Raw genomic sequence first — 254,590 nt, 5'->3', positions numbered from 1 at the left:
GAGATTCACAGGACTGGAAATATACGGCTTACTCTGCTGTCCTTTTTGAATAAGAGTGCCACATTTGCTGTCCTCCAGTCACCTGGCACCTCACCCCTGGCTAGCAATGAGCTTACTTGCACGTGACATGACTGGTGCCGGTTAATAAATTCCAGATCCTCAGGAGAGATTCAATATTTGATGTGATAATGTTATTACTTGAGAGATTCCTAAGAGTGGCTTAATATTGAAGACAACTCTGTGGATTATGTTGATATTTGCAAATAATTCAAGGAAGTATGGTAGTATTTCCAAGGAATTGCCAGGTGAATGTTGTTTGTGGAAATACTTGGATTCTTTTTACTATTTCTAGTGTGAAGTGATTCCCTTTGTAAGGTTACACTTGAAGGCAGAGTACAAGTTTAATGGCAGGATGCTTAGCAGTGTGGAAGAACAGCGGGATCTTGGGGTCCACATCCATAGATCCCTTAAGGTTGTCATGCAAGTTGATAGGGTTGCTAAGAAGCAGTAAAGTGTGTTGGCCTCCATTAGTTATGGATTGTGTACAAGAGCCACAAGAAGTCCTCGATGCCGGGAAAGCTAATGCCCACAACAGCTGAGTTTGGAACTTTCTGCAGTTTTATCCAAGCCTGTGCAGTGGCCCCTCCGTACCAGAAAGTGATGCGACCAGTTAGAATGCTCTCCACAGTATATCTGTAGAAATTTGTGCGAGTCTTTGGTGTTGTAACAAATCTCTTCAAACTCCTAGTGAAATATAGCCACTATCATGCTTTCTTCATGTTTGCATCAACCTGGATAGATCTTCTGAGATGTTAACATTCCACCCAAAAAATTGAAACTGCTCATTCTTTCCACTGCCGATCCCTCGATGAGGATTGGTGTGTGGTCCCTCAACTTCCCCTTACTGAAGTCCACAACCAATTCCTTAGTCTTACTGATGTTGAGTGCAAGTTTGTCGTTGTGATGCTACTCAATCAGCTGATCTACCTCCCTCCTTTATGCCTCCTCATTACCATCTGAAATTCTGCCAACAATAGCTGCCATCATCAATTTATAGATGCCATTTGAGCTGTGCCTTGCCACACAGTCGTGGATGTAGAGAGAGTAGAGCAGTAGGCCTTGAGGTGTGCTAGTGTTGATTGTCAGCAAGGAGGAGATGTTACTTCTGATCTGTATGGACTGTGGTCACCCAATGAGGAAGTCGAGGAGGCCCAGGTTTTGCAGCTTGTTGATTAGTACTAAGTGTGTGATGGTGTTGAATGCTGAGCTGTAATCAACGAACAGCAGCCTGACATAGGTATTGCTTTTGCCCAGGTGATCCAAGGCTGAGTGAAGAATTAATGAGAAGGCAGATGGAGTCAATTTATGGATCAGTGTTGATTGCAGCCTTTTACAAAAATGGACTCAAATGGATAAATTCCTATTTTAATAATTGCAGTGATGTCAGGTTATGTTTAATATTTTTAGGAGGTCATAACATAGCAAGCTGTGAAAGAATACTCATCAGGTAATTTTCAATCATCCACCTTAACCCCTCATTCTCTTGGTCTATGCTGACAATGGCATTACAATACTATATTGCACTTATTGAATGATGTTGGAGCAGTTATCAGTCAAAATTTGCAGATGACAGAAAGCTTTATGAGGGAGAGCTGGGTAAATGAGGGACATAACAAGAAAACACTTAGTGCAGTGGAGATAACAGATCTACTGCTTCACAGCACTAGAGACGTCAGTTCAATCCTGACCTCGGGTGCAGTCTCTGTGGAGTTCCCACGTTTTTTCCGTGTTTAATTATGATAGTCACCTCCATGTATAGGTGAGTGGTAGGATCTGGCATTGAGTGCATTAAAAAATCCTATTAATGCAGCCTTATTGTAAATAGATAACTGATGGTGTATGTGAACTTCTGTGTTGTATCTCCCTCTGAGACCAAAAGCAAGAAAGGAACTGAGAGGCATGGTTTAGTGAAGGCTCTGCTGGACAACATAACACATTTACCTGTGAGTAAGATTCCATGTAGATCTACTTTTTTATTTATTAAGATACAGTGTGCAATAGGCCCTTACAGCTCTTCAAGCCATAATACCCAACAATCCCCCAATTTAATTCTAGCCTTATCAGGGGACAATTTACAATGACCAAATAACCTACTAACCAATAGGTCTTTGGATTGTGGGGGGAAACCGGAGCACCCTGAAGAAACACACGTGGTCACAGAGAGAAAATCCTTAACAGCAGTGGCAAAAATTGAACCTGAGTCACCTGTACTGTAAAGCATTGTGCTAACCACTACACTACCATGCTGATGCAAGTCAGCAATATTGGATGCACTTTGTGAGCCATGCTTTGTTGTGTTCAATCACTTGTTGGGATGATTAATGCTCAATCCTTGTTAGAAATAGATCAGCAGACTTGGCAAACACCATCAGTTTAACTTGGAGCCATCTCCTCATTGCTACTGGCTTTCAGTGTCACTAAATCTAATATCAAAGCAAAAATAGTTAAAATTAGAAACACGATCCAAGCATTCAGCACATTCTGAATAAACTAGATGAATTGTGGTCAGCTAACTTACTTAATCGCTTGTCCTTGGATGACTGTCATACATCAGCAGTGAATATAATAAATTCATGATCACAGCAGCTCAATTCAAGGTTTGAAATTCTTCTCAGTTTTCTACTCTCTACTTACTTTGTATTGCTAACACCAGCAGAAAGGTTGTCTCTGTCATTTACGAAGCAATTTAGAGCCATTATCATTGGTGGGGTGTCTTTCTGCCTTTTAACTGGATCACAATGTCATCTGTTCCTGCCCTTTAGTAACCAATATTTCTGAGCTTTCTTAGGTCTTATTTTTTTAAAATAAAAACAACACCTTCCTTCATATCCAGATGGAGCTGTCTCATGTCAAGGTAGCTTTATGACCAAAGCATTACCTTTCTTAGCCAATTATAATACAATATGCATGCATGGGTGATGATTTGGTCCACATTAGGCAGCACAGAATGAAGACAATATCAAAATCAAAGTAAAATTATTACCAAAATATGTATATATTACCATAACCACCTTGAGATTCATTTTCTTGCTGGCATTTACAGGTAAATAAAGAAATACAATAGAATTTACAAAAAAAACTATGCACAAACAAGACTGACAAACAAATAATGTGCAAAAGAAGACAAATTGTGAAAATATAAAAAATAATACTGAGATCATGAGTTGGAAAGATTCATTGAAAGTAGTCTGCAAGTTGTTAGAATCAGTTCAAAGTGGTGATGATTGAAGTTATCCACATCCTGTTCAGGTGGTGGTGTGGTACCTAAAGCTTCTGTATCTCCTGCCTATCTCTAGCAAGAGGAGAGCATGACCTGGATGGTCTTGATAATGAATGCTGCTTTCTTGTAACAGCACTCCATGTAAATGTGCCTAGTGTTGGGAGGACTATGCCTGTGATGAACAGGGCTGTATCCACCACTTTCTGTAGAGTTTTTCCACTCCAGGCATTGATGTCTACATACCAGGTTGTGATGCAGCCAGTTAGGATATCCCTACTGTGCACCTATAGAATTTTGTTGAAGCTTTTGGTATTATGCTGAATCTATATGATCTTCTAAGAAAGTAGAGGAAATCAGGCCATTGACCCTGACTCTTCTGGCTCTTTGATAGAATTACCCAATTAATTTCAATCTCCTCGTTCCCAAGAGCCCTATAAATTTTCCTCTTCAATTATTAGTTGAAACTTACTTTTTACACTTAACTTTCAACACTTTCTGGCAATATATTCCATACTTCCTGATGGCATAGGAGACCATTTAGCCAGTTGAGTCCATCTCAGCTCTCATTGCAATCCTATCAGTCCCACTTCCCCACTTATTTCTCTGTAATTTATTCTCTCAAGCATCAACAAGAGCTACACCCACAATTCTCCCACCTGCCACTTACACACTCAGCATAATTAATCTGCCAACCGGAACATCTATAGGTTGTAGGAGGAAGCCAGAGAACCTTGAGAAAACCCAACCAGGCAAAGCAAGAGTGTGCAAGCTCCCCATAAATAGCACTAAATCTCAGGACCAAACATAATTCGAAGGAGCTGCACCACAGTGACCTTACACTACTTCCAGTTCCTCCAGGAGATGCAGCCTCAATCCAGCCACTTGGTTCTCAGCTTTGTTCACTTGTATGATGGTCCAGCTCCCTGATCTCCAACTTTAGAGGTACTGTGATTTTGTTTTTTATTTATGTTCAGGATCTCTCATGTCCCCAGGACCATAGCAACCGAAATGTTTTTGTGGTGTAGTCTCCATTCTGATGCAGAAACCATATTCTGCTCAGAGCAATGTCCCATACACAGCAGCACGATATGAAACTGTTCTCTTCTTTAGCATTATGTTTCTATCGTAAAGACAAAGGTGCCAGTGACTCAGGTTCAGTCCTGACATCTGATGCTGTTTGTGAGGAGTTTGCATGTACTCCCTGTGACTGAGTGAATTTCTATCAGGTGCTCCAGTTTCCTACAACATCCCAAAGATGTGTTGGTTGGTAGCTAGACCGTCCCCATTGTGTAGATGAGTGGTAGAATCTGGGGGTGGAGGCAATTGAAAGAAATGTGGGAGAATTAAAAAATGGGATGCATGTAGGATTAATGTAAATAGATGCTCAATGGTTGTCAGAGATTTGCTGGACCGAAAAGCCTGTTTCTATGCTGTACGTCACATGACTCTATAATGCCTTTCTCATCTCATGCACCTCCACTAATATACAAAAAGTAGAAATTTATTGCCCATACATAATTGCCCTCAGGGTGGTGGGCACTGCAGGTCTTCTGTTGAAGGTGCCCCCGCCATGCTGTTGGGGAAGGAGAACAGAACCTCGATTCCATCCAGGCCTGTAGCATCTTTCAGGAGTCAATGCTAAATTTAACAAAGTCCATTAACTCATTTTCATTTATCAGAAGTGTATTGGAACTGACCATCTTTGCTGTAGATTATCCATCCAAAATGTTAACTTTTTTCTCCCTCTGTTGACACTGCCTGAATTGCTGGGCATATCCTGCAGCTCAGATCTACATTTCAGTTTATTTAATCTCCTTTGCCTCTTCTCTCTTTAACCTGTTGACCTGGTAACTTCACCACAGCTATTCACCATGGCAACCTTGACCTCACCCTAGAGGAGATATTCTCTTTATTCTATCCACCCTCACTACCACCACCCCCACCCCACCCCTCTGCAACTTAAAGCAAGCTTGTTTCCTCTCTCTCCCAGTTCTGATGAGAAATCACCAACTGGGATATTAGCTCACATCAGACCTATTGAGTGTTTCTGAGCATCTTGCATTGACCTTGGTTGCTAGAGTTCTGCAGTGGGAACCCACTGGAGAAGAACCTAGATATTTAGCAGTGACGCATCCTCTCTTAATTGGAGCCATAATTCCAAGTCTTGTCTGCATTTTACAGACTGAAATTGGGAGCATTCTGAAGCTTTTCCGTTGTCCTCTCAGAAATCCAATGCACGATGGAGTGCTTACTTAAGGAACATGGTGTCTGTGTAGCTAAACGCAGACTAAACATTGATCAAGTAATTTGGTGGCATGGGCTTGTTAGGCAGGAAGGGCCTATAACTGTGCTGATCTCTAAATAAAACTAAAATTTTAAAATTCTATCTGACCATAGCTCGATGAACCAAATAGGTCTGTGGTAAACTTTTTGAACAAACAATGAGCTAAGAAGAAATGCTGAAGAATCTGTTTACACAAATAAAAATAAGTCTCTCAGACTCCTGCATTGTGGCTGCCACCATGGATTTATGTGTCAACAGATAAGTGAAACAGACAGCACAAGTATGTCTGGTTCTATCCCCACAGGGCTTTTGAAATTGGTAAACATCAGGATTGTCAATGGAATATAACCCTCTTACAATAAAGCTCTGATAACCTGCTTACCGAAGTTTTGGAAATCCTGGTGGTTTAGCAAATGAATACCAGATTTTCTTTACTGCGTTGCAGGGGTTATGTTCTCATGCTCGTTTTAAACCCACAGAGGCCCCATTTCCAACACTCTCTTTAAACTCACCTGGTTTACTGGAAAATGTATTATACCATTGTATGAAAAGTATATTCAACGTGTATTGGGATATTAATAGAAGTAACATCCTATAGTCTGGAAAATCTGCCAGTCTGACTCCACTGAAGTCCCAAGAGTGCCAGGTCATCAGACTTTTACAAGGCCAACTTCTTAGAATGCTGGTAAACTCAAGATTTTTCCTTGCTAAAGCATTTTTATTTTATATTATTTTGTAAAACAGCGTAGTAACAGGCCATTAAAGCCCAACAAGCCCACGGCAACAAATGACACCAATATGATCAATTAACCTACTAACAACACACACAAAATGCTGGTGGAACACAGCAGGCCAGGCAGCATATATAGGGAGAAGCACTGTCGACGTTTTGGGCCGAGACCCTTCATCAGGACTAACCTGGAATTAACTTACTAACCCATCTTCAGAGTGCGGGATGAAACCGGAGCACCCAGAAGAAACACACATGGTCATGGGGAGAACATATGAAGCCCTTACAGACAGTGGCGGGAATTGAACCTGGATCCCTGGCACAGTGATAACGTAACACTAACCACCATGCTACTGTGCCATCCTGCTTTAGATTTCTAGCATTGTTTTCTATTCCATCTCAATTCAATTTTGTTACATTAGTAGCCAAAGGTCAAGCATTACTATACTAAACAGTTCATGGTGTAGCAGGTAGTGACACACAGTAGGCCATAGGAAGGCATGCACTTCATTCTACATAGCAACAATGAATATTGGAACAAAAATTAGCTGTTTAATAGATGGCCTTCTGTAAAGAACAGCAGTATACATACCTGTGAGCGTTTAGGTCTGAAGTACGAGTGGGCTATAATCAATCGGCACTGTGTGAGATGATACACAGCAGGGTACCAGTGTACCTCCATCAGAGTGAAGAATATGACTGTCTGATTAATATCTGTCAAACCAAAGATTAAAGCTCAGCTTTATTTGTGACGTGCACATGGAAACATCAAAACAGACAGAGAAATGTGTTGTTTGCATCAATAACCAACACAGTGTAAGAATGTGCTGGGGGCAGCCCACAAGTGTCACCATGCTTCTGGCACCAACACAGCAGGCCCATAAATTAATAACCATAACCTGTACGTCTTTGGAATGTGGAAGGAAGTTGGAGCACATGGAGGAAACCCACACTGTATCAGGGAGAATGTACAAACTTGTTACAGACAACAGTGGGAATTGAACCCTAATCTTCCGATCGCTGGTGTTGTAAAGCGTTATGCTAACTATGTCACCCTACACTACACTACCATGTCACCCTAACTCTCAGAGAACTTCAATTTACATAGACCTCAACACGACACAGTAAAAAATAATGCAGAGATCATTACTGGATCTATTTCAATTCACATAGCAAAGGTTGAGTAGTTTCCCATCCATCTAATAGAATAACTTCACTCCAGTGAGGAACTTAATTATTTTTAGAGATATAGTAAAAATGCCCAGCACCCCTCCCCCCCCCGCCAATCCCAATTTAACCCTAACCCAATCACGAGACAATTTATGACCAATTAACCTACCTGGTACATCTTTGAACTCTGGGAGGAAACCAGAGTACTGGGGGGAAACCCAAGCATTCCATAGGGAGAGCGTACAGAGACTCCTTACAGAGGATGCCGGGATTGAACTCCAAACTCCAGATGCTGCAATAGCCTGAGCTGTAATGCATTAACCGCTACATTACTGTGGCACCCACCTGTCAGAGACAAGGTACAGTATTGGAGAAAGGAAAATAAAAAAAAACAGTTGGAACATTGACAAAGATTTGCTTGACCCCAGTCTTCTCCAGGATTGGGTCAGTGAGGAATTGGCTCCACTCATCTATGCCAAGCAAGGAGTCTTCTTGAGCTGGTCCCATTTGTCTGTATTTGGCCCTCATTCTCTAAATATTTCCTCTCTCACCTTAACCTATGCCCTTTAGTTTTAGACTCCCCTACCCTGGGTCAAAGACTGTGACAATCCATTTATATATTTATTTTATAAATGGGAAAATATTTTTGACTGATACAGAACCTCTTGTCTGTTTTTCTCCTTACACTTAAGTTATCTTTTGGATTATTTATGTTCAAAGATCAGAAATGGGTAAAACCATAGTTCTTCTACCCGATGATAATGAAGATGGGAAAACTGGATGACAAAATGAGCACCTTAAACCTCATATTGTACTAATTCGGTAATGTTTAATTGGCTTGTAAATAGCTTGTTTTGGGAAAATATAAATTCCTTCCTCTAACTTCTCTTGCTTCCAGAAACCTACTGAGTTTTTATTGATATGTTGAGAGATTCTGAAGTCAATAATTGAAGCTAGTAACCTTGGTTAGTTGGACAAAAAAAACATAAAATGACAGTTAAGGGAAAGCTAGAGTCAGCAAGATATTTCAATCTTGCTCAACTACAGTTTCCAACTGTTTTAGATAACATTTATTTTGCACACAAACGATGCAGTGACTATCCTGTTCATCAGCATAACAAGTTTCCCGAGAGGTAAAATGAGAAAGTGCTGGAAACACACAGCACCTGTGGAGACAGAGATAGGGTTCACGTTTTGGTTTGATGATCTTTCACCAGAACTAGAAAGTCAGAAACAAGTAGTTGCAATGTCACCCAATTCCTGAGAGTGCCGGATTATCAGCATGTGAAGATTCTGAAAAAGCGCAATTAGAATCAGAATCAGAACCAGGTTTATTATCACTGGCATGTGTGAAATTTGTTAACTTAGCAGCAGCAGTTCAGTGCAATACATAATATAAAAGAGAAAAATAATAATAAATAAATAAATAACAGTATATGTATATTGAATAGATTAAAAAACGTGCAAAAATCAGAAATACTGTATATTTAAAAAAAGAGTGAGGTAGTGTCCAAGGGTTCAATGTCCATTTAGGAATCAGATGGCAGAGAGGAAGAAGCTGTTCTTGAATCGTTGAATGTGTGCCTTCAGGTTTCTGTACCACCTACCTGATGGTAACAGTGAGAAAAGGGCATGCCCTGGGTACAGGAGTCCTTAATAATGGACGCTGCCTTTCTGAGACACCGCTCCCTGAAGATGTCCTGGGTACTTTGTAGGCTAGTACCCAAGATGGAGCTGACTAGATTTACAACCCTCTGCAGCTTCTTTCAGTCCTGTGCAATAGTAGACAGTGATGCAGCCTGTCAGAATGCTCTCCACGGTACATCTATAGAAGCAGTTGAGTGTATTTGTTGACATGCCAAATCTCTTCAAACTCCTAATGAAGTATAGTCACTGTCTTGCTTTCTTTATAACTACATCGATATGTTGGAATCAGGTTAGATCCAAGAGATCTTGACACCCAGGAACTTGAAACTGCTCACTCTCTCCACTTCTGATCCCTCTATGAGGATTGGTATGTGTTCCTTCGTCTTACCCTTCCTGAAGTCCACAATCAGCTCTTTCATCTTACTTACATTGTGTGCCAGGTTGTTGCTGCGGCACCACTCTACTAGTTGGCATATCTCGCTCCTGTACGCCATCTCGTCTCTATCTGAGATTCTACCAACAATGGTTGTATCACCAGCAAATTTATAGATGGCATTTGAGCAATGCCTAACCACACAGTCATGGGTATAGAGAGAGTAGAGCAGTGGGCTAAGCACACACCCGAGGTGTGCCAGTGTTGATCGCCAGTGATGAGGAGATATTATCACCAATAAGCACAGATTGTGGTCTTCCGGTTAGGAAGTCAAAGATCCAATTGCAGAGGGAGGTACAAAGACCCAGGTTCTCTAACTTCTCAATCAGGGTTGTGGCAATGATGGTATTAAATGCTGAGCTACAGTCGATGAACAGCATCCTGACATAGGTGTTTGTATTGTCCAGGTGGTCTAAAGCCATGTGGAAAGCCATTGAGATTGCATCTGCCATTGATCTATTGTGGCGATAGGCAAATTGCAATGGGTCCAGATCCTTGCTGAGGCAGGAGTTCAGTCTAGTCATGACCAACCTCTCAAAGCATTTCATTACTGTAGATGTGAGTGCTACCAGGAGATAGTCATTAAGGCAGCTCACATTATTCTTCTTAGGCACTGGTATAATTGTGGCCTTTTTGAAGCAAGTGGGAACTTCCATCCACAGCAGTGTGAGGTTGAAAATGTCCTTGAATACTCTCGCTAGTTGGTTGGCACAGGTTTTCAGCGCCTTACCGGGTATTCCATCTGGACCTTCCGCCTTGCTGGGGTTCACTCTCTTTAAAAACAGCATAACATCAGCCCCTGAGACAGAGATCACAGGGTCATCAGGTGCAGCAGGGATCTTCACAGCTGTAGTTGTGTTCTCCCTTTCAAAGCGGGCATAGAAGGCATTGAATTCATCTGGTAGTGAAGCATTGCTGCCATTCATGCTATGCAATTAAAACCAACTATTTACAACTAAATGTTATTTAAATATTAGAACATGGGGATTATGACTGTCAATTCCTGTGCCCCGATTTCATACAAACAACAGTTAAATAATGACCAAAGAATGCTTTATTATGTGAGGGATAAGTTCTGGTCAAAGTATAAAGAAATTGCTTTATACTCATCTGAGAAGACTGATAGTGTCCCTTTTAATGCCTCATCTGAAAAACAGGTACCTCAGCATTTCATAGTTCTCAACATGGGGCCTTTCAGCTATTCAAGTGTATGCTAGCCCATATCAATCCTATGGCCCAATTTTATTCCCTGTAACCCATTCTTGCTCATAAATACCTGCTTACTCCCCTCAATTTTCATGCTACCCATCTCCCCCAGCGTAATTTACAGTAGCTACAGTAATTAAGCTACCTATCAGTGTTGTGTTCAAATTCTACTTATGGCCACACAACTGATAACTAATGAAAGGTCAAGAAACCATCACCGTATGGACCAGTGAGGTAATCTCCAGGCTTCAGGACTGTTTTGAACAAACTAACTGGCAGATGTTCAAGGAGGCCACCACAAGTTGAGAAGACATAGTCTTTGAGGAATATGCCTCACCTGTCACCAGCTACAAGAATGGTACCTCCAGAAAGATCATTTCATGGCCCAAACAGAAACCTTGGCAGTACAATGGACCACAATACATGTCTGTAGAGTTCAAACTATTCATGAAGAAAAATGGTATCAAACATTTCAATTCAGCTCCTCACCACCCAGCAACACATTAGTTAGCTGAAAGGTTTCTCCAAACCTTCAGGAAGTCCATTAAAGTTATGGACAAGGAGGACTTTTCTCTACAGCACAAGGTGGACAATTTCCTCTTTGTGTATTGGAACTCTGTTCATGTGATGACAAATCAAACACATCTACAGCGGAAAGCACAGAATAAACGGTTCAGCCAGTTGCCAAGTAAATCAGCCAGGAGCTTTGAGATTGGACAGTAAGTCCTAGTGCGTGATTACCTAGAAGAAAAGTGATACCTGGTAGGATAGCCACAAGAACCGGACCGCTGATGTACACAGTGGATGTTGGAAATCAGACATGGAGATGTCATATGGACCAGATACTGGATGCTCAACCGAAGAACACGCCTGAATTGACTGCACCCAACAAGACAGACACATCACAGCTATCAGCCTTACTTCTCAGTGAGGACCTTGTCACCAACACCAACAGCAACGTAACACCTGCAACAGAGAAAGCTGTCTTTGACGAGACACCGGCCAAGCCTGATGCCACTCCATAGGACCAGAGGTGCTATCCTGAAAGAAACAAGAGTGCCACCCAAAAGACTGAATCGTTAGTATAATGAAGTTAGTTATGGACTATTATTATGAAAGCATGTTTACTTAAATATGGTTTGTTGAAGGGAAATTGATTGTTTTGTTACATATACAGTTTTAAGTTACATTACTCTAAAGGGGAAGGAAGTGTAGTATATGGATCAATTTCTTTTAGCGCAATGACTCCCCTTAGCACTAGTTATTGACTGATAATTTACCCATGCCCATTGATCTGTTCTCGCACTGAATAGTGAATATAACAGTTAACCTCATGTCCATGTGCGTGCTTTTATTTAATTGATATGTAGTCATACAGCCACAACATACACCACACACACTGGCCATGAAAGCTACCCCCTCCCAGATGAGCAGACACTGTCTGTAACAGCAGCAGATATGAGAAGGACTCTGCAGAGACAACCCCCGTAAGGCAGCCGAACCTGACAACATCCCAGGCCGAATACTCAGAGAGTGTGCACACCAGCTCACTGACGTCTTCACAGACCTCTTCAACACTTTACTTATCCAGGCTGCTGTCCCCACATGCTTCAAATCAGCCACCTTCATCCCTGTACCAAAGAACTCTAAACATCCAGAACTAAAGGAATATCACCTGGTAGCACGGATGCCAATCGTCATGAAGTGCTTTGAATGGCTAAAAATGGCACTTATCAAAAACCTCATTCTTCCACACTGGACAATCACCAATATGCTTATAAACAGAAATGCCCTACGGCAGATGTCATGGCATCTATCATGCACCTGGCCCTGACACACCTAGAAAAAAGCGCACTTATGTCAGAATTCTATTTCTGCATTTCAGTTCAGACCTTACTGAACAAACTCCTATTCCTCGGTCTAAGTACACCATTGTGCAACTGAATGTTGGACTTACAAATGAACAGACATCAGATAGACAGGACAATCACCCCTCCCTCCCCATCATCCTCAACATGGGTGCCCCCCCCCCCCCAGCGCTGTGTGCTGAGCCTATTACTATACACTCTGCTCACACGTGACTGCACAGCCAGGCACCTAAATAAGCACATTGTCAAGTTTGCCAGTGACACTACAGTGGTAGGGCTCATCATGAACAACAATGAAACGGCCTACAGAGAGGAGGTGGAAGAGCTCAGGGCCTAGTGCCAAAGAAGACCTTTTTACTGAAGGGAGATAGTTAATGATGTTATGTTTTGTAACTCCAAATCCGAAAACTAATGGAAAGAAAAATGTGGGAGCCTGAAATAAAATGTCTATTCCATTGCTACTTAAATGACGTGACTTATGACATGGTGCTGTCATGACGTATGTCATTCATGTACTTTTACATATAACCCCTAATGTATTATGTAAACAAACAAAGAATGTTTAATCCAACAGTATATTTACAATATTACTCCAATATTACTAAAATGTTCAATGCATAACTCTGCTCCCTGTTTATCTGTAACCACCAACTAAATAAAGGATGCATCTTAACTCAAATATGTAACGCATTGCTCTCTATTCGTTTTACATTTATAATGAATATCACCTCTGAAGACTGTCACCAGGTCAGCTTGTCCAGGAGTGAAACATCGAACCTCCTTGTTTCAGGAGCCTTTAAAGTGTCTCTGCATACTATTCTGAGATTGGGTTTGAGGAGATCCGAGGGATCCCAGGATCAGCCCAATCCGTGAGTTGTTGGGTGTGGAGTGTGCTACATTGCAATAGGAAAGGAGGAAATGGCAAGTTTTCTGACTCAGTGTCAGTGTAGTGTGTTCTGCTGACAGTGCTCACAGTGCGTTCTTTAGACTCTGGACAAACCTTTCTGCAGAGTCATTTGTAGCTGGACGGTACGGTCCAGATGTAATATGTCTTAATCCACTTCTTTTCAGGAATAACTGAAACTGTTCTACAACAAACTATGGTCCATTATCACTAATTTAGTATTCTGGAACACCAGTCCTCGAGATGATTCTTCTCAGCAGATTAACAGTGTGCAGCTGTCGTGGAAGTTATTGGGAACACTTCTGGCCACTTTGTAGCAGCATCCACTATTACAAAGAAACTTATGCCCATGAATGGTCTGGCAAAATTCACATGAATCTTCTGCCAGGGCAACGCCAACCATTCCCAGGGATGGAGAGGCACTGCTCTTGGCATCTTCTGTATGTGTTTGCATCCTGCATAGTGCATGGCAAGCTGCTCAATATGTTGATCTATTCCAGGCCACCAGACAAAGTTTCAAGCCAACGCTTTCATTTTAACCATGCCTAGATGACTGGCATGTAACTCCTCCTACATTTTAGCTCTCAGCTTGAATGAACAGTAACTCTCAATCCCTATATAAGGCAACCTCTGTCAAGGGCAAACTCATTTCAGAGCTGGTATAAATGGAAGAACTGGAGCTTCTGCTTCTTCTTCCAGCCATTTTGGGTTGCCATATAGAACTGTCAGTGTGGGATCTCTTCTGGTTTCCCTTGGATCATCTTTGCCATAATAAGGAGACATCCAATTTGCATTAGGGAGAATAGGTCAAGAGGAATATCCTCCTTTGTAAATTTTTCAGGTCTTTCCTTTTCCAAGGGTAAATGAGACAGTCCATCAGCATTTCCATGATTAGTCATCTTTTTTAATTTGATTTTACAATTGTGTGCTCCAAGAAACAGAGCTCATCTCTGCATTTGAACTGCTGCTATTAGTGGAACACCCTTCTGTGGATTGAAAACTGTCACTGATGGTTAATGATAAGAAGTGAGGGCTCTCTCTCATACAATTACTAGTTGAAATGTTTTACACCTCAAGCCAAACTCAAGGCCTCTCTGTCAATTTCTATGTAATTTTCCTCTACCTTGGTAAGGGAACATGATGCAAAGGCTATGGGGCATTCACTTGCATCACTCATAACATGTGACATGACTGCACCTATACTATAAGGCGAGTTGTCACAGGCAAGCTTCAGCAGATAATGTGGATCATAATGTGTAAGTACAGTGTCTGACACCACCATTTCCTTTGTCTTTTGGATACCCACCTCGCCCTGCTTTATTCATTGCCATTTCTTCCCCATCTGTAGTAATGAATTCGAGGGGTGGAGCACAGTAGCCAGGTTTGGCAGGAACCTGTTATAGTAATTGATAAATCCTAAAGGGATTGCAACTTTAACTTGTCCTTTGTCCACCACTGCTTGAATTTTCTCAGCACATTTGTGTAAACGCTTATGTGTCCACAGTGTGACCACATTAAGTACTTCTTGGTTTAAATAATTCAAACTTGTTGCATCATGCTCTGAGCCCATATCTTCTAATCTTTTTAACACTGTCTGAGACTTTGGAGATGCTCCTTGTCATCCTTACTGATAACCACAATGTCATCCAGCTAACACTGAACGCCTGGGCAGCCTTGCAGCACCTTGTCCACAGCTTTCTGCCAGAGTGCTGGTGTAGATGCTACTCTAGAAATAAGTCTATTATAGTGATAAAGCCCTTTGTGGGTGTTTATAGTGAGAAACACTTAGGACTTTTCTTCCACCTCTATCTGTAAGTAGGCCTCAACTAAATCCACTTAGCTGAAATATTTTCCTCCAGCAAGGAATGCAAAGATGTCTCCTATCCTGGGAAGAAGGTATAGATCTACTTTCATTTCTGGGTTGATGGTGACCTTAAAATCAGCATAGATCCTGACAGACCCATTCTTGGTTCTGAGACCACTAGCATTACTCATGAGCTCCACTCAGCCTTGGGAATAATTCCTTCAGCCGCCATGTGGTCTAGCTCTGGCTACTTTATCACAGATGGTGTAAGGAATTATAAATCTGTAAGGCTTTGTAAAAGTTGGATGTGGTATTTTCATTTAACACTATTTTACCCTTGAACTGTTTGAGTTTTCCAGTGCAATCCTTGGACACCACTGTGGTATTATCCAGTACCTTTCTTAATTTGCTTTCAGTTGACTCAATTTCAGGGGATGTGGCATGCAAATGGTGGATGGATCTTCAATCATATTGTAGTTAATCTCAGCCATTCATAGCCCCGCAATGATGGCCTTCCTGTTTTTACAACATACAAGTTCAATGTAGCTTGTTGGTTGTTGTATTTCACTGTTACGAATGTCGGTTCCACAGGATTTATCTTTTCTCCAGTGTAGATTCTTAGCTGGATATCTGTAGGCTTCAGTTCAGTATCTTTGAAATGCCATTCCAATACGTTTTGTGGAATGACTGAAACAGTTGAAGCAGTGTCCAATTTCATGTTAATTAATTTGTTGTTCACTTCTGATGTATGCTATATTGCTTGTCTCATATTAGTTTTCACACTGTAAACCTTAAGGCTACACAGTCCTGTGTCACTCTCATCATTATCAGATATTTCATCAATAGCTTGCAGTTTAGTGTTCTTTTTGAAACTGCAACTTGACTTTTCATCTTTTTTCTCTTCCCTGAGCACTTGATTTATTTTTGTCTGCCCAGCATGCTCAACAATGGTTTCAGTTCTAAATGTTTCTGCATTACTTTCATGAAAGCAGCAAAACTCATTTCAGCTGGTTTGGTTGGAGCAGTTAAACCTCTAAGTAAACTGTATTCCTTTCCACCTCTTACACTCAGCAAAACAGGTACTTGCTTTGCATTGGTTATTTCATTTGCTTCAAAATACTGCTCAATTTGTTCAATATACAATGTCCTGTTATCTCTTGTGCAATCAAATGTGTCTATCTTTCTGATGTAGCCAGCCATTTCTGTTTTTATTTATTTATTGTTAGTATCACTCGGCACTGTGCCTTTGAATCTGTGAATCTTGACCTTTTTCAGTCTTTTCTATAATTCAGTTGTCTTTCTCCTTTTCCGAAGAAACCAGGTGCTGCACCTTTTTTTTTACTCAGCCATCTCTCTTCATGCAAAAAAAAATGCTGCATTTTTTAAAAGTTGAACGTCTTGCTGCACGTCAACAGGTAGGTAGTCGTCTTGGGTTTGTTTCAAAACTTACTCTTTGGCAGTTATGCTTTGTAACTCCAAAACAAAACTAATGGAAAGAAAAACACTGGAGCCCAGGATAATGTGCCTACTCCATTTTTACTTTAGTGAGGCATACACCGATGATATGGTGGCGTCATGACGTATGTCATTCACATATTTTGATATATAACCCACAATGAATTATGTAAAGAAACAAACAATGCTTAATCAAACAATTTGTTTATAATATTACTCAAATATTAATTAAGTAACAATCGACTTCAGTAGAACTTGCATCACTCACACCCCTTTTATATCAGTGGAAACTGCAAGCCGTTTCAAATCCCTGGGTCCCAATCAGGAATACCCACCAACTCCTTTACCTTCTGAAGACGGCTGCACTATGCACTCATGTCATTCTACAGATGTGCGGTAGAGAGCATCCTAAGAATCTGCAGCACTGCTTGGTATGGAAACTCGACTGTGGTAGACAGGAAGGTCTCTACAAGTAGTCAGCACTGCCCAATGCACTAACAGCACCAACCAACCCACCATCAAAGACATATATACAGAAAGGCGCCAGAAAAGGGCCAGTAACATCATGAAAGAACCCACCCACCCCGCTCATCGACGGTTTGTTGCACTCCCATCAAGGAGGAGGCTTTATAGCATCCATACCAGGACCACCAGACTCAAAAACAGTTGCTTTCCCCAAGCAGTAAGGCTGATCAACATCTTCACCCACTAACCCACCCCTCCATGCCCGTATCAACCACTACTTTATCATTTCCTGTGAGTCACCAGCCACTCCTATGCCTAGTGTCACTTCATAGACAATCAAACTATGTATATAAGCTATCTTAGGCATTTATCTTTATTATGTTTTATTATTTCTTTATGGATGGATGGATGGATGGATAGATACTTTATTCATCCCCATGGGGAAATTCAACTTTTTTTCCAATGTCCCATACACTTGTTGTAGCAAAACTAATTACATACAATACTTAACTCAGTAAAAAATATGATATGCATCTAAATCACTATCTCAAAAAGCATTAATAATAGCTTTTAAAAAGTTCTTAAGTCCTGGCAGTTGAATTGTAAAGCCTAATGGCATTGGGGAGTATTGACCTCTTCATCCTGTCTGAGGAGCATTGCATCGATAGTAACCTGTCGCTGAAACTGCTTCTCTGTCTCTGGATGGTGCTATGTAGAGGATGTTCAGAGTTTTCCATAATTGACCGTAGCCTACTCAGCGCCCTTCGCTCAGCTACCGATGTTAAACTCTCCAGTACTTTGCCCACGACAGAGCCCGCCTTCCTTACCAGCTTATTAAGACGTGAGGCGTCCCTCTTCTTAATGCTTCCTCCCCAACACGCCACCACGAAGAAGAGGGCGCTCTCCACAACTGACCTATAGAACATCTTCAGCATCTCACTACAGACATTGAATGACGCCAACCTTCTAAGGAAGTACAGTCGACTCTGTGCCTTCCTGCACAAGGCATCTGTGTTGGCAGTCCAGTCTAGCTTCTCGTCTAACTGTACTCCCAGATACTTGTAGGTCTTAACCTGCTCCACACATTCTCCATTAATGATCACTGGCTCCATATGAGGCCTAGATCTCCTAAAGTCCACCACCATCTCCTTGGTCTTGGTGATATTGAGACGCAGGTAGTTTGAGTTGCACCATATCACAAAGTCCTGTATCAGTTTCCTATACTCCTCCTCCTCCTGTCCATTCCTGACACACCCCACTATGGCCGTGTCATCAGCGAACTTCTGCACATGGCAGGACTCTGAGTTATATTGGAAGTCTGATGTGTACAGGGTGAACAGGACCGGAGAGAGTACGGTTCCCTGCGGCTTTTTTTTTTCTCCCACATTAGATCCAGAGTAACAACTATTTCATTCTCCTTTACACTTAAGTAGAGGAATTGACATTAAATAAACTTACATTTTGAAGGTACAGTTAATTTCTTTCAAATTGTTAATAGCAAAGACATCAAATGCCTTGGACAGTGTATGACCTACCAAGATATAAGGTAATCCTGAGTCTTGTGTTGTTCCAGGGTTCAACAAAGAGTTAAATCTTGTTTACTAAAGGCATCACTCTCCTATTAATTTTATCCTCCTGCAACAAAATTGTACAATATTGGTAGTCTTGATGGGATCCAATCACCTTTGTCCTGTTATAGCTGGACTATGGGTTTCATACATCACCTCTGTCTTCTACTTCACCAATTATGTAGCATTATAGTTACAGGTGCTGAACCAATCAAGTACGTAGAGAGAAGCAAAGAATCAGTTGTTCCTTACAGTACTTGCATGGTGCTCATTCCTTGCACAGGTCTCATCAACAGGACCCATTTCTCACTATCTTATCCTGGGTTTCTTTGTTATTGCCAACTCTTCTGCCCACCATTGAAGTTCTAAATGCCATTAGAGATACCTTAGTAGACCTTTTGTGTTTCATTTCATTATAACCAGATGACAGTCTTGTTACTTTCAGTTTACTAGGTCTCTGAGACCTTGGATCTTAATGAGGCAAGCTAACTTCCTAATTTATGGCAGACATAACATTGTAAAAGATAAAAGATCAGCATCATTTGTCACATGTACATTAAAACTTTGAGACGTGCAGTGAAATGCATCATTTTGTGTTAATGACTACCATAGTCTGAGGCTTATGCTGGGGGCAGCCCACAAGTGTTTCCACACTTTCGGCATCAACATAGCATGCCTACAACTTACTATCCCTAACTGTACATCTTTGGAATGTCAGAGGAAACTGGAGCAGCTGCAGGAACCCCATGTGATCATGGAGAGAATGCACAAATTCCTATAGACAGCAATCAAAGCCAATCGCAGATTGCTGGCATTGTAAAGCAATTGCACTCAACCACTACGCTATCATATTGTTTTTTACATAGTTTGGTTCACCTTATAATCAATCAAGCCTGCGGATATCATTCCTTCAATTAAATCATTATCAATATCTTTGCTTGTTAATATACATAGATGCTGGAAATCCAGAGTAACACACACAAAATGCTGGAGGAACTCAGCAGGTCAGGCATCATATATGGAAAGGAATAAACAGTTTGAGACTGTTTATCTAGACCTGTCAACTTTTGTATTCCTTTCCATACATGCTGCTTGACCTAGAGAGTTCCTCCAGCATTTTGTGAGTGCGCTATTCTTTGCTTGCTGTTTTCTTAAGAGTCTCAGCTCCCAAACTTGTATGTGACAACCTCCAGATGTATGTTAAGGGTATATTCCATTCTGTGCCATCTAATATTGCAACATGACCCTCAGTAATTCACTGGAGTGTCAGCATTTATCTTTCTACCCTTGTTACCAGAGTGGGATGCGACCAGTAACCTCCTGGTTGACAGATGCCTAGTGGGCCGTGGCTGACAGCTGCTTTTGAGCCTTGGAGAATTCTGGTTGTTACTGTGCTCCATTGGGAAGCTATCTCAAGAGTGACAAGCAGAACTGGGATTTACGAATTATTCTATGAAATGGATTTGATTATTGCCTATGAATCCCCGGAAATAGTGGTCAGTTCTTGCTTTTTTGGATCTGATGCAGTAAAACTTACTTCAAATAGTCTTAGAATATATCTTTTAAATCAATACACTTGCTGTTTCAAAATTGATTGTGAATTCTACAGCTTAATTAAAAATCCCTTGTTACATTAATGTCTGGGGGATCTAACCCTCAGAGAACCTTACCTTAAACAACATCTTTGTTTTGCAGTGAAGAATGATACAGGAATCAGTATAATGATATTGTTACAACATGCACCCATCTGCGCCAGCTTCCGAGGTTTAGATGCTCTAACTCCCTGGGGTATGAATAGATTGTACAGCCCCTTTAAAGATTCAGGACTGTTCCACTAATTGGCAGTCATGTTTTGGGCGCCAAGGATTGAGCATTTAAGAAGCATCTGAAATGAAGTTCGGTGCTCAATTGCAAGCCTACTTGTGATTTTGTCTAGCGTTTGTTTTGGGCTCAGATTCTCGATCCTGCTTGAAACCACTTCTTGATCCTGGCCTTGAATACTCCAGCATGTGGGCCCAAGCCATCCTCGTCTAGGATCCTCATCACAGGTATGGGCCAATTACATTCCAGATTATCCTTTACTTAGTGACTGAACTGCTGATCTGAAACTTTATGAATGTTTCACATGTGAGACTGGCTTGCTCTACATTTGAATCAATAGATGGCACTTTCCCCATCCCATGAGGCAGAATGCTGTGGGCTCAAGCACAACCCAAGATATTTATAGACCTGGAATACTATATGGATTTTGGTCACCAGTGTGTGGAAAGTAAGTGGTTACTCTGGAGAGGGTGTGGAGGAGATACATCAGAACAATGCCTGGAGACCAAGTACCTCAGTCATGAGGAAAGACTAGACAGGCTGGGTTTATTTTCCTTGGAATAGAGAAGGCTAAGTGAGGACTTGATAGAGATATACAATATTATGAAGGATATATATAGGGTTTCAATAGTAAATTTTTCCCCATAACAGTGCTGTCTATAACCAGACAGCATCAGCTTAAGAAAATGAGAGGGGATAAGAAGACTAAGAGGGGATATAAGAAATAAATTTTCTGAAATGCATAAAGATAATGGCAGTGGGAGAGACTCCCACAACATTTTATAAGTACCTGGATGAGCACTTGAATTGCCAAGGCACAGAAGGCTGAAAATGCTGGGAAATGGGATTGATGTAGATGATCACCTGGTCAGCATGATCAGGGTGGGTCAAAGTGCTTGTTTCTGAACGGGATCTCTATGACATTATCAAAAGCAGGGTCCTCAAGTTTCTGTCTGAGAAATGCCAATTTCAACTTAAAACAGAAGACCAGTCAAATTTCTCCTTCTCAACAATCCTTTGGGGTCAAAGACTATTTGCATCCCTCTGAAATTGCTGAATATAGGATTGCTGACTCTGGGAGGTGGTACCTGAATGGGCAGGCTGATGCTTTAATCAGGATGGTGTGTCTTCTGGTCACTGCTTACCCTTGGCTTTCATGCTCCCGTCACAGATTCTCAAGATGCTCAGTGTGTCGCTGGTGCTTCTTACCCAGTCTTGGATTCCCATAAGCTGGAGAAGATGTGACACTTGTTCTGTCCTTGAAGCATTTGCTCTGTCTTGGGAATCTCTTCCTGTGTTGGAGCTTGAACGAGAACATCTTGAGTGTGATCAGAGCCTCGATGTTGGGAATATTGTCCTGGGAGCAGATGCTGACGTTAGATCCTTTATCCTGAAACTGAAGGGTTTTGCAAAGACAGCATTGCTGTTATTTTTCCAATGCTTTTGAAAGGCCACTATAGATTTTCCATGTCTCTGAAGCACACAAGTGGGCAAGGATTATTGCTCCTTCATGAGCTATGAACTTAGAAGGCCAGATAAAATGTCTGTGCATTGAGGAGTTAAATAGCCTTAGTGCCGTAGCATTGCTGCTGGGGCATCCTCTTTATGCAAGTGGAAATTCAGATTAGCATAACGTTAAGCTCAGGGTGACATAGAGATTCACCTGTAGAGCCACTGGCTGCAGGCACCAGAGAAACAGAACCAGTTCCAGCCTTCAGTGCTGTTTGTGAGAAGTTTGCATGTTCTCTCTGTGACTGCTTGGGTTTCCTCTGGGTGCTCTGGCTTCCTCCCACATCTACATTTTGATTGCTAGGTTCATTCAAGACTGTCAGTGAAGTGAAGTATGTGCAGTGAAAATTACGACTGAGAAGGTGCTCAGGAAGATTAATGGTCTGAGGGTGGATAAATCTCCTGGACCTGATGGAATGCACCCTCGGGTTCTGAAGGAAGTAGCTGGAGAGATTGCGGAGGCACTAACGATAATCTTTCAAGAATCATTAGATTCTGCTATTATACCAACATAACATAAGAACATATGACTGGAAAATTGCAAATGTTACTCTGCTATTTAAGAAGGGTGGGAGGCCGCAGGAAAGAAACTATAAACCTGTTAGCCAGACATCAATGGTTGGGAAGTTGTTGGAATCGATCGTTAGGGATGAGATTACGGAATACTTGGAGGCGCATGAACAGATAGGCCAAAGCCAGCATGGTTTTCTGAAAGGAAAATCCTGCCTGACAAACCTACTGCAATTATTTGAGGAAATTACTAGCAGGGTAGACAAAGGAGATGCAGTAGACGTGGTATACTTGGATTTTCAGAACGCCTTTGACAAGGTGCCAAACATGAGGCTGCTTAGCAAGATAAGAGCCCATGGAATTACAGGGAAGTTACTAGCATGGGTGGAGCATTGGCTGATTGGCAGGAAACAGAGAGTGGGAATAAAATATCCTATTCTGGCTGGCTGTTGGTTACCAGTGGAGTTCCACAGGGGTCAGTGTTGGGATCACTGCTTTTTACAATGTATGTCACTGATTTGAACTACAGGATTAATAGATTTGTGGTTAAATTTGCTGATGATACAAAGGTAAGTGGAGGAGCAGGTAGTGTTGAGGAAACAGAGAGCCTGCAGAGAGACTTAGATAGTTTAGGGGAATGAGCAAAAAAGTGGCAAATGAAATACAATGTTGGAAAGTGCATCGTCATGCACTTTGGTGGAAGAAATAACCGGGCAGAATATTACTTAGATGGGGAGAGAATTCAAAATGCAGAGATGCAAAGAGACTTGGGAGTCCTTGTGCAGGATACCCTAAAGGTTAACCTCCAGGTTGAGTCAGTGGTGAAGAAGGCGAATGCAATGTTGGCATTCATTTCTAGAGGTATAGAATATAAGAGCAGGGATGTGATGTTGAGGCTCTATAAGGCACTCATGAGACCACACTTAGAATATTATGTGCAGTTTTGGGCTCCTGACATTGGAGAGGGTTTAGAGAAGATTCATGAGAATTATTCCACGAATGAGAGAGTTACCATATAAGGAATGTCTGGCAGCTCATGGGCTGTATTCCCTGGAGTTCAGGAGAATGAGGGGGGATCTCATAGAAAATTCCAAATGTTAAAAGGCCTGAACAGATTAGATATGGCAAAGTTATTTCCCATGGTAGGGGAGTCTAGGACAGGAGGGCACAACTTCAGGATTGAAGGGTGTCCATTTAGAACAGAGATGCGGAGAAATTACTTTAGTCAGAGGGTGGTAAATCTGTGGAATTTGTTGGCACTAGTGGCTGTGGAGGCCAAGTCAATGGGTGGATTTAAGGCAGAGACAGATAGGTTCTTGATTAGCCAGGACATCAAAGGGTATGGGGAGAAGGCAAGAGAGTGGGAATAACTGGAAGAATTGGATCAGCCCATGATTGAATGGCGGAGCAGAATCAATGGGCCAAATGGCCTACTTCTGCTCCTGTATCTTATGGTCTTATGACCTTATAGGTTAATCAGCCACTGTAAATTGTCCTTGGTATGTAAGTGAGGGGTAAAGTCCGGGGAGAAATAATGAGCAAAAAAGATTAGCGTAAATGTGTGGTTGATCATTTATGGAAATTTAGTCAGCTGAAGGGTCTGTTTCCATGCTGCTTGTCTTTATGACTCTGACTCACTCACTCAAAGCCCCACTGACCAGCCTTTAAACTTCAAAGTAAATTTATTATTAAGGTATGTATATACCACCACGTACTTCCCTGAGACTCATTTTCCTCCAGACATTTACAGGAAAATTTAGGAAAGCTTATGAAAAACAATATTCAACCAATGTGCAATAGAAAACAAATTGTGCAAAGAGTAAAAAATTATAAATAAATAATACCCAAGAACATAAAATTAAGAGGAATGTATCCAATTGTGGAAGGTTCCAAACTTCCTGTCTCAGACATAAACAGAAAAGAAGCCCGCTCTGGAGTTATGGAATTACGTGCATATGCCTAGCATTGATACATCAAGAACCAGTCTTCATTTCTTAATGTCCTTTGAAAAGGACAGTACCATCTATAGAGTACAGGTTACTGGCCCACAGTGTTAGACTGTCTGCTGAATAGATATAGTTTGTAAATCGACATGACCAGGAAGAATACTCCTTTAAGCCAGTCATGCCAAGAACTGCCACTGGGGTCAAACCTGCCATAGCTTAGTCTTCTCTAACCTAGTGTGACACCTGAGTCAAGGACTGAGGAAGTTCTCCACTCCTGCAGGTGTTGTCCTTCTGAAGTGGCCTGGTATACCATAAAATTTGAAAAGGTTTAAGCAGAAAGGTTGCTTCTGGTCAATATTTATTCCTTAACTGATATCATTAAGAAAAAAAAAACAGTAATGCAAAATCAAATTATTGCAGAAGCTGTAAAACTAAGATAAAATATAAACTGCTGTAAATACTCAGCATGTCTTTTGTGAAGAAATTGCCAGAGTTAATGCTTCAGGTTGATGTCACTGCCTATATCCAGCACTCACTAACACAAGAGATTCTGCATATGCTGGAAATCCAGAGTAATCAGGGTGTCTTAATGAAGGGTCTCAGCCTGAAACATTGCCTGTTTATTCCTCTCCAGAGGTGCTGCCTGACCTGCTGAGTCCCTCCAGTGTTTTGGGTGTGATACTCCAGCACTTACTGTTTATATTGCACAAATTTGCCCAATATATTTCCAATATTGAATTACACTAGCTCGGTGGCTGCAGAACATCTGGTGATGACCAGAATTTATAAAAGGTTACTGCACAAATGCAAGCCTTTCTTTAAATATCAAAAAAAACCTAGAGAATGGTATTGTATGAGCCAACTACTTTGGAAAATTTCATCCAAACTACAGCAGCTCAGTTATGAAAGAAAAGAGTTGAACAAATTACGTTTAGTCCCTTGATAAGTGGGCACTATTGTTATGTCTGAACATTTCCAAAGGAGGGTATAACATCAAAAAGTAGTTGCAACCTGCATTTCTATGATAATCACAACAGATTCTGCAGATGCTGGAAATCTTGAGTAATGCATACAAAATGCTGGAGGAATTCAGCTGATGAAGAGTCTTGACTCAAAACGTCAGCTGTTCATTCCCCTCCATATTTTCTGCCTGACTTACTGAGCTCCCCCAGAATTTTGTGTGTGTTGCTTTATATGTTAGTCCTTAGATGTAGTGAAACCATGTAGGGTGCAATGCAGGAGGTTTTCTAGACACTGTTTCGCGTTAACTGATTCTGAAGCAAATGACCAAAAGCATGTTTAAAGAGTTATATTTTCATGGTACCTCTTTGAGAGGTGGAGAAGCAGAGAAACTGAGGAAGAGAATTCCTGAGTTTAGAATCTCAGTGGCTGAAGGCCAGGCTACAAATAGAGTTATTGAAGGAATCCAGTCAGGAATACTCAGAGAATTATAGGGCTGGACAACATTATGAATGTAGAGAGGGTTGAGGTACAGAAGGGTTTCTCTACAAGAGGATGAGGATTTGGTATTGGTATATGATTATCACATGTACCAAGAAAAACTGTTTTGTAAGCCACCCATATAGATTCTTTCAAAACATTAGTACTTTGAGGTAGCACAAGGGAAAAACAACAATGGAAAGAAGAACATTGTGTTACGGTTGCAGTTACAGAGAAAGTGCACTCCACATAGACAAGATGCAAGGGCCATGATGAAGTAGATTGTGAGGTCAAGGGGATTTTGAAATGGGCCATTGATGAATGGAAGTGTCACAGAGAGATACAGCAGGGAAACAGGTCTTTCAGCCCACGGAGTCCACACTGTTCATCAACCACCCATTCACATAAATCCTACATTATTCTCATTTTTTATTCTCCCCACATACTCATCAATGACTCTTAGATTCATCCATTCATCTACACACCAGGGACAATGTACAATGGGCAATTAGCCTAACTGCACACCTTTGAGATAAGGAGGGAAAGCACAGCATCTGGGAGAAACCAGGGAGAACATACAACATAGCATCTAAGGTCACGCATTGAACCGGGGTTAAGATTTTCCAGTTAGCACATCAGTAATGGATGAAAAAGATTGGTGAATGTTAGGGCTTGTCAGAAGAACAAGCTGAGGACATAATCTTACTCTCGATTACTTTTGCTTCCAGTGATGCAGTTGTGTACAATTCAATCCTTGCTGGGCATAGATTCCCAATATGACGCCAGAATGCATATTAAAATAGCAGCACCAGCAATGATCTGCCTTCTGCTTTGAATACACATTAAAATAGCCCAACCTTTGTGACTGCTGTCTGTGCTTTATCAGCATATTCTCCACTAATGATACCTTGGTCACAGCCACACATCGATACTGTGGGGGAGCTCCATATACCAGATAACCTTCAATGGATATTAATCTTCACAAACTAAAGCATTCCGTTCATGCATCAGTCATGCCGCTTTATTTGTTAATGGCTTTCAAAATGCCGGAAGGATCTGTGATTGTTACATGGATGCTGACTTCAGAAAGTATCTGTGGGCACTGACACATTCTGAAATTCTATCCAGCTCATTCTGGGAATCTGTCCTGCAGGGATTGATATATTTTAGAACTTGTCCTTTAAGGTTCAAGGGATTGGGGTTTATGTTGGCTTGTTGTATCTCCACCCCAACCTCTGCCCTTTATCCAAATTACCATTTGCTTGAGGGGACCTGTACTGCAACAGACTGCCCATCAAAACCAGATGGCTCTAACCAGACTCAGGGATCGGACTAAGAGGTAGAGAGTTGGTACATCCCAGCTTAGAGGTGGGAACGTTTTCTTTGTTACCTTCTTGTCGTGTTATGAAGCAGCTTGGAGCATGTTTTACCTTGGTGGATCTCACATACCACTGAGAGAGGATATTGCAGATTGAGCCCCACTGCAATAGCTTCAGCAGAAATTTGAAGTTGTACCATCTCATTGTTGGCTGTGTGTCATCTTTCAAATGAGACATTAAATAAAGGCATTTGACATTGAAGCTGTCCATCAGAACCTGACTCCAGACCAATATTTATCAACAAATTATACTGCTAGCTTACCCAGTTTACTGTGCTGGACATGTTGGCAAAGCAACAGCCTTCATCTTCCAGCTCACCGCATTGTCATCGCTGCAGAACCAAAACCAGCAGATTATTCCACCTCCCACCAGGCAGGCAAGCGAGGTCCAATGCACACCAGAGTATCTTATCAGCCTGCACTTTCTCGGAGTTAACCCTGTGGAAGTTGGATGCTGTACTTCTTGCATCAAGAAGTCCACAATGAGCTGAGAAACACTTTTGTATATCCTCACTTTCAATTAGAAGAAAACATTACAAAGTAAATCTCCAATAATCAGCTATCCCATCATTCAGAAATTGCAATGGTTCAGGATTGGGTTCACTGGATGCTATTTCTTTAGCTCCGTTTGATACACCAAAGCCCCAGTTTCCATGCACCCTTTAAAATCCCCAGAGCTCTGCTTCCCCGGTCACTTTAAACTCTCTGGTTTCATTAGGAAAATTGATTGTGCTACTGCATAATTTATAACTAAAGTGACTAAAATTGTGTTGGAGAACTAATTGGAATAACAACCAGCAGTCCAGAAAATTGAGACAAAGAGACCACAGAAAATCTGCCAGTAGGATATCACTGAGCAAGCCAGATTAACAAGAGTTTTGCTGTGTAAACGGTTTATTACTTATTATTGTTTGTCTGTTGCTGCTTCTGCCACATGATGGCAGCAATCAGAAAGGAATTGTCACTCTTTCAGGAGTGTAGATACAGGGACATTTATTCTCACTTTCAGACCATGCTCATATGCTTTTTAATCCTTGCCAGTGAATTGGGTGCTGGTCAGGCTGCACCTAGAATATTGTGCATTTCTGGACGTTCACCTATAAAAGGATATATTTACATTGGATCAAAACACAAAATCATTGGAGGAACTCAGCAAGTCGGACATCATCCATGGAGAGAAATGAACAAGTCGACATTTTGGGTCAAGACCTTTTTAGCAGTTCAGATGAAGCTCTCAACCCAAAACCTCATCTGTCCATATCACTCCATAGATGCTGCCTGGCCCGCTAAGATCATCCGGTGCCTTTGTGTGCTGCACAGATTCCAGCATCTGTAATGCCTTGTGTCTCCATACTAACAATGAGTTCTGGGCGTGCTATGTTGGTGCTGAAAGCATGGTGACAGGAGGAGGCTGCCCAGCACAATTCTAGATTATTTGATTTGTGGAAAATGATGAATTTCACTCTACATTTTGATGTATACATGACAAATAAAGCTAATGTTTAAAAAAAAGTCCACCAGGCTAATTCCTGGGATGAGAGACTGTTCTTTCAAGTGAGGCTAGGTAGATTGGGTCTACATTCCTTGCAGTTTAGAAGAATGAATTGTGACCTTATTTAAACATAAAACATCCCAAAAGGGCTTGGCAGGGTAGATGTTGAGATGTTTCCATTAATAAAAGAGTCAAGAACATGAGGAACATAGGTACAAAATAAGGGGCAGGTCAATTAAAACTGAGCTGCTTAGAAATTTCTGCTCTCAGAGGATACTGAAACTCTGAAATTTCTGCCCCAGAGGGGGATAGAGGGCAGATCATTAGATATATTTAAGGTAAAGTTAGATAAATATTTGAAAGGTTGGGGAAGTGAGAGTTATGGGGAACTGGGAGAGAAGAAGAGTTGAGGCCAGTGTGTGATGGATACTCACTTTCCAGGACCCAAGAGTCTTATTGCCAACCTCAGCTTTCTAGCATAGCGCCATGATCTTTACAAAGGGCCATAGATCTTTGTACCAAAGTTAAACTTCTAACCAATATTCCTTGTTCAGCTTCTTCTTGCAAACAAGTCAAGGGTGAGGGCTTGTAGATGCATATTTAATCAACATAAAACAATGGGGTTATGTTAATTGGCCTACATCAAACTAGACGACACTGGCGAAGTTATTTGCATCATGTGATAGAAATCAAGGAAAGTTTGCAGACCAGACTGATGTTGTCAGTTAGCACATCAAACATAGTCACAGGTATGATCAATCAATAGTTGGGATATTTGTGTACTCAGAGAGTCAGCCCTCACATTTTGGGTGTCTGGGATCTTTGTCCCCCAAAAGCTTTTAGACCAACTGTATGAGTTATTTTTTCCCAATGAATCTAAAAACATTACATGCAAATAACATCAACTAGTAGCAAAACAGTAAAAATATTAGAAAGCATTGTGAGTTGTTAGGAATGGCAAAGAGAATGACAGAAACATAGGGTGACAGAACAAACAACTAGAGTTCCTTCCTCAACCTTAGATTTCTGCGACAGATGACTCATTCATTTGCAACTCGTTGGTATGTTTGTAAGTATTGTATCTGTGTTCAGAAATCCTTTGTGGTTCATAAATCTTTTGGAATTAAGAAATCTTTAATAAATCAGAAATATTCTGTGAGTTTTAAATGTGTGTCTGAATCTAAACGTGGATCATTAAAAATAAAATCAAATAACAAAGTATCTCCAATTTGGTAAGGGAGCAGGGTGATCCACTACTCAAATAAGGAAGTCAACTAGTCTTTGAAGAGTAGATTGATATAGTATAACCTCTCTATAGTGAGGGTACCCAGAGACATATACATTATTGAATAGTGCTTAAAATCTCTGTTTGAGTTTAATGCTTTGCAGACAATGGCCCCAATACCATCAAAGGTGTAGATAGTCATTATCATACAGAATGGTGAAGCAAGCTTGTGGGAACTGATGTCCTACTCCTGCTTTCATTTTCTCGTATTCTTGTAAACTGGATCCACTGGATTGAAACTGCAAGAGGAACTGTATTAATCTGATAAGGTAGAAGTGCTGTCTCATCTTACTGAACAGCTCTGCAGTCTGGGGAAGTCAGCAATATACATGTAACATTAATTGGCCTGCTTATGTACAAAGTTATTCCATCTGCCAAAATAACAGCAGCAATTTGCCAAGGGATTTCATAGCAGCATAATGGGACACTGGGGATAAAACCATAATACATAGGGACAGAATTAGGCCTTCGGCCCATTGAGTCTGCTCTATCATTTTATTATGGCTGATTTTTATCCCTCTCAACCTGATTCTCCTGCCTTCTCCCTGTGTTTTGACACTCTTACTAATCAAGAAACTATCAACTTCTTGTGTAGAAAAGAATTGCACAGATTCACCACCCTTTAATTAAAGAAATTTCCACCACATCTCTGTTCTAAAGGGATGTCCTTGTCTTTTGAGACTGTGTCCTCTGGTCCTAAACTCCCTCAATATTGGAAAATCCTCTCAATGTCCACTCTATTGAGTCCTTTCAACATTCTGTAGGTTTCAATGAGATACCCACCTCATTCTTCTGAACTCCCACGAGTGCAGGCCCAGAGTCATCAAATGCTCATCGTAGATTAACCCTATCATTTCAGGGATCATTCTCATATACCTCCTCTGGAACTTCCCCGATGCAACATTCAGCAGGTCAGAGAGCAGCTGTGAATGAAAATCCAAGAATAGATGGATTTTTGATGATAGTCATGTATGGGGTAGGCTGAAGGGCCTGTTCCTGATGACAAGGTAATACTTTAGTTTGATGACCTGTCATCAGTATGCCAACCCTGGAAAATATTAGGATGGGTGACAATGAGCTGACATAAAGAGGAGCTGGAATTTTAAGGAGGATCTATGGAGTTGTATTGGAGAGCTTCAGGAACACATGGGATTTTTTTTTTGGCATTTAGCTAATCCATCAAAACATGCAAGAAAAAAATTCTCTCTGACATTTGTGGTCTTTTTGTTGTTGAAAAATTGACCTGCAAATCAGAATTTACTCAAAAGCAGGTTTATGGCTGTACTTTCGCCAGCAGCTGCTCGAGATCCAGGTGTTGCTTCAGAGAGAGCTTAATCACAAAGTGCCTATGTTCACCAGTACTCTTGTACCAATAACAAGAGCATGGGAGGCTTCCATGCAGATGCTTTCTAGGTACGGCCAATCCTGCCCTCCCTATCACACAACTGGAAGAAAGCAACCAATACCCATGGAGAGACAGGCACTTCAGTCCGGCGAATACACATTAACATCAACCCCTCTACAATGTACAGATAGCGGTGCACTTGTAAACCGGTGTGTGTGGTAAGCTATGGACCCGCAAATTGTCAACACTTGCCTTGCCTGCTATTTTAACTGGGATAATAGGTGGATTTCCAACTGACGATCATTGTCTGATGAACATCCGGTGGTCAACCAGTTGATAGGATGGGAGATATATTCGTTCAGCAGATCAAAAAGCGAACATGTGCATGCTTGTGCTTATGTGAGGTGTGTCCCCGTGTGGGAGGTGGGGAGGGGGTTGCAAAAACCTTTTCTGTCATCAGCATTGACAAAAGGTGAGTTCAGCAGAAGGTTAGGCTTTATCTGAACAACAGTGTCTCTTGGGCTTACATTATTCATTGTTGTCTTCTAGTCAGCAGCCAATACCAACACAAATTACTCAAGCTTTTTAGTTATAATGGTACAATTACATCCCAAAGCATGACCTCAGTGAAAAGAACATCAGGCCTTGAGGTCAGCCACCTGTTCTACGCAATTGTGCGCTGACATACAGATTGTTGTCATTTGAGTTAAGGGATTTGTAGGGTTTATGCACAGAAAAGATACCTGGGAATGAGTTGCAGACTGGATTCTAATTGAGGAATTCAGGGAGATTATGCTTAGAATATTAAATAGATGGGAAAGGGGTATAAGTAGGTAAATTGAAGAATTCAGTGAATTTATATACAGATTATTAGATACATGAGAATGATTTACAGACTAAATCTAATGAGGAATTCAATGAATTTATGTGTTTTATAATAGATACCCGGGAATGAGCTACAGGTTGGAATCTTTTAGAGGTGTGAACATTGATACCACATTTGGAAGAGGGGTCAATCAGTCAGACTTAACAATGTACGGTGAACAGAGTAGTTTAAGCAGCATCCAGCAACACTGTAATCTCTGTCTCAGTGGCTGATGCCCAAACATCCTTCAAGTGGGTGAATTCTTGCTAGGCATCAGGCGGTGTACCTGGCTGGGTATTGAAAACATGTGCTGACTAACCGGCTGGAGTATTCAAGGATGTTTTCAACCTCCTGCCGCTGCAGTCTCAAGTTCCCACCTGCTTCAAAAGGACCACAAGCGTACCAATTCCCAAGAAGAGCAGGGTGAACTGCCTCAATGACTATCATCCGGTATCACTCATATTTACCGTAATGAAGTGCTTTAAGAGGCTGATTATTGCTAATATTAACTCCTACCTGAGCAAGAACCTGGGCCTTCCGCAGTTTGTCTACTGCCACAACAGATGTAGTCTCACTGGCTCTCCCCTCTTCTTTGGAGCACCTGGACATGTGTCAGGCTATTCACATAGAAAGCTGAAGGAACACAGTATCTACGGAAAAGAGTAAACGGTTGACTTTTCAGGCTGAGACCCTTCTTCAGGACTCAGGCTGCTGTTATTTGGGAGCAGCTCAATGGTCAACACCATCATTCTCATGGTGCTAATTACCAAGCTTCAAAACTGGGCCTCTGGTACTTCTCTCTGCAACTGGATCCTCAACTTCCTTGTGAGAAGACCACCATCAGTGCAGATCAGAAATGACATCTCCTTCTCACTATCAACACAGGCACACTTCAAAGATGGGTGCTTAGCCCACTGCCCTACTTCTCTCTCTCTACATTCAAGACTGTGTGGCTAAGCACAGCTCAAAGACAATCTATATATTTACTAACGACAGCACTGGTAATGGTGGAACCTCAGATCACAATGAGGAGACAAGATCACTCTTCAACAAGATGTTGGCACACCCAATTGGAGCGGCCACTCGGCTCCAATTAATGGTGTCACTGTTTGTCCTTTACACCCTTCTTATGATTGCAAGACACTGTTGGATATTAAGAACACCAAGTGCTGTAAGTCTACCTCACTTGCGAGTGGCTGGATAACAGAGGACCTGCACAGCATAGCACTACTGCATACTGAGTCGTCGCCTGCTACAGCCACCTGGAAGAAGGAATTGGACGGACTGCACAAGGAAACAGAGCATAGCAAGCGAGCTGGTATTTGTGTGAGACCAAAGGTGAAACCCTGCAGAGTCCCATCAATTCTGCTTTCAAAACTTCTGATTATTAGAAAATAAACCAGATTACCCGAGTCTGTGACTGAAACAGCGTGAGACAAAGGATTGCTGTGCATTCATCCTGATGGAAATGCAGATCCAAGATTCCACACCTGAGGTGGGCATCCATCTAGAGGGTTTTTATCTCTTTTTGGGCCAATAGAAATCCTGTGACCTCTGGAAAGACCTGTGGAGGAGATCTGTGTACCTACGTTAACAGGAACTGGTGTGTGAATGCTTTGGTAGTGACCCCACACCTCCATACACCTCTGGTAGAATTTTTAACAGTGAAGTGCAGGCTCTTCTATTTACTGAGGGAGTTCACTGCCATTATGATTGTGGCTGTGTATATCTTCCCTTGTGCTAATGCTGGGGAAGTGCTACGTGAGCTGTACAGTGCCATCAGTGACACCTAAGCCATACACGCCGACAGGTTCTCTGTTGTTGCTGATGACTTCACCATGCTAACTTAAAAACAGTCCTGCCTAAATTCTATCAGCATGTTGCTTTTGCTACCAGAGGTGAGAACAATTTCGACCTAACATCTGTGAAGCTTACAAACACTCACCTGTTACGGTATTTCCTCCATACAGTCCACTGACTAAAGAATCGAACCAGTTCAAAGGGAGATGAAAAGCTGACCAGAATGAGCAACTCATTGAACAGGACTGTTTTGAAAACGTGGACTGGAACATGCTTAGAGAGGTGGCTATTTACAACCATCACATTAACATTGAAGAACATGCAGGATCTTTGGCTATGTGGAGAAGTGCATTCAGGACATTGCTGTCATTAAACACATCTCTGTGAGGGCGGTCAGAAGCCGTGGTGGACAGCAGAGGTCCAGGCGCTGCTGAGAGCTTGGGATGCTGCCTTCAGATCAGGAAATAATACACCCGTTAAGTCAGCAAAAGCTACGCTTTCCCTCGCCACCAGTAAGGCAAAACAGGATTATTCACAGAGAATCTACAGCCATTTCTGTGACAACCTCAACCCAGGTTTAGGGTCAACCCTAAAGGAGCATGTGGCAGGGCATTCAGATTATAATAGTCTACAAGCCTTCACTGCGTGTCACTGAGTCTCTTTCTGATAGGCTGAATGCCTTTTACATACGGTTTGATGCACAGAGCGTTGTGCCAGCAAAGAAGTTCCTTCCTCTCCTGAGGGGCAGGCACTCTGCTTGGCTGTAGCTGACATTAGGAAGACCCGAGCCACGTAAAGTTGCGGAGCTTGCTAACATGCCTGGTTGGGTGCTGAGAGACTGTGCAGCCCAGTTAGCAGAGGCTCCAACAGATACCTTCAATATCTTTCTGGAACAATCCCCGCAGACTTCAAGGAGACAGTAACCTGCCTTAACGACTAGTGTCCAGTGCCACTGACCTCAACAATAATGAAATGCTTTGACCAGCTGGCTAGGTCCACATTAAATCCCATATACCTGCTATATTAGACCCTTCTCAGTTTGCTTATGACTCAAACAGTCCACTGAAGATGCCATAGCCTCTGCACTCCAGTCCATCCTGTCCCACTTGGAAAATGGCCCCTCATACGCCAGGATGTTGTTTAGTGACTTCAGCTCAGCATTTAATGTGATCATCACTCAAAAGCTGGTGGGTAAACTGTCCTCATTAGGTCTCAGCACCTCTCTCTGTAACTGGATCTTGGACTTCTTGACAGAAAGGCCATTGACAGTCCATGTTGACAGCAACATCTCTAGCTCCATCACGCTGAGCACCGCTGACAAACTGAATTATCTAGCTTGCTGATGACACAACAGTAGTTGGCCTCATCAACAATGACAACAAGATGGTGTATAGAGAGGAGACAGAGCGGCTTGTAGAATGGTGTGAGCACAATAACTTGGTTCTCAATGTGGACAAGACCAAAGTAATGATTGTGGACTTTAGGAAGGTACAGGCTGACTACTCCTCGCTGCACATAAATGGCTCTTCTGTGGAGGGAGTTAGAGCAGCAAATTCTGGGAGTGTACATAGGGACAAACTCACCTGCTACCTCAACACCACCCCTTTAGTCAAGAAAGCACAGTAGCATCTCCACTTCCTGAGGAGACTGAGCCAATCAAGGCTTCCCCCACCCTCCACCACACCATTCTAACCAATTTTTACAGGGGCACTACGAAGAGTTTCTTGACACCGTCTGGCATGGGAATTGCAAAGCATCTGACCTACAAAGGATTGCAAGGACTGATGAGAGGATCGTCGGGGTCTCTGTTCTATTCATCCAAGATACTTATCGGGAATGCTGCATACACAGAGCCCTTAGCATTGTCGAAGATCCTTCCCATCCATCCCACGATCGCATTGACACCCTTCCATCAGGCAGGAGGTACTGTAGCAAGAGGTCAAAGACCGTTGGAATGAAGAACGGCTTCTTCCCCGAGGCTGTGAGACTTCTGAACTCCCTGCCATGATCCAGGTCTCGTTCCTTATGAAATGCCAGTAGTGTTATACTGTTTACCTTGGAGCCTGTATCACAAATGCACTTTATGCTAAATGTCAATCTTCTGATATATATTTTATTATTTATTAAATTTATTTATGGTAATATTACTTTATGTATTGTGTGTGAGTGATATATATTGTGTTTTGAACCTTGGTCCAGAGGAACATTGTTTTGTTTGATGGTATATGCGTGTACAGTTGAATGGCAACAAACTTGAACTTGAACTTGAACTTGAAAGAGGCTATCAGGAGTGAAGTTGGTTGGTTGAGTGGTGTCAAAATAACAACCACAACTTCACAATCAGCATCAGCAAAACTAAGGAAATGAGTGTGGACTTCAGGAAGGGGAAGTTGGATAAACAGACACTAGTCCTCATTGAGGGTCAGTAGTAGAATGGGTGAGCACCCTCAAGTTCCTGGGCACCAACACTGCAGAAGATCTATCTTGGGCCCAGCACATTGATACAATAACAGAGAAGCCAATCCAGCAGCTCTACTTCGTTAGCAGTTTAAGAATATTTGGTATGTAACCTAGAATTCTTACAAATTTCAATAGATGTACAGTGGAGAGCATTCTTACCGGTTGCATCGTAGCCTGGTATGAAGCCTCTGATGTACATGACCACCAGAGCCTGCAGAAGATTGTAGACTCAGTCAGCTCCATCATGGACACAAACATTCCTTACCATCAGGACATCTTGAAGAAGCAGAACCTCACCAAGGCAATACAGTATCTATCATTAAAAACCCTAGTAACTTGGGACAGGCCTTCTTCTTTTTACTACCATTGAGGAGGAGGCACAGGGCCCCAAGGCCCACACTTAACAGTTTAGCAACAACCTCTTCCCCTCCACCACTGGATTTCCCAAACTGTCCATAATCCCGTGACACTACCACATTACTCTTTTTTTCGCACTATGTTTGCATTTATAGATTTTTATGCCTTTGCATTGTACTGCTGCTACAAAACAATAAATTTCACATCATGTGTCAGTGATAATAAATCTGATTCTGATTTGGATCTAAAATAATGGAGCTATAACTCTTGGAAGAGAAATGCTCAGCAGAATAAAATTGATCTTCTTTGTGGGATTCTAATCATCCCGTTAAAAGTAAAAAAAGACAGAAAAATAAAAAAGCTTATTCCCACATTGCGAACTGGAATCTAATTAGGATTGTCAGATAGTTAACATGTAAAATAATGGATCTCTGGGACTTAATTGAGAAGTTCATATTTAGGCCACCAGATGTTGATTCCACTACATCCTGATGCCTCACATCAAAAGTGCCCATTTTCTTTCATTTCTGAATGAACCAAAATGCATGCTCAAAGTACAAAGACTGTGAAAAGAGCAAGTTTGAACTGATATTTGGAGTTGTGTGAACTAAGCTGTGAATGCATTGAAAACATGCCTTCATGTTATCTGCTTACTTGCTTATTTGTCTGTCTATTTATCATCTTATCTACGCAATCACCTCTCCATTTGTGACTTCTCATAAGCCCACAGAGGAACAGCCACTGCACAAAAGAAGAAAAGGACCCATCAATTTGTACCCAGCAGGATTCAACTCATCACGATATGACAACGGCCATATGTTGGTTAAGGGGTAAGCTTTGGCCTGAGGTGAAACAAATGTACCATTGAAAAAGCAATGTGAATAACTAGACAGGGGAGTCAGACAAACATCTCATTTGTAAGAGACACCTCAGAATCAGAATCAGGTTTATTATCACCGGCATATGACATGAAATTTGTTAACTTAGCAGCAGCAGTTCAATGCAAAACATAATCCAGCAGAGAGAGAAATAAAATAATAAAAAAATAAAACAATAATAAATAAACATGTAAATCAATTACATATATTGAATAGATGATTAAAAAACGTGCAAAAACAGAAATACTGCATATTGAAAAAGTAAGGGAGTGTCCCAAAGTTTCAAGGTCCATTTAGGAATCGGATGGCAGAGGGGAAGAAGCTGTTCCTGAATCGTTGAGTGTGTGCCTTCAAGCTTCTGTATCTCCTGCCTGATGGTAACAGTGAGAAACCGCATCAAATTCCTTGTATGTGTCCTCATACTTGGCGATAGTAAAGGATTCTGATTCCGATTCTGAGAAAAGGGTATGCCCTGGGTGCTGGAGTCTTTAATAATGGACACTGCCTTTCTGAGACACTGCTCCCTAAAGATGTCCTGGGTTCTTTGTAGGCTAGTGCCCAAGATGGAGCTGACTAGATTTACAACCTTCTGAAGCTTAATTCGGTCCTGTGCAGTAGCCCCTCCATATCAGACAGTGATGCAGCCTGTCAGAATGCTCTCCACGGTACAACTAAAGAAGTTTTTGAGTGTATTTGTTGACACACCAAATCGCTTCAAACTCCTAATAAAGTATAGCTGCTGTCTTGCCTTCTTTATGACTACATCAATGTGTTGGAACCAAGTTAGATCCTCAGAGATCTCGACACCCAGGAACTTGAACTCTCTCCACTTCTGAACCCTCTGTGAGAATTGGTATGTGTTCCTTCGTCTTACCCTTCCCGAAGTCCACAATCAGCTCTTTTATCTTACTGATGTTGAGCGCCAGGTTGAGTGACTTTTATGCATTGCGGCATTCAGCCACCGCCGTTGTTGTGCCCAAATTTCTGTCGTTAAATTTTAACTCATGACATTCTACTACAGATCACTAGCACCCATTATTTCCATTGGAAGTGACTTTAACTAAATGAATGAAATATTCACCTTCAAGAATACTGTATAAGGTTGCAGAGAAACTAATGTTTTTCGCCTATCAACCATGATTATACTCGGATCCCCAGCATTGGGAAATGTTTCTCAGAAAGATTAAAAGCATCTTCCACATAGTCGCTATTGGGCTATGCTGCTGTTGATTGGTCCGTCGTCTTGTTTTTCCATTGCACTGCTATGGGCACCGAACATTGATGAAGTACAGTATTCCAATATTCCATTGCCAGCCAATATGGAATATATTGTCAGCAGTGGCTCGGTGTGGGACACTCTTGTGTCTGGGTCAGAGATCTAGCTTTGAGCTTTGTGCTCAGAGTAGTACAACTAGTAGAACCATTGCCACACAGCACTAGAAATTTGGGTTTGATCCTCACTTCTGATTCTGTGCGGAGTTTGCACATTCTCCTTGTGACTTCCTCCATGTGCTCCTGTTTCCTCCCACACCCAAAACGCATGCATGTTTGTAGTTTAATTGGTCACTGTAAATTGCGCAAATGGCAAATGGTAGAATCTGGGGAGTTGATGAGAATGTGGGAAGAACAAAAAGTGGGATTAGAGTAAATAGGTGGCTGATAACATGGACTAGGTGGGCAATAGGGCCGGTTTACACGCTGCATCTCTCCCTGACTATGATTTCCCCAAGCTGGACATCCTGCTCATCACACTTCAGGACATGCTGGGTAATGTTGCACACTTTATGAATCATGTGGTTTTGCACATATTGCACAAAGTATGTAAAAGTTCTCCAGTATAACACATAGAAAACATTGCACAAGACTAACTGATTACCCACTACCCCATTTTGAAGGAAATCTCTTCCCAAGGTATTGACTAATATTTATCCCTTGACCAATGCCCAATAAACAAGCCGTCCCCCACTTTTCCTATGCTACATCCATGACTGCATTGGTACTGCTTCCTGCACCCATGCGGAACTTGTCGACTTCATCCACTTTGCCTCCAACTTCCACCCTGTCCTCAAATTTACCTGGACCATTTCCGACACCTCCCTCCCTTCTCTCAATCTCTCTGTCTCTATCTCTGAAGACAGCTTATCTATTGATGTCTATTATAAACCCACTGATTCTCACAGCTACCTGGACTATACCTCTTCCCACATTGTTGCTTGTAAAAATGCCGTTCCTTCTCTCAATTCCTCTGTCTCCGCTGCATCTGCTCTCAGGATGAGGCTTTTCATTCCAGAACAAAGGAGATGTCCTCCTTCTTCAAAGAAAGGGGCTTCCCTTCCTCTACCATCAAAGCTGCCCTCAACTCCCCTCTTTTATTTCATACACATTTGCACTCACCCCATCTCCTGCCACCCTACCAGGGATAGGGTTCCTTTTGTCCTCACCTACCACCCCACCAGCCTCCACGTCCAGAATATAATTCTCTGCAACTTCCGCCATCTCCAATGGGATCCCACCACCAAGCACTTCTTCTCTCAACACCCACCCCCCATAACTTTCTGCTTTTTGCAGGGATCGATCGCTCCCTACATGACTCCCTTGTCCATTCGTCCCACCCCACTGATTTCCCTCCTGGCAACTATTCTTGCAAGTGGAACAAGTGCCGCACCTGCCCCTACACCTCCTCCCTCACTACCATTAAGACCCCAAACTGTCCTTCCAGGTGAGGCAACACTTCACCTGTGAGTCTAGTGCTCCTGGCGTGGCCTCCTGTATATCGATGAGACCTGACATTGACCTCCTCTACTGTCATGATGAGGCCATACACAGGTTGGAGGAACAACACCTTAAATTCCATCTGGGTAGCCTCCAACCTGATGGCATGACATCGATTTCTCGAACTTCTGGTAATGACACCCCCAACCCCCTTCACCATTCCCCTTCCTCTTTTCCCTCTCTCACCGTTTCTCCTTGTCTCCTTCTGGTGCTTCCCCCCCTTTTCTTTCTTCCATGGCTTTCTGCCCTCTCCAACTAGATTCCTCCTTCTCCAGCCCTGTACCTCTTTCACCGATCAACTTCCCAGCTCTTTACTTCACCCCTGCCCCTCCCGATTTCACCTATCACCTTGTGTTTCTCCCTCCTTCAACCCCCCCCCCCCCCCCGCCACCTTTTAATTCTACTCCTCACCTTTTTTTCTCCTGTCCTGCTGAAGGGTCTCGGCCTGAAACGTCGACCATACCCTTTTCCATAGATGCTGCCTGGCCTGCTGAGTTCCTCCAGCATTTTGTGTGTGTTGCTTGGACTTCCAGCATCTGCAGATTTTCTCTTGTTTGTGATCCCGACAGGAGCATTCTATGCGTAGTTTTAGTTTTAGTTCTTTACATGACATCATAAGCTGCACTTCTAAAGTACTTCATTGTGTGGACAGTGGTGAAAAGCTTTGCATTAATGCAAAAGTTCTATCCTTTTTCTATCAATCGATAGGTTCTGTTTCCTGCGAAACTCCACACCCAGCTTTCCAATGGGTTCACTTTGGTACTATAGTTTGACAGTTGCACTATCTGTTGGAGCAATCAGTTACTGAAGAGAAAAGTCGGGCCTTTCAAAGCACAATGGACTTTGGGGGGGGGGGTGTAGCGGGTTGGGAGTCTCAATCCTTCATTTTGAACTGAATTCTGCACTGTTTCCATCAGCAAGCCGGCGGAATCAGTCTTCACCCACACACTGCAGGCCAGGGATGAGACTTCTCTCCCAGATGTTGGGCCACAGAATTTTAAGCCCCACCAGTTTATCTTATGCTTCAGCACAAAAACATACTTCTTACTATTGTAAGATCCAGAAAGTTCCCATTTATATCTTGTTTAGACCAATGCCCAGTGTTTAAGAGTCTGGAGGCTGAAGGCCAAAGAAGGCCTGTCCTAGGGTTGGAGGACAGCTGAATGTGTGCATTGTGGGTGGGAGGGAAGAACGGGGTTTACTCTGCTGTTGTAGTTTTGTTGCTGATGTTGTTGCTGTTGTTGATGTTGTTGTTCTGCGAACATGGTGGGCACATTATGTTTGCACCAGAACATGAGGCGACACTTGCGGGCTGCCCCGACACATCATTAGGTTATGTTGGCTGTTAGTGCAAACGATGCCTTGCACTGTATGCTTCCGTGTACATGTGAAGATAAATAAATCTAAATCTGAGCAACAATCAAACAACAGCAAGCTAATGTTTGGTTGAATGATACTGAAACAATGGCCACATTTCCTACATAAGGCCGCTAGTAGTTAGTAGATACGTGACCCATTCCGAGGCCTCATCCAACATAGCTCTTTGCTTTCATATCAGTTTAATGTTACATCAACATATTCATAAATTCGTGATGGAATAAATCAAAAAAAGGCAAGAAAAAAAATCAAAGGGTTACTTACCATGTGAGAGAATGCTCTCTGACTTCAAACAGAAAGGGTGCCCTTTGTTTGAAATGGATTTTCAAATCACAAGCTTTCCATCTGTCTGTCGGAAACTTTAACCCTGCTTGTTTCTCTCTCCACAAATACTGTCTGACCAGCAGATAGTTTCCAGGATATTTTGCCATTATTTTAGATTTCAACATCGACTGTTCATTTCCATGGATACTGCCTGACCAGCTGAGTTACTCCAGCACTTTCTGTGTTCTGCTTTGGATTTCCACCATCTGCAGAATTTCTTGTGTTAAGATTTAAACCTTGCTTCTCTGTCCGTGAGAGTTAAATAAGGATTGCTATCATAGGGCCTCTAGGTAATGCCTAAGAAGGTTGGCGTCATTCAATGTCTGTAGTGAGATGCTGAAGATGTTCTATAGGTCAGTTGTGGAGAGCGCCCTCTTCTTTGTGGTGGCGTGTTGGGGAGGAAGCATTAAGAAGAGGGACGCCTCACGTCTTAATAAGCTGGTAAGGAAGGCGGGCTCTGTCGTGGGCAAAGTACTGGAGAGTTTAACATCGGTAGCTGAGCGAAGGGCGCTGAGTAGGCTACGGTCAATTATGGATAACTCTGAACATCCTCTACATAGCACCATCCAGAGACAGAGAAGCAGTTTCAGCGACAGGTTACTATCGATGCAATGCTCCTCAGACAGGATGAAGAGGTCAATACTCCCCAATGCCATTAGGCTTTACAATTCTACCGCCAGGACTTAAGAACTTTTTAAAAGCTATTATTAATGCTTTTTGAGATAGTGATTTAGATGTATATCATATTTTTTACTGAGTTAAGTATTGTATGTAATTAGTTTTGCTACAACAAGTGTATGGGACATTGGAAAAAAGTTGAATTTCCCCATGGGGATGAATAGATAGATAGATAGATAGATAGATAGATACTTTATTCATCCCCATGGGGAAATTCAACTTTTTTCCAATGTCCCATACACTTGTTGTAGCAAAACTAATTACATACAATAAAGTATCTATCTATCTATCTATATTGAACCCTAGTTCTTCTGCAATCTAGAATATAGTTTTAGGTTCAATCTAGGGTTGCCAGCTTCAGCTGTGCGTAATCCTGAAGGTTTTATCATTTTATTCATTCATTAATAGGCACAGTGGCACAACTAGTAGATCTGCTGCCTTGGAACTCTGGCAACAAGGGTTTAATCCCGACTTCTGGTGCTGTCTATGTGGAGTTTGCACATTCTTGCTGTGACTGGGTGAGGTTCCTCCAGATTCTCCTATTTCCTCCCTCATCCTGAAGAAATTAAGTTTGTAATTTATTTGGATGCTGTAAATTCTCTCTAGTGCACAAGTGAATGGTGGAATTGATGTGTTGTGCACGATTAGGAGAAATGGTATAGGGTCAGTCTAAAAGTATGGTTGACTGTTGGCTTGCTTTTGTCAGTGTGATATGACCTTAGGCCTTTAAATCTCAGGGAAATCTATAAATGTGGCCTAACAGCAAGGGATATAGTCTTCCCTACACTAATTAAGAAGCATCTGGACAAGCAACAGAATTGCAAAGGCACAGAAAGTTATTGATCTATTACGGATAAAGGGGATTAGCACAGATGGGTCCAAAGGTTGGCATGGTTGTGGTAGACCATTGGATCTTTTCTGGGCTATATGACTGACTCTTCCCTCTTCTTTTTCAGTCCTGATAAAGGGTCTCAAGCCAAAACATCGACTGCTTATTCTCCTCTATAGATGCTTCCTGACCTGTTGAGTTCCTCCAGCATTTTTTGTGTGTTGCTCTGCATTTCCAGAACCTGCAAACTGATTTTATGATTACAAGGAGAAGAATTGACAGCTTTGTGGCCAAGTTTGTGTCGAAGACAGGTAGAGTGGCAGGTAGTGTTGAGGAAGCAGAGTGCTTGCAGAAAGACGTAGACAGACTTGGAGAATAGCCAAAGCAGTGGCAGATGGAATACAGTGTAAGAAAGTGTATGGCCATACGCTTTGATAGAAGAAATAAAAGCATGCACTATTTTCTAAATTGGGAGAAAATTCAAAAATCAGAGATGCAAAGGGATTTGGGAGTCTTCGTGCAGGATTCCCAAAAGGTTAACTTACAGGTTGAGTAGGTGTTAAGCGAGGCAAGTGCAATGTCAGCATTCATTTTGAGAGGACTAGAATACAAAAGCAAGGATGTAATGCTGAGCCTTTATAAGGCATTGGTCAGACCACATTTGGAGCATTGTGAGCAGTTTTGGGCCCCTATCTAAGAAAAGATGTGCTGGCATTGGAGAAGATTCAAAGGAGGTCACAAGAGTGATCCCAGGAATGAAAGGGTTATGATGTGAAGAGCGTTTGATGGCTCTGGGACTCTACTTGCTGGAGGTTAGAAGAATGAGGGGGAATCTCATTGAAACCTATTGAATAATTAAAGGTCTAGCTAGAGTGGGTATGGAGAGGATGGTTCCTTTAGTGAGGGAGTCTAGGACCAGAGGGTACAGCCTCAGAATAGAGGAACATTCATTTAGAACAGAGATGAGGAAAAATTTCTTTAGCTGGAGGGTGGTGAATCGTTGGAACTCACAGCCACAGACAGCTTTGCTGGCCAAGTCACTGGGTGTATTTAAGGTGGAGGTTGATAGGTTCTTGATTAATCAGCATCTCAAAGATTACAGGGAGAAGGCAAGAGAATGGGGGTCGAGAGGGTTAACAAATCAGCCATGATGGAATGGCGGAGCTGACTTGATGAGCCAAATGGCTGAATTCTGCTCCTATGTCTTATGGTCTAAGAATGCATCTCTTGCTGTCTTGTCATATTTGTAGGTTTCCCGAAGAATCAGGGACTAATAAAATGATGAAGTGCTCAGGATTATATCCAATTAAAATTGGTAGCACTAGGTGAACATAAAACTTCTTCCAATATTGCAAGGACAGAGTTTGGTAGAGCTTCCTCTCTAACAAGTTTAAGAGTTAAGGATGCCTTTCACTTGTACAGGCGGAGTGGCTGAAACATGGATGAGTGGCTGGAGATCTGTCTACTGGGGGCAACAGGTGAAATGACTGAGAAAAACTTTCAATATGTTGTTCCTCACCCAGTTGGTGGTAAGAAAGTGACACCCAGCGGCCTCAGAATGGGCTCGCCTAACCCAAAAACATCTTTGTGCAGAGTAAGCTTTAGCTTTCATCTTGCTCATACTGTTTCTCGTTGTGTTAGAGGTCTAGTGAGAATTTTATCATTCAGAAGGACCTCCAATATTACAGCAGGACCTCCAACGTGACCAAGAGTGAGAAGAGCAAAGGGGAGGGGATTTCTGGTTTTGATTTTGTTTCTAGCAAAAAAACAAAAATTTTAATTTTCAAGTTCATCTGAAAAATTCAATTCTTCTAATTGCAGAATCAGCCCCATCCAATTCAATGGGTTTGTTCCAACTGACTCCCAGAAGATTTGAAAGCAATTTCTGATCCCTTGAAATAGCTACACTGTTTGGTTTCCTGTGCATAGCCCACACAAGACCACAAGCTTTTGTTCAATTGTGGGAAAAAGTAGTATTTGAAGATTGAGCCCTCAGACTTGGCACAAATCCACTGGGCTGTCCCCTTCATGGGTACTTGGACCTGTACAATACTCTGTAGATCCCTAACATTCATTGTGTATGTTCTAGCCTATTAGTCCTCCTAAATGCATTTAACAGCTCAAAATTGCTCTGTCAATACTTAACAACTCAAGATTGCCCTGTAGCCTAAATCTACCTTTCTCACTGTCAAGTAAACCACCATTTTCCATGTCATTTGTAAATCTACTAATCACACCTTCTACATTCAAATCTAATTTATTAATGTATATAACAAACAGTAAAGATCCTAGCAACAATCCCTATGGTACACAGGAGTTCATATCTTCAATGATAAAAGCAATAATTTCCCTCTACCTCCTCCTATCAAGCAAAAACTTCACTGGATTGCCCTAGATCCCATAGGCTCTATCCTTTTGGACCAGTCTTCCATGTAGGACCTCATGAAATGATTTACTGATGTCAATGCAGAGTACATCATGTACACTGCACTTATCCATACACTTGGTTACCTCTTCAAAAAAAATCAATCAAAATTGTTAGTTAGGATCTCGCTGTAACAAAGCCTCACTACTAATTTTTGAATATCCCCTGTCCTTCTAATTATAGATGAATCTTGGACCTTAGAATCGTTTTCAACCACCGATGTTAGACTCACTCACCTTTAATTATCTGGCTTTTCCCTGCAGATCTTCCATCACCTAACACCAGAGAAGATTTAGTTCAGAGTCTCAGCAGTCTCCTCCCTTGCTTCTCATTCCAGCATGGACAGACAAACCCCACCTTTATGCACATTAAAACATCTAATAACTCCTCCCTTCTTGTCCTTTCCGGGTTGTAAGCAAGGGGTGCATTAGCCACTTGCAGATTACCATCCTGGTCGAGGCAATGGAATTTGAGCCTGATATATCAGCACATACCACGCTTTCAAACAATTTTTTATAAAAAAAAGTCATTTGGGTATCATTGATATCCGTACTGTATTTTGCAACCTCTCAGAAAGGAGTCATTCATCTGATGGAGTGAAGTGACCTCGTGTGCTGCATGTTTCTGTGTAAACTAATGAGTGCTTGTGTTCTGCAGAGTAACAGGACAATAGGACCTCTTATTTCCCTAGGAGTGACTGGACTATTGAAATAGATAAAATTATGGCTTCAAACACATCTCATGCCAGCTGGGAACAAGCTGTCCTAATGTAGGCTGATGTCACTGTTGTTGCTATTCTACAGTCAAACCATTAACTTGTGCTCACTGCATAATAATTGATTATGGTGCAGTTCTTCCTTCCCACTTTCCCCCCTCTTCTATTCACCCCCCCCCCCCCCCAGTTTCAGTAATCACTTAACAACAACATGCACTTATGCATCATCTTAAATCTATAAAAGATAGTAAATTTCTCATTGCTGAGTATTTCCAGCATTTTCTCTTTTTATTCTCAAATAAGCAGTCATGCATCAAGACGTGGATAATACTTAGGCTGGTGCTGATAAGAAACAGAAACAAGCCCTTTGGTTCACCATGCCCACGGTGACCATCAATTACCCATCTACACTAATCCCATTTACCAGCACCTGAACTATAGCCTTCCTGATTCTAATGCTCATCCTGATGCTTCTTAAACAGTATGAGAGGACCAGTAGGTGTTGTGAGAGATGAATGTCAAGTAACTCTTGTTCCACACAAATGGCAAGCTTCAATAGTTCCAATCAAGAGAAAATACCATCAAGTTTAAAAGGCATTGCCATGGCCCCCACCATCAACATCTCTGAAGTCTCCACTGATGAGCAATATAAGTTGACCAACCACTAGGGCTACAAGATCACGTTAATGGATGAGTATCCTTTGAGACTCACCTCCTGACTCTTCAAAGCCTTTCCACCAGTTTGAAAGTCAAAAGTCTAGAGTTTACCGTAACACCCTTACCAGGATGAGTGTGAAGGTCCAACAAAAAAAAATGATATTAACCCCTTTCCTAAAAGAAGAGCTGTAGGTGCAAAGGGAATTCACAGCTGCAGCTTCCCTTCCAAGTTACACATCATCTTGACTTCAAAATATATCACTGATTCCTCATCTTCACTGGATCAAGGTTCTGGAACTCCCTTTGCTGTAGCTCCATGGAAGTCTTTCGGATGCATTCCTAGTGTAACACCATCATAACGCCAGTGTTCAAAACCACCACTGTCTGTAAAGAGTTTGTACGTTCTCCCTGTGACTGCGTGGGTTTCCTTCCACATTCCAAAGACCAAAATTCCAAAGGGTTGCTAAGTTAATTGGTCACATGGATGTTACTGGACAGCACAGGCTTGTCGAGCTGGAAGGCCCTATTGCCATGCAGTATCTCCTAAATAAATAATTTAGCTTCAGGCTTTAATGCTGATGTCTGTATTCTGGGAATTAATTGGAAGAAGGAAACGAGAAGATCTCAGAGTGCTATGGGCCTGGCAGTGACTACAGAGATCAGTCAATGTATATTGAGTCAGTGTATACTTTTATAATATAATAATTGCTATTATGTGCTAAGTCCCAGTGCCGGTTGTAGATGGGAAAATTATACAAGCGACACTGATCAGATAATTGCCTCTTATGAATTTTATGAATTAACCAGGACACTAGAGGGATCATACTTCCTACATATGAAATAATGCCAAAGAATCTTTTAGATCCACCTCAGAAGTCAGTTGGGATCTTTGTGCAATATCTGCTCTGAAAGGCCACATCTCTGACAGAACAGGGCGCATTCAGAGAGGCACAAAAATGTTTTTTCAGTTAGGATACAGCACAGTAACAAAACCTTACAGCCCACAAGCCCAGCCACCCAATTACACCCATGTGACCAATTAATCTGTACATCCTCGGAACGTGAGAAGAAATTGGAGCACCAGGAGGAAATCCACATGTCATGGGAAGAATGTCGAAGTTCCTTACAGATGGCAGCAGGAATTTAACCCAGGTCACTGGTGCTGTATTAGCATTAAGCTATGTACTACACCGCCATGCAACTTCAATTTTATCGCAGATCCCAGATCATCCAAGATTGTGTGTTCAAGTGTCTGGAGCAAACTTGAATTGAAACTTTTGGACTGAGAGGGAAAAAAATGTCACTAAGCTGTGCCAATGCAAGTGGGACTGTGTTAATAGGGATGTGAGTGCTCTAGACTACCAGGACTTGGTACGATGCACAGGTTCGCAAGCTATTCTGGTTATGAGTGAGCAAGGTAATAGTGCTACTGACGGAATTAAGAGTCATAGAATCATGTAGCAGCAAAACAGACCATTCAGCCTGTTGAGTCTGTGCTGACTATAAGACATAGGAGCAGAATTATGCCATTCAGCCGATTGAATCTGTTCCACCATTCCATCATGGCTGATCCTGGATCCCACTCAACCCCATACATCTACCTTCTTGCCATAACTTTTGATGCTATGCCCAATCAGGAAAGTAGCAATTTTCACTTTAAATATACCCACAGTTTTGGCCTCCACCGCAGTCTGTGGCAGAGCATTCCACAGGTTCACCACTCTCTGGCTATAAAAAAAATTCCTTTGTTCTAAAGGGTCGCCCTCAATTTTGAGGCTGTGCCCTCTAGTTCTAGATTCCCCCACCATAGGAAACATCCTCTCCACATCCACCTTATCTAGTCCTTTCAACATTCAATAGGTTTCAAGAGATCCCCCCCACCCCCGCATTCTTCTAAATTCCAGCTGCCAAACTCTCATATGTTAACCCCTTCATTCCCAGACCATCATACGCCCATTCTTATTAATTGCATTTCCTTCTTCCCATATCCTCATCAACTCTCCCCAAATTCTTTACTCACACTACAATTTACAGTGGCCAATTAACCTAGCAACCTGCACACTTTTTTCGGATGTGGAAGAAAACCAGAGCACTCAAAAGGAAACCCAGGACATCACAAGGAGAACATGCAAAAATTTGCACAGCCCGCACTGGGTGTCAGATTTGAACACAGGTTACTGCAGCTACGAGGCATCCCCCTACCAGCTACCCCACTCTGTCAGTAAGTTTGAAATGTAAATAAATTCTCATGCCGTCTGCAGTGTTACAAATAAACAGCAAGTAAATGTACTTGCTTGCTTCTGTTTCTAAAAGTATTAAATGAGCCGGGACTACATCCATTGTGTGATGCATCTGTAGCTATCATTTTCCTCTCATCCGACCTTCTTGTTTCCCCTGTGACAGCGTGCACACATCCTCCCTTTCAGACATAATGCACATGAGTACTTAAGAGGCAGAATTTTGCGAGGTAGAAGGGAGCACTTAGAGAAACGCACAGGTCTGACATCAAAAGAAGCCTGAAGAGGTTCAGGTTCTCTTTGTGATGAAGCAAACAAGGGCAGATGAAAGGATGGAGCACATTGCATTACTGCCACACTTAGCAATCAGTGAGATAGGTGTACAATCAAAGCGTCAACAAAGTGGGGGGAAGGACAAGGACGATGAGACCAGGTGTTGCTTCAGGACAACATAATGCCAAGAGCCTTCCAAGCAATCTTCCCTCATTTTTATTTTTCCAATCATGTCCCCTAGTGCTGTGGGCTTATTACAAGAGAGAGAGCGCTGGCTGTCATTGTACTCACTGCTGCTTATTTCCTGTGTCATTTATTGGAAAATTGCTGTGTTTGTTACAGTTGATTGAATACAAGGGGCATCAAAGGGATGGCCAGACGGTCTTATTTCTTCGGAATAAGCTAGAATCTGCTAGAGGATTGGCATAGCAAGTCAGTGACGGAAATTGCCAGCAGAGTCCCAGTACAAGTGCACCAGTCTCCGAGTCAGAGCGCTGATGGCTCAAACCCTGCCTTAGAGACCAGGCTGGCACTCCAGTACAGTAATGAGGGTGTGCTGCACCGTCTGAGCAGCCTCCTTTCAGGCGAGAGTTTAAAGCGAGCCCTTGCCTGTCCTCTTCAGGATAGGTCAAGGAAACTAAGGCTTTTCTCTTTGGAGTGAAGAAGGATGAAAAGTGACTTGATAGAGATGTACAAGATGATAAGAGGCATAGAGCCAGTAGATGGCCAGAGGGTGGAAAAGGCTAATATGAGGGGATTATAGTTTTAAGAAAATTGAGTAAAGTGTAGAGGAAGGCATTTTTTTAACAGAGAGTGGAGAGTGCATGATAACACCCTACCCGGGCTGGTAGTAGAGGCAGGTACATGAGGGGCATTTAAGAGACTCTCCACATGGGTGACAGAAAAATGGAGGGCTATGTAGGAGGGAAGGGTTAAACTGATCTTGGAGTGGGTTAAACAGATCGTGGGCTGAAGGGCCTGTACTGTGCTGTAGTATCTATGTTCTATATGAAGGGTTGGGCAGCACAATTTTAAAGAACAGCTCAGGAATTCTCCCCAGCAGATGGTGCAGGGTAATAGGCCAATGTCAATTGTTTGTGTGGGAATGCAGGAAAAAGGGAAAACCATGACGTGTAATTGCCTGCTTGGTGACTGGTGCAATAGTGGTGGGCTGAAGGCCATGCTTCTTTAAATCACCTGCACAATTCTGTGACTCCTTATTCCGATTAAGGCAATGGCAAACCTGACCCTTCACACAATCCTGCTTTTGGGTGGCAGTTGTACAGGTATTGACTGCACTTCAGAAACATTTTATTGGCAATAAAATGTTTTGACCTATCCCAAGTCACGCAAGGCATAAAATAAATGCATGTCTTTCCTTTTTAAAGTCCATTGGCTCTTAACAATGATCAATTGTTTTGATTTCATTGTTAAAAAATGGGTGCTGGAATTTTGAATTACAGGAAGAAAATACACAAGTTCTCACTGTCGGTGAGGAATGGACCACAAGCTTCCTGCAGATAACAAAAAGCATGGCTACCACTAAGGCCTTCTCTTTTGTACTCACACCCCCGGCTAGTACAGTCACTGCCTCCCAGTGCCAAAGACCTGGGCTCACTCCTGATCTTGGCCATTTTTATTTTTATTTATTTAGAGATGCAGCACAGAATGGGCCCTTCCGGCCATTCGAGTCACACCACCCAGCAACCTCCAACAACTGCAATTTAACCCTAGCCCAATCACAGGACAATTTACAATGACCATTTAACTTATCCGGTGCATCTTTGGACTGTGGGAGGAAACTGGAGCACCCGGAGAAAACCTATGCATTCAACGGAGAGGACGTGCAAATTCCTTACAGAGGACGCCTGGGATTGAACTAGAACTGACCGCTATGCTACTGTGGCGGTATTCTTTACGTGCAGATGCACATTCTCTAGTGATTGTGTGGGTCTCCTCCGGTTGCTCCGGTTCTCTCCAACATCTGAAGGATGTGCAGGCTAATTGGCCACTATAATTGGCCTCTATAAATTGATCTTCTGTGGATGAGTGGTAGAATGTGGATGGGGGGGCAAGGGTTGATAGAATGTAGGGAAAAGGGATTCATGTAGGATTGATGCTTTCTGTGGACTCAGTGCTCTGAAGAGCCTGTTTCCATGTTGTATCTCGTTATGATTCTATAAATATGCCTAATGTTGTCCTTAAGCAGCATCTTTAATATGCCTTTATTGTACCAGCTTCTGCAGAATTTCTCATGTTTATGATATTAGTTCCCATTGTAACATTCAAGCAGTGATCCACTTTGAAATCACAAGATGCAGCTGTTAAACAAAGACTGCTCTCTATTAAAGGGAGTGGAGAGCCACTTGGAACTTAGTACAGTACAGGAACGAGCCATTCAGCCCACCGTGCTGTACCCAATTAATTGAGATAGTGGCACCTAATCCCTCTTGCCTGCACATAGTCCATAACACTCCATTCTCTGCATATTCATGTGCCTAAGAGCCTCTTGAACGTCTCTGTCATATCTGCCTCCACCATCACCCCTGGCAACATCTCCAAAGTGTCTCGCACTCTCATATAAAGAATTTGCCCTGCAGATCTCCTTTGAACTTTCTCTCGCCTGAAATGCATGCTCTCTAGTAGTAGACAATTTAACTTTATTTATTGAAATGCAGTGCCCTTCGAGCCTCGCCGCACAGCAATCCCCCAACTTTTTATAATGCTAGCCTAATCATAGGACATTTACAATGACCAATTAACCTACCAATCAGTACATCTTTGGACTGTGGGAGCATTTGAAGAGAACCCACATAGTCACAGGGAGATGTACAAACTCCTCACGGACGGTGGTGGGAATTGAACCCCTGGCTTCTGTATTGTAAAGCGTTGTGCTAATTGCTATGCTACTGTGCCTGCTGTGTCTGTGCACAATTCATCATCATCATCCTGTGCCACACTCTGCCAGAGCCTCGGCGGCCACTTTCTTCCACTGCGATCAGTCAGCAGTCAAACCTCTTACATCTCTGGCAGTGAGGCTGGTCTACTTCTTGACATTGTCAATCCAGGTTGTCCTCTGTCTGCCTCAGGAGTGGCCTCCTTCTACTCTGCCTTCAAGCACAGTGCGTTCCAGTGTGTCATCAGTTCTTGAGATGTGTCCAAAATAGCGAAGTTTCCTTTGGATAACGGTTTCCAGAAGTATTGGTTTCGTGCCAATCTTTTCTAAGATGAAATTGTTGGATCTCCTTTCAATGTATGATACCCTGAGGATCCATCTTTATGTCCATAACTCAAATGCTGTCAACTTCTTTTCATCAGCTGCTTTTAGGGTCCATGTTTCACAGCCATATAGGGCTACTGGCCAGACGAGACACTTGAGAAGGTGTATCTTGGTGTCAGTGCTCAAAGATCTATCTTTCCTGATGTTTCAGAGTTTGGTAGTGCTTGTGCGTGCCATTGCTAGCCTTCCTTGCTGCATTCGTTTGTGTCATTTAGTTCTGTGCCAAAGTATATAAAGGAGGATACTTGTTCGACCTTGTCGTTTCCGATGCAGATGTCAGCTTGAATTGCAGTTTTGCTTATCACCATAACTTTGGTCTATTTGCCATTTATCAGCAATCCAAATTCAGCAGAGACTTTTGCAACATTATTGAGTAGTGCTTGTAGGTCTTCTTCTGATGTGGCTAGTAGGGCTATGTCAGACAGACAGACAGACAGACAGACATACTTTATTAATCCCAAGGGAAATTGGGTTTCGTTACAGTCGCATCAACCAAGAATAGTGTAGAAATATAGCAATATAAAACCATAAATAATTAAATAATAATAAGTAAATTATTCCAAGTGGAAATAAGTCCAGGACCAGCCTATTGGCTCAGGGTGTCTGACACTCTGAGGGAGGAGCTGTAAAGTTTGATGGCCACAGGCAGGAATGACTTCCTATGACGCTCAGTGTTGCATTTCGGTGGAATGCGTCTCTGGCTGAACGTACTCCTGTGCCTATCTCAAGTTATTGATGGTTCTTCCTCCTATTTTAATGCCAGTGTTGTCTGGAATTGCCAGTCTCTGATCATCTCAGTGTAGATGTTAAAAAGGTGTGGAGAAAGGATGCAGCCTTGGCGGACTCCTTTCCCATTGCAGAATGATTTAGTCTCACCGGATGTGGTCCAAAGGCTGGAGGATTGCGCAGCATACAGTGTTTCTAGAACAGCCACTAGGTGTGGTGCCATGCCTAGTGCACAACTACATAGCAATTAATTAAAAGCACGGACGTGGGAGATGGCTTTAACTGATGTATTCACATTGCAGCAAGGGAGAGAGCGAGAACGATGTGCATGTGTAGGCAAGAGCACATGCACAGACAACAGATCAATATGTAGTGCTAAGGGTGGGGGGTCATTGCTCTAAAGGAAATAGATCCATACATTACACTTCCTCCCTCTTTAAATTAATGCAATATAAAACTGTATGTGTACAAAACATTCAATTTCCCTTTCATAAACCAATATTCCAAATAAATATGCTTTCACAATAACAGTCAATATCTAACTTCACAGTTCTAAAGGTACAGACTTTTGGGTGGTGCTCTGCTTCTTTCAGGATAGTGTCTCTGGACCTGTGGAGTGGCATCAGGTTTGGCCAAGTGTCTTGTCAATGATAATGTTTGCATTGTGTCTCTGAGCCTGTGGAGTGGCATCAGGTTTGGCCAAGTGTCTTGTCAATGATAATGTTTGCATTGTGTCTCTGAGCCTGTGGAGTGGCATCAGGTTTGGCCAAGTGTCTTGTCAATGATAATGTTTGCATTGTGTCTCTGAGCCTGTGGAGTGGCATCAGGTTTGGCCAAGTGTCTTGTCAATGATAATGTTTGCATTGTGTCTCTGAGCCTGTGGAGTGGCATCAGGTTTGGCCAAGTGTCTTGTCAATGATCATGTTTGCATTGTGTCTCTGAGCCTGTGGAGTGGCATCAGGTTTGGCCAAGTGTCTTGTCAATGATCATGTTTGCATTGTGTCTCTGAGCCTGTGGAGTGGCATCAGGTTTGGCCAAGTGTCTTGTCAATGATAATGTTTGCATTGTGTCTCTGAGCCTGTGGAGTGGCATCAGGTTTGGCCAAGTGTCTTGTCAATGATAATGTTTGCATTGTGTCTCTGAGCCTGTGGAGTGGCATCAGGTTTGGCCAAGTGTCTTGTCAATGATAATGTTTGCATTGTGTCTCTGAGCCTGTGGAGTGGCATCAGGTTTGGCCAAGTGTCTTGTCAATGATAATGTTTGCATTGTGTCTCTGAGCCTGTGGAGTGGCATCAGGTTTGGCCAAGTGTCTTGTCAATGATAATGTTTGCATTGTGTCTCTGAGCCTGTGGAGTGGCATCAGGTTTGGCCAAGTGTCTTGTCAATGATCATGTTTGCATTGTGTCTCTGAGCCTGTGGAGTGGCATCAGGTTTGGCAAGTGTCTTGTCAATGATAATGTTTGCATTGTGTCTCTGAGCCTGTGGAGTGGCATCAGGTTTGGCCAAGTGTCTTGTCAGTGATACTGTTTGCATTGTGTCTCTGGACCTGTGGAGTGGCATCAGGTTTGGCCAAGTGTCTTGTCAATGATACTGTTTGCATTGTGTCTCTGGACCTGTGGAATGGCATCAGGTTTGGCCAAGTGTCTTGTCAATGATAATGTTTGCATTGTGTCTCTGAGCCTGTGGAGTGGCATCAGGTTTGGCCAAGTGTCTTGTCAATGATAATGTTTGCATTGTGTCTCTGAGCCTGTGGAGTGGCATCAGGTTTGGCCAAGTGTCTTGTCAATGATAATGTTTGCATTGTGTCTCTGAGCCTGTGGAGTGGCATCAGGTTTGGCCAAGTGTCTTGTCAATGATCATGTTTGCATTGTGTCTCTGAGCCTGTGGAGTGGCATCAGGTTTGGCCAAGTGTCTTGTCAATGATAATGATTGCATTGTGTCTCTGAGCCTGTGGAGTGGCATCAGGTTTGGCCAAGTGTCTTGTCAATGATAATGTTTGCATTGTGTCTCTGAGCCTGTGGAGTGGCATCAGGTTTGGCCAAGTGTCTTGTCAATGATAATGTTTGCATTGTGTCTCTGAGCCTGTGGAGTGGCATCAGGTTTGGCCAAGTGTCTTGTCAATGATAATGTTTGCATTGTGTCTCTGAGCCTGTGGAGTGGCATCAGGTTTGGCCAAGTGTCTTGTCAATGATAATGTTTGCATTGTGTCTCTGAGCCTGTGGAGTGGCATCAGGTTTGGCCAAGTGTCTTGTCAATGATCATGTTTGCATTGTGTCTCTGAGCCTGTGGAGTGGCATTAGGTTTGGTAGGTGTCTTGTCTAAGACAATGTTCTCAGTTTCCAGTATCGTGTTGCTGTCAGTGACTTCCGTCTTGTTGGATGAAGTCGACTCAGGTGTGTTCTTCTGTTGAGCAAACAATATCTGGTCCACATGACATCGTCATGTCTGATCTCCAATATCCACTGTGTACATCAGTGGTCCAATTGTTGTAGCTACCCTACTGGGTGTCCACTTGTCTTCTCTGTAATCATGCACTAGGAATTCCCGTCCAATCTCAAAGCTCCTTGCTGCTTCACTTGGCAACTGGCAGAACTGTTTATTCTGCACTTCCCTCTGTAGATCTGTTTCAGGAGATCTATGCGAGATCTCAGATTCCTGTTCATGAACAGCATAGCAAATACTTGTTTGTCATCACATGCACAGAGTTCTAATACACAAAAAGGAAGTCGACTACCTTGCGCTGTAGAGAAATGTCCTCTTTGTCCATTGCTTTAATGGATTTCTTGAAGGTTTGGATAAACCTTTCAGCTAACTTATTTGTTGCTGGGTGTTGAGAAGCTGACTTGAAAAGTCTGCTATCATTTTTCTTCATGCCTTTGAGTTTACCAATCCCTTTCTCAAATACACTCTCATTAGCATTAAGCAGCTGTGCCAATCTCTGGTTAGTGCTACCATTTGGGTTGCAGTTGCCTGTGATGCCACACTGAGAGTTTGGTTGTGCACGTATGCCATATGCCTTCTTTACCATCCAATCAACTAATGCAGCCACTTTCAGGGAACTATGGACATGGACCCCAAGATTCATCTGTACATAGACACTCTGAAGGGTTCTACCATTAACTGTGTACTTTCCCTCTGCATTTGATCTCCCAAAGTATGACTCTATACTTTGCTAAGTACGCCCAAAGGAAAATAAATCTCATTTTGCATATGGTGACATATATGTACTTTGATAGAAACATAGAAAACTTACAGCACAATACAGGCCCTTCGGCCCACAAAGTTGCGCCGTACATGTCCCTACCTTAGAAATTACTAGGCTTACCTATAGCCCTCTATTTTTCTAAGCTCCATGTACCTATCTAAAAGTCTCTTAAAAGTCCCTACGTATCCATCTCCACCACAGTTGCTGGCAGCCCATTCCACGTACTCACCATTTTCTGCATAAAAAACTTACCCCTGACATCTCCTCTGTACCTACTCCCCAGCACCTTAAACCTGCGTCTTCTTGGGGCAAACATTTCAGCCCTGGGTAAAAGCCTCTGACTATCCACACAATCAATGCTTCTCATCATCTCATACACCTCTATCAGATCACCTCTCATTCTCAGTCACTCCAAGGGGAAAAGGCCGAGTTCACTCAACCTATTCTCATAAGGCATGCTCCCCAATCCAGGCAACATCCTTGTAAATCTCCTCTGTACCCTTTCTATGGCTTCCACATCCTTCCTGTAGTGAGGCAACCAGAACTGAGCACAGTACGCCAAGTGGGGTCTGACCAGGGTCCTATATAACTGCAACATTACCTCTCAGCTCCTAAATTCAATTCCACTATTGATGAAGGCCAATATACTCTACACCTTCTTAACCACAGAGTCAACCTGCACAACTGCTTTGAGAGCCCTATGGACTCAGACCCCAAGATCCCTCTGATCCTCTACACTGCCAAGAGGCTTACCATTAATACTATATTCTGCCATCATATTTGACCTACCTAAATGAACCACTTCACACTTATCTGGGTTGAACTCCATCTGCCACTTCTCAGCCCAGTTTTGCATCCTATCTATGTCCTGCTGTAATCTCCAGCCCTCCACACTATCCACAACACCTCCAACCTTTATGTCATCAGCAAACTTACTAACCCAACCCTCCACTTCCTCATCCAGGTCATTTATAAAAATCACGAAAAATAAGGGTACAAGAACAGATCCCTGATGGCACTCTACTGGTGACCAACCTCCATGTAGAATATGACCCGTCTACAACCACTCTTTGCCTTCTGTGGGCAAGCCAGTTCTGGATCCATAAAGCAATGTCCCTTTGGATCCAATGCCTGCTTACTTTCTCAATAAGCTTTGCATGGGGTACCTTATCAAATGCCTTGCTAAAATCCATAATCACTACATCTATTGCTCTTCCTTCATCCATGTGTTTAGTCACATCCTCAAAAAATTCAATCAGGCTCATAAGGCATGACCTGCCCTTGACAAAGCCATACTGACTATTCCTAATCATATTATACCTCTCCAAATGTTCATAAATCCTGCCTCTCAGGATCTTCTCCATTAACTTACCAACCACTGAGGTAAAACTCTCTGGTCTATAATTTCCTGGGCTATCCCTACTCCCTATCTTGAATAAAGGAACAACATCCGCAACCCTCTAATCCTCGGGAACCTCGCCCGTCCCCATTGATGATGCAAAGATCATTGCCAGAGGCTCAGCAATCTCCTCCCTCGCCTCTCACAGTAGCCTGGGGTGCATCTCATCCAGTCCTGGTGACTTATCCAACTTGATGCTTTCCAAAAGCTCCAACACATCCTCTTTCTTAATATCTACATGCTCAAGCTTTTCAGTCTGCTGCAAGTCATCACTACAATCACCAAGATCCTTTTCCATAGTGAATACTGAAGTAAAGTATTCATTAAGTACCTCTGCTATTTCCTCTGGTTCCATACACACTTTCCCACTGTCACACTTGATAGGTCCTATTCTTTCACATCTTATCCTCTTGATCTTCACATACTTGTAGAATACCCTGGGGTTTTCCTTAATCCTGCCCGCCAAGACCTTCTCATGGCCCCTTCTGGCTTTCCTAATTTCTTTCTTAAGCTCCTTCATATTAGCCTTATAATCTTCTAGATCTCTAACATTACCGAGCTCTCTGAACCTTTTGTAAGCTTTTCTTTTCTTCTTGACTAGATTTATTATAGCCTTTGTGCACCGCGGTTCCTGTACCCTACCATAACTTCCCTGTCTCATTGGAACGTACCTATGCAGAACTCCACACAAATATCTCCTGAACATTTGCCACATTTTCGGTACTTCTCCCTGAGAACATCTGTTTCCAATTTAAGCTTCCAATTTCCTCCCTGATAGCCTCATAATTCCCTTACTCCAATTAAACACTTTCATAACTTGTCTGTTCCTATCTCTCTTGTAGGAGATGGAAATGGAATTATGATCACTATCTCCAAAATGCTCTCCCACTGAGAGATCTGACACCTGACCAGGTTCATTTCCCAATACCAAATCAATTATAACTTCTCCTCTTGTAGGCTTATCTACATATTGTGTCAAGAAACCTTCCTGCACACACCTAACAAACTCCACCCCATCTAAACCCCTCACTCTAGGGAGATGCCAATCACTATTCGGGAAATTAAAATCTCCCATCACGACAACTCTGTTATTATTACACCTTTCCAGGATCTGTTTCCCTATCTGCTCCTCGATATCCCTGTTACTATTGGGCAGCCTATAAAAAACACCCAGTAAAGTTATTGACCCCTTCCTGTTCCTAACTTCCACCCACAGAGACTCTGTAGACAAGCCCTCCATGTCTTCCTCCTTTTCTGCTGCTGTGACACTATCTGTGATCAACAGTGCCACACCCCCACCTCTTTTGCCTCCCTCCCTGTCCTTTCTGAAACATCTAAAACCCAGCACTTGAAGTAACCATTCCTGTCCCTGAGCCATCCAAGTCTCTGTAATGGCCACCGCATCATAATAAAATTTACCTTGAAGTTTGAACATCTCACACTTGCCTCTATTAAACTCTGACAATTCTCAATATATCACAATTAGCAGAGGTCGCAGTACAGGTTCTTGCAGAACACCAGGTGGAACAAGTGCCGTCAACCTCTACTCTCTGTCTTGTATGGGCAAATCAATTCTGAATTCAAACAGCCAAGTCACTGTGGATCCCATGCTTCTTAATCTTCTGGCTAAGCCTACCATGAGGAGCCTCGTCAAATGCCTTACTAAAATCCACATTCATGACATCCACTGCTCTACCCTCACTGGCCATCTTGGCCACCTCCTCAAACAACTGAATCAAGTTAGTAACACGTGACTCCCTCTACACAACCTCATGTAAACTGTTCCTAATTAAACCATGCTTTTCCAATTGCTCAGATTCCGCTGTACTATCTGCCCTCCCACTTTATCTCATATGCCTTCGCATATCATGCTGCACACTGATCTCACTATTCTCCACATCCTCCTTGGTAAATACTGATGCAAAGTACTCATTTAGGACCTTGCCCATATCTTCCGCCTCTAAGCATGTTTTCACCTTTATCCTTGAGTGGCTTTACATCAGGGGTTCAAATCCTTTTCTCATGCCATGGACCAATACCACTAAGCAAGGGGTCTGTGGGCCCCAGGTTGGGAAACACTACTCTACATCATTATCCTCTGGCTCTTGACGTACTGTATGTATGGATTGTTTAGGGAATCTCTTTAATCTTACTTGTGAAAGGCTTATCATGCCCCTCCTGGCTCTCCCAATTCCCTTCTTGAATTCCTTTCTGGCTTCTTTATAATGTGTTACACTCCACTTCACAAAAGTGGTCACAACACTGTAGTGAACTACATATACCTGTCTGGACACGCCCCCCCCCACTGACTGCTCCTGTGGCTCCTCCCACGGACCCCGGTATAAAGGCGATTGGAGACACAGCCCCGGCCTCAGTCTCCAGGATGTAGTGTGGTGGTCATTTGCTGCTTGTTCTTTCTTCCAGCCAATAAAAGCCAATAACCTCACGTCTCCGAGAGTTATTGATGGTGCATCAGACACTAATCACCATATTTATAAAATGCTTGGTTCATCAATTTACCCCTTTTATATAGATATATTTTGAAAGTGTTGAATGTTCTCAAATTCCACTGTGAGAAAAGGAGCATGTGATTCACAAATAAAAATTCTCAGTTGATCAAAATCCTTGGTTGTAATACTCATTTATGTGAACAAAGGGTGGGTGGGGGGCTGAATACTTTTACAAGGCATTGGACATTGAGACATAGAGTGAAATGCATTGTTTACATTAACAACAAACAACCACCCAAGGGTGTGCGGGGAGAGCCCACAAGTGTCACCACACATTCCGACGCCAATACAGCATGCCCACAATGTTCAACAGAACATAAGCAGCCACAACAACAACAAAATCAAAATAAGCCCCTTTCCCAGCCACCCTCTCTCTCTCTCTCTCACACACACACACACACACACACACACACACACACACACACACACACACACACACACACACACACACACACACACACACACACACACACACACACACACACACACACACACACACACACACACACACACACACACTCCAATCTCAGGACAGGCCACTGCCTGCCTCCAGTCCTTAGCCCTGGACTCTTAGACTCTCAGACATCATGCCTCCAACATCCAGACAATTGCCAACTTCAGTTTTCGAGCTTCCACGCTTTCGACTCCAGACTCACTGAGCTCTGGACTTCAACCTTTGGCTTTACCTTCCACTCTTCACTGACCTCAGGTTATTGACTCCAGGACTTGCTGATCATGGGTTTGACCTGCGAGCCTCAACCCCAGGACTCACACTATAACACTTTATTCTGCATTTTGGTATTGTTTTCCCATGTACCACTTTAATGCACTGATGTGATGAAATGTTCATATGGATGGATGGCACATAGGACAAAGTTTTCGACTGTACTTTGGTACATGTGACAATAATAAACCAATTTGCCAATTTAATAATTTAACCCATTCGGCCCTTTGTGCCTGCTTCACCATTCAGTATGATCATGGCTGATCATTCAAATTCAGTACATCATTCATTCTTTCTTTCCTTTTCTTGTGATCCCTCTATCCCTAAGAATTACAATGCACTGAGTCACACTCATAGAACTGCTCCCTCTGGTCCTGTCTTGTGTCATGTTTTCCCATGTGACCATGTGAGCTTCCTCTGGATGCTGCAGTTTCCTCCCAATTTCCAAAGATGTACCGGTAGGTAGGTTCATTGGCCACTGTAAATTGCGCCTGGTGTGTAGAATGAGGGGGGGGAGATGATGGGGATGTGGAAAGAAAATGGGATTAGTGTCATCTTTGAGTGCTTGATCCCACAGACTCATTGGGATGAAGGGCCTATTTCTGCGCCGTGAGCTCTATGAACTATATCTAGCTACACGTTGAGAACCCCTTATCCTAAAATCCAAAATCCAAAAACCTCTGAAATACAGAATTTTTTAAAGCACTGACATGACGGCACAGATGGAAATTCCACAAGGCGTTGGGAAGGGTACCGGGTGATGCACAGGTCTCTGTGTACCACAGATAGTTCCAAGAAGTGACCTCACATATGTAATGAATAGAAGTTAATGAAAATAGAAAAACACTCCATACAGCAAAAAATTAAGATCTCAAGTGTGTATTGAAAGAGTGGATCGGTCAGCATGGGAATGAATATATGCTACTTAACTGTTTGCTGATTATGAAGCAAACAAAAATCTATCACAGTGAACTGAAAATTGAAGGTTATTGTGAACATTCAGCAAGCTGGTTGCAGAAATTTTAAATTTTAAAGATGAAATGTCTGCTGAGCAGCAAAGAAATTTATTGATGAATTTGCCAAGATCCTCACTGATGAAAATCTAACACCAGAACAAGTCTGCAATGTTGATTGTTTTTATACCTCACGTAAAACCTGAAAAAAAGTAAAATACAAATATGTACAGTGTACTGTAACCTTTTAATTAAAACACGGCATCGTAGGTGGAGTCAGAAAGCCTGCCATTGTTTGTTGTTGTTCAACAGTGATTCAGGTGTGTCTCCTGATGCTGCTCTGCTGCTTTTGTTACCCTGCATTCATTATATTTTCATTATATTAGTGGTGTGTAATATTCGTATGTTTGATGAGCAAGTATAAGACAAAGACTTCTTACCAATAGCACATAAATTCAGAGTTGGAAATGATGGTGATCACAAGCTATCTTATTATTCCAAAATCTGAAATACTTCTGGTCCCAAGCATTTCAGAATAGTGGGTACTTAACCTGTAGTAGATTCTAAATGATATAATGGAATTTCCCATTCAGAATGACACCTTTTAACTTAAATAGCACAGGTGGACAAGTTTGAGAGTGTACTGGCCAAGATTAAATAAAAATCAAAGTATGATGGCAGCAGATTTTAAAGAAGTACAGTTCTGTGCGAAAATCCTAGGCACATATAGATACCTAAGACTTTCATAAATTACGGCAGTAATTTTATGTATTGCACTGTACTTCTGCGGCAAAAAAAAACATATTTCATGACATACCGGTATATGAGTGATGATAAACCTGATTCTGGTATTGGTCTCTATTGTGGACTGAGAGTGGAATCATGGTTGGTAAAAGGGGGAGGAAGAGAGGAGGCAGCATGAAGCACCAGAGACACATTCTGTAATGAGCAACAAACCAGTTTTAACAAAGACAAAAGTCTCATTCTAAGTGAGAATTGGAATTCGATTGTAAGCAAGGTGGGACAGTAGAAAGCTGATTGGATGAGGACTAAGCAGTCAAGAGGAGTGGACGTTGGGGTATAAATACCACCAGACTAGATATGTCCAGGCATCATCACTGATGAAGATGGCAGAATTCGTCATTGAAACATCGGTTAAAATCGATACCTGTACCCAGTTGGAAGGCCCGGAAGAGTTTATTTGCCATATACACTGAGAAAACACTGGATCTTTTCTAGATAAAACAACTGTTTGGAATAAAAATTAACTTACATGGTGTTTCAGGGCTGGGTGTATCTGCACCTGCGCCACACACCCCATTCTGGCACTCCTTCTCTGCCACCTGTCCCACACCCCTCCCATAGCACTCCACCCTCGGCAATCCTTTGCTCCTACCAGATTCACAAACTCACTCTTCGCTCCACATTGACAAATACAGTACTGCGCAAAAGTCATAGGCGATCTAGCTATATGCATTTGCCTAAGACTTTTGCACAGTACTGCATTTCATAATTCTCAAAAAGCAGAGGCACAAGCGAGAATTAACTTCACAGGGAAGTGGCTTTGCGACACATTCAAAAGTTAGGAATGGAAATAGACTGTAGGAAAGAGCCAATAAAATTGTGGGAAATGGGATAACTATAGAAAATGACAGAATACAACTGAATTTTGAATAAGAAAGCAAACAGAATGTCAGAGTAAACCAGCAAAAGGTATAAAAGCAAAATTTTATCAACTTCTACAAGTGAAAAGAAGTAACAGAGTTACTAGTTGGCCTTAGTAGAAGAATCTGGAATAACAACCGGAAATAAAGACTTGTTGAATTAGTCAAAGAGGCATAAAATACAGAAACGGACCCTTTGGCCCATCCTGCTAGATTGACCATCAACCACTCAATTACATTGAATATTTTGTCTTCATTGCAACTAATACCAAAAGCTGTCAAAAATAGGTGATAATCAAAGATATTGAGAGATATGGGGTTTCGAAGTAGCCTTGGAGTATATGTTCATAGGTCCAGAAAAGCAGCAGGTTCAGTAGATGGAGGATAATGGAAGATTTTATCACACAGAGACTAGCTGGAACCTGGAACTCGCCACTTAAAGTGATGGTAGAGGCAGAAATTCCATCATATTTACGCAGTATTCTGATGTGTACTTGAAGAGACATGACCTGCAGGATTCCCTATGAACCAAGTGCTAGACGGTGATATTAAGAAGTTCTTACTAACATACATGACTGAATGAAATAGAATTTTTTATGATACCAAACAGCTAAAGAGACTGAAGGACGGCATCATTTGAATACGAGAACGATGCATAGGATCCCTTATGAACGAGAATTAAACACTGGAACAGAGGAGTCATAGAGTCGTAGAAAAGTACAGCACAGAAACAGACTCTTTGGCCCATCTAGTCCATGCTGAACCATTTAAACTACTCCCATCTACCTGCACCTGGACCATAGCACTCCATGCCCCTACCATCCATGTACTGTACCTATCCAAACTTCTCTTACACGTTGAAATGGAGCTTGCATTCACCAGTTGTGCTGGCAGCTCATTCCACAGTCTCATTATCCTCTGAGTAAGGAAGTTCACTTCATGTTCCCCTTAAACTTTTCACCTTTCACTCTTAACACATGAATTGTGGGTAGTCCCACCCAAACTCAGTGGGAAAAGCCTGCCTGCATTTACCCTTTTATATATTTCTATCAAATCTCCTCTCAATCTTCTGTTTTCCAAGCAATAAAATCCTAACCTATTCAATCTTTCCTTATAAATCAAATCCTCCAGACCAGGCAACATCCTTGTAAGTTTTCTCTGTAACCTTGTTTACATCCTTCCTGTAGGTAGGTGACTAAAACTGCACACCGTACTCCAAATAAGGCCTCACCAATGTCTTAAAGAACTTTAACATAGCATCCCATCTCCTGTTCTCAGTACTTTGATTTATGAAGGCCAATGTACCAAAAGCTTTCTTTATGACTTATCTACCTGTGACACCACTTTCAAGGAATTATGGAACTCTATTCCCAGATCCCTTTGTTCTACCACTCTCCTCAGTGCCCTTTTGTTCACTGTATAAGACCTGGTTGGTCCTATCGAAGTCCAATACCTCGCACTTGCCTGCCCATTTTTCCAGCTGGTGGCGATTCCACTTCAAGCTATAATAGCCTTCCTCGCTGTCCACTACACCCTCAGTCTTAGTGTCATCTGCAAATTTGCTGATTCATTCCACCACATTATCATCCAGATCACTGATGTAGATAATAAACAACAATGAACCCAGCACCGATCCCTGCGGCACTCCACTTGTCTCAGGCCTCCAGTCAGAAAGGCAACTATCTACGACCACTCTCAGGCTTCTGCAACAAACCCAATGTCTAAGCCAATTTACTACCTCATCTTGAATGCCGAAGATTGGTTAGTCATGACCGACCATGCACTGAGCCATATTGACTATCCTTAATCAGTCCATGACTATCCAAATACTTATATATCTGGTCTCTCAGAATACCTTTTAATAACTTGAGCAATAAGGGGATGAGCTTAGAGCATGGATCGGCACATGGAGCTATGATGTTGTGGCCATTACAGAGACTTGGATGGTGCAGGGGCAGGAATGGCTACTTTAAGTGCCAGGTTTTAGATGTTTCAGGAAGGACAGGGAGGGAAACAGAAAAGGTGGGGGTGTGGCACTGTTGATCAGGGATAGTGTCACGGCTGCAGAAAAGGAAGAAGTCATGGAGGGGTTGCCTACGGAGTCTCTGTGGGTGGAAGTTAGAAACAGGAAGGGGTCAATAACTCTACTGGGTGTTTTTTATAGACCAACCAATAGTAACAGGGATATCGAGGAGCAGATAGGGAGACAGATTCTGGAAAGGAGTAATAATAACAGGGTTATTGTGGTGGGAGATTTTAATTCCCCAAATATTGATTGGCATCTCCCTAGAGTGAGGGGTTTAGATGGGGTGGAGTTTGATAGGTGTGTTCAGGAAGGTTTCTTGACACAATATGTAGATAAGCCTACAAGAGAAGAGGCTGTACTTGATCTGGTATTGGGAAATGAACCTGGTCAGGTGTCAGGTCTCTCAGTGGGAGAGCATTTTGGAGATAGTGATCACAATTCTATCTCCTTTACCATAGCATTGGAGAGGGATAGGAACAAACAAGTTAGGGAAATGTTTAATTGGAATAAGGGGAACTATGAGGCTATTAGGCAGGCTATCAGGCAGGAACTTGGAAGCATAAATTGGAAACAGATGTTCTCAGGGAAACATACTGAAGAAATGTGGCAAGTGTTCAGGGGATATTTGCGTGGGGTTCTGAGTAGATACGTTCCAATGAAACATGGAAAGGATGGTAGGGTACAAGATCCGTGGTGCACAAAGGCTGTTGTAAATCTAGTCAAGAAGAAAAGAAGAGCTTATGAAAGGTTCAAAAAACTAGGTAATGATATGAATCTCGAAGATTATGAGGCTAGCAGGAAGGTGCTTAAGAATGGAATTAGGAGAGCCAGAAGGGGCCATGAGAAGGTCTTGGCGGATAGGATTAAGGAAAACCCCAAGGCATTCTACAAGCACATGAAGAGCACGAGGATAAGACGTGAGAGAATAGGACCAGTCAAGTGTGACAATAGAATAGTGTGTATGGAACCAGAGGAAATAGCGGAGGTACTTAATGAATACTTTGCTTCAGTATTCACTATGGAAAAGGATTTTGGTGATTGTAGGGATGGCTTACAGTGGACTGAAAAGCTTGAGCATGTAGATATTAAGAAAGAGGATGTGCTGGAGCTTTTGGAAAGCATTAAGCTGGATAAGTCACTGGAACTGGACGGGATGTACCCCAGAGTACTGTGGGAAGCGAGGGAGGAGATTGCTGAGCCTCTGGCAATGATCTTTGCATCATCAATGAGGACGGGAGAGGTTCTGGAGGATTGGAGGTTTGCAGATGTTGTTCCCTTATTTAAGAAAGGGAGTAGGGATAGCCCAGAAAATTATAGGCCAGTGAGTCTTACTTCAGTGGTTGGTAAGTTGATGGAGAAGATCCTGAGAGGCAGAATTTATGAACATTTGGAGAGGCATAATATGATTAGGAATAGTCAGCATGGCTTTGTCACGGCAGGTCGTGCTTTACGAGCCTGATTAAATTTTTTGACTAAGCACATTGATGAAGGTAGAGCAGTAGATGTAGTGTGTATGGATTTTAGCAAGGCATTTGATAAGGTACCCCAATCAAGGCTTATTGAGAAAGTAAGGAGGCATGGGATCCAAGGGGACATTGCTTTGTGGATCCAGAACTGGCTTGCCCACAGAAGGCAAAGAGTGGTTATGAAGAAGAAGAAGAAGAAGAAGAATGCCCTTAACTCCTGGTGGAGTCATCGGGGCACCGTCATGACAAGCTTTTTGCACCGATCTTTTTTTGGTGATTGCTTATCATGTGGTGTTTCTGTAGCATTCTCCAGTTCTTTTTACAAGGTTGAGCTGCTAGCTTGATGCTCAACCCAGCACGGATGGAAAGCGTGCAAGGCAGCTAGCTGGATTTCAAATTGGGACCATTCGCTCTGGAGTTCAGCACTGATGCCAGTACGCCACCAGCCGGCCAAAGAGTGGTTATAGATGGGTCATATTCTGCACGGAGGCCTGTGACCAGTGGAGTGCCTCAGGGATCTGTTCTGGGACTCCTACTCTTAGTGATTTTTATAAATGACCTGGACGAGGAAGTAGAGGGGTGGGTTAGTAAATTTGCTGATGACACAAAGGTTGGGGGTGTTGTGGATAGTGTAGGGAGCTGTCAGAGGTTACAACGGGACATTGATAGGATGCAAAATTGGGCTGAGAAGTGACAAATGGCATTCAACCCAGATAAGTGTGAGGTGGTTTATTTTGGTAGGTCAGATGTGCTGGCAGAATATAGCATTAATGGTAAGACTCTTGGCAGAGTGGAGGATCAGAGGAATCTTGGGGTTCGAGTCCATAGGACACTCAAAGCTGCTACGTAGATTGACTCTGTGGTTTAGAAGGCATACGGTGCATGGGCCTTCATCAATCATGGGATTGAGTTTAAGAGTTGAGAGGTAATGTTGCAGCTATATAGGACCCTGGTTAGACCCCACTTGGAGTACTGTGGTCAATTCTGGCCACCTCACTATAGGAAAGATGTGGAAGCCATAGAAAGGGTGCAGAGGAGATTTACAAGGATGTTGCCTGGATTGGGGGGGGGGCATGTCTTATGAGAATAGGTTGAGTGAACTCGGCCTTTTCTCTTTGGAGCGATGGAGGATGAGAGGTAACTTCATAGAGGTGTACGAGATAATGAGAGGCATTGATCATGTAGATAATCATAGGCTTTTTTCCAGGGCTGAAATGGCTAGCATGAGAGAGCATAGTTTTAAGCTGCTTGGAGGTAGGTACAGAGGAGATGTCAGGGGTAAGTTTTTTACGCAGAGAGTGGTGAGTGTGTGGAATGGGCTGCCGGCGGTGGTGGTGGAGGCGGAGGTGGAAACAAAAGGGTCTTTTAAGAGACCTCTGGATGGTTACATGGAGCTTAGAAAAATAGAGGGCTATGGATAAAGCCTAGGTAGTTCTAAGGTAGGGACATGTTTGGCACAGCTTTGTGGGCCAAAGGTCCAGTATTGTGCTGCATGTTTCTATGTTTCTAACTTTCCCACTACTTATGTCAGACGCAGTGGCCTATAATTTCCTGGTTTATTTTTAGAGCCTTTCTTGAACAGCGGAACAACATTGGCTACCTTCCACCATGGATGATTTAAATATCTCTGCTTGGGCTTGGCAATTTCTGCACTTGCTTCCCGTAGGGTCCGAGGGGACAGTTTGTCAGGCCCTGGGGATATATCTACCCTAATTTGTCTCAGGAACAGCAAACACCTTCTCCTCTGTAAACTCTATAAGAAACATGAAGTTGATGCCACTTTGCCTTACATCTATAGATTCTGTGTCTGTTTCCTGAGTAAATACAAATGCAAAAAAAAATCTACAATCTCCACAATCCCTTTTGGCTTCACACATGGATTACTCCTCTGATCTTCCACAGGAGCAATTTTGTCCCTTTGCAATCCTTTTGTTCTGAATATATCAATAGAATCCCTCAGGATTCTCCTTCACTTTGGCTGCTAGCACAACTTCATCCCTTCTTTTAACCCTCCTGATTTATTTCTTAAATGTTCTTTTGCATTTCTTATACTCCATAAGCATCCCATTTGTTCCTACCTGCCAATACCTGATATGCTCCTCCTTTTTTTCTTAACCAAGATCTCAATACCTCTTGAAAACCAAGGTTCTGTAAATCTGTCATCTTTACCTTTTACTCTGACAGGCACATGAAGGCTTTGTACTCTCAAAAACTTCACTTTTGAAGGCCTCCCAGTTACCAAGTACACTTTTCCAGAAAGCAATCTGTCCCAATCCACAGTCTCCAGATCCTTTCTGATGCCATCATAATTGGCCTTTCTTCAGACCAGACCTATCTTTTTGTATACTGTATTTACTCTGAAACTAACGGCATTGTGATCACTAGATGTAAACTGTTCCGCTACTCAAACTTCGGTCACCTTCCCTATCTCATTCCCTAATCACAGATCAAGAATCACACATGCTCTCGTTGGGACTTCTACGTACAAACTATCAATCCATCAGATTATAAACCAATTCTGTTCACCACCCCCCCCCCCCCGGGTTCTGATTTCTTTAATACCAAGCAGATGTCTGTAACTTTTACTTCCAAAATCTGTGATTCTCTCTATGGCTCAACACCTTGCTGGGAAGAGTGTTCCCATATTTTTACTAGTGTGACATGTGTGAACAGCCTGTGTAATTTCACGACCACTTTTTCCCCTCTCAATGTAGTAGTTTTTGTAGAGCACCAGCAGCAGATTAATAAAGTTACTGAAGACATGATAGAGAGGTCCAGACAATTGTTCTGAAGTCACGAGTTCTGATCCCTCCGTGATTGTCGGTGAACATAATGCAAGTAATTAAACAAATTGGGAATAGAAAGCTGGAACCAGTAATAGTGATCATGAAACTACAGGATTGCAGTAAAACCTTATCGGATTGGTGCATAGAAAACAAATTTGCTGCCCTTACCAGCCCTGACTGGCACATAACCCCCATGTGAATGATTCTTAATTTCATTAGGGATATGCTATAAATATTGACAAAGCAGTCATGAATAAATAAAGATTCCCCTTATCTATCCTATAAAATCCTTTAATCTCAGTTCAATTATCATTTCATCTTCAATATTCGGCTGAATACATTTCCTTTACATATTTGTTGTCACAGTGCACAGAAACAACCCCTCTGGCCCACCATGTCCATGCCAAGCTTTTTGCCCATCTACTGTAATTTGTCTCTCAGGATCTGTGCTTCATTGGCAAAGTCACCATTTACTGCCCATTGCTAATTGCCCCTGATAAGGTAGTGGTGAATCACCTTTCTGAACTAGTGAAGGTGCTCATACAACATTGTTGGTTACACTGTTCCACTATTTACATCCTGTTCTGTACAGTCTGCCTTATAATTTAGTAGTCTAGCTATGACCCCTCCAAGGTCAGTTTCTCCCTGGAGACCCTAGAGACTGCTGGAATCTGGGATAACAATATGCTGTAGGAACTCAGCAGGTCATGAAGGATCTGTGGGGGAAAGAAATTGTCAATGTTTCAGGTTGAAACTCAGCATTAGGACCAATCCTAGTGCAGGGTTTTCAAGATTCAATGTAATGTATTTATCACATTACATTGAAACATACAGTAAAAAGCGTTATTTGCCTGAACAACTAACACACTCAAGGAGGTGCTGGGAGCCTGGGGGCAGCCCACAAGGGTCGCTACACATTCCGGCACCAGCACAGCATGCCCACATTGATCGGCAGAATGACGTAGAACACAACAAAAGAGAACATAACAAGCGACAAAGCAACGACAGGAGAACAAGCCCCTTTCCATCCACAAACACACATAGTCTTCTAACTCCAGAACAGGAAGTCTTCAGCCTCCAGCAGGGTCATTTCCATTAGAACCCAAAGTATTGACAGTTCCTTTCCCCCATCCCCGACAGATGATGTTCAACCTGCTCAGTTCCTCTGGCAGACTGCCTGTTCCTTCAGTTTATCCCTCTTGTGCTCAGAGTGAGCGCAATACTCCAGAGAGGTTTTAACCAGGTTTTCAGATGCAAACAAGCATACGGGATTCAAGATTCAACTTGTGTTTCCAGGAAAGGGTTAGGGGTCGATTAGCACGTTTTAGTTGCAGCCCTAAAAAGCAAGACTGAAAGCTCACTAGTCATACCATACTAAATCCCAAGACCCAACTATGAAAATCACATTGCTTATTTAGACCCATTAGTTAAGCCCCCACTAACAGCCCTCATTGAAACAAATGCAGACAATACAGAGAGATGTACTTGTCAACAGGGCTGTGATAATTGCTATGCCTCCTCTGTGAGGTATGAATAATGTTTGAATAATGTTTCTTTTTCTGCAGGACTCGGACAATGCTGTGTGGACCCAGCATTGTTGGTGCCAATCCCATTAGTGGAGAATGCCTGTGCTTTGACTTCAGTGGGAACTTGGGCTTGAGCACCACCCAGCCCTGCTTCCTATAAGCGGTATGCTTGGGTAAACGTCCACTTCAATTACAATCGCTCTATTGATGTAAACTCAGACCAGAGTACCTTGAGAGCATTTGCAAAAATGACAGAGTACATTGTCAATAGGTTGTTAGTGCATTTAATATGCACAGTGGAAGAGAGGGAATTGTGCAAGACTGGGAGGAGGGGGCTGCATAGAAATGAAGCACAATTTTTAACCCTTTGTGTGGGTGATCTGCTACCACATTGCTCTGGACAGATTACAATGTTTTCTTATGGTTCAGTGAGATGGCTCTTACCTCGGCATGAAGAAGGTGTAGATTTTAATTCCACACCAAAAGCACAAAATTGATTGTCCATAGATACACAGATGCTGGTGGAAGTGCCCCTATCACATTGACTCTTAAGCTGAGACCTTGCCCTCTCTTCACAGTTTCGCCATTTCTTGCAACCTGACATCATTGCCAAGGTCAGGATTTATTGCTGATCCCTAAATGCCTTGAGAAGGTGGTAGTGAACTGCCTTCTTGAACTGCTGTAGTCTAATGAGGATGCTTCTACAGTGCTGTTGGGTAGAGAGTTCCAGGATTTAGACCAAGTTACAGAGAGATTCATAATGTATATTCAGGTACTGGAGCAGTTATTACTCTTCAATCATCAAGTTCCTGAAACTGTGTGGGTAACTTCACTCACCTCAACATTGAACTGATCACTGAACACAACCTATGGACACACTATAAAGGACCCTACAACTCACATTCTCCGTATTATTTATTTATTTATCTTTTATTTGTATTGCACAGTTTGTTTTCTTTTGCACATTGGTTTCTTGTCGGTTTTTGTGTATGTTTTTTTATTGATTCTATTGTAGTTCTCTGTTCTACTATGAATACTTGCGAGAAAATGAATCTCATGTGACATGGTGACAGCTATGTACCTAGATAATAAATTTACTTTGAATCTTTGTAGTCAGGAATTATGTAACTTGGGGAGGAGGAGGGAATACCTGCAGACATTGGTGTTTCCACACGCCTGCTGTCATTGTCCTTTTAATGCATTGCCTCCACTGAGGTGTGTGAACTCTGGTTATTATTGGCCCTATTTCTATGAAACAGAGGTTCTAAGATCAGTTACAATGCTTCTTCAGCTATCCTACAATTGAAGTAAACTCAGATTGTGAACTAATACCAGACATAGGCAGATAACTTCATGATATGTCAGTGATAATAAACCTGATTCTGATTCTAACAGGAGAAAAGCCTAATTTACACAACATGTTATTGATATTGGGATTCACTTAAGCATTTCCCAGCCAACCAAATGCTTGCTCATATAATATAGAACACATGCACAAGAAGAGTCTACTATTGCCAAAATGTTAATGGTTAAATAATCTGTTTTAAGAATCTTGGTTAATGTGGCCTCAGATACAAGAAAACCCCAATTGCTTTTCTTCAAATACTACGGGTCATTTACATCCACCTGAAAGGGCAAGTACAACCTTTGTCTAACAACTGACTGGAAGGCAGTCATTTGCAGCAGGGACAGCAACACCAACCACCACCCATCCACTACACCCCCCCCCCCCCCCGCCCAAGTATATCAGCTCATGTCAGACTAGACTTTGCGCTCAAGTCATTGAAAAATGGACATCATAAACTTCTGACTTGGATGTGAAAGTGTTCAAAGTTAACTCAATTAATCTGCCAGAAGCCAGCATGGATGGCCTCCTTCCATGTTGTAATAATGATACCTTTCTGTGATTCAACATATTTTCCATAAAATGTTAATTGTTGGCAATGCTTCAGAAACTTACAAGCTTTAAAGGCAACTTGTTTGCTATAGAAAGAGGGCTCCTTTACTTATGAAAAAGGAATTAATGCTACCCTGGCATATATGATGAATAATCTCTTCTCTTTATCAGGGATGATGCCTGGGCATGTCTAGTCTAGTGGTATTTATACTGCTGTCATCTGTCCCTCCTGATTGGTTAGTCCTCATCCAATCAGGTTTATGCTTATCCCACCAGGCATAATCCCTGATGAAGATGGCAGAGTTCATCATCAAAATGTCAGTTAAAATCAATAGCTGCACCCAGCTAAAAGTCTGTGAGAATTTATTCATCCTTTACCTATGTTATCAAATTAAAAATATCCCGATGGATGAATATTTGAAAGACTGAGGAATTGAGGGTTATGGTGAGTTGACACAGAAGACGAGTTGAGGCTGGCAGAGATCAACCAAGATCATACTGAACAGTAGAGCAGATTTGAAGGGCCGAATGGCCTATTCCTACTCTTACTTTCTTGTGTTCGTTGTAGGTAATCCACATTTTTCTCAACTGTCTTTTTCTCAATGAAGAGCATGCTCTTGGGAGTTGTTCAGATTCATTCAGATTAATATTCTTTGTTTTGTGTTCTTTATTTGTAATAACTTTTATGTAGGATTTACAGCTCAGAAACCAGCCACGTTGGCACTGAACACAAACTTCCTGCCAAGAGAGACTGTGGAATTATCTGCTGGCCACCAATGGCTAAGCAGGGAAGGGCTATGAAAATAAAGTATGAATTTGCATAAAACCAGTAGGGGAGAGCCTTGGACTATTTTCTTCTTTTTCCACTTGTTCGGCTCCAGTTGGCAAGCCATGTTGTTTATATAACACCACATGACCATAAGATATAGGAGTAGAAGTAGAGCCGTTTGGCCTATCGAGTCTGCTCTGCCACTCAATCATGGGCTGATCCAATTCTTCCGGACATCCCCACTCCCCTGCCTTCTCTCCATACCCTTTGAACACCTGGCTAATCAAGAACCTTTCTATCTCTGCCTTAAATACACCCAATGACTTGACCTCCACAGCCACTTGTGGCAACAAATTCCACAGATTTACCATCCTCTGACTGAAGTCATTCCTCCACATCTCTGTTCTAAATGGACGTCCTTCAATCCTGAAGTCATGCCCTCTTGTCCTAGATTCCCCTACTATGGGAAATAACTTTGCCATATCTAATCTGCTCAGGCCTTTTAACGTTCAGAATGTTTCTATGAGATCTCCCCTCATTCTCCTGAACTCCAGGGAATACAGCCCAAGAGCTGCCAGATGTTCCTCATACAGTAACCCTTTCATTCCTGGAATCATTCTCATGAACCTTCTCTGAATCCTCTCCAATGTCAGTATACCCTTTCTAAAATGAGGAGCCCACAACTGCGCACAATACTCCAAGTGTGGTCTCATGAGGGCCTTATAGAGCCTCAACATCACATCCCTGCTCGTATACTCTATACCCCTAGAAGTGAGGCGAAGAAGGCAAATATAATGTCAGCATTCATTTCATAAATAAAATGGCAGAGGTATTTTAAGTTTATGGGAAACCATAGCAACTCACTTTATTGTCACCCAAACACAGAACAGAAAGCATGGTAAAAAAACTTTCACATGTGGGACGAGGCAGAAAAATGGTTTGGCACAGCCAAGAAGAGCCAAAAGGCCTGTTTCTGTGCTATAATGTTCTATGGTTCTATAAAGTGAACCCCAGCTCAATGCCAGTGGTCGTGAATTATCTATGTTTCCACCCAGTACACTAACCTTCACAGCAGCTCCCCCCCCCCCTCAAATATTCACTAAATCCGGCATTATGAGCCTGTCCAAAGCTTGGATGAGCTGCCTGGCTCAGGTCCTATGTTCCATGGGTGGAGTAACAGCAGGTGCTTCTGACTCCAGAGGCCTGTTGATGCATTAATGGTCATGTGGTGATGTCAGAGGCATGGCCAGTAGAATCCATTAAATCTTGGAGGATTAAGGCGATCCTTTGAAATATATTCAGGTTTACCCCCTCCTATCTATGCTAAAAGTCTTTTCTCTCCATTCCAAAACATGGAACAGCCCATCGTAAGGGGTCCTAAGGGGATGGTGGTGTGCATCATGGAGGATGAAAATAAATGAGGTGGAACTTAGATCAACAGGAGCCCAAGAGAGCTGCATGCCATGATGGAAGTAGGAATAGGTGAAAGGGTACTGAGTTTACTGAGCAGGTTAGAATGCTGCTGAGAGAATAACCAGGAGGTCACGGCATCAGGAATAAAATCACCTGGCACTTGTAATGGCTGCCCGTATACCAACTCAGCTGTGTACGACTGCAGGTCCTCATTTGGAGCAATCATATCAAAACTCATCCATCAGGGAAGCCCTCAAAACAGCCTTTAAGGAGTGGTGAAACCACTTGCACAGGCTATGGGACTGCAGGTGACACGCCATGGTCTGATGTAGCCCAATGCTGAAGTCCTAGGCCATCACAGCCCAGAGGTATGATGGGAATTGGGAACCAAGCTGAGTGGAAATATCAGATAGGATGCCAAACTGCGCAACCCAGGTGCTGATGAACACCGGGGTCACGTGTGTGGCCTCTGGCAGCCTGGTAGGATGAGCCATCACGGCAAGGAGGTGTGTGAAACTGCATCAGGGCGGCAGGTGGGGGGGAAGGGAGAGAATCAAACAGGTGCACATTGACGTGGTCACACCATCGCCCAGAGGCCTCAGAAAGTGCCAATGGTGTCCAAACTTGATGGTTAATTTTCACTTGCAGGCACTCAAAACAGGCTGCACTCCAATCATGTATCCTTTCTAAGGCCATGCCACACAAACTTCAGAGTAACTGGTTTCTGTGAAGCCTTCAGCCCGGATGCTAGAGGCCGTGAATGGAATTAAATGCAGTCGGCCTCCAGCTTGTGGGCACTATGGGGCAAGGGCGACCCATTGAGACATCGCACAGAAGAGAAACCCCAGCTTCCCCAAACTTTATGTCAGCCAACTACAGGTTGGTGACTGCTGTTTGATAAACCCGTACCTCTGGGTTAGTAGCTTGGTCAGCTGTCCTGCTGGCATAGTCAACCCTGATGTGCATGACCTCAATGGCTGACCGTGAGAGGCCATCAGCCATGCATTATTTTTCCACTTGATGTGTTGTATGTCACTCATGAACTCTGAAATGTAGATCAGGAGGCGTTGCGCTGTGCAGACCAAGGTCTGATATTTTGGCCGTCATGTGCATGAGGGGTTTGTGGTCAATGAATGCTATGAAATGGTGACCCTTGAATAAAAATGAAAATGCCGGACAGCCAGATAGAGACAGAGAAGCTTTTGGAGGGGCAGAGCTGCTGGCTGAAGAAGGTGAGCAGCTGCCACGTACCTCCAACCAGTTGTTCATGCACAGCACCCACAGCATAGTCTGAAGCACCAGTAGTAATGGCAACAGATGCATTGGGAGCAGGTGCACCAGTAAGGTCAGGTTTGAAAGAGTTCTTTTGGTGTCATCAAATAACTGGTCATGTCCATTAACCAGTCAAATGCAAGATTAGGGCATTGCCTTTAAGGGCACTATACAAGGGGGCATTAGTTTAGCAGCTCACAAAATGAAGCGGTGATAGAAATTCACCATACCTAAAAGCTCTTGTAGTTTTTGAGTAGTCCAGGTGGTAGGAAATCCATAATAGTGTCAACTTTTGAAGGGAGGGTTTTCGCACCTTCAGTGGAAGTAAGATGGCCAAGAAAGTCAATGGTTGACAATCCAAACTGGCATTTAGCAGGATTAATAATCAACCTATGTTGGCTTAAGCACTCGAAAAGTGTGCGGAGATCTGATACATATTCAGATTTAGAGTTACTGGTGACAGGTATGTCATCCAGGCAAACAAAAAGAAAATCCAAGTCTCCTAGTGCAGATTCCATCAGCCGTTGGAAAGTCTGTGCTGCACGTTTCAGCTCAAACGCTATGCGCAAAGACTAATGAGGCCAAACAGGGTTATCACAGCCATTGGGAATGTCCTCCAAGCACACAGGCATCTGGAAGTAGCCCCTAACTAAGTCAACTTCAGAAAAATATTAACTTTCCGGCTAAATGTGCCGAAAAGTGTTGGATGTGTGGAATTAGGTCGGGGATGGTAACCTCATTAAGGCATAGGTAATTGCCACATGGGCAGCGACCAGCTTAGGGACCATGTGGAGGGGCAAATCCCAGGGGCCATTCAATTTGTGTACAATGCCAAGCCTTTCCACATTGGCAATCTCAGCCATTGCAGTGGCCAGCTTTTCTGTGTCCAGTCTACGCGCATGGGCGTAGACTGGCAGGGCAATTGTGGAAATGCGATGCTCAACCCCATGTTTTGTGACTGCATTGGAGAATGTGGGCTTGGTGAGGTTTGGGAATTCGCCCAGCAGTTGAGTAAACTCACTTGCGGTGGTACACGTGCTTCTACAGAGTCGCTGTGGGGAACTTACTGGAGAAGCCAATATTTTAATGACCTAAGGTCCTTGACATTCACAAGCCGGTAGTATTTCTGGTCAACATGCAGTCCTTGGGCACACAGGAAATCTGCACTGAGCCAAGGTCTAGCCACTTTACTCAGGATGAAGTCCCATGTGTAAAACCGCCCACTAAAGCAGAGGGTCACCCATAGTGTCCCGTAATTCTGGATCCTGCTGCTGTTGGCAGCCTCCAGCGAAGTTTCGTCACTCTTTGCCTTCCGATCAATAGGCGATGCTGACAGCACACTGACTTGAGCACCCTTGTCACACAAGAAGTGTTGCTCTGAAGGGTGTCTGTAATGAACAGTAGATGACCCTGGTAAACAGAACCTAGGTGTTCACAGACCTCTAAAGACCTGATGTGCTGGCGTTGTCAAGGCTGCAAGGCAGTCAGCACTTCCTGGTGTTTGTATCACAGTGAGCACGGTAAAAGCACAGGCCCGGTGTTGTCTGTTTGGCAGCTGCAGGTGTACGTGTGTTGGAGGCCCTGATGACTGGGGTAATTGGGGCAGGGAAAGGTGGAGGAATTATGCACCTCTGCCTGGCGGAGTGTAGACTAACAGCCATTTCAGCAAGCTCCCTTTAGTCATTCACTGGTGTATTAATGAGGGCTAGGTGAACTTGATCAGGCATTTGCTGCATAAAGAGTTCTTTAAAAATAAAATGAGGATGGTGATTTCCCAGGGGAGACAGCGTGAGGTCCATTAGCTCTGAAGACCGAGCATCCCCCAGGCTGGGCAAGGGGAGCAACTTCTTGGTGAACTCAGACTCTGGCAGTTACAAAGCAACTGCATTGGCCGTCGGGTTAACTAACTCTGGAATCATCCTGGATCATTGTAGTCACCAGTGTAGGTTTTTGTAAGTAAATCAGCAGAGGCATTTTAAGTTTAAGGGAAATCATAGCAGCCCATTTTGGAGAACATAAAGCTCAGTAGAAATGTCATTATGTCATCACGTCAGACAGAACCTCTTGAAGTGAACCCCAACTCAATGTCGGTAGTTGTGAATTGTACGTATGTTTCCACCCATTATATTACACAACACTCCTCCTATTTGTGATCCAGATCCTCCATTCCCTCCACATTCATGTGTCTGTATAAAAGCCTCAAACTCTGGCACACTGCCTGATTCCAATATGACCCCTGGTAATCCATTCCAGGCACCTGCCAATCTCTGTGTAAGAGATTTGTTCCTCGCATTGCCTTTAAACTTCACCCCACTAACCTTAAAAACACGTGCTCTGGTGTTTGACATTTTACCTTGGGGAACAGATTCTGACTGTCTACCCTATCAATGCCTTTCGTAATTTAAATAACCTCTATCAGGTCACCCTTTAGCCTCCGATCCTCTGAGCAGCACAACAGAAGTTTGTCCAACCTTTCCTAATAGTTCATATCCTCTAATTGAGGCAGCATCCTGCTACACTTATCTTCATAGTCTCCACACCAGAAATGCAGAGTACTCCATATGGCAGACACGAGGAAATCTGCAGATGCTGGAAATTCAAGCAACACCCACAAAATGCTGGTGGAACACAGCAGGCCAGGCAGCATCTATAGGAAGAAGCACTGTCGACGTTTCGGGCCAAGACCGTTCATCCTGACCCTTCATTTCGGCCCGAAACGTCGACAGTGCTTCTTCCTATAGATGCTGCCTGGCCTGCTGCGTTCCACCAGCATTTTGTGTGTGTTGCTTGTACTCCATATGGTCTGACTTTAGTTTATATAGCTGGAGCATGACTTTCTTACTCTTGTGCTCAATGTCCCTGCCAATGCAGCGAGCATTCCATATGCCTTCTTTACCCACTTGGATGTCCACTTTCAGTAAACTATGAATCTGAACTCCAAGATCCTTCTGTACCTCAATGTTTCCTATTTTCTCCTCATTTGACTCCCCAAATGCAACACTTCACACTTACCCATATTAAACTCCATCTGCCACTTCTCTGACCATATCACATTATCAGTCATCGTCCTATTCTTTCCTTCACTTGCTTCAACCTTCAAGTCAATGCATATTGTTGCAAAAATGTACATTCATTCTCTTCAACATCTCCTTCAGTCTGTGTAATGTCCTGGACACTTCTGCCAAAGTCAGGGGTTCATTTTTCGCGCTTATCTTGTGACTGGGCTCAGTCAACTGTGTCATCTTGATAACGCAATGATCCAAAACAAATATCCATCGTGACCAGCATAATCCTGAGCAATGACTTGACTCATAGACGACCTGTCAATGAATACAACTATTTGCGCAGATTGCTGGTTAATACTAAATAAGAGATTCTTCCGAAGTTGAACAGTCAGGCGACCCAGACCATCTGGTGTCACTTTCAAAACTAACCATTTTAGTTGAAGTAGCGAAAGACTTTAGGGGTGGAGATATGAAAGCGAAAAACTGCTGGAGGAACTTGCGGGTCTGGCACTATATGTGACGACAATTGATGTTTAGGGTTAACACCTGCACCAGGAGTAGTGACGACAATTGATGTTTAGGGTTAACACCTGCACCAGGAGTTTTGAAAACATGAAAGATTCCTTCAAATACCTAATTTTCAAGCGGAATTAGCTTTCTCCATGTAAATTTGAATCTAGAAAAAAGGAAATGAGCAGAATTTTCATAATTACAATAGTAAAATGAGCACGTTGTACAAGGAAAGTCCTTTCGGTAAGTGAATCCGGACGACGCCTCTTGCTCAAGCGGACCTTTTGTCTGGCGCTCTATTAATCCAGCTCGAGCGGGGAGGAGGATTTGCGGTGTGGCACTCGAGCCGTGGGGAGTGTGTAACCGTGTTTTGGGCAGTGGTGGAGGCGGCTGATGAGTCAGAGCCGGCAGGGTAAGTACTGAGCCTGCAACAGTGCGGGGAAGGAGTGGTGGGGCTTTAATGCCGGTTTGTTTAGAGTTTATCTCTCCTCCCCTTTTCCACACTCACGGCCGCTTTCAGACCACCCTCCCCCCATCTCCGAACACAGACAGCCAGTCTCACTCAACCACTCCCCCTCCTCAGATTTCCCCTCCCTTCATCTGTCCCTCTAGTCTATTCACTCCTCAGATCCCCTCCTCTCATCTGCTTCTAACAACATCTTTAATCGATGCGCCCTTCTTGTCTATCCCTTTTCCCGTGTCTGTTCCTTATCCCACAGCCCGTAGCCCCCCCCCCCGAATCCCAACTCCCCTACCTCCTTCCCTTCGTCTACTCCCTCCTCAGCTCCTCGTCCCCTTCCGTCATTTGTCCCAGCACGTTCCTTTGTTTACCACTCATCCCAGAACATTCACAACCCGTCTCCTCGTAAAAACTCCATCCGATCATCCAGATTGCCCCACCCTCGTCAACCCTCTGAGTCTTGCCAACCTTTCATCTCTTCCCTCCACAGCCCTCCATCCCCTCAACTGGTGTTTCCATCCCCATGAGCATCCACAGTTAGTTCCCCCTCCTTCCCCGATGTGAAATAGCCTTTTATCCAACCATCAACAATCTAGTTACAATAATCTTATTATAACCCAGTTTCCCATATGCTCGTGGATTATTCACCCTCCCTCCTATTCCCACTGCATTAATTCATTGCCTGTGATGCCTCAGAAGATCAGAGTCAGGTTTAATATCACGGCCATATGTCGTGAAATTTGTTGATTTTGCGGCAGCAGTACAATGCCATACTTAATAATAGAGGGGAAAGCATTAATTACTGTAAGTATTTATATCTTAAATAATTAAGTAGTGCGAAATGGAAATAAAACATTTGAGGTAGTGTTATGGGTTCAGTCTCCATTCAGAAATTGGATGACAGAGGGGAAGATGCTGTTCCTGAATCATTGAGTGCATGTCTTCAGGCTTCTGTACCTCCATTCTTGATGGTAGCAATGAGAACAAGGCACGACCTGGGTGATTGGGCTCCTTAAAGATGGACGCCGCCATTTTGAGGCATTGCTCCTTGAAGATAGTGCCTATGATGGAGCTTGCAACTCTCTGCAGCTTACTTCTGTGTAGTAGGCCCCCTCCATACCAGACAGTGATGCAGCCAGTTAGAATGATCTCCATGCCACAACTGTACAAACTTAATCTATCTTGTTTTCCAATTCCTCCTTCCATCTCCTCTCATCTTACAACTTTGCTAACCTGGGAACCTATTTTCAATCAATCCCACCCATTTCTACCTGCTGTTTACTTTCAGAAAGGGGTAAGGGGAAAGGTTATTGTAATTGGACTGTAGTGAAGTGGAGGCCAAGTGTCATTCATGCTTCATATTGCATTCAGTCTGCCTTTCTAAGTTCCCTTATCACATATGAATCTTAAGAAGGTTTATTACAGCTAGCTACAGTGCTCAGTCAACCCACACTCTTACAAGATTGTGCTTTCAAAAGGAAGAGTTTGACAACCCCACCCCCCCCCGATTCATGTTGATTATGACATCTTAATCATTCTACTTTGAGTTCTTTAACCTTCTGTTGGCTTTAGAAATAAAGTGCAGTTATGATTATAGCAACACAAGTGTCAGAGAATCTTCTATTTTCATTTATGAATTTGCTAGGTTCTGTTAGAGCTGAATATATTCTATTGCATTGTTATCTGAAATATGCAGTTATTAGCATACAACCTGCAATAATCTTTTTCCCCCCCCCCACAGGTAACTATTGGTACTAAACCCTGGATCTTTCTAATTACAGTGGATTGCGGTCTATTGGGGCATATCAGGACCAGTACATTTTGGCTCAATTAAGCAGCTGCCCCAATTAGCTGAAATTAAAATGGTTGAAAATGTATAAAAGACAAACTAATGTTTACTGAGTAACAAATTGTGTATTAAAGTGAAATATACAACAAAGTAGAACACTATTACTACTATATAATTTATTAGTTGTTGACAGAGGAATTCACCCCGTGTATACTGCCATGTTCTTTTGATTGTAACTGAACAAAATCAGTGTAGATAATGAACTGCCTTCATTCAATGCTTTTGACGATTGCATCCTCCAAATCTTCATTTTCATTATAACATTCCAGGTGATTGTTGATGCCTTTCAAATTTTTCGAGATGCCTTATTTTTTTGAAGTAGTGAAATAGTTTCTTTTTCACCCCTAGCCACTTCTGGCATATCCTAGCCTTAATGCTTGAAATCATAATGAAAAAAACGGTTTGGTATTGTGTTGCAGCTTGTTTCTCCCCAACTATCAGAGACAAAGTTCTCTGCTTTTTGTACACAAACACATGCAAATAGCACTCTAAGTGCTCACAATGGACTCTCCTTAAAAAGTTTGAGTTGTCCCAAATAAGTGACTGCCCTAATTAACTATTGGCCCAATTAACTGGAATCCACTGTATTTCTTAAGTGTTTGGAAACAGGAAAGGGAAGTCTTTTATGTACTTCACAGTACATCTGAAGCAAGTGATGCAGCTGGTAGAGCTGCTGCCTCTTAGCTCCAGCATCGTGGGTTCAATCCTGACCTCTGCTGCTGTCTATGTGGAGCTTGCACATTCTCTCTGTAGCCATGTGGGCTCCTTCTAGGTGCACTGGTTTCCTCCCGCATCCTACAGATGTGCAGGCTTGTAGGTTAATTGGCCATAGTGTATTGTCTCTAGTTTGTAAGTATCAATGGTAGATGGGCCATTTGATGGTGTACAGGAAGAATAAAATGGACTGTAACAGGATTATTGTGAATAGAGACTTGATGGTCAGCAAGGATTACGTGGGCCAAAGGATTTGTTTTCATGCATCACTTTATAACTTCAGGTCTCTAAAATGTTTGCAAATGGAGCAAAACAACTGCCAATTAAAAATAACAATGGGGCAGGGCTTCTACACTCACCTGTCAAAAGGCCTGGTTTAATGTCACCCACACGGTACCTCTGGCAACATGGTGCTTCCTTGGTACTGTGCAGATATGCCCTGCTTAGTTATGTGTTTCTGTTTAGGGAGCAAAAATTGAACTTGCAATCAACACACACAGTCTTGGGTTTGTTAGATGGCAAGGCTATCATTTGTGCAGTGTCTGACACAGATAACATTGATACTGTTAAAGGTAGAATGTTTAGGTGGAGTGGGGATGGATACATAGCAGAGCTTAAAAAGTTTAGAATTGGAGTACCCTGGATTCTGGTTAATTGGGCCATCAGTTAATTGGGGCAGCTGCTTATTTGGGACAATTCTTAAAAACAAATCAAGAAAATAGACAGGATTCACTTTGTTTATTTAGGACACTGCTGCTTAAATGGGGCAGCATACAGCCTGTCACATCCTCTTGGTGGTTGTTAGACACAACACCTTGCTTAGAATGAACAATTGCATCAGTTGTGTGTGCTTGTGTTATGTTATCCGATTGGCCTGACAGGCGCTAATTCAAAAAGCAGGGATTTTTGATCATTTTGTTTCTCAAATTTTGACTTCAAAAAAATTTTTGAGACCCTTATCACAAAAAGATTGGACAGTAGCAAAAAAAATTACACTACTGGACCAAAGTAAAAGTCATCCGCCTAACACTATTCATTGTCAGCTGGAGTGCTGAGATCGACATTTGCAAGCTTGATAAATTAGCAAGGTAAGCTGCAAGGAAAATGGGTATTAAACAAGGGACTACAGGGAACATATCAAAATCAGAAGTGTGAAGGTAGAGATCTGGATTTTGAAGAGGCCCTCAATGATTTTCCATTGTAACTGGATATTCTGTCCTCTCAACAGTTTTCCCCGTTTTCTTAAGCTAGGCAGGTAGATAAACTCCAGTCCCAGTGTGGTTGTAGTTTGAAGGCTGTTTTATTATTCACCAATGTGTGAACAGTATGCAAGGAGCTGAATAAAAGGGCACTACATCTAGGCGTTCTCACAAAAGATAGATTCAAATGTTGATTAAAATTCCTCAGACTCCTAACAAATTGCTTCTAATTAATAGCAACTAAATGAAATGTACAAACGATATAAAAAATGGCTGACCTGATGTCAAAGGTTAATTGCTTAACAACACAATGATAAGTAATCGACAGCAGCTGTAAACTTACATGCAAGCAATGAGATCTGGTAGTTAGAAATAATATAGCAAACAAATAATGGAGAACCTGATGCTGGAAGAGGTGTTTGTGTCAATGTTAAAAACAAGTCAGAGGACCTAGTTAAGAAGCTGGGTGACGAAGATATTAAAGCACAGATAGTTGTTTATTTGGAAGGAAATGTAGGCACCACGTTAAGTTCAGGAAAGCACATGGCAGGATAGGTAGTGCCAGTGCTGTAAGTGCAGAAGCATGGAAATTTGCAAATCTTCCCAACTTGCTTCAAAAATTTTGAACAGATGATATCTACAGTGGTGATGAAACAGGCCTTTCTTTTCATGCCTTGACAGACAGCTACCTTTCCTATACACTGCAACACTATCAGGTTCAAAGAAAGCAATGATCACATAACTTTTGTATTCAAGTATGTCAGGAACTGATGAAATAAAATTGTTGATTATTAGGAAAAGTTAAAACCTTGATGATTTAAGCAGCTAAGAATGGGTAGTTTACCAATCAAGTAATATGCCAACATACTCAATGAATTCCTCCATCAGTAACCATTGCGAGCTGTAGTGTTCTAATTTGTTCTCTATTTCATTTAAATACTTAATTTATTACACAGTTAAACAGTTTTTCTTTTTTATACTTTTTTTAAACTATTTCCATGAAAATTCAGATAATTAGGTTAACACTTATGTGGGCCAAAATGTACTGGTCCCGATGTGTCCCAATTAACCGGAATCCACTGTATTAAGTTTGTGTTATGAGTGTACCTTTGTTCATGATGCATTGTACCATGATATACTGTAATTTACAAACTATTAGTTTGAAACAGGTCAAAATATGAGTTAGTTTTGTCAAGATAGAAAGGATTGAGAAATACGATGATAGATACAAAACCATCTCCTTTGGACAGAAGGAGCCAAATCAACAGTCTCTTCTCTGATTGCCTCTGCCATCTCATGAGGGAGTTTGTATGGAAAGCATAGCTGAGCACTTCAAATGTCATCCAAACTAGAGCAGATTTGTGCTCAAAATAGCCTTCCCAATTCCTGATATCATGGCTGATATATTGAATAATTTGAGGCTGGAGAGAGATGCAAGAGAAAGGGTAGTTTTAATTATCAGGATAATTTGTATTTTTACTACCCTATGCGCATCAATGAAGAAGTACCTTTCACTGTTGTTGTTTCCTGTCTGTAATGAGCAATGCATCCTTACTGACCCGCGTTTAGAGTTCAAGATCTCCTAATTATGTTTTCAAGGTCTGAGGTGGAACTTCATTGATTTTCATGTGTTAGGGATGCCTGTGATAAGTTTGCACAGGAGATGTTAGTTAAACTTTTTTTTTTATCATTAAGTCTTTATAAGAGCTGGAGGGTTGTTCTGGGATCTCAGAAATTTATTGTTGGTGAGTGTTTGTTCCATTTCAACTGCAAACAGCCCCAAGCTGATTTTTTTACTGAGAGAAAGACATTTATATGCCACTGCATTTGCCTTGGGATGACCCAAAATGCATTATAGCCACTGGCACTCTTATTGAAGTGTAGTCATTTGGAATGCATGAAGCAGATGTGGTAGTGAGCAGATGGCTATAACCAGAGGTGCTGGTACAGAGATAAAGGCTAAGCAAGAAACTGGGGGGAAAATAATCTATTTACCTTCAATTGTTCATTGCCACCTGAGGTGGCACAAAGGATGACATCCAAATCAGCCACTCTTTCTTCATTTTGTTCAGATGAACATTCGGAACCTGGAGACCCCTCTGCCTGGAGACAAGGCTATTTAAAAGTTAGGATGATGGACAGAAACCAAAAATAAATGTAAGGAAATGTACTGAAGGGGGATTTTTGGTGGAGGAGAGAAAAACAGGAACAATTTTGGATAAAGAATGACTTTCTGGGGGCCAAGCTATTAAGAAGTTATTGATGATAGAGTTCAGAGGCAACAGGTGAGCCCATGCCGACGGTCACAACAAACTCCATTTATTCTCTAAGCATTCCCATCAGAATTTGCTACTTGCCCACACAAAGGGGATAATTTACAGCAACCAATAAACTCAACAAACTGCACGGATCTTGGGATATGGGAGGAAACTGGAGTACTCAGGTGAAACCCAGCTGGCACTAGGAAGACTGTACAAACTCTGTACAGTGATAACACCTGAGCCAGGATTGAATGAGGTTGTCAGAGCAGTGAAGCAGTGGCTCTAGCTGGGCCACCGTGCTGGCCATTTGAAGGTATGGTTTGTCGTGGTGATGGAGTGGAAACAGAAAGAGTGACATAGATTGTACAGAGAGGGTGTTGCTGTATATGGGTGGTTACGAACCAGATTAATGCTATGGAGAAGTCTTAAGCACTTGAATACCAATCTTAAAAGCTTCAGTATACCAGGACTAATTCATTGTTGGTCAGTGAGGAGAGGTGAATGGTAAGCAGAAAGTGGCATAACGTACACCAAAAGCTATACACTTTTGGCCACCGGTGCAGTCATTGAAGTACTGAACTGACTAAACAAAGGATGAAATCTGGTCAATTACACGGGACTGGAGGTAGGCAATTTTGTGATAATTTGGGGTCAGAATTGTTCTCTTTGGAGACAGTAACTCAGAAGAAAGGTTAGCATGTGAATCTTGGGTTGCCAATTGTCCCGTGTTGAACAGCATTTCCCCAAAAGTTGAGTATGGGCCTGAAAAGACCGAGTGGCCCATTGTCAATGCAGTGCACCTCTGAGACTCCACTGAATGCAAAAACAATTTCACATTTGTTCCGTTTGGAGTAATCACCCCACTGGTACTTCAGAAACCTGCAGAGATGAATTCTCACTGCAAATGAGCCCTGCCATGACAACACTGTAACCACTGCAACATCCAGCAGTTAAACATTGATTGGCTACATAGGGCAAAACTTATTTGTCTTTGAAAGACTTACATTTAACTGTATATACTGCTATCTGCAGGAGGAAGATGGTGGGGTTCAGAGTTTCCAACAGTCCTATATATTGGTATGGGATCTCCCATAATTAAAAGAGGAAGTAATTGCTGTATTATCTCCCATAATTATATGGGGAAGTGGTTGCACCTTGTGGAGAGCTGGAGTAGATGCTGAGGGATGCCAGGTCATGTGGAAGTCCTGAGAACCTTGTTACAGATAGAGGTCATTTGGCTTCTCTTCACTGCATCATGATTCAATAAGATTATGGCTGATTAAGGAATTAATGTCAGTGACTGAAGCTCTCCATCCTTCTTGGTTAATGAATCATCATTTTTGTGTTTCTGTCCTAAATGACTGACTGAATTTTTGAGGAATGTGAACAGCCTAGCCAGGGGAAATATCACAATACATCCCTAGTTTTTCAGTTTGTTACGGCACTTGTCCCAGCCTTTCCTAATGGAACAGAACTGGTGTCATAGTGAATTGAAACAGGTCACTTGATTTACACAAACCATATTGGTGTCAGCTTGCTAAAAACCATTTTCCCACTCCATTCTCTGAGCCAGCCATTTACTTCATGCCAAATGCTGTGGAGATGATGTGGACCCTGGTGGGGATCAACTGAGGGTTAACCTAAGGTTGCTACTACAGGCAGCAGCTTGGCTGACATGCAACACTCTAAGAAGCACTTCCATTCTTTAACTCATTGCGACCATATCATTTGGACCAGTTGGATTCCCAATCTGCACAATGCCAAAAAAATTGAAATCTAGCTCCTGCCTATACTGTTGGATTTCAGTTCAGAATCACTTTATTGCCACTATGTGAAACATACTAGAATTGATATGCATCCATCACTTCAGGTGGCAGCTCATTTGACATTCTTACCATGCTCTGAGTGAAGAAGTTCCACCTTGTGTTCCCATTAAACATTTCACTATTCATCCTTAACCTATGACCTCTAATTCTAGAGTATCATCCAACCTCAGTGGAAAAAGCCTGCTTACCTTTACCCCATCTATACCCCTCATAATTTTGTATACATCTATTAAATCTCCCCTTATTCTCCTATGCTCTAGGGTAGTGGTCGCCAAACTTTTTAAGCCCAAGATCCCCTACCTCGGTCTCCTACTAAATCTACCTACTAAATCGTTTAGAGAAAAAACAGCTCAGATTGTACTTCCAACTTGAGGACTTTTATCTGGGCAAATTGGATTTGAATTACATAAAATGCTTTTGTCAAACTTTCAAATTAATTCAACCAAGAAAACACTTAGCATATCAAACAGGCCATAGCTGTCTTTCTTTAAGAATATTACAATACTTCATACCTTTAATTCTAAGTTTCATTATTTAATTTTATTTCAACACGAAAAATAAACGAATAAAAATTGACTTTTGCACTCAATGTGATGATTGGGGCTGAATACTTCCTGCTAGTTCCCTGAAATTTGGCTCATATCTACAGACAGCCAGTCTGAGACAGTCTGTGAGGTGTCTGTCAGTAAGACAGCTTCTGTATGTAGATTTAATAATTTTCATCTGTGAAAATGCAATTTCATTCAGATAACTTGACCTGAAGTAGGCACTGACTTTTAGTGCACATTGGTGAGATGAGGAAACTTCTCCCTGCTGACAAGCCCCCAAAAGTCACCGTCCCTTGATCTTGCTTTAAGCTCAATGTCATTTTGCAAATCAATTATTTCCATTTCAATATCACTTGGCACACCAAATATTTGCTGGAATTTGGCTGCTATCAGTTCTATACCCATTGGCAGAAATGGGTTTGAAATAAATGCAGCAATATCTTTCATGATGTTTAACTCCCCAAAATGCCGATCGAACTCTATTGCCAGTCTGTCTAGGTAAGCACAGTACTGCTCAGGGCGAAAAGCATTTTTTTCCTTGATGGCCTATAACATTTTCTCCAAGTTGGGAAAGTGTGTCAGCCCCCCGTTCTTTAAATTTGAAATCCAAACACCGAGCTTGGCCTTAAACGCAATTACTGCACTTATCACGTGGGGCAGGTGTCGGTCTTTTCCCATGAGCTCATTGTTAAGTATGTTTAATTTAGCCGTTAGGTCTGTCAGAAACCCTAAATCCAGTAGCCACACATCATCTGACAGTTCCTCATGCTCCTCATTTCTTGTTGACAGAAAAGTCTTTATCTCAGGCAGCAAGTCAACCACTGAACGGAGGGACTACATGTGCATCGGGCAGAAAGAATGGAAGTAAAACCCCACAACCCTGGAAACAACCTCTCTTTACAAACAGCTTTCTGTAGCGGGAGTATTGCTATATTACCATTATCCTAATTAGTATTACTTATTTTTATAATGCTCACATTACAGCAGTATTTGTGTATTTATTTTTCTTTCTTTTTTTCGGAATCTACTGGGAAGGTCTCAAAGATTGACCGGTGGATTGCGATCGACTGGTTGGTGACCACTAAGTCCTAACCTATTCAAGCTTTCCTATAACTTAGCTCTTCAAGTCCTGGCAACATCCTTGTAAATTTTCTCTGCACTCTTTCAATCTCATTGATAGCTTTGAAGATATCAAAGGCATGAGACACTCAAAGTCCTAAAATACAGCCTTGCTTGAAAAAGTTGTTTGGGACTGTCATTTTTAATGTTTCTTCCTGTTTCCAATACCCTTTTCCCAACTCACTAGCTGGGACAAGAAACAATCTACTGGAGGAACTAAGTACGTCAAGGAGCATTTCGTTGGAGGGACAGAGTAGTCAATATTTCAGGCCAAGTCCTTGCATCAGAACTGGGGCTTTACAAAGTCCTGATGAAGGGTCTCAGCCTGAAAGGTCGACTGTTTATTCCTCTCCACAGATGCTGCCTGAACTGCTGAGTTCCTCCAGCATTTTGTGTATATTCCTCTGGATTCCAGTTCTGCAGAATCTTTTGTGTTTATGATAAACAATGTAATTGCTTGCTATGCCTTTTCTTTACAATAAAGCTTTGTTCTTCCTCCTTAACAGGACTTGTAAATGCTGATAATCTATTGCCAACAGTCTGTAAGAGGTTTGGATATTATTTTATTTCTAAACCTACGCCAGCTTCCCTTCTTCTCTCTGCTACTGTCATATATGCATAGTCGCAGTACCTGATTGGCTTTTGATTACGTAATGCCTGTTAAATATTGATGCCTCAGGATTTACAAGGGCAAGCCTTTTCTCTGCAACGTGCTTCTGTAATGTTGATAGAGCTTGATCACTGCTGCATTCTGAAATCAATGAGGTCATCTCTCTCGGGTCCAAAGAATGGTTATTTTTATTTCTTTCCACTCAGCCATACAAGATTTGCTACTGGATCTGTGCAGCAGAGCTGAACACAACTGGGCTGGGATGTTGGAAGAGAATTCCTAGAATTTGGGGAGCAGCTGCCTGTCTCAACAGAAAGGTACCTGTGAACAATGAATGTAGAGCTCAGGGAATATGTGGTGACAATGCTGAGTTTGCAAGACCAAAGGAAATAAAGAATTGCTGGGCATGAGATGCATATCATCTGAGATTAGTAATCCCACAACCGGGGTGGGGTGTAGAAGGCAAACAACATTAAAACAAGCTGAATTGCAGAGGGTGTTCATCAACAGGAGGTGAGATTGTCTTAATTGTGTGTCTGGCAGTCACTATATTATCTATAAACTTTTAGCTATGTTTATTAACTAATTCAGGAGATTAAGAGTTTGTCACAGCCCAAAGGCGTGAATGACGTAATCCAGTCTGACTCATCCTGTGCAATACTGAGGGAATGCTGCACCGTTAAAGGTGGCATCTTTTGGATGACATTAAGTTTGAGCATCCTTTTTCATAAGGACACATTATATTGAATGTGTAGGATTAACTACTGTGGTATATTGATTTCATTGAAACCTATCAAATATTGAAATACCTAGATAGGGTGTTTCCGATACCAGGTGTCCCCCGCTTTCCGAACGTTCGCTTTACGCAACTTTGCTTTTACGAAATACCTACATTAGAACTTGTTTTTGCTAACCAAAAGAGGATTTTCGCTTTTACGAAAAAGATGCCCATTTTAAACTTGTGTTTACCCCGAGAAAGACTACCATGACCGTGATGCCTTGCGCGGGCAGGTGTGTGTATTTTGGCTCAATCTTCCCGATTCTGGTAAGTGAAACTACGCTGTACATAGAATATTTCTACTTTATATAGCTGTGTATTTATCATATCATTCCTTCTTTTACTATATGTTCGTGTTATTTTAGGTTTTATGTGCTATTTGGTAAGATTTGGTAGGTTATTTTTTGGGTCTGGGAACGCTCAAAAATTTTTCCCATATAAATTAATGGTAATTGCTCCTTCGCTTTACGACATTTCGGCTTAGGAACGGTTTCATAGGAATGCTCAACCTCCGGATAGTGGGGGAAACCTGGTAGTCCAGGACCAGAGGACACAGCCTCAAAATAAAAGGGCATCCCTTTAGAACAGATGAGGAGGAACTTCTTTAGCCAGAGCGTGGTAAATCTGTGGAATTTACTGTCACAGACGGCTGTGGAGGGCAAGTCATTGGGTATATTTAAGGCAGAGTTTGATACCTTCTTGATTAGTAAGGGCTTCAAAGTTACGGGGAGAAGGCAGAAGAATGGGGTTGAGACGGATAATTAGTCAACCATGATGGTATGGCAGAGCAGACTTAGTAAGCTAAATGGCCTCATTCTGCTCCTATATCTTACGGTTCATCCTTGAGCTAATAGCAAATGATTATCTAGTCATTACTTCATTGCTTTTCCTTTCCGGAGTGCATAGGTTGTTGTATTTCCAACATGACATTGTGTTGGGGTGTCCTATAGGAATGCAAGGCAGGAAGCTTGTTCAGGGTCATTTGTATCAATCTGTGTTTGCCATAATGTATCATCCTTCAGTGGAGGGAGGTGAAGGGGGGAGGAGGTACAGAGTATAGGCTAAGTCGAGTTAAAATGATGTTTTTAATTTCAGAAGTTTTTCATTAAAAATATATACAAGAAACAAAACGGTTTTCTTTACATTCATAGTGTCATCAAATCTATACATTTATTGTTAAATCAGTATGTTCATAGTAACACATACAATATATATTTAATATATTCACAGTGTCAAGTTAGAGCCAGTGCCACTCACATCGCCTCCTTGAACAATATACAGACTTTCCCCAGTTTATGAACACCTGATTTATGGATGTTACAGCGTAAAGATGATCTCACATAATATTAAATTAAGAAGTATGATGTACATGCATTCATTCATATGAATGGAAGAGCTAATTTCTTCTTTATCTCCAATTTTAGTAATTGTACTTTTTAAAATCAATTTTGTGTGCTTCTGATGCTGTGTATTAAAATCACATGGAGATATGGCTACCATATTGAGTAAATTTTGTGTATTTTCCAATTTATAGACAAGTATAAAAACTTAACCCATTTATACCCATATACCCTTGAAATGCTCATGGGTTGTTACACAGAATCTTGGGTTGCTGTTCTTCTTCACAATCCCTTTGCGTTGACAGCACTGAGTTTTAGTGCATCCCTCCAGCATGTACTCATGCAGCTGGGATACGCCAGGTAGCAGCATTCACTTATGCATAGCTGGTTGTGCTAGAAGACCGATAGGTTTCATTCAGATCAAAATACATTTTTCACTGAGAATGATCTTACAGTAACACTTGATGCTTGTCTTGGTTTGGTTCAGAAAATTCTCTGTTATGCAGCCACTTGGAACAAACTTTGTCAAGGTTGCTTACGTCCTTTTCCAGAGCCTCTTTATAATGCACAGTCAACAAGGAGGTGGGCAATTGGCTCATCCTTATTGCAGCAGTCAGGAGGGCAGCATGCATTAAGGGTGAGATTCCAGCTCACAGGAAGGATCTGAATGGGAGAACCCCGCATCCACTGCCATCTAAGTGAAGTCTTGGTGCTTGCTGGTCAGCCTTGGTGATGAGGTGTCAAATAGTTTTGACAATCTGCTCAGGAAACTATCCCACAGAATCATTGTGTGATTGTGTTGGAAACTATCCCACAGAATCAATCCTTGAATCAATGATTCAAGGCCTCTTAAGGGCCTGCAAGATATTTAGTGCTGACCATGGCCTAGTGGACTTGAAGTTAGAGGTGTTTATCTATAGAAACTTTTCCACAAAGGATGGGTAGTGCAGCAATGTCCAATTGATTGAGACATTGTGTAAAATGAAACCAGGCACATCTTTAACAACACCTAGGACAGGTAGAACCTCGACATGTCCTGACACTTTGTGTTTGTGTACTTTAATTTTACATACTGCTTGATGCAATTACACACCATCAACATGAGGGCACTGTTGGATATGCTCTTCTCCACAGTTCTCTGGAGACTTGTGCATCATGACCCATCAGGTCTACTTCATCTGGTATCCTCGGATGAATTAGAAAATGCTCCGATGACTGAGTGGCACAGATCAGGGGTAAGGGCCACCTATGTCACATAGAGCAACACTCAGTACACCTCACACCTGATGACCAGGATCCTGCCCACCATCGAAAAGGAGGACTACTCCCACATTTCCAAATTCTTTTGGACCTTGCGGATCACTCCAGCCATTCTTGTCACATGTCTTGGTCCTTCTGAACCAGATGGTAGGAAGGTGCAAGCTGACCAGTCCTCACTGCAGATGAACAGCTTCACCGTGAAGAGAGTTAGGAGCACTAAGTGTCTGGGAGTGCACATAACGGACAATCTTATCTGGCCCCTCAACTTCACATCTTTAATCAGCATCTCCATTTCTTGAGAAGATTGAGGCGAGTAAGGCTCCCCTCCCCCTTTCCCCCCCCCCCCCCCCATTCTAACCAATTTGTACAGGAGCACCATTGATAGATAGATAGATAGATAGATACTTTATTCATCCCCATGGGGAAATTCAACTTTTTTTCCAATGTCCCATACACTTGTTGTAGCAAAACTAATTACATACAATACTTAACTCAGTAAAAAAATATGATATGCATCTAAATCACTATCTCAAAAAGCATTAATAATAGCTTTTAAAAAGTTCTTAAGTCCTGGCGGTAGAATTGTAAAGCCTAATGGCATTGGGGAGTATTGACCTCTTCATCCTGTCTGAGGAGCATTGCATCGATAATAACCTGTCGCTGAAACTGCTTCTCTGTCTCTGGATGGTGCTATGTAGAGGATGTTCAGAGTTTTCCATAATTGACCGTAGCCTACTCAGCGCCCTTCGCTCAGCTACCAATGTTAAACTCTCCAGTACTTTGCCCACGACAGAGCCCGCCTTCCTTACCAGCTTATTAAGACGTGAGGCGTCCCTCTTCTTAATGCTTCCTCCCCAACACGCCACCACAAAGAAGAGGGCGCTCTCCACAACTGACCTATAGAACATCTTCAGCATCTCACTACAGACATTGAATGACGCCAACCTTCTTAGGAAGTACAGTCGACTCTGTGCCTTCCTGCACAAGGCATCTGTGTTGGCAGTCCAGTCTAACTTCTCATCTAACTGTACTCCCAGATACTAGTAGGTCTTAACCTGCTCCACACATTCTCCATTAATGATCACTGGCTCCATATGAGGCCTAGATCTCCTAAAGTCCACCACCATCTCCTTGGTCTTGGTGATATTGAGACGCAGGTAGTTTGAGTTGCACCATATCACAAAGTCCTGTATCAGTTTCCTATACTCCTCCTCCTGAGAACATCCTGACCAGCTGCATCACCGTCTGGTATAGAAATTGCAAGGCTTCTGACGGCAAGACTCTATAAAGGATTGTAAATACTGCTGAGAGGATCATCAGGTTTTCTCTTCTACCCATCTGAGGTACTTACTCAGAGCACTGCATACCAGGACCCTTAGCATTGTCAAGGATCTCTCCTGACCATCCAACAATCTCTTTGATCCCTACCATCAGGCCGGAGGTATCAAAACATTAATGCAAGGACGATTAGGATGAGAAACAGTTTCTTCCCCCAGGCTATGAGGCTACTGAACTGCCTGCACAATCCAGGTTTCACCACATATGAAGCACCGGTAGCATTATACAGTTTACTTTTTAACATGTATGTACATGCACCTTATTATTTTATTTGTGGTAATATTGCTTTGTGTTGTTTCTGAATTATTTGTACTGTGTGGTGCACCTTGGTCTAGAGGAATGTTGTTTTGTTTGGTAGTGTGTGTATATATGGTCGAAATTACAATAAACTTGAATTTGAACAGATCGCCAACACCTTCAGATAGACAGACTTGATGGTGAAGGCAACAGTAGATCGGGTAGATGAGTTGCTAAGGATCATAACCTGATTTACTTGGTCAGTCAAGGCCTGATCAGGAAATGTCAGCATGGTTTTGTGTGTGGGAGGTCACGTCTGCCCTGTCGTTTGGAGTTTTTCAGATGTAACTAAGGGGTGAGTGGTAGAGTGGAGATATGTCCCTCTCAAAGGAGGTGAAGGTGTTCCTTCCCTCCGTAGCCTGCAGGTCACCTTTGGGCAAAGTGTAGCACCTGCTTGGCACCCACCCCCACCCCAGATCAGGGTAATGTGAAGCTATGGGAGCAGGTGGTGCATATCACAATTCCTGGTTATGTGACCACTGACGCCAGGCAGACAACCTCTGAAGGGTATTGATAATGGCCAGGGTCACCCGTCTTGTAAAGACACTGCCCAGAAGAAGGCCACTTTTGCAGAAAAAATGACCAAGAACAATTATCATCATGTAACACAGCACATGATGATGATGAATTAAGGGAATATATGAAGGTAGGGCAGTGGATGCTGTTCATATGCACCTTCATAAGGTCTTTATTGAGGTATGGCCTGGCAGTTATATAAGACTTTGATAGGCTGCACTGAGGTTTGTGTAGAATCTTGGTCACCCTGTCATAGGAAAGATATTGTCAAGCTAGAGAGGGTGCTGAACAGATTTACGAGGATGCTGCCTGGACTAGGGGGCTGACTTATACAGAGAGGTTGGCCATGCTGAATCTTTATTCTCTGGAGCACAGAAAATAAGGGGTAACACTTTAGAAGTTTATAAGATTCTGAGGAGTATGGTTAAGGTCATAGTCTTTTGCCCAGGGTTGGGATGTCCAAAACTAGAAGGGACAGATATAAGAGGGGAAAGATTCAAAAGAGTCTTGAGAGGTAATTTCGGTAAAAAGAGAGTGAACACCTGGAATTAGCTGCCAGAGGAAGTAGTTTAGGTTGGTGGTTGCAAAATTTAAGAGGCATTTTGAAGGGTATATGGGGGCGGGGTGGGTTGTGGTGAGTTCTGGGCCAAAAGTGGCAACTGGGAATAGTAGAGAGCATGCTGAGGTTGGTGTGGGCCAAAGGGCCACAGGGCCTATTCCCACGCTGTCACTCTGAGCTGTCAACTGGACTGCTGAGGATTACGATGTACTGGCTGATAGGATTGGGGATTGGCGCAAGTTAGTACAGAGCCGTTGATCTCAGGGTTGCTCGTACTACAAGTTTTATTCTCTACAAATCTTCTCAGAAATTGTTGTTAATTAATTTTGGGCAATAGTGATCACAATTCTATCTCCTTTACCATAGCATTGCAGAGGGATAGGAACGGACAAGTTAGGAAAGCTTTTAATTGGAGTAGGGGGAAATATGAAGCAAACAGGCAAGAACTTGGAAGCATAAATTGGGAAGAGATGTTCTCAGGAAAATGTATGGCTGAAATGTGGCAAATTTTCAGGGGATATCTGCATAGGTATGTTCCAATGAGACGGAAAGGATGGTAGGGTACAGGAACTTTGGTGTACAAAGGCTCTTGAAAATCTAGTCAAGAAGAAAAGAAAAGCTTATGAAAGGTTCAAAAATCTAGGTAATGATAGAGATGTAGAAGATTATAAGGCTAGCAGGAAGGAGCTTAAGAATTAAATTAGGAGAGCCAGAAGTGGCCATGAGAAGGCCTTGGCAAGTGGGATTAAAGAAAACCCCAAGGCATTCTACAAGTATGTGAAGAGCAAGATGATAAGATGTGAGAGAATAGGACCAATCAAGTGTGACAGTGGAAAAGTGTGTATGGAACCAGAGGAGACAGCAGAGGTACCTAATGAATACTTTGATTCAGTATTCACTATGAAAAAGACTCTAGGCGATTGTAGGGATGACTTACAGGAGATTGAAAGGCTTGAGTATATAGACATTAAGAAAGAGGATGTGGTGGAGCTTTGGAAAGTGTGGTGGGACATTAATAGGAGTCAAAACTGGGCTGAGAAGTGGCAGATGGTGTTCAACCCAGATAAGTGTGAGGTGGTTCATTTTGGTAGGTCAATTATGATGGCAGAATATAGTATTAATGGTAAGACTCTTGGCAGTGTGGAGGATCAGAGGGATCTTGGGTTCTTGAGTCCATAGGAGACTCAGAGCTGCTGTGCAGGTTGACTCTATGGTTAAGAAGGCATATAGTGCATTGGCCTTTATCAATCGTGGGATTGAGTTTAAGAGCCGAGAGGTAATGTTGCAGCTATATAGACCCTGGTCAGACCCCACTTGAAGTACTGTGCTCAATTCTGGTCGCCTCACTACAGGAAGGATATGGAAACCATAGAAAGGGTGCAGAGGAGATTTACAATGATGTTGCCTGGATTGGGGAGCATGCCTTATGAGAATAGGTTGAGTGAACTTGGCCTTTTCTCCTTGGAGCGACAGAGGATGAGAGGTGACCTGATAGAGGTGTATAAGATGATGAGAGGCATTAGGCTTTTTCCCAGGGCTGAAATGGCTAGAACAAGAGGGCACAGTTTTAAGGTACTTGGAAGTAGGTACAGAGGAGATGTCAGGGGTGAGTTTATTACTCAGAGAGTGGTGAGTGTGTGGAATGGGCTGCTGGCAACAGTGGTGGAGGTTGAAATGATAAGGTCTTTTAAGAGACTTTTGGATAGGTACACGGAGCTTAGAAAAATAGAGGGCAATGGGTAACCCTAGGTAATTTCTAAAGTAAGTATGTGTTCAACACAGCAATGTGGGCTGAAGGGCCTGTATTGTGCTGTAAGTTTTCTATGTTTCTAATTTAGAGAGACGGTGTGGAATTGGCGCTTCGTGCTCTTCAAGCCATGTAGCCCCAGCAACTCCTGACCACCCTGATTTAAGACTAACCTAATCACTGACAATTTACATCGACCTACCTGGTACTACTTTGGAGTGTAGGAGGAAACCGGACCCCTGGGGAAAACCCAGGCATTCCACAGGGACAGAAACTCTGTGCGGATGAAGCCGGAATTGAACTCTGACGCCCCGAGCTGTAATGGTATTGCGCTAACCACTATGCTACCGTGAAAAAGGCAATCATTTGATGACATGTAATGAAGCCAAACTGCAGAAAGTGAATCTGTATTGTTACGATGTGCAGTTAAAAAATAGAACTTTGATCCATAAACTGAAGAAAAAACACAGCAGATTGAGCAGCATCTGTTGAGTTGCGGAGACTGTCGGCATTTCGGGTCAAAATCTGTCGTCTGGACTGTACAGATTTCTACTGGCCTGATGGGAATCATGCAGTTTGTCATAAATTATCTTGAAATAAACATTTCGGAAAAGGAAGGGCAACTATGGTTACAAATCGAACCAAAGGGTACAACCTCACTTTCTCAGCTTTGCTCTCCTCATCACTGGGGTGTTCCCACAACCAATGGAGTCCTCACTTTCAAGGAGGACTCTTCATCTCATGTTTTCCATATTTATTGCTTGCTTATATATTATTTCCTTTTTTTGTGTTTGCGCAGTTTGTTGTCTTATTGAATGTCCTGGTTGGGTGTTCTTTCATTGATTCTGTTATGGTTACTATTCTATTGCGTATGCCTTTAAGAAAATGAATCTCAGGGTTGTGTTTGGCAACATATATGTGGCTTAAGGTTGTTATAGCCAAGGGGGTTGTGACGATAAGCTCCCAAATGCTCCCTATGATGTGTGCCTCAAACAGCCTCTGACAAACAAGTCCAGCTCCTGGCCTTCACATGTGGCTTAGCTACTAAGCCTAGCGGAACCAGTTTGTACTGACAGGAGAAGGGGTAAGGGTGGGTTACTGGCACCTTGGAACCAGTCACTTCGGTCAGATGGGGCTCATCAGCCATGGCTGGCGGCTCATCTAGGAGAGGGAAAACTCCAAACTCAGACTCCCGTTGCCTTGTGGCTATACTGCCTGAGTCAGTGGTGGAGGCAGATACACTAGTGAAATTTAAGAGACTACTAGACAGGTATATGGAGGAATTTAAGTTGGGGGGGTTATATGGGAAGCAGGGTTTAAGGGTCGGCACAACATTGTGAGCCAAAGGGCCTGTACTGTGCTGTACTATTCTATGTTCTTCCTGTGATTAACTTGGGAGACCCAAAACTAGCTCAGACTGGTTGAAAACATTGATCAATCTGCTGATCATTATTACAATGAGGTTTTGATCTGACTGCCCCAACTGCCTAGATATTGTCATCTCACTGAAGCCTGCATCTTTCCTGATGTGTGTGGCAAAGTTTTCTATGTAACACACAAACAAGATGGGAGACTAAGCAGACTTGCTGGATTCCAGAACTGATGGGGAAAGTATTTGTTTCCCACTCAGTTCCTGATTTACTCTCCAAACCCCATTTTGGAGAGTGCATTCATCATGTACATGTGGAATAACCTGATGAGTTAAATTTCCACCTCAACACATACAAAATGCTGAAGGAACTCAGCAGGTCAGGCTGTGAAAATGAATAAACAGCCAACATTTCAGGCCAAGACACTTGATCAGGATTGGAAAGGAAGGGAAACACACCAGAGGGGGAAGGGAAGGAGGACAAGCTAAAAGGTGATGGTGAAGCCAGGTGGGTGGGTGGGAAATGTAAAGGGATGTGATTGGAGAGGAGAGTGGACCATGGGAGAAAGAGAAAAGGGAAGGATACAAAGGAGAGGTGAATGGCAGGTGAGAAAGGAAATTGGCCAGAGTGGGGAAAGGAAGAGGAAGGGAAAGATAAAAAATTGCCAGAAGGAGAAATTGATGTTTTTGCCATCAGGTTGAAGGCTACCATCAGGTTGAATATGAGGTGTTGCTCCTCCAGTTTGAGAGTGGCCTCATCATGGCAACCAACATAAAAGAACGGGAATTGGGGTAGGAATTAAAATGGTTGGAATACGTTGGTTGGCAGCATTCTTTGATGAACATCTAGTTGTACTAGAGAGCAATGAGTTTGAGCAGACCAAGTGCATCCCAATGCCCCCTCTTCCCATGCTTACCCGATCTCTCACCGTAGACACTTAAAAGGCCATTAGAATAGCTATAAATATTTTTAAAATAAATTTAAAAAGAATCAGATTAAAATATATATAAATTTTAAAAAGTGAATTAAGTTAAATAACAACATGTTTTCCTTCTCCTCATCTTCAGCTCAGGAAACTGCATTTTAAATGGACAGAAATCTAATCCAAAAACAGCTATGGTTGGTGTAAGGGCAACTCAAACAAACCAGTGCCGCTGCTGGTGACCCTATAGATAGTTATTTTGTATGACCTGCCCTCCAATCAATCCAATAATAATGTTCAAAAAATATCAAAGAAATATAGTCGATCCTTTCGTAGCAACTAAAGCATACAATCTTAAAGTGATGAAACTTGTGAAACTAAAACTAGTGGTATTAAACTGACTTAAGCGGAATTAATCCAATCATAAACAAGAGAAAATCTGCAGATGCTGGAAATCCAAGCAACACACAGAAAATGCTGGAGAAACTCAGCAGGCCAGGCAGCATCTATGGAAAAGAGTACAGTAGCAGGACTGAAGAAAAAAAGATGAGGAGTCAGAGGTAGAAGGTGAGGGGGGGGGAGAGGATGAAACAAATAGCTGAAACTGAGAGGGGGAAGGCTGAAGTAAAGAACTAAGCAGTTGATTGGTGAAAGGGATACGGGATGGGAGAAGGGGGAATCTGATAGGAGAGGACAGAAGGCCATGGAAGAAAGAAGAAGGGGGAGGAGCTCCAGAAGGGGGCAATGGGCAGGGAAGGAGATAAGGTGAGAGAGGAAAAAGGGGATGGGGAATAGAGAAGGGGGGCATTACCAGAAGTTTGAGAAATCGATGTTCATGCCATCAGGTTGGAGGCTACCCAGACAGAATATAAGGTGTTACTCCAACCTGACTGTGGCCTCGTCACAACAGTAGAGGAGGCCATGGATGGACACGTCAAAATGGGAATGGGAAACGATATTAAAATGGGTGGCCACTGGGAGATCCCACTTTTTCTGGTGGATGTAGGTGCTTGGCGAAGCAGTTTCCCAGTCTACATTGGGTCTCACCAATATACAAAAGGCCACACCAGGTGCACCAGATACCATAGATGACCCCAACAGACTCACAGGTGAAGTGTTGCCCCTCCTGAAAGGACTGGGTCCCTGAATGGTAGCGAGGTTAAGTAAAGCGATTAAGCAAAGTTGAATGGTCAACAAAAGATATGATACCTGATGGTCACCAGCTCTAAACTGCCAAAAACAAAGCATAAATATGTAACTAAACCCTTGGTTTTTACCATGTCCCCACCCATATGACTAATTACCATAATAAACATGCAACACAATACAGTGCAGATAAAAACAGATGCATAGCTCCGACATTCTCGCCCCTAATTATTATACTATAATAAATACAACTACATGCTGCCAAGACACAAGAGACATAAAATCTTAATATTCACACTAATGTCCTGTTTCTGGTAAGCAGTCAATCTCTCTTGGAAAAACCAGGTTGTTCCTCCTGAATGCCTGGAATTGCTGTTTCATCCAAATACGAAACAAATCCTGTTAACTGTCAGCTCTGACTGAGTGTAGTCTCTTTTTCCCACTGCCTTCGTCTCCTATCAGTGGTCCACTAACAGTCCAACTCAGCATTGTTCTAATTGCATAGGCCCATTATTAACAGTGTGAATCACTTGCAATGGCTCCTATGCTTTAGGGACATTCATCCCTATCAGCAGCTCAATTTCTGAATCAATGTCTGGCAAATGAATATGCTTCAGGTGAGGCCATTTCTGAATACAGGTGTTCTTCCTCACCCCCCCCCCCCCCCTTACAACAGTAGAGCGTTCCTATGAAACCTTCCTTAAGCCAAAATGGCGTAAAGTGTAGAACCATTAATTTATATGGGAAAAATTTTCGTAAAAGTGAAAATCCTATTTGTAATGCAAAAACAGGTTACTAATGTAGGTCTTTTGTAAAAGCGAAGCGGCGTAAAGTGAACATTCGTAAAGCAGGGGACACCTGTATCTCTCTAACAAGAAATGTTCCCTTTGTGAACAGGCATACTTTGCTGCATATAGATGTCAAGTAGTTCACACTATCTAAGCCAGACACTTCCAATCCTAAAACATTGTAGCCCCTCGTAGCTTTCTCTTGACCAATGGAGTGAGAAAATGCATGTTGCTTTTTCTTGCAGATTAAGCTTGTTCATGAAGCTCACTTTACGACAGTGCTGTACTTCCTTGATCTAGAAAAGCGTAAGTAACCACTGTCTTGTTACCCTTCATAGACTTCACCTGAACCGGAATTATAGGAGGTTTGCAATCATGATCACCAGTCCCTGTAAGGCAATTAGATACCAGGGTGTTACTCACAGCTGAGTTTGCTTCTTTCACGGCTTGTTTCGAATCTTCACACTTTTCTTCTGAGTGAATATGAAGTCTGGATGTTTGCAACTGCATACCTTGCATGAAAGGCAGTACCTGCAATCCTCGCTGACGTGTCCGACACACAAACAACCAAAGCAGACGCCATTTTCTTTTAGGAAGGCCATCTTCTCATTAGGAACCTTTTTTTCCAGCTGAGAGCACCATTCCAAAGTATGTTCACCTGGCAGAACAGACAACCCCTTTAGGCTGACGAGACCATTTCCCTTTCATTAGTTTTGGGCTCAGTTTTAGCTTTACTTTTCACAGTAGCCACAGTTGCTTCCTTTAGCTTCAGAACGAGTTGGTGATTTAGTTTTATTTGCACCTTTGCTTATTGCCAGTGATGGAACATCCTGTATATTCCTAAACACTCTGTGTGTAGCAATCTTGACTTGTCTTTCAATAAAATCAACAATGTTGGTGAAAGTAATCTTACAGTTGTGCCGATCTTGAAGCTTGCAAACCACCAATCACCATTTATGGGGCATCTCCAACACCATCACACGGAGCACGGGGGCCCCCCAGGGTTGTGTGCTCAGTCCACTGCTGTACACTCTGCTGTCCCACGACTGTGCTGCAACACATAGCTCGAACCACATCATCAAGTTCGCCGATGACACGACCGTGGTGGGTCTCATCAGCAAGAACGACGAGTCAGCTTATAGAGAGGAGGTGCAGCGGCTAACGGACTGGTGCAGAGCCAACAAACTGTCTCTGAATGTGAACAAAACAAAAGAGATGGTTGTTGACTTCAGGAGGGCACGGAGCGACCACTCTCCGCTGAACATCGATGGCTCCTCGGTAGAGATCGTTAAGAGCACCAAATTTCTTGATGTTCACCTGGCGGATAATGTCACCTGGTCCCTCAACACCAGCTCCATAGCAAAGAAAGCCCAGCAGCGTCTCTACTTTCTGCGAAGGCTGAGGAAAGCCCATCTCCCACCACCCATCCTCATCACATTCTACAGGGGTTGTATTGAGAGCATCCTGAGCAGCTGCATCACTGCCTGGTTCGGAAATTGCACCATCTCGGATCACAAGACCCTGCAGTGGATAGTGAGGTCAGCTGAGAAGATCATTGGGGTCTCTCTTCCCACCATCACGGACATTTACACTACACCTGCATCCGCAAAGCAAACAGCATTATGAAGGACCCCATGCACCCCTCATACGAACTCTTCTCCTTCCTGCCATCTGGGAAAAGGCTCCGAAGCATTCACGCTCTCACGACCAGACTATGTAACAGTTTCTTCCCCCAAGCTATCAGACTCCTCAATACCCAGAGCCTGGACTGACACCTTGCCCTATTGTCCTATTTATTATTTATTGTAATGCCTGCACTGTTTTGTGCACTTTACACAGTCCTGTGTAGGCCTGTAGTCTAGTGTAGCTTTCTCTGTGTTGTTTTTTTACATAGTTCAGTCTAGTTTTTGTACTGTGTCATGTAACACTATGGTCCTGAAAAATGTTGTCTCATTTTTACTATGTACTGTACCAGCAATTATGGTCGAAATGACAATAAAAGTGACTTGACTTGAATTTCTTTACAACAATTGTCATATTAGCAGGCATGTCCGGCACTTCTTCCATGGCATTGCAACGGCCTCTAAGAAAAGGACTGCAATCTTGAAGAGCTTTCACGCCTTCTGATCTGATAATGACCAAGAAGCAGCTTTTGCCATGTGGACTGCAGCAATCACCAAAATGTTTGTGTGGTAAAGGTTTGGCCTTTAGATATCCTTGCTCCGGTCCAGCCCGCTGGCAACTTTTCACCTCCAGTGAACTGTTCAAGAAACAGTTGCCATAATCATCAGAGTTGCCTGCAATGCTATTCTTGAAAACCCTGGTAAATGAATGATACTGCAATGGATTGCCTTTGAAGATTTGATTCTCTCTTTAGGCAGAGTTGCAATGTATTGTTATTTCAGCACTAAACTTGCTATGTCCTTTCGCGTCCTTATGGCCTCCAACACACTATTTAGACTTTTATCATCTGAAACATGAGTGTTACCATACTGTAAATTAATATCCTCAGAAGCTCATTGTGCTATTGGATATGGCATAGGTTCAGAGTGCCTCCTTAGTGAAGACTGAGAGTGAACACCCTGAACTACCCCTTGGGGTCCAAACTTGTGGCTCATAGACATTTGAGGATCCACATTCACATCTTTGTGCCATGTCAACATAAGAACTGACGCCATTGAACTATCCTACTGGAGTACCTTTAGCATCCACAGCACTTGAAGCCTTCTCACACAAAATGCTGGAGGAACATAGCAGGGCAGGTAGCATCTATGGAAAAAAGCACAGTTGACGTTTCGGGCTGAAACCCTTCTGCAGGACTAGAGAAAAAAAAGCTGAGGAGTAGATTTGAAAGGTAGGGGGAGGGGAGAGAGAAACACCAGGCGATAGGTGAAACTTGGAGGGGAAGGGATGAAGCAAAGAGCTAGGAAGTTGATTGGTGAAAGAGACAGAAGGCCATGGAAGAAAGAAAAAAGGGGGAGAAGAGCACCAGAGGGAAGCAATGGGCAGGCAAGGAGATAACATGAGAGAGGGAAAAGGAGAGGGGGGTATTACTGGATGTTTGAGAAATCGATGTTCAAACCATCAGGTTGGAGGCTACCCAAATGGAATATGAGGTGTTGTTCCTCCAAACTAAGTGTGGCCTTATCACGACAGTGGAGGAGGCCATGGTTGGACATTTCAGAATGGGAATGGGAAATGGAATTAAAATAAGTGGCCACTGGGAGATCCTGCTTGTTCTGGCGGACGGAGCGTAGATGCTCAGCGAATCGGTGTCCCAGTCTATGTTGGGTCTCACCAATATACAGGAGGCCACACCGAGGGCACTGAACACAGTATATGACCCCAAAGCAGTGTTTGGTGTCCAGCACATAATTCTCTGTAACTTCCGCCACCTCCAACTGGATCCCACCACCATACACATCTTTCCCTCCCCCCACTTAGTGCTTTCCACAGGGATAGCTCCCTATGCAACTCTCTTGTCCATTCATCCCTCCCTACTGATCTCCCTCCTGTTGCTTATCCTTGCAAGCAGAGGAATTGCTACACCTGCCCCTACACCTCCTCCCTCACTACCATTCAGGGCCCAAACAATCCTTTCAGGTGAAGCAACACTCCTGTGTTCGGTGTTCCTGGTGTGGCCTCCTGTATATGTTTATCCCTCAATATTTGCTGCCTTGTGCATAACTTGACTAAATCCACCTCCATTCTAATGCTTATCAGATGCATGGGACGCTCTGCTCATGATAGAATTTGCTACAAGCATGTTAGAAACACTGTCTTCAGGGCATATGTCATCTTGAAAATCATCAGCTTTTTACTTGGTCAAAGCATGTCATGTGGCTTGATAAATGTTATCATTTATTCCATAACTTAACCTTCAACATCGCATGTTTGTTTCAGCCTCTGCTGTGATTTTATTAATAAAAGTCTGAATATTTGCAAAGTTTTCAGTTTATTTATCTTACTCTGAGATAGGCATTAAAGACAACAACATGTTATGTTGCTTAGCAACATCTTCACAAAGATTTTTTTGAATTGTTCAAATGAAACCGCACTTGTGTGACATTTTGCTTTTCTTGTGTAAAATAACTTCTAATTAATGCAATTAAACCATTAATCCTCTTAACAGTTTTATTATATTCCATTCAAACACTATCAATTTTACTCACCAAAGCTTTCCCAGTAAGTTTAATTTCTGTTTAGTCACTGCTTCCAGCTTGACTCATGTTGTTTTCCAAGTGCACGAACCAGACACAATAACGGCATTCAATTCAGATGTTGACAGTTGAAATATTTCAGAACCAAACACCGAACTCTTAAGCAAGCATCACACTATAGAGTTTATGGTCAACAGTGACCATTCCAAGTACGCAGCATGAATTAACAAAAGATCACTACTTACCACAAGCTGCTCCTGGCTGTGGTGCCTTTAATTTCATTGACACCTCCAAATGCTGATGTTCGTTTGGTATAACTGTCAAAGTCTTTTGTTGGCAAAATGTAGCAGTAACTCAAACAAACCAATCCGGCTACTGGCGACCACATGGGTCGTTAGTTATCTTGTGTGATGCACCTTCTGGTCAATTAAAAAAAAGTCAAAGAAGTGTAGTTGATCCTTTATTAGCAACTAGCAGAACATACAATCGTGAAGCAATGAAACTTATGAAACTAAAACTAGCGATATTAAATGGACTTAACCAAAGTTAATTAGAGTTAAGCGATTTCAAATGTAATTAAGCAAAGTTAAGTAGTTAACAAAAGATATGACACCTGATGGTCCCCAGCTCTAAACTGCTGAGAACGAAGCATGAATATGTAACTAAAACCTTCACTTTTACCATGCCCCACTCAAGTGACTACCTACCTTAATAAACATAATAAATGTGCAACACAGAATACAATGCAAATAGAATACATGGCACCTATATATGGTGCAGAATTGTAGAAACAGATTTCCCAATGTTATGCTGGGGAATTCCAATATGATCATTCTCCACCGGTGGATTCCACATGTAATTCTGTGATGGAGTGAGAAACAAATGCATTTGTCCCATGCCTATTGCAGCTCTGTTTAAGTCAGGAACACGAATGTGAGTGGCTGTTGACTTGTGCTGCCTTTGTAATTACCAGCCACAGTTCGTGGAATTCGGTCCGTTGTTGGGGAAGACACTGGAGGAGTTATCCCCCTAAAGGCCATCAAATAAATGGGAAGGAGAGCAAGTTTGTCAACAAATAATAGGAAGGTGCAAGGTTTCAAAGAACTGTGAAGTAACAAACAAATTTCTGAATTGTATTTCTTTGTGCATGCCCATTATGCTTCTACCCTGTTGCTGCTCACCAAAGCCTGAACTTGCTGGAATTGGTTGGTGTATCAGCGCTTCATCAAGTTGGGTATTCACAACTTGATGAAGAAGCTTCCCAAAGTGGATAGTGATTTCCTGACTGCATTCTACTAGACATGATACAGTTGGGAAGAGTATTGAGGGGCCTAGGACATAGATGAGGAAGAATTTCTTTAACCAGAGGGTGGTGAAATGGTGTTAGATAGATAGATAGATACTTTATTCATCCCCATGGGGAAATTCAACATTTTTTCCAATGTCCCATACACTTATTGTAGCAAAACTAATTACATACAATACTTAACTCAGTATAATATGTTGAGAGGAATAATAAATCAGCCACGATCGAATGGCAGTGCAGACTTGATGGGCCAAATGGCCTAATTCAACTCCTATCTTTTGACTCATCCGAAGCTCTTCTGGTAGTGTTGCATAAACATACAGCAGTTCTCAAGTACTTCAGCTGTGGAATCTGTCTGCTGAAGTTGCGCCAGTTTAAACTTAGTACCAGTGGAGTGACTCCATTGATTTTTAATCAAGTCGAACATCAAATATCAGGTAATTTACATGTTAGAAGCACAAAAGTTCAGCACAGACGTAGGAACTCCACACAAAAAGCACTGGAGGTCAGGATTAAATCTGGGCTCCTGGCATTATGAGGCAGTGGTTCAACCAACTGCACCAAGGTGCCACTCTGATATTATTGAATTAATTGTTTACTCATGTTTTTAATGATTTCACATTTTTTTTGTTGTTAAATTTTTTATTGCTTGCTTTCCTTAGTTTTGATTTATTTTCTTTTTGTTTGTAGTTTTGGAAACATTAAAAGCAGTCATACTTTTGGTAAGTTTTGACAACCACCTTATTCAGAGGTAATAGAACATGAAACAGTACAGGACAGGAACAAGCCTTTCTACCTAGAATGTTGTGCTGAACTCATTACACTAGTAATTAAACACCTAACTGAACTAGTCCTCCTGCCTACACAATGTATAGTACATATCCTTCCATTCTCTGCATGATCATGTATCAAAGAGCCTGTTAAATGCCACCACTGAAGTTTTGCCTCCACTGCTACAGTTGGCAATGCATTCCAGGCACCCACCACTCTGCATTTGAAAAATAAAACTTGCCCTGCATATCTCCTTTGAACTTGCCCCCTCTCACCTTAAATGCAAGCCTTCTAGTATTAGATATTTCAACCCTGGGGAAAAAGATGTGGTTGTCTACTCCATCTATGTCTTTCATAACTTTAAACCTCTATCAGGTCGCCTCTCAGCCTCCACTACTCCAGAGAAAACAGTCCAAGTTTGTCCAACCTCTCCTAATAGCACATGCCCTCTAACCAGGCAGCATCTTTGTAAATGTCTACTGCACCCTCTCCAAGCTTGAACTTTCTTCCAATAATGGGGCAACCAGAAATAAATGCAGTACTCTAGATGCATCCTGCGAAGAACTTTATAAAGCTGCATCATAATTTACTGACTCTTTAACTCAGCGTCTCGACTAATAAAGGCAAGCATCCCATATGCCTTCTTTACACTCTATCGACCTGTGCAACCTCAGGATTGTGGATTAGCTAGCTGTCCAAGCATTTCGGCTGTTTTCGGGGCAAAGATTGCTCTGCCATCCCCTCACCCCCAACTTGACAGTGCTATACTGCACAGATTCTGCAAAGAACCTAGCCGTTTAAAAATTGGAATAGATTTAGAGAGCTGGTTCACAACGTGGGCCGAGCAGCATGTTCTGGCACATGAAGAAAATAAAGCTGACAGGGGAAGTAAAACCTTTAGAGAGGCATATACGATGCCACATCCAACACAGTTTGCATCATTTAGAAAAATAAACTAAAAGATGTTATGAACCCCAGAGATAATTTTCTGCCATGATTTGGTTAGCTGCCAGAGCCCCTCAATTAGATAAGAGCCTATAATCTACTAAGCAGTATCCATTAATCTAAATATAAGCTATCCAAATTGCTTGATTAGATTCCTGCCTATAATTCATTCCCTACCATTTATTGTTCTCATTATGAATTATCTGCATGTCTCAATTAGATGCCAAGCTTTATTACTTTGAGTAGCCTACTCTACTAATAGACCGAGGACATTACTGTCTTTGTAAGAAAAGGGTTAATTATTCATTAATATCACGGACTGTAAGGTAGTTTCTGCTGATTTACTGCTGAAACAAATAACATACTATTTTACAGCATTGGACTTGTAAGTTTTTTTTAAAATGTTGCAAAGTAGTTAAGTTACATTTTTAAATTAATGCTTAATGTGTTATCACAAGTGAAAACACAATGAAAGTCATCTTTGTTTTTCTTCTAGGGATGAACCAGTTTCACCTGTCAAACATACCTGAAATGAAAAAAATAATGGAAAAAAGGCTATAACGTGCTTTCGTTGCAGACACCAAAGTTAAACTTTTCAGAAGCAAGACCACAAAAGGCAGCCTGGGAATATTTTTACTGATGGTAAACTGTTAAATTAGCCATCATTTTCCTTTAGGACCATATGTGCAACTTGTGCAATGCAGGTTAGTTAACTAGGCATATGAACAGTAATCTATAAGCAAGTACTTCACTTTTTCAACACAGTATTATAACTTGTTCTGTGAGTGTATAGTTCCTGAGAATTGAAGTCTATTAACTTACTACACTATTAACACGCTAGCAGATCAACAAAGTGTTGCTTTGATTGCACATTAGGAGCTTCTAAAAGAAGATAAGACATGAGATCTCTTTTATATGGTGATTGGAATATTTTGTTTTTGTTGTTAGCATGTTAGATGTATTTTTGATCACTTTACTCCACAATATTTGTCTTCTCAACTACTAAGTCTAATTAATCTTTTGAACACGGTAAGAGAACCACTAACTCTTTGTTTGCATAAGTTTGAGCTGTCAGAGTGGCATAACTTGATTTTTGTTCTTCATGGATTGAATAGTGTGGAAGCACAGAATGAAATGTACAGCCCATAAATGACTCATAGTGGCATTGTACAGATGGATCAGAAGACTCAAATATTAAATCACAGCTTTTTTAATGTTCGTGAAATCTTTTAAAAGGAAAAGACCTGCTGAAATTTGATTCATATATTTTGTAATCTCTCTAACCAGACCATTTAAACCAATCGAACTGTTGGTAGCTCTGTAGTGGCTAATGGAAGCACTGGAAGCAGATGACATCAGCCCTGCTTTGGAAGCCACTGAGGAGTTCTTTCTTTTCAATGGCATTGATGACCGAGTAGGATATGCTGATCATCCAAAGCATGAAGTGTATGGCATCCAGGAGGTCCCAGTGGTAATTGGACATGAAATTCTTAAGATGAGAAATGAGAAACTGCAGCAGAAAGACGGCACCAAAGCTGCAGCTCAAAACCTGAGCTCATTAGAGACAACAAAACAGACAGATATGAGGAGTAATGCACTTAACAAAAAACCTGTTAGCATAGCCAGTGGACCAAAACAGGAAAGGGCTGATGGTTTGGGCATTGAAAGTTCTTTCACCTCAAATGTTTATGATGCCATTCACACCAGGAGGAGCAACCCAGTTGAAGACGGGTCAACCAACAGGCCACTGCTCTTCCGATCGCAGTCCGACAGCATTCCATCACGCAATGGGTTGCAAACTAGCACAACGCCAGTTCGTTATCTGTTGAACTTCAATTTACCTCTCCACAATGCTGCCACCTCATTTGATAAGGGAAGGCACTTTGTAATGAGCACTCGCAGAAAAGATGGTAAGTCCCAGCTACACTACAGGTCATATTACTGTACTGGTATTGCACCAAGTCGTACATGCTGCAGGTCTGACTTCAGCTGAAATTGGTCTTTGTTTCAAAAAGATTGAAGCTCAAGGCAGTTTAAGCTAGGGTTGTATAAAATTTAGGTTGTAGTGTATCTGGAGTATGGTGATCATTTGTTGCTTTTGAATTAATTGGCCGTGGAGTAATTGCAATAGAAAACATCATTCTATACCTTGATGTAATCCCTGAATTATCATTATTCGATACATAAACATCAGTTAATAAGTTTCCCAGAGCTTTTTGTTACTTCACCTAAAAGACGTTTTAATGGCTGAGATGTGGCTTTGGGAAGGAAAAGAGGAAATGGGACCTCAAATTGCCTTGGAGTAATGCTTTCACCTTGCATGTAATGCAGGTATACTGGACCATAGACATAGGAGCAGAATTAGGCCATTCAGCCCATCAAGTCTGCTTTGCCATTCCTTCAGGGCTGATTTATTATCCCTCTCAACTCCATTCTCCTGCCTTCCCTCCATAATCTTTGACAGCCTTTCTAATAAAGAACCCATCAACCTCCGCTATAAATAAACCGATCAATGAATTTCACAGATTCACCACCCTCTGGCTAAAGAAATTCTTCATCTCTGATCTGATCTAAAAGGTCAGCCTGGTATTCTGAAGTTGTGCCCTCTTGTCCTAGACTCCCCCACTATTGGAAACATCCTCTCCACATCCCTTCTATGTAGGCCTTTCATAACTCAATAGGTTTCAGTGAGATCCCCCTCATTTTTCTAAATTCCAATGAGGATAGGCCCCAAGCCATTAAGCGCTCCTCATTGATTAAGCCTTTAATTCCCAGACTGTGAACCTCCTCTGGACTCTTTCCAATGCCAGCATATTGTTTCTTAGATAAGCCTGCCTTTAAACTCCATTAATCTGCTACCATTATACTGTTCACTTTGGTTATGAACCATTTTCAGAAGATTTTCTCATCTTTCGGGTGTGTTTCTATTAATGTTCTGGTACACTTTTAAAATTTGATTTTTTTGAAGATTCTACACCATGGAATAACATTTCTCAGCAAACCTGTTAAATTTAAAGGGAGCATGGTAAACAAGGCCTGGGTAAGTGCAAAAGGAAAGTGGGAAAACATAACTAGGTAAGTTTCACGGGAGAGTAAGCAACAAAGCCAGATCAGTGTAAAGAAAGCATTAAAATTATAGTCCCACTAAGTGAATGTAGAGTGCAGAAACTGAGGCTCCAGTAGTTGATAGAAGGAATGGCAAATCTTGGATAATGAGCCATTGCAAATTCTAAATAGCAGGATATCAAATTATCATAGTTTTCCTTTATAATTGCACTTTTTATTATGCAACACACTTGATTTGCCTTTTCACACCACACTTTTTATGGAGCAACTACACGATGACTAATTTTTAAGTGAGCAACCTTTTCTGGCTTTCTTTCCCTTTCATTTGAGGAAAGTGAGTGTGAGTGACAGAAACTACGTCTAAAATTGTGGAGGTAGAAAAATATACAGATATGAACAGAGGTCTAACTTGTCTGAGAAAGTACAAACATGTTCCGTGTTCTTTTCTGTTTCAGCAAGGGACATCACAAAGGTGTTCGCAAAGGAGGCACTGCACATGCCTTGAAGGCCACAAGAAATCATTCTATTAGAATTGCAAAAAACATGCAATACACAAAGGAAAACAAATGATTCATGAAGTAGTACAGAAAACAGTGTAATATTATCCACTTTATAAGCCAATCTTTGTAATGCCAGTGGGTGCCACAGATCTGACAACCTTTCACCTCCGTCTCTGTCTCGACGTACTTGTCCCTATCTATGACTCTTAGCACTAGCACTAGTCATAACCCACTCTAAGAGGCAATTCCCCTCTGCACAAAGAATTTCTCCTTTTTATACCCTTCAAGATTCCTTCAAAAACTCTAACATACCTCTTACCCAGGTACTTTACCATCCCTTAGTGATACCAGCTGCAGCCTCTTACCTCTTACCAACCTTCTCCCTAGACTCATAAATTAGAAAACACAGACAACTGATCCGTAAGGAGTAAAAACATTCTTCACCATAATCTAATCATAAGGATATGTGTCCATGTACATCAAGTTCAAGTTTAATTGTCATTCAGCCATACACATGAATACAGCCAAATAAAACAGCATTCCTCTGGGCTAAGGTGCAAAACATGGTACCAAGTCACACACAGCATCCAGCACATATAGGACATTTAGTTACATTAGCAGAAAAACATACAGTCATAGTGGATTCTGGTTAATTGGAACATATCAGGATCAGTACATTTTGACCCATTTAAGCAGCTGTCCCAATTAGCTGAAATTTCATGAAAATAGTTTTTAAAATATTATAAAAAGGTCAACTACTATTTAACAGAGTAATAAATTACATATTTAAATGAAATGCAGAACAAATTAAGACACTAGCAATGTTATTTCAGCACCTTAAGACTGTGTATTTGTTCTGAATAGTAATCGATGGAGAAATGCATCCAGTGTACGCTTCCAAGTTCTTTTGAATCAGTGCAGACTCCTGGTACAGATAATGGATTGTCTTCATACAATGTTATTGATTATTGCATCCTCCATATCTTCATTTTCATCATAACATTCAAGATATTGTTGATACCTTCAAATTTTTTGTAGTTCTTAACTTGTTGAAGTAGTGAAATTGCTTCATTTTCAATCTCGGCCATTTTTGGCATCTCCAAGCCAGAATGCTTGAAGCTGCAGTGAGCAAAAGAGTTCAGAATTGTCTTACTGCTTATTTCTCGCCAACCATCAGTGAATAAAGTCACTGCTTTTTGAACACACACGCATCAGATGCTACCTAAAAACTGTTTACTCTAAGCATGGTGTAGTGTCCAACAACCATAAAAGTACACTCCACTGATGCTAGTTAGAAACTGTTCGGCAGCAGTCTCTTGTCCCAATTAAGCGGTGTAGTGTCCCAAATAAGCAGTTACCCTGATTAACCAATAGTCCAATTAACCAGAATACACTGTATATAGCCTAACTCCCTGAGTGTCATGGCGTGTAGATTGATGGTGCAACAGTCCCTATCATGTGCTAGTGAAGCCACAAGCACAATCCAACTCATTTTCCAAGCAAACACTGGAGGGCAGCTGTGTGAAGGGACAGTGCCGAACCCAGCATGGCCTCCAGCTGTCTCTCACTGGCTTGATTTGGATGATGGAATTGATGGCTTTGTGGCTCAGTTTGCAGACAATACCAAGATAGGGGCAGGTAGTGTTGAGGAAGAAGACATCTGCAGAATGACTTGGACAGATTAGGAGAACGGGCGAAGAAGTGGCTGATGCAATATAGTGTAGGAAAGTGTATGCTCATGCACGTTGGTAGAAGGAATAAAAGCATAAATGGGGAGAAAATTCAAAAATCAGAGGTGCATGGAGACTTGGGAATCCTGGTGCAGACTTTCCTAAAGGTTAACTTGCAATGTTAGCATTCAGTTTCAGAGGACTAGAATATAAGAGCAAGGATATGATGCTGAGGCCTTATAAGGCATTGGCCAGACTGCACTTGGAGTATTGTGAGCAGTTCTGGGCCACATCTAAGAAAAGATATGCTGGCCTTGAAGAGTGTCCAGAAAAGGTTCACAAGAATTATTCCAGGAATGAAAGGTTTAAAATATCAGGTGCATTTGATGGCTCTGGGCTTGTACTTGCTAGAGTTTAGAAGAATGGGGGGGGGGGAGGAGAGTCTCATTGAAACCTATCAAATATTGAAAGGCCTAGACAGAATGGATGTAGAGAAGATGTTTCCTATAGTGGGTGAGTCTAGGACCAGGGTACAGCCTCAGAATAAAGAAATGTCCATTTTGAACAAAGATGAGAGGAACTTGTTTAACCAGAAGGTGGTGAATCTGTGGAATTCATTGTCACTTTTGGCTGTACGGGCCAGGTCATTGAGTATATTTAAAGCAGAGGTTGGTGGGTTCTTGGTTAGTCGAGGTGCCAAAGGTTATGGGGAGAAGGCAGGAGAATGGGGTTGAGGGGACTAATAAATCAGCCACAGTGGAATGGTGGAGCAGACTCAATGGGCCAAGTAGCCTAATTCTGGTCTTATTGTCTTAAAGGCTCCAGCATCTCCTTCCCTGGGTGGCTGCAGCAGGTCACCCTGCTGTATGAGGTTGGGCCCAAGCAACAACTGAAGCCATACAGTTCTCCAACTCCCCCCCCCCCCCCCATTGGTTATGCCAATGAGCCAGTAACCCGGACTTGCGGTGTTGTATATAACCAAGTCCAATGGGATCAAAAAAAATGTCCAAGACAATCATTTGCACTGTTTGTTGGACCACGCTCCGCCTCCATGCACCTCCTTTGATATCTTCCTCCTTAGATTGCTGTAGCCACCAGCAACAAGGTGTGCAACAACTTCAGCTCCACCACCATTGAGCAACGTGCCAGTGGATCAGAACTCCAGCACTTGATGTTGTTAATATCCAGCAGTGTCTTGCAACCATACGAATCTCTGGATTATTCCCACATTCCAAGCTGGCACCATTTTGTCTTTCAAACTCCCATTTTATTTTAGCATATACAAAGGAGGAATCACATTTAATTCTTTCTATACAGACCCTTGTCGTACAGAGACCATATTGTTGGTCTGGATGAATACAGATCTCTTGAAGTGCCTCTAAGCTAACTGTATGGGGGGGGGGGGGTGCAGGGGGGGGTTGTGAGGAGTGGTGGTTAAGAAAAGTGGCTCACCATCATCTGCAGCCAAGTGAAATTTACCAGAGTGAAAAATAAGAGCTTGTACAGTTTATTATTGAATTAGCAGGAGGAGTGCAGTAACAAAACATGTATCTATTATCTAGCAAATAACAGATTAGTGTGTCTGCTGAATATAATTCATTCCTACTACGTGAGTAGTAGGAGCCATTGATCACATTACAAGGTGCAGAGATTAATTTCTATCTCCAGAGAAGAAGAGGAGCAATATTTTATGGTTTCAATGTTTATTGGGAGAATTTTACCTTTCAATTAAATTGTTGGAAAGAGAGGGAATTATGTTTTAGTAACAACGGCAATAAATGAACACTTTACAAAATATTTCACAGACAAAATCTGTCTCTGGGCCACATAGAAGTTGGAACTCCAAAAAGGCGCAGTGAAAGAGCAGGTTTTCAGGGTTATCTGTAAACAGAGAGTGGCAGAGTGATACAGTCTAGGAACAGATGTCTTTGACTTGGAACCCAGTTTGTCATTTGGCTTAGGAAATCAGGCTTACAGACAAGCCCGTTGTTGAGCTTCCACAGGGTTGGATAGCTACAGGGGGTAGTGGAGATAGAGAGGGGAGAGTCTGTGGAGCAATTTAAGCACAAGGCTAAAAAGTTACAGACAGATATTGGACATGGAACCAATGTTTGCACAGGAGAGAATGTAGAAGGGAGAGAAAAAGTGGGATAGGAGTTAGCTTTTTTTATTTTACCTTTTAACTTTAAAATGTGAAACCTAATAACATGATGGAATAGTAATATTAATGGTTCTAACAATCATTCAAACTCACAGGTGATTTCATGGAGCCATGGACTAGTACAGTTAATAAATAAGTATGTAATACTGAGGAGTCTACAACTCATGTACTCAGTATTATTTATTTATTGTATTTGTTTTATTGTATTTGCAAAGTTTGTCTTTTGCACATTGCTTCTTAGTCTTCATGTGTAGTTTTTCATTGATTCCATTGTATTTCAAAATTCAAAGTAAATTTATTATCAAAGTACATATGCTGTACGTCATCATATACAACACTGAAATTCAGTTTCTTGCTGGCACACTCAATAAATCCATAATAGAATAGTAACCATAGTAGAGTCAATGATACATTGCACCAACTTGCGTAACCAACCAGTGTGCGAAATACAATAAACTGCAAACATAAAAAGAGAAAAATAATAAATAAACAAATAAGAATTATCGAGAATATGAGATGAAGAGTCCTTGAAAGTAAGTCCACAGGTTGTGGGAACATTTCAATGATGGAGCAAGTAAAGTTGAGTGAAGTTGTCCCCTTTGATTCAAGAGTCTGATGGTTGAGGGGTAATAACTGTTCCTGAACCTGGTGGTGTGTGTCCTGAGGCTCCTGTACCTTTTTCCTGATGGTATCAGCAAGAAGAGAGTATGTCCTGGGTAGTTGGGGTTCCTGATGATGGATGCTGCTTTCCTGCTCCAATGTTCATGTAGATATACTCAATGGTAGGGAGGGCTTTACCTGCGATGGACTATGCCATATCCACTTTTTGTAGGATTTTCTGTTCAAGGACATTGGTGTTTCCATACCAAGCTGTGATGCAGTCAATATACTCTCCACTGCACTTCTATAGAAGTTTGTCATAGTTTTAGATGTCATGCCAACTCTCCGCAAACTCCTAAGGAAGCAGTGGTGCTGCCTTGTTTTCTTCATATTTGCACAGGTCCTCCAAAATAATTACACCAAGGAGCTTAAATTTGCTGACCCTCTCCATCTCTGATCCTCTGATGAGGACTGGCTTATGAACCTCTGGTTCCCTGAAGTCAATAACCAACTCCATGGTCTTGCTGACATTGAGTGAGAGGTTGTTGTTGTGGCATCACTCAGCCAGATTTTCAATCTCCCTCCTATATGCTGATTTCGTCACCACTTTTGATTCAACCTACCACAGTGGTGTCACTAGCAAACTTGAATATGGTATTGGAGAGCTGTGCTTGGCCATACAGTAGTAAGTGTAAAGTGAGTAGAGCAGTGAGCTGAGCACACTGTCCTGTATTACACTTGTGCTGATGGAGATTGTGAAGGAAAAGTTGTTACCAATCTGACCTGACTGGTGTCTTGAAGTGAGGAAATCGAGGATCCAATTGCACAATTGAGGCAAAGGTCTTGGAGTTTATTGATTAGTTTTGAGGGGATGATGGTATTGAATGCTGAGCTGTAGTCAATAAAGAACATCCTGATATATGCACCTTTGCTGTCCAGATGTTCTAGCAGCACAGGTTTTTAGTATTTGGCCAGATACCTCATAATTGTGGGAAACCTTTCCTACAATTAAGAGGGAATGGGCCATTCCCCCATTTCTAGTTTCTGTTTTACTGCACACTGAACCCTGTTGTCCTCTGAGCCAGCTCTGCAACGCCTTCAGAAAGGTGGACCTGACAGTGAGGGAGACAAAGGATCAGATAAACCAGCTGCCAAGAAATAGACCTCACGTTTGTTGCTGATCAATCTGAGTACTCAATTACTCAACAGTGAATCCAAGCTGAAGGTAGTGACATCATCCCTGGCAGGATGAGTGCCTCCCCTGCCTAGAATTGTCGCCCCTTCACGTTCATGTGTTTCTTGATGGATCCAGCAAAATGTTCAATACTACACACAAAGCAGAGGCCAGCCTTGCCTAACTCCAGATTTGACCAGAAAGCTTTTCCATTTCTCAGCATGGACTGCACTAGTAACATCTGTGTAAAGCAGTCATATCCAATTTCAGATTCTGATCACTTTTGACACTCCAAATCCTCCTCTGTATCATGTGGTATTCTGTCAAGGGCCTCCTCCAGGTCCATGCCGAGTTAGGAAAAGAACCCCTGTCCTGCACCTAGGTGATTATCTCCTTGGATGGTACTGGTTGTGGAGTGCATGTAGTGTCCAGGGAGGGGTAGCACCCTTGATGAAGGGGCTTGTTGTGCCCAGTCTGGGGCAGGTCAATCACCTTTGGGTCCCACCAGACACTCAGCTGTCACTTGTGGCTCCAAGTACTGTTTGCATGTGACAGCAGCCCCAGTCCGGTACACTGCTTCGACGGCTGCACTAAATCAGTTGAGGGTAGACAGTAAGAAAGGGACATGTTTGTCCAGCATGTGAAATCAGCTCCAGCAGACTGGACAGATGAGATCAACAGCTCAAGAAAGTGGATCTGCCCAAGTGCAACAGCTTTTCCACTTTAAAACTTTTCCGCACATGTCTCCTGCCATTGTTGGCTACGACAGCCAACCAACCTGTTGTACAGGTTGGCAGAGATCCTCCCTCCTGGTTATGGCAGGTATCTAATCCAGGTGAATCACCATCTCCATATGAAATGTCTTTCAATTAGCAATGGTCTCGGACAGAACCTTGTACTCCATGATAAGCAGAGAGATTAGTCACCAGTTTCTGATCTCTTCCCAGCTTTCTCTTAAATACATTTATTCTGTTCTTCCCAGCCATTCCATGTAGCAGTGATTTGTTACATGTTTATGCAACAAATTCTAACTACTCTTTAGGTAATAGGTGTTCCTGCATTCCTAAATAACAAATATGTTAATGGACTCTGGTTTTAGACTTAGTCACTCAGTAGTAATTAATCAACATTTCCACATCAAATCCCAATGTTATTTGAAAAGCATCTGAAATTTCTTTGCAATCATTTTTTTATTCAAGGGATGTAGGCTTTGCTTGCTGATACAGTAGTTAATTGCCCATCCCAAAATGCCTCTGAAAACATGCTGGTGAGCTACCTTCTTGATTCTTTGCAGCCTTTGAATTGTTAGTATTTCCATAAAGCTATAAGGGAAAGATTACCAAGGTGTTTACTTAATGACAGTAATGTATAGTATTTTCAAGATAAGGGTGGGGTGGCTTGGAGGTTGGTGATGTTTTTGCTGCCCTTGTTTTAGCTGGTAGAGATCATGGGTTTGGAAGGTGCTGTCTGACAAGTCTTGGTGAGTTGCAAGTGTATCCTGTAACTGGTAGATGGTACAAACTGTTGCTATTATGCTTCAGAGGCAGTGTATGTGAATGGTTGTAGATGGGATGTCAATCAAGTGGCTTCTATGACCCGTATGGTGTCAAGCTTCTTGAGTGTTATTAAAGCTGTAGACATCCAGATATATGGCGAGTATTCCATCACATTCCTGAGTGGAGTCCTGTTGATGAGGATTGGCATTGGGAATTTGGGAGGTGAGTTATTCACTGCAGGATCTCTAACCTCTGATATTCTCTTGTAGCTACATTGTGTATGTAGCTTCTCCATTTCATTTTCTTATCACTGCTAGCCCCCAAGATATTGATGGTGGAGATTGCAGTGATAGTAATGCCATTAATTGTTTATGGATGATAGCTAGATTTTCTCTTGTTGGGTATCACCGTTGCCCAACACTTTTGCGGCACAAGTATTACTTGCCACCTATCAACCCAGAGAGGTCTTGCTGCATTTGGTTGTGGAGTGCTTTGTTGCCTGACAGGTTGCAAATGATGTAGAACATTGTGTAGTCATCAATGGATATCTCTAATTCTGACCTTATGATTGAAGATGGGCCTTTTATATTTGAAGTGTAGGTACAATTTTAATGTTGGAAATAGAGCAGGCCATTTTCATTAAAATGACAACAAGATAGATGATCTGTAATTTGGTTATGTTGACTAAGGGATAAATATTGACCGGGACACTTCTCTGTTTCACAACCAAACTGAAAGAAAGGTGTGTTTGATTTTGCATGGTAAAGCAATGCCTGCAATGGTGTAGAACCCGTCGTTACTGCACTGGTAGATCTGGATTTTGTGTTTGACTGGATTTTGATTCACAGACTTAAAATTGGGGAGTGGAGGGGGAAGCTGTACATCCTTAAGAATTGGGGTGGTGGGGGAGTGAGAGTGAGAAAGAAAGAAAACAACCAACAAGTATTTATTTTGGGTTATTAGAAGCAAGAATTGACTCGCTCCAAGTAAGACCTTTCCTTATTGGCACATGATATATGATTCCTGATGTGTTTTTGGTATCACTAGTTTGCTGCACAAAAGTAACACTCATTTGTTCTTAGCTGAACAGCTTGCAGAAGGCCACGGTTGCAGTACGAGTAGAAATGCTATAATGGAACTGTAAAAGGGTCACCATACAGTTACAATTACAGTTCTATAGATTTGCTGAGCATGCCACAGGGAAAAGAATCTCAGGTTGTATGTGGTGACATGTATGTACTCTGATAATAAATTTCACTTTGAACTTAAACAATTCCTTTCCCCTTACAGATGCCGCTCAACCCTGAGTTCCTCCAATAATTTGTATTTTACTCCTGATACCAGCTTCTGTAATCTCTTGTGTCTCCAACTACAGAAAGACATTTTTGTGAAGCAGAGAATGTTTGATGCTGATTGCAATAACTAAACAAAAAAATTCTGTTGTCATTAGCATTATGTAAATACCTTCATGTACACGGATCTATTTCTAAAAAGGAATGTAATAAATTATAAGAATCTGCTCTTCTAATGAAGCAGTGCTCATATTTTTGCATATGTTTTCAAAATCGGCACCGCTTGCATTTACGCAGCTGCCTTGAATGTAGTAAAATATCTCATGGGAATTCGCAGGGGCACTGTTGGATATATTTTGTGCAGTTATTATGATGCAATTGACGAAGAGTTTGGTCAGTATGGTAGGTTTTATTAGTCATTGTAAAATAAAATCAAAGTTTCTAAGTAAATGCATATATATCACAACATACCACCCTGGGATTCATTTTCTTACAGGCATTCATAGAATGAAAAAGTAGAACAAAATCAATGAAAAACCATACATGAAGACTGACAATCAATATGCAAAAGACAAATTGTGCAAGTACAAAAAACATCAAAGACAAAATAATATTGAATGAATAATACTAAGAAATGAATTGTAGTGTCATTGAAAGTGAGTCCATAGATAGTGGAATCATTTCAGTGTTGAGGTGAGTGAAGTTATTCACCCTGGTTCAGGAGCCTGATGGTTCAAGAGTGATAATTATTGCCAAACTTGGGGGCATGGGATCTAAGGCTCCTGTACCTCCTTCCTGATGGCAGCAAGAGAAGAGAGCAAGGCCTGGGGCCTGGATGGTGGAAGCCTTTGATGATGGATGCTGCTTTCTTGTTGCAGCGCACATTGTAGATGTGCTCAGTGGTGGGAGGGGCTTTTCCCGTGATTGACTAGGCTGTAAATGGAAAGAGAACTGGAACTAATTCCATTGTTGAAAACTGGATGAACTACACAGGAGCATAGGAAAAGCACAGAGATCTTGGAAGTCTGCACACTGAATGAAATTGTAGAGTAGAAAGTTGCAGTCCATGGAACATTGCAAATTGGTAATGCAGCAGCACAGGAAGTCAGTACAGAGAGTAGAATTTGGGAAATTCAGTCATGCAGTGGGTAACTCTGGAGGTCTTACAGGCATGAATGTGCTCAGCACCAATTTTTCTGTTTTTCAATGCCACAGATCCTCAGCCACCCAGTCGTGAAGTCCTGAAGAAGGGATATCTGGTGACAAGACAGGATCGGACTGGCTCTTGGAAACAGTGCTACGTGGAGCTTTATCCAAAAGAGCTGTGCTTGTACAGTGCAGAGGCTGGGAATGACTGCCATCTTTGCAGTGTGTTCTACCTGAGCTGCTGCGAAAGCATCACCATATCAGCCATTTCAGGTGATCGGGTCCTAGAAATCCTTTTTTCCAACAGTGCATGGCTACAGTTGCAAGCACGCTCTAGCTGGGAGGCTGAAGACTGGAAGCAGAACCTTCTGAAGCGAGCGCATGACCTACGCCAGCCACAGATCTTGGGTTTGCCAAATAGAACCCGAGAGGCACCACTTCCTGGCTGGCATCCTGGAACTTGCCAAGTTGAATCAATTCAGTCTAAAATCCTTCCCCTGCCCACAGACGGCATAATTCGGGTCGGATTACTTCACAAGCTGATCTCTCAGGATCACTGGAACTCTTACACCTTTGTCCTTAGCCAAAGCGAACTAAAGTGTTTTCGATCCAATGACCTAGTTGAGGAGCCCTTGATGTCTTACAAGATTAATCAATGCCTTAGTGTTGAGCCAGAAGTCACGATAGGCTCCGTTTCCCGCCTTAAGCTGGCTTTCTCAGAAGAAGTGCTCACTCTTATGGCAGACACACAACAGGAGCTTCAAGAGTGGACTGAGGCAATCAAGGCAGTGACTGACTCCACGTTATTGTCCAATTGCTCTGACCACTTCTCATCAAAGGAACTGCGGCCAAAAGAGACGAATTCTGAAGGTGTGCGGGTGTGCAGGAATAAACGGTACTCTGTGACCAGCAGTTTTCTCAGTCTTCTGACGGTGATAACAGTGGAGAAAGGGCTCACAGCTCAGAGCTTCAGGTGTGCAGGTGAATGTTTATATCCTTTGTCAGTAAATAAAGCTTGAAAAGAGCTTATCCTGGTTAAAACATCATCATTTCCCAGGAAAGTGAGAATTTCTTTTGCTTATTTTATCTTGAAAACTGCTAAATGGGAGATGGGCAAGAGGGCTGGTTCTGACCTCTGCCAATGTAGATACGGTAAAGTCTAATTAATCTGGTATGTTGAGGACTTGGGTGACAGAATAACAAATTTTCCAGATGTTCTATCAATACATCAACATGTTTTTAACTCACTTTTATTTTTAAGATGCTACACATTAAAATAATACTTTTCAGATTCAGTTTGTCATTTAAAAACCACAAATGCAATGCAGTTAAAAAATGAGACAACATTCCTCCAGAATGATATCAATAAAGCACATGACAAAATAGACTACACCAGAAAATCCACATAACGTTTGGCAATCCCCAATCCAGAGTCCGAAGAGGCTGCTGCGTATTAACATCGCGCTACCATCTTAGTGCGTTCCCCAGAAAGGATCTCCAAATACACCAGACAAAACAAGACCAAAAACTAAAGCTACAAGACCTGCACAAAACCACATAGTTACAACAGTGCAAACAATACCATAATTTGATTAAAAAAAAACAGACCATGGGCACAGTAAAAATAGTCCAAAGGTGTTAAAAGATTATAAGTTCGAAAGAGGTAGAAGTCTGATGAATAGTGACATGCTGAATGTATGTGCATCTCTTGATCAGAACAAGTACATATACAGGAAGCTTAATCTGCTGGAGGAACTGGAAGTTCTAGGTTTGATGTTGTGGAAATGGTTTCACAATGCTGAGAATATTGAATAGGGTTTTTCAGGAGGTAGGGTAACTCTGCAGCTTTAACGTCAGGTATTGTAAGAATGGCTGCCTATCAGCTGGGGGAAAAAACCATGAGGTGGAAAGTGTAGGTGAGCCACCTTCCAGGCTAATTTGTCCATGTCTGGCTGGCCCCAGTATATCTGGTCCCTCCACACAGATTAGTTCCACCCCAGACATGGTGCTGAGTCCCAAGGCAGAATGGATACGCTGTCATCTAATAATGAATAAATTCTCATCTGCCACTTCACAATGCTTACTCCTGGAAGCCAGGAATGAACTGACAATACAGTGCTGTTTACAGGAGATACTCTGTTTCAAACTCCACCCAAGACCATTCAACATGGAAAAGGAACATTTGGGATGGCACCTTGGCATCTACATTCTCCTGTTTAACAGACAACCAACCTGTGGTGTTGTCTGTAGGTTTCATATTGGCTTTACCAGTACCTCACAAGGCTAGAATCAAAACAAGTCATACTATATATTGAGAGACTCTAAAGAAGTAAAAAGTAGCATCATCTTCATTGTATAATTTTTTTAAAGTAGTAATGAAACAGCTTCCATTTGTGTTTATACTGCACCTAGAATTGACTGACTTGTGGCTAGGATCAGAGAGCTATGCCTTTCAAACAGAGATGAGGATAAATTTGTTTAGCCAGAGGGTGGTAAGTGTGAAATTCATTGCCACATAGAGCTGTGGAGGGCAAGTCATTGAATGTATTTAAAGGGGAGGTGATAGATTCCTGATTAGCAAGAGCTTCAAAGGTTACAGGGAGTAGGCAGGAGAATGGGGTTGAGAGGGAAAAATAAATCGGCCGTGATTGAATGACAGAGCAGACTCAATGGGCCAAATGGTCTAATTCTTCTCCTGTGTCTTACAGTCTTAGGACTTATGGTGACCATGAGCATGGTGCCAGAAAGGCTAAATGTTTTTTTTTACTTTTGGAACTAAGGTTAAAGTTAGTCCAGATGGAAAGTCTCCCTTTTTCTTTGCAAATAACTTCTGTGAACTGAAGTGTGGCATTCTTAATCCAGACTTTTGGCAAAAGTTCAGAGCATAACATAAGTTGCTATAGGTTGAAAAGAAGGGAAAGGATGGTCAAAGTTTCAGGTGGAGACCATCATGTCAACATGTGTTTGTCTATCTTTTTCTTATCCATTTGGAGGATACCTAGTGGGGACTTGGTCTACAGAACCTACTGAGGGAGACTGCCCTCCGTGTACCTGCAAGTAACTCTTTCCTCATTACACTGAATAGAATTTCTGACTTATAGGATATCAATTGGAATATCTTTAGATTTTTAAAACTGTTTCCAAACAAGAAGCAGGCATCATTATTCATTGCTTCCTGCTTTCCTTGCAGCGTTTAAAAAGGTCTTCTCAGCATCCCAGAAACTTTTGGAGCCAGTAAAGTACTTCTGAAGCATGATAATTTTTCAAGCACAGGAAATGACCTAGCCAAAATGCACAAATCAACATCACATTGGATGCAAATCTGGGGCAAGTACCTAGCCCTTTAGAATAGTACTACAAAATCTGTTGTATCCAGCTGTGAGGGTTTATTGTTTTTTTCTGAAGTTGGAGTTAGCACTGTTTCTGTACTGATCTTGGTATATCAGCCCTGTGTTCAGATCCTTAGAATGGGACATGAACCCATGGCATTCTATTATTACGGGGGTGGGGGGGTAAGTAGATGAATCTTGCGGAAACCTATCAAATATTGAAAGGCCTAGACAGAGTTGATGTGGAGAGGATGTTTCCGATAGTAGGGGAATCTAGGGCTAGAATACAAGGATACCACTTTAGAACAGAAATGAGGAATTTCTTTTGCCAGGTGAATCTGTGGAATGCCGCAGATGGCTGTAATGGCCAAGTCATTGGGTATATTTAATGTGAAAGTTGATTGGTTCTTGATAAGTAAGGGTGTCAAAGGGTACAAGGAGAAGGCAGAATGGGGTTGAGGGGGTTAATAAATCAGCCATGATGGAATGGCCGAGCAGACTCAGTGAGCCAAGTGGCCTAATTCCCCTATGTCTTATGGTCTTTTGTGCTGTCACTGAGCCATGGCTGATTAAACTGGGCCATGGTTTTCTAACGGAAAGAAGCATGAAAATAGGTAGCCAGCAGTACGTCTGACATCCTGCAGCATTAAACTAACTTAAAATCTGCACAGCAGCCTATTGGAATGGTGAAAAGAAATCGCTTACCGGTGGCAAAAGTGGGATTGTCTCCTTTATGCACTATAATTTCTCCATAACTTTCTAGTGCAGCCAATTATATTTCACACCAAAGAACTGAAGGATCATGCCAGGCCTGAAACTGGATCCTTTCTTTCCTTTCATTTGACTTTCCTTTCACACTGCTGCCACATTCCGTACTTTCACACACCTGTCAGGATTCAGGCAGGTAATTGCAGAACCGGTGACCCAGGGTCGTTGCTCGAATTCAACCACCTTGCCCCATATCCATTTATCAGCTGACCTCTCTGAATTGACAAGAGCAGTCCTGTCACTTTTGTCAATGGATTAGGCAAGGAGGCAGCCAGTTAAGTTGTATGGGACTGAGGGAAGAGAAAAAAAAACACGTTTTTTTAAAACTTTAAATTCCTTAGCCCCTCAGCACAGATTCCTGTAATTACTCCCATTGTACCGTGCATGAATGGCGAATAATACACCAAAAGCCATGTCTAATTGAGACCTTACTGGCCAAACAAATCCCGCATTGTTTGGCTTGACAAATTGAGGCCAGAAAGTGGCAGTGACAGTGCGGAAATTAAAAGAAAGTGCCAGAAAGACCATTAAAGCTACAGTAATAACCCTGTCTTATTCTGCAAGTTCCATCCAAGCCAATGGATGGCAAAACTGCTTTTTAAGTAAACTAATCCCAGCTATTGGCACCTCAGGGCCTGTGTTATTTACTTAGTAAAAGCTATTTAAATTGTAATGCAAGATGTGTGGGCCCTGTCTCTATCAGCCAGTTGATTGACGTTTAAACACCATTAGTTGTGTAGGGTGACAGGATGTGGGCTGGCATGTTTTGTTGCTTTTTCTCTCTGTCGTTGAATCGACGTGTCAGAATTTGGGGACGAGTAAGGGGACACTAGCAACATCATTTGTGGGGTACATTTTAGGTAATGTGTGTTGTTGAATTATTCAGGTTAGTTTAGTTAAGCTCCTGGGAATTGCATTATTTTCTTGTGCATCAATGTTTTAAATGACTTCTAGGAACAGACCATTCAGCCCCTCAACCCTGTTTGCCCATTCTATCAGATCATAACTGATCTATGCACCAGTTTTTATCTGGCAAAATGTCTGCATTTTCAGTTTTGAAGTTTAAAGAACTGTGGCATTGTTTCAGATTTCCACTATAGGTTAGGAGATGTGCACCGCATTCATTCTTCTAAAGTCTATCTCTAATTTTAAAGTAATGCCCACTGGATTCAGATTTTCTTTCCAAAAGAAGTAATTTTTTTGACATCCAATGCTTTATTGAATAGAACAGTTGCCTCTCAATTGCTGTGAGCACGTTTAGTTGATGAAGTCTGTCTTCATCAATTGACTATTTTATTTGGGTAGGTCCATGTTCTAGCTTCATCTTATGTTTATTCTTATTACAGAGATTTCCTTTTTGATTATTAATTGAAGCCAGTATTTGCATTAATTTTTCACTCTAATCCATTTACCACCCACTCAGTCCCTGCCCCAACTCCACTCCACTAACTTTTTCACTTCAGAGATTATTGATTTCTGCTCGAATTCAAAGCCCACGAGGGCCACTACACCTTTCCATCTTCTATGAGTGAATCTGGAACTGATCAACCATTGGGCTACCACAGTTTAATCGTCTGCCACAATATTTAACAGAGTCTTAGATTCATACCACATGGAAGAAGGCACTTCAGACCAACTCATCCATGCCAACTAATATTCCCATCTAAAGTAGTCCTGTTTGGCCTATAACCTTCTAAGCTTTCCCAATGCGTTTACCGGTCCATCTGTCATTTAAAAATTGTTATTGTGCCTTCCTCAATCAATTTCTCTGGCAGCTCATTTCATATACCCACTACCCTGTGTGTAAAAATAACACAAATAGTTACTTCTCAAGTTCTTATTAAATCTTTTCCCTTCACCATAAACCACTTAACAACCCGGGAAAAAGACTCACCCTATCTTTACCTCGTATGATCTTGTACACTTCCATAAGGTCAACAGTTGTTTCCTTGTGCTTCAAGGAAAAGAAGTCCTAACTGTCCAACCTCTTCCTATAACTCAGTTTCTTGAGTTCTTACAAAGTCTCTGATATTTTTTTCTGCACTTACTAGTTTAATAAAGTCTTTCCTATAGCAGGGTTGACCAAACGAACCACAATGATTTAAGTAAGTATTGTGAATTGCCTGATACTGCTGCACTATAACTTCAGTCACAATTTTAAGTTTGCACAGTTGAGCCCCAGGAGAAGTACTCAGTCCTGGAAACTGGTTGGATGGCACTGTCCTCTTGAAGAATTCATACATTGCCAGCCTCTCTGTACCTAGCTGGTTAACCTGCAGGATAATTACTTCCTGGAAAGTGCACTCGAGGAAGACCCCCTACCTCCAGTATGATCAGCAATGATTCTAGCTGCTCCTCACACTTGGATGCCCTGGGTTTGTGCTGAATAATATGAGGTGTATACCGTGCACATGGTTAAAGAAACTTAGCATATCCCCAAAGATCTTTACCAATTTTAATTGACACATCATAAAAGGTTATCCCATCTAGATACAAAACAACTTAGTAAGGCAACTGCTTTGCCTGTGACTGTAAAAAACTGCAGAGAATATTGGACACAGCTGAGCACATCATTGAACACAGCCACATGGACTCTGTCAATACTTCCCACTGCTTCAGTAAAGGCAACTAGCATATCAAAGATCCCACCCACCCCCTCTTCTCCCCTCTCCCATCGGGCAGAAGATGCTGAAGCCTGAAAGAACGTACACCAGGCTCAAAGACAGCTTCTGTCTTAATTATAAGAGTTTCTGTAGATGCTGGAAATCCAGGGTAGCACATACAAAATGCTGGAGGAACTCAGCAGGTCAAGTAGTAACTATAGAGAGGAATAAACAGTCGAGGTTTTGTGCTGAGACCCTTCATCAGGACTGGAAAGGAAGGGAGATGAAGTGAGAATAAGAAGTGGGGGAGGGAAGGAGTACAAGCTGGAGGGTGATGGGTGAACCCAGATAGATAGGCAAAGGGGGGAGGAAGTGAGAAGCTGGGAGGTAATAAGTGGAAAAGGTAACTTGACTTTGCACACTACCTTGTAATGATCTTGCACCTGATTATGTATCTGCCTGCACTTTCTCTGTAGCTGTTGCGCTTGTTTTTCTACATTCCGTTATTTTACAAGTGTCATCATGCCTTAATGCACTGTGTAATGATTTGATCAGTGTGAACAGTATACATCAAACTTTGCACTGTTCCTCGGTACATGTGAAAATAATATTCCAGTTCCAATTCCAGTCCTGGACACAGGAAATTCTTACATGGTGCTGCATTAGCTTTATTTGTCACAACTACATAGGAACATCAAAATAGACAGTGAAATGTGTCATTTTGCATCAATAGACAACATAATCTGTGGATTATGCTGGGGGTGGCCCACAAGTGTCTCCATGCCTCCGATTCCATCATAGCGTGCCTACTGTAGCTCATGTCTTTGGGAGGAAACCAGAGATCTCAGAGAAAACCCAAATAGTCACAGAGAGAACATAGAAACTCCTTACGGGCGATGGTGGGATTTAAACCCTGAACAGAGATCACTGCCACTGTAAAGCAATTGCACTAACCTATGAGTTACCATACCATTCTGCCAAAATGGTGAAGTTGAATGTTCATCCAGTAAATTAACTGCAGTCCACTGGGGGAACTTGTTGGAGCTGAGGTGAAGTGTTTTAGCAAAAGAGGTTGATGAGATATTTGATGTGGTGATGTGGCCTTTTTGACCCCAGTCTGCATTAGGATTGGGTCTGTGCTGGACTTGTAGGCTAGGGTCATGAGTTACAAATTAAAAACAATAATTTTTTATCAATTAGTAAATGGATGTTCCATAATAGTTGATGGAGTTAAGGTCATCTTTTGAAACCATTGCAGATATCTGCATTTATTTTGGATTTTCTCACATGCTGACAGTCATATCTGTTATACTTATTGGGTGGAGAATCACCATTTTGGACAGGGAGGGAGCTCTACAGGCATTGGGGAGAGTTAGTTGACTGGATTCATGTGATGGCATCTTTTGTGACAATCACTAGTTAGGCCCCTCTGCAATGGCCTCATTCAGAACTGCCCCCTTTCTGTAGCTCTGGGATCTCCAAGCAAACTCCAAGTCAAGAGGACGTGACTAGTTTGTGGCAGATTCCTCTGGCTCATGTTTCAATACTTCCATGGATTTTGACTGTTCCAAGGTTCTTGTTGATCTCCTGCTCTTATGTAGTAGTTCAAGCTCTTGCCAAGCTGGGTAGCACTTAGATGGCAGCAGTCAAGAACAGCCATGTCAGACAGTTTCTATTGAGGTGTTTTAAGTGTTTTTGCTAGAGGGTGCTGACCAGCTCTTTGTCTTTTCCTTTCTAGGCTGACAGCTTGTGTGTTTTGAACATAGATGGTCATGACTGTTTTGAAGAATCACATACATATCTAAATAGTTACTTTGTTGTTGAATACTGCTTCCACCCACCATCTGTTCGGTAGGTCAGCAAGATTTTTGGTGGACCATTGAGGTGTTTAGTCTTTGGGAGATGATTTGAGCCCTTTACATTTTTAAGGACTCGATATTCAAAATTTCAAAATGTTGTACTTAGAAAATTTTAGTGCCCTTTTTTCTAAATATCTTTTTACGCAGCATGCTGTAATTGATTCTATTCTCAACTTAAATCATTTTGTATGTTTTGTGAATTTGGATTGGTGCTCAGCAGTATTTTGAGAGAGCATTGAGAAATGCTGTAAATTTAGGGACGAGAGAAGCCATCTCTCCCTTCCAATGATGTCACTGTGAAGGATTCAAGGTTAAAAATGTTCTGTTTGAAGCCAGTGTTGTTAAATGAAGCTTTCAGTGAACAAAGCTTTGTCCCAATTTCTTCTCTCTACCCCCACTACCCCCTTCTATTCCCTTATTTTTTAGTCTGATTCAATGTTCTATTCTTTAACGCTAATCGAACCCTGACCCTGGGAAATATTACAAAGGGCTGTATGGTCTGGACAGGGAGTGCACACTCTCCAGCCTCTTCACTGTAGGTAGACTGTCTTCCTGTTGGTGAGGTACTGAGACTTTCCATTCATGTAACAAACGGGACTAATTAGTACCGAAGAGTGAATACATTTCTCATCGTGCGTTGCTTTAGAATGTAACATCAAAGGAACGACTTCCTTTGTGGTGTTTTTTTTCCCCTCTTTCTAACATCTATGTAAATAAGTAGTTGTATAATGCAATTCAGACATGGTGGTAGTGGAAAAAAAAACTTAGTCCTGCTATTCAAGCACCGTGATGCATGGCGTAGAATGCTGAATAGAACAGACATTGCTGAAAACCAGCGCATGTGCCTCCTCGATCACTTGAGATGAAATAAGTGGAGCTCCACGTTTATCAAAAGAAGTCCTACAACATCTGTTTTAGTTGAAGACGAGCAATCTCAAAATTCCCGAACGTTGAAGGGGTGACCTGTGGATTCCAGAGACATTGTGGGGCAGTCCTTTCCTACCCAGCCAAAGGACTGTCACTTCAGAATAGCTGCTGAGCATACATCCAGGAACTGGCTGCTGCCCAGTTATGCACTATGTTGTGATCCGATAGATTGAGAGCCAAAATAATCATAAACAAATTCCAGCTCATGAATTCCAAGGTTACTTCAGCAATGGCATATTACAATCCATCCGTAACACTATTCACTGTTCTCAGTGACTTAATAATTTGAACTATTAAACAAATGTAAAAGCATTACATCTTGATAATAGTGAAATAATACTCAATAACATTAAATTGTTAGAAATATCTGCAACTTCTCAGTGATCTTGTTCCCCCCCACCCCATTTCACTATCTGGCAGCAGTTAAAAAGGAGGTGCTGACTCTAGAGGCAATTTACCGTGAATGTGCTCACTCCATGATATATTGTTATTAAATTCTCTTATTGATCATAGGCAGGTTCCTTAACTTTGTGTGCTTTCTGAGCTTTTGTCATGAAACCTAAAAGATGTTATTTTTATTCAAGGGATTAAAGTCAAATTGAGACAAACCTTTGTCTCCTGATGTCAGTGTCTCTCTTCTTGTTGTTATTACAGTGAACATTAAGGGGCAATTCGTGAAATTAAGAAATTTTAGTTCAGACTTGCATGAAAATTATTTACACTGATGAAGGGAAAGAGGCAAATCTTTACATTGTGGCTTCAAGAGATTTGAATTGTGGTATTGTTGTGGTTGCTGATGGGGCAGCTTACTTGATTGGTCAACACAGCAGGTTAAACTGCCCTTGCTTCTTTAACCCCCAAAATACTGATGTAGGGTTTTGTATGCCTACTAGTAGGTTAAATGCATTCAACAATTTTTCTTGAAGATGGCAGCTCCATCCATCTGGCGGCGATGATCATTCTGAATGCTCAACTGAAAGTGACAGTCCAGTGCTTCTAATCCAGCACACTCCAGAATATGTAGATTTAAATTAATTGGCAAAGCAATGAGTAGGAACTAACAGAGTTATGATCAGAAATGCGCTGCCTGGAGTGGTGGTAGAAGAAAATTTAGTCGTATATCATAAAGTTATACAGCATGAAGCAGACCTTTCAGCCCATTGTGTCCATCCTGGCCTGCAACCATCAGCACTCGCCTCGGCACCGAACTGGCTCCATGGCTGTGGCTTTCAGGCACTATGCTCTTTGACCGGCTTCACTCGCCTCGGCACCGAACTGGCTCCATGGCTGTGGCTTTCAGGCACTATGCTCTTTGACCGGCTTCACTCGCCTCAGCGCCGAACTGGCTCCATGGCTGTGGCTTTCAGGCACTATGCTCTTTGACCGGCTTCACTCGCCTCAGCGCCGAACTGGCTCCATGGCTGTGGCTTTCAGGCACTATGCTCTTTGACCGGCTTCACTCGCCTCAGCGCCGAACTGGCTCCATGGCTGTGGCTTTCAGGCACTATGCTCTTTGACCGGCTTCACTCGCCTCAGCGCCGAACTGGCTCCATGGCTGTGGCTTTCAGGCACTATGCTCTTTGACCGGCTTCACTCGCCTCGGCACCGAACTGGCTCCATGGCTGTGGCTTTCAGGCACTATGCTCTTTGACCGGCTTCACTCGCCTCGGCACCGAACTGGCTCCATGGCTGTGGCTTTCAGGCACTATGCTCTTTGACCGGCTTCACTCGCCTCGGCACCGAACTGGCTCCATGGCTGTGGCTTTCAGGCACTATGCTCTTTGACCGGCTTCACTCGCCTCAGCGCCGAACTGGCTCCATGGCTGTGGCTTTCAGGCACTATGCTCTTTGACCGGCTTCACTCGCCTCGGCACCGAACTGGCTCCATGGCTGTGGCTTTCAGGCACTATGCTCTTTGACCGGCTTCACTCGCCTCGGCACCGAACTGGCTCCATGGCTGTGGCTTTCAGGCACTATGCTCTTTGACCGGCTTCACTCGCCTCAGCGCCGAACTGGCTCCATGGCTGTGGCTTTCAGGCACTATGCTCTTTGACCGGCTTCACTCGCCTCGGCACCGAACTGGCTCCATGGCTGTGGCTTTCAGGCACTATGCTCTTTGACCGGCTTCACTCGCCTCAGCGCCGAACTGGCTCCGTGTCTGCGGACTGACTTCGGGGACTCTGCAGTTCATTCATGTTCTGTGTGTTGTTTGTTTACTTTCATTGTTTGCGTTGTTTCATTGTTTTGTTCTTTTTTCACACATCAGGTGTTTGATGGTAGCAGTTGTATGGGTTTTTTGATGAGTTCTATTGGGTTTCTTTGCTTTGTGCCTGCCTGCAAGAAGACGAATCTCAAGGTTGTATATAGTATACAAACCTTGTTATAATAAATACTTTGAACTTGAACTTCGCAATTCCCTACTTAAGCTAGTTCTGTTCGCTTTCAGTTGCCCCTTAATCCTTATAAAGCTTTACTGTCCATGTACCCATCCAGATGTCTTCTGAATATTGTAATTATGTCTGCCTTTACCACTTCTTCTGGCAACGGATTTCACTACTATCTGTGTGGAAAACTTGCACCTCAGATCCCTATTTCACCTTAAATCTATGCCCTCAAGTTTTAGACTCCCCGGAAAAAAAACTGTGACCACCCACCATATCTATAGTCCTCATTATTTTATTAGCCTCTTTCAGGTCACTCATCAGGTTCTATTATCTTTTTTGGGGGGAGGGGGTGTAGCAGTACACCAGCCTATTCAATCTATACTTATAACTCAAGGCCACCAATTATGTTATCATTCTTGTGAATTTTTTTTCTGTACCCTTTCCAGCAAATGACATCCTTCCTATAGCTACCCGACCAGAACTGCACACAGTACTCCAGATTTGGTCTTAAAAGTGCCTTGTACAGTTGTAGCATGAAGTTTCAATTCTCATATTTAGTGCTGTGACTGAAGAAGGGAGTTTTAGTACAAATTTAATTTCCGTTCAAAAAGAAATGGTGTGCAGGATTATGGAGTCCAAGTAAGGAAGTGAACAACTGAATGGCTGTTTCATAAAGCTGTAGCAAATAACCGGGGGGGGGGGGGGGTAAATGGTTGTATAAATATCTGAAATATGCCCCTCCTAAATTATACCAGGAAAACAACACCTTGCTAATTTACAGCAAAAGAAATGATTTGTATGGAAATTTCATGCATGAATTTGTGCCCTGGCACTCCATTCCAGACTAATGCTCTGCGAATTAATTTAGCAACACCTTTCCCTAACTCCATACCTCATTGCCTTTTCTAATCCACGTTAACATTGCTCATGACTGATGTTTGTTAGGCCATTCGATCATTTGAGGTGAACACATTTCAGCACAGCCCTGTCCTCATCCAATTAACAGCTGTAGGCCCCTGAATAATGACAGAATATCTGAGGTGGGGCTGTATATTTTGCTTTTGTTATTATCAGACTAAGGGATAAAACTAGGTGGGGTCTGAGGCCATTGTGCATTAACACGATTTGTTTTAACAGCTGTGCATTGTGCTGATCTGGCCTTGAACATGACATTTTCTGCCCTACCACTGATAGAAAGAGTTAAACCATAGTGCTACCATTTATTTTCATTTGTGCTTTGTAACCAACTTGCCACTTTATTTATAGAGGCTTTGTTTTATCTCTCCCTTATTGTGCAGTTGCTGTGATATATTTTTACCTTGCTTATTTTGTTTGCAGTGGTAAAAGCTATGTTGGGGGTGGGTTTGTTTTTGGACAGTCAGTCATCCCTTACGACACTAGCTGATGATGCTGTGCACACATTGTTCAGTTATTCCATCCAGGTGTGTTGTACCAGCCTAAACACTGTGATGTGGGCTGAAACTGGTGGAGAAGGGGAAAGGGCTGGAGTCTTGTTTCAGCCTGAATGAAGAATGTGACAGGGACTTGAGTATTTCTTCCAGTATGTTTGCTTCTCATGGTGTTTCCTCAGTGTTCTTCATTGCTCCCCCGAAGTCCGTAATGACAAGCTTGAGGTTTAAATTCAAAACAACCATAAGACAGGAAGGTACAGGAGCCTTGGGTTCAGAAACCTTGCAACCGTCAGGAGCCTGAACCAGCATGGATAACTTCACTCACCTCAACACTGAACAAACTCCACAACCTATGGATTCACTTTCATGGACTCTACAACTCAATATTATTATATACTTTTGTTATTATTTGCATGATTTGTCTTTTGCACAGTGGTTGTTTGTAAGAATCTTTTATTATATTCATAGATTCTTTGTTGTTTATTTTCCTGTAAATGCCTGCAAGAAAATGAATCTCAACGTTGTATATAGTGACATATACGTACTTTGATGTATCATCAAATCAGTTGTTGCTGTCCCTTGTATTAGTGTTAAGATTCACGCTTTGGAGTGTGTTGTAACTGAGTTCCAATTTTTTTTTTCCATCTACTGGTTCTAGCAGAAGTCACTAAGTTTAGCAAGTAATCAGCAGCTTGTAACTAGTACACAATCACAGTGGTATTTTCTCTTGGAGGTTCATTAATTTCAGTTTTGTTTCGGCTCCTTAATGTCACATTTGGTTAGATGCTGCCTTGCCATCAAAGACTCCCTCGTTCTGGAATCAGCTGTCTGGACTATGGTGGGCTCAAGGCTGGGATGAAGCCTGGAGCTGAGTGCACCTTATGAAGCAGCAGATGAACATTAGAGAACCGGGTTTTTGTGTAAGTCAGGGGTTCCGAACCTTTTTTATGACATGGACCCCTACCATTAACTGAAGAGTCTGTGGACCCCAGGTTGGGAATCCCTGGTGTAAATGATAATTGATGGCATTGTCTATCCCACCTTCCATTACATTTCTGGTGATTAATTAAAAAAAGCTCCTAAGTCAGAAATGAATTTGTTTTGCTTTTCAAGATGTACCTTGCAGATTTACATTTGGATAGATGCGATTGGTGTAAACATATTGGAACAGCTTGGCTGGAGGTGGTTCTGCAGCTTGGATCTTGTCCAGCTTGTAGCCTTCATTGTATCCATTGATCTTTAAGATATCTTGCTTTCAAATGGAGTGAATTGGATGACCAAATTTGTCTTTTTTGTTGGTAGAGATCTTTGGAGTAGCTGGTAGAGGTCAGGGGGTGAAGGAAGCCAAGATGGATTATCTGTTCAGCATATCTGGTTGAACGTAATAGCAATTGCATGACGACACTATAGCATAGCAGTTAGTGTAACCCTTTTCAGCACTGGCTGTATGATCAGGGTTCAATTCCTCCCACTGTTTGTAAATTCTTCCTGTGACTGTATAGGTTTCCTCTGGGTGCCCCAGTTTCTTCCCACATTCCAAAAGATGTATGAATTGGGGTTAGTATATTGTGGATATACTGTGTTGGTGCCAGAAGTATGGTAACACTTGCCGACTGTCTCCAGCACATCTCCAGAGCAAGTGCCACATTTCATTGTGTGTTTCGATGTACATGTAACAAATGAAGCTTGTCTTTAATTGCTTCACCGAGACTAGGGATGTTCTTGAAGTCTTCTTGCATTGGCTATTAATGATTGACAATCACCATTCATGACAAGATGTGGTTGGACTGTAGAACTTTGATCTTATCTGTTGTTTATGTCATCTATTAGCTTCATCTGCAGTGCATATGACATAACGTTGTAGGTACACCTAGTCCTGCTGTTGGGGTACCCCCCGCCGCCTTCTTTGAGCCAGGGTAAATCCTTTAAGTTTTCACCAAAGTTGGAATCCACAGTTCCATTTTTCAACTCTTAGTAGTTAGCTACCTTGGTGTTTATGATTTAAAGGCTGTCCTTAGGTAGTGAACGGAATCTGTTTTTACAGATATCCATAAGAGAGAAAAGACACAGCTATCAGTCTATTATAATCATACCTCCACACTATCACTGTGAATGGCATCAAAAGCACAAAACTGATAAAGATCAATGACTAAAAGTGAAGAGGGAGGAAACTAGTGCTGCCATTCTTAGGAACAAACATATGTACATACTTTGAATTTTTGAATTTAATAATAATGTGCAGGTGTCCATAAGTTAGACATATATACCTTGATGTGATCAGTGGATGGTCCTATTGCTGAAAAATCTGAAGACTGCTGGACCAACTCCTGCTAATGTCCCAGTGCTGCTTTGTCAGAGACAGAGTACTTGAAATAAGTTGTTAAGTCCTGTGGGTAGATTGAAAAATCCCAGGGCACTAGTTCAAAGATCTTTAGAAGAGTTCACCCTGATATTAACTCTGATCTTTTTGGTGTTGTGTAGGAGTTTACATCGTACCTGCAGGCATTTCCATTTTGTTATCATTTATGATTCCAAGAATGGAAAGTCATCTACCATAAATGCTAATTTTAATTTTCCTTGTCTCTGCAAATCCTGCATGATCTATTGTGTATTTGCAACATTTTCAGTTTTTATCCAAAACTTCTGTTTTTTTTTAATAGGGTGTCAGAGACCAGTGGGTTTGACCTATGGGATTGCCAAGGTGTGTACCTACAGTGGGTGGTACTATTGCCAAGCTTGTCACGTGGATGATCTGTTTCTGATCCCTGCTCGACTGGTTCACAACTGGGACACCACAAAACACAAGGTGTGTTTACTCCCTTACAACCTCTTGCAAAGTTCAGAGACAACTGTAGCACAACTTCTACCACCTTGTATTCTAGTCCTTTTGTTATAAAGGTCAGTACAACATTAATAAATGTTCATTTTTTGTGTGCCTTTTCATGAGATCTTAATGACTTGTACAAACAATTCCACCCCATATTTCCAAATGTCTTTGCTTAAGTCCCTTTGAAACTCCATTATTTATGACTTTTCACCATTTGGAAGTAGTTTACTTTTTTTGCTGAAAGTGGATGATCTCAAACTTTGAAGTTCAAGTGTAATTATCATTCAACCATACATGAATATAGCCAAATGAAACAGCATTCCTCCAGGGCCAAGGTGCAAAACATATTACCATCAGCATACCACTTCACATCACACAAATAGTGCATACGGTTACAATTTCAGAAAGCATGCAGTCACAAAGAAATTAATAATAATGTAGCCCAAGTCCCTGATTGGCATTACTGTAGATTGTTAGTATGTTGTCCTGGTCTAGCTTGTTTTTCCACTGAGCAAACAATGGAGGGCAGCACTGAACGAACACAGGCGGCCTTGCAAGAACCAGGGCAACACAGCTCCCCCACCACTGGTTCACCGTCAGTGAATTGGATGGACTTGCAGTATTCTATGTTACTAATATCCTGACGGAGAATCTCACCTGGTCCCTCAACACCAGCTCCATAGCAAAGAAAGCCCAGCAGCATCTCTACTTTTTGCGAAGGCTAAGGAAAGTCCACCTCCCACTCCACATCCTCATCACATTCTACAGGGGTTGTATTGAGAGCGTCCTGAGCAACTGCATCACTGCCTGGTTCGGAAATTGTACCATCTCGGATCACAAGACCCTGCAGCGAATAGTGAGGTCAGCTGAGAAGATCATCGGGGTCTCTCTTCCCGCCATCACGGACATTTACACTACACGCTGCATCCGCAAAGGAAACAGCATTATGAAGGACCCCATGCACCCATCATACAATCTCTTCTCCCTCCTGCCGTCTGGGAAAAGGCTCCGAAGCATTCGGGCTCTCACGACCAGACTATGTAACAGTTTCTTCCCCCAAGCTATCAGACTCCTCAATATCCGAAGCCTTGCCCTACTGTCCTGTTTATTATTTATTGTAATGCCGGTACTGTTTTTGTGCACTTTATGCAGTCCAGTGTAGGTCTGTAGTCTAGTATAGCTTTCTCTGTATTTTTTGTATTACGTAGTTCAGTCTAGTTTTTGTACTGTGTTATGTAAACCATGGTCCTGAAAAACGTTGTCTCATTTTTACTATGCCCTGTACCAGTAGTTATGGTCGAAATGACAATAAAAGTTGACTTGACTTGACTTGACTTGACAATAGGGTTTTGCGATCACATTAAAAACCTCCAAGACAATCACCACACACCACCTCGCCACAACAGTATGCAACAAGCCCAGGCGACAACACGACAATGGAATACAATAAATCCAGCTCCATCACTATCAGGCAACCAACTGATGGGATAATCCTGTTGCTCTTGATGTTCTTAGTATCCAGCAATGACTTGCAGTCATAAAGAAGATGTACAGGATCAACAAATACACCTTTGATTGGACCCAGAATGAAATCCATCTGCCACAGTTTTAACCGCTCAACTATATAATTATTTTCAGGCTTGCATCAATACTGCTTTTACTGCTGCCTGACTGAAAGTTATTGGCAGACCTGTGGCTTCCTGCACTGTCTATTATTCAAGTTATTTAGTGGTGTGATTAGTTGGGGGTGATGTGCAATATGGGCCAAGTGGTGTAATTCTGCTCCTATGACTGAAAGTCTTGTATTCAGGCAAAAGAAAATTGAGAAAAGTATCTGTGCGATAACACAGCATCATTTGACACCAGCACTCACAGAGATCAGATCTCTTGTAGGTAGGTGAGTTAGGATAATGTATTGCATTCATTGTGAAGCAACTGTAAGGGAATTGAATTTCTGTGGATGCTTTAATGAGGCCAGTAAAAGCCATTTATAGTGGTTGCTGTTGCAGATGGAATTTTTCTTGGCCTTGGTACATGATGGAGATCATTTTCATTGTGACCTTAAATGGATGGAATCCACACTCTTGTTTGTCAGTCACTGGGAGGAGGTGGCTTTGAAGAACCCAGCAATGACTTTCTCTGTGGTAGATAGCAGTAGGTCCCATAGTTGGAAGTCTTCTTTCTTGCAGGTGGTCACAATTAGCACCTCTGAGATAGCCAGGTAAACTTCTTCCCAGATATGGATGTTGAGACTTTGAAATTGTCATTCCACCTCGCAAGTTTTAAGATTGAGGATACTGTCTGCTCCTGTAATTATATTTTCAGTTGGTTTATTATCTGCTTGACCTTCAAGTGCGATGGCAAGGCTGGCCAAAAGATGCAAAAAATGTGTTAGTAAATACAGTTGAAACTTTATGATATCACAAGATCACATTTTGTTGATGAGAGTACCTGCCTGTTAATAACTTTTGGGTTCCAGTGAATAATGCACAAAAATTAAGATTTTTTTCCTTAGAATATGGAAGATTTAAGTGATTTTATTGAAATTTTAAGACATTGTGTTAGATTAAGGCTTGCTCTTAGGTTTTATATGAGTGCACCCCTTGTTACCCCCCCCCCCCCACTCCAAATTTTGTGCATAGATTTTGAGAGTGGGCCTTCAGCTTATAACCTCCTGTCTCATGGGCAAGAGAGGACTGAAATTCCAATGATTATTAGATGTCCCATTTGGACCTTAGATGTCTTGTCATCAATGTAAATCTTGGTTTGTTTCAAAGACTCAGCTAGAAGTGGTATAGTGGATGTAGTTCATGGGAAATCCTGACATGACATCCTCCCTTTAGCTACTCCACCCCAATATCACTCAAAACATCCATTTTCCTAGCAGTCTTTCCACTCCAATTAGGAAACAAACAGACTCATACCACAATGGATAATGCTTGACTGCCCTTCAGTTAGTCATTCCTTGGATGTGGAGGCCAAGTCATTAGGTATATTTAAAGAAAAGGTTGATGGGTTCTTCATTAATAAGAACATCAAAGGTTACGGGGAGAAGGCAGGAGAGTGGGGCTGAAAGGGATAATAAATCAGCCATGATGGAATGGCAGAGCAAACCTGGTGAGTCGCATGGCTGAATTCTGCTCCTTTGCCTTATGGACTTCCTTCACATCTGATATTTTTGAAATTAAAATCTAATTGCTCAAAGGATGTTTAGAAAATGAGAATTATTTTAATGCATGCAACTTTTTGAACAGATAAAACTTCATAAACCTGAAGACTCCTTCTAATCCATAGAGGATCACTGTTCTTGCATTGCGTGGTACTGACTTCAGGGCCAAATTCTTCAAGATGCCTCTGATTGCTTTTTAAGGAATGGAGCCTTGGGGCTGGAGTGCATTTCTATGTATATGCAGTCCCCAAGTCCCCAGGTTATTTAAGGATTCAGTTCCTGAAAACTGTCTGTAAGCCAATTTCGCTACGTCAGAAACATCCATTTTCTATAGTAACCGATATCATTTTGCTCAGTGAACACTTGCTATAATTCTTTCATCTCATTAAATAATTGCCCTAACATTTCTCATAATTGAACTGGTAGTATATATACTATATCCAGGTATTAGTAGATACCACAAAATAGTTTGTAATTATTGTTAATATATTGAAAAACATTCTAAAATTGTATGAGAAAATATCCATAAGTTGTATTTCTGTAAGTGATAAACACAGGAGATTTTGCAGATGCTAGAAATCTTGAGCAATGTACATAAAATGCTGGAGAAATTCAGTCTTCCAATATTTTGTGTGTGTGTGTGTGTGTGTGTTTGTTTCTGTAAGTCAGGTCATTTGTAACCCAGGGAGTCCCTATATTCTGATCTGTGTTTGACAGGTGTGACAATAATGTGATCTAATTTAACACGGAGCATCAATGAAACCACGTTGCTTGAATAATGGTCTAAATATGACCTCAGTGCCTGATTGTAGTGGCTGGCTGTAATAGCACTTGAGCAGGTTGGGGTGTGTAAATATCAGAGGAGAAGGAAATGGGATGCTGATGGAAACTTGTACATTCTTCACTGGTATTCCATTAGTGCTTACAATTATATTGGATACTACTGCCTATAAATTTGTGTCACGTTCCCTATATTACAACAGTAGCTATGCATTCAAAGTTGTAATTTAAATAATGAAGTCTATCCAAATTCTTTCATTTATTTCCTCCTTGATTTCCTCTGTTAATCAAGCTCTTACGAGTTGACACCTCTCTTGTCAATTTTCTTTTTCCTCACTTTTGCCAGCTCTCTCCCCTACTTATTTTAGCTAAGGTAAGTGGGCATAGGTGCAGGGATCTGTTAAACAATGCCATGACTCCTCGCAGTGAGGAACCCAGTTCTCCTCACCAACAACATTGCAATACCAGACCTTGGAGACAGAAATGGGCCTCAATGCTTGTCTTGTGTTGGATAATAATTGCCCATCAAGTGCAGAAAAGGAGAGGTTAGCGAGGTGAAGGCACAGCTAAAAGGTGTTCAAGTGTGGGAAGAGAAATGGCAAGCATTAGGAAATGAAACTCAGTGATCAGAGGCATAATGTCAAATGAGCACTCCATGCTGGAATGGAAGAACAAATGAACTAGAAATCAACCATGGTCAGAGAGTTAAGAGTAGTGACACTACAATGCACTATGGCAAAGAGCCGAGTTGGGCCAGGCTCAACAGACATTCTGTAGGACCCCATGGCATGGAAAGATGCTGGTTTGACAAATGAAGTCCTTTGTTCTAGAGCAGAGCTGCAGAGTACCCACAGTTTCTGGTCTGCCCCAATGCAGTCATCACTGATGGGAGAGGTTCCTTTAAAAGGCATTATATCCTATTGTTATCAACTCCCTCTAGTGGGCAGATGACAACGCCAAATAAAATTGCATCACGTGCTGAAAACTGGAAAATTGTGCATCCCACCTCTACTAAATGTTTGTATATCCTGGTGCCGTTGTGATGGAGCTGGCAGAGAATAACCACAGAATGTTCTTGGATCTCCCTCTACAGAAAGATGCACTTGACAGGGATGAGCATAAGTCAATGCAGACTCGAGGCTGAAGGGCCTATTTCCATGCTGTTTAATTCAATGACTATGATTGAGGCCAATAAAGGTTCAGCAGATTGATTTGTGGCTTATGCAGACTGGAGATGTATGCTGTACTTTCAAGAAGAATCTCATTGCAACATAGTTATTATGGGGCTTCATAAGGTGGATAAGGGAAGATAAACTGGATTTATAGAACCAGGAGTAATTGTCTCAGCATAAAAAGAAGTTGACTGTTTCGGGTTGAGGTGAGAAAGCCTTTCTTTACCCTGAGGACGATGGAGGGAGGATTACCCTTGTAATCTGCCATTTGATTTTGGGGAAACCACAATTGTTAGGCAGCTGGCTCACTTGGTTCTGATACCTCATACCCTTTAAACTGCTAGAGGCTCTGTTTCCCACACTCCTTTTAAATCACCAGTACCCCATTCCCCACATTTCCTTTAAACCTGCCTGATTCACTGGACAATTTATTATACCACTGTGTAATACTTTTCAAAGCATTAAACTAAATGTGTGCTGGGAGTACTAATAACACTGATGTCCAGTACACCAGAAAATCTCCACTAAAGTCCAGAGGATGCTGGAATATTGAAGTAAAGGGACTGAGGAATATGGGATTAGCAGAAGAAAGTGATGTTGGGGGAAAGGATCAACTACCATCTGAATGGCAGAGAAAGTGCAAGTGGTTCAATAGCTTATTGCTGCTTCTATATTTTCAGTCTGCAGTTAAGAATGCTATAATAGCACTTGTAAAGACATATTGGCATAATAAAATGCTAGGACTAGTTTGATAAAAATGTCTTGGAAATCCAGGATCTAATTTTTTTGGCTAAAAGTCTTTTGCACTTCAAATCTATAGGCTCCTGAACACAATAACTTGTGACCTGAACAACAAATGGTAAGTGCAAAGTGCACGAGATCCAACAATTAGCTGATAAATATGACCGTTTTTAGAGTTGCCATGACTATATATAGTCTAAACACCCAAGAGTCTTTCCTGATGAGAGCCAAGAATAAAGGGGAACATTTTGAGCACCAAAGGACAGCAGCATCTGGAAGATTGCCTCAACCAAAGGTCTGTCTTTGACGTGTATGGTAGATGATATTCTGCCACACATTACCTGGTTCCAGACTTTCTGCACCCCAGACTGACGAGGTTGAAAAGGCAGTGCAGTATCTGAAAAACAGCAAAGTTTGAGGAGCACATGGAATCCATGTTCAGTCTCTAAAATTTGGCATGAGTTCTGGCATGATTTTAAGCCTCGTATCCCTCATTTTAGTAGAAGAAGAGAGTTTGGTGCAGGAGTTCGGAGGTTCTGTACTGTGAGCACTTTAAAGAAAAGAGACATTTGATCGCAGGCAAAGGGATAGTCCTGATGAAGGGTCTCAGCCCTGAAATATCAACCATTTACTCTTTTTCATAGATGCTGCCTGGCCTACTGAGTTCTTCCGGCATTTTCTGTATATTGTTTTGATTTCCAGTATCTGCAGAATTTCTCCTGTAAAAGGATATCCCTTGCTGTCTGCCACAGAGAATGTCTTGAAAAGTATTTCTCAACCACTTCACAGTGACCAAAGAGCTTCTCATAATGCTGGTTTCATCCTTGTCTAGTACAGAGGACATGATTATTGTTAACGTGACAGCTCCAAGAAAACTTTCAGGGAGTAGCATCAATCACTGTCCACAGCCTCTTTTGAAACCACTGAAACCTTTAACGCTGGGGGAGATCTTGAAGAGTCCTCAACTTTGGATAACCTGAAAAATGTGCTTCTGTTCCACACGTACTAATGAATGACATGATTATTGTAATTCAAAACATCAAATCTATCACACACCCAAACCCAGTATAGAATAGGTTAAACAAGGGTTAAGCAAAGTTATAGCATTGCTACAACTCTCCTTCCGGTATTGTGCCACACCTCCGAGTTGCTCCTGGAGTGGAGATAATTTACATGAAGATAACAATACCTTTACCTCCACTCCAGACTGATGTTACCCTGCAATATAGGAGGCTCTTAGAGCACAATCCATAAATCCCATTCCCCCACTTCTTTCTATTTCTTATCCCTCTTCTTTCTTGGAAACCACCCAACTGCTCAAATATGGTTTGCCACTTGGAGGTAATTTACTGAGGTCAGTTAACCTGCCAAGGTCATTGTGACTTCAGTCACTGAACAGTATTTGCAGATAACATGTTTGTACACATCCCCAGACTCTGCACCAAGTGTCTGTTAACTCATTCAGTGAAGCTTTTGAGAGCATTGGACTAGCTAGCACTAAGCATTCCTAAGAAGAAAATCATTTCCTAACCCATCCCTATCAATCAAAACACACCCCTCCTCCCACCCCCAAGAAATAAAAACCTCCACACTTTGGGAACCACCTCCCACCGAAGATAAAGGTTGATGCTGAAATTCACCACTGCCTCCGTTTTGCCAGTACAACCTTTCTTTATCTGAATAAAAATAGATCAGTTCAAAGCCAGCACCAAGCTCATGGTGGCAATCATCCCTGCCTTCCTGTATGATTAGAAACATCTACAGCAGGAGCCATCACAGTTCAAATTAAATTTATTATCAAAGTATCTATATGTCACTGTATACTACCCTGAGATTATTTTTTTCTTGCAGGCATTCTCAATAGAACAATGAGATACAATAGAATTAATGAAAAGCTATGCACGAAGACTGACAAGCAAATAATGTGCAAAAGAAGACAAACTCTGCAAGTACAGATAATAATAATGATAAATAATACTGAGAAAATGACTTGTAGAGACCTTCAAAGTGAGTCCATAGGTTGTATTCAGTGATCAATTTAGTGTTGAGGTGTGTGACTATGTAAAATTCTCCAAATCAGCTAGTATATTAGTTTTTTATGGCCACATGTACTGAGGTTCAGTGCAAAACTGTTCTGGATGCCATCCATACAGATCATTTCATCACATCAGTACATCAAGGTAGTACAAGGAAAGAACAATAACATAACCCAGAATATAGTATTACAGTTACATAAAAAGTGCATTGCAGACAAAGAATAAGGTGCAAGGCTGTAAAGAGGTAGTTCGTAAGTTCAAGGGTCTGTCATACTGTACAAGAGGTCCATTCAATAGTCTTATAACAGCAGTATAGATGGTATGCTTGAGTCTGGTGGTACATGCTTTCAGACATTTGTATCTTCTGCCCAATGGGAGTTTGGAATGAGGGTCTTTCTTGGCCAGGGTGTCTGCGTGTTTGGTCCAAGACAGGCTATTGGCCATGTTTACTCCTAGCAACTTAAAGCTATCAACCATCTCAACTTCAGCACCATTGATGTGAACAGGAGTGTGCTTCATAATTAACACACCATTAGTCTCTCAAGAAACAGAAGGATATCTTGTGAGAGCAGGAGGAAGTTTATGTGGAACATTAGTGCTGGTTGAGATCAATTAGCCTGAATGGCCTATTTGTGTAAATAAGGAGCATTCAGAGTGCAGTTATCCTTTGTGGGCTGCGCCAATACTGAGGATATTTTGTAAAAAGGATCTTTAGTTAGTAAAAATATTGAGCAGAATTTGTAGGTGGAATGGTGCCGATGAGCATCCATTGATTATGTCAGTTTTCATTCTGGTTTTTTTAGCAATCCTATCATTGGGTGCTTTGCCATAAGTCCTGAAATTTTCTCCCTGTGGGTCTCTACTTCCTTAAACCAAACTTTTGGTCACCTACTTCTGTATCCAGCTTGGACTTGCAGTGTTTGAGGGCACCCAGGAGAAGAATGCCAGGGCAAGTTGTAGACAGTAGTCAAATCAGGAGTCCTTACTGAGTTTTGGCTCCCTAATCAGTGACACTAAGACCAATTGCACATTTATCCCTGGAACTACAGGCACTATCTCTGAAAAAGCTGCCTAATCTGATCCCATGCAGTATTGCACCTAATACATTACTGGCCTGTCTGTTCTCTGGAGCATTTTTTCCCTTTTAAATCTGAGGGTTATCTGGGAGTCCCATAAAATTTGTTTTGTAAGTACGTGCATCAACTGAACTTTTCAAGTTTATAACCTCTGGATCTCTTGGCAGTATAATAAAAAAAAGACTGAATTCAGCACTTTAGTCTTGCGAAACTATAAACTGGATTGTAAATTGTAATATTTATTTCATTTGTCAATCTTCCCTTCTTTTGCAACAGTTAGTGAAGTTTTTTTTTAAATGCAGAGGGTCATACATCCTGTACAAAATGGAGAGTTAATAATTCTAAGCATCTGAGAGTTATGGGAAACAAGAGAAATGAATTTTAAAATATGATCTACATGTAACACCTCAGAGCATTCTGAAGTGCTTAACAGCCGAAGTATTTTCTGAAGTATTGTCACTGTTAAGTGAATGAAATGCTGGCTATTCTTTTGCACATAAGGTAATGTTGATAGTAAAGATCACATACTTTGCATATTAGTTATTTCACTAGAGATATCACAGAGTCAACTTCCACTCTGCCAGGTTTCACATTGCTCAGATAAACGGTTTATTTCATGTTGAATGAAATAGGTAAGTTCATTGGCAATTGTTCCATGAAATCCTCTACATTCATCAGATTATGCTGAGTCTCATCATGAAAATAGCAATTCTGGAAGTTCAGAATTCCTTACATATCAAATGGAGAATATCATCTGGGCTTTGTGCTCATACATGAGTGAGTCTTGAACATATGACTTCTGAATCAGAAGGCAGAGTATTACCAGCTCTACTCCACCTTCTAAAATATGTTGGATTTGATCAGAAGATTTTTATAATCTCAAATGTTCAATTTTTTAAAAAATTCACTCATTAGGTGGGTATTACTTTCATAGCCAGGCTCAGTTGCCCTGCAATAGGTTTGATACCTGAGTTTAAATAGCAGCTTGAGGGAGCAGTTGAAAAGAGCATTGGTTGTTAAATTTATTTCACTACTGTAAATTCCTCCTTGTGTAGATGGATTGCAGGTGGCTTAAGGAAAAGGTGAAGGTGAGTGGGGTGCAAGAAGATAAATAGGATTGTTGGAGATGGTGGACACTGTGGGCTGATGAGCTGGTTTCCATGTTCTGTAGCAATCTATGATGAGCATGGTGTCTGGGACTGTGCTCATTTTAGACCATACCATTTAGATTATAAACCTGCAATGCTGTGATTTTAAATCTCATTATATTCTGTAGCATAATGACCACACTGCAATATCTGGTGCCACTTTCAAATCTCTTGTTTTCTGTAGATTTCAAAGCAAGCAAAAGAGTTCCTGGAGTACATCGCTGAAGAGCCACTTATTGATATCCAGCAGGATAATCCATGCCTGTATGAACATGTGGATGCTTTGGCAACAGTCCTCCGTTTGCGCCAGCAGCTCAAGTCACTGAGAGCATACCTGTTCAGCTGCAGAGCTTCTGTGGCAGAAGATTTGCGTCGAAGGTATGTCCTAAGCTGTGGCATGAGACTCCTTTCCAGTCTGAGAGTATTAACACTATATATTCCAAAATTACTAGATTATATTGGTGGACATTCTAGTAGTACTTTAGTAAGTTAGAGGAGAATGAAACATTTTCTTGTGTGTTATCCTGTCTATCTGTGTCTCCATTTTCCCCACAACTCCCCACCTCCCACCACTGATCCTTCCCTTTCTTTACTATTTGTGTTTTGCTAAGTTTCCCCTAAACTATGTCATCCATATTTCACAATCTAACCAACTCTGAAGTTTCTGTGTTTCTCCTTGAATTTATTAGTGACTGTAGTATATTTATGGTCATGACCACAATTTCCGATTAGTCCAATCAGTAGATTGAACTACTGTAATAAGCCCTTTCATAACCTGATAGAACTCTTATCAGGGTCATCCCACAATTTCCCTTTTTTTCTGTACAGTTTCCTTCAGAAGATTTAACCTCAGTTCCTGTATCATCTTAAACCTCAAAATGTTGTTCTTTATACTGCATGTTTAATATGTATAACTATATTTTTGAAATATCTGTATCTATACCCACTTTTTATCTAGCCCATTTGGGCACATTTTCCAAGGTACATGTGCTCTTATTCATGCCGCCTATGCTTGTTTATATTGAAATTTATTGCTCATTATTTATACCAGTTCTGAAAACGGAAATCCTTCTGCATTTGGTTGCAGTGCTTGTGGTATTAACTATACCATACAGTTGGTTTCAATCATAAATTTTAATATTGTCATCCCAGTTCCAAATTTAAATCCATGCTGGCTAGCAAAAATCCCAGTGAAGCACCAGTTCCTACATTTGGTCAGTCTGAATCACTTACTTTATCCCTACTCTCTTTTTTTCCTTTTGCAGCCAAGATGCTATCTGTTGAGCTATTTGTTCTCTGTCTCCATATATTCTGAATCTGTCAATAAAAAATACAAACAGATTGTATCTATTGTACTAGTCTTATCAGCATTTTCTGTTACTTGTTTAAAGAATGTAATAAGCTTGATTAAATGTCTTTTTTTTTCTGAAATCCATCTTATTATACTGCAACCTACATTGCATCTTCAGATAAGCTTTGTATTATTTGCCTATTGGCATTCTCATGGTAAGTGATATTCCATTCCCTAAACTTATCTTGACTCTCTTTTTAAAATATTGTGTATTGTACTGCCAGTTTTTCTCTATTAAATATCCTCAAATGCAATCTGTCCAATCAGTGAGTTTAGCAAATATTCTTTTTGTTTGACTGATTTTTAAAATTCTTTTCAAGTCACACCCACCATGTTAGTTGACCTAGTAAATAAGGCAAGTAATAATCTGTTTCTATTTCCATATCTCCATCTCCTTTCAGATAACATGGCATGCACCATGTATTTCTGATAACTTTCTACTTAAGTGCTGAACAATTATTTGTTCTCTTTAGGTTCTTTTTTGCATCCATTTTGCTACCAATGTCATTCTTTCCCTGGTACCAGCAGTGAGTCTGCCATTAACCTGTTCCCCAACATTGACAAGTATTATTGAGATTGGCACTAAAGACCATTTATATTTGGCATGTCATATGTCACTTGCTTTTTATTTTGCCCATTTAGATTTCTGAGTAAGATTTAGCGATCCTCTGATCTCAACATAGTGAATTCCATGATGTCTCCCAATAGTCATCAACAATGATTGACACCAAGTTAAATGGAATAATTAGAACAAAGATTTAAAAGCTGTAGTGGCTTTGTTCCAAATTTTGTTGATAAAGTTCCTGTGAATCATCTTGGGATGTTTTCCCACAATACTGACAACTTGCACAATAAGGACAAGTTGTAGGAGTCAGAGAGGTGGGTTTTAAGAAGTTCAAATGTGGGGTAGAAAGTAGGTGAAAATTTATGGCTTTGGGAATGACTTCCAAAATGTAGATTCGGGGCAGCTGAAGTTATGGCTGCCATTGGCAGAATGGTAAAAATGGCAGGAATAAGAGGGCACAATTTGAGGCTTGCAGAAATCTGCCAGTTCAAGAGCTAGAACATGTGTCATTAATGGGGTGGGACACTTCAACAGAAGGATCAGAAGATGAAAATGAAAGCTTTAAATATTGGCATCTAGCGCAGAACATTGTTGGATAATGACCACAGGTGTATTGGATGAACAGGACTTGGTGTGAGTTAAGATACAACTAGCAGAGCCTGGGATGAACTGGTATTTACAGGATGTGGAAGATGGAAAGCATTGGAAATATCACACTACAGCAGCACAGATGAAGGATTTAACAGCTGATGATTAATGACAGGCACTGGCTTCAGTAGACTGAGGTGGCAATCCCTTGAGTTTACTGAACCTAGATTATAGAACAGTGCAAATAATTATGACATGATTCAAGCTTGGGTTATTTTGCAAAATAATGATGGATTACTCTATTTCAGAGCTTTAGGCTCAAAATCATGACAGCTTTTAAGTCTAATATCTCACAGAAGGTTACAGGAGTAAGCTGTTTTCTGAAACAAATAATTGACAATGCAACAACTCAAGTGTTTTACAGAGTTGGGCTTAGTTCAAGTTATGTGTGATGGTATTTGGCGTGGGACTCAGACTCATTCCCTTCTAATCTGGATGTTATTCAAATTCAGGTTTATTGTCATTCAACCATACACATGTATACCAACAACATTTCCCCAGACTAAAGTGCACAGTACAGTACATATAACTCACACACAACACCTAAATTGTTATTACCACAAAAAAATTAACAAATTAGAAGGTACATATACAATACGAGTTAAAAAGTAAACAGTATAACACTACTAGCGCTTCATATGTGCTAAGACCTGGGTGGTGGCAGGGAAGAAACTGTTTCCCATCCTAACAGTTCTTGTCCTGATGCTACAGAACCTCCTGCCTGATGGTAGGGAGTCAAAAAGATTGTTGGACAGATGGAAAGCATCACTGACAATTCTAAGGACCTTACGAACGCAGCACTCTTGATGAATATTTCTAATAGCAGGAAGAGAGACCCAGATGATCCTGTCAGCAGTCCTCGCAACTCTTTGTAGGGACATACGGTCAGATGCCTTGCAATTCCTGTACCAGACGGTGATGTAACTATTTAGGACACTCTCAATGGTGCTGCTGTAAAAATTGGTGAAAATGGTTAGGGCAGCGGGGAGGAGTCGAGTCTCACTGTCTCCAGTCTCCTCAGGAATTGGAAACACTGTTGTGTTTTTTTTGACCAAAGAGGTGGTGTTGAGGAGCCAGGTAAGATCATCCATTATGTGCACTCCCAGAAACTTGGTGTTCCTAACTCTCTCCACAGAAGAGTCGTGTATGTGCAGAGAGGAGTGGTCAGTCCACAATCATCTCTTTGGTCTTCTTCATGTTAAGACTCAAGTTGTGCTCATTTCATTCTTCCAGCCACTCTACCTCCTCTCTGTCTGTTGTCTCATTGTTGTTGTTGATGAGGCCAACCACTGTGTGTCATCAGTGAACTTGATGACTCGGTTGGGTATCTAGCACATTTTTGCTTTCAGTAGCAACACAGTGGCAGAGCCAGCAGAGCCACTGACTCACAGCCCCAGCAGCCCTTTCTCAATCCTGACTTTTGTTGCTTTCTGTGTGGAGTTCAGATATTCTCACTGTAACAGCAATCAACCTGCTGAACAAAATTAAGTGAGTGAAGCAGCAACTGTGGGAGGAGAGGAATTGTCTGCATCAGTCCTGATGCAGGAATTCAACCGGAAATGAGTCAATACTTTTTCTCCTATTGATTCTTCTTGGCCTTCAAAATTCTTCCAGCAGGTTGTTTGTTGCTGCAGACTCTATTATCTGCAGTCTTTTGTGTCTCTATTTTCCTTGCCATTGCTGACTGCTCTGATTTCCTCTCGCATCCAAAAGCATGTGGGTTGGTAGGTTAAGTAGCCATTGGGAATTCCCTCTTGGGTATAAATGAGATGCAGAATCTGGGGAATGGGTGGAGGAAGTCGAAAATGTAGAGAGAATAAAATGGGTTAGGGTCGGATTAATTTTACTAACTGGGTCCTTGGTGGTCAGTGCTGACTCAGTGAGCTGAAGGACCCATTTCTGTGCTTCAGCTCTCTCTCCATGACTCATTTTCCTTTTATATGATTATAGATTTAAGGCCTATGTTCATATGGTGCCTTTCGCTGCCTCAATATCTACAGTTGTATCACGGGAGCCACAGTAGCATAGCGGTTAGGGTGGTGTTATCACAGCTTGGGACGTTTTGGAGTTCGGAGTTCAAGTCCTGTGCCGTTCTGTAAGGGATCTCTATACTACTTCCCTGTGGAATGTATGGGTTTTTACTAGGTCCTCCAGTTTCCTCCCACAGTCCAAAGTTTAACCGGGTAGGTTAATTGGTCATTTTAAATAGTCCAGTAATTAGTTTAGGGTTAATCGGGTTTGTCAGGGTGGGGTGGCTACAAGAGCTGGAAGGGCCTTTTCCGCACTGTATTGCTATATATGTATGAGACCCCTCTTTACTGGGCCTGCAGATCATTAGACCCTCACTAACCGCTACCGCGCTCAGTGGTGAGAAACCCACCTTTCCCAGACTCTGTACCTCTAGGGTTGCACCAACTCTGGGAGGTTGAGATGTCTCGCCCACCCAAGCCCTGGTCAGTGTGAGTACTGTGTAAATACTGCCTCATGCAATTAGCCGTAAGCAAGAAATGACAGCTCATACACTGCATACAATTATAAAGAAAGTGTCAGCTTTATTAAACAATTAGTAGGAACAAGAAAAGAAATAAAAAGGGTCCATTAGTTAACCCAGTCCAAATGTGCACATAAATTGGAGCTCATCTTGAAGTTGTCTAACTTGTGCTGGACCCACGGTCTGTGTGAAAGCACACACCACCTTCTGAATGTCCACCTTGAACAAAAGGGCACCCCACAGGAGTATAGGTCCTTCCTCCTTGAAGCCATTCATCACACAAAGCACCTTGTCCAACGGGGATGGCATCCTCAGCCGTCTTCCCTCCTGTCTTCTCCCAGTTCCTGCTAAAAAGACCTTGACCCACACCAGTGTCTGTCTCAAAAACCTCTCCACCCAGAGTTCTCTCAATTCCACTATCCTGATTGGCTGACACAACATTCCTGAATGAACAACAAAGCCCCTTATCTCAGCTCAAACCCAAACAGGCTAAAAGCAGAACAGACTACTCTTATAGAACTGCTGAACTGAAATACCTGCAGCATAACAATAAAAATCTTAACCAGGGCATTACAAATAAATAAACATCCAGAAGAACTGGCTGAATAAATGTTAAAGCTCTTTCTATAGTTGCTGCCCGATCTGCTGGGGTGTTTCCAGAATCTTCTATTTATATTTCAGATTTCAAAATCTACTTTTTAAAAATTTTCCTGAATATATTAAATTAGATTTCTCATGCTTTAAAATTCACCATTCTTTTGTGCAATTTCCCTGCAGCCTTCCTTCCTAGTGCTCTCGGCCAGTTCCAGAGTAAGAAGTCAAGGTCTAATGTTCTTTTGAGCAGGTCTGATGAATTGAGTCTTCGTATCATTAGTTGTGGTCAATTGCTTTTGAATGACATTGTTTTTCATGTTAATGTTCTTCTAAACATACCTGCTGGTCACCAGTCTTCTTAATTACAGGGAAGGTGAGTAATTGCAGTGATAAGGTGGGATTTTGTATTGCACTGTTGCTCAACCACATTTGTAGTAGGTGCGGTTGGGAGAGTTTTATGACCCATATTGATTGGCAGAAGCAGGTATAGAAGGCATTTGCTGTATGATGACTAGTCAAATTGAAAGGCATTTAAAAACTAGAAGTTTAATTCTGACTTCTTAAAGTTACTGTCATCTCTCCTCTCCAAGTTTCTTCTCTTTTATCCAGAATCCACAACAAGGACTCCTGGTAGGTCCATTGTTTCTGCTTGCTATTGCCACACTGAACTTATCTCATACCTTGACTCAACCCTTTTGCCCCATTTCCAGTCCCTTCCCACTTACGTCTGGAATATCTGCCATTCTCTCCACCATTCTGTCAAGTTCTGAGTATTTGCTTCCTCCCCCACCACTTTATCTTTACTGTGGATGTCCAGTCTTTATAAACTCCATTCTCCCATTAGTAAGGTTTTTAAGTCCTCTGATTTTTTTTTCAAAAACAATCAACCACTTACCCTCCACCAACACTTCCATCTGTCTGGCAGAACTTAGTCTTACCTTAAATTTCTCTTTGGAGTTGACTCACTCTCTGAAAATCAAAAATGTTGCCTTGGGCACATGCATGGGTCCTGGCTACATCTATCTTTTCATTGGCTGTCAGTGAGAACCATCTCATGGAACAGCCCTTGTTCCAGACCTTCTCTGGTATGACTCCCCAACACTTTCTCCATTACATCAACAACTGCATTAGTGCTGCCTCCTGCACCTGTCTGAAAATGGTCAGTGTTATCACCTCCTCTATTAACGTCCGTCTTGCTCTCAAGTTCACTTGGACCATTTCTGGCACTTCTCTCCCTCTTTTGGATCTCATACTCCATCTTAGGAGACAAACTATGCACTGACATCCACAGTTACATCTTCCCAATTTGTATCTTGTAAAGATGCCATCCTTTTCTCCCATTTTTTCCATCTGCTCTTAAGATGAGGCCTTCTATTCTAGGGCATCTGAAATGTCCTCCATTGTCAGGAATGATGGCTTCCCTTCTGTTGTGGTTGATGGATCTCCCTCCCTCTCCCCCCCCCCCACTCTCTCTCCCCCCCCCCCCCTCCCCCCCCTCTCCCCCCCCCCAGAAGAAGAAGTTCTCAAATGGCAGGGGTAGGCAACCATGTCTAACAAAGGAAGTTAGGAACTGCATAAATGCCAAGGAAAGGGCATATAAGGTAGCAAAAGTGAGTGGGAAGTTGGATGTTTGGGAAGCATTTAAAATCCCCCAAAAAAATCAACTTAAAAGCTATAATAAGGGAAAAGATGAAATATGAGGGCAGATGAGCCAATAATATAAAGCAGGATACCAAAAGTATTTCAGGTATATATAGAGTAAAAGGGAGGTAAGAGTTGATATTAGACCACTGGCAAATGATGTTGGTAAGGTGGTAATGAGGGCAAAGAAATGGCAGATGAATTTACTGGATACATTGCATCTGTCTTCATTGTGGAAGACACTAGCAGTGTGCCAGAGGTCCGTGAGTGTCAGGAAGCAGGAGTGAGTGCCATTGCTATTACAAAGGAAAAAGTACTAGGCAAACTTAAAGGTCTTAAGGTGGATAAGTCACCTGGTTCAGATGGACTACATCCCAGAGTCCTGAGAGAGTTTGCGGAAGAGATAACGGATGCATTGATCATGATCTTTCAAGAATCACTTGATTCTGGCATGGTCCCAGAGGACTGGAAGATTGCAAATGTCACTCCACTCTAAGAAGGGATGAAGGCAAAAGAAAGGAAATTATCGGCCAGTTAGCCTAACCTCAGTGATCGGGAAAGTATTAAGGATGAGGTTTCAAGGTACTTGGAGACTAATGATAAAATAAGTCAGTCAGCATTGTTTCTATTAAGGGAAATCTTGCCGGACAAATCTGTTAGAGTTCTTCAAGGAAATAACAAGTGGGGTGGACAAAAAAAAAGGCATCGGATATCATTTACTTGGATTTTCAAAAGGCATTTGATAAGGTGCCCCACACGAGGCTGCTTAACAAGATAAAATCCTATGGCATTACAGGAAAGATACTGGCTTTTAGGCAGTAGGCAGCGAGTGGGAATAAAAGGGGCCTTTTCTGGTTGGCTGCTGGTGACTAGTGGTGATGATCAGTATTGGACCGCTGCTTGTCATATTGTTTGTCAATGATTTAGATAATGGAGTTCGTGGTTTTGTGGCAAAGTTTGTGGATGATACAAAGATAGGTGGAGGGGTAGGTAGTGCTGAGGAAGCAATGCGATTGCAACAGGACTTAGACAAATTGGAAGGAAGAATAAGCAAAAAAGTGGCAGATGAAATACAGTGTTGGGAAATGTATGATAAAGCATTTAGGTAAAAGGAACAATAGTGCAGACTATTATCTAAATAGGGAGAAGGTTCAAGCATCAGAGGTGTAGAGAGATTTGGGAGTCCTGGTGCAAGACTCCCAGAAGGTTAATTTACAGGTTGAGTCTGTGGTAAAGAAGACGGATGCAATGTTGCCATGTATTTCAAGGGGAATAGAATATAAAAGCAAGGAGATAATGCTGAGCCTTTATAGGACACTGGTCAGGCCACACTTAGAGTATTGTCAGCAGTTCTGGGCCCCATATCTCAGAAGGATGTGTTGTCATTGGAGAGAGTCCAGAGGAGAGTCAGGAGGATAATTCCAGGAATGAAGGGGTTAACATATGAGGAGCATTTGGCAACTTTTGGCCTGTACCCAAGGGAATTTTAAAAAATGCTGGGGTGGGGGGGAGTGATCTCATTGAAACCTACCAGATGGTGAAAGGACTAGATAGGGTGGATGTGGAGAGGATGTTTCCTATGGTGGGGGTATCCAGAACTAGAGGGATCAGCCTCAAAGCTGAGGGGTGACCTTTTCGGACAGAGGTCAGGGGGAACTTTTTTAGCCGGAGCGTAGTAAATCTGTGGAATGCTCTGCCACAGACTGTGGAGGCCAAGTCCATGCATATATTTAAGGTGGAAGTTGATCGTTTGCTGATCGATCAGGCCATCAAAGGATATGGCGAGAAGGCATGTGCATGCGGTTGAGTGGGATAAGCGATCAGCCATGATGGAATGGCAGAGCAGACTTAATGGGCTGAATGGCATAATTCTGCTCCTTTGTCTTATGGTCTTATTAAGAAATTGAAACAAAATTCAGCACAACAAAATGTCACCAACCTGAGCACAGAATTACCAACAAACACAGAGATAAAGAAGTTGATATCTGGTCAAACAGGGCAACGCACAATCAAGAAGCAAGCTGGATTAGGGAGGAAAGAGAATGCATTCACACAATTGAAGACGGGCAAACGCTTGAAATTACAATGGATATACTAAAAGTGGTTACTAAAAAAATTCCCATAACTGGAAAGGTAATGACAGTCATAATCATAATCATTGGTATAAAAAACTTCCGTGCCTTCATTCATATATATCAATAATTTTCTTAAAAATCCTGAAAAAGTGGCTGAATTTTTGACAGAAGGTAGAACATATCTTTTATCTAATGAAGAAATCACAAATGACCCTTCAAAATATCATCTTATTACTTGTTTACAAACTGTATATAAAATTGTAACATCATGCATCTTGCAATTAATCACAGTCACTTAGATAACCATAATATACGTGCAGAAGAGCAGAAAGGATGTCTTTAAGGTATGAAAGGATGTAAAGAACAACTGAAAATAGATTCTGTCTTTGTAAATCAAGCCTAGTGGAAAAACAGCAATGTTTCATGTTGTTTCATTGACTACCAATAAGCATTTGATTCTGTCCCATGCTCATGATTGATAGAAGCTTTATAATACATAAATATATAAAATCACCCACTACTTGTGAAATTCCTACAACATTTGATGAAGTGTCGGCATACTATAATCACCCTATCTACCCTCTCTATCAACAAACAACCATCATTATCAAAATAAACCGAGGCATTTTCCAGTGCAACTCTCTAAGCCCACTATGGTTTTGTCTAGCTCTAAACTTGCTCTCTAATTTACTGAATCAGATGAAAATAGGGTATCAAGTCAGAGACAACCAAATGACTTATACCCTGGCACACCTTTTATACAGAGATGATTTGAAATTATATGCTCCTTCATCTGTAAGGTTAAAGCAATTAATTCAAATAGTAGAATTATTTTCTGAAGATATAAACATGAAATTTGGACTAGATAAGTGCAGAAATTAAACATAAAGAAAGGTGCATTAGAGCTAGTAGAATATAAACAGCAGCAGGATACTAGACAACTGCTGGATGAATATAAAACATAAGTATCTGGGATATCAACAAGCAAAAAAAAATCTTAGTGCGATAAAGGAAAAACGTTCGACAGAATTTACTTCAAAGCTTAAAAAAAAATGCCAAACAAACCTCAGTAGTAAAATATAACAAAGGCAGTAAACACTTTCACTAAACCCATATAAACACATTCTTTTGGCATAATACAGAGCCTTGGTCCAAAATTTACAAAGAAAAATATGAACTAAAATGAAAAAACTTTAGAGAAATGCACTTAGATTAACACTACCAAAGACAGAAGGAGGAAGAGGAATAACAAACATTAAAAATTTACACAACAGTCAGATAAAACTTATAAGGATATATTTTCATCAGCGAAAACAGGATTCACTCCATTCAAGCATATGTAATTCTGTTAAGAAGAACACAAGCATTAAACTTAAATGAAAGCACAACTCAGAAAAATTAAGAAATTGTCACTGCAGTAAAAAAGGTTAAAATGGAAGAGCATGACCCTTCATGGAAGACCTCCCTATGATCTGAGCAAACTAGATGTCAACAAGGAAGCACTTGGCTCAAAGTTGGAGACTTCTTCACAGAAGCAGAAGGGTTCTTTGTGGCAACACAAGATGATAGTTTTTATGCTCCAGTTATCACTCTCTGTCGCCACTTTCACTCTCCTCTGCTCATACTGGCCCCATCTGTCCTTTCCTTGCTTCCTCACTCACCTGACTCTTTCCCCCAAATCTGCCCCTCCTCCCCCCCCATCCATCCATCCATCATCATTCATCCCTCTTTGGTTCACCTATCACTTACTAGCCCTGTCTCACTCCTCCCCTTTCAACTTCTTACTAGCCATCTTCCCATTCCTCTTTCTGCCCTTATGTAACATCTCAAACAGAAACATTGACAATTCTTCTCCCCTCTTCGGATGCTATCCAACCCGTTAAGTTTGTCTAGCAGTTCATTTTTTCCTCCAGATTCCAGCAGCTGCAGTTTCTTATGTGCTGGGGTTTCTTCTCTTGTTGACCTTCGAGGCCTTAATTATGATTGGGATGCAGGTCCACATCTTTCAGCACCCATTGACACCTCACCAACAAGGCATGAGAGACACTGAAGAGCCATTGGATGTGGGTCTAGGGACAGTTGCAGGAAGTGTAACCAAACCTGAAACTGGGCAATTTAAGTGTGTTTGAGCACTTTTCAGACAGATAGTAAGCTAAAATGATTATAGTTGTGGACACATAAGAGAATGTAGATGCCTAAGTGTGGATCAAAAATCAAACTGCTAGAGGAACTCAGCTATCAAGCAGCATCTGTGGAGGGAAACAAAGAGTCAATAATGATTGTAGATTTTTCCAACTTCTGAGCCCAGTGATACCTGTGAGGATAAGTATGCCACCTACTTCAGGTCTGTGTATAGCAGAGCACAGAAGTAGACTCTTCAGCCCACCTTGTTCATGCTGAACATCATGTACGCATCTGCACAATATCCATTTACACACTTGGTACAAAGCTTCCTGTGCCTAAGCAATTCAAGGGATTGCCAGGATATTTGGAGTCATAGTGACATATTGCATTTTGCCCAATGAGTCCATCAAGCACCCATTTACCCTAATCCTTCATTTAGTTGCAGTGGCCATTTAACTTATCAATCTGCATGTCTTTTGGATGTGGGAGGTAATTGGAGCATCTGGAGGAAACAGATGCAGTCACAGAGAATGTTTATGGTGTATAAAGTCAAGATCTGACCTGAATCACTGGTGCAGTAGTTCTACTGGCTGTGGCACTGTACCACCCCAACATTTAAACAATGCAGACTGTGCATCCCAAATACCAACTAGCTGCTTGCTGAACAAATTCATCCTAGATCCATTCTAAACCTCTTCCCTCCACCCCTCCACCCCCACCCCACCCCACCCCACCCCACCTTACCAAAAATCAGGGGTTCCCAACCTGGGGTCCATGAACCTCTTGCTTAATGGTATTGGTCCATGGCATAAAAAAAGGTTGGGAACACCTGCGCCAATCCTACCTCCTCTAGCCCTGCCCAAGATCGATTAACTGCACATAGACTGGGACTTTGACCAAGAAGCTTTTGGTCGGTACAAGTTGTGTAGTGCTGTTACTAGCCCTATTACCAGGCTCAGAATGGTGCAATTATATCATACTTGTATCACCCTAGGGCAGCCAAAAGCTTTTGATTCAGGAGATGTTTTAAATAAAGTCTTAATGGCTTTGAGAAAGGCACAGTAAGATTTTGTAGGAAGATATGATTGCTGATGAAACTTGGGTAAGCATGAGCGACATTTGAAGGGAAGAATTGAAGAGGACTGTTGAGCTACTGCTGAAAGAGAGGTGAGGGGACAAATTTTGGAAGGATTTAGCTTCATGGATGAGAATTTTAAATTTGCATTGCAGGCCAGTGAATGCAGTTGAGGGGGAATAAGACTATTTAAGAAAGAGAATGAAGGATATAAAGCAGATAATTTTTGAATCTTTTTGTGTCGCAATAACAAATTAAAAATGCTAAATTGAAGCACGGATTACTACCTGTGGTGTGTGCCAGCTGGACACAAGCATTTAATAATCTGCCCCTTAATATAAATCAACACAGCTACTATGTATTGCTGGCTAATAATTTGATTACAGGTTATCACAGTAATGTAATGAAATCAGAACCCAGTCTAACAGAGGCAACCCATTGATGTGCAAATGTAATTAGTGCCCTGACAGTTCAGTGTAATCACAGCAATAAAGAAGAGTTGTCGGCATGATTTATCTGTCTCTCAGGTGCTGCACGCTCCTTGTTAGAGATGGCTCTCATTAGCAAGCAACTCAATTATTTTAATTTGGGACCATAGCCCTGCAGTGATTGGCCTAATTGCTAAACTATCCTTCCCCAGTCCAGTTTCTCTTGTAATTTCACCTAGTTTTTGACCTACCTTTTCTTCTTGTCATGTAGATCTATTTGTTTATTTATGTTTTTATGTGTTTATTTATTTATTTAGATTTGGCGCAGAATACGCCCTTCAAGCCATGCTGCCCAGCAATCCTCAATTTAACCCTAGCCTAATCACGGGACAGTTTACAATAACCAATTAACCTACCAACCAGTACTTCTTTGAATATGGGAGGTAATAGCCCTCCCCTAACTTTATCTGATTACCATTCTTCTGGAAGTGGGCCCGAACAGTGAGTATTGATAAGTTGTTGAGAGTGGAATAACGTGCAGGTCTGCAGAAACCATTGAACAGTAATCAGCAATGTAAGTGTAACCAGAGTTGTACACCACCCTCTTTCTGTGGAGGTTTATTAAATTGAATGGATTTGTATTTGTTTTTGTTACAACTCATTTTATGGTTGTCAATGGCACAGACTGCCTGCCCTGGTCAAACCCATCAAGCAACAGCATCACCAAAACTGATGATCTCGAGACTATCACTTTGTTTAGGAAACCTTGCTGTTTACAGACTGGTTGCTGAGTTGTCTACAACAGGGATAATGCTCCATTGCCTACAAAGTACTTTAGGATGTTTTTAAGACAGGAAAGGTGCTATCAATGCAAACCCATGCTTTAGCAGATGTTTTCTTTAAGTGCAGTCATTGCTGAATTGTAGAAAACAGGGCAACCGGATCTTGCCGACAAATACGATGATGATTAGTTGATTTGCTTCAGTGATTTTGGTTCAGGGATAAGGAAGAACATCCTCGTAGTTTTTGGAATAGTGTCAAGAGGTATTGATATAGGGCCAAAAGGACCTTTATTCAATGATTCATTGAAATTAGGCACTGTTATCATAGCAGCACTCCTTAAGTAACAACTGGGTTATCAGCCTCAACGTTTAGAATGGAACTTGAAACCGAGCCAGCCCTCTGACTCAGAGGTGGGAAGGATTGTTATTGAGTCACAACTAACTCTGTACCCAGCATCAGTTAAATAAATGGATCATTTGATAGGTTTGTAATGGTGAAAGGCTAGAGTCCATACATTTTGTTCTTTTCCTCTTTGTAAATATAGGTTCCTGGCAGTGATTATCCCCAGTTATGGTCAGGCATTCGTGAAAGATTTGTGTAGTTCCAGGTATATAAATAAATATGTCTTCAAAGTAGTTTATTGACTTTTTAAATTAGTTTGTCATTTCACGTGTGAGCAAAACTGAGTAAGCAGTACATTACATGGAAAAACTACTTGAATTCATCATAAGGCTAATTACTGCATTGTAGAATCAGATACAGTTTAGGAGGAGGCCAGCTCTCTATAATCAATCTAGTCATCTGCAATCCCCAACTCTTTCCCCATGGCTCTGCACTGTTTTGTTTAGCTCTGTCAAGAGTAGCATAGTGGTGCAGGCAGTAAGAACCTCACAACTCCAGTGACCCATGTTCAGTCTTCATCTCTGATGCCATCTGTGTGGAGTTTGCATATTTTCCCTGTGATTGCACAGGGTTTCTTCCTGCGTCAGCTTCCACCCACTTCCCAAAGATGTGCAGGCTGGTAGATTAATTGGCTTGATAGTCATTGTGGACTTGGGGGTCAAAGGACCTATTTACATGCTGTATCTCTGAGCATTGAGTTCAGGTTTATTGCTGTCATGGGCGTGTATACACGGGGTGGCAGTAGTATTAGTGCAATCACTGAAGTAGAGTATGATGTTGTCCAAAGGCTGGCTACAGAGGCCAATCTGGGATCTACATAACTAGGATGTTAGAGTGGATTCCCTTATTAGAGAATGACTGTGTGTGACGTTGTCTCATGTGGGGAGATTGATGCATGGTAGCCACCACACAGTCTAGTGGCATGGAGTGCACAACAACTGGGGCCCTTTCACTGCTGCAGCTTCTCCGCCTTCACTGCCGTTGTGATATTCCACCATCTCCATCATTGAGGTCTTGGTTGGATTGCTCTTTGAATGGGTCTTCCCCTTGACCTTATCACCTTACCAGGAGCTGAGAACACACAGTCATGGACTTTTCCCTTGTTCTCTCTACCCCTTCCTCTCTTTGTGACTTTAAACACATTTAATCCTTCACTTTTCTACTTCTCAGAAAGGGTCATTAACCAGAGACATCAACTTTGTTTTTCTGTCTCCACTGATGCTGCTTGAATTGCTGAATAATTCCAACTCTGCTTCAATCATATCCATGCTGTTTGGGGCTTACTTAAGGAAGATTCTTGCAATAATCAGTGGATCATATGGGGAATTGCATAATCAGTGCTTTGTTTGGAAGATTGTGTTGATTCAATCAGAGGACTGATTATTCTATCCCAGGGAATAGTTTGTGGCAATGCTCTGTCAGTGTCTGCCTGAATTTATTTGTTCTTAAGTGCTTGGAGTCAATCTCCAACCTAAAATCTTTTGATTTGGGAGGTGACAGTTTAATAACTAAGTAACTGGACAGAGCTAGTGATATATTTCCAAATCCTTGCACAGAAGGACAAATTACAAATAAAGGGGGTTTTAACTGGTTTCAAATATTAGTGATTGTAGAAAAACTTGAAATGTTCTCATTTTAGAAACACATTTATTTGTTACAAAGAAAAACATGCACTCATAGAAAATTATACACCAAGCATATAAACTTTATTGTTTCTGATTCATGCAACCAATTGGGAAATATTTGAATGTCTTACAAAGATGTCGACTTGGAGCACCTTCTACTTGATCTTTGACTGACATAGACTTATGAAAATATCATCACCCAAATTAACAACAGATTCTACATGAAATTCAATTATCTATTTTGAAAATCATTTTAGTAGCATTGTTTCCATAGTGATTAGGGAGGGAAAAGTAAAAGGATGCCTTGGAGTGTACGGCTGCACAATGTCTAACTGTTCCGCAGTTAAGAAGAATGACAGTCATTAGTCATGTATGTAGAGATACAGCTCGATAACAGGCCCTTCCAGCCTAGCGAGCCTATGCTGCCCAATGACACCCGTGTGACCAATTAACCTGCTAAATTGTATGTCCTTTCTTGTCAGAACTTATGCTAAGATGTGGTGCACTGAGGCTCAGTGGCTTCTATGGGCCAACCAAAGGGTGTTATTATCTTTTTTAAACTTATATTTTACAATTGCAAGACCCTGCTAGACGTTAAGTACTTAAGGTACTGCAGGTCTACTCCATTAGTGAGTTGCTTGATCATTGGCAGAAAGGCTGGACTTGGTGTGAATCATGCTGCCAGCCTTAGAGAGGCGAAGGAGGTGTGCAGACTAACAGTAAGTGATTGGCTGAGTCACTTTTCTTGTGATCTCAAGATCATTGCTAATGTGGAATCCTCCAAATCTGATTCATTAGTTTATTTGCAAAAAAACGTGGGCAGACAGTGGGGGAGCTGTGTGGCATCGGTTGTAGTGAGGACTAGGCCTCAAGCCGCGGTGCTACAGCCGTCCAGGAGAGAAGCGTCGGAGTCAGCCTACATGCTGGAGTCAGTGCTGCTCTCTAGTGTTTGCTTGGCAGAAACAAGATGTATTGTCTTTGACCTCAGACTACTGCAACATTCATGGACTCAGACTTCAACTGTATGTTTTTTTTCTGTGTGACCGTATTTTACTGTAGTCTTCTATGTGTTATGTATGCCTTTTTCTGTGTATGACATTTGGTACTGTGTTTTGCACCTTGACCCCAGAGTTAACACCCTGTGTTTGGGTGTATTAATGGATATTCATGTATGGTTGAATGACACTTAAAGGTGGAAGAACTCAGCAAGCCAGTCAGTATCTATGGAAAGGAGTAAACAGTTGATGTTTTAGGCCGAGATCTTTCATTAGGATTGGAAAGGAAGAGGAGAAGCCAGAGTACGTGGGAACCTTCTTACCCTGACTTCTCCTTTCTCTTTCCAGTCCTGATGAACGGTCTTGGCCCAAAACATCAACTATTTAGTCTTTTCCATAGATAACGCCTAGCCTGCTGAGTTCCTCCAGCATTTTGTGAGAGTTGCTTTGGAGTTCCAGATTTTCTCGTGTTTGTGAAACTTGAACTTGTCTTTGGAATGTAGGAGGAAACTAGAGCACCCAGGGTAAATCCATAGGGTCACAGGGAGAAAGTATAAAACTCCTTCTAGACAGCGTTACGCCATCCCACATTTACAGAGCTCCATTTGTTTGAAAACCACGTTGAATTATTGGAAAATGATGAACACTATTTCATAAAATAAGGGACTAAACCCATCTTATTCTCAGCATATTCCCATCATGCTACCGCACACCCCCCCCCCCCCCAATCCTAAGTACGTACACACTAAAGACAATAAACAGTGGGCAATGAACCTACCAAGCAGAATATATTTTGGGATGTGCGCTGGGAAATTGCAGCATCCAGGGGAAACCCACATGGTCACAGGGAGAATGTACACACTGCACATAGATGGTACTGGATGTCAGGATTGAACCTGAAGACTAATGGAGAAGTTGCTTGTGCCTCTGTGCACCCCACTAGCCTCTGTGCAATGTGAGGAAATGGAAAGTGACCAATCTTGGAGGTAAAAAAGACTTATTTAAACAGAGTCAGGCTCTTAAATGCATGCTCAGCGATGCAAGAGATACAGATTCATATGGGATAAGCAAATAGTTAGGAAGGGAAATGGAGTGGTGGCTTTAGGGAGGTCTTACTGCAAGTAGACAGTACTTTGGTGAGAGTGTAAAAGTGTGGAATGCAAGTTTCATGCAATGTAAGAAAGGATATGATAGCTACAAAGGGGTCAGATGTCTTTTTTTTCAAAGTTCTAAGTTCAAAATAAATCTATTATCAAAGTACATATATGTGACCATATACAACCCCAAGATTCATTTTCTTGCAGGCAGACACAGTAAATCCAAGAAAAACAATAGAATCAATAAAGACCACACCCAACAGGTCAGACAGCAACCAATGTGCAAAAGAAAACCAAGTGTGCTAATGCAAAAGAAAAAATTATAATAATAGATAAACAATAAATATCAAAAACATGAGATGAGGAGTACTTGAGTGAAGTTATCCCTTCTGGTTCAGGAGCCTAATGGTTGAGGGTAGTAACTTTTCCTGAGCATGGTGGTGTGGGTCCTGAGGCACTTGTACCTTCTTTCTGATGGCAGCAGCAAGAACGTGGGAAGATCCTGATGATGGGTGTTGATTTCCTGTGACAGCATTTTGTGTAGATGTGCTCAGTGGTGGAGAAGACTTTACCCATTGATGGATGGGGCCATATCCACTACTTTTTGTAGGATTTTCTGTTCAACGGCATTAGTATTTCTGTACCAAGCTGTGATGCAGGCGGTCAGTATACTCTCCGTTACACATCTATTGAAATCTGATGTTTTAGATGTCATACAGAATCTTCACAGACTAATAAGGAAGTAGAGGCACTGCTCTGATTTCTTTGTAATTGCACTTTTGTGCTTGGCCCAGGACAGATCCTCTGAAATGATGACACTGAGGAATTTAAAGTTGCTGATGTCCACCTCTCAACTCCGAATGAGCACTGGCTCATGGACCTCTGGTTTCCTCCTCCCTAGGTCAATAATTAGCTCCTTGGTCTTGCTGACATTGAGTGAGAGGTTGTTGTTGTGGCACCTTTCAGACAGATTTTCAATCTTACTCCTGTATGCTGATATTTCACCACCTTTGATTCAGCCAACGACAGTCTTGTTGTCGGCAAACTTAAATATGGCATTGGAGCTGTGCATTCCTCACAGTCATATAGAGTAGGGGGCTAAGCACACAGCCTTGTGGTTCACCTGTGCTGTTGGAGATTTGTGGAGGAGATGTTTTTGCCAATCCGAAGTGACTGGGGTCTGCTAGTGAGGAAATCGAGGATTCAATTGCACAAGTAAGTATTGAGGCCAAGGTCTTGAAGCTTATTGATTAGTTTTGAGGGAATGATAGTATTGAATGCTGAGCTGTAATCAATGAAGAGCATCCTGGTCTTCACTGCCCAGATGTTCCAGGCTTGAGTGGGGACCCAATGAAATGGCATCTGCTGTGGACCTGTTGTGACAGTAGGCAAATTGGAGCAGATCCAAGTTGCCTCTCAGGCAGGAGTTGACATTTCATCGCCAACCTCTCAAAGCACTTCATCACAGTGTATGTAAGAGCTACTGGACAACAGTCATTGTGGCAAGTTACTACATTCTCTTTTGGCACTGGTATGATCGAAACTTGTTTGAAACAGATGGGTACCGCAGACTGCCGAAGCAAAGTTAAAGGTATCGGTGAACATTCCAGCCAGTTAATCAGCACAGCTTTTTAGTATTTTGCCAGGTACTTCAAGTGGGCCAGATGGTTCACCCTCCTGAAGGATGCTGTCATGTCAGCCTCAGAGACTGAAATCACAGGGTCACCGGGAGTTGTGAGAGTACATGAAGGTTCCTCCATATTTTGACGGTCAAAGTGACCATAAAAGGATGCCTGGGAGTGAAGCCTTGTTGCCGCCTATGTCATTTGGTTTCACTTTGTAAAAGGTGATAGCATTCAAGCCCTGCCACAGCTGTCAAGCATCCTTCATGAGGATGAGGAAAAATTTCTTCACACGGAGAGTGGAGAATCTGTGGAATTCTCTGCCACAGGAAACAGTTGAGGCCGGTTCATTGGCTATATTTAAGAGGAAGTTAGATATGACCCTTGTGGCTAAAGGGATCAGAGGGTATGGAGAGAAAGCAGGTACAGGATTCTGAGTTGGATGATCAGCCATGATCATACTGAATGGCGGTGCAGGCTCGAAGGGCCAAATGGCCTACTCCTGCACCTATTTTCTATGTTTCTATGTTTCAGTGACTCAGGTTTGGTCTGGAATTGCTACTTCTCGTGTAAGATGGCTTTCTGGAGATTGTACCTGGACTTCTTGCATCTTACTTGGTTGCCAGACCTGAATGCCACTGATTTGGCTCTCAGCAGATTGCATGGTTCACCCAGGACTTCTGGCTGGAGACGAATCCGAATGATTTTGCAGGGACACACTTGTCTATGACCATTTCTATGAAATCCATGATAACCGTGGTTTATTCACTCAGATCTTCTGATGACTTCTTGGACACAGGTCAGTCCACTGACTCAAAGAAATCCTGCAGTCACTCCTCTGCCTCTCGCAACCACCTCTTTTTTTAATCAAAGTACATATTTTTTTGTTCTTTTGAACCTGAGACATTTTCTTGCGGGCATACTCAATAAATCCAATAACCGTAATTAAAGTTAAAGTCTGTCCCGAGCCTTATAGGCTCATCAGACTGGTGCTTATGCCGGTTTCCGTGGCCATAACCATAATAGAATCAATGAAAGACTGCACCAACAGGGCAGACAACCAGTGTGCAAAAGACTACAAGCTGTGAAAATACAAAAAGAAAGAAAAATAATAATAACTTTAAAGGACTCTTCCTCTCATATTCTCGATAATTATTGCTTATTTATTTATTATTTCTCTTTTTTGTATTTGCACAGTTTGTTGTCTTCTGCACTCTAGTTGAACAAACTAGTTGGGTAGTCTTTCCTTGATTCTGTAATGGTGGTTATTCTATAAACTTACTGAATAGGACCTCAAGAAAATGAATCTCAAGGTTGTATATGGTGACATATTTGTACTTCGATAATAAATTTACTTTGAAATAAGTAAGCAATAAATATCGAGACAATGAGATGAAGAGTCCTTGAATGTTAAGTCCGTAAGTTGTGGGAGCAGTTGTGATAAGTGATGGAATGAGTGAAGTTATCCCCTCTAGTTTATTTGTCTGATGGCTGAGGGGTATTAGCTGTTCCTGAACCTGGTGGTGTGAGTCCTGACAATGCTCCATGTAGATGTGCTCAATGATGGGGAGGGTTTACCTGCTTGTTTGTCTGAAGGTAGGAGGAGGACAGCCAGGTAATCAGATTTCCCAAAATGCGGTCTAGGCATGGAACGGTAAGCATTCCTAATTGCAGTATAATAGTGGTTGAGTGTGCTGGGACCCCTGGCACTGCAGGTTATATGTTTATGATAATTGGGCATAAATTTCTTCAAACAAGCATGATTGAAGTCTCCAACAATGATTTGAAAAACATCAGGGTAGTTGCCGATGATAGCACTCGATATCTTGAATGCCTGTTGAACATCAGCTCTGGGCCATACTTAAACTGCGGTCAGGATCACAGAGGAGGTCCCTCTTGTTAATATAATGGGTGGCACTTAATTGTTAGATATTCCAGGTCAGGGGAACAGGAGTGCGACTAGACCGCTGCATCTGAGCACCTAGGAGATTATTATGAAACATAGACCCCAACTTTTTGCCTTCTCCGAATCAGAAGTCCAGACCATCCTGCGTATCAAGAAGACCCCTAGGGTCTTAGTGATGTATCTGGCATGTCCAGAGTGAGACATGTCTCTGCGAAACAGAGAATACCGTAATTTCTCACTTCCCTCCGAAACAGTAATCTTGCTCTTGGGTCCTCAATATTGTTCTCCAGCGACTGTACATTTGCGAACAAGTTGCTAGGTAGAGGAGGTTTCATTTATCGGCTTTTCAGTCTGGCTTGCAGTTCTTTCCTCCTCCTCTCTCTTTTAGCTCTGGTGATGTACCTTTGTCCATTTAAAGGTACCGTACCTGCATGCTTAAGAGTTAAGTGCGCCAAGTCCTTTAGAAGATTGTGAAGTCACTAGTTCATTAAGATGGTTCAAAAATACTTTGGTTTAATATACGGGCTGCAAATTGCAGTGAAAGCGATTCAGAAGAAGTATATTTAGAAGTTTTGTAAGCTGCCCACAACATGTCACTGTGGTTCACCAGCGCTATTTTTTCTGACTTCGTTATAAATGAGCCTGTACTCCCTGGAATTTAGAAGAATGAGGGGTCATTTCATTGCAATGTATTCTCGGAGGGCTTCAATGATTCAAGGAGAATGTTTCCCTGGTGGGTAATCTAGAACCAAGGGGTGTTGCCTCACAGTGGGAAGTTCACTGTTTAAAATAAATGGAACGCCTTCCTGCAGGTAAGTAGGATTGGGAATGAAGTTTTGCAGTTCCCTACCCCTGACGGGTATGAATGCTGAGTTACTCAGTGCGTTCTCAGATTGATTATGTTCATCATACTTTTGGATTAAGTACCCTAGCTATCAGTCCTTTCTAAATGTCCAAACCTATAGTGCTCTTCTGTTATCCAAATATCTTGGTATTAATCAGTATCCCCAACCCTAGAGAATTCTGAATCTTCACATCTCCCAAAATATCTCCTTTCTCGATGGCAGCAGCAAAAGGAGTTGCATTTCAATATTGCTTCATTGTAAAGTGCTCTGAAATGTGATGCTGTAAATGGTGCTGTTAAAATACCCAACATTTAGTTTCCCAATATTGTAAAGAAAACAACAAAGTACTTTCAAACCTCACTAAGGAAAATATACCCCAGGTTTGCTTTCTTTACCTACAGTAAAGCAGGGCTCCATTAAAAAAACATTCCATTTCGGAGCCACGACTCTACACTTGTCAAAGCTACTGCATGGAGAATGGGATGCTAAGCAGCTGCTGATGCCTCATAAACTATTTTCCAACAGGCAGTGCTGTTTCAAGGCTTGTGAAATTGAAAATATTGAATTTTCTAAAGCTGCATTTTTGTGGCAAAAAGCCCGAGTAGTAAAGCTTGTGTATTCACCAGATGGTCAAAGATTCATATTTGTTTTTGCAGGTTGCTGATAATAAAGCTTTATAACACTATTATGTTTTTCTCTGTAGAATCTTTCCCAGGGAATATATTCTGCAGCATGTCCATTTGTACTCCTTGGCTGACCTTCAACAGGTATGTAACATGGTAGATATTGAGCATCAGTCTCTGAGCTCAGCAGCATGTTAAATATAATCCCATTTAGCCAAACCTGCTCTGCATGCATCTGTTCCATTAGAATTCTGAGCCAGGCAAGGTATAATTTTTCTTGGTAATCCTGTTGTCTTCTTACATAGTCAATCTTTACTTACCTATCTCTGCTGGGGCTCTACTTCCAACTTCCTAAATTTAATGTCTTCCTAAACCGCACTGTTTCCTTCTTTAAGATTTTGGTGTGAAGCACTTTGGGAACATTTTTATTATGTATAGAACAAAATCATATTTTGTGTGTGAATGTTTAGATGCTGATCTCTCTGAATAAATCACAGCAAATTCAGCATCATTGCAACTGAATAGAACATTATACATCAGAAACAATTTGTGTTTGTCTAGCACTTAGATTCATAGTTACATATCACAGAAACAGGCGCTTTGGCCCACTTGTTGATGTTAACTGAATTGCCTTTCTGCGTTAATCCCATTTGCCTGAAAATAGCCCATCTCACTCTAAACCTTTCCTATCCACATACCTGTCTTTTAAACTTTGTAATCGTGTCTGCTTCTACCACCTTTTCCACCAGCCCGTTTCACTGTGACACCGTTTTCAACTATCTATGGTCCTCCTGTTCCTTTAGACTCCCTGGTGCCTTACCGTTCATTGTATGTCCCATACTCGTTAGACTTTCCAAAGTGCATCACCTCACACTTATCTGTATTGAAATCTGCTTGCTACTCTTCTGAGATGCTCCTTGTAATCTATAATAACTTCTTCACTATCAACAACACCAACTAATTTCATGTCATCCACAAACTTACTGATCTTGCCATGTGCATTTGTATTCATATTATTTATACAAATAATGAATAACCAGGCTCTCATTACCAAACCCTCCGTCCTGAGAAATAACCTTCAACCACTACCCTCTGCTTCCTACCTGTGAGCTAATTTTGAATCCACCTAACTACGTAGTTCTCCCTGGATTCTGTTGGATCTAATCTGCTATACCAGCCTACTCAACAGGACCTTGTCAAAAGCCTTGTTAAAATACAAACAGATGACATTGACTGCCCTACCATCAACTACCATTTTGGTGACTACTTTAAAAAAGATTCATCAGACACAACTTCGCATAGTGACTCTTCCTAATCCAAATGCTTATAGTAGATCCTGTCCCTCAGAGTCTTTCTAGGATATTCCCCACTACTGATGTCAGACTGATTAGCCTGCAGTTCCCTGGCTTGACTTTGCCACCCTTTTTAAAGAACAGAATAGTACTAGCCACCTTCCGGTCTTCGGGAACTTCACCCACCAATGGCTACCAGTGAACCAAGTATCTCTGCAAGGTCATTTACAATTTCTTCCCTAGCCCCCCACAAAATCTGAGGATGCACTCAGTCAGATCCTAGGGATTTGTCCAACTTAATGTCTGTAAGGCTGTAAGCAGCAAATAGCTCCTCCCTGGTAATGTGAATGTCTTCCAAACTATTTTCCTGTTCCCCTTATCTCTTGAGCAACCATTATTTTCTCTTCAGTAAACCCTGAGGAGAAATATTTGTTAACAATCTACCCAACTTCCTAAACACAATGTATGCTTTCCTTTTCTTGACCAGAGCTTCAAGTTTCCCTAAACTTGCAAGGTTTATACTTCGCCCTCACAGAAACATTCATACATCACACTCTTTAAAACTTCGCACTTGCTATTCATAAACACAAGAAAGTCTGCAGATGCTGGAAATGCAAAGCAACACACACAAGGAACTCAGCAGATCACTTAACCTCTGCTCGATCCTGCCCTATTACACCACCACCCCCCCAAATTAGCCCTGCAGTTTATGATCCTATCCTGTGAATCTATTCTATCCTTTAACATTGCTGTCTTAAAGCTAACAGAATTGTGGTCACTGGAGCCAAAGTGCTCTCTGACAGCCATTTCAGTTACCAAGTCTGTCTGGTTCCCTCAGAGGAGGTCCAGCATTGCACTCTCCTGCATAGGGCTCTCTATATTTTGACTTGGGAATCTTTCCTGGATGTTTGACAAATTCCACCCCATCTAGTCCCTTAACACTCTCTGTGGCCTAGTCAATATCGGAGAAATCAGAATCACAATCAGGTTTATTATCACCGGCATGTAACATGAAATTTGTTAACTTAGCAGCAGCAGTTCAATGCAATACATAATCTAGCAGAGAGAAAAAATAATAAATAAAATAAAACATAATAATAATAAACAAACAAGTAAATCAATTATGTATTTTGAATAGATTTAAAAAATGTGCAAAAACAGATATGTTCAAAATTTTTAAAAAAGTTGGGGTTGTGTCCAAAGCTTCAATGTCCATTTAGGAATCAGATCTCAGAGGGGAAGAAGTTGTTCTTGAATTGCTGAGTGGGTGCCTTCAGGCTTCTGTATCCCCTACCTGATGATAACAGTGAGAAAAGGGCAAGCCCTGGGTGCTGGAGGTCGTTAATAATGGACGCTGCCTTTCTGAGACACCACTCCCTAAAGATGTCCTGGGTACTTTGTAGGCTAGTGCCCAAAATAGAAATGACTAGATTTACAACCTTCTGCAGCTTCTTTTGGTCCTTTGCAGTAGCTCTCCATACCAGACAGTGATGCAGCCTGTCAGAATGCTCTCTAAGGTACAGCTATAGAAGTTTTTGAGTGTATTTGTTGACATGCCAAATTTCTTCAAACTCCTAATAAAGTATAGCCACTGTCTTGCCTTCTTTATAACTGCATCGATATTTTGGGACCAGGTTAGATCCACAGAAATCTTGACACCCAGGAACTTGAAGCTGCTTACTCTCTCCACTTTTGATCTCTCTAAGAGAATTGGTGTGTGTTCCTTCATCTTGCCCTTCCTGAAGTCCACAATCAGCTCTTTCATCTTACTGACATTGAGTGCCAGGTTGTTGCTGCGGCACCACTCCACTAGCTGGCGTATCTCACTCCTGTACACCCTCTTGTCACCATCTGAGATTCTACCAACAATGGTGTAACGTCAGCAGATTTATAGATGGTATTTCAGCTTATGCCTAGCCTCACAGTCATGTGTATATGGAGAGTAGAGCAGTGGGCTAAGCACATACCCCTGAGGTGCGCCAGTGTTGACCCTCAGCAAGGAGGATATTAAAATCTCCCACTAATACACCCCTATTCCTGTGACTATGAGTAATTGTTCTACACACCTGCTCTTCAAGTTCCTGCTGACTAATGGAGGGGTTGATAATACAGTTAGAGTGACCCTTCCCTGGTTTCTAAGTTCTACCTGTACTCAACAATCTCCCATGAATATCATCTCTAAGTACTGCTGTTTTGACCTTCCTTATCAAAAAGGCTACTGCCCCTTTTCACTTACCGGTATCTCCATCACACCTGGAGCATCTGCATCCTGGAATGTTAAGATGCCAATCCTGCTCTTGCTCTCAGCCATGTTTCTGTTTTGGCTATAAGATCCCAGTGCCTCCACACTTTGAGTTCTCTGCCTTGCCTGTTATACCTCATGTATTGAAATAATGAAGTTTAACTGAGTATTCTTTCCCTTGACTTTACAGTGGCCTTGACTAACCTGATTACTGAATTTACTCTCGCTTATTACTGCTCTATCCATGACTTGCCCCTGCTCAGATTCCCACCCAACTGCCAATCTAATTTACACCCTCCTATGTAGAATTAACAAATGTCCCTGCAAGGATATTGTGTCCTCTCTAGTTCAAGTGCAACTTGCCCCTTTTGTGCAGGTCACCTCTGCCCTAGAAGAGATCCTATTGGTCCAAAAAGCTACATCGCTGTCCCTTTATCAGCTCTTCAGCCACAAATTCATCTGCCCTCTCCTTCTATGTTTATTTCTGAACTCATTAGCCCTAGGAGTAACCTGAGATCATCAATCCCAAGGTTCTGCTTCTTCTTGCCTAACTGGGAAGACTTTGGCGGGTGAGTGATAAGTGGAGGCAGACAGAGAGAGACAGAACAGATAAAAACAACAGATGGAACAGGTTTGGGAGAAGAATGGGAATGTGAAGATGGGAGAGCTGCTGGAGGAAGATGGGCAGAAACACAAAGTGCTACCAGTGTTGAATGGCACTAAATAAAGGAGGTGAGAATGAGAACTAGTATCAGGACTGGTTGCATCATGGCCTGGTAAGGAAACACCAATAGCCCTGAATGGAAAAGCCCGCAAAAAGTACTGGATCAGCCCAGTCCATTACAGGTAGAGCCCTCCCCACCATTGAGCACATCTACGAGGAGCGCTGCCACAAGAAAGTGCATTCATCAACAAGGACCCCAAACAGGCTCTCTTCTCACTGCTGCCATCGGAGGTACAAGAGCCTTAGGTCTCACACCACCAGGTTCAGGAACAGTTATTACCCTTTGAAGTTCCTGAACCAGCATGGATAGCCTCAAATCTGAACTGATTCCACAACTTATCGACTCACTTTCAAAGTCTCTGCAACTAATGTTCTCAGTATTATTTACTTACTTATGTATTTGAACAGTTTGTTTTCTTCTGCACATTGGTTGTTTGTCAGTCTTTGGGTGTCATTTTTCATTCTATTGTATTGCTTTGTTCTATTGTGAATGCCTGCAAGAAAACAAATCTCAGAGTAGTATATAGTGACATATACATATTTTGATGATAAATTTACTTTGAACTTTGACCATTAGAGTAGAAGGGAGAAGTGAACAATAATTAGAACCAGAAGTAGGGTGGGGAAGATCTGTGTGTTAAATGGGTGGATTGAACCAGGAGGTTGGGGGGGTGGGGGGGGATGAAGGTGGGTGAGGGGATAGTGGGAAGGAGTACAAAACTGAGAGGACTAGGAGATCAGGAAGAGCTGGGGGAGAAGGGAAAAGAAAACATGGGGAGGGTTGGGGAGTCTCTGAAGTTGGAAATTATTTATGTTATTGGGTTGTAGACTATCCAGATGGAATACAAGGTTTTGCTGCTCCGGTTCGTTTTCATATTCCTCTTAGCAGTAGAGAATGGACAGGTCACTGTGGGAATGGGAAGGGGAGTTGAAATAGTCTGCAACTGGGAACTTGGGCTGGCTATTGTGGACTGAGCGCAGGTGTTCTGCAAAACTGCCGCTGTAAAGGAGGCTACATTGGGAGCACTGAATGCAGTAGACAAGTTTAAAGGCAATGCATGTTAACCATCGCCTCATTTGGAAAGACTGAATGATGGTGAGGGAGGAGGTGTAAGGATAGGAGTTTCCTCCCACTGATGCTGCTAGACCTATTGAGTTTCTTCAGCAGAATGTGTTGTTGCTCCAGGTTCCAACATCTGCATCCTCTTTGTCTCCTAGAATGCTGGAGATATAAATTGGCAGTGAAGAATTATTGCAAGCTCTGTGTGGCATGATGCTATCGCCAGCTCTTTGTATACTATTGATCTGAAAGTCAAATGCTAACAGCAAAGCCTCTATTAAACTGAATTCAGATTGAGTAAATGACATTAATCAGATGGAAGTATTATGTTGAAGGCACAGAAATGTTCCGGCAGCTTTCCTAAACCCTTTGAGCTGTCTTGTTTTCTTCTTTTCAGTTTGTTAGATTGTTTATTTGGAGAACAAGCTCAAGCCTGTGCTCCCTTAGTCCCAGTAGGTTATAATTTAGTGTGATCTGAATTGAGGCAATAGATCAGAGAGGTCTGTGGACATAGAAAGTGGCACATGTACTCCCAAGAGCAGCAAGCTGATTTGAATGGAACTGTTCACTGTGACTGAAATAACTAAGCTTTCTATCATTTAATGTCCAGGTCCAAATTGAACCTGCTGTTATTTAAAAGGAAAGTTGGAGTAATTCTTCATGCAAGAATAAAAAGGCTTTAATAGATTTGACATTTGTTTTTTCTTGCCAGTGTTTTATGGGAGTTTTCTCCCAGGTAGTGTTGGCACATAGCTCCACTGTGTGAAATTTGCAGATCTCTGGACCACACAATGATGCAAGGCCAAGCTTTACTTGATCATCAACCCACTGGAAGTTATCCACGAGCAGCAATCTCGTTGATTTTGCCCTCCCTACTCCAGGGTGTAGAAACCAGTGGTTCCACACTGGCTCTTCATCTTAGGCACCATACTGGTAGTAAGAAGCATGTCCCGAGGTAGGGAAAGCATTTAAAGCAGTATTACATTATTAATAGTTTTCTACTTTTCTTTCTAAATTGGGAATATCAAATCTCACCTATGATGCAGATATATTAAAATAGGTCACACTGCTTGATGTGATTTCTCCACCTGCTACATTCCACAAACAAGGTGAAAGACTATTGGACTCATTTTGTTTTTGTTCCTTTAGTTAAGGGAGGAATGTTGGCACAGCTCTGTGCTGCTTAACAAGTAACTGAACATACATGTCTGTGTCTCAGTCATCTATATTTGAAATGCTTAGTTTAGTATCTTCTTCAAGCAAACAAAGCCTCCATGGACCTGAGTTAACATCTAGGCTGGCATCCATTGTAGTACAAAAGCAGTGCTACACTGTTAGGGATGCCTCTGGTCAGAGAAAGCATTAAATTGAGACCAGGTTTGATTATTATTAGGGACATTAAGTTATCTTATAACACCTTCCAAAGAAGAGCAGGGAAAATCAGATATTCTGGCAGACATTTGTTGTTTTTACAGTAGATTACTTAGAATGTTATATCATTCCTCATTTTGAGACTTCTCTGTCTGTAAAATGATTACCAGAGGTACTTTTAATATTACAATAATAGATTCCAAAAAGTCACCTTGTTTCCTGCCTTCATCCACCTTCCACCCTCTCATGACCCTTTTGTTCTTTTTACATTTTAAAATTTGTTCTATCTGTAACTTCTAGCATTTCTGATAAAAGATCATCTAACTGAAATGTTGACTTTATTTTCCCCTTGTTGCTCCCTGAACTTCTGAGTATTTCCAGCACTTTTACTGTATGAGCAGCACGGTAGCATAGCTGTTAGTGTGAACCTTTTGCAGTGCCAGTGATCTGGATTCAATTGCTGTCTATAAGGACGTTCTCCCTGTGATCACGTGGGTTTCCTCTGGGCTCTCCGGTTTCCTGCCATATTCCAAAGATAAACGGGTTAGGGTTATTGAGTTGTGGGCATGCTATGTTGATATCAGATGCATGGCAACACTTGCGGGCTGCCCAGCATAATCCTTGGACCGTGTTGGTTAGTGACACAAACAGTGCATTTCACTGTACATGTGACATATAAAATTAGTCTTATCTTTATTCATATATAAGAAAACTAAATTTACTGATGTGTTATGTCCTCGCCATAGAGTTGTTGGTTCCACATGATCAAAGTTAAGCCAAAGCCATTTTTATTCTGAAAGGCAGCAGTGCTAATGTATATGTAGTGAAATCAGGGCTGACTTTGATCCTGTGAAAGCTTCTTGTATACTGAGGCACACAGGTGTAAGGTAAATAGGAAGGGCTGGGGAAATAATTATTTTGACCACTGCAGATTAGACTCTGTGTGCGGTACGAATTTCTTGCTATGATTAGGAAGCTAATTTTGTGCCAGCACAATCTGATTTCTGCTAGATTGCTGCTCCCCTCACATCTTCTATCCAGAATTTTAACTTTGCATCCCAACAGATTTTGAACCATCTGCTAACGCAGACAGCTTCCCTCAGTCTTCCATGTATATACCATTTGTGATCTTGGACATCATCAAATCTCTTCTAGATCTTCTTTATTTCAAGAAGAACCCCAACTTCTCCATTTAAGCTTCTTATTGGAACCGCTCATCCCTTGAACCATTCTAGTAAACATTTTTCACATCCTTCCCAAAGTTAGTTGACCTGTACTCCAGTAGTGACCTAACCATTGCATTATGCAGGTGCACCATAACTTACTTATCTGCTTTCTGTTCTCTCTCCCTCTACTTAGAAATCCCAGGATCGCATTTACTTTATTAACCATTTACTCAACATTTTTCTTCCCTTTGTTTGTTTGCTTATTTATTTAGAGAGACAGCGCAGTACAAACCCGTCCAGCCCAACAAGCCACGCTACACAGCAACCCACCTATTTAACCCTAGTCCAATCAGAAGGCAATTTACAATAAACAATTAACCTTCTAACTGGAATGCCATTGGATTGTGGTGGGGGGGGGGGAGCCGGAGCAACTAGCGGAAACCCATGGGGCCACAGGGAGAACATACTAAGGATTAATGTGCACCCAGTGTCATCATGTTCTTTGGAATTGTTCCGTTTAGCCTGTATCACCACAAAGTCCTTCTACCACAGTGTTTCACTTCATACTTCTCTAAGTATCACCATCACTTCTCTACCCAATCAGCCAGAGTAACTATATCTGCTTGCTGTTTATTACCATCTCCTCCATTGTTTGCATCTCCAAGCTTTCTGTCACCCATGAAAGGATCGAGTGCTTTCCCAGCGTATATGACAAATAAACTCTTCTCAGGCTTCCAATCAGGTACAGGTATCAATTTTAACTGATGTTTTGATGACAAACTCTGTCATCTTCATTAGGGATGATACCTGGGCATGTGTAGTCCAGTGGTTTTTATACCCCCGTCGTCCGTCCCGCCTGATTTCTGCTGTCCCACCTTGTTTAGAATTGAATTCCACTTCTTACTTAGAGTGAGATCTTTGTCTTTGTTAAAATTCTTTTTCCTCTAGTTTTACTTCAATGGCTTCCCTCACCAGGTGGTCCCAAAAGCCATTGGTGCAGCACAGTAGTTTTGTGCCATTAAAGTCAAATCTATGGCCATTGCAAATGCAATGCTCTGCTACCACTGATTTCTCCGGGTAACCCAAATGGGTACATCTCCTGTGCTCCTTGATGCAGGTTTCCACAGTGCGCCCTGTCTGGCCGATATACGCTGCTCCACATTCACAGGAGATCCTGTAAACGTCAGCCGTCCTGAGTCCCAGGTCATCTTTGACACGCATAAGCTGTTATTTGAGTTTCCTTATGGGTTTGTGGACGGTGTTAATTAGGTATTTCTTCAGGATCCTGGCAATCCTTCCCAAAGCAGTGGAAATACAGATGGTAGCAATGGGTTCCTCCTTGCTGTTAGGTTTCCTGTTTTTTTTTTCCATTGGCCCTCTTAAGCATGGTTAACTGTGCAAAAGCTATTTTGGACCAGGAGAGTCTCCACGAGGAAATAAGATGATTACGCAGGACGTTGCTACAGAATAGCTACAAGGTGAAGGAAATCAATTGGGCCCTTAAAAGGGCCAACAGAAAAACCAGGAAATCTAACAACGAGGAGGAACAGAGGCCAACCACTGTTGCGTCATCAGCGAACTTGATTTCCACAGTGCGCCCTGTCTGGCCGATATATGCTGCTCCTCAACTTGATTAATTTTTTTGTGCTGGATCTAGCAGTACACTCATGCTTCATCAAAGTGAGCAGCAGCATGCATGAAGCCATGCTGACTATCCTTATTCAGTCCTTGTCTATCCAAATACTTACATATTCGGTCCGTTAGAATACCTTCGATATTTCCTACTACTGAAGTCCGGCTCACTGACCTATAATTTTCTGGTTTATTTTTAGAGCCTTTCTTAAACAGTGAAACAACATTGGCTATCCTCCAATCCTCCATTACCTCAACTATCACTAAGGACGATTTAAATATCTTTGTTAGGCCTAGGGGATTTCTGCACTTGTCTCCCACAGGGTCCGAGCGAACACCTTGTCAGGTCCTGGGGATTTATCCACCCTAATTTGCCTCAGGACAGCAAACACCTGTTCTCTGAAATCTCTATAAGGTCCACTTTGTCTCACTTCTGTAGCCTCTGTGTCCATCTCCTGAGTAAATATAGATGCAAAACATCCATTTAAGATCTCCCCTATTTATTTTGTCTCAACACATGGATAACCATTCTGATCTTCCAGAAGACCCAATTTTTTCTCTTAACAAACTATGGAAGCCCTTAGGGTTTTCACTCACCTTATCTGCTGGAGCAACCTCATGCTTTTTTCAGTCCTCCTGATCTCTTTCTTAAGTGTTCTCATGTGTTTATTGTACTCCTACATGCCTATACCTGCAATAGACTTTTTTTCTTAACCAGGGCTTCAATATCTCTTGAAAACCAAGGTTCACTACACCTGTTATCTTTACCTTTTATTCTGACAGCATGTAACAAGCTTTGTACTCTCAAATTTTCCCTTTTAAAGGCTTCCCACTAAGCAAGTACATCTTTGCTAGAAAACAGCCTGTCCCAATCCACACTTGTCAGATCCTTTCTGATAACATCAAAATTGGCTTTTCTCCAATTTAGAATCTCAACCTGTGGACCAGACTTATCTTTTTGCATACTTACTTTGAAACAATGATCACTAGGTACAAAGTGTTCCCCTACACAAACTTCTGTCACCTGCCCTGTCTCATTCTCTAATAGCAGATCAAGTATATTGTTGAAAATTTTCTTGGCAACTACAGAGCACCAAATTACGTGCAACTGGTTGACAACATGCTTCAAGCATAGTGTAACATGTCACTAAAGATTAATTTTCTGCATTGCCATTTAGACTTCTTCCCAGCAAATCTTGGCACTATCAGTAACAAGCATTGTGAAAGGCTTCATCACGACATTGCGGTCATGGAGAAATGGTATCAGGGCAACTAGAATCCATCGATGCTGGCTGATTATTACACAAGTGAGAAGCCTCGGACGCTGAGTACAAATGAAAATCATTCAACAAAACATTTTTAGCTTAGTTGAGCTATTGCAAAGCATCAGCACCGTTCTGCAATTAGACGCATTATATTCAATAAAAGTTAGTTTCTTGTTTCTGCAAATTCCTACGTGGTACAAGTAGTCTAAAATTATATTTGTGTTCAGCTTCAAGCAGTCTATCACAAACAAAAAAAAAATTCTGAGGAAGCAACACTTCCAAAAAAATTTGTCGTCCAGTGTAACCAAACATGAGTACTTTCTAATTATGGTTTAATGGACAGTAGCCATGCATCTCATACCACAAAAGCCTGGTGAGACTATATAATTCTGTGCAAGTAGTTGAATCTGGGATAATCTGATGATAATCCAAGGAAGATACAAGAGATGCAGAATGCTCTACGGATGTGGTAGGGCCTGAATCCTATCACCTCTCACAAAGTGAAACCAAACAACATCACTGACAACTAGGCTTCGCTCTCAAATGAGCTCAAAGCTCGCTTTGATGGTCCAAACATGGAAGAGCCTCCACGAACTCCCGATGACCCTGTTATTTCAGTCTCTTGAGGGTGACGTGAGAGCATTCTTCAGGAGGGTGAACCCACAGAAATCATACCGTACTAAGACCTGTGCTGATCAACTGGCTGGAATGCTCACCAATATCTTTAACCTCTCGCTTCAGCTGTCAGAGGTGCCCACCGGCTTTAGTTATACCAGTACATAAGAAAAACAATGTGGTCACCTGCCTCATTGACATTCACCTAGCAGCACTTACATCCACAGTGATGAAGTACTTTGAGAGGCTGGTGATGAAACATCAACTCCTGCCTGAGAAGCAACTTAGATCCACTCCAATTTGCCTACTGGCACAACAGGTCCACAGCAGATGCCATCTCATTGGCTTTTCACTCAACCCCGGAACATCTGGACAGCAAAGATGCATATATCGGGATGCTCTTTATTGACTGCAGCTCAGCATTCAATACTGTTATCCCCTCAAAACTAATCAATAAACTTAAACTCATTGGGCTGAATACCTCATTGTGCAATTGGATCCTTAATTTCCTCACTTGCAGACCCCATTCAGAACAGATTGACAACAACTTCTCCTCCATAATCTCTTGTCAGCACAGGTGCACCACTAGGCTGTGTGCTTAGTCCCCTGCTCTACTTGTTTTATACTTACGACTGTGAGGCTAAGCACTGCTGCAATGCCACATTTAAGTTTACTAACAACACCACTGCCTTTGGCTGAATTAAATGCGGTGACGAATTAGCATTTAGGAGGGAGGTTGAAAATCTGGCTGAGTGGTGCCACAACAACATCCTGTGACTCAGGGTCAGGATGGAGGATCACGGGAATCACTGGTGGAGAGGGTCAGCAACTTTAACTTCCTTGATGTTATCTTTTCAGAGTATCTGTCCTAGGCCCAGCACGTAAGTGTAAATATGAAGAAATAACAGCATCACCTCGACTTCCTTAGAAATCTGTGAAAATTCAGCGTGACATCTAAAACTTAGACAAATCCTATAGAAGTATGGTGGAGAGTATACTGACTAGTTGCATCACAATCTGGTATGGAAGCACCAATGCTCTTGAACAGAAATCCTACAAATAATGGCCCAGTTCATCACGGGTAAAGCCCTCCCCACCATTGAACACATCTACACAGAGTGCTGTCACAGGAAAGCAGTATCCATCATCAGGGACCTCCACCATCCAGGCTATGCTCTTTTCTCACTGCTGTTATCAAGAAGAAGGCACAGGAGCCTCAGGACTCACACCACCGGGTTCAGGATCGGTTATTACCCCTCAACCACCAGGCTCTTGAACCAGTGGAGTTAACTTCACTCAACTTCACCTTCCCCCTCACTGAACTGTTCCCCCAACCTATGGACTCACTTTCAGTACTCTTCAGCTAATGTTCTCGATATTTTTTGCTTGTTTTTTTTCTGTTTTATGTTTGTACAGTTTGTTGTCTTTTGCACATTGTTGTTTGTCCGTCATATTGGGTCCAGTCTTTCATTGATTGTGTTGTGTTTATGCCTGAAAGAAAACAAATCTCAGGGTTGTATGTGGTGGCATTCAGTATATGCACTTTGATAATAATTTACTTTGAACATGGAACTTTGAATCCACATCTTGATTTCTTCCTTTACAGTCTTGGTCAGGGAGTCACTTGTTGTGTTAAATTGGCTAACGATATTACCAAAAGTTCTTCTGATGACCTTATTACCCAGCATTAAAGCCTGCACAATGCTATTGGTTTATGTCTCTTTCTTCTCCCTTCCCTGAGTTGATCTATCACTCTGGTCAAACTTTTGTTTTCTCATTGTTAGCATTTGATTCTGCTTCTGTGAACACCCTGTGGCACTTAATTATGTTATTGAAAGTAAATAGCAGCTTCTAATTAGAAATATTCCACTTCTAGAGAATAAAGTCAAGTCTGATGAAATCACAGAGCAGAACAAACTGAACATTTGTGGGAGAGTAACCTATTTAATAGACCTCTCTCTTCCAGAGCCCTCTTGGGACTATTGTCTTATGCTGTTTCCCAAGGCAGGGTAATGGAGAGCAGGGACCAGCTTTCCATACTTAAAGATAAATAAGGATGTTTTTGGCTCTATCGCGTCATAGTAGATGAGCCACAACATAGGGAAGCTGTAAGCTGTCAAGCTGCATGATCATTGTGCTTCTGAAAGTGGTCACTTTGACTCAGCATGCATGGCCGAGCTTCCAGCCAGCCATGGAGGCTGCTCAGACATGAGGGGGTTGTATAATAACACCTCTCACGGGAAGGCTGTCCTTTCCTCTCCCAACCCCTTCACCTTCTTTTCTTCCCTGTAACTTCATTAGCCCCTATTCAAGATCTGTTTTGCTAAGCAAGATAACTAATTACTGCAATTCAAACTCAACAGGCAGAAAAACAATAGTTGACAGGGCCTTGGAACAATTGTTGTTATTCAGTGTACCCATTGCTGGCTCCCCAAGGCGTTCTGAAGACCTTGTTGGCTTCGATATGAAAGGATGGCTGTATCACACACAGGAAAGACTGGTAACAGATCAGCAGATAATTATCGGGAGGCAGGGTGTTGCAGAGATGATAACTGTGTTTGCTGTTGTGTTCCATCAGAACATTAATTTTACAAGGATGACACCACCATGAAGGGAAAAGAGAAGAGGTGGAATTCTTTTCTGTAGACTGAGGGATGACCTGATAGAACTTTTTAAGATGTGTTTCATACAGTAGATTCATGGTTGTTTCTGTGTGAGAAAGACCAGACACATAAGCCACAATTATGAAGTAAGCCCAGCAGAAACACTGTTATAGAATCACATAAAACACTACAGCACAAAAACAGGCCTTGCAGCCCATCTAATCCCTGCCGAGCTATTATTTTGCCTAGTCCCATCAACCCACACCTGGGCCATAGCACGGCATACCCGTCCCATCAATGTAGTTATCCAAACTTCTCTTCAGTGTTTCAGTCAAACCCACATCCGTCACTTCCACTGGTAGCTCGTTCCACACTTGCAGTATCCTCTGAATTAAGAAGTTCCCCCTCTGGTTCTCCTTAAATATTTCATCTATGACCTCTAGTTCTAGTCTCACCTAACCTTGGTGGAGAAAGCCTGGTTGTATTTACCCTATCTATACCCCTCATAATTTTTTACATTTTAACAAGAGCTCCCATCATTCTCTTACGCTTCAGTGAATAAAGTTCCAACAAAGTCAACCTTTCACTATAACTCAGGTCCTCAAGTTTTGCAACATCCTTGTAAATTTTCTCTGCAGTCTTTCAGTCTTATTGATATCTTTCTTGTTGGTGACCAGAACTACACACAATACTCCAAATTAGGCCTCACCAACATCTTATACAACACCCCACCTCCTGTACTCAATATTCTGATTTATGATGGTCACTGTTCCAAAGCTGTCTGTATGTGATGCCACTTTCAAGGAATTATGGATCCGTATTCAGAGATCTCTTTGTTGTGCTGCACTCCTCATTGCCCTACTGTTCATATTCTTGCCCAGAGAGTGGTGAGAATCTAGCGCTAATCCCCACAAATCATTGAGATAAATAATTTTAAACTAGATAACAGACAGTAGGATATGCTGATGGGCTGAAATGAAGAAGAGAACTTGTTGACCACAACACGGAATACTGGTCTAAATGCTGTGGCTTCTGTGCAATGTTGTTTTTTGCTGTTGGCATTCTATGTGTGCAATTCTAGTAGTTAACCCAGTGAAGATAAAATTCCCAGAAGCCTGTTGTACATCTCAATGTCTCAAACCTTGTGTATATTTTATATAAATTATTTACTGGGGCATCATTTTTTCCTTATTCCATATCCTATCCATTATCTAGATTTCACACTTCAGTGAAGTATAAAGGTTGACCCTTTTTTTTGAAAACTTATCTTTATTGACTTTCATTTGGAATACTGTATCTTGCTTCCCAAAGAGCTGGAATTCATTCTCTCTCGGAATTAGAATCAGGTTTAATATGAAATTTGTTGTTTTGCAACAGCATTACAGTGAAATATATAAATACTATAAATTACAGTAAGAGATATATATTTAAAAATGAAATAAATAGTGCAAAAATAGTGAGGTAGTGTTCATGGTTTGGTTCAATGTCTGTTCAGAAATCTGATGGTGGAGGGATAGTAGCTGTTCCTAAAACATTGACAGCATGTCTCAAGGCTCCTGTACCTCCTCTTTGATAGCAATGACAAGAGGGAATGTCCAGGGTGATGGGGGTGTTTAATGATGAATGGTGCCTTTTTGAGGCATCACCTTTTGAAAATGTCCTTGATGTTGCCCATGATGGAGCTGACTGAATTTGCAACCCTCTGCAGCTTTTTCTGATCCTGTGCAATTGCTCCACCATACTAGATGTTCATGCAACCAGTTAGAATGCCCTCCACGGTACATCTGTAGAAATTTGCTAGATACCAAATCTCCTCAAGTTCAAGTCATACATTGATTTTGTGTTTACATTCTAGTAAAACAATGCGAGCAGCCTGAAGTTTATCATTGCTTCTTTTTTATCCTGACTTTTTACATGAGTGGTCACCACTTAAATCTAATCTGCACAACAGTAATGCTGCCAAAGAGTTGGTCAGACCTGGAACTATATTAGTCTTTCTCATTTATTTATTCAAATAGAACATAACAACATTTTGCAAATTGCTTGCTTTTATTTTACATAATGCAGTTTATAGGTATCCTTGCTCAAGCATAACATTTCTTGGTTTGCCAATTGTACTTTCATCAGGATTCAACTATGCTGCTAACCAATTAATAAAACCCGGCAAGAAGCAGGAGTCTACTTTTTTCCTCATTAATTTACTGAATTTGCCATTAATCATTTGAGTGAAAAAGCAGACTGTTTAGATTTTACAATAATTGATTGAAGTGGGAGTCTGGCCAACATGTTGCCTTTTATAAATGAATCTCACCTTCAGGATACCTCTCAACAGTCAAGCCTCTGACTGCCCTATAACTTTCCTTCCACACATCGTGTCAAACTTTCCGTGTCCCTTCTTCCTGCTCAATTTTCTCTCTGTTTACTGAGAAGGCAAAAAAAAAGCCTTTGTTAGCTGGTTCAGTTGATAACGCACTGAGCTCGGAGTCATAAGCCACTAAGTTTAAGGTTGACTCCAGAGGTTAACACCTAGCAACTCATTGTACTACTGAGAGAGTCTGAGGTAACATGTTTCAGGCAAGACATTGAACTAAAACTCAGTCCAAGTTCAAAAAAGAGAAGGACATTCTGCCCAATGCTCTGGCCAATATTTATCCTTAGCTTGTTAACTGAAGCACTCGTTATTACTTTGCACATAATATGGGATCTCTCTGTATGAAATTCGAACATTAGAGCACAGTACAGGTCCTCCAGCCTCTATGTAGTGCACTTAAGATCAATCTGACCCTTTAATTAGTTGCATCACTTTTTACTTTACACTTGCACATCAAAAAGCACTTTGAAGCACGTTCAGGTTGTGAAAGAAGCTATATAAATGCTGGTTCCATTTCCATGAATCTTGGTTGGCAGTAGTTTTATTTCTGCATCAGATATTTTAGCATAGAAAGTTGCACATGGTATGCAGATATTGTGGGAAAGTGCAGGGTAAATTGCCTTGGTTCCATTTGAGCATTTCTCATTGTTCTGTCTCTCAGCAGCTTCATTTGTCCAACTGCATACATCAAACACTGGCTGAGGTCATGAACCCAGCATGTGTATTGTAATTGCTACAAATGTTTTTTTCCCTCTAATTTCTGAATGTGAGCTTGAAAGGTGATTTGTAATGTCTCATTACACTTTAGCAAGGGAGGGATCAAATTTTATCCAGCAGCAGAAGGATAAAATTATAATCTAACAGTCTTCTCCTGAAGTACTTCATAATTATGAAGTAGTTCCGTCTCTATAAAATACTGAAATGTTGAAGTACTGTAGCATCAAAAGTGAGGCAACCATATTGAACACAGCAAAGTTCCAGAATTCCATTATGATCAAATGGATAATTGACCAGAATATTGGGAAGGTTCTCTGCCCTTCAAATGATGCTATGGAATGTTTGTATCACCCAGGAGGTCTATATTCTGGGCAGTCCATCCAGAATGCAGACAATAGCTGTATCATGTAGCACTTGGTCGGAGCTGCACAGGGTTGTCAACCTACCTCATCTGCTCAGGTGCAAAGCAGTAAATGCTGACTTAGTAATAAGGATACTATCGACTTACTGAGCCATGACTGATGCCTAGTGACTATAGATGTGGTAAATTAAAGTAATTTGCTATGCAGAAGAGTGACCAGTGCCTGAAACTGAAGTAGTGATTAAATGAAAGTTGATTTTATTTGTTCCACCTCATGAGGGAAACCAGTTCGAAAGTTGTTCATGTCAAGCCCAAGGTATTTTGCCTATAAAATTGTTTAAGATTTTTAGGCTTTACCCTATGTGTTAACAAAATTGTTCAATTAACTGATTAATAAGTCAATACAAAGGGTTGAGGCATAGTATTTTGTATCTATAGTTCTGGTTCATTCTTGTTGGCATATGAGCAAATATTTTGTATTAGGCCAAAAGGCCTGTTTCTGTGCTGTAATGTTCTATGGTTCTATTTAGGTTAATCATTCCTGATGGATTTGGACTATCCCAAAACTTGTTAAGTGAGAAATTTTGTTAGAATTACATTATGAAAAGAGCAATTATGAAAACAACAATATTTTAATCATTTGTAGATTAAGCCCTCCCCACCATTGAGCACATCTACGCAAAACATCACAAGAAAGCAGCATCCATCATCAGGGACCCCCATCCATCCATTACATGCTCTCTTCTTGCTGCTGCCATCAGGAAGAAGGTACAGGAGCCTCAGGACTAACAACACCAAGTTACTAGCCCTGAATCATTAAGCTCTTGAACCAATGGGGATAACTTCACTAGCCTTATCACTGAAATGTTTCCACAACCTATGGATTCACTTTCAAGAACTCTTCATCTTATATGCTCAATATTTATTGCTTATTTATTATTAGAATTATTATTATTATTTATTTCTTTGTGTATTTTCACAGTGTGTGTCTTTTGCACACTGGTTAAATGCCAAAATTGGTGCAGTCTTTCATTGTTTCTATTATGAACTTATTGAGTATGCCCACAAAAAATGTATTTTCGGGTTGTATGTGGTGACATACATGTACTTTGATAATAAATTTACTTTGAACTTTGAATTTTATTGCTTTATCAATACTTGTAACAGCAGCTACTTGCAATTTATTTCATTTTTGGACAGTAAGCTTGTAATGTGGAATCAAATAGTTTCAAAAGGTACTGAAAAATTGGGATTAGAGAGGATGTGCCAATGTGACTGGGCATCATCACAAATTTTTCAGTTGATGCAAAACTTGAAACTAAATGAATAGTGAGGTTGGTGGCAAACATCTGCTCATGAAATAAAGAGACACTAATGATAATAATTAATCGTGAGAAGTGTGAAATGGAGCATTTGCTAGGAAATCTGAGGAGATACACACTAAACTAAATGGTACACTATTAAAGGACTGACAGGAACATTGAGATCCTGGAGGTTCCAATTGACAAATGTTTGTAGGTAGGAAGATAAGTTGAGAAATGTATTTTAAAAATATGTAGACTATTAATATAGAAATGATGCTAATCCTTTTTATAAATGATTGGTTAGGGCCCAGCTGAAGTATTGCATTCAGACTGGGAGAGAACATTAGGAAAAATGTCAGGGCTTTGGAGAAAGTGTGGTAGAGATTTACTGAGACAACATCAGAGATGAAGCTTTTCTCATTTTGTGGAGAGACCAGAGAAGCTAGAGCTTAAAAATTTTTGAGTTTTGACAAGAGTTAAAAACTTATGTAAAGTTTTGATGCAGTAAGTAATGAAAAGCTTTCTATTTGCAGAAACAACTGTAAACAGAAGCTGTAGTTTAAGTCCGAAAACTGAAGTTTATGGTATTTGTTGATGTTTAAAGGATACAGGACACCATGGTACACAGTCATTATATAATCAATGCAACTTATTGTGGCTAAGGATTATTGTACTATGTCTTAGCCTATTACAGTACACTAAAAAGCATACTTAGCATTATGGTTCCATTCACAGGATTGGGAAAAATGTTGATCTGTAGTAAGTACATAAAATTATTTGGTTGAGTCCAGATAGTTTGAAATTGTACAGTTGTTTTTTTGTTGCACTCTTTTCATTTCAGAATTGAAATGTCAATGGAGAAGGTTATAGAAATATAAAAGAGTTTAGAGTTTAACTCACCAATTCAGAAACTGGGAATGCACCAAACTGCATCACACACAATGGTATACTTTTGAATTTCAAAATCTAATCTAATTTCAAAACACATTTACTGGAACAGCATGGGAATATCTACTTGCCCCCTCAGGATTCAGAAGAATGGCTTAGAGTCCAATCATTGCTGAGCTAGCCAGGAATTTGAGAGGAAGAGAAAATAAAATGGAGACCTCATTGTTGATGTAGGTAGCTTGATCAGCCAGCTCTAATGACAAGGTATATAGGTGTAGACCATCCAAGTGGATGAGCTATTTGGAATTTATCAAAGCAAATCTATCTCTATCCCAATAATGGATATCAAATGGAAAGCAGAGGGGAAAAAATATATATTTCTTAATGTCTTGACTATTGTCGCAAATACATCAGAAATTGTATCTATAGCGCCTTTAGTTAGTAAAACATCCTAAGGCAAATATATGGACAGTTGACCAAAGCTTCATTAAGGAGACAAGGTTTCAGGGGATCTTTGAAAGGCATTCCACAGTTTTATAAGATTAAGTAGCCAAAGGCATAGCTGTCAATTACAGATTGGAACTGAAAGGATTCACTTATTGAAGAAGTTTTGGATGAGGTTACAGGGACATGAGCTATTTGAAAATATGCACATTAATTCTAGGTTTGCTGTACTGCTGTACTTGGAGTCATCATTAAGAGCAAAGATAATGGGGAAAATGGTGCCATTCAAGGTATGGGGGGAGGAGAAGCTGTTACAGAGCAGACTTGATGGGCCAAATGGCCTAATGCTGTTCCTATGTCTTTTGCTGATTGGGTGAAAAATAGTAGACCAGAAAAACAGAGCAATGATGAGGGCTTAATCAGCAGATACAATCCCATTTTAAATGCCTGTCTATGACCTCCTATCTTTTTCTCCCCTTTTCTCATAGGTCTTCGAAGGCAAACTTGCTCCATTCCTCATGAAAATCAACAAATTTGCCAGTGCCCATGTGTACAGTTGTAGCCTTTGTAGCCAGAAAGGCTTTATCTGTGAGATCTGTAACGGTGGGCAAATCATCTATCCTTTTGAAGGAACCACCACCACAAGGTAGATGTATTGGCTTTGGGTGAGAAATGATTGCAGCTTCAAAGCTCTCTGTATTTGAGATACCTTACTTTTCTACCCATTCCTTTCTCTTTAATCTTCAAGCTTTACATCATACTGAAATATTTGTATTTCAATTCTAGTCTTTTGTGTGTTCCGAATTTCAATGAATTCAATATCAACTGTGACTTAGGCTGCTGAGGTCTTAAACCATAGAATTTCTTCCTTGCCTTTCTACCCCTGTCTCCTTTCAAATACTCCTTAGTTCCAATCTCTTTGACTTTGCTTTAGTTTACTCGTCCTAATGTCTACAGACATTACTGGATACTGGTTATTTCAGGGTATGTTACCGAATCTTCCATGTTGTTTATTTGTCAGAGTAAATGATGTTTTATAGGCACACTGTGTGTGTATATACATATATAGTTGTCTTTTGATTCACAAAAAGGACTGGGATCCTGATAAACACTTTTAAACCCATTTTGTAAATCACAACCTGTGTGAAAATGTATTATGGAGCAACGTATTCTTATGGGCAGGGAGTACTATGGTATTTGTTACAGTGAAAATCAAAGGCACATACCTCAAAGTATTAATTGCATTTTAGCAAAAATGTGTAATTTGAACATTTATAATTCAAGCAGTTTTGCATGCATGGACATGTTTGTTCGTTTGTTAATTATACTGGAGCTCTTAATGATCCCACAGAAGTAGTAGTTCTCAGACAGAACTTTAGAGACAACCTGTTGATTCCCAGCCCACTGAAGCCATGAAATATCCAACATAACTGGTATTTGGCATCTCAACCAAAAAAGAACCAGGACTGACTTGATGAGAATGTGATACAAATACATCAAACCATGTCCATTGACTCCCTTCTTTGAAAAAACATTTCAGTTGATCTCTGTCAAGTTCATCTGTGCCACTACAAAGCAAAGCTTGTTTTTAAACTTGAACCCCCTTGGAGCCCAAGTAAACCCTAGCCCTTCTTCGAGGATCGTCACGCTATCATGGTGGAAAGGCTTGTGAAATTCCAAGAGCTATGCTAGGATCTGGTAGGATTACCCTTGGCAATAAAGTCAAGGGAGGGGTTCCAGACAAAGAGCAAGCTAGCCAAGACTTCAGTGGTGAAGCTGGTGGAACTTGATGACACATTACAATGGCAGTGAAGGTGGTAATAGGCTGCAGTAATCACAGTCCCCAGTGGTTTTGCGTTCCATGCCACTAGATCCTGATCCCATTCTGTCAAGGATGGTGTGGTGGCTGCTTGTCCATCAGCATCCCTATGTTACACAAAGTCGTGCACAGGCGTCCTCCATTAAGGGAATCTATCCTAACATCCCAGATTAAATCTAGAATATGTGGATCCCAGATCGGTACCTACAGCCACCTGAGGACCCACCGATAGACAGCCCCTTTGCCAAAACAGATCTGCTGTCTTGTGGATCTCCAACCTCAGAGCTAATTAATAGTAATTAAAGAAGCAAAAAATGTAAGGAATGTTGTGAAAAGAATTGACTTCACAGCTTGGCCTTATTTCCCATTAAAACTGTAAGCTTGGCATCATGAGGAAATTGCGACATAGATGGTTTAAGAAGCTTAATAAATGACATCAAGACTTTAGGAATTAATCTAGTTATAGATTAGATAATTATAGATCAATGCAGATTTGCTTTCTAATATGTAATGCACTTTTCTCTAATTCTCTGCATTCAAATCCTCTCCCTCATAGAAAATGATATAACTCAGTATTAAAATGTTAAAATTATGTAATCCAGTGGGCAGGTAAATGTTCTCTCTCTCTCTCTCTCTCTCTCTCTCTCTCTCTCTCTCTCTCTCTCTCTCTCTCCCTCTCTCCCTCTCTCTCTCTCTCTCTCTCTCTCTCTCTCTCTCTCTCTCTCTCTCTCTCTCTCTCTCTCTCTCTCTCTCTCTCTCTCACTCTCACTCTCACTCTCACTCTCACTCTCACTCTCACTCTCACTCTCACTCTCACTCTCACTCTCACTCTCACTCTCACTCTCACTCTCACTCTCACTCTCACTCTCACTCTCACTCTCACACTCACACACACGAGAAGTATGCGTGCTGACTCCTTTTTCTGTTGAAATATACAAGTATTATACTTGAAAATGGTCTCAAACTATTGTGAAATTCACCAGTGCCTCATTTATTTAATATAGGCTTGTCATTAGACAGCTAGTTTCGAAGCCTTTTTTACTGATCTTTATGTGGTTAAATTTATAAGCATGCTGTTCTTTATTTAAAACTGCTATAGCTGTAAAGAATTAAGGCTGTATGAAACAAGAAATTCTTATCAGTATAGAAACATTTCAAAATGCTTATCATCATTTCCCTAATGTGTCCAGATGACTTCACTGGATAATGTTCTGCATATATTTATGGTCACAGAAGATTGTATCCTTTTATCAACTACTTTGTGTCATTGCAAAAGCAAACAATTCCTATTGATAATGCATCTTTAATGTAGTAAAATATGAAAATAATAGAGAAGAAAGTAAACACTAATAACCACTGAATGCAGATCATCCTTGGCATCTAAATACAGCTGTTCCCAGCTTAGGTGACCAGATATTTCTAATTGTTTGTCCATAACTGAAGGTCTGTTCACGTGTATTCGGGAAGCAAGAATGTGAGAAGCTGCTTTCTGCTGAATTTTGGAAAATGCTGTCTTACAGTTGGAATGTCTTCCTTGTCAGGTGGACATAAAGAATTTCACATCCCTAATTCAAGCAAGGAGTCTTATCTACCTATCAGACCAAAATACTTGTCTTATGATCACTAACCCTCATCCAGCCTCTCAGCTCATTAACTACACTTAATCATTATTTCGCCAAGTTGATTGATTAGCTGCCATAGTACCTTGTACAAAACATGGCTGTTGCATTTGATTAGTGATGACAGTTCCATTGTCCACAGTAGCGCAGTGGACAATGTCCACAATGCTTTACAGTGCCAGCATCCTGGGTTCAATTCCTGCCACTGCCTATAAAGAGTTTGTATGTTCTCCCTGTGACTATATAGTTTCCTCCAGGAGTTCTCCACAGTCCAAAGACGTACCGGTTGGTAGGTTGTAAATTTTCTCATGATTAGGCTTGATGGAATTGCTGGGCACATGGCTCAAAAGGCCAGAAGGGCCTATTCCACACTATGTCTCAATGAATGAATGAATGAAACACTTGGGAACTGTTGCAGTGGCATCAACAAACATTACATGTTTATGCTTTACATGCCCTATCATCATGGTCTGTGTGTCCACTGAACAACAATGAGATGAGACACCTCAGGAACAAATGGATTTTAAGAATTATTTTGTAGAAAAGCTAAACAAAGGACCACTCAGTCTATGGATCCTGTGTCAGTTCTTTGAGGGAGCTCTACAGTTCAGAATCAAAATCAGGCTTGTTATCACTGATATACTGTACATTGTAAAATTTGTTGCTTTGTCGCAGCAGTACAGTAGAATAACAAAAGTTACCATAAATTACAATAAAATTATAAAAAAAACCCAGAAATAATGCAAAAAGAGAGCAAAATAGTCAGTTAGTGTTAATGTTCCATTCAGAAATCTGATGCCGACAGGAAGAGTGTGCGTCTTCAAGCTCCTGTACCTCGTCATTGATGGTAGTAATGAGAAGAGGACATGCCCTGATTCTGATGAATACCACCTTCTTCAGAACCAAAACCATTATTAATTACAGAACTCTGTAGATTCCATAAGCATAATCAAAAGGAAGGGGAGTCTATTTCAGCTTATGTGGCTGAATTGAAAAAAATAGTCTGAGCATTGTCATTGATGGGCTTAAGGATTCACTGAGTGATAATTTAGTTTGTAAGATCATACAAGAAAGCTTTCCAAAACGGCCTCTAACTGAACACAACTCACATTTAAAAGAGCAGTTGAAATCACTGTATCAATGGAAACATCAGACAGATGCAATTGAGTTGTAGTCAGGAATGAAAGTAAGCATGAACAAAATTGCAATATCAAAACAAAAATCTGGCCGGTCAGACAAATTATCTTACCATTGTGGCAGGGGCTCACGTACACTAGACCAATGCTGGTTTAAAGGTGAAACTTGTAGAAAATGAAACAAAGTAAGACACATACAAAGAACATTTCAAAAGACAAAAATAAATGATCTGCACAGAATAGAGAAAAGCCTAAAAAGTCAAGTTGCAGTTTCAAAAAGAGTACTAATCCTCATGGTGTTAATGAAAAATCTGATAATGATAAAAATGACACAGAACTGGGTAGCCTTGAGATTTAATGTGAAAACTAACAATAGGCAACCATATGGCTTACATCAGAAGTGAATGACAAATTAATTAAAATGCATTTGGACACTGGCTCGGCTGTTTCAGTCATTCCACAGAATGAGTTTGAATGGCATTTCAAAGATACTGAATTGAAGCCTGCAGATATCCAACTAAGAACTTATACTGGAGAAAAGATAACTGCTGTGGGTATAACACTCATAAAAGTGAAATACAACAACCAACAAGCCACATTGGACTTGTATGTGGTAAAAATGGGAGGGCCAGCATTGTAGACCTGTGATCGACTGAGATAACTACTATTTGATTGGAAGTCCATCCACCATTTGCTTGTCACATCCTCTGCAATAGATTCAGCTGAAAACGATCCTGAAAGGTACTGGATGATGTCACAACAGTGTTCAGGGATAGCATTAGAAAACTCAAACATATCAAGGGTAAAATAGTGTTAAATGAAAATGCCACACCCAGATTTTACTCTGCCCATCTGGTTCCTCATACCATCCATGATAAAATAGCCAGTAAGCTTGATCGCATGAAGGCTGAGGAATTCTTTCCAAGGTTGAGTGGAGTGCATGGGCAATGCCAGTGGTCCCAGTAGCCTGGGAGAACGGGTTTGTCAGGATCTGTGGTGATCTTAAGGTCACCATCAACCCAGTACTGAAAGCAGATCAATACCCTCTGCGAGGATAGAGGATATCTTCGCAAACCTTTCCGGAGGGAAACACTTCAGCAAAGTGGACTTAAGCTGAGGCTTGCCTACAGATGGAGATGAATGAAGAATGCAAAGTGTTTCTTGCTGTAAGCACTCACAAAAGGGCTTTATCACTCTAATAGGCTTATTTTCGAAGTAGCATCTGCACCTGTACTCTTAACAGAAAGCTATGGACCAGGTGCTGCAAGGTTTCCCAGGATGACATCATTGTTACTGGTGAGAATGACAAGGAACATCTCCAAAATCTAAAGACATTATTAAAATTATTAGAAGATTATGGGTTCAGAGCACAACGTGGCAAGTGTGAATTCTTTAAACCAAGCATCACTTACTGTGGCCACACCATTGACGCACAAGGATTACATAAGTGTGCTGAGAAAATTCAAACAATGGTGGGTGCCCTAAGGCCAAAGGATGTGTGACAGTTGGGACCATTATTAGAATTTGTCAATTACTATGACAGATTCCTGCCAAACTGGACTACTGTGCTCTACCCTTTGAACTCATTTCTACAGATCGGGAAGAAATGGCAATGGACAAAGCAGTGTGATGTGGCTTTCCAAAAGGTAAAGACGTCAAGACACTGTACTCACACATCAGGATCCACATTGTGCAGTGAACTTGTCTGTGGCGTCTTGCCTTATGGTATTGGTACAGTCATATCACATGTTTGTGCACTATGCAAGATGGCAGCGTGACTGATCACAGCGGCTTCTAAGGGGTCAAGAAAGGTGCTACATTTCTACTTAAGTGTATGTCTAATGATCGCAAGATCCTACTCTACGTTAAGTACTCAAAGGACTACAGGTCTACTGCATCAGTGAGTTGCTTGCTGGCGGAGATAATGAAAGAGCTGCGCAACATGCTGCTGCCTGAGTCAGTGGAGGCTTACAGCAGATTAGCGGGTGGCCATTATGGTCACTTTTCTTGTGATCACAAGACTACTTTGGACATTGTTAATCTGGTATGACACAAGTTCAATTTACTGATTTATTGGATGCAAGCAGAGGCAGATGGAGGGGGCCTAGTCCTCGGTCAGCACTCAATGGATTCAGGCCTCAAGCTACAGGGTCACTTACTTTTCAGCTGCAGGAGGAGTGGTATCTGAGCCATCGTGCTCTACCGAGGGTGGTGTAGCGCTGCTGTGGTGACTGAAGATTTAAAACGGATTGGGGGTCTGAACTATATACTTATATATTTGTCTGGTTGTGTTTCGTATATCTGGGGACTGGCTGGACCTCAAATCCACAGATTTGTTTAGTGGGAGTCGGGCGTTAGGGCTTAGTTGAAAGATGATATCAGGATATCAGTGGACTAGGGGTTCTGGATTTTACACACACACACACACACACACACACACCCCTCCCTCCCTCTCCCCCCCCCCCCCCGTCATATTATTACTGAAATTCTTCATGGGTTTGTTGACTTGTATACGTCAGGCTGCATTGTCACAGTTGGGGGTGGAGGGGAGTTGGGCCTCGGGACTCTTATTTCATGATTGTGATCTTGTGCGTGCTTACTGTGTGTGACTGTCGATAATGTGTCTTTGCACCTTGACCCCATAGTAACGCTGTCTTGTTAGGTTGTATTCATATATGGTTAAATGAGAATTAAACTTGAATTGAATGTCATGAGTGATGGAAGTGAATGCTCCATAGCCTTTGCATCACGTTCCCCTACAGCACAGATTGACAGAGAAGTCTTGAGTCTGGTTTTGGATGTGAACTAGTTATTGTATGGGAGAGAGTTTACCCTTGTTACTGATCAACCACTGGTGTCCATTTTCAATCCACTGAAGTGTGTTCCACTAACAGCAGTGGCACAACGTAGAGGTGGGCTCTGTTTCTTAGAGGACGCAATTATGAGATTGAATTCAAGAGGATGACTAATCGTGGAAATGCTGATGGATTGTCCCATTTATACTTGGAAAAGGAAATACCGGAAAAATTTACAAAAGAAGACCCTCTTCTTGATGTATTCTCTCAAATGCAAATTGAAAGTCTCCCTATTAAAGCAGAAGTGATCCAAAGGAAAACCAGAAAAGACCTCACACTGCCTCAGGTCTACATGGCAAGCCAAAATGGCTGGAATGTGCAGCAGAACATCCAGTTCTCCTATTTTTACCAGGGCCAGAATGAACTTGGGTCAGGGTCAACCATGGATGTTGCATCCTATCTAGATATGCAAGCTTGGTCAGTACAACGTGGAGAACTGTTGCCCATGTAGCAAGATCCCCCTCTCCACACATCTGATGAACCTAAAGGAACAGCAGAGACCGATACAGTTTGGTACCAGCAGGGTCGCAGGAGTTGCCAGTCACCACTGAGTTCAACGTAGAACTGCCTTAGGGATTCCAGCTCCAGATTCTTCCATCGGGGTTTACTCTTGAAGCCTTCTCATCGTAGCCACAAGGCAGCAGAAGATTGAGATCAGAGTTTTCCCTCTCCTAGATGAGCTGCCAAGCACGACTGACAAGCCCCATCTGCCCATAGAGATGGCGTTTTAAGGTGCCAGTAACCTGCCTTTGCCCCTTCTGTCAGTAGAAGCAGTTCCGCCAGGCTTTGTAGTAAGCCACATGTGAAGGCCAGGATCTGGATTCGGTTGTCAGAGGCTACTTGAGATGCACGCTATTGGGAGCACTTAATAGGTAGTGGGAGCTTGCCCTCATTACCACCCTCACTATAACAACAATGAGGAATCAAACTGAGAGCTAAAGTGTTGGAGGAGCTACATGCCAGTCATTTAGGTGCGGTCAAAATGAAAGCATTGGCTCAAAGCTTTGTCTGGTGATCTGGAATAAGTCAGCAGATCAAGCGGCTTCCCGTGCGTTGTTCGGAATCCAAACACATCCAGAAGATGCTAAGAGCAGCGCCTCTCCATCCCTGGGAAAGGCCTGCATTGCCCTGGCAGATGATTCACGTGGATTTTGCCGGACCATTCATGGACACTAATTTCTTGGTAATAGCGCATGCAGCTACAAAGTGGCCAGTCGTGTTCCAAAAAGCCTCCACTGCAGCCTCGCACACTGTTCATGTGTGAGAAGCCTCTTCTCAAGGAAGGACTAGGTGTTGTGCAATAGGTGTCAAAAAGGTAACAAGTACAAGCAGGTCCAACAATCCTGAGAGACCTCAAAAAATATAGAAAAGTAGCTTTGAATGGAGCAACATAAAGAAAAATATCAACCACAACAACTTGAATTTAGAAATCAATTATTGCATTTTTGTTTTCTCCAAAGCATCTTCAAGCACTTCATGAAAAAAAAATTGCGGATAGTCATTTTTGTAACATAGCAAACATGGTAGTCAGTTTTGATACAAGTCCCAACGTGTGATAATAGTCCAAAGTGAACTACTTAAGCTGGTCTACTTGGCCTTAATAAATATTAGTCCGGTGGAACTCCTCTGCTTTACAGAACCTTTAATATCAAGCTGAAAGGTAAGAAAGCTGCTTAATTTAATATTTCCTCTAAAAGGCAGCATCTTAAAATGCAGTCTCCTTTGTTACTGCAATTAACTGTTAGCCTGGATTTAGTGTTCTGTAGCGGGGCTCAAAGCTGTCACCTTCTGATATAGAAGTGTGAGTTAAACTGAACCACACCCAACACATCCCAGCTGTTTATGCAGGACAACATTCAAGAGCGATTCACAAGTGAAGAATTTGTCTAAAAGCAAAATACAGTGAACACTGGAAACCAGAAGTCTGCTTCAAATACTAATGAAAGATCAGTGGCAGAAACTCGTTAATTGTTCTTGGTATAAACATGGTGGAAGAGCCAGAGAACAGTAGGAACCACAGGTGGAGAGCAGTGAGAGATGACAAATTAACTCCCTCTTCTTTACCCTCTCCCCTTCACTCACCTCCCCTCCCCCCCCCCCCACACACACACGCTATTTGAGCTGCTAAGTATTTGCAACATACTCATTTCAAAATCTCCACTATTTTTCTTTTGCAAATTCTACTTTTACTTTGTCCATGTGCCCATTTTCATCTGTTACTTCTATGTACAGGTCACCCCCCAGGGTATGTCAGGGCTCTGTCCCTATGAACTGTTCATAACACGAATAGTTTTGCATCACAAATGCAACCATGAACCAGGTTGCATACAGTAGAAGATGCCCACAGTGCCATTGCAGCTGGCAAATTTATCCTTCTGGTCTCCCAACCACTTGCAGGTGGTATATATGTTGGGTGCTTGTAGGCTACAGAGGGCCTGTAATCGGTTATATTATGGAATCAGTGATTACTCAACGTTTTAAGATTCTGGCAGTACACTACGTTAGGAGAACTGTATCACTAAATTAGCTAATGCTATTAAATAAATGTTTTATTTTTATAATCAGAAATATGCTGCTTAACTAGCATTTGGAAGCTAATTTAACAGAAATTTTCAAAACTGATCTGTTGATATACTTGTAATGGTAGATTTACATGGACTTTAAACAGCCAAACAAGGTAGTTCTTTCACTGGTAAAGTGGTGAAATGCAATGTAACTCTATTGGGTTAAATCTTAAGGCTGATTTATACTTCTGCGTATGGGCTACGCCATAGGCCTGATTTATACTTCTACATAGGCACTACGCCATAGCGAGCATGCGTTGGTATGCGCCAAAACGCTAGTTGGCAGCGGGGTTTCTATGCCACTCTGTTGAGTTTCTTCATGAGAGACATGGACGAGGAAATGCATTTCAAACATTTTCACATGTCGGCAGGTAGATTTGACAATTTGGTTCATCTATTTCACATTTGTACAGACATGGCGGAGAAGAAGCAACTGGAAATGCGTAGGAAGAAATGCGATGCTACCAAGCGGACCAATCACAGTTGTTGCGGTCTGCGTCGCCGCGACGCGTGAGTTACTTTTTTGGGGGAGGTGCGTCTACGCAGTAGCTACGGCTTAGATGCGACACAGAAGTATAAATCAGCCTTTCATTCATATCTGATAATTATTAAAATCTCTAGGGAATGTAGATTACTGAGTGCAGTGTTGAGGAACAACTATTCTGTGGGAGATCCTGTCTTTCACGTGAGATTTTGAACCAAGGTCAAGTAACCTCTGAAGTTAAAAGGCAAATGCTGGAAATCTGAGGAAAAAGAAACTAGAAAATGATAGAAGCACAGCAGATCAGAGAAAGTGGAGTTTAAACCACAGGTCAAAAGCCTCTCATCAGAGATGGGAAAAGTTAGAAAGTAAGCATGCTTTAAGTCATAAAGACACAAAAGGTATGTGGAACGTCTTAAGATCATATAAGACACTATATAAATAACCTTTATACTTTGTAAAGTATGTATAAGGAATCAATGTTCATTAACATGTAACAGCTTTTATTCTTTATCCATAGATGTGAGATCTGCGGAGCAGTTTTCCACATTGAATGCAAGTCGAGGAACGTTCCTTGTCCCCGCTGTGTGCACAGGGAGCTGAAGAAGAAGCCACAATCTTTCTGGAGCAAACTAGACTTTGATGACAACTTTGAGCTTTGCAATGCATTTGAATTTTCTTACCCAACCACTTGATATCCAGGGCAGATTTAAGTCGGTGTGGTATTCTTTCATCACTTAAGAAATAGAATAGGCTGCATTTTGATCCCCATATACGTACAGTAACAGAATAAACTGAGAGAGGATATTTTGGTTGTGAATGAAACACAAGGTGTAGGAGTTTAAAAAAAGAGTAGCATAGAGTGCACTCAGTCTTCATATTTAAGCACACGTTATAGATTGTAATTTTAGACATACACTTTGAGAGTTTGTTGCTTTGTCTATTTGTGCAATTCAAAAACCACCTCCTCTGTCAAGAACAAGTGAAAACATGAGCAAAATAACTGTGGATTTGTTTCCAGTGAATGTACAGAAATCCTTTGGGGACAAGTTAGCATTCTTATTCTGAATTGGTGTACTGAGGTCACTTTGCTGTGGTCGGTTTCTTGGGTTTGGATAGGGTGAATTCCTAAACTGCAGTGGACACTGCATTGCATCACACTTTTTAACTCTGTAAGCACTTGCTACAACCATTGACTGGCAAAAGTGGACAACATGTTCATTCCCCAGTGCCATCACTCTTCACCTGTGCACATCTACCCTCACCTCAGAACAATAGGCATTCAGTATGTAGACAAACCACCAGTGTTATGGTTTGTCTTTCTGTTTTAACAGTGGCCATCAAAAATTTATTCCTTATTGCCTGCTGGCTGAGTATTACTGAGGAAAGGTATTTTAATAAGAATGTTAGTTTTCTGTTGTGCTTTTAAAGCCAATCTGATGCTCCATTGGTTCAACAATTGCTACCTTTTCATTTAAGTTGTTTTCATCCAAAGTGTATATTTTTATGGTTATTCCCACCTTTGGATATGAGGGCTGTAGATATTCTGGGACAGCATTCATTTCGGTCAACTGGTGGAGGAGCAGCACACTGAGCTTAGGTTCTGACTGGGCCAACTCCAACACATCACAAGTATTCATAAGCAGACTTGGCACTGGTGACCCTAACAATCATCTGATTGTAACACAAATTTAAGAGGAGAATTCCTGGCTCCTTGTGGGAATCACTGGGATTTCTTTCAACTAGTGCTTACCAGCTTCATTGCATTTTGGGGGGGGGGTTTGTTTTCTGGGAAGTGAAAAGAAATGAGGTGCAGTGTTTCCATTTTGTTCTGTTGCATGTAAAAAAAGATTGTGCACTTCAGTCAAGCCCCTGAGTTCTTCCAGACTCTGATCCCCTCGGCATCCTGAGGGAAGCTGGTTAAATAACATCAAACATCACGAACTAGAAGGTGAAGTTTGTTCAGTGAACAATAAGAGAGAATTAAGCTCTTCACGACCAAAAGCACGAGCAGGAAAAAGGAAGACCTTGAAATAAAAACACACAAAACCGTGAGAAATACTCCATGTGGAGGAGCTATTAATGAAGGGTCCTCTGCCTGGAATGTAAACTCGGTTTCTATCTCCACCGATGTTGCCTGATTTTCTGACTACTTGTATCATTTTGGATTTCCAAACACCATGATGTTTTGCTTTTTTATAAAGGCAAGATCTTAATAAAAGGAACCAGAATAAGGTTAGAGCAAAATGTTAATATAGGGAACTTAGGCATTTTTACACATACTACCAGTTATTGACATACATGGAGCTCATGGATAGAGTTTAGAGCTGCACAATAACTAGGCAAAGTAGGTTACAGCCAGTGCTCCGTGAGTAGAAAACACTGCGACTGGGGATTATGTCTGTTGAGGAGGAAAACTAACATTATACTGGAGTAGACCTCTTGGGGAGTAGTACTATTTCAGGCATACTTAAGGGAGCGAATGGACACCGTTTTCGTGGCTGTTCTCTAGAATTGCGTTTTGGACAAAAGTTGTGGACCGTTGATGAGGTCCTTCTGCACCTAATACTAAGTGTTTCAGATTTTCCTCTGCCCTCACCACCTACATGAGTCTGTTATCACATAAGGCACATTTGTCTCTGTCAGTGTCACTTTGTTTTATTAAGGTTTGTGTGGAAGGAAAGTTTTTTTAGAAGAAGTTAACAATTTATAAAGAGAATTTTAGTTGTATTTTGGCATACAGTGATCAAAGGGATGTTTTAAGCATGCATGGAGAAAACAATTACTTCTGACCTGACAGCCTGTGCCACAGTCATGCTGTGTGTGAGTATAGTCCCATGAGATGTGATCTTGCGTATATGATTTAGATCTAGTTTTCCCTTGAATAAGGTTTCCAGTTCTGAAACAGGCCACCATTTTTCCCCTTGCAACTGTGTTTGGCCTGAACACGACAGCACTCAGCGGCATGTGTATTTGCGTACAAATGCGGTGTGGTGTATTGGGGGTTAGTGTTTCTCCAACAGCAAGAAACAGAAATGATTGTACATTAACGTTTGGTGGGGAGGAAACAAAAGCAGGTTTTTGAGACAGTTTCTGTACATCATGGTGCAAAGTTACTTCTAAAGCCCCGAGGGGTGATTGCACCTCATTGGTTGTTATCTGCCTCAGATCCTGGACAACTGTCTCACTGCCTCTTTCAGTCTAATAACATTACTTGTAATCTCTCCTCTCCAACTGCGTGACAAGACTTAACTTCTAATCAATATTTCTGCATTTTCTGTAGATGAATGGGAGCTGCATCAGGCATACATAAACTTGTCATTCTTCAGATAACTACTGCAATTGTAAAATGTTCTACTTGAATCCTGTTGCTTTTTATAATATATATTTATGTATATAAATCGTGCAAAATTATCCTGAGATTGATTTTTGTATAGCTGAAGCCTATAAAGACATCTACAAAATAATAAAGGTATGAAATTCCACTGCAGTTTAACTGTGCTTTAAAGACAAGTGAACCAAAGGAATCTGGTTTTAGTCACAATAAGGTTAAGGGTATGATGATTGAACTTAGTTTCCCATAAGAGAAAAGTCCTTACTAACATGATGGCATGAAAGGTAGTAATCAGAGCACATGGTTTTAAGATAGTTATTAAAAGATCTGGGATGAAACACCTTTTTTAAAAAAAAAATGCTTTCTTCTATTCTGGAAGTCACCACCTTTCCCAATGAGCCACAGCACTTTTCTGCCAGTCAATTCTTTTAGAAGTGTGGTTGCTGTTGTAATTTAGGAAACAGCAGTTAATTTGGCCATAACAAGTTCTCACAATCAGCAAAATGTTAAAGATCAGCATTGTTTGACATTTTGATGCCCTATTCAGAGCACTGTCATGAAAAGAGATCACTAGGTAGACAAAGAAAAGGATTTAAAGGTGTGCCCAAAGCTTCCTTGGAAATATCCAATCTTCCCACTTGCTCCTGGGAAGTCCTGGCTTGTGACCATTGAAAGTGGATGAGGGGTACTGAGGATATCATCAAGAATCTCAAGACCTTGATTTGGGGGCAAAAATTGTAAAATGCATAAACTACCCCAAAAACTAACCAGCTACTTCTGACAAGGAATCTGCAGTTCCAGCATTGGTCTTGTCAGATATTTAAGAAAGTCATCCTCGGTTGCAGGGTACTGCTTATGAAGATTTAGTGGGAGAACAAGAACTGACACAATTGCACTCCAATTTTTTTATCACAGGATCTCCTGTATTTACCTGAGCAAGTAATATCAACTTCATTAATTTCCAAATGATACCATCCACACAGTATATTTGTTCATTCACAGGAGGTGAGTTTCACTGCTGATTAGTGTCCACTCCTTCTTGCTCCTGAACTGGGAAGGCAGTTTCAGAATCAATCACATTGGTGTATCTGGAGTTGCAAGTAGGCCAGGTGGGATAAGAATTGGAATTGGTTTATTATTGTCACACATACTGAGATACAGTGAAAAGCTTGCTGTTCACAGTGCATTGATGTAGCACAAGCTAAATAAAAACAACAATGCAGAATAAAGTGCAGCAGCCACAGATGAAGTGCAGGGCAGGTTGACAATAAGGTTCAAGAATTGATTGTGAGATCCTCAGACCGTCTTATTGTACTAGGGAACCATTCAATAGTCTTACAACAGTGGAGTCAGAATGGTTGTTGTGATGCATCTAGTGTGGTAGTGTGGTGGTAGTGCTTGTCACTCTCACTTTCTGCTTCTACCGCTGGCAAGCAGCCTTGCGAAAAGGTGAGCTGAACGTGTAAGCCTCTCCCTGCCAGTACAGAGCTTCTCCAACAGCAAGTCTCATGTAGTGCCACCTTGCTGGCGACACACGGAAGCTGAATTCCTTTCGGACTCAGGCTAAACTACAGAAGACAGGGAGCAGGTCTGGCCTCTGAACACATGGACACACCCTAGTGCTCAATCAGATCCCCAGCTATGGGTAAATAGCCTTATGGGCCCCCTTGGGAGAGACAAGGGCTGTGGGAATAAACCCCAAGAGCAAATCAGGCGTGGAGCCTTTAAGGCGGCTGGACATTATCGAACATCCTGCCAGCAGCTCCTGCAGCCAAGCTGGTGCTAAATGTATTGCTTCATTAGCTTTCCTTTGGATTACAGGCTGAGGGGGGGATCTTGACGACTGGGCATCTCAGGATTTCCATACCTTCTGGCCAGGTTTGTGATGATGATGATCATCATCACCCATTGTCCTTCAAGACAGACGGATGCCAACCAAAAGCTGCCCTTGAGCCTGGTGATTTCAGGCTTTTGTACTTTCTGCCCAATTGGAGAAAAGAGAATGTGGGTGGGGTCTTTTATTGTGCTGACTGCCTTGCTGAAGCAGCAAGAAGCGTGGACACTTAGAGCAGAGACTGGTTTCCATGATGAGTTGTGTCCACAACACTATCATTTCTTGTGGTTACAGACAGAGCAGTTACCATATCAAGCCGTGATTCATCTGGACAGGATGTTGATTAAGAGTTGGTGAGGATCAAAGAGGCCATGTCAAACATCTTTAGCCTCCTGAGGATGGAGAGGCATCAGTGAGCTTTCTTAACTGTGGCGTCAACAAGACCGCAGAAGCTGGAAATCTAGAGTAACAAAAGGAAATGCTGGGAATAAAACTCAACGGATCAGACAGATTCTGTGGAAAGAGAAATAGGGTGAATGTTTCATGTCTGAGACCATTTTGTCAAAACAAGTGGTTAAATTCAGCCTGATGAATCCATACTGACACCATGCAAGAGGAATCCAGCTCATTCCACTCCTCCACCTGCCTTGAAATTAAATTGAATTGACTTTATTTCTTACATCCTTCATATACATGAGTAAAAATCTTTACATTACTTCTCTGTCTAAATGTGCAATGTACAATTTTTTAGTAATTTATAATAAATAGTATGTCAGAATAGTCAATATAACACAGAAATACAATTGTATCAACTTGGATTAATCAGTCTGATGGCCTGGTGGAAGAAGCTGTCCCAGAGCCTGTTGCTCCTGGCTTTTATGCTGTGGTACCGTTTCCCAGATGGTACCAGCTGGAGCAGTTTGTGGTTGGGGTGACTCGGGTCCCTAGTGAGCCTTTGGGCCCTTTTTACACACCTGTCTTTGTAAACGGCCTGAATAGTGGGAAGTTCACACCTCACTGTTACTATCAGGTAGGAGATACAGAATCCTGAAGGCACACACTCAGTGATTCAGGAACAGCTTTTTCCTCTCTGCCATCCGATTCCTAAATGGACATTGAAGCTTTGGACACTAACTCGCTTTTTTTAATATACAGTATTTCTGTTTTTGCACATTTTTAAAAATCTATTCAATATATGTGATTGTTTACTTGTTCATTTATTATTATGTTTTATTTTACTTATTATTTTCTCTCTGCGATATTATGTATTGCATTGAATTGCTGCTGATAAGTTAACAAATTTCTGACAGATGCACTGGGCTGTCCACACCACTCTCTGCAGAGCCCTGCGATTGAGGGAGGTACAGTTCCCATACCAGGCAGTGATGCAGCCAGTCAGGACACTCTCAATTGTGCCCCTGTAGAAAGTTCTTACGATTAAAATAGCCTTGAAATTAAAAGTTAGCTCATAGCCCTAGAATTTAACTTTTCCAGCATCCTATCGGAATTTACCATTGAATCTACCTCCACTACTCCCCCCAACAGGTGCTATGCGTGTGTTTTCAGAAAGAAGTTTTCTCACCAAATGAACACAGTGGCACCAATGGTATAGCCATAACTTTGTGGCTAAGGTGATCTGGCTTCATCCCTGACCTCTGGTGCTACTTGTGTGAATGGGAAGCGTAAAAAGAAATTTAATGAAGAGCAATAGTTTCCTGCTAGTCAGTACGAACTCACTATGCCAAAAGGCCTGATTGTACAGTATATTCTCCATGTGTCCTTTGTTAATTTTCCCTCCCCATCACCTTCAATATAGGTACCCCTTCCCATTGCTTTACACTCTGTTCACACACAACTGCATGGCCATATTGTCAAGTTCACCAACGACATGACAATGGTGGGGCTCATCACCAATAATGATGAGATGGCCTAAAGAGAGGAAGTGGAAGAGGTCAAGGCCTTGGGCTGGGCAGATATCCTCTTCCTCAATGTCAACAAGACAAAGGAAATGGTTATGAACTTTAGGAGAACTCGCACCACTCACACCCCTCTTTACATCAGAGGCACAGCAGTGGAAACTGCGAACTGTTTCAATCTCCTGGGAGCACATATCTCAAACAACCTCTCATGGCCCCAGAACACATCCTACACAATCAAGAAAGCTCACCAATGCCTCTACCTTTGGTGGAGGCCGTAGAGAGCTGGACTCTGCACATAAATATTCATAACCTTCAACGGAGGCACAATAGAGAGCATCCTAACATCCTGTATCACTGCATGATATGAAAACTGCAATGCAGCGGATGGGAATCTAATTTGAGCTGGGGAATCCCTTCATGAAACACAATGGACATATTTTCCCTACAAGAAAATAGGGAGAGCAACATTAACTATTAGACAAGGCCTTTTTAGGTATTACAAACCCAATAGAGTACAACTATGCAGAATCCTTTGCAAATTGTGTAGTCAAAACTGCCCAACGCTTCACCAGCACCAACCTACCCGCCATCAAGGACAAATATACAGAAAGGTGCTGGATAAAAGGCTAGAAATATCATGAAGGATCCCTCCCATCCTGCTCATGGACTGTTTGTCCCATTCCCATCAAGGAGGGCCAAAGGGCCTGTACTGTGCTGTACTATTCTATGTTCTATGTAGAAGGCGACGTAGCATCCACGCCAGGACCACTAGACTCAAAAACAGTTACTTTCCCCAAGCAGTAAGGCTGATCAACACCTCCACCACTAACCCACCCCTCCACACCCCCAACCATGACTGCTTTATCATTTCCTGTCAGTCACCTTATGTACAGGCACTCCTGAACCTAGTGTCGCTTTATGGACATACAATTGATCTATGCATATAAGCTATCTTATGAATTTATACTGTATTTATTGTGTTTTTTATTATTGTGTGCTTTATCTTATTGTGGGGTTTTTGTGCTGCATCAGATCCAGAGTAATTCATCTCCACACTCGTGTACTGGAAATGATATTAAACAATTTTGATCTTGATCTCGTCCCTAGAATAATTTTGGTGGCTCTCCACTGCATCGTCCCTGGAAGCCTTATGGCAAATTTCCTGAAGTGCAATGCACAGAACTGGGGACCAAAACTAAATTGCGCCAAACCAGTGTTTCATCGCAACTTCCTTATTCTTGTACTCTGTCTCCATTTTGCGGATGTGAGAAGTGAGGCCAGTTCCCTTGAATCATCAGTGAATGAATATATGCTGACTTGGAGGTCAGCTTCTGAATGTATGCATATGCAAGTCTTGTCCACATGCTGTTGCTCTACAGAAGTTGAAATGGCTCTGACTGAGAGTGAGGTAACTTCGGTCAGACTTCTTCCCGTTCACCCTGTAGAGCATCTCCACTCTGGCGGGTATCTAATTTGAGCTGAGGAATCCCTTGAAGAAACACAATGGGCATAATTTTCGCTCCAAGCAAATAGGGAGAACAACATTAACCATTAGACGAGGACTTCTCAGGTATTACAAACTCAATAGAGTGTAACAATGCAGAATAAAACTATGTTGCTATCAGAAAATTTGTCTCTCTTCAATGTCTGATTGGTAGGAAGCTGTATTTCAAACCACCTGGTCTATGAAGAACCAGGTACTGATAAGTTCAGAACATCACTCCAAATCTGTTCTTAGCTGAAGTTTCCCTTAGTATTGGACTGACATGCTGATCTGTACAGTGCTTATTGCCAGTCCACAGTTGTGAATCCACAGCTTACAAACTAAAAGGCAATAGTGCTACCGACTGAACTGTGTCTGTCAAGTTAGAGCAGACTGCAGTGCCTCATTTCCATCGGAATGTTTTTTTATTACATTAGGATTGATTGATTCATTATGAGCAGCATTTCCATCAGGGCTGCTTGCACTCTTCACTTATGGAAGCTAAGTGTTTTGGACATATTGTACTCATTCCCAGACCCTGACTTCAACCCCACCCCCAACCCACTGGCCTCCAATTCTTCTCTCATAAGTACCAGGGCATTAGAGCTCTCGACATGCTGCCAACCTTCAAGTAGTGAGAGGGGGAAAATGCCTCAATTCTCCCTGTTTAACTCATAGGACTTCATGTAAACAGTAATCAGTTTGTTGTTGCCACGTCCAGCTTGTTTGCTGGAGTGATTTTATGGAGGATCTCACAAATTAAACCTGAGCGGCCTTGGTGCCTTGTTGTCACTTCCAATTAGTGCATTGTCGAGCTGCACAATGACATCGCTATAGCAAACGCAGTGGGGGCTTTCTGTTCCTCCCTTGTAGACTGTGGGCAGTCAAGATTCATTTGGGTGGAGAGGAGGAATGGGGGGGGGGGGTGGTTGCTGGAGGTTGTGTGAAGAAGGTCCTTTAACAGGGACCGAATATGCCATCAGGAAATAAAAGCATCTCTGATGCAGTGTAAGGCCTCAGCCCTGTGAAAGCTTGAAGTGGAAATATCCCATTCAAGCCCTTTCTCACCACACAAAGAGACTTGAGCAGGGCTTGGATGTAATTAGTGGAATCAGCTGTGGAAAGAACACTGCCTGGCTCATTCTAGTGGAACTTTATTTTGAAAAGGCCAGTCTTTGCTATTATTTTAAAAGATTCTTAAAAATGACAAATTCCCTCGCACTTTTTTTTCATATCTCTTTGTTTTGTTTTAGGAGGGAAGAAAATGATTTTATTTCAGCAGCTTGTCATCAGAAGAGATTTTCTCCTATTTTACAAGTAAATTTGTTCAGCAGCGGCATGCTTGGGAAATGAAAATTTTCAGAGGTGAGGAAAATGGGAACTGTTTGGGTAATTTTTTTGAAAGCTGTCAGCACAAGTTAGCCAAATGGCCTCTGTCAGTGTTGTAAATGAGATAAAAGGGAAAAAATGCAGTAAAAGCACCAGATCTTTCAATCAGTGGTAGTCATGTATTGCAATTAAGGTCACTAGATTTCCAGCATCTCATTAAGCATCAGTCTACTTTATTGAACAGAATGGTTTATCAGGAATGATATTATACAATCCCTATGCCCCTTCCTCATAAAGTGCCGCATTACCAAGGATTTGCAAAAATAAAGCAATTCTTTGAAGCAGGTTCAAGATAGGCATCAATCTACTTTTGAATATTGAGGTAAAAGATCAGCATGATCTATTGAAATAATGAAGCTGGGATGAAGGCTGAATGGCCTCTTCAAAGCCCCGACATAACATTTCTAGAATCCACGTGTATGAAGAATTAAATGTTAGTAGTAAGCGTAGACTTTCTGTTCCACCACATTGCTTGTACCACTGGTAGCTCCAAACCAGCAGACTTCCTTAGAAATGTCAAATGATGTGTGCAGTTTTACAGCACAACTTCACATGACTGTGGTGCTTCTAAGGACTGATCCGGCAGATCAGTGGTTGATAAGGTGTCTCATTTCAAGTTCTTTGCCCTTATATTCTGATCCTTCCATGACTGTAACACTGTGACAGCAATTATTAATCTCCCTTTTCACTGTGAAATGGGTGACATCTCTCTGTCCCTTGTTAGTGAGAGAGAGCGCCTGTGGCATGTCGAACCATTGGGTAAACCGTAGGTTTTGTTGACTGCGGATCATGGTCTTGCTTTGGGCACTTTCTATTACTTGGTGGGTGGTGGACGCAGATGAATTTTTGCTGAGTGGGCGGGGGAGAGGGGAGGCTGATGCGCTGATGGTTTCCTGCGCATGTGCGGGGGAGGGGAGAGAGGGGGCTTTGCGGTTCTAGCGTTTTTCTGTTGTTCATTCTTTTGGGGTTCTATTTTTCGTGGGTGTCTGCAAAGACAAATATTTCAGGTTGTACACTGTATACATTGTCTGATAATAAACGGAACCATTTGAACTTCACCGTACTCTATTCTCACCCTCTAGACTCTTACATTGCTTGATCTTATTTATTCCATCAGTAGCAGCCGTATCTTATATTTCCTTAAAACGCAGAAGAAGGTTGTCATACAGCATGGAAAATGGATCTTTAGGTCAAACTTATCTAAACTGACCAAGGAGCATCCCTGAGCTGATCCCATTTGCCTGCTTTTGGACTTAACAAGAGTACCACATCTGGTTTTGGTCTCAGATATAGTTATCTTACAGGCAGCGCCGTCAAATGTCCCTATATGATCCTGGGATCTGTTGTCTGTCTTACAGGAAAATATCGAGCAGATTGGGTGTCAGAATACAGACCAGGATAACATTTAGAAGAAAGGGAGGTGACCAAATTGAAATAAAGAAGAGTCTGATCACGCTCAGAGGATGCTTTCTCTGGTGAAGAAATCTGGTGCTAGAGATGGTATATTGTCTTGAGAAAGAGGTAACTGAAGATTAAAGTAAAGAATTTCTTCTCTCAGAAGCTGGTGAATTGTTGAATCTGACGATATCTGTTATAGGAATGCGGGTTCAGGCTACACGTCAAGCTGGAAACTCTAACTCAATCCAAAGTTTAGAAAGAAAATGGGAAAATATTGCTGGAAGGTGAGGAATGATATTTCTTCAACAATGCAAGTATTAAAGTGAAAGTGTAGCCTGGTGTGGTCTTAAGGTACCCACTGGACTGTATGGATGCACATCCAATGTTGAGTTTGACAGGTTTTTGGTCTAAAGAGGATTATGAACATTAGGCGGCAGAGTGGAGTCATCAGCCAAGAAATCAAATAGAACTGCTGATGCAAAAAAACCTAAAATAAGAAACAGAAAATGACGGACTCCTTCAGCAGCTCTGTGGAAAGTTCTGATGTACAGTGGTGCTAGAAAGTTTGTGAACCCTGTAGATTTTTCTCCATTTCTGCATAAATATGACCTAGAGTGTGATCAGATCTTCACGCAAGTACTAAAACTAGATAAAGTGAACCCAATTAACTAAATAACACAAAAATATTATACTAGTTCATTTATTTATTGAGAAAAATGATCCAATATTACATGTATTTGTTGGAAAAAGTATATGAACATTTGCTTTCCTGCACCATCAGGGAGAAATTTTAGGCTATTCCTCCTTCCAAAACTGTTTCAACCCTAGGATGTTGGTGGGCTTCCTTGCATGAACTGCTTGCTTCAGGTCCTTCCACAACATTTCTATAGGATATAGGTCAGGACTTCGACTTGGCCATTTCAAAACACAAATTTTCTTCTTTTTAAACCATTCTGTTGTTGATTTACTCTTGCCTTTCGAATCATTGTCTTGTTGCATTATCCAAATTCTAATATGCTTCAGGTGATGAACTGCCACCCTGACATTCTCCTGTAAAATGTCTTTACACAATATTGAATTCATTGTTCCCTCAATGATTACAAGCTGTCCAGGCCCTGAGGCGGCAAAGCAGCCCCAAACTATAATGCTCCTTCCACCATGCTTCACAGTTGGGATGAGGTTTTGGTGTTGGTGTGCAATGCACTTTTTCCTCCAGACATGTACATTTCTGTCAAGAAGTTTAACTTTTGTCTCATCTGTCCACAGAACATTGTCCCAGAAGCATTGTAGAACATCTAGGTGGTCTTTTGCAAACTTGAGTTGTGCAGCAATGTATTATTTTGGAGAGCAGTGGTTTCCTCCATAGTGTCCTTCCGTAAACACCATTCTTGACCAGTGGTTTTTTTTATAGTGAACTCATGAACAGAGACTTTGGCAAGGTCAAGAGATTTCTGCAGGTCTTTTGCTGTTACCCTTGGGTTCTTTTTCATCTCCTTCAGCATTGCACGTCGTGTTCTTGCTCTGAACTTTGCAGGATGCCCACTCCTAGGGGGAGTAGCAACAGTTCTCAGTTTCCTCCATATTTAGACAATTCTCTTACTGTGGACTGATGAACACTCAGGTCTTTAGAAATGCTTTTGTAGCCTTTTCATGCATCTCTACAATTCTTCTACGGCCCTCTGAAAGCTGTTTTGATCAAGGTATGGTGCACATAAGCAACTCTTTCTAGAGAAGAGCAGGCTCTGTCAGTAACCTGACTGTGTGTCTTTATTATAGGGCAGAGCACCTCTACAACCCACACTTGCAGTCTTATCTCATTGATTGGATCACCTGACTCCAAACAGCTTTTGCAGAAGCCATTACCGCAGAGGTTCACATACTTTTTACAACAAATGCATGTAATATAGGTTCATTTTTCTCAATACATAAATGAACAAGTATAATGTTTTTGTGTTATTTATTTATTTGGGTTTTCTTTATCTTGTTTTAGGACTTATAGGAAGATCTGATCACATTCTAGATCATGTTAATGCAGAAAAAGAAAAAATTCTACAGGGTTCATAAACTTTCCAGTACCACTATAGGCTCTCACATCATTAACTCTGTTTCTCTTTTCAATGTTTCTGTCTGATCTGCTGAATGTTCCCAGCATTTTCTGTTTTTAGATCAGGCATGGTCTTATTGATTGCAGAACTCAAGGGACTGAACAGCCTTCTCCTCTTATTTTTTGTAATGCTCCCTGTCAGTGGTTTGGGAAGTTATTAAGATTTTAAAGACACTACATAAATCCAAGTTGCTGCTGTTGAAACTTCCTCATGATGTTTCACCTCTTTTATCAGCCAAGACAACACAATGACATAGCTGGTAGAGCTGCTGTCTCATCATCCAGAGATCCAGGTTGAATCCTGTCTTTGAGTGCTGTCTGTGTGGAATTGGTACGCTCTCCATGTGACCGTGTGGATTTCTACCCCTATCCTAAAGGCATACAGGTTTGAAGATTAATTGGCTACTGTAAGTTACCCCTTGTATAGGAAAGTAGTAGATTTGATAGACCACAGGTCCATAAGACACAAGAGAAGAATTAGCCATTCAGCCCATCATGTCTGCTCCATCATTTCGTTTTGGCTGAACCATTTTCTTCTTAATCCCATTCTACTGCCTTCTCCCCGTAACCTTTCGCACCCTGACTAATCAAGCATCTATTAACCTCTGCCCTAAATACACCTAATGACCTGACCTCCTCAGCCACCTATGGCAATGAATCCCACAGATTCACCAGCCTCTGACTAAAGAAATTTCTCCTCATCTCCTTTCTAAATGAATGTCCATCTATTCTAAGGCTCTGCCCTCTGGTTCTAGACTCCCCCACCGTAGGAAGCATCCTCTCCACAGCCACTCTTTTGATGGCTTTCGATAGGCTTCAACGAGATCCCCCCTCATTCTTCTAAGTTCCAGTGACTGCAGGCCAAGAGCCAGCAAATAAATGCTCCTCATATGATAACCTTTCATTCCTGGAATCATGCTTGTGAACCTCTTCTGAACTCTCTCCAATGTCTGCACATCCTTTCTTACATAAAAGGGTTCAAAACTGCTGAAAATACTCCAAATGAGACTTCATCAGTGCCTTATAAATCCTCAACATTACATACTTACTTTTATATTCTAGTCCTCTCGAAACAAATGCTGACATTGCATTAGCCTTCCTCACCACTGACTCACCCTGGGTTAATCTTTAGGGAATCCCGCATGAGGACTGTGTGTGGGGTGTGGCATATTTCGGTTGAAAGCTGCCTCTGCTGTGGTTGGTGATTGTGATTGGTCAGTTTAAAATCTGCAGCTGCTCTTCTCATTGGTTGGCTTGTGTGCACGGCACCTTGTGTCCAGTCTCAAACACCTTGAGGTGATAAAGTGTAACGTGTTGTGAAAGGTTCACCCTCTTTCCCTTTGTTCCCCAAACTGTCAAGAATGTATACTCTGTACACACTTTTAACTAAATATCTGCTTTTGAATATTTTGTTCTGTAGTTTGTGTTACTTGCAGAAATTTAAATGTTTGGTCGAATTTTTTACTGTTTGTAAATAAATTATTGATATACGTACTTATTAATGGTCAATGATTTCTGTCTCATTCACCAAACCCGTGAATCTGCTTCAATGTTACAGGGACTCCCAAGTCCTTTTGCACCTCAGATTTTGAATTTTCTTCCTGTTTAGAAAATAATCTATGCCTTTATTCCTTCTACAAAGGTGCATGACCGGACACTTCCCAACACCATATTCCATCTGCCACCTCTTTGCCCATTCTCCTAATCTGTCTGTCCTTTTGCAGACTCCCTGCTTCCTCTGCACTACCTGACCCTCCACCTATCTTCGTATCGTCCGCAGACTTGGCCCCAAAGCCGTCAATTACATCATTGAAATCATTAACATACAACATAAGTAGAAGTGGTCCCAACACTGACCTCTGTGGAATACCATTAGCCACCAGCAGTCAATCAGAAAAGGCTCCCTTTATTCCCACACATTGCCTCCTGCCAATCAGTCAATGCTCTATCCATGCTAGTGTCTTCCCTGCAATACCATAGACTCTTACCTTACTAAGCAGCTTCATGTGTAGCAACTTGTCAAAGGCCTTCTGAAAATCCAAGTACACAACATCCACCAATTCTCCTTTGTCTATCCTGCTTGTTATTTCCTCAAAGAATTCCAACAGATTTGATAGGCAGTACTTTCCCTGAGGGAAACCATATTGACTTTGGCTTACTTTATCGTGTGCTTCCAATTACCCTGAAACCTCATCCTTAATAATGGATTCCAACATCTCCCCAAGCAATGAAGTCAGGTTAACTGGCCTAAAATTTCCTTTCCTCTGCCTCCCTCCCTTCTTAAAGAGTAGAATGACATTTGCAATCTTCCAATCCTCCGGAATCATTCCAGAATCTAGTGATTCGTGAAATATCATTTCCAATGCCTCCACAATCTCCTCAGCTACCTCTTTTAGAACCCTGGGGTGTAGTCCATCTGGCCCACATGACTGGCCTGCATTCAGAACTTTCAGCTTCCCAAGTGCCTTCTCCCTAGTAATAGCAACTGCACTCACTTCTGCCCCCTGACACTCTCGAACTTCCAGCATACTGCTAGTATCTTCCACAGTGATGCAAAATGTTTATTCAGTTTGTCTGCCATTTCTTTGTCCCCAATTACTAACTCTCCAGAATCATTTTCCAGTGGTCTGGTATCTAGTCTTGTATCTCCTTTATTCTTTTTATATCTGAAAAATCCTCTTGATAGCCTCTTTGATATTATTGGTGAACTTACCTTCATATTTAATCTTTTTGCTCCCTTTGGCTTTTTTAGTTGCCTTCTGTTGTACTTAAAAGCTTCCCAACCCTCTATCTTCCCACTAAGTTTTGTTCTATTACATGCCCTCTCATTTGCTTTTATATTGTATTTGACTTCCCTTTTCAGCCACGGTTGCATCACCCTGCTTTTAGAATATTTCTCTGGGATGTATCTATCCTGCACCTCCCTAATCGCTCCCAGAAACTCCAGCCAGTCATTATGCAACACCCAATGCAGAATAGCTGATTCCCTCAACCACAAGCTGCTCTAAAAAGCCATCTTGTAAACATGCTACAAACTCGCTCTCTTGGGATCCAGCACCAACCTGATTTTCCCAATCTATCTGCACTTTGAAATCCCTCATGACTATCATAAACTGCTCTTTTGACATACCTTTTCTATCTCCCATTATATTTTGTAGCCCACAGTCTGGCTACTGCATGTAACACTCATCAGGGTCTTTATTCTTGCAGTTTCTTAACTCTACCCACAAAATACAGTATTTTCCAGGCCTATGTCATCTCTTTCAAAGAATTTGATTTCTTTTTTTTCCGAAGAACCACTCTGCCCCCTCAGCCTACCTGCCTGTCCTTTCAATACAGCGTGTATCCTTGGATGCTAAGCTCCCAACTATAATTTTCTTCCAGCCACGACTCAGTGATGCCCACAACGTCACGCCTGTCAATCTCTAACTCCACTACAAGATCAGCTATTTCATTCTGTGTACTGTGTACATTTCAGTCCAGTATTCATCATCCTTTTGGATTTTGTCCCCTCATTACACTGCAACTTGTCCCACTGACTGTAATTTTGCCCTATCATCTGCCTGTCCTTCCTGACAGTCTCACTACACACTGCCTCCATTTGTATACCAACTGCCTCATCCTCAGCCCTATCACTCTGGTTCTCATCCCTCTGCCAGATTAGTTTCAACCCACCTGAGCAACTCTAGCAAACCTGCACGCAAGGATATTGGTCTCCCTTGGGTTTAGGTGTAACCTGTCACTTTTGTACAGGTCATACCTTCCCTGGAAGAGATCCCAATGATCCAGAAATCTGAAGCCCTGCCCCCTGCACCAGTTTCTCAGCCACTCATTCATCTGCCAAGTCATCCTATTCTTACCCTCACTGGTATGTGGCATAGGCAGCAATCCAGAGATTACTAGATATGTGATAAGAATAGGTTACTGGGAAAATGAGTGGGGATGGGGGTTGCTCTGTGGGCTGACATTGATTAAATGGGCTGAATGGTTTTCTCTGTTATTAGGAAATAGAGTTTTTTTTAATTGCCTTAACGCCTAGAGCATGATCTGAGACAGCATCACATACTCCCTTAGAATAGCTTGCTGTTTAAAAGACAGTGGCAATGCCAACTGTTTAGCTTAGCCTGCCAGAGGTACTGCAGCAATGAAAAGCAGTCCCTGCTCACCATGTACCTGTCCTGGAACTGATTACCCAAACAGAATGAGGCAGTATGGCATGGCTGGATCCAGCAATTCTAAAGTAAAGCCCTGGGAATTTTCACAACAGCCCAAAAAGGCAGCCAAGGCTAATTTAATTGCATCAAGTGTTTTACTTCACTTTCAAAAAGAAAAAGCAGCAAGTCTTTTTTTAACGAATTGTCTATCTGGGATTGTGTTGAGTTGAAGTGGTAAAAGGACTTTCATATTTAAAAAATGTATTTAGCTTACATAGAACCTAACACATTCAGGCTATCCCCAGATGCTGCATAGACAACTAAGTACATCTTTTGAGGTTTAGTTATTCTGGAAGTTCACAAAATGTGGCAACCAATTTACACACAGCAAGTTTCCACAGCCAGCAATGTGGTAATGGTGATGCTGGTTTAGGGATGAAGAATTGAACAGAACTGGGTTGAAGTGAAATTGTGAAATGGTTGGAGGGGAATGCAGGGCTGGATTTTTGCTGGGTGAATTAGATGTATAAGAGATCACAAATATTGTTCTGAGCTGCTGCATCTGCGTGGTCCATCTTGACAGGTCACTTGTCTGTGCTTCTCTGCCACCATGTTACCTGTTGCTCTGTGTCAGCCAGCAAGTATCTCCCCTTCAGCAGAGGTGGCTGTGTGAAACACACATACTGCACCATGTAAATTGCTCCTAATTTGTTTATCTAGCACCTCAGGGCAAAATCAATGGGAAATAACAAGTACGGCAACAGTCTATTAACAGAACAGCCAGAATCCACAAAGAAAAAGCACCAAGACTTTTCTTGGCTGGCAACGAGAAGGACCTTCCTTTGTCAGATCCTTCCCATGCAGTCGGTCTCACTCCCAATGCAGACAGCCCTCAGGGCAGCTGTGATGAGGAAAAGACAATTGCTCACCTCTTTGTGGACTGTGCGTTTGATATATACAAAAAGTCTGGAAAAAGATGCTAGGTTATTGTTGAAAGTTGTCCCAAACATCTGTTCCCAGGCATGCACACCAAGACAAACACTTTGGTCTGCACAAAACCTGTTGCTCTTCAAGTGGACAGTACGGAGATGCCTGTAAGCAAATGCTGGCTTATTCCGGGATGCAGGAAGACTGCTGAGGGATGCACTGATTATCAGTGCTGCCACTGTATGAGTAAGGAGCACAGTCTAGGGTCCTGCTGGAATTCGACACTGAGCGGCTGGGCCCCTTTCAATTGATTCAGACACATTGCTTAAAGAGGACACTTAATGGCATAAGCGCTATGTAAGAGAATATAGTAACTTTCTGGCATAGTTAATGTAAAGAGAGATATGCACAAATTCTGTTTCTTGCTTATTCATTTTAAGAATAAAGTACAGTATATCTTTTAAAATATAAGGAAACCATTTCTATCCTTTGGCCAAAATAAAGTTTGAGCATGTTACACACGTGTGAAAGGGAAGAGAGAGTGGCGTTTTAATATCTTATCTGGAAAAATGGCTGCTCTGATAATGAGGTGCTTCCCCCAGCACCGCAATGGAGCAGTGGTGGGATATAAGGATTGTACAACGAAGCAGACCCCAAGTAGAAGATCAGCTATGATCTTGACGAAAGACAGAGCATGTTCAAAGGCCACATTTCCTACTCCTGCTCCTAGTTTAGCCTAACTTTTGATCTTGTGGATCTAGGACCCAGGAGAGGTTGCTGCCATTAGGTCCTGGTTAAATCTTCAACCAATATCTACCTAATAAAGTCTTCAAAGGTGAAATACTTTTAATCTTGCTCAATTCCTGATTATATATTTTCCCCTTGAATTTTTCCTAGGGTGTTGTCCTGGTGACAATTTTGTTTTAGACAAAGATGCAAAACAATTGGTTGCTGATCAAAGACTGCACTAGTGCTGGTTGTATATGTAACAGCTATGTGGTAATTTTATACGTTTACAGCAGTGTTATTAAAAGCAATAAGTTATTAACTTAACTAAACACAATTTGAACATTAACCAGTGTTCTTTCCTTTTGATCTGCAAATTGGGTGGGGTGCTCTCCCAAACCAGAAACAGTCAAAATGAAATTCCATATGAGAAACACAGTGAATTTACAAATTAAATATCCTTTTATATGTAATTAAGTTTTTGATGATTTCTTTCTCATTTGCATTTACAAGTCGCACTTCTCTTCTCAGGCAGTCTCTTGAGGAGAAGGATAACTTGCTTCAACTCTTTCTGAGTTCAAAGTGGTTTCTGCAGATTTTGCCATAGGTGGGGCAGGAGAGACTTGACAGGGTTTCGTAGGTTTGTAGTCAGGGATATTCAGGGGGTGATCTCTGTGGATCAGTACTAGGTTAACTGCTTTTCGTAATGTAGTGAATCTCTGATCATCAGTCATGTTTAACAGTTTGGCTTTGATAATGGGCTGGCGGATCTTCTGCACCATTGCAAGTGGCTCATATTAATCCACCAATAATTTCACTTTATTGTATGTTATACATAATAATTTTCCAGTGAGGTTAAAGAGAGAGAGAAATGTGCAAGCATTCTGGATCCTGGCTTTGTCTACAAATCTTGTCCTCATAAGAACATAAGAAATAGGAGCAACACACACAAAATGCTGGTGGAACGCAGCAGGCCAGGCACCATCTATAGGAAGAAGTACAGTCGACGTTTCGGGCCGAGACCCTTCGTCAGGACTAACTGAAAGAAGAGATAGTAAGAGATTTGAAAGTGGGAGAGGGAGGGGGAGATCCGAAATGATAGGAGAAGACAGGAGGGGGAGGGGTGAAGCTAAGAGCTGGAAAGCTGATTGGCAAAAGGGATGGAGCAGGCAAAATAGGAGCGGGAGTAGGCCATCTGGCCCATCGAGCCTACTCTGCCATTCAATAAGATCATGGCTGATCTGACCATGAACTCATCTCCAACTACCTGCCTTTTCCCCATAACCCTTAATTTCCCTACTTTGGAAAAATCCATCCAACCTTGTCTTAAATATATTTACTTCAATATATTTCCTTGTCTTGCAAACTCTCAATCCTATCTCTGGTCACACATCTGGCCTTTAGCCCAGATCTTGGCTGTGGAAGCCAGACCCCTGGGTCATTTTCTGGATTAATGAGTGAGCCAGATGCCGGATTACCAGGACTTCTGAACACTGGATGTTGGATGGTTTTACTTTATGTATTAATGATTTGGAGTTAGACATGTTTAATAATTAGGCTTTGGTGATGGGCACAAATTTTAACTTGTAAATGATACTAAACTTGGAGGACCAGCGGGAATAGGCAGATAGATAGCAGGTGAAATGGAGAGAAAGAGAAGCTCTGCATTTTGGTAGGAAAAATGAGATGAGACAATGAAACCTAGAGCGTGCAATTCTAAAAGAGGTATAAGAACAGGAAAATAGGGATGTATATGTGCATAATTTATTGAAAATGACAGGGCAGGTAGAGAAAGTGTCCTTAAAAAAACATCACACACAAAATGCTGGTGGAACACAGCAGGCCAGGCAGCATCTATAGGGAGAAGCGCTGTCGACGTTTCGGGCCGAGACCCTTCAAAAAACATACAGTATCTTGAGTGTTAGATAAGGCATTGAGAAAAGGAACAAGGAAGTCATTGCAAACTTTTATGAAAAAGTGGTTCAGCCACAACTGGAATGTTATGCTCAGCTTTGGGCACCACACTTTAGGAAGATGTCAAAACCTTAGGGACGATGCAAAGGGGTTCACTTCAAGGATTCAAAGGATGAGGGACTTGAGTTATACATAGAAAAACAGGAGATTTGAGAGGAGGTTTTGAAAGGGGTGTCTAAAATGATAGCGGGTAGAGACAAAGTAAATGGAGAGAAACTATCCCCATGGAAAAAGAAGCCAAAAATTAGGGGGCATTAAGCTGATTGATGTAAGAACCAAACCTAACGTAAAGGTGAGGTGGGTGAGTAAGGGTTTGGTAAACAGTAAAATGGTTGTGGAAGATAGCATTCAAAAGGCAACTGGGTGTGTATCTAAGAGAAAATATTCATGCCTATGGAGAAGGAATGAGAGGGAGGGACTAGCTGGATTGCTTCTATATGGAAAACAATACAGATCTGATGGGCTGAATCACCTCCTGTTTTATAATCTCTCCATGGTTTCAAATTACATCAGCATAGAGTATTCACAGATTAGGGCAGTTTAAACCGTGCAAACCAGATTGTTTTCCTGACTACATCCAAAAAGGTTAATGTTCCAGAAAACAGTTGGGTTACAATGCAGTACTGACAAATATTTTCCATGGTTAGCAAGTTAGTAAGTAAGAGAGCACGCATTCTAAAGCACAGCTCCCAGTTCACCTCTCTATCTCTCCCAATTGTGCAGGTGAAGGTGCTATTTAAAACTAAGTTGTACCTTTGAAGCAAATCTCAGGCATTCTTTAAACAGGGAAGAGTTAACTTTTTGGAAAAGAGAGTTAGGCTTGACAAGATGTGTCATTTAGAGGTAAACACAGACTTAACAGGCCAGCTGGAATCTCCAGCCCTGCTGCTCCCCATTGACATATCTTTACTCCAAGCTCAGAAAATCACTGCCCACTGTACCAGGGCGCCTTCTAGCCTTTGTTGCAAGGAAGATCTTCTTGTCAGCCTCTGCGCAAGATTGTAAATTGGTTCTTAATTATCAGTGGCCTCTGTCCGAATTCTAAGGATTACAGTTCATGTACCAAGCCTTACCTGTTAATGCTCCCCAATTCTTCCTGCGTTGATAGCTGCATTGGTGCTTCTTCATGCACCCATGCTGAGCTAGTCAAGTTCATGAACTTTGCCTCCAACTTCCATTCTATCCTTAAATTTACCTGGTCCATTTCTGAAACCTCCCTCCCCTTTCTCAATCTCTCCTTCTCTATCTTTGGAGATAAACCGTCTACTGATATCTTTGATAAAACTACTCGTTCTTAAGGCTGTCTTGATTATACCTCTTCTCACCCTGTCTCCTGTAAAAATATATTCCCTTTTCTAAGTTCTTTCATCTCTGCTGCATCAATTCACAGCATGAGGCTTTTCTTTCCAGGACATCAAATATGTCCTCCTTCTTCAAAGAATGGGGTTACCCTCCCTCCACCATTGATGCTGCCTTCACCCACTACACCTCCAATTCCTGGACATCTGTGCTCAGCCCATCTTAACCCCTAACTTAACAGGGATAGAGCTCCTCTTGTCCTCTGCTACCACCCCATGAGCCTCTGCATCCTCCTCATTCTCCACAACTTCCACCATCTTCACCAGGATCCTATCACCCAACACATCTTTACTTTCCCTCCACTCTTCACTTTCTGCGTGGATTGCCCCCTCAGTGGTTGGATTGTCCATCCGTTCCTTCTACCAACCTCCCTCTTATCCCTGTAAGCAGAATTAGTGCTACACCTGTCCGTTCACCTCCTCCCTCACCTCCATTCAGGGCCCCAAACTGTCCTTCTAGGTGAGTTAACACTTCACCTGCAAATCTACCAGGGTCGTCCATTGTATCCAGTGCTTCCGAAGAAGCGGCCTCCTCTACGTTGATGAGACCTAACGTAAATTGGTGGACCATTTTGTCAAACGCGTCTGCTCCATCTGCCAAAAACAGAATTTCCCGGTGATCAACCATTTTAATTCCTATCTCCTGGCCCGTTCTGACATGTCAGTCCATGGCTTCCTCTTTTGCTACAATGAGGCCACTCTTAGGGTAGAGGAGCAATACCTTGTTATCCATCTAGATAGCCTCCAACTTCTCCGTGATGCCCCTTCTTCCCTTTCTCCCGTGGTCCATTCTCCTCTCCTATCGAATTCCTTCCTCTTCAGCCCTTTATTTTTCCCTGGCTTCACCTATCACCTTCTAGTTATCCTCCTTCCCCTCCCACCACCTTTTTATTCTGGCATCTTCCCCCTTCCTTTCCAGTCCTGAAGAAGGATCTCAGCCTAAAAAATGTTTATTCATTTCCACAGATGCTACCTGAGCGGCTGAGTTCCTCCAACATTTTGTATGTGTTGCTCTGGACTTCCAGCATCCACAGAATTTCTTGTGTTAAGGATTAGCAATGTTTGGTTCAGACTGACTAAAACCCTCTTTTGAGGATCCTTATTGCCTTAAAAGAGACCGGTACTGCAATTGGAGCCCCAGATTTGATAGGTAAAAGGACACCAACCCACTGTCCACTCTCTTTCAATGGTTAGCACTGATGTCTCTAAGTGAGTTCCAGCACAAATTCCGAGCACTTTTGTCTGTGACATCTTTTGCACGACATGTTAAACTTGAGCCCTTTTCCTATTCCTTCAGATGGACGTAGAAGAACATGTGCTGCTGTTCTACAAAAAGGAAGGGATTTCTTCTCAGTGTCTTCTCCAGTATATATGTCCCGGCCAATATCGCCACAAGATAGCTTATCTGATCACCCTGCAGTGTGTGTGAATCAGAATCAGAATCAGGTTTAATTTCACCAGCATATGTCATGAAATCTGTCAACTTAGTGGCAGCAGTCCAATGCAACACATTATAATATAAAGAAAAAATAAGTAAATCAATTATAGTAAGTATATATATGTGTATTACATAATTATATTAAAATAGTGCAAAAATAAATAATATAGAAAAAAGGTGAGGTAGTGTTCATGGGTTCAATGTCCATTTAGGAATCAGATGGCAGAGGGGAAGAAGCTGTTAGTCAGCTCCATCTTGGGTACTAGTCTCTGATGTGCACTCTTCTCATTTTTACTATTAGGAAGGAGGTACAGAAGCCTGAAGGCACATACTCAGCAATTCAGGAACAGCTTCTTCCCCTCTGCCATCTAATGGACAATGAACCCATGAACAACACCTCACTTTTTTTTGTTTTTATATTATTTCTGTTTTTGCACTGTTCTTAATTTAACAATTTCGTTATACATTTCTATACTTACTGCAATGATTTTCTAATTTATTTATTCTCTATATTAGCATGTATTGCATTGTACTGCTGCTACTAAGCTAACACATTTCATGACATATGCCAATGATATTAAACATGATTCTGACTCTGTTCCTGAATCACTGAGTGGGTGCCTTCAGGCTTCTGTACCTCCTACCTGATAGTAACAGTGAGGAGAGGGCATGCCCTGGTGATGGGGGTCTTTAATAATGGACGCCAACTTTCTGAGGCACCGCTCCTTGAAGTTATCTTGGATACTACAGAGACTAGTATCCAAGATGGAGCTGACTAATTTTACCACTTTCTGTAGCTTCTGTCAATCCCCCCGTGCCAGACTGCGACGCAGCCTTTCAGTGACAATGCAGGAAAAGCAAAAACCAACATTGACCGTTGTTTCCAATAGGCTTTGAAACATCCCTACATTGCAAAAGGCACTCTGTACAAACATGTCTCTCTATTGCTGGCAAGAAGTAAATCTACCATTTTCCATCCTGTTTAAACTTTTTCTTTCGGCTTCCCATTACCAAGTGTTCCCATGACCTACATCCTGATGTGTTGATGTGTCGCACAGATTATTTCTGCTGCAGCATAGCTCTTATCATATTTAATTTTACTGTAAAAATAAGTAAAAGCAACATTTCCCAAATCCTGCCTGATAGAATAAAAGCATTGTCAACTGTGTCACAGTCCCTTACGCCAGTACTGATACTGCCCCTTTAAGAGAGCAAACTATAATAAATCATTCACATAGGTTTGCACATACCTGTACTTTGTGCAGAGCTAAAGATAAACAGTGCATTGATAGCTCTCGGCTGGCTCACCCTGACTCAGTAAGGTCAGAGGTAACACATCTAGTGTGAATATTGAAGGTGGCGCACATTAACAATATGGATTTTTATGTTGTAAACCTGTCAGCATTGTCCTAGGATCTTCAAAGTTTGAAGATTAATCTGTACAATATGCAGGTAACCCTGGAGAAAAGCAACTGATACATTAAAAAACTGACCGTGCTTTCCATTTTTTTTTGAATACTTCAAAATACTAGTTGAAATATATTAGTGATGAGTAAAAAGCTCTTACACTGGGTTAGCAAATCAGAGGTCAGAGGTCCAGAAATGCATCCAACCAAAATTGGCATGACAGAGTCTCAAAGAAAATCTGTGGTACAGCAACACTCTCACAGCCACAGCAAAGAGAATGAACCTTGCTAGTAGAGCAACACACACACAAAGCTGGAGAACTCAGCAGGCCAGGTAACAGGTGTGGAAAAGAGTAAAATGTCAACATTTCGGCTAAGACCCTTCTTTGGGACTGGAAAGGAAGGGGAGGAGTCAGTGTAGGAAGGTGGGGGCAGGGTAGGAAGAAGTACAAGGTGGCAGATGATAGGAGAAACTAGGAGGGGGAGGAGTGAAGTAAAGAGCTGGGAAGTTGATTGGTGAAAGGGGTAATGGGTTGGAGGAGGAGAAATCTGATAGGAGAGGGTAGAAGACCATGGGGAAGAGGGGAGGAGTACCAGAGGGAGGTGATGGGCAGGTAAGAAGATAAGGTTAGAGAGGGAAATGGGAATGGGGGAATGGTAAGGGGGCAGGGGGCAATTACCGGAAGTTCAAGAAATTGATGTTCATGCCATTAGGTTGGAAGTTACCCAGATGGAATATAAGGTGTTGCTCCTTCAATCCAAGTGTGGCCTCATCGCTGGTGTAGAGGAGGCCATGGACTGGGAATGGGAAGTGGAATTGAAATGTGTGGCTACATAGAGATCCTACTTTTACTGGCGGATGGAATGTAGGTGCTCGGCAAAGCGGTCTCCCAATCTACGTCAGGTCTCACAAATTTACAGGAGGCCACAATGGGAGCACCAGATGCAGTAATGACAATGATAACCTAGGGCAGTTGTAGAAAAGGAAACCCCTGGAGACTCCTCTGCTTACTACAGATGAGATAGGCTGCAACAGTGTGTATTCACACCAAACAAGTGAAGCCACAGTAGTGAGGCTTTTCCAGAAAGTTCTTCCTAAAACATAGCATTCGATAGAGGGTACCAGAGACAGATGAGATAAGGAATAACAGAAGGATGCAAAACATATCCAACAACTAAGGCTCTATTGCCTTTACTACAAAATATCATCGGCTGTCCACTCAAAGTTTCGATTGACTTTACCACCTCTATTGTGAATCACGATTAATCGTGCAAGCAAAGAATTCAACATATACAATTTACAATGATCAATATCCAAAACTGATAAGCCAATTCTGTATAAAAATAGCAGTTTGCTATTCAGAACAGTGTGGGTGACAGGGGCCCATGCTGTTCTCCTTATGCAAATAAGTGAAAAGTATGTTTGAGTCATAAGAGTACATGTGTTCTGGACTGTTATTTCAGTTATCTCATTATCTACTTCAACATAACTTTCCCTGATAATTAACAATTGTAAAGCCCGAAGCCATCCTGATAAATTGCACTGTATCCCTTCCAAAGCAAACCTGAGCTCATGGACCATTCTTCAACTCTGGTGGTGAAGTCATGGATCTACCACCAATCTCTGAAAGGCATGACTCTAATTCCTGGTGCACACATTATGGGGTGTGTCACTAATCTTCAGTCACTATGCTATGAGCTTTTGCAGCTAGTCCACCTACAATGCTGTGCCGAACATGTACTTACTTCAGATATTACCTAGGGTTACCTATAGTCCTCTGGTTTTCTAATAAACACAAGAAATTTCACAAATGCTGGAAATCCAGAGTAACACGCAGAAATTGCTAGAGGAACTCAGCAGGTTAGGCAGCAACTATGGAGAGAAATAAATAAATAAGGAATAAAGAACAAAGAGTCCTGATGAAGGGTTTCATCCCGAAATGTTATCTCTTTATTCCTTTCCATAGATGCTATGTTCCTACAGCATTTTGTATATGTTACTGATAAATAATTGTGTAGCCTGTTTTAGATATGGGTTGAGGGATGAATAAAGTTCTGGACAAAGAAGCTCTTTGCTCTTCAAAATAGTGACATGTGATCGTGTCTTACCCACCCGAGTGGAGAAGCATCTCATATCTCTTCAGAATGATGAACTTGAACAAGATGGTGCTCCTTCGTCAGTTTACTAGATGGTCAGGCTGGATTTTGCGTGGAATTGATGAAGCAGACCTTGAACACACAACTGTCTGGCTGGGAGGTAAGGTGCTACCCATTGTGTCAAAACCAACAACATACAATCAGAGAAGCTCATCAAGCCATTCTTTTTTTGAGGGTAGCAGTTTCTGAAATGTAACAAGAGTAAAATTTGCTTATCATTTCTCTTCACAGTGGTCAAAAGTATATTTGAAACCTGTCATGTGTCCAACAGTAATAGATTCCACTGATCATTGAAGGTGAAGCAACTTCTCAGCATTAGACAACTGCAGGGTCTAGCAGGAGCTGCTGGTGATGGCAAGAGACTTCTGCATGATAATAATAGAGCTTGCATTTACAATAAAACCTCGTGAATTTATTCAAACTAAACTTGACATTGAGACAATTGTTAAGAATGTTGGTGCAAAGCTTCATCAAGGAGATAGGTTTTAAGACAAAATCTTGTGCAGTAGATATACATTTGATCCTGACTTTGGACGCTGTCTGTGTACACGTTCTCCCTGTGGGTGTCACTTTCTGGAAGCTTTTTTGGTTTCCACCCACCTCCAAAACTGTAAATGACCCTCACTGTAGACACAATCTAGCAAACTTAGGACTTTGGTGGTGTTGGAACTAGCCAGTTTTCATTACTTCACCTAAAACACTTGTAATTAGCTTTTTTTTTGTAATATTGCGGAGATTGCTCGTCCTATTCCAGCTTAGGAAACTTACCACCACAGAGCATACCCTGATGAATTTTTACTTAGCCATCATTGAGAGTGTTGTGGCCACCTCTATCACCATTTGATTTCTCACTGCCTCCTCCTTCTCCATGTCCAGGTTGCGATGAGTGCTGCACTCAGCGATGAAGATCATTGGCTGTGAGCTACTGACATTAAAAAACCTGTTCATTGCCAGAGCTAAGAAAAGAGCTGAAAAAAATTACTGCAGACTCCACTCACCCTAGCAGTCAACCTTTTCACCAAATTCCCATCAGGGTGACGCCACAAGTCCATCACCACCAGGTCTACACGTCATCTCTCCCAAAGTTTCTTTCCTGTAGCTATCCAGATTATCAACAAAACTCACTCAGGTATAATACCCTAACTGTCCCTGCATAACATCTGTTAGATGGTCTTTCCTGCTCTCCTTGTTCTGTTGATAATTATGGAGTCTGTTCACATATTCACATTTATTTAAGTTTAATTATTGACATTTGAATATGTGACTGTTCTCTTCATTGTTGATTGCTCAAGGCTGTTTGCACTATTGTCTTGTAAATTGTTGGCTGTTATTGTTTTACATGTTATGTTATTGTCCTGGTGCATTATGCCTGGCACTGAACCACACACAATCAGTTCTGGTATGTTTCACATACTGGCAATAAAGTGATTAAGATTATAATAAATTCTCCATCAAACTTCATAAGTTTCAGGGGACTGATTAGAACTGGGAACCAAGTGAATTTGGGTGTACAGTATGTGGGAATTCACTAACTCTCAGAAAAGAGTGGGGACCCTGTGAGTCTTGGGAAGTAGGAATCTGGGACCCGGTGATTCTCAGGAAAGCACTGAGACCCAGTGAACCTTGGGGTAGTGCCAACTCTGGGGAGAATCAGGGAAACATGTCAACGATCACCTTGTGAGCCAAATGCCAAGTCATCGGGACCTCTAAATAGCCAGATAGCGGACTATCAGTGTTTAACTATATGTGGCTTAAAAAAAATCAAAGGGCAGATGATGTGTATGTCACAACCTTGGACACGGCCACGATGCCCGGGTGCTTTCGCAGGGGACAGCAGAAAGAAGAAAGTAATGATGCAAGTGTGCATGCATGCATTCCAGCCAATTAGGGTTTCTTTGTAATCGTACTCAACTCTCCTCCTTTTGTTTCAATCTTGTCAAGTCCTGATCGAAGCATAGCGATGACAATGCTCCCTGCATAGCTTAGTCCATGTTCTGGGAAAGAAAATTGATGACTCGGATAGATGCTGTTAAAGGAGCAGTATTAAATTAGTTCTTGGTTACTGCTTTTGAACCACAGTGATGGTGGTAGTTTTTAGTTAGCGGTCCTGTTGACCGATCATGTATTATTTTCCCTTGTTCTGTACAGTTTTTACTAAAACTCAGTGAGCTGCTCATTCAGTGTCTGTGCCTCTCCCTCTGAACTTGGGCCATCACTAAACTCCTGTCAGTGTATGCTGGAGAGAAAATATTTAGCAAGATGTAGGGAAATCACAAGGATGGAAATGGTGGGTCTGCTCGGCTGGCCCTGATATGCTCAGTGCCTTTTTCTATGTCATAATAAGTAAGAAGGAAAAGACCTAGGGAGGCAAAATGTTACCAAAGTTTGAAAGCCCTAATGTACTTGAAAGAAAGGATGAACTGAAATGGTTAACCTCCCAGTTACTTACTGAGATAGTTATTCAAGAAGATACTCATTGGAGACTCCCAATTATGGGTGATTTGCTAAATAAGTTTAACAACATCAAAATCACAACCAAAAGCCCTAGACAGGCATGAAAACAAATGACTATCCAAGGTTTCAGGAAGTTGTGAATGCAAAAGCAAAATTGGAAACTAAATCATTTTAGCTATCAGGAGGGAGTCAATGCAGACAGGAGAGATCAAACAGATCATATCTTCAGAAGCAAATGGAGATGACTCAAACTCAAGTAAAGAGTGGCCCTAGACTGCCAATTATGCTTGTTAAATGGCCTCCATTAAAACTGGATCTTTTAAACAGCATATGTAGTTCAAGAGGAAAGAGATGGTAAGAATCAGCTTGGCTGATCATTGTTCTTACCTCCAGGCTGTATAAGACGAGATGTTAGTAACAGCAGCTTGCATTAATTTAGTCAAACACCCAGACCACTGCAGAGTCATAGAGAGAAACAGCATAGAAATGGGCTCTCCAGCCTACTGTATCTGTCCCAACCATCAACCACCCATTTCTAAACCAATCTACCCTAATCCATTTCATTCTCCCCACATTTTCATCAACTTTTTCCGGATTCTACCACTCGCCTATATATCAGGAACAATTTACAGGGGCCAATTAACCTACTAATAGGCACGTATTTGGGATGTGGGTGGAAACCAGAGTACTCAGGAAAAAACCTCACATAATCACAGGGAGAACGTGCGAACTCCACACAGACAGTACCCCCAGGTTGTGAATAAACCTGGGTGTCTAGAACTGTAATGTAGCAGCTCTAGTTGCATTAGTGGATTGTCAGTCAAACAAGCTGGATAAACAGTCATGTAAAAAGGTATTAGGGCAAATGGCCAAAGAGGATGTTTTAATTCCCTCTGGAAAAGAATGCTAAAACTAATGAGTTTGGTAGTTGAAAACAAACACTCTATATCGACTGATCAGGGGTACGTAAGAATTGTATAAATACCCTGGAAAATCGATCCATCAGTAGAAATGTGATCCATCGATTCAAGTATGATGTTTTCCTAAGGCGCTCTCTATTAGTGAATCAGGGATTCCCCTAATGGAGAACACCTATACATGACTTTATTTATCCATTGTTTATGCATCAGTCAATGGAGACTGATGCATGGGCAGGTTCCACACAGTCTTTGACAGATTGGAATCAGGGTCCAGTGGCATAGAGTGCAAGATGACTGTGGAACCCCTTTACTGCTGCGGTCTTCCTTTGCCTTCACAGCCGCTGTGATGCATCATCATTTTCTGCCAGCTCCATCACTGAGGTCTTCGATGAATTGTTCTTTGTCTCAAACCTTGCCCTCATTATCCCACCAGGAGCTAAGCTCAGGGTCTCAGGAACTCACAAGCCTCTCCACCATGACAGTGTGACAAGGTGACATTTCTTGGAGAAGGGAAGGGGTTACTGAGAGAGATACGAACAGTGTCACGGATCAATTTTTAAACAGGGATGAGTATTTTAAAATTAAGGCATTACCACTGCTCATGAGTTAATGGGATTTGGTACAAGTTACAATGCAGGTAGGCATGGTTTAGGCAGGCCTTAATTTTAGAAAAATTGGTGGCCAACCTGGATTGCGATAGAATCCCCACATCTGGAGGTTACAAACGTATGAATGAAGAGTTCAATAGCCGATGAACTAAGGTAGTTACAGGTGCTCAAAGTGGAAGTAGGAAGAAAAGGCACTTGAGCACATCAGGTCCAGTGGAGCAACCCCACCAGACCCATCGTTCCCCTTTATTTCCCTGAATCATTGCAAAGTACTCTACTCTAGCCTTGAGTTGTCTCACATAGTCTAGTGTAGTTTTGTGTTGTTTCATGTCGCACCATGGTCCTGGAGGAACGTTGTTTCAGTTTATACTCAAAATGACAATAAAAAGTGACTTGACTTGATTTGAAGTATTTGTCGGTGCCAGGGAATAAAGGAATTGAAGTTAAAGGGTTTTCCATTATTTATTTGGAGGAAATTTCCACCAATTTTTGACATCAACCAATGGATCTAATTTGAAGAAGAGTAGTGACATGGCCATATTTATCCCTTGGCTAACATGTCACCAGAATCCTGTGATGAATGACCCATTCACCACAGACACCCAAAAGTCTTCCTCCATCTGTATGGCACAAGTTAGGAAAACAATTGAATACTCTCCACACGCCTGGATGAGTGCAGTTCTGACAACACTGAAGATGGACAAAATAGCTGATTTGAGTGGCACCCCACCTATCACCCTAAGCATGCATTTTGTCCACCATGGGTGTGCTGTGATCACAGTACATACCATCTACAAATTTCACTGCAATTCTCTCTGAGGCTGCTGCTGGACACCTGGCTGATACCACTGAGAAGGACAAGGCAGCACCAGCCATAGGAACACCACAGCTTGTAGGTTCTCTCTCAAGTTGCACACCACCCTTACTTGAAAATATACGACCAGTCCTTATTGTCACTGGGTCCAATCCTGGAGTCCCTCCCCAACAAGTCTGCTCAATGGAGCAGCTTCATCAGAAGGACAAGATGGTGACTCAGTCATTTATTAATGACAATGAGGGTTGAACAATAAATACTAGCTTTGCAATGATACCCATATTCTGAATGTGAATAAATAACAAAGTATGAAAAACATAGCCTGACCATTTATCAGGTTGCTGTTTATAGAAGCTTGTTGCCTCAAACTGATTGCCACATCTTGTACAGTACAGAAGTAACTACACATCGTTTTGGTATGAATCGTGTTAGGATGCTGAGAAGGCATGAAGATGTTACTTTCTCTTGAATAAAGGAGAATGCTCAGCCCAGCAAATGAAATTGGCAATGGAACATACCATGAGACAAGGGTTAAATGCTTTGGGACTCATGGGATGGAACTCCACATGAATAGCTGGTAACAACAAACTTACAGTGATGATATGGATGAGAAATGATAAGCAGTATATTTATATATAGAACCATAGAACATTACAGCACAGAAACAGGCCTTTTGGCCCTTCTTGGCTGTGCCAAACCATTTTCCTGCCTCGTCCCACTGACCTACACCTGGACCATATCCCTCCATACAGCTCCATATATAATTTATTTATATTTATACCATGTGGGGCACCATGGTAGCATAGTGGTGAGCACCCTATTACGGCTCAGGGCATCAGAATTCTGAGTTCAATTCCCGTGACCTCTGTAAGATGTATGTATGTCCTTCCTGTGAGTGCGTGGGTTTCCTCCTGGTGCTCTGGTTTCCTCCCACAGTCCAAAGATGTACTGGTTAGTAGGCTAAATTGTCCTGTGATTAGGCTGGAGTTAAATAGTTGGGTTGCTGGGCAGTGCCTGTTCACACTAGATCTCCAAAATAAAAAACATTAAAAAAAATACTGTAGTTTAATTATAAAAAGAAACACCCTCTATTGATTAGGAAGGTATATTGGGAGATCAGAAGAGTGAACCTTCCTGTTTCTAACCTCCTCAAACTATGTGGCTTCAGAAGGTTGATATAAATTTTCTGGATTCACACAGGATGCTAAACCAAGACTGAAGAAGGAGGATTCAACTTTGATTTGTCTGATGCAAAAAGCAGGATCTTCCGGAGGCCACCCCACCCATTCCCGTTCTGAGGTGTCTGTCCACGGCCTTCTCTACTGCTCCAACTCAGGTTGGAGAAGCAACACTGACAGGCCTGCAGAGGCAGGCACCACTCAGCTAACTCGTTTCCAACTCATCGCCTGCAGTCTATTTAAATCCAGCTCTCATTCACAGTCCTTTGTTCATCATTCAACCAGCTAGCCTCAACGAGTTGCTCCTAGCCTTCAGTTACTCCACACCTTGTGTCTTGTTGTTTAAGCAGTCTATTATTAAAGTTACTGTTCATTGCTGAATCTGTTCTGCTGCTCTGATTTTGGGTCAAGCCGCCTCTACATTTCTTGACAGGATGGGTGAGCTAACGACTGACCCAGCACTTTGCTTGCCTAAAGGAAGTTGTCCACCAACACAAACGCACAATACGGAAGCAGCAGAAAACCATTGATTGTCTGCTTGCCACTCTCAACCAACACTCCATCTCATTGCAGCAACCCCACCTCTCCCCAATGCTGCAGCCATCTGTCTCAGTGCATCTTACACTCCAAGCTCCAGCCATTTCTATATTCTACATACTGATCCAGGGCTGCCACTAACTGGGACAATAAGACCACCATTTGCAATTAACATGAGTAATTCACCACTGAGATGCACCAGGTTTTTGACCATCCGGGAAGTGGAAGGGAGGAGAGGATCAGATACCTCGTCTGTATCAAGGCTCACGTTCAGTGCTGGCTAACACTGTGGAATTCAAGATTCTCGCAGTGCCCATTACCATTATGGTCCCTCAGAGAACTTGAAAGACGAGCTATCTGCACAGGAGATGCCCATCAACCTTAAAAGCCCCATCATTCTGGCCCTCCTTATCGATAAGCATCCTATGGAATGATCATCCAGATCATCAGCTAGATCCCCATTTCCAATCCCAGAACCATTTTAGCATGCAGCTAGGAAAAGCTCCTTTTACCCCCACAAAGAGTGAGCATCATTGGAGAAACAACTTGTGTGCCAACCGCCAGTGCATCAAATGCTCACGGCATCTGGGAAGTAGCACTACTAGATAAAGATGAGGGCCTTCTATCAGGTAAGTTTCCTCCAGCCCCTTGTTCCTCCACCATGGCCTGATTCACTCGCTCTGTCCTCCTCTACACCCCGACAGCTCTTCATGCACAGGCAGACATCTCACTTCTCCCGGAAGTTCCGGGAGTCTCCCGCATATTGATAGCGGCTCCCTGATGCCTGCAAATTATATACAATATCCTGGAAATCGATTTTTTTGAGAGTGAGCGAGCGAGAGAGACAGAGAGCGAGAGCGAGTGACAGAGAGACAGAGAGAGAGAGAGCAAGAGAGAGGAGAGACATGGCAAGAGTGTTCCAAAAAAAGAAAATATAAAACGTATTTCACTCCAGACTACACTAAAGTGCACCCCTGCCTAATAGGGGTCAAAAATAATGACAGCGTTGCTTGCTACACTGTTTGCAACAGTGACTTTTCTATTGCCCGTGGTGGGTTAAAATGTAAAAGACATGTTGAGGTGAGTTTAACAGGTGTCATTCGTTTATTAGCATAGCTAATGTTATTTAAACTAGCTGGCTAGCTGCTAAGGAGCTACTCAATTGCAGACATCCCACCTCTCCTGGGAGTCTCCCGCAAATTGATGGTGCTACCTCCCTGAAATGAGTTTTTGCAGGGTGGGATGTCTGCACAGGAGGCTGATGGATTCAAGTGCAGTAGGCAACTTTCTGGACCAGACTCTGTGTTTGCAGCTTGACTTCCGCATGAACGTCTGCATCACAGTCTTTGATAAATATCCCTTGGAGTCTAGGATGGTCAAGGCGCACTCACGGCCTGTGCACGTGAACATCAGAGAGCACAGCGAGTTCATCCAATTCCTCCTGATTGACTCACCCAACACTCCTCTCATCTCTGGCTCTCCACTCACAGCCCTCGCTTCACCTGGTCATCTAGTTCACTGCTGGGTTGGGGGGGCTCACATACCGGACCACTGGCCTGCCATCTCAGCTGACACCATCCCAAAAATCCATGGAGATGAAGGAAACTCTCAAGCTCACCAACTCCCACAGGAATACCATAATTTAACCATCACCTTCAGTAAAACTGAAGCCGGTACTCTGCCATCTTACAGGCCACACAACTGTGCGATCAACCTCCTCCCAGGCACCACCGCTCCCTGCAGTCAGCCCTCCTGAGACCCAAGCCATGAATGACTCTATTGGCAAAGTGCTTCAGCACGGCTTCATTCAACCATCCCAGTCCTCAGCCAGTGCAGGGTGCTTCTTTGCCAAAAAGAAAGAAATAGTTCCATTTGATATCAGAGAATGTACACAATATACAATCTGAAGTTCTTGTTCTTTGCAGACATCCATGAAAACAGAAGAGTACCCCAAAGAATGAGTGACGGTAAAATCATTAGGACCCCAAAGCCTTCCTCCTACTCCCTGCATCAACTACTGTGTACTCAAAAAATCACCAGTAAGAACTGTTAATCCTCTCTCCTTGAAACACTCTGCAGGGACCAGATCTTCACCAATCTGGAATTTACAGAGCGTGTAAAATCAGATTTGCATCAGCCAAGGAGATGAGCAGAAGACAGTGTTCATTGCACTCATTGGCTAATACGAATACTTGGTAATGCTGATGAAGGCTGTTTTCAAAGCCTTCTTCAGCAAGATCCTTTGACATGCTACAGGTATGTGTTCATCTACCTCAATGACATCCTCATCTTTTCCAAGGATCCCCAAGACCATGTCTATCGAGTTGGTTTAGTCTTTCAGCATTTCTTCTGCTACTGCTGAGCTGCTGTATCTGCATTAGTTTAGTTTGAAAGTTCTAGTTAATAGCCCTGTTGGCTTAGCATTTACTTTTCCTTTATTTCTGCACAGTCAGTGAACTGTTGATTGGCTTGTGCCATATCTGCACACTCGTCAGTCTCCTGCTTCTGGCGAGCTTTCTGCTCCCTCCTCCGCAAGTCAGTGAGTTTGTCCTCCGGCTATCATCCACAGACCAATGGTCAATGAAAAAGTGAAGTCAGCAAAGTGAAGTTTCTGTGATGCTTCACCACCTCTGACCCATTCACATGGCCAAGCTGTCCCACAATCTACACACCTCCTCTGCCATGGGTATGTCACCCTTTAAAGTGCTTCAGGCTACCAACCCCCACTGTTCCCATGTAGGAGCCAACAGTGGAGGTCCCGTCTACCAGGGCCCTGATTTGCTGATGCCAGAATGCTTGGAAGGGGGCACAGAGGGCCATCCTAGCTGCCAACTGTGCCTACTGCTGCCAGGCTAGCCAGCATTGACACCCAGCCAGATGACTCTGGGCTCGGGACCATGTCTGGTTGCCCAGCTGTGATCGGCACCTGTGCACCGATTCCCCAAGCTCTCACCCCAGTTTATTGGTCCCTTTAATCCAGTCATTTACCACTCCAGTGCCAGTGTCCCTCAGGATCACACCTACCTTCCACATGTCCTGCCTCAAGCTTGTCGTTCATGGACCATTCAACCCACCTGGGCCTGCACCTCTGGAACCAAAGATGGTGGAAAGTGGTCCAGTGTACACGATTCGCCAGTTGATGAGTTCATGTCATCGTGGGGAGGGTGTAGAGTGCCTGGACAACTGGGAAGGGTACGGCCCAGAGTAGAGGCCTCAGGTGCCATCCTGTTTCATCTTGGTTCCATTGCTCATCAAGGAGTTCAACCAGACCCATCTGGGTCATCCTGGGCCATCATGCCAGCCATAAGGTGGGGCAGGTTGGGGGGTGCAGTTTCTGTCAGGCCTGCACAGGCAGGTATGTCCTAGTCTCCGTCTATCTAACAAGAGGCGCGTGCCACTCATTTCCAAGTCATGACCTATATGAACCCCAGCTCTCATCCATAGTCCTTTGTTCACCCATCGAACCAGCAAGCTTCAAGCAGTTGCTCCTGGCCTTCAGTTAACCTGTTGCCTGTAGTGTTCAGTATCTTTCTCTCTTGTTTTATGGCCCTTGGTGGCTTATTAATTTTTAGTCTATTATTAAAGTTACTGTTCATCCCTGAACAGTCCCCACTGCTCTGCTTTTAGGTCAAGCCTCCTCTACACTTCCTGACAAACACCTTATATTGCATTTGGGTAACAACCAATCTGATGGCATGAATATCGATTTCACTAACTTCTGGTAATTACTCTTCCCTCTCCTTTCTTTCTTTTTCCATTTCCCATTCTGGTTACCTCTCACCCCTCCTCTTCTCACTGCTTCCCCTCATCCTTCCCTTTCTTCCACAGTCCACTGTCTTCTCTTATTAGATTTCTCCTTCTTCAGCCCTTTACCTCTTCCACCTACTAGCTCCCAGTTTCTTACTTCATCCCACCTCCCCAACTTACCCCCATCTGATCTTACCTAACGCCTGCCAGCTTGTACTCCTTCTCCCCGTGCACCTTCTTATTCTGGCTTCCACCCACTTTTTTTCCAGTCCTGATGAAAGGTCTTGATTGTTTATTCCCCACCATAGAGGCTGCCTGATTTGCTGAGTACCGTCAGCATTTTGTGCGTGTTGCTGACTAGGACAGACAAAATGTTTCGAACCAGTTATGGAGAGAACCTGAAAAAAAGGATGAGTAGCAGTAAAACAGATGAACAGTGACCCAGGCTGAGTTACAACACTCGACAAAGAGACAGCAGATGTTTTCCAGATCAATGGAGTGTGTCTGAGTTGAATTTGCTCAGGGTGCCAATATTGTAGACAATCCCAGGAGGGGCTGGTCCAAGGAGGTAAACCTAAACTAGCTGGGAATCCCATAGAGTCAGGAAGAATAGTAAGGCATTTGTTCATCCTTCACAACTGCAAGATGCATTACAGCCAATGAAATTAGATTAGATTAGAATAAATTAGATTCAACTTTATTGTCATTGTGCCGAGTACAGATACAAAGCCAAATGAAATGCAGTTAGCATCTAACCAGAAATGCAAATAGTGTAATTTACAAAATAACTGCGAATAAAAAGTAAGTGCTACAGCACACAAATAGAAAAGTACTGAGACAGTACAATATGGGTGCAATACTGCTTAGCGCTGTGATGTGAGGTTCAGCAGGGTCACAGCCTCAGGGAAGAAGCTCTTCCTGTGCCTGCTGGTGTGGGAGCGGAGGCTCCTATAGCTCCTACCGGATGGGAGGAGAGTTAAAAGTCCATGGTTAGAGTGAGATGCATCCTTGATAATGCTTTTCACCCTGCCCTGGCAACATTTATGGTAGATGTTCTCAATGGTGGGCAATTGGGTGCCGATAATCCACTGGGCAGTTCTCACCACACGCTGGAGTGCTTTGCGGTCTGATGAGGGACAATCGCCATACCACACTGAGGTGCAGTTGGTGAGTATGCTCTCAATGGTACAGCGGTAAAATACTCTCTCCGTTCACTATTTTAATGTAGGAAAACACGGCATCAGTTTGAGCAGAGCTCCTGTGTTTTCTTCGTTACAACAGTGAGCGTAGAAATGGGAAAATGGTTAGATAATTTGTTAATCTAACACTAAATGTGTAATGTTGGTTTGGAAATGAGGAGACAGGGAGAACACCGTCCCACACCCCACCCACCCTGCTCTTTCTCAGTGGAACCCGACATCAGGCTGATTTTAAAACCAGCAGTGCATACCATCTCAGAAGTTAGCTTAAATTTGCCTTGGCGTCATAGAATTTACCTGTGTGACATTCAGAAAAGAAATGATGCATCAAACTTGAATTTGCCAAATAAGAGAAGAACTTGTAGAGTCACACAACCCAGAAATAGGCCCTTTAGCCCACAATGTTTGTGCCAACCATCAAGAATCTATACTATCCAATTTACCAGTATTTGGTCCGTGGTTCACAATACAAACCCAACCAGATCTCGGTGATTCCAATGGATACGAGGGAGTACAAATGAAGCAATGTACTATCTACAGCAGGAACCCAGCAGGTAAGGGTGCATTTGTGAGGTGGGGGTGGTTTGGGGAAAGAACTGTTTTCACCCACAGATTCTACTTGTACAGCTAAGTTCATCCGGCAGATTGTTTGTGATTCGAGTGATTTATGAGATACCTTTTAAATTTTGTAATAACACCTGGATCCACCCAGTCAATACCTTCCAGATTGTAACCACCCTCTGAGTGAAAAAAATCACTTCCTCAGATCCAATCTAAACCTCTTGGTCCTCACCTTAAACCTAAGCCTTCTGGCGTTAGATACCTCTTTCAAGGAGTCAGAGAGTGATAGAGGCACGCAACAAGGAGGTGAACCCTTCAGCCCAAACAGCACATATAAGCTAGTCCCATTTTCCCATGTGTGGCCCATATCCCTCTAAACCATTCCTATCAATATACTTGTCCATATCCCTCTAAATCTTTCCTATCCATTTACCTGTCCATATCCCTCTGAACCTTTCCTATCCATTTACCTGTCCAAGTACTTTTTAAATATTAATGTACCTGCCTCAGCCAACCCAGTTACAGACCACCCTCTGGATTCCTTTTAGATCTCTCTTCTCTCACTTTAAACCTGGGGGCAGGAATGTGTGATTAATATCCCAAGTTTTTGAAGTTTAAGAAAAGATAGAAGAGCAAGAGTGGGGGAGGGGAGGTGTAGCACTACTAATCAGGGACAATATCACAGCTGCACTCAGGGGAGACATAATAGGGGTCAGACACTGAGTCCATTTGGTGGAACTCAGGAATAGGAAGGGTGCACTCACACTGATAGGATTGTTCTACAGACCACCTAATAGTCACGGGAACATTAAGGAACAGATATGTACGGTAATTGGATTGAGGAAATGGATAAAAATAATAGTGCTGTTGCCATGGGGAATTTCAATTTCCCTATATAAACTGGGAACTTCTTAGAGAAAGGGGTTTAGATGGGGTAGAATTTGTTAAGTGTGTCCAGGAAGGTTTCTTAAATCAATATGTGGATTGTCCGATGAAAGGTGGGGTCATACTGGACCTGGTGTTGGGTAATGAGCCTGGCCAGGTGACTGACCTTTCAGTGGGTGAACAGTTAGGGATCAGTGGCCACAGCTCTAACTTTTAGGATAGGTATCGTCTCTGTGGGAGAGTTTTTAAATGGATTAGGGCAAATTTCAAGGGCATTAGGCGGGAACTAAGAAATGTTAATTGGGAACACCTTTCTTTTAGCAAGTCCAGAGTTTAAAGATGAACTGCATGGAGTACAGGAACGGCATGTTCCTGTTAGAAGGGAGTCCTGGGATGGAAAGGTAAGAAAACCTTGGATGTCGAGAGGTGATGAATTTAGTCAAGAAGAAAAAGTAAGTAAAGCTTCAGAAGTCGGGATCAAACAGAGCACATGAGGAGTTTAGAGAAGCCAGGAAAGAACTAAAGGAGGGAATTATGAATCAAGAGGGGCCATGTAACATCCTTGGCAAGTAGGATTAAGGTGAATCCCAAGTCATTCTGTACATACATCACGAGCAAGAGGATAACTAGGGAGAGGGTGGGACCACTCAAGGATAAAGAGGGGAACATTTGCTTAGATGCGGAGAATGTGAATGGGGTATCTTGGTGAGTACTTTGCTTCAGTATTTACCAAGGAAAAGGATATGGAGATCAGGGGATCTGTGCTGAGAGTATAAGTATATTAGGGCATTTAGAGGACAAGGAGTAGGAAGTGCTGGGCCTCCTAATGAGTATTAAGGTGGATAAATCCCCAAGGCCTGATGGAATTTACCCCAGATTATTGAAGGAGGCAAGAGACGAGATTGCTGGGCCCTTAACCAGGATCTTTGTGTCCTCTCTAGCCACAGGTGAGGTCCCAGAGGACTGGTGAGTGGCTAACGTTGTTTCTCTATTTAAGAAGGGAAAAGGGAAAATCCTGGGAACTGTAGACCATTGAGTCTTCCGTCAGTTGTTGGGAAATCGCTGGAGAAAATTCTTAAGGATAGGATATATGAACATTTGGAAACCCAAGGCCTAATTAGGCAGAGTCAGAATGGCTTTGTGTGTGGCAGGTTGTGCCTTACTAGTTTGTTTTGAGTTTTTTGACGAGGTGTTGAGAGAGATTGATGAGGGTAGGGCAGTGGATTTTGTTTACATGGACTTTAGTAAGACATTTGACAATGGGAGGCTAATCCAGAAGATTAAGATGCATGGGGTCCACGGCAAATTGGCTGTTTGGATTCAGAACTGGTTTGCACACACATAGGAAACAGAGGCTGGTGGTTGATGGAGCTTATTTGAGATGGAGGTCTGTAATTAGTGGTGTTCCACAGGGATCTGTGCTGGGACCTCTGCTGCTTGTGATGTATATCAATGACCTGGATGAAAATGTAGATGGGTGGGTTAGTAAATCTGCGGATCATATCAAGATTGAAGACTGGGAAAGAGTACTGTACAGCATGATATAGATCAGTTGCAGATATGGGCTGAGAAATGGCAGATGGAGTTTAACCCAGATAAATGTGAGGTGTTGCACCTTGGTAGAGCAAGATCCTTAACAGTGTTGTGGTGCAGAAAGATCTTGCGGTCCAAGTTCACAGCTCCATGAAAGTGGCTACAGAGGTTGGTAGGGTGGTTAAGACAGTTTATGGAATATTTGCTTTTATTAGTTGAGGCTGAGTTCAAAATTCAAGAGGTTACGTTGTAACTTTATAAGACTCTGGTTAGGCCACATCAGGTGTATTTTGTACACTTCTGGTCACCCCACTACAGGAAGGAATTTGAGGCTCTGGAGAGGGTGCAGAAGAGGTTTACCAGGATGCTGCCTGGTTTAGAGGGCATGTGCTATCATGAGAGGCTGGATAAATGTGGTTTCTTTTCTCCGGAGCGACGGAGACTGAGGAGAGATCTGATAGAAATTTATAAGATTATGAGATAGAGTAGACAGGAAGTATCTGTTACTTAGGGTTGAAATGTCTAATACCTGAGGGCATGAATTGACGGTGAAAGGGGGCAGGTTTGAGGAGGATATGAGGAGTAAGTTTTTTTACTCAAGAGAGTCATGGATTCCTGGAATGCAGTGTCTGGTATGATGGTCAAGGGAAATACATTAGAGGCTTTTAAGAGACTACTTTTTAAATATATATTTAATTAACTTACAGTATTTCTTTATGTCTTTCACTGTACTGGTGCCACAAAACAACAAATTTCACGACATTTGTCAGTGATAATAAACCTGATTCTGATTCTGATCCTAGGAAGTCCTGCAGTAACCTAACTGTGAAAAGGTTAAAACAAGAAGTCAGCAATAGTTCCGTGGGCAGAACAGTGGCGTAGCTGGTACAGCCGCTGCCTCACGGCGCCGGAGACCCAGGATCAATCCTGACCTCTGATGTGGAGTTTGCACATGTTCCCTGTGTCTGCTTGGGTTTCTCCATTTGCTCTGGTTTCCTTCCACATCCCAAAGATGTGCAGATTGGTAGTTTAATTAGTCACTGTGAATTTCCCCTAGTGTTGGTGATTGGTAGAATCTGGAGCGAATAACTGAGAATGTAGGAGAATATAAAATGATGGGATTAGTGTAGAGTCAGCATTATCGATAGCCAGTGTAAACTCAGGGGAACTGCTTCTGTGCTGTGTCTCACAATAACTCTGTCAAAACAACCCTGAATGTCTGCTGAAAGGGTTAAATGTGATGTTCTTAGCAATGGTGAACATTGAGGAACTCCTGCTCTCTCTCGCTCTCTGTTGCCAGGTTGTCTCAGTATCCACTTATTGTTTCATATCCGGTTCCCTCTGAAAGCAAATTATTTTAGGTGATGAATCATATTTTCTGAAGCCATAGAAACCCTTCTGAGAAACACTCTGACCTCTTCAGGGCAGAGTAAATACACGTGGAGTATGTTATATTAGCAAGGCTGTTTATTTGATGTATGTTTCCTAAATCTATTGAGACTGCAGTGCTGTTAAGTCAAGCCTGATGGGTTTTGATATTGCTCCCTTTTTTCCACTCTCTCCCTTTCCTTGTGTTATATAATTTTATATAATTCTTTATTAATGTTGAATGTCGTTTATTTTTGTTACATATGCAGACAACGTACCACAGCAAATTCTTAATACATGTAAATATATATTGTGAATACGGTTGATCTTTGATAAGACTCAGCCAATTGTTTTGTGTGAAATATTATGCAAATTACTCTTGATAAAGATGTGTTACAAATTAGGGGAAGTCAAGAATTGCCCCTGAGGTTACGACCCATCCCAGGACCCCTCAGCAGAGTTGGCTTCACTAACAAACTGAATGTTTTGTCGATGTCTGGTTCTGGCAGAATGCACATTCCCAGATGCTCAACATTGATCCTTTGAATCCAAGTCATCCCTCAATCATAGTTAACACCTTCCCTACTTAATTTGAAGCATTTCGACAAGTTGTTGGGCCAAATGGACCTTTGTGGGCAGCACTCTCATTTCTGGCTGAATTAGATGGCCGAATCCAACCAAAAGAATCAAGCACCAAGTCTAGGTTGATGCTTCCAGTCTAGAGGTGAAAGGTCTCTCCACTTTCAAAGCTGCCACCTTTCATGCCTCATCTGCTTCTCCACGTGGAAATAAACAACCCCATGGTATAGAGAAGAGATTCAGAGCAACAACTACAAAATGCTAGAGGAATTCAGCATGTCAGGCAGCATCAATGGTGAGGCACGAACAGTCATGTTTCGGGCCGATACGCTTCATCCGGTCTGGAGAGGAAGGGAGGTGCGGGGAGGGGGGGGCGGGGAGAAGCCAGAGTAAGAAAGTGGGGGAGGGGAAGGAGGACAAGCTGACAGGTGATAGTTGAGACCAGGTGAGGGAGAAGGTAGGTGGCTGGGGGAGGACGGATGGTGTCAGAAACTGGGGGGTGATAGGTGAAAGAGGTAAAGGGCTGAAAAAGAATGAATCCGATTGGAGAAGAGAGAGGACCATGCAAGAAAGGGAAGGAGGAAGGGCACTTGAGGGAGGTGATGGGCAGCTGAACAGCAAAGAAGGGGTAAGAGGGGAGCCAGAATGGGGAATGGATAAAGAGAGAATGGGATGGGGGAGAAATTACCAAAAGATAGAGAAATTGATGTTCGTGCTGCAGGTTGGAGGCTATCCAGACGGAATATATGGTGTTGTTCCTCTAACCTGAGAGTGGCCTCATCATCCCATGATATTGTTCTGATAAAAAACAGGGGTCTTCCACAATACTGACCAACATTCCTCACTCATTTGTGCAAAAAACATTTAATTTGGCAATTATCCCATTGCTATTTTTGGATATTTCCCATACACAAATTTACTACAAAGTGTTGAAATGACCTGGTTGAAAACGAAGATGTACGAATAAAAGTCATTGTTTTCTAGGATGAAGAAAACGAAATTAACAGCGATACCCACTTCTCATCATCAACCTCTCCACGTTTACCAAACCTACTTGGGAAAGTAGGTGAATGACCAGTGCAGACAGAATGGAGTTGGACTGTGCTGTAAGAAGGTTTCACATAGCCTGATTTCACACACTGTCAAGACCATGATAATGGTCATAGAATCGTACAGCAGAGTAACAGGCCCTTCGGCTTATCATGTTCATGCTAACTCTCGGTCTTTTACACTAGTCACATTTACCAACTTGTGGTTCATAGCCTTCTGTGCCTTGACTAGAGAACGGGAAGGTTCCAACAGAACCACTCCACAGAACATCCCATCAGTGTCAAGATGTGAGGTTTGAAGGGGAAAGAAATTTGCGGCTACTAAGGTGAATAAACCAATCTGTAGATACTTGTAGCATTATTAATGCAGTTGAATGTACACTGTACTATGCTTAGTAAAACATTTTCAGCAGCAAATAAATCAACAGGACAGCAAATCTTGAATAATAATGCATATTGTTGCTGGGGACATTTTTTTTAACAGCAGCCTGAATTGAGCCAACAACTCCGACATAGAAACTACTTCACGTTGTGCGAAGAATAAACAGATAAACATTGATATCCATTGCCAAGGGAGTCAACAGTAAGATGAGTGACTAAAAATAACACTAAAAGTAAAATTTGCGGGTGAGAAGTAGCAGCACTTTGCTAGTAGAGCTGTTGCCTTACAGAGCTAGAGAGCCAGGTTCAATCCTGACCTCAGGCGTTGTGTGTGTGGAGATTGCATTTTCTCCACATGGGTTTCCTCCCCCATTCCAGAGGCATGCAGGTTAATTGGCCCTCATGTGTAGCCAAGTGGTAGAATCTGTGAGGGCCTGATGAGAATGTGGGGAGAATGAAAAATGGGGTTAGGGTAGTATCAGTGTAAATGAGTGGCTGATTTCAGCACTGGCTCAGTGGGGTGAAGAGCATGTGTCTGTGCTATATGACTCTAAAGAGGGAGGAATAGAGAGGGAATGCTAAGAAGAATGTGGTAACCTGCCTCAATGACTAACATCCTGTAGCATTTACAGTGATGAAGTGCTTTGAGAGGCTGGTGATGAAACATATCAGCTCCTGCCTGAGAAGTGACTTGGATCCTCTCCAATTTGCCTACTGGAGCAACAGGTCCACAGCCAATCTTATCTCATTGGCTCTTTACTCAACCCTGAAACATCATGTCAGCAAAGATGCTGACATCAGGATGCTCCCTATTAACTATAGTTCAGCATTCAATACTGTTATCCCCTCAAAACTAATCATTATTCTTCAAGACCTCGGCCTCAATACCACCTTGTGCAATTGGATCCTCGATTTCCTCACTTGCAGACCTCAGTCAATTTGGATCGGCAACAACATCACCTCCACGATCTCCATCAGCACAGGTGCACCACAAGATTGTGTGCTTAGTCCCCTGCTCTACTCACTTTACACTTATGACTATGTGGCTAAGTACAGCTCCAATTCAAGTTTGCTGATGACACAACTGCCATAGTTTAAATCAAAGCTGATGATGAATCTGCATATAGGAGGGAGATTGAAAATCTGCCTGAGTGGTACCACAACAACAACCTCTCACTCAATGTCAGCAAGACCAAAGAGCTGATTGTTGGCTTCAGGAGGAGAAACTGGAGGTCCATGATCGTGTTCTGGGTCCAGCATATATGTTCAATTACGAAGAAAGCACGGCAGCACTTCTACTTCCTTAGGAATTTGTGAAGATTCAGCATGACATCTAAAACTTTGTCAAACTTCTACAGATGTGTAGTGGAAAGTATATTGTCTAACAGCATCACAACCTGGTTTAGGAACACCAATGTCCTGGAATGGAAAATCCCACAAAAAGTAATGGATATGGCCCAGTTCATCACTGGTAAAGCCCTCTCAACCACTGAGAACATCTGCGTGAAACTCATCCATCATCAGGGTCCCCACTACCTAGGCCATGCTCTTGTCTCACTGCTCTCATCAGGAAGAAGGTAAAGGAGCCTCAGGACTCACACCACCAGGTTCAGGAACAGTTACTACCCCTCAACCATCAGGCTCTTGAACCAAAGTGGATAACTTCACACAACTTCACCCAACTTCACTAGCCCCATTGTTGAAATGTTCCCATAACCAATAGACTCACCTTCAAGTTCTCTTTATCTCATGTTCTTGATATTTATTACTTTTTTAGTCAGTAATATTATTTCTCACTCTTGTATTTTGCAGTTTGTGGTTTTCTGCACTCCGGTTGACACCTTAGTTAGGCAGTCTTTCATTGATTCTATTATGGTTAATAGTTGACCCCTCTCCTTCACATTCCCCATTTCCATCTCCCGCTCTCATCTTATCTCCTTACCTGCCCATCACCTCCCTCTTGTGCTCCTCCCCCTTCCCTTTCTTCCATACCCTTCTCTCCTCTCCTAACAGATCTTCCTTTCTTCAGGGAGAATCTGTCTCTCTTTCCAGCTCTTCTCTTCACCCCTCCCCCTTCCAGTTTCACCTTTCACCCTGTGCTTCTTCCTCCCCTCCCCCACCTTCTTACTCTGACTCCTCATCTATTTTTCCAGTCCTGATGAAGGGTCTCGGCCCAAAATGTCAACTGTACTCTTCTCCATAGATGCTGCCTGATCTGCTGTGTTCCTTCAGCATTTTGTGTGTGCGTGTGTTGCTTGGATTTCCAGTGGATTTTCTCTTGTCTGTGGTTGGATAAAGCAGGAAATGCTTTGTAGATGAAGCAGCAGCCCTGGAGGGAATGTGTCCACCATGATTGAAGGAATAATGATACAATAACGGACATGGTAATGGAATAAGTAAAAAGAAAATCGAACAACTCATCTAAAGGAAATGGTAAAGATATTAGCACCTGAAATTGTTTAGCCAGATGATGGTCACAGGAAGTCTGTGACGTCCCTGCGTGAAAGGTAATTATCCTCATGTCATTATCTGGATCTTTCTCTCTCTCTCTGTTTCTCTCATACATATATATAAGACAGAGGAGCAGAATTAGGCCACTCAGCCCATCGTGTCTGTTCCACCATTCCATCAATGCTGATTCATTATCCCTCTCCACCCCATTCACCTGCCTTCTCCCTGTAACCTTAGATGCTCTGACTAAACAAGAACCTATCAAACTCTGCTTTAAATATAATCAATGACTCAGCCCCCACAGATGTCCATACAATCATTTCCACAGATTCACCACCCTATGGCTAAAGAAATTCCTTCTCATCTCTGTTCTAAGTCAACATCCCTCTATTTTGCATCTGTGTCCTCTGGTCCTAGAATCACCCCCTATAGGAAACATCCTCTCCTCGTGCACTCTGTCCTTTGTCTAGGTTTTAATGAGGTCCCTCCTCATTCTTCTCAACCTCAGCGGGTACATGCCCAGACCCATCAAACGCTCCTCATACATTAACCTTTTCATTCCCGGAATAATTCTCACGCACCTCCTTGGGACCCTCTCCAACGCCAGTTTTCTTAGATAAGGGGGTCAAAACTGCTCACAATACGCCAAGTGCGGTCTGATCAAGAACTTGCATGATAGATGTGCAAAAGCTAGCATTTAAAGTTGTGAACTGAATGTAAACATTAGAGAGAATACAGATGCTGGAAATCTTGAATGACACATGCAAAATGCTGGAAGAACTCAGCATCTATGGGGGGTTGGGGATGAAGGGTCTCAGCCCAAAACATCGACTGTTTATTCCCCTCCATTAATGCTGCCTGACCTGCTGAGTTTCTCCATCATTTTGTGTGTGTACTGTTGTGAAATTAATGTGTTTTGCAAACTGAACCTCCCAAAGAGAAGATTGCTTCTCTTGTAGAAAAGGTTATATATAAAACTGAAAGAAATATGCCTAGATCAGTGTTTCACCTGGGAAAAGTACTGGGATCCGAGATTGCAGGTCAGAGGAAATAAAAATGCATCTCCTGCATTCACATGGGAAGGTGCCATGGGATGGAAAGGGGTGCCGATGGTGGCATCAGACTGCTGAGAGAGGAGGAAAGGGGACAGTGTGTTTGGGGATGGACTCATGCTGGATGTGGAGGAAATGTTGTAGGACGAGCTGCTGAATGCAGAGCCTGGTGGGATGGAAATCAAGCAAAGAGTTGTTGGGTATGTGGAGAGGATAAAATCGATTCAGGTCAGAGTCCCTTTGTTGGTCGGGATTGACCATGAATATTTCACCCTGGCTGTCTATAAAGTCAGTACGCAGGGCAAGGGCATTATGATATGAAGTGCAAGCTGTTGCCCATGCAGCACACTCCCCCTCTCCACGCACCTGATCAATCCAGACAAATAGCAGAAACTGATACGGTTTGGCACCAGTGGCATCGCAGTGTTAAACTCACTGCCTTATGGACTCCAGCTCTAGATTTTTTCTTGGGATTCATGTTAAAAGCCTTCCCCATGAGTAGGCAGCGGAGGTTTGAGAACAGAATTTTCTTTCTCCAAGACGATCTACCAACAACAGCTGACATGGCCCCTCAGTCGTTTTTAAAGGAGCCAGAAACCTACTTTCACCCTTTCTCCTGTCAGCAGAGACAGTTCTGCAAAACTTAGTAGCTAAGCTACACATGAAGGAGAGGAGCTGGACTTGGCTGTTAGAGGCTACTTGAGCCGCATGAAATTGGGAGCATTTATTAGTTAGCGGGCTATAGTTAGCTGGCTATATTCCCAAGGCAGTAGGAAGTGTAGACAGAGTCCATGGAGGGGAAGCTGGTGATGATTATAGATTGGGCTGCTTTCATAACGCTCTACAATCATTGATCTTGGGCAAAGCAGTTGCCTTAGCAAGCCGTGATGCATCCAGACAGGATACATTCAGTGTAAAAGTCAATGAGGTTCATTGGTGACAAGCCTAATTTCCTTAGTCTTCTGAGGAATTATTAGTTAGTGGAATGGTATGCTTTCTTGGCCATAAGTGTCTACTTGGCTGGACCAGGACAACTTGCTGGTGATATTTATGCCTAGTAACTTGAATATTTCAACCACCTCCACCTCAGGACCATTGATACAGACAGGGGCATTGACTCTGCCCCACCTCCAGAAGTCAATGACCAGTTTCTCTATTTTGATGACATAGAGGAAGAGGTTGTTTTCTTGACAACACGCCAATAGGCTCTCTATCTCCTTCCTGCACTCCAATTGATCATTATTTGAAATCTCACCCATTACAGTGGAGTTACCTGCAAACTTATAGATTGAGTTTGGAGCCGAATCTGACCACACAGTCACGAATGTACAGGAAGTAAGGGCTGAAGATGCACCATTGTTGAGGATAATGGTGATGGAAGTGTTGTTGCCTGTCCTTACTGACTGTGGCCTGTAAGGAAATCAAAGATCCAGTTGCTGGAAATGGGAGGAAGGGGTGCACAGCGCCAAGTCCTAAATCTAGCAGTTCAGAGACGAGTTTGATTGGAATTATGGCATTGGAGACAGAGCTGTAATCAATAATTATGTTTCTGACACAGTTTACTTTGTTAGGTAATCCAGAAATGAGTATAAGACTAAGGATATGGTGACCACCATTCAGTGGCAGGAGAATTACAATGTGGTCAAGCTGCTGGGAGGATGGACCAGCTTCCTGAGGCTCATCATGATGGTGGATGTCAGAGCTACTAGACAATAATCAAGCACTTTGCCTTTTTAAAATTACTATTTAGTCTTCTTCAGTTGGTTGAAAA

General features: G+C 41.9%; 1 protein-coding gene and 1 long non-coding RNA gene across 19 annotated transcripts; both read left to right on the top strand.

Annotated features, from left to right (window-relative positions):
- The first annotated feature begins 81,204 nt into the window (after positions 1 to 81,204).
- On the top strand, positions 81,205 to 207,387 carry plekhm3 (pleckstrin homology domain containing, family M, member 3). 18 transcript variants are annotated; one of them, XM_073046550.1, is made up of 14 exons: positions 81,205 to 81,561; positions 87,613 to 87,697; positions 91,801 to 91,843; positions 92,111 to 92,221; positions 104,211 to 104,271; positions 110,122 to 110,153; positions 111,644 to 111,851; positions 112,435 to 113,057; positions 124,322 to 125,233; positions 140,195 to 140,340; positions 150,668 to 150,861; positions 173,454 to 173,517; positions 193,917 to 194,074; positions 204,423 to 207,387. In XM_073046550.1, the coding sequence occupies exons 8-14, from the start codon at positions 112,478 to 112,480 to the stop codon at positions 204,595 to 204,597; spliced, it is 2,229 nt and encodes a 742-aa protein (XP_072902651.1). In that variant the 5' UTR covers positions 81,205 to 81,561; positions 87,613 to 87,697; positions 91,801 to 91,843; positions 92,111 to 92,221; positions 104,211 to 104,271; positions 110,122 to 110,153; positions 111,644 to 111,851; positions 112,435 to 112,477; the 3' UTR covers positions 204,598 to 207,387. The 18 variants fall into 18 exon arrangements, with proteins under 18 accessions (XP_072902651.1, XP_072902650.1, XP_072902648.1 ...); XM_073046549.1 differs by having other exon boundaries at positions 87,613 to 87,825; XM_073046547.1 differs by having other exon boundaries at positions 81,205 to 81,730.
- A 6,052-nt stretch (positions 207,388 to 213,439) lies between these two features.
- On the top strand, positions 213,440 to 215,828 carry LOC140727376 (uncharacterized). The gene is made up of 3 exons (XR_012098836.1): positions 213,440 to 213,837; positions 215,220 to 215,382; positions 215,459 to 215,828. It is a non-coding gene; the product is annotated as an uncharacterized lncRNA (long non-coding RNA).
- The last annotated feature ends 38,762 nt before the right edge of the window (positions 215,829 to 254,590 follow it).

This window comes from Hemitrygon akajei, chromosome 5, assembly GCF_048418815.1.
Source record: "Hemitrygon akajei chromosome 5, sHemAka1.3, whole genome shotgun sequence".
In the NCBI taxonomy this organism is placed as follows: Eukaryota; Metazoa; Chordata; class Chondrichthyes; order Myliobatiformes; family Dasyatidae; genus Hemitrygon; species Hemitrygon akajei.
The sequence above is the reverse complement of the archived record's forward strand: the minus strand, read 5'-3'. Positions and strand labels throughout refer to the sequence as shown.

Excerpts from the sequence above, each read along its gene's own strand:
- plekhm3 (XM_073046548.1), top strand. The coding sequence starts at position 112,478 with ATGGAAGCACTGGAAGCAGATGACATCAGCCCTGCTTTGGAAGCCACT. Across the intron at positions 140,341-150,667 it reads GGGACACCACAAAACACAAG|ATTTCAAAGCAAGCAAAAGA; the intron begins GTGTGTTTACTC and ends TGTTTTCTGTAG. Across the intron at positions 194,075-204,422 it reads GAAGGAACCACCACCACAAG|ATGTGAGATCTGCGGAGCAG; the intron begins GTAGATGTATTG and ends CTTTATCCATAG.